Below are 288,358 nucleotides of genomic sequence, written 5' to 3'. Positions count from 1 at the left end.
ATAAGGAGGTTGCAGTCTAAAGAGGGAGAAAGATATTAAAATAAATTATGCATATGTACATAAGTGCTGTGGGGCTGAGGGTGGGTTGAATATCAAGTGCTTAAAAGGAGCAGATCCAAATGCATAGGAAACCCATAAGGGAGTGGACATGAGAGAAACGGTGGCTTAACTGGGCAAAGACTCTTGAAGAAGATGTGCTTTTTAGAAAGGCTTTGAAGGTGGGGAGAGTGATGGTCTGTTGAATATGAAGGGGGAAGGAGTTCCAAGCCAGGGGGAGGATGCGGTCAAGGGATTGGCAGCGAGATAGACAAGATTGAGGTACAGTCAGTATGCTGGTGTTAAAGGAGTGAAGTGAATGTGCTGGATTGTACTAGAAATCAATGAGATGAGATAAGAGTGGGACACTGACTGAGTGTTTTAAAGCCGAAGGAAAGGAGCTCAGAGTATTCTTATTTGTTTTCTGAAACTGCATAGGTAAATTAACTGAGATGTAGGACTGGAGAAATGTGATCAGTTGGTTCTATGCAGGCCTTACATTTGAGTATTAGATTCCACGGAAAGGTCTTCATTAATATCGACTGAATAAATGAACAGAATTGCCTTCAGCCCTGCTGTTGATTCAGGTGAAAATGCAAGGCTCTGAGAATTGGGAGACCTGGGTTCTATGATCAGCTCTGCAAGGAGGGGAATGCCCACTGGGGTTGTGCTATCGGTGGAGGAAATTTCTGACTGAAGAACCATCTATGCCAATTCAGGATGGGGCAGACCAAGCAGGAATCCTGAAAAATAGCTGACAAACCTGGGCAGCTTTAATTTGGAATGGACATTTTGCGATCATTTCAGTCATCAGTACATCCAGCTCATAAAGAACTTTAGCAGGTCTACACGTTGTGCTTCCCACCTACTTACTTGCTCACTGTGCTTTGTGCCCCAGCAGGAACCAGAATGGCAGGTGTGAAAGAGTGTAAATGGTGTTCCGTAACTGCCTTCTTTGCTCAGGGACTTGGTCCTGATGTTTCAGGACTTAGGCTCACCTGTTGTTCCAGACGGTAGTCGCTGTCATCCTCACCATCATCATCATCATCATCACGGTCATGTTTGAAGCAGCCTAGTGGAGTCCAGTGACAAGCTTTAAACTAAAGGAGAAGAAGGAAAATAATATTCATTAAGCACTTACTATTGCTAGGCATTTTTGCAAGTGATGGGGTGGATACAAGCAAATGGGGTTGGACAAGTCCCTGCCCCATAAGAGGCTCACACAGTCTCAATCATCATTTTACAGATGAGATCCTGAGGCACAGAGAAGTGAAGTGACTTACCCAAGGTCACACAGCAAACAAGTGGTGGAGTCAGGATTAGAACCCATAACCTTCTGACTCCCAGGCCCGTGCTCTTGCCACTACACCATGCTGCTTCTCTAAATGAAAAGGGGATGATGAAAACTCCCATATGTTCCTGATTCACTGATTCCTGATTCCTGATTCCCAGACCAGGAGAGGGCTTGGTTCAGGATTATTTTTCAGGGTCATTAAAAAGAGGCAACAATCTCTGGCCCTAGCCTCTGAAGAGATCCCTCACCATTCTAATTATGTTACAAGCCCTATGTGCTATACGGTAGACTGTAAGCTCCTCCTCTAGAATGTAAACTCCTTGTAGGCAGGGATCATGTCTACCAACTCTGTGGCCTAGTGGGTTGAGCGTGGGCGTGGGAATCAAGAGGACCTGTGTTCTAATCTCAGCTCTACCACTTGTCTTTTGTTTAGTTTTCTCATCTAAGTGGACCCAAGAGAGACCGTGAGCCTCAGGTGGGGCAGGGGCTTCGTCTGATCTCAAAAGCTTGTATCCACTCTAGTGCTTAGCACAGCATGAGTGTTAAATAAAGGTCATGACTACTGACACCATCCCCCATGACGTGAGAGCCAGAGCTGCCACGCACTCTTTTCCTGCTCTCTTCCCATTTCCCCATTGATGTGAAATCCAGACGCAGTGAGATAAGATTCCTTCCACATCATAGTAAGTTAAGGAAATAACTTGTTGTTGCTACCCTTTCATTTATTTATTCTCGATAGTGTTTGTTTAAAAAATAAAGGAGAACAATTTTCCTCACAAAGCTTGTTGGAACTTGTTCTAGTAGTGCTAGTTCTAAAGAGCATTGTTTTATTTACCATGTAAACAGCTTTATTTATCTTCTCAGACTTAGCCAAAGACCCTGACATTTTATATTCATGTCACATGCATATGCAGGGCTACTCAGGTGCCATGGGGCTGATGATTTGTTAGTAGGGCCTATCTGTGAGTAATGTAGGGCTTTGGGATATAATAATAATAATATTCAGTGAGCACTTACTCTGTGCCAGGCATCATACTAAGCACTGGGGTAGATACAAGATAGTCAGGTTGGATACAGTCCCTGCCCCTCATGGGGTTCATGGTTTTAATCCCCATTTTACAGATGAGGGAACTGAGGCACAGAGAAGCAAACAACTTGACCAAGGTCACACAGCAGACAAATGGCAGAGGCAGGATTAGATCCCATAACCTTCTGACTCTCAGGCCCAAGCTTTATCGACTAGGCCACGCTGCTTCTCTAAATAAGCCTGGCTTTGATACTAAGGAAATTTGGGGAGGAGTCAGGGATGGGAAAATGAATAGAGAGATGATTCAGGCCTGGATGTTCCATCCTCACCAACCTCTCAACCTGAGAGAAACCTGAAATACCTTTGGCTCCACCTGCTTCAGACCAGCTTTAAATACAACAGGGTCTTTGCACTGAAGTTAACATTGTTGCTTCCCTTGGGCTGAAAATCTAACTGGAATTTTGAAAATAGACTTGAATTTTTGACTGGACTGCTCAGCCGGTGAGCAGCCAGACAAACCCAGAACATCTCTGGACCACAGTTCACAGTTTACACTTTCAAAATGGCCATGACAGCCTCAGACCAACATTTTTGCCACAGTTCCCACAATGCAGAGGACTCTCTGGTGCACTTAAAACCCATAAAAACAAATCCAAAGCAATCCATCAGTGGTATTTATTGAGTGCTCACTCTGTGCAGAGCACTGTATTAGAGTGTTGGGAGAGCACAACACAGTACAGTTGTTAGACCTTGATCCTTACCCTCAAAGGATATAGTGAGCAGGTGAAGAAATAAAAAAGAAAAGAAGAAGAGGAAGAGCAGACGGTGGAGGAAGAGGAGAAATAGGAATTACAGTCCAGAATGGCAGGTGTATGACTATCTGTAGTAATTTTCTGCCTTGTGTTCAGAAGGTGAAAGAAGAGGAAAAGAAGGAAGAAATCACAGTCCAAAATGGCAGATATACAAATATCAGAGGTAATTCTCTACACTGGGCTCAGGAGGGTCCAAACTATGTGATATTTTCTAAGTTAACAATGACAATAACTGAGGCCCTACTAGGTGCTCAGTGCTGTTATCAAGATAATCAGATCCAACACAGTCTCTGCCTCATAAAGGGCTTGCAATCTTAGACGGAGGGCTCCACTGGGTACAGGGAAATTAATCTCTCACTGGCCACACCCAGCCTTCCCAACTCCAGCCAGCATGAAGCAAGGATGGCAAAGCCACAATGGAAGCCAGAACGTTCCCACTGCAGGGACAGGACCAAGGAATGACCCTTGACCTTGCACAATATGAAATTTTTCACTCCTGTGAATTCGGACAGCACAGTTGCTGGATGGCAGAATCATCACTGCCACCACAACATCATTTTCATAAAGTCCCACCTGGACTTTGCGCCACTCCCTAAAACAGTGGCTTTCCTTGAAAGGTTGGACACAGTTCCTGTCCCACATTCATTCATTCATTCATTCATTCATATATGTTGCCACATGGGACTCACACTCTTAATCCCCATTTTACAGATGAGGTAACTGAGGCCCAGAAAAGTGAAGTGATTTGCCCAAGTTCACACAGAAGATCTGTTTCAGAGACAGGATTACAACTCAGATCCTTCAGACTCCCAGACCCATGCTCTATCCACTAGACCACACTGCTTCCCACTGCTTCCTTGCCCCACTGAGATCTGAAGCCCATCCTGCCTTTACTCTGGACTCCTTCCCTGACACCATCCATGAGATGTTTTAGCCCAGCAGTAGATGTGGAGGTTCAAAGTCTAGGTAGGTGGGAGAAGGCTATAATAATAATAATGTTGGTATTTGCTAAGCACTTACTATGTGCAGAGCACTGTTCTTAGCGCTGGGGTAGATACAGGACCAGGTTGTCCCACGTGAGGTTCACAGTTAATCCCCATTTTACAGATAAGATAACTGAGGCACAGAGAAGTTAAGTGACTTGCCCACAGTCACACAGCTGACAAGTGGCAGAGTCGGGATTTGAACCCATGACCTCTGACTCCTAAACCCAGGCTCTTTCCACTGAGCCATGCTGCTCCTAGTTGGCCCTCTCCCAGCTGATGTTTTCTGTCCGCCATAAGATAATGGTACTGGGCAACCAGTTGCCCCTTTGGTCCAATGATGGAAGTGCCCTGATCCTCAGTCAGTATTCTCTTGGCCTAAAGTACCCAATGTTTCCTGTGCTTGCAACCACCATTCCCATATAGCCCACGTCTTTCATCTCTCAGGGTCCTGACTGGCCAAATCGGTCTTTTGGCTTGCTGGCTGAGCAGAGATCTCTTTAGAATCCAAGGTTGCTTTTTCTGACCTGGGAATGGTGATTCTGTGAGCCTGAAGAGTCTATCTTCCTTGCTTTCCTCAAATGTTGCCATCTGGGGACCCTTGGGGCATTTTGTTGGAAAACTCACTTTTTGATTGAAGCAACATGGCCTAGTGGAAAGAGTACAGACCTGGGAAGCAGAGGAGCTGGGTCCTAATTCCAGCTCTTCAATTCCTTGCTTTGTGATCTGGGACAAGTCACTTAACTTCTCTGTGCCCCAGTTTCCTCATCTGCAAAATGGGAATTCAATACCTGTCCTGGGACTGTGAACCCCATGTGGGACAGGGATTGTGTCCAACCTGATTAATTTGCATCTACTCCAGAACTTTTAATGCTGTTTGACACATAATATTAATAATAATAATGATATTGGTAAGTGCTTTCTATGTGCTAAGCACTGTTCTAAGCACTGGGGTAGATACAAGGTAATCAGGTTGTCCCACTTGGGGATCACAGTCTTAATCCTCATTTTACAGATGAGGTAACCTGAGCCACAGAGAAGTTAAGTGACTTGCCCTAAATCACACAGCTGTTAAGTGGCAGAGCCGGGATTAGAACCCATGACCTCTGACTCCCAAGCCCGTGCTCTTTCCACTAAGCCACTCCAATTCCCCTTGAGTCCCCCCCAATCCTGGTCCACAGTGGGACCAATATAGCCCCAGATCTCCCTTTTCCTTGTCACAGACTGAGCTGCTGGAGCAGGGAGAACTTGCTTCTTCCTTTATTGACAAACTATACAGAAAACCTCCACCCGACCCCCTGTAGCTCCCAGCCTTCAGTTCCCCACAGTCTCCCCAGTCTCCTGCCTTGCTCTCCTAGGCAACTTCCCTTTCACTAACTCCTTCTCCCCTGCCATCCTTAAATTAACTCGGTATGGGCTTCTACTCTAACACTATGGGAGGGTGATCTCCAGGTTGCTTTGCAGAAGAATGGAACTGGTAATTTAAAGACACAACCAAAATTATTCAGAACACACAGCTCCTTCCTTTGGGCAGTGATACATTTCCTGACGGCAAGGAACAACCCGCTTATTGACATTCACTAATTTGGCTGACATTTCTAAATATTAAAAAGGATAATGCTATTGTGAATGCTAGTTCTGTTAATGTCGCCTTTCTTCCAAAAAGAAAGGAATTGTTGCCCAGTCTGAGTCAGTGTTATGTAAACAACTTGTCCTTCACGGTGCCCTTGACCATGGTTTAGATCAGAACTGTTGCAATAGCATTTGACCATTTGCAGAATGCTTTAGCAGGTCTTCTGGTTCCTCTTGAGGTTGCTAAAAGGTTCATTTCCCCATCGTTGAGCAGATATTGTCTCTAACTGTTGCCGAATAGTACATTCCAAGTGCTTGGTACAGTGCTTTGTACATAGTAAGGGCTCAATAAATATGATTGAATGAATTTCCATGTGGGTTAATGCTTCACTCTAGCTTTCTGTAGCTACAGAGCTCTAGACCCTTAAATATAAAGGGTCTGTGTGATACTGGGCAAATCACTTAACCTCTCTGTGCTTCATTTCCCTCATCTGTAGAATGGGGATTAAGACTATGAGTCCCAAGTGGGACAGGGACTGTGTTCAACTTGATTCTTTTATATCTACCCCAGAACTCAGTACAGTGACTGGCACTCTAAGTGCCATAAAAAAGAGAAAAGAAAATACCTACTGCACAAAAAGACTGAGGCAACAAGGATAACATTTCTTCAAGAAAGAGAAAAGGATTTCCCATCTACTCTTGATTCATGCTATCTTAAAACTGAAGAAGAAAAACAAGGACAAAGCATTGAGAAGTTGCATGACCTAATGAAAAGAGCACAGGCCTAGGAGTCTTAGGAACGGTGTTCTAAACCCAGCTCTGCCAATTGCTTGCTGTGTGACCTTGGGCAAGTCACTTAACTTCTCTATTCCTCAGTTCTTCTGTTCTCCCATCTACTTAGAATGTGAGCCCCATGTGGGACAGGGACTATGTCCAACCTAATTAGCTTGTATCTACCCTAGTGTTTTCAACAGTGTTTGAAACCTAGTAAACACTGAACAAATACCATTAAAAAAAGACATCCATAGTGAAGTCAGGCACTGGTACTTCCTAGAGTCGAAGGGGATTTCAGAGTTGTATGGTCTCTGAAGGGAACTGGAAACAAGGACAGTATTTAGAAAAAGACTAGGAATCAAGAGGTCTGAAATCTGGTCTAAGCACATTATTCACCATTCATTCATTCAATCGCATTTATTGAGCGCTTACTGTGTAAAGAGCACTGTACTAAGCATTTGGGAGAGTACAATACAACAATAAACAGAAACATCCCCTGCCCACAATGACCTTACACTCCAAAAGAATAGGCAACTTGGAATACGTAACTTAGCCTGGTGTCTACGTCTTCATCTCTAAGTCTTGGTTGACAATAACGCTCAGCCCTGTTGGTTCCTCAGACTTCTAATAAGAGCCATGTGAATGTTTGCAAACATTTTTTTTTTATTTTTGGAGAAAACATCTTGGATTCCCAACTGAATTGTTGGCCAGTGTTGACCTTGGGAATGGGGCCAATAATGCAGAGTTGCCTCACCCAATTCACTTCTCAATTTAAAGTCAATTCATAGTCAATTGATTATCAATCAGTCAATCATATTTATGAGCATTAACTGTGTACAGAGAACTGTACTAAGTTCTGGGGAGAGCGCAATATAACAGAGTTGGCAGGCATGGCTACCAACAATCTAGAGGGGAAGATATTAAAATAAATTACCGATATGGACCTTAGTGCCGTGGGACTGAGGATGGAGTGACGAATGGAAACTAGTCTAAGTGCAAGGACAACAAAGATGGGTAAAGGAGCAGGGAAAATGCAGGCTTAGTTGGGGAAAACATCTTGGAGATATGATTTCAATAAGACTTTGAAGGTGCGGAAAGTGATCTTCTGGTGGCTATGAAATGGGAGGGAGTTCCAGGCCAGAGGCAGGATGTGGACATGGGATCGGTGATGAGATAGAGAAGTTTAGGTTCAATGAGTAGGTTGGCATTAGAATAGTGAAGTGAACATGTAAGGTTAGAGGAGGTAATCAACAAAGCAAGATAGGAAGGGGTGAGGTGACTGAGTGCTTTAAAGCCAAAGGTAAGGATTTCCTTTTTTATTGTAAAGGTAGATGGGCAACCACTGGGGGTTCTTGAGGAGTGAAGAAACATGGACTGAATTTTTTTGTTTTGTTAGAAAAATAGTCTGGACAGCAGGGTGAAATGGGGATAGACAGGAGGCAGGGAGGTCAACAAGAAGGTTGATACAATAGTCAAGGTGAATAGGAAACGTGCTTGGATCAATGCTTGGGCAAATCACACAACTCCTTTGTTCCTCATTTACCACATCAGTAAAATGGGTATTAAGACTGTGAGCCCCACATGGGATATGGACTGTGTCCAACCAGATTAGCTTGTTTCTGCACCAGCACTTCTGCACATCATAAGCGCATAACAAATATTTAAAAAATGCTACAAACTCTCAGAATGCTTTGGTTCAACCATGGGGGTGGCAGCAGTGACAGCAGGCACAACTACTTCTCTCTCCCTCTGACAGAAAGAAGGGAAAAAGGAGCAGGTGAAGGGATTTGCTTGTCCCTACACTTTTCCTCCAGTTACTATCACTGCTGCTTCCTTAGCCACTTTCAACACCACTTTTGCTCAAGTGCAGCAGTGGTGGTTCTGAGGCCAATTGAGTGAGTACTTACTTGTTTCATAGTGGTCTTGTGCTTAGAATTCATTCATTCATTCAATAGTATTTATTGAGCGTTTACTATGTGCAGAGCACTGTACTAAGCGCATGGAATGTACAATTTGGCAACAGATAGACAATCCCTGCCCATTGATGAGCTTACAGTCTAATCGGCGGAGACAGACAAAAACAATAACAATAAATAGAATCAAGGTGATGTACAGATTACTTAATTTGTTAAATTGATTAACAAAATACATAGGGTAATAAAAATATATACAAATGAGCAAGTGAGCACAGTGCTGAGGGAAGGGGCAGGGAGAGGGGGAGGAGCAGAGGGAAAGGGGGGAAAAGGGGCTTAGCTGAAGGGAGGTGAAGGGGGGGGCAGAGAGGCAGCAGAGGGAGCAGAGGGAAAAGGGGAAGCTTAGTCTGGGAAGGCCTCTTGGAGGAGGTGATCTCTCAGTAGGGATTCCTCACTTTCAATTCTGTGGCCCAGGTTCAATTCCTGGTCAGTGAAACTATTTCTTCTAGACAGTAAGCTTTTATGGACGCAGTGTGTCTGCTAATTCTGTTGAATTATACTCTTCCAAGCACTTAGTTCACTCTGCAAATAGTAAGAGCTCAATAAATACCACTGATTGACTAAGTGATTGATTACTCTGTACAAAGCTCTGAACTAAACCCTGGGGAGAATATAATAGATATATAATATAGAATATAATACATAATCCCCTCCCTCAAGGAAATTGTCATCTAGCAGGGAAGACTACACTAAAATAAATTACAGATAAAGGGAGGCAACAGAGTTTAAAGATGAAAACATAAAGGCTTCTGAGGAGGGGGTAGGAGGAACTAGGTGCTTAGGTGCAAGGAAGTGCCAATAGAGGGAGAAAAAGGTGCGGGGTGTGAGGGATTAATCAGAGCAGACCTTCTGGATGAGATATAATTTCAGACAAGCCTTAAAGATGGGGAGAGCAATGGTCTTACAAATGGGAATTTGGAGGAAGGGAGGCAGGAAGGAGAGCATTAACAAGAGGTCAGTGATGAGAGAGACGAGGATGTGTGTTGAGGTGAAGTGGGAAGGGAGCCAATATGAGTAGGGGGAGAGAGCTGAATGAGTACCTTAAAGTCAATGGTCAGGAGTTTCTTCTTGCTCCAGATAGGAATAGACAACTACAGGAGATGTTTGGAATAAGGAGATGCACAAAACAATGTTTAAGAAAAATTATCTAGGTGTTAGACTGAAACATGGAATGGAGATGTGCAAGGTCAGGGGCAGGGCAGTCTGGAGGAGGCTGATTCAGTAGTTGTGTCAGGATATGACAGGTGTTAAGGCCAATGGGGTGGCTGTTTGGATTTAGAGGAAGAGGCAGATTCTGGAGTTGTCGTGAAGGAAGAACTGAAAGGATTTGGTGACAGACTCAATTGGGCGTTCAAAAGATAGAAAGGATGAGGGATGGAAAGGATGGTGGGATTGCTAATAGTGATTGGAAAGTTAGGAGGAGGAGAAGATTTGGGAGGGAAGATGAGGAGCTCAGTTTTGGACATTGAGCTTGAAGTGCCTACTGGACATCTGTGTAGAGATGGACCTTACAATCTAGTGGGACAACCAATGGCAAGGGCAACTGGAAATGGCAAGGCAAGGGTTTGGCAAGGGCAATGGCAAGGGTTCCAACAGTGATGTCTTAGTGAGGGGGAGAGGATGAGAAACTTGAGTGGAACAGCATACAAAGATGGTAGAACTGTTATAAATTCTAGGGTGTTTTCTGAGGCCATTTCAGGGGCACCAGTGAGCAAAAAAAAACACTGTGTGATTCAGAAAAGTGCTTTGCTCCTTTACGCATCTTTTTCCATCTTGACCCACCTCTCTTTCCCCCATAGCATTCCCTCCACCTTCCATCCTTGACCCCTCCCAAGATTACTCAGCAACTGCTGAATGAACTCAATTTCAAAATGACCTGTTTCCCATGATTCATCATTAGGCAACAGCAAGATCTCAAGCACTGATTATGCCCCACTGGCAGCATGAATGAAGCACCCATGAATTTGGATAGCCAAAATAATAATAATCATAGTATTTGCTAGGTGCTTACTATGTGTCAAGCACTGTTCTAAGTTCCAACACAAGCTAATCAAGTTGGACATAGACCCTGTCCCTCCTGGGGCTCACAGTCTTCATCACCATTTTACAGATAAGGCACAGAGAAGTGAAGTGACTTGCCCAAGGTCACACAGCAGACAAACAGCAGAGCCAGGATTAAAACCCAGTGCTCTACCCACTAAGCCAAGCTGCCGCGCCAGCCATGACTAGACCTTGAACTTGGTAGCAATGGAAATGGGTACAGGATCTTTTTTCTGAAATGGAAGAGGGTACAGGATCTTTGTTCTAACTCTGAGATGACACATGAAACCTCAGTCCCGAGACTTGAGGTTCGAGAACTTGCAAGAAGAAATCGAATAGACAGCTAGTGGTTTGCTTGGTGCTTCTTGCAATCTCTCATCCGTGCTGATCGTATTCCCACAGGAAGTGGAGGGTAAAGAGAGAGTAACACTGGATGCTGTGAAGGACCTACACAGGAGAATTACATTCCAAACTCATTTATGGTCAAAGTGGCTTCATCATAGGGCTGATGTTGTGCCCAAAGGACCATTACCTAGTAGGCAATTGCCTTGGTTGCTAGTGCCATCTTCACCACACACTTTAGTCAATTATTATGCAGGATTCCTGCTTGGCCTGTCTACCTAGTAGAAGGAGGTGCTTCTGTTAGAAACCTTCGTCACTGATACAGAGCCCCAGGGGGAATTCCCCTACCTACAGAACCAGGACTAGAATCCAGTTCTCTTGAGTCCCAGAAGCATGATCTGTCCACTAGCCATGCAGTAGGGCTGACTCCAAGGTAAGATGTCTTTGAGAGGTTAAATCCCGGGAACCTTCTGAATCTATCCATATGACTGTATTATCTTGTATCAGCCCAGGGCAAAGCCCTGTACTTGGTCTTTAGTAAGCCTTCAATTAAATCCCATTATTATTATAACTCCGCCTTGCTTCATATTAATTATCATAAATATTTAGGTTAATGATATCACCTTGGTCCCAAATATTTCTGATACTAGAGAGTTGGCTGTATAGGATTCCATTTTCTATAATATTTTTTAAAAATTGATTTTGATGGTGATACAATTTGTAAGGGGATTGGAAAATAAAAATGATTTTCTTTTGTAAAACCCAGAAATTCAAGTTTACGTTAGAGATTAAAGACAAGATAGGATTATTCAGGAAGCAGAGCCTCTGCCTTTGAGCACTGATATATTTCCTTACTACACTAACATCATCTCTACACATTTATACACACTCTTTTGTGTGAAGGCAAAAATCCTGGAAATTTTTTTTTTATTTTTAATTGGAAAATAAAAATGATTTTGTTTTATAAAACCTGGAAATTTGAGTTTAAGTTAGAGGTCAAAGACACAATATGATTATTCAGGAAGCAGAGACTCTGCCTTTGGGCCCTGATATATGTCCTTGCTACAGAGAGTCCCCAGCTCCATCTCATAACCAAGAACATATTTCAATATTTTTGTTCAATCCATCAATTAATAATATTAATTGAGCATCTACTATTTGCAGACTACTGCACTAAGTGCTTAGGAAAGTACAATAGAATTAATAGACATGATGATCCCTGTCCCGAAAGAGCTTACAATCTAGTGGGGGAGAATGGTATTTAAATAATTAGCTCTTAGGAGGATGTAATTGAGTATTAAGCTGTGTACATTAAGTATTTTGGAATAGGTGTATCTGAACAACTTGTTCAGTCAATTAATCATATTTATTGAACACTTAGTCTGTGCAGCACTGTACTAAGAACTTTGGAGAGTATAGTAGAGTTGGTAGACATGATCCCTGCCGTTGACAAGTCTGGTGAAAAAGAGAGTTGGACTCACATCAGTCTTCTCAGCCACACTAGCATGGAAAAACAGCCCTTTTCCATTAGTAACATCATCTCTACATATTTACACACACTCCTTTGTGTGAAGACAAAAATCACTGGAATTTTTTTTATTTTTCATTAATGAAATCATAATATAATTTTTTAAAAATTCAAATAGATCATTTGAGATCACTGGAAAGACACAAGCCTGTTAAAAATGCATTTTGAAAAAACTCTTTCAAAATGTCAGCTCCCTATACCAAAAGCTCATTCCTCTACGTCAACCTGAATGACATTCAACTGAAATTTAAGGTTCACATTTTACAACAGTTGCGTGAGGCAATATGATTTGGGGAAGAGGTTTTTTTCAATTGAAAAAGGTCAATTTTCACGCTACAATTTACGGAGCTCAAGAAAGATACGCTTTGGATGAGAGGGAAACATTTGACTGTAGTCTCTCTTCAGGCATGTCATTTGCTGGACCATTTGACTCCTGGAGAGGTGGCCGGCACTGGGAAATTTTTACTGTAGAGAAATTTGCAAAGATCAGGAATTTTTTCTCTCCGCTCCAAAGTAAGGTCTTTGTGGGCAGGGAATGTGACTACCAGCTCTGTTGTACTGTACTCTCCCAAGTGCTTAGGACAATACTCTGCCCATAGTAAGCACTCAGTACACACCAGTGATTGACTGATTCATCAGGAAAACACTTCCAGCCACTCTCAAGGGTATTAAAAAGTCAGCAAGGGGATGGGGTATCTTCGCCCAAGTCAAAAATCTATATTGTTGATCAGCTGTCCACAGAGGCATTAAATGTTTTGCCCTCTGTTATTTTCAAATTTCTCAACCCCTGCCTTTTGTGACCAGGTTCTTTCAAGATTACACTTTTACTGGAAACCAACAACAACTGATTATGCCAGCATTTTTTTTAATACTACAAAGCTCCTACTTTGCTGTTCTGCTGGTGGCGGCTAACGATGTTTTGTCTGAAGGCCATCTACAATTATGACTAAATTACTCTGTAGAACTGAATACTGTTCAAAGCAATTTTTCTCAAGAGTGTAGGGAAACAGATATTCCTTGAAAAGTGACTACACTGGCAAGGGCTTCTGAAGAAATATTTTTAATGTTTTTTTAGTATTCAATCAAACAAGTGTTTGAAGAGGAAGTTGCGATTCAGATAATTTTTTTAAATGCATTTCCATTGCTGATTCCTTTTCAAACCAAGTCAATCAGCTTGCCATTTGGGGTGCAACTGGGTGACCACTTTCTTGAGTTCTGCCACGCCAATGTGCACTTGAACTGCCTGTAAATATTCCCCCAAATCTCTTAGCACCACAATAAAAGAAGAAGAGAAGCAGAAGCAAACTGAGTCGTTTGAACTCTCTTCTTGATGATTCCTTTATTGCAAGGGCAGTAGAGAAGAAAGATATGTGATTCCCTCTGCACCCCTCAGGGTTCAGCACATAGATCTGAAAGCAAAGTTGGTTTCTGAATATCTTCAAATGCGGGTGAAAATTCCTCCTTCCTCCCCTCAGGTCCCTCTGTCCCTGGCATCTGTGGTGGCCCTGAGAAATTGACTTTGCAGAACAACCCATTTTTCCACAGTGTAAACTTGCCCTCTCCCAAAACCCCAATGAAATGTTTAAAAACCTTTGAAAACTGTCTAAAAGGGGCTTGTTGGTGGTATAAAATAAATCTCTGGAGGCAAGAAGGGGGAACTTTAATGTCTTGAAATATTAAAAAAAAAATAGAAAATAAGCACGTGGCAAATGTATTCAGGATTCAGATGCAGTCATTCCTTGTTCAAGAGTATTGACTGAATGCCTACTGTGTGCAGAGAATTGCAGTAGGCATTTGGGACAGTGCATTACAAGTAAGAGACCTGGACCCTGCCCTCAAGAAGGTTAAAATCCTTTTTTTAATGGTATTTCTTAAGTGCTTACTATGAGCTAGGCTCTGTACTAAGCCCTGCGGCAAATACAAGTTAATCAGCTTGGACACAGTCCACGTCCCACATGAGGCTCACAGTCTTAATCCCCATTTCACAGATGAAGTAACTGAGGCACAGAAAAGTGAAATGACTTACCCAAAGTCACACAGCAGACAAGTAGTGGAGCCGGGATTAAAAACCAGGTCCTTCTGACTCCCAGGACTGTGCTCTATCCACAGCTGCTTCTCTATGGGAAGAGAGGCAAAAGTATATTGCAAACAAAAGTGGGGATGGGGGGAAAATGAATAATAATAATGTTAATAATGTTGGTATTTGTTAAGCGCTTACTATGTGCCGAGCACTGTTCTAAGCGCTGGGGTAACATAGGGGAATCAGGTTGTCCCACGTGGGGCTCACAGTCTTAATCCCCATTTTACAGATGAGGGAACTGAGGCACAGAGAAGTTAAGTGACTTGCCCACAGTCACACAGCCGACAAGTGGCAGAGGTGGGATTCGAACTCATGAGCCCTGACTCCAAAGCCCGTGCTCTTTCCACTGAGCCACGCTGAATATACAACTGGTAGCAAAAAAAAAATGGAAAAAGGAGGAAATCAATGGCATACACATATAATATGTATGTGTGTACATATGTGTACATGTATGTGTACATAAGTGAAGGGAGGCTATGTGACACAGAAGAGGATAGATCTCTCAAGAAGAGAGATGAGTTTGATGTAAGACAGAAAAAACACAAGTGAAGTACTCTGTTTCCTGATTATGCTTTCTGTATTGTGCGTGACACTTTTCAAAACCAATAAGGAAATGCTGGCCACGGCAGTCCCCTTACTTTCAACCTTCTTTGGTAAAGGTTCCCCTGGTACAGTAGCAACACACACACGTGCACACACAACCGTGCAGACACATCTATCTAGTTTAAAGATGAAGCTCCTGACAATGAGAGCTGATTCATGCATGTGGGCTGTGGCTGAAAGACCTCAAAGATCGCCAATCCCTTCTGTCCTAAACGATGCAAAAGACCATCCTTTGCAGTGCCAATGTGCCCGCTTTCAGCTGTACCAGGCCCAAATGTGAAAATCAGGTGGAACTTCCAGAGCACCATAGCAGCCAACGGCAAGTGCTGGGCCTCCGTTCCAGTATGAATGATTTTGAAACGGAGGCTTCTTTGTTTTGGGGGGGGTGTTCTTTTTTCCTCCAGGATGGAGCACCCCTCTCCTAGGTCTCAGAAGAGGCCTAGTCAGGACTGATCGTGTGCGGGGGGCTCAGGACCCATTCTTCATGGCTGTCAAGGGGCTGGGCTTCCCCCTGCTGGCTTGGGAGCTCTATTAGGATGGGGAGGCGAAAGAGCATCTTGCCCCCATTGTGGCATCTGCCCCCTGTGAAGGCTTTGGTCCAGGGCTTGGCTGCAATGTGCCAGGCAGCCAGTCAGTCTCCAGCGAGAGTGGCTTTCATCCCAGCTCCACCACCTGCCAGTTGTGTGACTTTGGGCAAAGTCACTTAACTTCTCCCAGCCTCAGATTCCTCATCTGTAAGACAGGGATTCATTATCCATCTGCTTTCCCTGCTACTTAGACTGTGAGCCTCGTGATAATCCCACTAGGTGCCCCCTCCTTCTCATATCAGCCAAACTAGCTCTATTCCCCGTTCAAAGCCCTAATGAGAGCTCACGTCCTCCTGGAGGCCTTCCCACACTTAGTTCACCTTTTCCTCTGCTCCTCCTCCCCTTCCCATTGCCCCTACTCCCTCCCTCTGTCCTACTCCCCACCCCATCCCACAGCACTTGTGTATATTTGTACATATTTATTATTCTATTTATTTTATTAATGATATGTATATATAATTCTATTTATCTAGACTGTCTCCCCCTTCTAGACTGGGAGCTCGTTGTTGGGTAGGGATTGTCTTTCTGTTGCTGAATTGTACTTTCCAAGCACTTAGTACAGTGTTCTGCACACAGTAAGCACTCAATAAATACAGTTGAATGAATGAATGAATCTCATATCTACCCTAGTATTAGTAAACAGTTTGGTACATAGTAAGTGTTTAACAGATAACACAACTATAAGAGTTCATTAAATTCAATTGAATGAATTAGTATTATTAGTGCTATCTTCACCCACAGCCACCTCTGAGTGGGGTACAGGAGTCCCTCCATTTTGGGCGGGGGGAAATCAGGCTGGGTTCCCACTGCTCCAGCTCTTTCTTCTGGCAGGGCCAGGTCCCTGGCCTGGCCTAGAGACTTGTGGGGTTCCTGAAGTCTTCAGAGAGACTTACAGTGAGCTGGAGCAGCTACCCCTTCTTCCCTCCCATTCCCCCTTGGAAGAAAACTTCAAGGACTCTGCATTGTGTTCATAAGTGTATGTCAGAGAAAAGTTTATTACTACTAGTACTTCTTCTACCACTATAAGGGATTGGGGGTTGATGGGCAGAGTTTCCTCTACAGTCAAGGCCAGCTCAACTTCAAGCAATGCAGAGTTTTGTATGTATATCATTAGTAGAGCTCAGAGACGCAGCGTGGCTCAGTGGAAAGAGCCCGGGCTTTGGAGTCAGAGGTCATGGGTTCGAATGCCACCTGTGCCACTTGGCAGCTGTGTGACTGTGGACAAGTCACTTAACTTCTCTGGGCCTCAGTTACCTCATCTGTAAAATGAGGATTAACTGTGAGCCTCACGTGGGACAATCTGATGACCCTGTATCTACCCCAGCACTTAGAACAGTGCTCTGCACATAGTAAGCGCTTAATACCACCATTATTATTATTATTATTATCTTAGTGTCACACTCAATTGTAGAGCAAAAATCACTGTATATGAATACAAACAGAGTAAATTATTCTTCAAATGCCAACCCAGAGTGACTCCTTGGACACTCTCTTCAGAAGGCCCTGTCTTCTGTCATAAAGTCTTTCTGGTATGTGTATCCACAGAGTTTTCTTGGTAAAGATATGGAAGCGGTTTATCATTGCCTTCTTCTGCACAGTAAAATCTTGAGTCTCTTTTGACCAATGTTTTGATTACTTGATCATCCGCCTTTGACTCTTTCCCATGCCACTGCTGCCCAGAAAAGGTGAATTGGCTTTATCTGACACTTCAGCTTAGAACTTTCCATTATGGGTAACCCTGTATGGCATAGCTCTAAGCTTCATCAGCATACACAAACTCTCCTGCCACGATAAGGCCTCTATTCATAGGAGAGCAAATTCTACTTGGGGTAATTATTAAGCCCTGTCTGTTTTTCTCCATTATAAGGATCTGGTGGGTAAATACTATTGATAAGGAGGTTAGAAACCCTGACCTGGCTTCTTCCTGACCTTAACAAATAAGACAGATACAATGAAACAAAGGAGAGAGAAGGATACCTGATGAGCCCCTTCAAGTAACTAGTGGCTTGACCAGACTAAATGGAGTCCAGGCCTCAAGGCCCATCATATTCCATATCTTGATATTCAACCACTCCTAGAGACATCATTCACCAGAGTTACTCTTGTTCACTTAAACAAGGTGGTTAGGAGACAAACAGGCCTAGAAACAAAACAGCTCAGAAGGAATGATTGGATGAGAAGAGGCTAAAGCAAGACCTGGACTGCTGTGCTTCCACACTATCCTCGCCAGCAGTACTCCCACCCTCCCACTTCCCGTATCATTCATTCATTCATTCATTCATTCATTCATTCAATAGTATTTATTGAGCGCTTACTATGTGCAGAGCACTGTACTAAGCGCTTGGGATGAACAAGTCGGCAACAGATAGAGACAGTCCCTGCCGTTTGACGGGCTTACAGTCTAATCGGGGGAGACGGACAGACAAGAACAATGGCACTAAACAGCGTCAATGGGAAGAACATCTCGTAAAAACAATGGCAGCTAAATAGAATCAAGGCGATGTACAATTCATTAACAAAATAAATAGGGTAACGAAAATATATACAGTTGAGCGGACGGGTACAGTGCTGTGGGGATGGGAAGGGAGAGGTGGAGGAGCAGAGGGAAAAGGGGAAAATGAGGCTATAGCTGCGGAGAGGTAAAGGGGGGATGGCAGAGGGAGTAGAGGGGGAAGAGGAGCTCAGTCTGGGAAGGCCTCTTGGAGGAGGTGATTTTTAAGTAAGGTTTTGAAGAGGGAAAGAGAATCAGTTTGGCGGAGGTGAGGAGGGAGGGCGTTCCAGGACCGCGGGAGGACGTGACCCAGGGGTCGACGCCCACCACCACAATTTTAACTGGCACTCCTCACCTCCCCCGCCATTCCTGGATCCGGGCCCACTCTTGCCAGCACAGCCAGGCATCAGAACCACTGCTGCAGCAGCAGTAGCTATAAATCCTCTTTCTCCCATAACCTCCCTATCACAGTGCCCACTTTTCAATTTTGATTAAATGCAAATTTACTAGAAGGGGGATGGCTTAGTGGATAGAGCACAGGCCTAGGATTCAGAAGGACCTGGGTTCTAATTCTGGCCCCACCACATGTCTTGTGTGTGACCTTGGGCAAGCCACTTCACTTCTCTGGGCCTCAGTTAACTCATCTGTAAAATGGGGATTAAGAGTGTGAGCCCCATGTGAGACAGGGATTAGTGACCAACCTGATTGACTTATATCTATCCCAGTGCTTAGAATAGGGCTTGGCACATAGTAAATGCTTAACAAGTATCATTATTATTATTATTCATTTTTTTCATTCACCCCCAGATTGGCCCAATTTTCTCTTCTGCCTCCTGGTAGCCCATTCTTGCCCCAAAATATTCCCCCAACAGCCCTGCCAGCTAGGCTTCCTGCCAGGTTGGTCTGTGAGCTGCTGTCTCCTCGCGCTACACATTACACCATATTGTTTGAGGCCTGGTCTATAAAACTTTCTTCTGACCATCCAATACATGGTGTCCACATTTCAACTCACTTTAGAGTAGCTGTTGGAGTATCCTGAGTCAGCCATCCTCTTCCCATGCATGACCCACTCAGTGAAGGTATGATTGATGAGCATTGTTTCAGAGTGGCTATATCACTGCATTCCAGGACCTCGGTCTTGGCAATCCTTCCTTGCAATTTGATATTAACTGTGGCACCCCGACAATGTGGTGGAGTTGCTCTAGTCATTCCAATAAGACATCTGTGGACCAGACTCATTCATTCATTCAATAATATTTATTGAGCTCTTACGGTGTCCTAAGCACTTGGGAGAGCACAATATAACAATAAACAGACACATTACCTGCCCACAACGAGCTTACAGTCAAGAGACAAGCTTACAGACCAGATCTGCTGTCTGTACAGAAGACTGGAAAACACAACTGTTCTATAGCCATAGACATCATCTGAAGCTTGTTTCCACATAACCACCAATACGCATGGATGCTAAAATAATTTGAACAGGACAGTGACTATTTTAGGCAGCAGCTGATAAGAGGGACCATGTTTGATTTGATTATCTTGTACCTACCCCAGATATTAGCACAGTCCCTGCACATAGTAAGCACTTTAAAAATACTGCAGTTATTATTATCATTATTAATTATGACAATAATGATCTTCTTTCAAGTTTCTCTGTGGAGATCTGTAGCTGATCTGCAGGATTATGTGCTGATATTCCTGTAAATAATACAGAGCTTCATTATATTTATTCTTGGGAAACTGTCTAACTGGATATTTTGTAGTTGCTGTCTTATCTTTTAACATCTTCCTTAACTCCAACAAGTGTAGGATTGGTAACTATTGATTTTTTGCCAAAATTAAGCTTATTTGCCTTGAGACCACAGGATGGAGCTAATTGACACCAAGCATCTAGCTCAAAGTTTCCTTATTCTTGTTTCCTCACTGGCCCACAAGCCTATATGGTTGACAGTAATCCATCAAACAATCATATTTGTTGAGTGATTAGTCATTCAGAGCACTATACTATAAGTGTTTGGGAGAGTACTATAAACAGAGTTGGTAGGCATGTTCCCTGCCCACAATGAGCTTATGGTATAGAGGGGGAGACAGAGACTGATATAAGTAAATAAATTACTGATATGTAAACAAGTGCTGTGGAACTGAGGGAACAAATCCAAATGCAAGGGTGATGCAGAAGGAAGTGGAAGAAGAGGAAATGAGGGCTTAGTAGGGAAAGGCTTTTGGGAGGAGATGTGACTTCTCAATAAGACTTTGAAGGGAGGTGAGAGTAATAGTCTACTGGATATGAAAAGGGAGGGTGCTCTTGGCCAGAGGCAGGATGTGGGATAAAGGTCGGAGGTTGGAGGTCGGATGCGAGGTAGAAGAGATTGAGGTACAATGAGTAGGTTGGCAGTAGAAAAGAGAAATGTATAGGCTGGGTTGTAGTAGGAGAGCAGCAGGATGAGGTAGGAGGGGGAAAGGTGACCGAGTGCTTTAAAGCCAATGGTGAGGCATTTCTGTTTGATGTGGAGGTGGTTGGGCACCCGCGAAAGGTTCTTGAGAAGTGGGAAAATATGGACTGAACATTTTTGTAGAAAAATGATCCAAGCACCAAAGTGAAGTAAGGACTGGAGTGGGGAGAGAGAGGTACAAGGAGGTCAGCCTTTATACTGTAATCAAGATGGGGTAGGATGAATGCTTGGATTAATGTGGTAGCAGTTTGGATGGAGAGGAAAGGATGGATTTTAGCAATGTTGTGAAAGTTGAACCGAAAGGGTTTAGTGACCGATTGAATACCTGGGTTGAATAAAAGAGGTGAGTCCAGGATAACGATAGGAAGAATGGTGGTGCTCTCTACAGTAATGGGAAAAACTCAGGAAGGACAGGGTTTGTCTGGGAGGATAAGGAGCTCTGTTTTGGATGGGTTAAATTTGAGGTTATGTTGGGACATCCAAGTATCAATCTATCAATAAATCAAGGGTATTTACTGAGCACTTACTATGTTCAGGGCACTGCACCAAGTACTTGAGAGAACAATACAACAGAATTATATAAAACAGAGACCTTCCTTCCCCATAGTGAGCTTTCAGTCCAGAGATATCTTGAAGGTAGGAGGAACTGCAGTAGTGCAAAAATGGTGGGAGATCAGGGTTAGAGATGTAGATTATATTGGGAAGCAGCGTGGCTCAGTGGAAAGAGCCCGGGCTTCGGAGTCAGAGGTCATGGGTTCGATTCCTGGCTCTGCCACTTGTCAGCTGTGTGACTGTGGGCAAGTCACTTAACTTCTCTGTGCCTCAGTTACCCCATCTGTAAAATGGGGATTAACTGTGAGCCTCACATGGGACAACCTGATTACCCTGTATCTACCCCAGAGGTTAGAACAGTGCTCAGCACATAGTAAGCGCTTAACAAATACCAACATTATTATTATTAGTAGTAGTAAATCATTCTCATGGGGATGATAGTTGAAGCCATGAGAGAATAAATTCTTCAAGGGTCTGAGTGTAGATGGAGAACAGAAGGAGGCCCAGAAAGGGGATCCAGAACTCCTTTCATTCATTCAATAGTATTTATTGAGCGCTTACTATGTGCAGAGCACTGTACTAAGCGCTTGGGATGAACAAGTCGGCAACAGATAGAGACAGTCCCTGCCATTTGACGGGCTTACAGTCTAATCGGGGGAGACGGACAGACAAGAACAATGGCAATAAACAGTGTCAAGGGGAAGAACATCTCGTAAAAACAATGGCAACTAAATAGAATCAAGGCGATGTACAATTCATTAACAAAATAAATAGGGTAACGAAAATATATACAGTTGAGTGGACGAGTACAGTGCTGTGGGGATGGGAAGGGAGAGGTGGAGGAGCAGAGGGAAAAGGGGAAAATGAGGCTTTAGCTGCGGAGAGGTAAAGGGGGGATGGCAGAGGGAGTAGAGGGGGAAGAGGAGCTCAGTCTGGGAACGCCTCTTGGAGGAGGTGATTTTTAAGTAGGGTTTTGAAGAGGGAAAGAGAATCAGTTTGGCGGAGGTGAGGAGGGAGGGCGTTCCAGGACCGCGGGAGGACGTGACCCAGGGGTCGACGGCGGGATAGGCGAGACCGAGGGACGGTGAGGAGGTGGGCGGCAGAGGAGCGGAGTGTGCGGGGTGGGCGGTAGAAAGAGAGAAGGGAGGAGAGGTAGGAAGGGGCAAGGTGATGGAGAGCCTTGAAGCCTAGAGTGAGGAGTTATTGTTTGGAGTGGAGGTCGATAGGCAACCACTGGAGTTGTTTAAGAAGGGGAGTGACATGCCCAGATCGTTTCTGCAGGAAGATGAGCCGGGCAGCGGAGTGAGGAATAGACCGGAGCGGGGCGAGAGAGGAGGAAGGGAGGTCAGAGAGAAGGCTGACACAGTAGTCTAGCCGGGATATAACGAGAGCCCGTAATAGTAAGGTAGCCGTTTGGGTGGAGAGGAAAGGGCGGATCTTGGCGATATTGTAGAGGTGAAACCGGCAGGTCTTGGTAACGGATAGGATGTGTGGGTGAACGAGAGGGACGAGTCAAGGATGACACCGAGATTGCGGGCCTGAGAGACGGGAAGGATGGTCGTGCCATCGACGGTGATAGAGAAGTCTGGGAGAGGACCGGGTTTGGGAGGGAAGATGAGGAGCTCAGTCTTGCTCATGTTGAGTTTTAGGTGGCGGGCCGACATCCAGGTGGAGACGTCCCGGAGGCAGGAGGAGATGCGAGCCTGAAGGGAGGGGGAGAGGACAGGGGCGGAGATGTAGATCTGCATGTCATCTGCGTAGAGATGGTAGTCAAAGCCGTGAGAGCGAATGAGTTCACCGAGGGAGTGAGTGTAAATGGAGAACAGAAGAGGGCCAAGAACTGACCCTTGAGGAACTCCAACAGTTAAAGGATGGGAGGGGGAGGAGGCTCCAGCGAAGGAGACAGAGAATGATCGGCCAGAGAGGTAAGAGGAGAACCAGGAGAGGACGGAGTCTGTGAAGCCAAGGTGAGATAAGGTATGGAGGAGGAGGGGATGGTCGACAGTGTCAAAGGCAGCAGAGAGGTCAAGGAGGATCAGAACTCCTTCAGTTAGGACTCCCTCAGTTAGGTGGTGAGAAGCAGAGGAGGGGCCCATGAAAGAGATTGAGAATGAGTGGCCGGAGAGATAGGAAGAAAACCAGGGGAGGACAGTGTCAGTGAAGCTGAGGTTGGATAATGTTTCCAGGAGAAGGGGGTGGTCAGCATTGTCAAAAGCAGCTGAGAGGTCGAGGAGGATTAGGATGGAGTATAGGTCGTTGAATTTGGCAAGAAGGAGATCACTGGTGATTTTTGAGAAGGCGGTTTCTGGGGAGCAAAGGGGAAGGAAGCCAGATAGCAAGGGGTCAAGGAGAGAATTGGAGGAGAGAAAAACTGGAGACAGTGGTGTAACATGGCAACAGAAGAGTACAGGTCATCTGATGTTAAATCACTTGGGCAGGAATGACCTAGTTATAGAGAGAAGTAATGTAATATCCAAACTAGTTTTCTCCTGTTTCCCAAGGCTTGTTTCTACTGCAGTGAAGGAGGTTTTTCAGGCAAAGTTCTCTGAATTAACAACCAGTGAGTCAGTTTCTCACTTTTGTCTTATTTTTAACATCCTTCTTAACCCTAAACAATATGGAAGCGGGAGGAGAGGGGAGAACTTTTGAGTGAAGCAACAGAATGCAATTTGGAAACGCTTGCTTCATGCGGGCTCACCCCAAAGGTTGGCCACTCCAAGCACTGCAAGGTCTCAGCCCTGCATTGCTGCTGCTTAAGCTGTTCCATCAATCTCACTGACAGGACAAGATGACCTGTCCTTGATGATGTCCATCTTGATGTCCAAGATGAGGGATCCCCTTTTCCCTCTGCTCCCTTCACTCCCCGTCTACATCCCCTTCACCTCCCCTCAGCTAAGCCCTCTTTTCCCCCCTTTCCCTCTGCTCCGCCCCCCTCCCTTCCCCTCCCCTCAGCACTGTCCTCGTCCGCTCAATTGTATATGTTTTTATCACCTTATTTATTTTGTTTAATGAGATGTACATCACCTTGATTCTATTTATTGATATTGTTTTAATGAGATGTTCATCCCCTTGATTCTATTTATTGCCATTGTTTTTGTCTGTCTGTCTCCCCCGATTAGACTGTAAGCCCGTCAATGGGCAGGGACTGTCTCTATCTGTTGCTGATTTGTACATTCCAAGCGCTTAGTACAGTGCTCTGCACATAGTAAGTGCTCAATAAATACTATTGAATGAATGAATGAATGACCAGTGTGAGATCCTGAGGCGATGCTTATCCCAACATAACACCTCTGGTGCAAAGTCACCAGAAGAATGTCAGCAGGATACTCACGCAGATGCTCTGTGGTGAACTGAAAGGATATTTATAATAGTAATAATAATTGTTGTGGTATTTGTTAAGCACTTATGAGGTGCCAACCACTGTATTAAGTGCTGAGGTGGATGCAAGCAAATTGGGCTGGGCATATTCATTCATTCATTCAATAGTATTTATTGAGCGCTTACTATGTGCAGAGCACTGTACTATGCGCTTGGAATGAACAAGTTGGCAACAGATAGAGACAGTCCCTGCCGTTTGACGGGCTTACGGTCTAATCGGGGGAGACGGACAGACAAGAACAATGGCACTAAACAGCGTCAAGGGGAAGAACATCTCATAAAAACAATGGCAACTAAATAGAATCAAGGCAATGTACAATTCATTAACAAAATAAATAGGGTAATGGAAATATATACAGTTGAGCGGACGAGTACAGTGCTGTGGGGATGGGAAGGGAGAGGTGAAGGAGCAGAGGGAAAGGGGGAAAAAGTGGGTTTAGCTGCGGAGAGGTAAAGGGGGGGGTGGCAGAGGGAGTAGAGGGAGAAGAGGAGCTCAGTCTGGGAAGGCCTCTTGGAGGAGGTGATTTTTAAGTAGGTTTTGAAGAGGGGAAGAGAATCAGTTTGGCGGAGGTGAGGAGGGAGGGCGTTCCAGGACCGTGGGAGGACGTGGCCCAGGGGTCGACGGCGGGATAGGCGAGACCAAGGGACGGTGAGGAGGTGGGCGGCAGATGAGCGGAGCGTGCAGGGTGGGTGGTAGAAAGAGAGAAGGGAGGAGAGGTAGGAAGGGGCAAGGTGATGGAGAGCCTTGAAGCCTAGAGTGAGGAGTTTTTGTTTGGAGCGGAGGTTGATAGGCAACCACTGGAGTTGTTTAAGAAGGGGAGTGACAGGCCCAGATCGTTTCTGCAGGAAGATGAGCCGGGAATCAGAGTGAAGAATAGACTGGAGCGGGGCGAGAGAGGAGGAAGGGAGGTCAGAGAGAAGGCTGACACAGTAGTCTAGCCGGCATAGTCCCTGTCCCACATGAGGCTCACAGACTTGAAGTCTTATGCAAGCCAGGACAGAATGAATTTTTTAAAGGCAATGAAACAGAGCCCCAAGCAGTGCAATCAAGTAGTGGGCAGTGGGGACACTACCACAAGCAAGCAGATCAGCTTGGGTGTCAGAATAATAATGACAATAATAAAAATAACAGTAATAATATTTGTTAATCCATTACTTTGTACCAAGGACCGCAGTAAGCATTGGGGTAGGTACAATTCAGTCAGGTCAGATGAAGTTTCTGTCCCACATGAGGATCTCATTCTAAATGGGAGGGAGAGAAGGTCTTTAATCCCCATTTTACAGAAGAGGAAACTGAGGACCAAAAACTTCAACTGAGACTGTAAGCTCATTGTATGCAGGGAATGTGTCTTCCAACTCTGTTGTACTCTCCCAAGTGCTTGGTTCAGTGCTCTGCACAATATAAAGTGCTTAATAAATACTAATGATTGACTGATTTATCAGAGGTCACCCAGAGGCAAGTGATGGAGCAGGGATTAAAACCAAGATTTCCTGACTCCCTGCCCCATGCACTTTCCACTGGGCCACACTGCTCCTCCAAAATGCTCCATTTTTAACAGAGGCTTTACCTGACTGGGAGAGACACGACCCAAGTTTGCAATCTGCAGAATTAGGGAAGAAGCATTCGAGAATCGATTTCCAGCTCTTAATATACCCAGCTTAAGGCCCTTTCCATTTACCCAGAATTCACCATCAACATCCACCTTTCCAATTCCATCCTCTGTGCTTCAGTTATTTCAGGACATTTTACGGTTATCAACATTTTCATGCAATGGCCCTTCCTTGAACTTTGCATTTATTGATTTTAAATTTATTCCACAATAGAGCTTCTGAACATAGGGTATCAATGGCAATATCATTTCAATTTTAATAGGACTATTGTGTAAACAGTATATAAATAGCTTGCATTAGGGAGCAAATGGCTCTTTTCTTTTAGCAGTCCAGACTACAATATATCCAAACTTTCTCACAGTTCTCCTTAATAGTCTCATCTGTCCTGTCCCTCTGCCCACAGCATCTCTATTCTGATGTGATAAAAAAAACATTTCTTAGCTGCCACCTAGGACTACCATAATTTCAGTCTTTAAAATAAGTCATCATGATGAAAGTTCAGGTAGGATCCAATGTAGACATTGCAGCCAACAATCAAAATAACTGGCAATTCCAAAATCCCTGCCCTGTTTCAGGTACAGGATGTCCACACTTGGTAGGACTCAAAGTAGAATGGGGTGGAAGACCAGATAGGCCAGGATCTCTTGGTGGTGAGTCCAAAGAGGTAGGAAGAAGAAAGAAGACAATGAGCAGGAAAGAAATTAGGGAAAGAAGCGGAGGGTATGGGAAGAGAAAATAGGTTGGGGGGGTGGAGAGGAAGTCAGAAAAAAAAGGGAAAGGGATGGAAAAAAAACGCGATCAGAAAGAGAAGAGTCAGAACAAGAGGCGGGGGCACATGAGGCATTAAGTATAGATAGAGGGGGACAATGAGAGAGGGGGAGGAGGAAAGCAGAAAGAGGACAGAGAGAATGAAGGAATAGAGAGGAAATATGTAGAGAAAGAGAGAGAGAGAGCTCAGAAGGAAGATGGAGAGTTGCACAGAGAGGACAGAGAATGGTGGCAGAGAGAAAAGGAGATTGAATGAAAAAGCATTGGACAAAGTGGGATAGAAGGAGGTAGGTACAAAAGAGAGGAGCTCAGTGAGAGAAGAGAATTCACAGAGAGGGACAGAAGGAAAAAGAAGGATGGGTAGGGCAGAGAGAAGGGGACAGAGAGAAAGGAAACAAGTGATATGGGACAGTGCTAAGGGTGACAGTTCTCATACAGTGTCATCATTACTTCCTCTGCCATCTACCACACCCCCAGGTCACAGCATCCAGTGCCCCAGTCACTGCTTGAGCTACAGTAATAATGATGATGATGGCATTTGTTAAGTCTTTACTATGTGCCAAGCACTGCTCTAAGTGCCGGGAGCAGATACAAGTTAATCAGGTTGTACTACATGGGGCTCAGAGTCTTAATCCCCATTTTTCAGATGAGGTAACTGAGGCACAGAGAAGTGAAGTGACTTGCCCAAAGTCATGCAGCTGACAAGTGGCAGAGCCTGGATTAGAACCTGTGACCTCTGACTCCCAAGCCCATGCTCTTGCCACTGAGCTACACCGCTCCTCAATGCAGTAATATTGTTGACCCCTGATACTAAGGAGCAGTATGGCCCAGAGGAAAAAGTTCTTGGGTTCTAACCTCAGTTCTGTCGTTTATCCGATGGGTGACCTTGAGCAAGAAATTTGACTTCTTTATACTTCAGTTTTCTCATCTGCAAAATAGGAATTCAATACTTGTTTTCCCTCCAACTTAGTTAATGATCCCCATATAGGAAAGGGATGTGTCCAACCTGATTATTATTTTTTATCTTAGTACAGTGCTTTACACATAGTAGGGGCTTAATAAATATCACAATTATTGTTAGTATTATGAGAGTCCAGGAAACAGAGGCCCCTCATTTCCCACCCAAATCTTTCCTGAGAGTTTCCTGGCATAGCTAGAAACAAGAATCCAGCCACACTGGAAACTTCTAACACAGGCCCAGAAAGTATGGGAAGCACTTAATACTGTAAACCCTTTGGGAGCAGGAAGTGAATGTCTTTAGTATTCTCCCAGGTGCTTCATACAGTGCTTGGCTCTCGGTAGATGCTCAGTAAATCCCAGTAACTGATTTACTGAAGACCAAGTTCAGTGGTGGCAGCAGCAGTAGCAGCAGAACTTAACTGAAAATATTTTATGCTTGCTTGTCTTCCCCATTAAATTGCAAGCTCTGAGGCCAAGATGGTGTCTTTTGTTTCCGGTATATTCCCCGAAACAGTTAGTTCAGCGCTCTGCACACACAGTAGTTACTCAATAAATATAGTTGATAGACTGAATTATTGATTGAATGATTAAGAAGAAGGAGGAGAGGAAGGAGAAGGATATTGATATCCATCTTCTTGTTGCCACAGTGACCATTATTGCCACCCATGAGACAGCCAGTGGTCCTCCGACACACTTTTTCCGGGGTAATAACAAGGCAGATTTTTCTAAATGCCATGAAGTTGGGCTTATATAAACCTGTCCACAGTTTCATTCATTTCACAATCCATTGGAACTGTTGGAATGGAGAACATCATTGGAATGGACAAAGCAAGGTTGATTGATAGATCAATTGGCCATAGTGGAGCTGAATTTTACTAATCAGCTAAGTATAATCATCCAGTCCAAGGTCATCTTGAGAAGCAACAAATCTTAGTGGAAACTGCACAGGACTTGCAGTCAGCAGACCTATGATCTAATTCCGGAGTGATGAAAAGTCCTCACAAACTTACTGAGAAGGAGTATGCCCTAATGGATAGAGCACGGGCCTGGGAGTCAGAGGTCCTGTTTTCTAATCCCAGCTATGACGTATGACTGCTGATTCACCTGGGGCAAGTCATTTACTTTTCCATGCCTCAATATCCTCATTTGTAAAATGCGGTTGGCAATACCTGTCTTTCCTCCCCTTTGGACTTTGAACCTAACGTGACACAGGAACTAGGCCTGACCTAATTGTGTTATATCTACCACTGCATTTGGCATATAATAAGTGCTTAACAAATACCAGTTTGATTATTATTACCACTACAACCCATCCTTTTAGCTTCACATTGGTCTCCCTGCTTGCATGAGCCCTATTTCAGTTCACTGTACTTCAGTTCTTTGGTGCTCCTGCTGTCATCCTTTCTCCATATGTCTCCTGTCCAGTGGAACTGGATTACAATTACCATGGCCTCAATGCTGATGAATCAACCATATTCCATGTCACTATTATTGGTGACATTGATGCAACTGCTCAAAATTACATCTACAGACATATAAAAGGTTGGATAACACAATGACTTCATAGACCTTTAATTTGGCATGAAGCTTGTTGTCCCAGTGATGCCACCGTGTCATGCTGGCATTCTCAGGTTTGTTTTATCGACTCATACTCCAACTTATGGAGCCAACTCATGGATTGTGAGAGTGAGTACTGTCCAAGTAGCAGAATTTGGTTACCTTAAGTTCTGGATTCTTGATGAAACTCTTTGTCATGGGTAGACTTTTCCAAATCCAAACTGCTACTTTACCTTGCTTAATTTCAGACTAATTGTCGGTCCATAAAGATGTGCTGAAAATCCTTTCCTGAGAGTTTCCTGTGACTTGGACAAGTCACTTGATTTTTCTATGCCTCAGTTTCCTCATGTGTAAAAGGTTAACGTTAGGTTAATATATTGCCGTGAAAGGTTTTGAGATAAGTGGTCAAGAAGAAGCAGGGAAAAGGTAGAGGCTGGAGGCAACACCAGAAAAGTGAATTTTTCTCCGATACCATAGGAGAAATGGAGGAGAAAGAGAAGGTATGTAAAAGATTTCCAAAGAGGAGGAACTTCATTTATTTAACAGATGATGACGCCCACTGAAGTTCTACTTGGAGGAAATTAATATGGTTATGAAATATAAATAAAATCCTCATAGGTTCTACGCACAAGTTTTACTAATACACAGTCGATAATTATAAAAGAGGAATATGAAGTTGGGAGGGCTTCAGAGACCCCCTCCTCCAAGAGGCCTTCCCAGACTGAGCTCCCTTTTTCCCTCTACTCCCTCTACTGCCCCCCTTCACTTCTCTGCAGCTAAACCCTCTTTTCCCCCCATTTCCCTCTGCTCCTCTTCCTCTCCCTTCCCATCCCCTCCGCACTGTACTTGTTTACTCAATTGTATATATTTTCATTACCTTTACTTGTCTACTCAATTGTATATATTTTCATTACCTTATTTATTTTGTTAATGAAGTGTACATCGCCTTGATTCTATTTATTTGCTATTGTTTTAATGAGATGTTCATCCCCTTGATTCTATTTATTGCTATTATTCTTGTCTGTCCATCTCCCCCAATTAGACTGTAAGCCCGTCAAAGGGCAGGTACTGTATCTGTTACCGATTTGTACATTCCAAGCTCTTAGTACAGTGCTCTGCACATAGTAAGCGCTCAATAAATATTATTGAATGAATTAATGAATGAAATTTAAAATGTTGGCTTTTTTGGTAAGAGGAGGGGGATCTTGGAGGCCAGTGGAAGGAGGGAAAAGCTTCTGCTAGTTAAGGAAGCCTCCCTAATCCAAGAGTTAGACTCTTTAAATCTTCTGTTTAAAACAGGAGCCCAACCTCAGCCATTTCAATACAAAATCAATCAATCAATGGTAATTATAATAATGGTACTTGTTAAGAGCATACCATGTGCCAATCACTAACAGTTCTAAATTCTAAGCACTGCCATAGGTACAAAGTAATCAAGTTGGACACAGTCCCTGCCCCACAATAGGCTCACAGTCTTAATCCCCATTTTACGAATGAGATAACTGACACCCTGAGAAGTGAAATTACTTGCCCTAGGTCACACACCAGATATATGGTGGAGCCGGGATTAGAATCCAGGTCCTTCTGAACCAGGCCCAGCTCTATCCACTAAGCCATGCTACTATATTTATTGAGCACTCATTTAGGAAACTATAATACAATAGAAAAGGTATACACATTGTCTTCCCACGAGGAGCTGGCTGTCTAGAGGGGGAGACAGATATTAAAATAAATAATGAATATGTAAATAAGAGTCATGGAGCAGAAGATGGGGTGAATATTGAGTATTTCTGCTTTCCTAACTTGAGCATTTCAAATGCCATACATTGACAAGGAAGGAAGACAAGAGAGGCAGCATGGACTAATGGAAAGGACAGAGGTCTGCGAGTCAGAGAAACTGGGTTCTAGTCCCAGCTCCACCACTTATCTTCGTGCGAACCTGGACAAGTAGCTTAATTTCTATGTGGCTCAGTTACCACATCTGCAAAACTGAGATTATAAAACTGTAAACCCTATGTCGGAGAGGGTTGGGTCCAACCCAATTATCTTATATCTAACCCAGCGCTTAGTACAGTGTCTGGCCCATAGCAAATGATTAACAAATACCATAGACACATAAAAAAGACAATACCGAGTAGCTATAGTTCTACAGGCTTAGGATATATTGGTCTCACCCAGAGGTGGGTCGCACTGGGGAGTGAGTCCATCCAGATGTGTAAATAGAGGTAGAGCTGGAGCTTTGAGTGGTGGTGGGGCACATACCACCTTGCAGATTGGAAAAACCTAGAAGCTTGGGAGAGGAATTCTAGTTGGGCTGGCTTGAGTGCTTCTGTAGCCCTTATGATCCTGCCAGGGAAGGAGTTGAAATCAATCAATCGATCAATCAGTGGCATTTCTTGAATGCCATTGGTGTGCAGAGCACCGTACTAAGTGCTCAGAAGAGAACAATCAATCAGTCAGAGGTAGATATATTTCCTCTAGACTGTAAGTTCCTTGTGGGCAGGAAATATGTCTGTTGATTGTTGGGTTGTACTCTCCCAAGTGCTTAGTATAGTGCTCTGCAAACAGTAAGTGCTCAGTAAATATGATTGATTGAATGAGTGAGAAACAGACATGAAAATAAATCACATATAAGAACATAAGTGTTGTGGGGCTGCAGTTGGGGTGAATATCAAGTGTTGAAAGGGTACAGATCCAAGTGCAAAATTGATGCTAAAGGAGAGGAAGCAGTTTTTAAATGTGATTTTTTTGCACATCTGGTTCGTGGACAGAACTGGGTTGTCGTGTAAGAACATATCAAATACCTCTGCCTGAATTCAGGGGTACTTTGTTTTATCTCCCACATCTTCAGAGAAAAAAAGGCTCGTGCTCCCAATTTGGCATCTAGTTATTGCTTGAACCTCCTCCTCCCCTTCCAGGAACATGGCTGTGTTAGAGTTGACCTAGACCCAAAATAACAAACCACCTCCTTCGTGGGCCTGGAATTCCACCCTGTGAGTGTCAGGACAGGAACCCCACCAACACCTACTTTATTCGGGCAGTTTATTTAGGATCACCACACATCCTCTTCCAATTAGGCCTTCTTATTTGAAGCTGCAGTCAGCTTGTTTGCTTTGACATAGTTCTGACTCTCCAGCACGTTTCTGCCTCTAAGGCAGAGGCTGATGAGTGGTTTCTGATGATGTTAGGCAAAAGCTTTGTGAAGAAGTCAGCAGACCAGACAGCGGGGGGTGGGGGGAGAAGGGGGAGGCGCCTCTAGCTGCATCTTTGCCTAATAAAATGAGACTAAAGTCCTAAGGGCCAAGGTCAAGGACCACCAACACTCCTTGATCTCTAATTTTCAGAGCACATGCCCTTGAAGTGGAGAAAAAAATGAACAAAGGAATAAAAACCAGAATTTCTACTAGGCTTCCCCCATTCAATAGTATTTATGAAGTAGCAAAAGTGGCCACAACAATGTCTGGACATTGGAAGGACTACTGTGAACTGGGTCAGGGAAATCTGGAAAGCAGAAAATACTCTTCTTGATTTATTTTATAATTCTCATGAATTGTACTTATTGAGCACTTATTCAATTGTACTTATTGAGCACTTACTGTGTGCAGAGCACTGTACTAAGTGCTTGGAAAGTACAATTCAGCAACAGAGTCAATACCTTCTCTCCTTGCATTCACGATAGTGTCTACCAACTCTACTGTATTGTAGAGCACGCAGTACAGTGTTCAAAAACGTACCACTGATGGATCGATTGATGGGAAAAGAATCATTTCCTTGCGGCATTCCTCTTCCCTTCCAGTTCCCATCATCTGTGAGAGCCAGACAAGCCTCCTTATGGTTGTTTCCCAATCAGAGGGAGCCTGGAGTTCTAGAAACTGGACAGCTGGTAATCCCGGGGCAGCCCTCAAAATCAAATTTGAAACTCATTAAGCCAAAATAAGTCCCCCACCAGGCAATCAGTGATATCAGAGGTGTGCTTACTGTGTCCAGGGCACTGAAACAATAATAATATTAATAATGATATTTGTTAAGTGCTTACTAGCTGCCAAGCACTGTACTAAGCACTGGGGTGGATACAAGCAAATCAAGTGGACATAGTCTCTGTCACACACCTAAGCATCGCTAGGCTGGGCCCTCAAAGCTCCTTACCTCACTGGCTTCCTGTGTCTCCCCATATAATAACAATAATAATAATAACTATAACAATTGTGGTATTTGTGAAGTGCTTACTATGTGCAAAGCAGACTCCCGGGCCCATGCTCTATCCACTATGCAACACTGCTTAATAATTATGGTATTTATTAAGTGCTTATCATGTGCCTAGCACTGTACTAAACTCTGGTGTTGATACATTATAGACAATTAGACATAGTCCTACTTCTACATGGTGCTCTCCGATATAGAGGGAGGGAGAATAAGTATGTTATCCCTGTTTTACAGATGAGGTAACTGAGACTCAAAGAAGTTAAGTGACTTGCCCAGCAGGCAACTGGCAAAGCAAGGATTAGAACCCGGGCTCTCTGACTCTCAGGCCCGTCCTCTTTGCGCTAGGTCCGATTTATTTTAAAGAAAATCTAACTCTTACTGAGCAAATGGGGCAAAACCCACCAACAAGATCTCAGAAGTCAGGTTGGGCCTTGGCTAATCTTGTTTTTCCATATCAGCTGGTGCAGTTGGCTTCCATTTGGACCACTCTTCCTGCAACCACCATCCAACCCCAGAAAGATGATTCCCATTGGTTTCTTGGTCTTCATGTCCAGAGTTTCCTCTTTCTTTCCTTGAATGCTTCCTCCAGACCCAGCTAAAACCAGAACCATTACTCCAGATCCTCTCCTGACTAACCCACCCAAAATCTCTTGACTTCAGCTTGCTCCACTCTGATCATTTCCACCCCCTTTAGCTTGTCAGTCAAATTAATTCATTCATTCAATCCTATTTATTGAGCACTTGGAAAGTACAATTTGTCAATAGAGACAATCCCTACCCAACAACAGGCTCACAGTCTAGAAGGAGACTTTCCTAATAATATTAATAATAAGAAAAATAATAATGGTGTTCATTAAGCATTTTGACTATGTGTCAAGCACTGGTCTAAGTGCTGGGGTAGATGCAAGAGAATGAAGGGACACAGTCCCTGTCCCATATGGGGTACACAGTCTTAATCTCCATTTTACAGATGAGGGAACTAAGGCACAGAGAAGTTAAGTGACTTGCACAAGGTCACACAGCAGACAAGTGGTGCACAAAGGATTAGAACCTCATCTTCCCTTAGGGATGAGAAATACATTCTCATTCCAACACATTCACTGGTCCCATTCTGGGCCTTTTCAGAGTGGTTTATCTTTGATTTCCATGCCGGTTTTTCATCCTCATTTCAGTGCAGAACCCTATTTGAGCTACACTTAGGAGGATGAGCTGCTTAGAATACCTGAGATCTGAGAAAGGGATGCCTTGGATGAGAAACAAGAAACACCCCACCCCACTGAGTATGGTGATGAATAGATGTCCCAGGAGGAGGTGTAGAGAGAAACAAGGAGGAGCAGAATGTCTAGAACATGCCCAAGGCATAGAGTGATTGGGCATCCATGAGTGGGTCTGCTGAGCTCATTAAGGAAGATATGCCGATATGGGGCCAAGTCACAATTTCTGTAATATCTCCTCTCAGTGCTCTATGAGACCTTAGATAGCTTTCCCTCCCCCAGACCTGAGGAGAAGTTTGGAGTCACTACCTTACTGGCAAATGGAAAACTGATGCGGAGAATACTTAAGAGGTTCACCCAAGGTCACAAAACCAGTTTGCGGTTGAGTTGGGATTTCAATTTCATAAAGAGAGAGAGAGAGAGAAATAGAGAGAAACAGAGAGATAAAGAAATGCAAAGCTACGCAATGTACAGCCTTGTATGATAGGTTTGGGCATGCTCAGTACATAGAAAACTCTATCAACCAGGATGGTTTCCCCAGCATAGGCTGCATTTTTAACCATCCAAGTAGGGGCCACATGACAGGGGGTAGGGCCATTCAGATTAAATAAATAATGAATATTTCATTCATTCAATCTTATTTATTGAGCACTTACTGTGTGCAGAGTGCTGTAGGACAGAGAATGGGGTGAATATCAAGTAAGTGTGTTCTCCTAGCTTGAGATTTTTAGTCATCCCACATCAAAAAGGAAGACAAGAGAAGTAGCGTGGCCTAATGGAAAGGACAAAGGCCTGGGAATTAGAGGACCTGGGCTCTAATCCTGGCTCCACCACTTGTCTTCTGGGTGAACTTGGGCAAGTCACTTCACTTCTCAGTGTCTCAGTTGCCTCATCTATAAAATGAGGATTAAGACTGTGAGCCCGATGGAGGACATGGACAGTGTCCAAGTTGATTAGTTTATATCTACCTCAGCTCTCAGTAGTCCTTGGCACATAGTAAGTGCTCAATAAATGCTATTGAATGAGTGAACAAATACCATTTTAAAAAAAAGTGATTTCACCTACTGATGAGGAATCATTCTATATCTCCAAGGAAAAGCTGGATGTTTAATTGGTAGCATTTACCTCACGGGGAAGCCAGTTTTTCATCTGGAGCATTTTGATAGAATTAGGGAGTGCTTTTCACAAAAAGGATTTACTCTTGTGATAATTACTACTAAGATAATAATGATAATAACAATAACTATGGTGCTTGTTAAACACTTATTATATGCCAAGCCCTATACTAATTGCCAGAGGAGACACTAATCAGGTTGGATACACTCTCAGGGGATCAAGGTCTAAGGGTCAGTGTAGAATAGGTATTTAACGTCTACTTTATAGTTGAGGAAACTGAGGCACAGATAAGTGAATGTCCCAAGGTTACACAGCTGGCAAGAGATGCAGTCAGGACTAGAACCCAAGTCCTCTGACTCCCAGACTCATGTTCTTCCCACTGGACCACAATACTCCCAATCTGCTTTGTGCATATTTTTTTACCATTTTCTTCCTGTCCACCAGTGTGATCCTACCAAATGTCTTTTCCCTGTGCATCACAGAGACGGTGAAGCTGAGCACACAGATAGTGGATTGCATTGTTCATTTTTATCAGATTATTTTCTGCCTACCACCAGGTATTTCATTTATACCTGGGCTCATTTTTCAAATTTTAAGATTATGACCTGTTTTAATGATCTCGATTGCATTCACATTCTCTAGGAGTGCTAAGTGATTATGCACTATTTTCCTAGTCCTTTACTGGAAAAGAAGCTATTTACAAGAAACAGCAACCTCTAGTATCACCTGTTTCTGAGTTAGTGCTGCTTAAGCTGTGTGCATGTATATGTGTGTGTGCATGGTTGTGCATTTGTATATATAGGATTGGCATCAATTTAGCTCTATTGGCATCTAATTAGCTCTGTATATATAGGATTGGCACCTATTTAGAGATTGACTTTGAAGCAGAGGTGGTACTCTAGCTCATCATGGGCAGGAAAGGTATCTACTAATTCCATTGAATTGTACTCTCTTGAGTGCTTAGTACAACTCTCTGTACATAGTAAGCGCTCAATAAATGGCATTGATTAATTGACTGGGTGACCATCCAGGGAGTCGGTGGAGTTGTAAGAGGCTGAGAAAGAGTACAAAGGGCCGAGTGGCCCAGGAGCCTGTAGAAATCCTCAGTCAGTTGGACTTGTCTTATGCTATCTAGTTGTTTCAGACCCATAGCGGTATCTCTCCCAAAACACCCCATCTCCATCTGCAATCGTTCTGGTAGCGCATCCATGGAGTTTTCTGGGTAAAAATACAGAAATGGTTTACCATTGCCTCCTTACACACAGTAAACTTGAGTCTCCACTCTCAACTCTCTTCCATGATGCTGCTGCCTGGCATTGGTGAGTTTTGACTTGTAGCAGATTGCCTTCTACTCGCTAGCCACTGCCCCAAGCTAAGAATGGAATGGGTAGGCCTCAGCTTGACTCTCCCTCCTGTCGTCGAGACTGGTAGAGTCCTGAAAACTTTCCAGGTGCCATCCTGAGGGGGACATATGGACTTACCTATGTCCTAAGCAAGAATCTGACTCTCTCAGGTCCATGTTCCAGATAGATGATTCCTGGTATTTCAGAGACAGTCCAGATATTTATCTCTGTTGGCCACGACAAAGGATTTTGTTATCTTAAAAAGAGGGAAGAAGAGACTGGAAGGGATAGATGTGAAGTGTCAAATAGTCTTATTTCCCAGACAATCCCAGACAGTGGAATCACTTCGGGGAAAAGTCTTCTCTGAAACGGTTCAAGTTATTTCAACCGTTCCTGGAATTCTATGACCAGAAAGACCTGCTTGGAAATCCCCCTATGTTTTCTTGAAAATGTAAATAAAGCTCTGAATATCTGCACTAAGGATTATTTGTCTACCTAGTTCACTTGGAAACTCCATGTGGGCAGAGAATGTGTCACGTCCATTCATTCATTCAGTCGTATTTATTGGGCGCTTATTATGTGCAAAACACTTTACTAAGCACTCGGGAGAGTACAATACAACAACAAACAGACACATTCCCTGCCTCGATGAGCTCACATCCTTATTCTTACCATACAGGTGCCTAGCACAGTCACCACACTTAGTGAAAAACCTACTACTATTTAGAGTCCATTTTTTGTTTCTAAGTGGGGATAGATTTTGATTTTACACATTAAAAAAACTCAACATTGCCAAAACGTCTTCCCCTGGTGGCCAAGATAAAATGCTGCGAGCAGGGCAGTCATGATTCTCAGATGACCAGGGCAAGGGCCCTGTCCAGCAGCAGAAGGATAACCTTGCAACCGATCATTGCAACTGACAGTTAACAATAATAATGATGGCATTTGTTAAGGGCTTACTAGGTGCCAAGCACTGTTCTAAGCACTGGAAAAGGTAATCGGGTTGGACACAGTCCCTGTTCTGCATGGGACTCACAGCCTCAATCCCAATTTTAAAGATGAGGTAACTGAAGCCCAGAGAAGTGACGTGACTTGCCCGAGGTCACACAGCAGACAAGTGGTGGAGCCGGGATTAGAACCCATGACCTTCTGACTCCCAGGCCCGTGCTCTATCCACCAGGCAATGCAAATGGCCCTGGTTTGTAAATACATGGTTTTAGATCTGCAAAAATGACCCCCCTGTACCTTTAAATATACACTCAGTTACCTGTTTTAATGAGAACAGTGATTGGCCTATAGTCAGTGTTTAACAAATACCATCATCATCATCATCATCATAATGCAGGGAAGCAGTGGTGCAGATCAGCTCACCCCATCCTACCTCAGCTATCCAGAGCTTAGAACAATGCTTGGCACATAGTAAGTGCTTAACAAATACCATAATAATAATTATTAATATCTCCAAATACAGCCCAGCTCACTCACTCTGCTCCTCTAGCACCAGCTTACTAACTGTGCCCCAATCTTTTCTATGTCACCATGGATGCTTTTACCATGTTCTTCCCTTAGCCTGGTACTCCCTCTCCCTTCATATATTCAAGACAGCCACTCTCTCCACCTTCAAAGCATTACTAAGGTAACACCTCCTTCAAGAGACCTTCTCGGATTAAGCCTTCTTTCCCTCGTTTGCTCTTCCTCTGTGTTGTCTATGCTCTTGGATCCATGACCTTTGGACATTTAGTATTTGCCCCACCTCCAACCTCATTCATTCATTCATTCATTCATTCATTCATTCATTCAATCACATTTATTGAGCACTTCTGTGTGCAAAGCACTGTACTAAGTGCTTGGGAGAGTAAAATATAACAAATACTTGGGAGAGTAAAATATAACAAACAGACACATTCCCTACCCATAATACGCTTACAGTCTACCCCAAAGCACTAATGTACATATCTTTAAATTATATATTATATAATACTAGCTACTCCTTTAGTCATATTAATGTCTGTCTCACCCTCTAGACTGCAAGCTCATTATGGGCAGGGAACGTGTCTGCTAATTCTGCTGTATTGCATTCACCCAAGTGATTAGTACAGTGCTTTGCACATAGTAAACATGCAATAAGAACCACTGATTGATTAATTGATTGCAGATCAATTATGGTATTTGTTTAGCACCAGACACTGTACTAAGTTGAGTTAGTATGTAGAGTGAGATATAAACTAATCAAGTAGGACATAGTCCATGTCTCACATGGGGCTCACAGTCTTAATCCTCATTTTACTGATGAAGTAACTGAGGCCCAGAGAAGTTAAGTGACTTGGCCAAGGTCACACAGCAGACAAGTGGTGGGGCTGAGATTAGAGCCTAGGTCCTGTGACTCCCAGGTCCATTCTTTATTAGACAACACGGCTTCCCAGATAATTCAATATCTGGTCAGTGGTAATGGTCAATGGAGCATAGAGAGAATCAGAGTTGCAAACCCAAGGTTGAGAGAGGAAAGGGAAAGCACCCTCCCAGCTGAAAAAAAACATCTTTTTTTTAAAAAATGGTATTTGTAAAGTCCTTACTATGTGTCAGGCACTGTACTAAGGCTTCAAGGCTCTCCATCACCTTGCCCCCTCCTACCTCTCCTCCCTTCTCTCTTTCTACTGCCCACCTTGCACGCTTCGCTCCTCTGCCGCTCACCTCCTCACCGTCCCCCGTTCTCGCCTATCCCGCCGTCGACCCCTGGCCCACGATCTACCACTGTCCTGGAATGTCCTCCCTCCTCACCTCTGCCAAATTAACTCTCTTCCCCTCTTCAAAGCCCTACTGAGAGCTCACCTCCTCCAAGAGGCCTTCCCAGACTGAGCTTCTCCTTTTCCCTCTGCTCCCTCTCTGCCCCCACTTCACCTCCCCTCAGCTAAGCCCCCTTTCCCCCCTTTCCCTCTGCTCCTCCCCCTCTCCCTTCCCCTCCCCTCAGCACTGTGCTCATTTGTATATATTTTTAGTACTCTATTTATTTTGTTAATGAGGTGTACATCCCCTTGATTCTATTTATTGTGATTAAGTTGTCTTGTTTTTTGTCCATCTGTCTCCCCCAATTAGACTGTAAGCCCATCCATGGGCAGGGATTTTCTCTATCTGTTGCCGAATTGTACATTCCAAGCTCTTAATACAGTGCTCTGCACATAGTAAACACTCAGTAAATACTATTGAATGAATGAATGAATGAAAGTGCTGGGGTAAATATTAGGTTGGACCCAATTCATGTCCCATATAGAGTTAACAGTCTTTATCCTCATTATACAGATGAGGTAACTGAGGCATAAAGAAGTTAAATGACTTGCTCAAGGTAACACTGCAGACAAGTGGTGTCCATATGTGGTGACTGACAGTCTACTATCAAAGCTAATAAGCTTGCACACATGGCATTTTCAGTTAAATCCATAGAGCATGAGTCAGGAATGCTAATCTAATAAATGGCATAAATACGATGATTTATGGATCAGATCACAGCATTTACAAGCCTCTAAACAAATGGGTGGTGTCATCAATAATGGGTCTCAGTAATGCTTGGAGACTACTTAGCAGTTGGTTATGATTGACTGTATATATAACTTTTTATACTTCCCAGTTCCTTCCCAGTCATTCAATTTATGTCTCTACATACCCCCACTGTGAAATTCACTACTATTATTACCCTCTGGAGAAAACAGAAAGACTTGGAGGTATACAAGACAGGTTCTTGGTTACATAGTTTGCCTAAAGGAGATCCAAGATGAGAATCAAAGCTTGAAGATGGTAGGTTTCAAACCAAGAATAGGAAGCCCTCTTTTTATGGCAGGTGGCAACAATAGGGAATTTGTTTGCCCAGGAAACTGTGGAGGGTGAACATATTAATAAACTCAAGGGGACCTTGGATAAAGAAAGTCAAGTTCAAGAAGTCTACAATAGGTTGCTAGAGAGGAAAGTAATGAAAATGTTAGATATCAGGTCCCTAAGCATTAGGATTATGTCAAAGAGAGAAATTATCACACAATTTCTCATAACAGAATGCTTCAAGCAAGACAAGCTTATTTTACAGTACGGATCATTGTTCCAACCAAGTAAAGGTCGTGCCTGAGATCTTATACAGGGAAGCAGCATGGCTTAGCGAAAGAGCACGGGCTTTGGAGTCAGAGGTCATGGGTTCTAATCTACGTGTCCAACCTGATTAGCTTGTATCCACCTCAGTGTTTAGTACAGTACCTGGCTCATAGTCGGCACTCAACAAATACATGAAATATAGTGCTACAAAACTTCCCACTGAAAAACAGCACGAGGAAATATGTTCCTGATACTTTATGTAAAAGTTAATAATGATGGTATTTGTTAAGTGCTTACTAAGTGCCAAGCCCCTTCCAAGTGCTGGGATCTAACATCTTACAAATGAAGGAAGGTTCACAGGGCATCTCAATCCATCACTTGTCTCAAACCTTCCAAATATTCCCAGAGGCTTTTTTTAATGGTATTTGTTAAGCACTGACTATGTGCCAGGCACTGTATTAAGCTCTGGAGTAGATATAAGCTGATCAGGTTGGACACAGTCCCTGTCCCAAGTGGGGTTTACAGTCTAAATTGAAGGGAGGAAATTTAATCCTCATTTTACAGATGAGGTAACTGAGGCACAGAGAAGTTAAGTGACTTGCCCAAGGTCACACAGGGAGCAATCGACTCCCATTCCCTGGTTCTTTCCACTAGGCCATGCTGTTTCTAAAAATGCAATTTCTTGCTTACTGAATAAGAGAATTGCTGCATGGTGGACAAAGAAGTGAAAGGGAACCATATCAAGAGCTCTCCCTGTTTTTTAAAACCTGATAAAAACATCTGACTTGATTAGTATTCATGGCCTCTGGCAGTTAAGGTGAACTTTTGTCACTTAACTTCTCTGTGCCTCAGTTCCCTCATCTGTAAAATGGGGATGAAGACTGAGCGTCATGTGGGACAACCTAATTAGCTTGTACCGCCCCCCCCCCCCAGCACTTAGAACAGTGCTCTGCACATAGTAAGTGTTTAACAAATACCAACATTATTATTATTTTGGTTGTCCTAAGAAGTTTACCAAGATAGTCAGATTACTCTTCCAGAAAGATATAGCCCGGCTGCTTCAAAATACAATCCTTTCCCCTTGTTCTATAGGTTGGACCTAGTAAGCACTTAATAAATACCATAATTATCATTATTATTATTCTTAGAAAGTTTAGCTTTAGGAAAGACAGAATGCCGAAAAACAGGTTGCATTAGTGCCAAGATCTCTGATTGGCACACTGAAGAACAGATACCAGTAGAATCCACTGTACATGTGATCAGTTTTTCCTTGTTGATTTATAGCAAGATTAGAGCTATATTAATTACTATTCTTGCCTACTCTCCCTACTTACCTACTCTCCCAGGTGCTCTGGCCAGTGTTCTGGACATAGGGAACACTCAATAAATAGCATTGATTGATTGTTCATGAGTATCACATGGCAGTTCTCAAATTAGCTATTTAGCTGCTCCATGGTCACCGACCCCCGTTATTTTTGACTGTTGGGTAATGAACTGCAGGAGCAGTAACCCCCTAAACTCTCACCAGTCATTCAGCTCAGATATCCTTTGGCTTTAAAGTACTCAATCATCTTGCCTCAACCTACCTCAACTCACACATCTCCTCCTGCAGCCCAGTCTGCACACTCCCGCTCCTCTAACACTAGCTTATTCACTGTATGCTGATCTCGTCTATCTCACCGCCGACCCCTTTCCCACCATCTCCTCCTAGCCTGGAAATCCCTTCCCCTCTATATGCGCCAGACCACTGTTCTCTCCACCTTCAAAGCATTATGAGGGTCACGTATCCTTCAATAGGCCGTCCCTGATTAAACCCTCTTTTCCCCAGCTCAATCTCCCTTCTTCATTGTCTATGCACTTGGATCTGTGACCTTTGGATAGTTGATATTTGTCCCACCCCACAGCACTCATGTATGCATCTTTAAATTACATATTATATATTAAAAACTACTTATTCATTCATATTAATGTCTGTTTACCCCTTAGTTTGGTATGGGCAGGAAATGTGTCTGCTAATTCTGCTGTACTGTACTCTCCCAAGTGCTTAGTACAGTGCTCCACACATACTAAGCTCAATAAATACTATTGGCTGATTAATTGATTGATGCTTCCCCCTCCAGTTATCGTCCTATCTCCCTACTACCCTTCCTTTCCAAAATCTTAGAACGAGTCGTCTACAATCGATGCCTAGAATTCCTTAACTCCCATTCTCTCCTAGACCCCCTCCAATCTGGCTTCCGTCCCCTCCACTCTACCGAGACTGCTCTCTCTAAGGTCACCCATGACCTCCTTCTTGCCAAATCCAATGGCTCCTACTCCATTCTGATCCTCCTTGACCTCTCTGCTGCCTTTGACACTGTCGACCATCCCCTCCTCCTCCATACCTTATCTCACCTTGGCTTCACGGACTCTGTCCTCTCCTGGTTCTCCTCTTACCTCTCTGGCCGATCATTCTCGGTCTCCTACGCTGGAGCCTCCTCCCCCTCCCATCCTTTAACTGTTGGAGTTCCTCAAGGGTCAGTTCTTGGCCCTCTTCTGTTCTCCATTTACACTCACTCCCTCGGTGAACTCATCCGCTCTCACGGCTTTGACTACCATCTCTACACAGATGACACACAGATCTACATCTCCGCCCCTGTCCTCTCCCCCTCCCTTCGGGCTCGCATCTCCTCCTGCCTCCGGGACGTCTCCACCTGGATGTCGGCCCGCCACCTAAAACTCAACATGAGCAAGACTGAGCTCCTCATCTTCCCTCCCAAGCCCGGTCCGCTCCCAGACTTCTCCATCACCGTGGATGGCACGACCATCCTTCCCGTCCCGCAGGCCCGCAATCTCGGTGTCATCCTTGACTCGTCCCTCTCGTTCACCCCACACATCCTATCCGTTACCAAGACCTGCCGGTTTCACCTCTACAATATCTCCAAGATCCGCCCTTTCCTCTCCACCCAAACGGCTACCTTACTATTACGGGCTCTCGTTATATCCCGGCTAGACTACTGTGTCAGCCTTCTCTCTGACCTCCCTTCCTCCTCTCTCGCCCCGCTCCGGTCTATTCTTCACTCCGCTGCCCGGCTCATCTTCCTGCAGAAACGATCTGGGCATGTCACTCCCCTTCTTAAACAACTCCAGTGGTTGCCTATCAACCTCCGCTCCAAACAAAAACTCCTCACTCTAGGCTTCAAGGCTCTCCATCACCTTGCCCCTTCCTACCTCTCCTCCCTTCTCTCTTTCTACCGCCCACCCCGCACGCTCCGCTCCTCTGCCGCCCACCTCCTCGCCGTCCCTCGGTCTCGCCTATCCCGCCGTCGACCCCTGGGTCACGTCCTCCCGCGGTCCTGGAACGCCCTCCCTCCTCACCTCCGCCAAACTGATTCTCTTTCCCTCTTCAAAACCTTACTTAAAAATCACCTCCTCCAAGAGGCCTTCCCAGACTGAGCTCCTCTTCCCCCTCTACTCCCTCTGCCATCCCCCCTTTACCTCTCCGCAGCTAAAGCCTCATTTTCCCCTTTTCCCTCTGCTCCTCCACCTCTCCCTTCCCATCCCCACAGCACTGTACCCGTCCGCTCAACTGTATATATTTTCGTTACCCTATTTATTTTGTTAATGAATTGTACATCGCCTTGATTCTATTTAGTTGCCATTGTTTTTATGAGATGTTCTTCCCCTTGACGCTGTTTAGTGCCATTGTTCTTGTCTGTCCGTCTCCCCCGATTAGACTGTAAGCCCGTCAAATGGCAGGGACTGTCTCTATCTGTTGCCGACTTGTTCATCCCAAGTGCTTAGTACAGTGCTCTGCACATAGTAAGCGCTCAATAAATACTATTGAATGAATGAATGAATGAATGCTTTAGAACCTTTAGAGAATCAGTGTGGCCTAGTGGTAGAGCACAGGCTTGGGAGCCAGAAGGAACTCAGTTCTAATCCTGGCTCTGCAACTTGTCTGTTGTGTGACCTTGGGAAAATTACTTAACTTCTCTATGCCTCAATTACCTCATCCTTAGATGGAGAAAGGAGATTAAGACTGTGAGCCCTGTATGGGGCAGGGATTGTGTCCAACCTGATTAACTTGTATCTACCCCAGTTTAGTACAGTGCCTGACACTTAATAAGTGCTTAACAGATCCTATTAAAAAAAACTTAAAGCCAGAAAATAAGTACCTGGCCAACTAGGTAAGCTCTTTTAAGGGCGTGGAAGGCAGAACTAACTTACTAATACATTTTGGAGTGATAACAAACAGAATACCCAAATGGCATCATTGAAAGAAGATATTAATAGTGATTCAAATGGTTTAATTGAAAAAGAGTCTTTCTTCTTCCTAAAGAGACATTCTCTTCTTTTTTTCTAATTTTAAGTTGGACATGCCTAACTTTCAGAATGTTGGAAGAATTTTGAGCCAAGTGTGCTAATTCTGTTGTACTGTGCTAACCCAATCACTTAGCACCGCGCTCTGCACAAAGTGAGCACTCAAAAAATACCACTGATTGATTAATTGAGATTCAAGATCCTGAATTCTCAACTTTCTATTGCCACATTTCAATGAGTTATAACTTCCACAGCTAATATTCCCAAATATGTCACTGATGACCCATGTAATAATAATAATTGTGATATTTGTTGAGCACTATACTCAGCACCGGTATAGACACAAGAGAATCAGATCAGGTGCAGTTCCTGTCCCATACAAGACTCCCAAATTTAGCAGGAGAGAAAACTTGTATCCACCCCAGCACTTAGAACTGTGCTTAATGCATAGTATGTGCTTAACAAATACCATTAGGAAATACAAACAGACACTTAATCCCCATTTTACAAATGAGAAAACTGAGGAAATCACAGAAACTTGAGGAAACCATGCAATGTGGCAAAATTAGGATTATTAACTGTGCTCTTTCCACTAGTCCTCGTTGCTTCTCAATCTCAGGATTAATCAAATCTTCAGTATGTTGTTGAGGAGAAGGGGTTAAAGGGTATTCTCGCTGTCTGTCCTTCTATTATAACCTCTGAAAGGATTATTTACACCACTTCCTCTAGCAAGAACTCATTAGACACTGTCGCCTGAAAAAATGTTAATGAACTTCAACTGCCTGGACCATATGTGATGCTCCTAACTTCCTTTCTCCAGGGCTATTTGGAATGAATGATTTTCCTGAAATGGGCATCAAAACTTCAAAAGTTGGAGAAGCAGATGGGGCTGAACAGGCTTCTAGCAAACATTCATAGTTTCATAATCCAATATTTATAGCAATTAAAGTTCACCAAAGTAAACAAAAGCTTGCCACTGTGGTGATCAAATTAATGCCTTGACCCACCCAATTAGGTAAGGAAAACATCAATATCATAATTATGCAGTTAATTCCCTTTTGGGAGTTATTGTATACAATGATTATCTCTTCAATTCAACAGCATTTATTGAGATCTTACTGTGTGCAAACCATGATACTAAGCACTTGGGAGCATACACTATGGTTAACACTCTTATCTCTAAACTATTTTGGAAAGAAGGGACCTTTTTTGGTCAAAATGATCCAAATCACGGGGAGAGGCTGCTAAAAGCTAAACAGTGATCAGTGCCAGGGGTGGGGGGTGGCAGGGGATGGGGCGGGGGGGAGAAGGCGGGGCGGGGGGGAGGCGGCGGAGAGTTGTGTTGGGGAAAGGGGAAGGGCCAAGCTATTGCTTGGGTGGATTAATTAGAGGCACACCTCTTTACCATAGACATACAGTTCTTGCCATTATCAAAGGGACAAGTTGGGCAACAGACTTTCAGGGATTTAAAATAAAAATAAAGTAAGAAGTCACTTAGAGCCTGTGTGTAGTCAGGCAATTTGGAGCCTGTGTGTAGCCAGGCAAATGGCCAGTAGACAACCTTCCATTCTTCCAATGTCCCATCTATCTTTCCAGTCACCGTGAGCCAGCTCTCAAGTGTTCATATGGATAGATTTACCAGGACTGATCTATCAGTCAATCATATTTGTTGAGCACTTACTTGCGCAGAGCACCCTACTAAGCATTTGGGAGAGTACAAGGCCAAAAGGTCATTATAGATGTTCCCTGCCCTCAAGGAGCTTAGAGTCTAGAGGGAGAGCCCGGCATTTATATAGATAAAAAATAAATTACAGATACGCACAGAAACTCTGGGGACTACTGCCATTCAGCGAATCATCATAGCAAATACTGTCTTTTTAACGTCAACAGCCACTTATTTCTTCTGCCTTACCTGTGTATTTTCCTTTTACTATTGCGCTTCCTGGAAGGCTTAATATGAGCCGTTGTTTGTGATGTTGTGAAACTCCATGGGGCTGTTATACTGTACTCTCCCAAGCGCTTAGTGCAGTGCTCTGCACAAGGTAAGCACTCAATAAATATCACTGATTGACTGGTTGTGTTGGAGCTGGGTCATCGATAAAGTGCAGGCTCCTCCACTGAGATCCCAGGTGGTCAGAGCAGAGGGGTCCTGTCCCGTAGCCATTGGCCTTCCCGGTGAGCCAGGGATTCTGCAGTTCCCTAATTTAGGCTGACCAAAGGGAAGCACTTTTACCCTCTGAGGATTGGGCTCCATCTGATTATTTCACAGATTTTCTGCCATATCTCTTCAGGGGAGAGGAATCTAATGCTAATAATAATAACTGTGTTATTTGTTAAGTGCTTACTATGGCCCAGACACTGTACTAAGTGCTGCAGTAGAAATAAGCGAATCAGTTTGGACACAGTCCTTGTCTCACATGGGGTTCACAGTCTTAATCCATGGAGTCTGTCCCCATGGGCAGAAAGTCTGGGCTGAGTTAATATTTATCCCTTAAATATTTGAACTGGAAGAAGCAGGAATTGCAGTCGTGGTAGGGAAAGGAAGGGTGTGTGTCTTCCAACTCTGTTATATTGTACTCTCCCAAGTGCTTAGTACTGTGCTCCACCCACAGTAAATGCTCAAGAAATACCATTGATTGAGTTACTGAGGGAAAGGGAAGAGGATAATAATAATGCTGGCATTTGTTAAGCACTTACTATGTGCAGAGCACTGTTCTAAGCGCTGGGGTAGATAGAGGGTGATCGGAATACCCCACGTGAGGCTCACAGTCTTAATTCCTATTTTACAGATGAGGGAACTGAGGCACAAAGAAGTTAAGTGACTTGCCCACAGTCACACAGCTGGCAAGTGGCAGAGGCTGGATTCGAACCCTTGACCTCTGACTCCCAAGCCCATGCTCTTTCCACTGAGCCGCACTGCGGTTAATTCACATTCAGTCCAAGTTCCGCCTCCCAACATCCTCCCTGGAGTCAGCTCCCTTGGAATTTGTCTTTGCCATCTTGGGGTCCTACAATTTTGTCAGGGATCCTGGGGTTGGATAAAAGAATTGGGTGCTGTGGGAGTCCTGCACACAGTCCCAGTCTCATATCTGGACCAGTTCCGACTCAGTTTCACGTGGTGATGTACAAAGAAATGATGGGGCAAGAGAAGCTTTCAAGGCAAAAGCAAATTATCCAAAGCCCTGCAGCCTTGATTCACTGTTTCTGAAACAATGAGGAAGGGCCACGTGCAATCTCCTCTTTCCTTATAGTGAGGGAGTATTTGTTTCAGGAAGTCAAATGTGCATGTCTATCTTGGGCAACTTGCATTCGCACACTGAATAATGTCGGCTAAACTGAGGTAATTATGTACTGTATATATTTTTCACTTCCTTTGCCCAAGTGACTAGTTTTTATGCCCACACTTAGCAATGTGCTTGGCATACTTGAGTATATAATAAGTACCACGATTGTTATTCATGAACAGTGACAGTATTATTAATAATATATAGTGATAATGATTATTAATAATAGCCCATTTTGAACACAAAGGTAGGAGAACACAAGGGTAGGAGAAGCTCCGTATCGATTCTTCCTCCTCTGTAGACGTGAGCCCTAGTGGGAAAGGGAGTATGTCCAATTTGCTTATATTTCATTTACCTCAGCACTTAGAATTGGGCTACCAACTTTACTGTAGTCTCCCAGTAGTCTCCCACTGCTTCATTCGGTGGTCTGCACACAGTAAATGCCCAATAGATACCATTGATTGACTTATTGGCACATAGTAAGTGCTTAACACATGGTGAGATTACCTCCCTGACTCCTCCCAAAGCACTGCAGGTGGACTTTCTCTCCTCCTGGAACTATGAAGCAGTACAAAAGAACTTTTAACACCATCAATAATGTCACTGTAAGTCAGGCCAATGGTCGGCTCCGTTCAGGATCCTGTCTCCAACAGTGGCTCAGGAAGGCTTTCAGGGGAGCAATGTAATGGCTGCCCAGCTTGACTTCTGTCCTTGTGATTACAGATGGATTTAACTTCAAAGCTGGGGCAAGAGATCTGAGAGACTTATTTGTGTCATTCTACGGGTTTTAGGAGGGGCTGGTGAGTGAGTACTCAGAATTACTCAGGCTATGCTCCCAGGAGTGAAGTAGAGACTAGGAAGGGGAAAGCCTGGAATCTGGAAGACCATTGAGGAGGCTGATACAGTAGTCAGGCTGTGACAAGTCCTGAGTGATGATTATTGTTGGAATGGAGAAGAAAGGGTGGATCTGGGAATGTTATGGATGGAAAACTGGCAGGAGTTGGTGACAGAAGGAACATGAGAGTGAGGAGTCAAATACAATACCAAGATTGCAGACTTCAAGGGAGGATGGTGAGCTGCCGATTATTATAAAGAGGGTTGTTTTGTTTTTTTTTTATCTGCCATGAGGATGATACCAAGACCATTAGATTGGACACAATTTCTCTTCCACATGGGATCTGAAGCATAGTTAGGTGAAAGGGATGATTTGAAGGAGGTTGGGGGAGGACAATCATTCATCCTATCCCAACTGGATTACTACATCAACCTCCTGTCTGATCTCCCAACCTCCTGTCTCTCCCCACTTCAGTCTATACTTCACTCTGCTGCCTGGATTATCTTTCTACAGAAACATTCTGGGCATGTGACACCCTCTTCTTAAAAATCTCCAGTAGTTGTCTATCAACCTCTGTATCAAGCAAAAACTCTTCACTGTTGGTTTCAAAGCTATCACCTTACCCCTTCTTACCTCACCTCCCTTCTCTCTTTCTACATGCTAACCCGCACACTCTGCTCCTCTGGTCTAACCTTCTTGCTCTGCCTCGTTCTCACCTGTCCCACCGTCGAGCCCTGGCCCTCGTCCTACCTTTGCCTAGAAAGCACTCCCTCTTCAATTCTGCCAAGCAATCACACTTCCCCCTTTCAAAGCCCTGCTGAAGACTCACCTCCTCCAGGAGGCCATCCCAGACTAAGCCCACCTTTTCCTCTGCTCCCCCTCCCCTCCTCATCACCTCCCTTTGCTCTAACCCTTCCATTCATTCATTCAATAGTATTTATTGAGCGCTTACTATGTGCAGAGCACTGTACTAAGCGCTTGGGATGAACAAGTCGGCAACAGATAGAGACAGTCCCTGCCGTTTGATGGGCTTACAGTCTAATCGGGGGAGACGGACAGACAAGAACAATGGCAATAAACAGCGTCAAGGGGAAGAACATCTCGTAAAAACAATGGCAACTAAATAGAATCAAGGCGATGTACAATTCATTAACAAAATAAATAGGGTAACGAAAATATATACAGTTGAGCGGACGAGTACAGTGCTGTGGGGATGGGAAGGGAGAGGTGGAGGAGCAGAGGGAAAAGGGGAAAATGAGGCTTTAGCTGCGGAGAGGTAAAGGGGGGATGGCAGAGGGAGTAGAGGGGGAAGAGGAGCTCAGTCTGGGAACGCCTCTTGGAGGAGGTGATTTTTAAGTAGGGTTTTGAAGAGGGAAAGAGAATCAGTTTGGCGGAGGTGAGGAGGGAGGGCGTTCCAGGACCGCGGGAGGACGTGACCCAGGGGTCGACGGCGGGATAGGCGAGACCGAGGGATGGCGAGGAGGTGGGCGGCAGAGGAGCGGAGCGTGCGGGGTGGGCGGTAGAAAGAGAGAAGGGAGGAGAGGTAGGAAGGGGCAAGGTGATGGAGAGCCTTGAAGCCTAGAGTGAGGAGTTTTTGTTTGGAGCGGAGGTCGATAGGCAACCACTGGAGTTGTTTAAGAAGGGGAGTGACATGCCCCCAACCCCTGCGGTACTTGTATATACATATATGTGCATATTTACAAATAGAATAATACATTCTATTATAAATTAATGATGTGTATATATCTATAATTCTATTTGTTTATATTGATGCAATTGATGCCTGTTTACTTATTTTGATGCCTGTCTACCCCCTTCTAGACTATGAACCTGTTGTGGTCAGGAATCATCTCTAATTGCTGCTGAATTATACTTTCCAAGAACTTAGTACGGTGCTCTGCCCATAGTAAGTGCTCAATAAATGTGATTGAATGAACGAATGAATGAATGAGAGAAGTTCAGTTTTAGACACTGGGCTTAAGGTGCCAGAAGAACAGCCCCTTGGAGATGCCCTAGAAGCAAAAGGAAATGAGAGATTGCAACAGAAATGAGAGATCGGGGGTAATGAGAGAGTGTGGTCTGCAGTGAGGTGGTAGCTAAGGCCGATGGAAGGTGATGAGCTGGCCAGGGAAGTAAATGTAAAGTGATAAGAGAAGGGAACCTAGAATAGAGCCTCAAAGAACACCTGCAGCCTGAGGGGGAGAGGTGGAAGGAAACTGAAAGCTTTCACTACACTGTAAGCTCATTTGGGGCAGGGAACGTGACTGTGTATTGTTATACTGTAATCTGCCAAATGCTTAGTACAGTGCTCTGCCCACAGTAAGTGCTCAGTAAATATGATTGACTGAGTCAGCAAAAAACATTGAGAAGAATCAATTAGAAAAGAAGAGAAGACAGAACTAGGTCAGCAAAACTACGGTTAGGTAGCTTTTTTCTGAGAAGAATAGAGTCCAAAATATCAGTTGAGGGCATTAGGAGAGAGTAGCATCCATTAGATTTGGTGGACATCATTCAGGGAATCTGGAAAGGGACACGGAACTGCGGGGACGTTTATAACACTCTCTCCATCTTGGAAGCCCTACTAAAATCAACTCCTTTCAGAAGCCAGCCCTGACTAAGCTCTCTGCACCTCTTCCTGTTTTCCCACCCTATTGTCTCACCCAAGCACTTAGTCCTACTCACCCTACTCCCACCCCACAACACTTCTCGAAGATCCTTATATTGCTTGCCTTATCTGCAATATTTTTCTAATGTCTGTCTTCACTAGAACTGTAAGTTCCTTAAGGATAATACAAGGATTGTGTCTATATTATATTCTCCTGAGTGTTTGGTACAGTGCTCTGCACGAAGTAAGTGCTCAGTAAATTCCATTGATTTAATCGGTTGCAAGGGAGGATGAAGGATTCCATTACTTACATTAAATTTTGATGTTCAGGATTTTCCCTAATAATGCTTTCTAGGGCTTGGGCCTGTCTGGCTTTATATTTTCGATAAAGCATTTTATCATCTTCTTCCAGATTGTTAATGAGTGTCTGGAAATTAAGGGAATTTGGTTGATAACCCTGAAGTCCTCCACATGACACCATTACTCCTTGTTTATCTACCAGGCCGGTGGAATGCATTTTAATCAGTTCCTTTAGGGTTCAAATTGTGTGCTTTGTTAAAATCCAATTATAATGCATTGTATTTTGTATCCAATGCATTCTGTTTTCCTCCTAATATTTCTTTGTTCCTTACTTGAAAAACAAATCCATCTTGATCTTTGAATATTTCCTCAAAGCTATGGTGCTTTATTGCTCATAGTTTCATAATTTTCCTGCATTTTTCCCCATTATTTTTACTGGGCATTTTTATAACTTGCTTGATGTTAATTGTTTATGTTAAAAGTTAATCATATTTATTGAGTGCTGAATGTATGCAGAGCACTGTACTAAATGCTTGGGGAGTATGGTAAAACAGAGTTCCCTGCCCACAGGAAACTCAGAGTTCAAAGGGATTTCATCATATTTATTTTCTAACAATTCCTTAGCAAATCTCAGTTCTTCCAAACTTTTCAGAAGCAATTCAGGACTAGCAAATTCATTAGGAAATCCCCTTAATGATTTGGAATTCATGTCAAACCTGCCCATTTGAATAGAAAATATTCAGAATAGGCTTTTTCTTTGGCTTACTTTTTATCAACAGTGATTTCTCAGTTTGTCATCTTAAAATAAGATTTATTTGTTATAGTGAAAAGATTTTAAAATTCTCATTTATTAAAGGTCTTGCTTTATTTTGAGCAAAAGAAAAATATTTGGAAAAGCTCACTGTATTCAGTGCAACCCGTTTGCGGCAAATTCACTTAAACTGCTTATACATTTACCTTAGAAACTGATTGTGTCCTATTTTTGGAGTTCTGTTTTGTATTTTCTACTTTTCCAAGATTATATTTCATACTTAGATATCACAGTCAAACTTCTTGAAGCCATTATGGATTTCTCTTGGTGATTTCTCTTTTACGCTGTTGACCCTCTGACTATTGATTTATTTTTCCATTGCTACAAGTGAGTCTCTTGTTTGTTATATGGAAAATCAAATAATTGAACAAATAAATTTCAATTTTAATGATATTAAATAATTCCTCTCTCTTCTAGGAAGTAATTCCTAGTGGTTTGCTGTGGTTATATTCTGAATGCAAATATATGCATATATGCATGAATATGTATATAAATATATGTATAAATACACTTGTATTTATGTGTGTGTTTATGTGTTTGTGTGGGTATTGCATGCCTATATTCTCAGTTCTTCTGTAACACAGTGCTCATGTTTGGAAAAACACAGTACGAAAGCATAAAGGAAACTGTATGCGGCAGGGCTCACCTGGTCTGCAAACATGAGCATTTACACATGCGTGCAGTTTCTGGCATGGCATGCTATATACCAACAGGCTTTTTAGGTCCGGTGAACATTCCCTAATTCTCTAACAATGTTTTTAGCTAAAACACACAGTGAAAACGTGCTGTGGAAAATCCGGATGCATATATCATAGCTTTTCTTCAGGCTTAAGCATGCTAATTATGGGATTTGTTAAGCGCTTACTATGTGCTGGGGACTATACTAAGTACTGGGAAGAATGCTAGCAAATTGGGTTGGACACAGTTCCACATGGAGCTCACAGTTTTAATCCCCATTTTACAGATGGGGTAACTGAGGCACAGATTAAGGGAAGTGACTTGCCCAAGGTCACACAATAGATGAGTGGCAGAGTTGGGTTTAGAATCCAGGTCTTCTCTCCCCCAGGTTTGTGCTTTATCCACTAGGCCACCCTGGTATGAAAATATTATTTCTGGCAGTGAATATTTATGTGTGTACAAGTATGACTGACCAAACTACTGTGTGATTGTCAGCCCCTTCCATGTTCTATGTATGTAAAGATTGCTCCTCCCCTCGTTGCTCTTTTGCCTGCGGCACCTACAGGGCCTGACCCCATTTTCATTCCTCCCTCTCGGTTTTGCAATCTTCAGGAAGCCTCCACTTTGACATCAGCCCCTTCCTAAATGGTGTTCACCAGGTCGATCTGCCTTCTGTTGCAATTTTGAGCTGCCCTCCATTTTTGAGGTGATGCAATGGATGGTGAGACCATCTGCCTGCATGAGTGTGGCTGAAAAGAATGATGCATGGTTGACACTCCCTTTGGCATCATTCATGCAGAGATAGTTCCTTGCTGTACTAATGAATGTGAGATCCTTTTGGTATCCTGGCCTTCATAATTGTCGGATCTGTTAAGCGCTTAAGCGTGCCAGGCACTGTACTAAGCACTGGGGTGATACAAGCAAATAAGGTTGGACCTAGTCCCTCAGGGTTCCCAGTCTTAATCCCTATTTTACAAATGAGGGAACTGAGGCACACAGAAATTAAGTGATAGAATGGCCTAGTGGATAGAGCATGAGCCTGGGAGTCAGAAGAACCTGGGTTCTAATCACAGCTCCATCACTTGCCTACAGAGTGAGCTTGGGCAAGTCACTAAACTGGCCTGATCCTCAGTTACCTTGTCTGTAAAATGGAGATTAAGACTGTGAGCTCCAGAGGGGACAGGGAATGTGTCTAACCTGATTAACTTGTATCTACCCCAGAGCTTAGGACAGTGTTTGACACATAGTAAGCACTTGACAAATATCACCATTATCAGGTTACACAGCAAAGTGGTGGAGCTAGGATTAGAACCCAAGTCCTTCTGATTCCCAGGCCTGTGCTCTACACGGGGGCACACTGCTTCTCTGTTACTTCAATGAATCTCATTTCAGGATAGCAGTCTGTCCAGACTGCTTCTCTCCAGGCTGATCTCTCAGCTGTGGTGGAATCTCAATCGTCCACCAGAACATCACACAGTTAGAGACAGATCCTAGCTGGATGCCTATGTTATTTGTTCTTCCCCCTCTGCTTGAATTTCCCCTATCCCCAGTCCTTGTGGGTTTGGAGCGTATCTCCCAACTCTGTTGTATTATTCTTTCCACAGGACTTAGTACAGTGCTCTACACACATTAAGTTCTCAATTAACCTTCTCTCTGTACCTTGATCTAGTCTATCTCACCACCGACCTCTCACCCACATCATACCTCTGGCCTGGAATGTCCTCCGTCCTCATATCAGAGGGATAATTGCTCTCCTCCACTTCAAAGCCTTATTGAAGACCCATCTCCTCCAAGAAGCCTTCCCTGATTAATCCCTTCTCTTCTTCTCCCACTCCCTTCTGTGTCACTATGCCTTGTTCCTTCAATCATCCTCCCTCCCATGCCCACAGTATATATGTATATAGCTGCATATATCTATATTTATTTATTCATTTATCTATTTATATTAATGCACAATTCTTCTTCTAGACTATGAGCTCACTGTGGGTAGAAATGTGTTTGTTCACCATCCATCCCCTTGCCCCCTCTTAACTCACCTCCCTTCTCTCCTTCTACATACAAGCCTGCACACATCGCTCCTCTGGTGGTATCCTCACTCTGCCTCATTCTCGCCTGGCCCGCTGTCGACCCCTGACCCTCATCCTACATCTGGCCTGGAACTTCCTCCCTCCTCAGATCTGCCAAACAACCACTTTCCCCCTTCAAAGCCCTACTGAATGCTCACTTCCTCCAAAAGGCCTTCCCAGACTAAGCCCCCCTTTCCTCAGCTCCCCCTTCCCTCCCCATCGCCCCAACTCTCTCCTTTTGCTCTAATCCCCCTCCCCAACCCACAACACTTGTGTATATATATACATCTCTATAATTCTATTTATTTACATGAATGCCTGTTTACTTGTTTTGATGTATAGATATCTATAATTCTATTTATTTACATTGATGCTATCAATGCCTGTTTATTTCTTTTGATGACTCTCTCCTCCCTTCTAGACTGCAAGCCCATTGTGGGCAGGGGTTGTCTCTCTTGATTGATGAACTATACTTTCCAAGCACTTAGTACAGTGCTCTGCACATAGTAAGCACTCAAATATGATTGAATGAATGAATGTTTGTTGCTATAGCTTACTCTCCCAAGCGCTTAGTATCCGGCTCTGCCACTTGTCAGCTGTGTGACTGTGGACAAATCACTTAACTTCTCTGTGCTTCAGTTCCCTCATCTGTAAAATGGGGATTAAGACTGTGAGCCTCATGTGGGACAACCTGATTACCCTGGATCTACCCCAGCACTTAGAACAGTGCTCTACACATAGTAAGCACTTAACAAATACCAACATTATTATTTCAGTGCTCTGTATACATACAAGCACTCTGTATGCTCTGTATGCATACAAGTGCTCTGTATGCATACAAATATGTATGCATATTATACATGCATTAATACAGTTTAATGAATTAATCAATTCTTTTGATTGATTTATTGAAGGTGCCTCTTGTCAATTCACTTTACAGCAGCTCTTGGTATCCTGCTGCCTTCCATTCTCCTCAAGGTGCAACCCTGCTTTTATCCTGGTGAGCTGACTAAATTTTAGGACCTCACTGCTGGTCATTTCTTTCCACTTAATACTGAGTATGGTCTGTATTCATCCATTCATTCATTAGTATTTATTGAGTGCTTACCGCGCAAAGCACTGTCCTAAGCACTGGGAGAGTACAGTATAACAATAAACAGACACAGTCCCTGCCCACAGTGAACTTTCAGTCTGTAGGTCACACTAATGCAAGCACTCAAGAAATTGAATATTTCTTCTTTAATAGGCCCGGGCATCACAGCCATATGGAAGATCACATCTAATAGTAATAATAATAATCGTAGTGTTTGCTAAGCTTTTACTACGTGCCAGGCACTGTACTAAGCACTAGGATGGAGACAAGAAAATCGGGTCAGGCACGAGAGGCAAGATTGTCAGGGGATAGGGAGGGAAAGAATTTGAGCATTGGAAATTTGAGGAGAGACTGAAACATTTGGAAAAGTTGATCGGGGTTGGGAGAATGGGACCTGAAGAGAGAGAAATAAAGGTCTTGTTGAGTGGAAGAGAGAGCTGAAAAATAGCAGGACAGAGTGATCTTGAAGTGGCTGAAACCTGGGTCTTAATCACAGCTCCATTGCTTGCCTGCAGGAGGAGCTTGGGCAAGTCACTAAACTGGTCTGAGGAATAATCCAACAGAGTTGGTAGATATGCTCCCAACCCAGAAGGAACTTACAATCTACAGGATGAGACAAAACATTGAAATGGATTGGGGATATCTGTAAAATGGGGATTAAGACTGTGAGCCAGCCAGTGCCTGAATTTCCACTAGTTCGTTCAGCTGCAAGGGAGCGGGGATCATGGAAGCAGACTTTAGATGTGGCCCAGGGCTGGTGTTGGTAGTGTAGGAGTAATAAACGAAGAGCAGGCCTAGGGAGTCAAGAGTGGAGAAGGAAGAAGAGTTGAGGGCATGCATTTTCATGTCAAGGGAGATGGGGCTGGCCAGGAGGTCTGAAAGAGGTGTGAAAACCTGGGATAAGAGGGAACGGATCCAGAATTTGGAGTTTGCAATCCAGAGTGAGGACTGAACTTGCAGAAGAGGAAGTATGGGAGAGGTAAAAGGCTCGTAGCCCACTGCTAGGTTGCACTGTTTGACCTTGTACTTCATTGTGTCTTTAAATATTTTCTTCTGTCTTCCAGGTAGCTACCTAGATATCTTCCTATTGCCCACTCGCTTTTCATGTCCTGCTCAGCAAAGTTGTGTTGTTTCACTGTTGGTGTCCTGGCCACATTTTAGGGTCTTGTTGCTAGAATCTTTATCCTGACATTTGATTTTTGAGCATGCTTTGTAAGTGAAAATGCTCAAGGTACTTTCAGTATCTTCTGGAGAAATTCCGAGGGTCAAGTTAGTCACTCAGTCTCTTGAAGTACCTGCCATGGCAGCATTTTCCATGCTTATTTGTTTGTTTCTAATGGTATTTGCTAAGGGCTTACTGTAATGAGAAGCGGCGTGGCTCAGGGGAAAGAGCTCGGGCTTGGGAGTCAGAGGTCATGGGTTCGAATCCCAGCTCCACCACTTGTCAGCTGTGTGACCGTGGGCAAGTCACTTCACTTCTCTGGGCCTCAGTTCCCTCATCTGTAAAATGGGGATGAAGACTGTGAGCATCATGTGGGACAACCTCATTACCCTGTATCTCCCCCAGCGCTTAGAACATGCTTGGCACATAGTAAGCGCTTAACAAATACCAACATTATTATTATTGCAAGCCCTATACTAAGGACTGGGGTAGATATGAGACATTCAGAGTGGATGTAGTCCCTGTTCCACATAGGGCTCACAATCTTAATCCCCATTTTGTAGATGAGGTAACTGAGGCACAGAGAAGAAAAGTGACTTGCCCAGGGTCTCACACAACAGACATGTAGCAGAGGTGGGATTAGAACGCAGGTCCTCTGACTCCAAGGTCCGTGCTCTTTCCACCAGGCCACGCTGCTTCTCAGAGTTCTCAGGTAGAGCCAGCAGTTATGGTACTAACCATACTACTTACTACAAACCACCCAGAAGAGGCATTATTTGACCATAATAAACCACTAGGATTCTATTTCTGGAAGGATCAGTGGGATTTATGGGAATAGGGAAGGAAACGGCAGCGCTGAAACCTCTAGTTTATGCCTCAAATTGCCTGATCTAGGTGTGCCCGCCTCTACCACTGGCTAGCCATATGTCCTCGGGCCAGCTATTAACCAATGTTTCAGCTTCCTCATCTCTAAAGTGGAGATGACAAAACTGGCCTTGCTCCTAGGGTGTTGGCAAACTAGTTAAAATCCCCTGTGTCTTGGACACAATATATTATTATTATCATCCCTAACAATGTGCCTAACATGTAAAAAATAACTCCTTAGTTGGACATACCTGAATGGTAGGGGATGTGTGCATTGAAAGGGCACAGGTGAGCATATAGAATTACATTCATTCAATTGTATTTATTGAGAGCTTATTGGGTACAAGGCATTGTACCAAGTGCTTGGGAGAATACAATATAACATTACATATAAACCCTAGACAGGAGGAAACCAAAATCTTCCAGTCAGGAAGGCCTGCCACATTAAGGAGAAGGTTGAAAATGCAAGGTTCCTGGGCAGTCATCATGGTATTTGTTAACATGGTATTTGTTAAGCTCTTACCATATGCCACGTACCCCACACAGTAAGTGCTCAATAAAAATGACTGGCTGACGTGATTAATGCCCAGTTCCTCAGTCACATAAATCCATTTATATACTATTTTACAGCCAACCTCAGCCCTATGTATATATGCTTTTTCACATGTACCATCATTTATTTAATTGGATTGCTCTGTAACTACTTACTTGGCTGATACTCTCATTAGAGTGTAACATCTTGTGGATGGAGAGAGTGTCACATCTTGGTTTTGTATTTCTCAAATGCATTGGATCCAGGGGATCCTCTCAAGAAATGCTACTACTCCCATTCTCCTTCTTTCCCGACCGATATTCATTCATTCATTTCAGTTTATAATAAGTAATGATGGTATTTGGTTAGTGCTTACTATGTGCCAGGCACTGTACTAAACGCTGGGGTGGGTATAAAGCAAATCAAGTTGGACACAGCCCCTGTCCTATGTAGGGCTCACAGTCTCAATCCCCATTTTACATATGAGGTAACTGAGGCACAGAGAAGTGAAATGACTTACCCAGGGTCACACAGGAGACAAGTGGCAGAGACAGGATTAGAACCCATGACCTTCTCTCTCCAAGGCCTGAGCTCTATCCACTACACCATGCTGCTTCTCTATACTCAGACAGAAGCTGTTCCAGCCTCCCAATCCTCTTGGTAGTTTTTTTAAGAGGAGCAAATGGCAGTAGACAGAGTTTAGGGGAAAGGGAAGGTGGCTCACCTGGATCCCACCCCTCGTTTCTGGCTCCTCAAAGTAAGAAATAGAATGCATAGTAACCACATGGGGTAAATGTTTAGCATTTACTATGTACCAAGCTCTGGAGAAGGTACAAGATAATCAGATCAGACACAGTCCCTGTCTCGCACGGGGTTCACAATTTAAAAGGAAGAACAGGTATTGAATTCCCAGTTAATAGGTAAGGAAACTTTCCATATGGCCATGCTGCTTCTCATTTACTTAGCTTAAATTTCCAATAGCGCTCCATTAAGTAGGAAACTTTTTAAATGGTATCTGTTAAATGCTTAATATGACACTGAACTAAGTACTGGGGGGTAGATGCAAGGTACTCAGGTTGGACACAATCCATGTCCCACATGAGCTCACAGCTTTAATCCTGGATGAGGAAACTGAGCCCCAGAGAAGTGAAGTGACTTCCCAAGGTCATACAGCAGACAAGTGGTGGAGCTGGGATTGGAACCCAGTGTCTCTGACTTCCAGGCCTGTATTCTTTCAACCAGGATACACCGTTTCTCACGGCAACGAGGTTAGAAATCACACTCCAGCGGTAGGCTTGTTGGAGTCGTTAACCATTCCTCATCGAGATTTTTACACGATGCCACTGACTACTTTCGGGACTCCTTGATCTCGGCATTTGGGAACCAGGGTGCCTTTTGTAACTGGTGAAAAGAAAGATCTGGAAACCTTCCTTAAGGGTCAAAGGCAGGAATGTCCCCATCATGGATTTTTTTTCATTAATTGATATTCTATCTGGCACGTTAACCCAGCCAATGAAATGGAACCAGAAAGACCTGGGTTCTAATCCCAGCTGCACCATTTGTCTGCCGTGTGACCTTGGGCAAGTCACTTTGCTTCTCAGTGCCGCAGTCACCTCATCTCAAAATGGGGATTAAGACTGTGAGCCCCATATAGAACGTGGACTATGTCCAACCTCCTACCCCAGGGCTTACTGCAGTGCCTGGCATATAATAAGCACTTAACAAACACCATTTAAAAAAAAAATAGTATCTTGGAAGACCAGCACCTGCTTGACAAAACAACCGTTCAAATTTAGCTACTAGGATATGTGCAAATCAATTGCTCACTGCAAGGCATCCCCTTCTCCACTTCCACCTCTAAATGCAATCTACGAAACTGATTATTTCATCAAAAGGGCTTCCATTCTGAAAGCAGCTGAAATGTCTTGAAGTGCACGCCGTGGAAATCTTTGCAAGCTGCTGCTTCTGCGTTTATATTTTTGAGCCGTCCCCAAACACGTGGTTTCGATTGCTAGTTGTGCTAGTGCACTCTGGTGGTCGCTAATGATTTTGCAGCCTTTCCCAGCTTGTTTCTCTGCTGGGTGACCAAAACTCAATCCCACGACATCTGGCCCCCCGATTTCAGATTTTTTAGGAGAAGCCTATTTTCCACAAATCATCAGCACTTTACGTGCATTAGTTGTATAATTTGCTTTCAAAGGTTTTCCCCGGTGGAAGTCTATAGGTCTAAATCCTCTAGAATTCATAATAATGTTGGTATTTGTTAAGCGCTTACTATGTGCAGAGCTCTGTTCTAAGCGCTGGGGGAGATACAGGGTAATCAGGCCATCCCATATGAGGCTCATAGTTAATCCCCATTTTACAGATGAGGTAACTGAGGCACAGCGAAGTTAAGTGACTTGCCCACAGTCACACAGCTGACAAGTGGCAGAGCCGGAAGTCGAACCCATGACCGCTGACTCCGAAGCCCAGGCCCTTTCCACTGAGCCACATCCCATCCTCTCCATCCAACCTGATATTTAAGCTCTGATCACATGCTGCCTTGACTACTGCAGACTCCTCGTTGACCTCGCTGCATCTCCCCACTTCAGTGCATACTTCATTCTGTTCCCTAGATCTTTTACCTAAAAAGAAATTCAGACCCCGTCTCCCCACTCCTCAAAAATCTCCAGTTGCAGTCCAATTCTGAATCAAACAGAAACACTTTACCATGAATCAATCAAATGTATTGAACATTTACAGTGTGCTGAGCACTGTACTAAGCACTTGGGAGAGTACAATATAAGAGAGTCGGTGAGCATGTTTCCTGTCCCTAACTAGTTTATCATCTAGTGAGGGGCAATAATAGAAAGAAATTATAGATATGTACATAAATGCTGTGGGGCTGAGTGAGGAGTGAATAAAGGGTGCAAAGCCAAATGCAAGGGCAAAACAGAATGGAGTGGGATAAAAGGAAAGGAGGACTTAGTTGGGGAAGGCTTCATGCAGGAGACATACTTTTACTCATTCATTCATCAGTATTTATTTAGCGCTTACTATGTGCAGAGCACTGTACTAAGCGCTTGGAATGTACAATTTGGCAAAAGATAGAGACAATCCCTGCCCAATAACGGGCTCACAGTCTAATCGGGGGAGACAGACAGCAAAGGAAAACAGAACAAAACAAGACAATATCATCAAGATAAATAGAATCAAGGAGATATACACCTCATTGACAAAATAAATAGGGTAATAAATAATATATACAAATGAGCAAGGTACTGAGGGGAGGGGAAGGGGGAAGAGCAGAGGGTGGGAGGGGGTGGGAGGGGAGGAGGAGCAGAGGGAAAGGCCTTTTAATGCTTTTCAATGCCTTTTAAGGTGGGGAGAGTGGTCGTCTGTTGGATGTGAAGATGGAGGGCTTTCCAGAGGCGTCGGCAGTGAGATAGATGAGATCAAGGTACAATGAGTAGGTTGGCATTAGAAGAGCGAACTGTGTGGGCTGGGTTGGAGTAGGAGAGTGGTGAGTTGAGATAGGCAAGGCGATTGAGTGCTTTAAAGCATCTGGTAAAAGCCATCATCTCTAAAGTCACTCAGTCAGCTCTCTCCCTCCTACCTCACCTCACTAACCTAATACTACAACCCAGTCTGCATACTTTGCTTCTCTCATTTCAACTTTGCGTCTGTTATATTTTAGTACTGTATTCTCCCAAGTGCTTAGTACAGTGCTCTGCCCATAAGAGTGCTCAATAAATACGACTGACTGGTCTCTATCTTGTCTCTTTTACTGTCAGTCAGTCATATTTATAGAGAGCTAAGGGAAGGTACCACACAACAATAAACAGACATATTCCCTGCCCACAACAAGCTTACAATCTAGAGGGGACATGTCAGCCCCTTGCTATCCCATGCTCCCTCTGGCTTGGAACTCCCTCCCCCTTCTTATCTGACAGATATCCAACAGAGCCCTACTAAATTCATATAAACATATCTTTATACTCCACTGCTTCCCCTACCTCTAACTCATTTAATTGTCTGCCTCACTAGATTGTAAATCATTATACATTGAGGGCAGGGATCATGTCTAGAAACTTAATATTTACCCCACCTTTAGGCCCACAGCAACTACGCACATATCCATAATTTATTTGAATGTCTGTCTCTACCTCTAGACTTTAAGTTCCTTGTGGGCAGGGAACGTGTCTACCAATTCTGTAGTATTCTCTCAAGTGCTTTCTTAATTCAGTGCTTTAGTAAGGGCTTAGTAAATACCATTGATTGATTGATACATCAACAAAAAATTTTCTGTAAAGAAAGACTTATTGCAATTTATCTCTCTTGCAAAAAATAAATGCATTATCTATAAAAGCCTAGTAATTCAGCTCATGTCAGGTTGATCAGAGCTAGGACATGTTCTTCGTTTGCCTGACTTTCGGTTTTTGTAGCCAAAGATGAAGAAGGGTGAGTTTACATCTTGAACTCATTTTACAAGCCTGGTCTACAGAGTGGTACCAGAAAACTGCTGATCCCAAAACAATAGTGGACATAAATAATAGATTTATTGATGAAAAGAAAAAAAAAACAGTGATTTGTTTTGCCTAAGGTCTTCAACATATCCCAAAGGCACAAGACTGTTTGAAATTCTCAAGCAATAAGAAGGCCCACCCATTGAGAAAGGAAGGTAGCAAAACCATAATACCCAGAAGGAAAATTCTAAAATCTCAGTTTTCACCAGGCAAGAATAATTTGGGTTATTCTCACCATTTTGCAAACACAAAAGTTAAGACAGAATGGGGGGGGGGGTGAGAAAGAGGGTAGATATCAATACCTGTCAGAGGAGATTTCACTTCTATCGTTCTTATAGAGCTGAATCAACTCGATTCCTCATTTGCATTTCCACAGGATTTCTGAGAACTCTAAAAAAACTTTTGGAGATACATATGTTAAGTGGTAGTTTAACCCTTATAGTCTGAAAAGTCTGCTGCTTTTCAAATTAATTACCTTTCAACCTCCCTCTTGTGAAGAATCTGCATAGATGGATTTGTCCTCAAATGACCTTTCAGGTCACGGCAGTTATTTCATTCCCAGGTATTGAAGATGTTGAAAATGAGGTTGTGCAAGCCATTTTGTGCAAATGTGGTCAGCTTCATAGAAGATTCTAGCTTAATTCAATGTAAAAATCAAATTCATTTCAAGTCAAAGGTTGAGAAAATTCTAACTTTACCCTCCTTCTACTTGAAAAAAAGCTTAGCAAGTATTCGTGTTGTTATCCAGAATGCCACCCATGTAGTTATTGAATCAAAAAGCTTTTCTCTTTTCAATGTATCTCAAAAAGATGATGCCAGCTATAGTAACCTGTTAAGAATTCTCCAGTTGCCATGATAATTTGGTCTAAGTTCCTGAGTCATATGCTAAATAAGGGCTCTTGGATGAGAATATTAACCTGCAAATGCAGTACTTGACATAACCCCCATTCAGGGCAAGCTATCTACATTAGAGTAGCTTTTTTAATGGAACTTAAGTACTTACTACATGCCAGGCACTGTACTAAGTCCTGGGGTAGATACAAGACTACCTGGTTGATCCCCATCAGGCTCAAAGTCTAAATATAAGGGAGCAAAAAATAATCCCTGTTTTACAGATGAGATAACCAAGACACAGAGAAATTAAGTGACTTGCCCAAAGTCACGCAGCAGAAAAGTGGTGGTGAAGGGATTAGAATCCATGTTTTAGGACTCTCAGGCCCATGCTCTTTTCTAGTAGGCTATACTGTTTCTTCAGCACTCATATAGTAGTTGCCGCAGTAATAATAGTATAAATAAATTGAAGATCTAATCACTAAATGTTTGAGCGAGGCAACAAGACACATCCCTCTACCCAAAAAGAGCTTGCTCTCTAAGAAAGGAGTCAGACACAGAAATGTCAAATATGCATACCCATATGATGGTTGAGGATGGTCATAAATAATCCTTCTGTATTGTCTCTGTACCTGAATCTGCATTCTTTGAACATTGATATTTACGCCACCCCTCAAAACACTTATGTACATATGTATAACTCATTTATTTATGTCTGTCTTCCTGTCTAGACTGTAAGCTCATTGTGGGCAGGTAATAAGCACTCAGTAAATACCACTGATCGAAATGGATAAGGGCAAGAGGTGGCTGACGAGTTTGAGATGAATCGGGTCCTGATAATTAGTTGGAGAAAGATTGCTGGAAGAGGTGGTGTTTTAGAAGGGCTCTGAAGGTCAGGGGCGTGGTCTAGACAGCTACTGAGGCTCAAGCTCTACAGCGTGGACAATTCAATGATTGGTCCTATCATCTTGTTGAAATGTATACTGACTTTCTTATACAACACTGGTGGAGTTAGAACTTTGGCTGGAAGAGACAAATTAGAAGTATGAGGGAGGATACCAAATGGAAGTTAAATAATGACCCTCCTTGGAAATGGACAATTTACTCATAGACTTTCAACTTGGCCCTACCAACCATAAATCGATTCTTGTCAATCAATCGTATTTATGGAGTGCTTACTATGTGCAGAGCTTGAGATAATACAATGCAACAAAATTAGCAGACATATTCTCTGCCCATAGCGAGCAACAAATCAATCGATCAATGCTATTCACTGACTGCTTACTGGGTACAGAGCACTGTAACAACAGAGGTGATGGGCAAGATCCTTGCTGTCAAGGAGTTTAGTCTAGTGGATCAAGACCATGTTATTGAGGGAACTGAATAAATAGCATCTGATGCTAATTGTGGGGAAAGATCCCAGAAGGAGTAGAAAATTACGCTGAAGGACATAATGTGGGAGATATAGAAAATCCTAAAAATATAATGATTTATATATTCCCAGTTTTAATTCCTGTATCAATCAAATCACTCAATGGTATTTATTGAGCACTTACTGTGAGCAGAGCACTATTAAGCGCTTGGGGGAACATAATGCAATGGAGTTGGTAGACACAATCTCTGCCCTCAAGGAACAGGGTAGCAGGGGAGACAAGTCATTAAAATAAATTACAGACAGGGGAAGCAGCAGAGTATAAGGATATATACACAAGTGCTGTGAGGCTGGATGTGAGGTGAATATCGAAATGCTTAAGGGGTAGTCACCCAAGTGCATAAGGGAGGCAGAAGAGAGAGCAAATAGGGTGGGAAAATGAGGAGTTAGTCAGGGAAGGCTTCTTGGAGGAGATTTGGTTTTAGTAGGGTACTGAAGATGGGGAGAGGGATGGACAATCAGATTTGAAGGGGGGAGGCGGTACCAGGCCAGAGCGAGGGTGTGGTCAAGGAGTTGGGGGGAATTAGATGAGACTGAGGTACAGAGGATAGGTTGGCATTAGAGGAGCAAAGTGTATGGGACAGATTACAGTAGGAGATCAGAGAGGTTAGGTAGGAGGGGGAGAACTGAGTGACTGCCTTAAAACTGATGGTAAGGAATTTCTACTTAATGTGGAGGTGGATGGGTAAACATTGGAGGTTTTTGAGGCGTGGGAAGATATGGACTGATTTTTTTTTTTTTTTTTGGAAAAATGCTCCTGGCAACAGCATGAACCATGGACTGGAGTGGGGAGAGATAAGAGGCAGGAAGATCAGCAAGGAGGCTGATGCAGTAGTCAAAGCAGGCTAGGATAAGTGGTTTGACTTGCCTGGTAGTAGTTTGAATGAGAGGAAGAGATGGATTTTACTGATGATAGATTTGACAGAAATTGGTGGCAGACTGAATATGCAGGTTGAGAGAGAGAGAGAGATGGGGGTAAGAGAAGCGCCACGGTCTACTGGAGAAGCAGCGTGGCTCAGTGGAAGGAGCCTGGGCTTCGGAGTCAGAGGTCATGAGTTCGACTCCTGGCTCTGCCACTTGTCAACTGTGTGACTGTGGGCAAGTCACTTAACTTCTCTGTGCCTCAGTTCCCTCATCTGTAAAATGGGGATTAAAAGTGTGTGAGCCCCACGTGGGACAACCTGATTACCCTGTATCTCCCCCAGTGCTTAGAATAGTGCTCGGCACCTAGTAAGCGCTTAACAAATACCAACATTATTATTTTTAAGAGCACAGGACTGGGAGTCAGAGGACCTGGATTCTAATCCCAGTTCTGTCACTTGACTGCGGTGTAACCTTGGCAAGTCACTTCACTTCTTTGTGCCTCTGTTATTTTATCTGTAAAATGGGGACTAAGACTGTGAGCTGCATGTGGGGCATGGACTGTCTCCAATCTGAGTTGCTTGTACCTACCCCAGTGCTTAGTACAGTGCCTGAAGACAGTAAGCGCTTACAAACACCATAAAATAAATGGCTAATAAAAAATAAAAAATAAACAGGGAAGTCAGTAGTAGAGAGAAGCAGCGTGGCTCAGTGGAAAGAGCACGGGCTTTGGAGTCAGAGGTCATGAGTTCGAATCCCAGCTCTGCCACTTGTCAGCTGTGTGACTGTGGGCAAGTCACTTCACTTCTCTGGGCCTCAGTTACCTCATCTGTAAAATGAGGATTAAGACTGTGAGCCCCACGTGGGACATCCTGATTCCCCTGTGCCTACCCCAGCACTTAGAACAGTGCTCGGCACGTAGTAAGCGCTTAACAAATACCAACATTATTAGTATTGTCTATAGTGATGAGAAAATTGTGGAGATGACAGGGTCTGGGTGGAAAGATGAGGAAATCCATTTGGACTTAAGTATGAAGTGTTGGCAGGACATCCAAGTAGATCTGACCCGAAGCCAGGAGGAAATGTGAGACTACAAAGGAGAGAGGTCAGAGCTGGAAAGGCAGATTTCAGAATCACCTGCATATACTGCCTACAGTATATTTGTGGATGCCAATTTGGAGCAATTGTATCTTTCTGTGCTCTTAACTGCCTCCTCACAGCCTCAGGTGGGTGGGTGACTGATTCCAGTGAAGTGAACCCTTCAATCAGGTGTATTAGTATCACAGTATGAATAACTGAAGAGCTATTGGAGAAATCCCACTTATTCCAACTCCCCAAATACAAACAACATTCATCTATAGGTCTGTTTCCATTAGCAATGCTCCCTGTGGGCTTTGGCAGAGCTCCAGCTTCCTGCTGATGTTGAAAAACCTAAGTATAAGAGGTAACCCAAGCCAGAATTCTTTTCCTTAGCTCAGCTCGAAGACCTCCCACTTCTCAAGAACTTCTTGTGGGAAGTAAACTCACATTAAACTCAAAGTCAGTTCAGGATATCTATGTCCCGAGGAAGCACAGTAAATGCTCTGCACATTAAAACAAATGAACAGGTTGTTCTCAAAACCAGTGCGCTGTCAATAATAATGATAATAATTACGGTCATTTATTTTAATGTCTGCCTCTCCCTTTAGACTGTAAGCTCCTTTGGGCAGAGAACATGTCTATCTACTCTGGGGCGTTGTACTCTCCCAAGTGCTTAGTACAGTGCTCTGCACGTAGTAAGTGCTCAGTAAGTACCACTGATTGGTTGACTGAAATGATTAATTACGGTATTTGTTAAGTGCTTAGTACATATCAAGCGCTGTTCTAAACACTGGTATAGATATAAGTTAATCAAGATGGATGCAGTCGCTGTCCCACAGGAGGCTCGAAGTCTTAAGTAGGAGGGAGAACAGGCAGTGGATGAGGAAACTGAGACCCAGAGAAGTCAAGTTTTTTCATTCATTCTTTCAATAATATTTGAGTGCTCACTGTGTGCAGAGCACTGTACTAAACTCTTGGGAGAGTACAACCGAACAATAAAGAGACCCCAAGGTCACACAGCCGACAAGTGGCTGAGCCAGGACTAAAACCCAGGTCCTCTGACTCCCAGACTCAGCCTCTTTCCAGTAGCCACACTGCTTCTCAGAGTGTAAATTAGACTAATAATTGCCTTTCATTGGAATTTGTAACATCTTGAATCAAGAAATGCCTGTGCTACAAACTGGAAGCACCAGAATGCCGAGGGATTTGAACTGGATTGGTGGAGAAAGAAGATCATTTAACTATCTCACACTCTGCATTGCCACACTCTGATAAAATAACACAGAATCTGGACCACTAGTCCTTGGAAGGTACTTTGTACTTCACAGACAGTGGGACCCCAAAATACACCACTGGGATTTCAGAAGATACAGAGAAGCAAAATTATTGAGTCATGTTGACATCATGGACAGATAGATTCGTTGTGGTCAAGGAACAAATCTACCAACTTTGTTGTATTGTACTTTCCCAACCACTTAGTAAGCATTCTACACACAGTAAGCACTTAATAAATGCCACTGATTGATGTTGAGAAGTGGCATGGCCTAGTGGTAAGAGCATGAGCCTGAGAATCAGAGAACCAGGGGTTCTAATCCAGGTTCCACCAAGAACCTGCTATTTGACCTTTGATAAATTACTTCATTTCTCTGTGCCTCAGTTCTCTTATCTGCCAAATGGGGATTCAAAACCTGTGCTCCCTCCTACTTGGATTGAGAGCCCCGTGTGGGACCTGTTTATCTTGATTCTACCTCAGTGCTTAGTACAGTAGTTGACACATAGTAAGCACTTAAGAAATACCACAGTTATTATCAATTATTATGTTGGGGCCATAGAGACAAGCCTACCATTAAAATCATTTGCTTATTCCCTGAGCAGGTGGTTTACCTGATTTGATCTCTGCCAGAAATCAACTGGTCAGCACAAAGCACTGTGGGGCTGGGAAGACATGGCTTGAAGAAGAAGCACCCTCTCCTTGCACTGGCCTAGCAAGAAAATTCCATTTTCCATCCCCTCCCTTTCTAGGCAACTTTATGAAACTGAAGAATCTGTGGTTTATGGATCTTTCTACAAAATTTAGCTCTTGAAATTAAACTTCTTTTCTCCTTCTTGCAAAAATGTAATGAAATAGGTTGACATGTTTTTCTAGAAAATGCTCATAGAAAATTAAAATTTAGTAGAAAACATTCTTATGGTGTATAGCCAACAGATTTCATACCATTACATCAACTAATGTTATTAATGCAGTGCTTCCTGTGTGCAAAGCACTTATAGTAAGAACTTGGTAGAGTACAACAGAATGCAGAGGAAGAAATGATCTCTACCCACAAGTTTACAGACTGAAAACTCCTATAATTTACAGCTTCCTGGTTTCAGAAGAGAGAAGTCAGTCAGACATTTGTATTTATTGAGCACTTATTTGCAGAGCACAGTAGTAAGTACTTGGGAGATAAGAAGAAGAAGAAGATGATGATTTAAGAAAAATAGTAATAATAATAATAATGTTGGTATTTGTTAAGTGCTTACTATGTGCAGAGCACTGTTCTAAGCGCTGGGGTAGACATAGGGGAATCAGGTTGTCCCACGTGGGGCTCACAGTCTTAATCCCCATTTTACAGATGAAGGAACTGAGGCACAGAGAAGTTAAGTGACTTGCCCACAGTCACACAGCCGACAAGTGGCAGAGCTGGGATTCGAACTCATGAGCCCTGACTCCAAAGCCCATGCTCTTTCCACTGAGCCATGCTGCTTCTCTTCCTCCAGGAAGAGACTGGAGGAAGGGTTCTGGAGCACACATTGAGTTCCTGATACCTGAGCTGTGGTGATAGAACATTAAGGTCACAATGAAGAAGATTTAATTGTCTGAGAAAGGCTGCATCCATATGTTTGCAAGCAAATTCATATGCCTAGGTGTAGTATTTCATGGTAAATTGCAGAGATAAATATTACTCCCACCAGTCCTATCTCGCCTACAACGCACTCCAAGATGATGAATGAACAAGGCTCTGGATCTTACAGTTCCTTAGTCTTGAAAGGAATGCTGATGGAACACAGTAGCAAAAGGGCGTAGGCTTCTTAATTCTTGGCAAATCTTTCCATGAAGACATCTGCCAAAACAAGTCTCCAGAGTGGATAGTGGAGACAGATGATCAGTTCTGAATGAAGTATCTTTCACAATACATATCGTGGGCCGAGGGAGGGGGGGTAGGGGTGGTGTTAAGCTAGAATCCAGTTAGGCTAGAATCACCCTGGGGTGCGAGGAGGGACTGGGATTACAGTAGTTGGCTGGCGTCCCGGGACACATGTCTTTTGGGCCCCTCAGGGCCAGACTGGAAATTCCCAGTGAGAGATTGGAGGTCGGACAGGCAGGTAGGAGGAGTGTGGTTTGCAGGTTGGAGGATCCTTAGCTTCCGCTGGGCTGCCCTCCTCTCTGGCTCCAAACGACTTTCTGACCCTGGCCCAGTTGCAGTGGCCCAGTGCACGTAAAGTTACTACCATGAATCGCTTCGCTCGACATAGCCCACGCCAGCCCCTGGGGAGCCTCCACAGATGCTCGACCCGGGGTGTTTCCATTTCATCGGGGCTCTTCTGATCCAGGTGCAAGAACTGCTGTTCCCTCTGATACTCTTGCAGGAATGCCACCAGTTGACTCACCAGCTCTTTTTCCCAAAGCACCTGATCTTTCCAAAGCACCTGGCTTTCTTTTCCTAGGAGCCAGAAATGTCAAACTCTTCTGCTAATTAAGTCTTCCAATTACTACCTCCAGCATTTAAAGGGTCAGGCGACACCCACTCTGAACATTGTGTTCTAAAGCAGGTCTCTCATGGACGCTGATGATTCCAGACTGTGAATGAGCTGGGGCATGCTATAGGCAAGTGGAATGATAAGATTAGCATAATCGTCCCTAGAATCCATGTCTATGCTGGAGTGAGATCCCCACCCTTGAACTCCTGAGAAGTTTGCAGTCCAATAGATCCATAGAATGTAATAGGAATGATAAACTCAAATTTGGATATGCAGTGTGGAGAAACAGTGTGGCGAAACAGTGTGGCTTAGTGGACAGAGGACGGGTCTGGGAGTCAGCCAGACTTGAGTTCTAATCCCAGCTTCGCCACTTGTCTTCTCTGTGACTTTGGACAAGTCACCTCATTCCTCCGTGCCTTAGTTACTCTACTGAGTGCTAGACTAAGTCCTTTATGGGCAAGGAACTGTCTGCTAATTCTCTTGTACTGCACTCTCCCAAGCACCCAGTACAGTGCTATACACCTAGTAAGTGCTCAATAAATTCCACTGATTGACTGATGGGGAGAATACAGTAGATCTAGTAGACATAACCTCTCTCAGGGTCACATCTGGAGAATTTCCAGTGCTCTACCACTCCATGAGGGAGAGTCAAGTAAAGGCCTACTCATTCAATTCCTAGCTTGGGCAGTGGCCAGCGAGTAGAAAGCAATCCTCTACAAGTTAAAACTCACCTGTGCTGGGCAGCAACTGCATGGGAAAGAGTCAGAGGAACCAAGTTCTAATCCAGGCTCCAATGTGTACCTACTGTGTGACCTTGGGCAAGTTACTTCATTTCTCTATGCCTCAGTTCCCTTATCTGCAAAATGGAGATTCAATGCCTGTACTCCCTCCTACTGAGACTGTGAGCCCCACGTGGGACCTGATTCTCTTGTATCTACCCCAGTAGGACAATGGTTGACAAATAGTAAGCACTTAAGAAATACCACAATTATTATCAGTTATTATGTTGGGGCCAAAAGACAAGCCAGCCATTGAAACCTTTGTTCCCGAGCAGGTGGTTTATCTGAGTTGATCTCTTCCAGAAATCTAGAAACCTATCCTCAATTCATCTCCCTCATTCAACCTGCATATTTAATCTACCACCAAAATCCTGTGGGTTCTAACTTCACAGCATCGCTAAATCTGCCCATCCAAATGGCTACTTTGCTGATCTAATCACTTCTCATATCCTGTCTCGATTACTGCATCTGCATCTTCACTGACCTCCCTGTCTCCTGTCTCTCCACACTCCAGTCCTTACTTCACTCTGCTGCTTGGATCATTCTTCTGAAAAACCATTCAGTCCATATCTCCCTACTCCTCAAAAAACCCCAGTGGTTGACCACCCCCTGCTATGTCAAACAAAAACTCCTTACCCTTAACTTTAATCAAAGATATTTATTGAGTGCTTACTGTGGGCAGAGCACTGTACTAAGTGTTTGGAAGAGTACAATGAAAGAAAGTTGGTAGACATGTTCCCTGCCCACAGGGAGCTTACAAGTCTAGATGGGGGCACAGACAAATATAAATGAATTATGGATATATGCACAAATTCTGTGGAGCTGAGGGTGGGATGAATAAGTGCTTAAATGGAACAGATCCAAAGGTTTTAAGGAACTCAATCAGTCCCCACCTTTTTTAAAATGGTATTTGTTAAGCTCTTACTATGTGCCAATCACTGTACTAAGCCCTGAGATAGACACAAGCTAATCAGGTTAAACACAATCCATGTCACACACGGATTAATCTTCTTTTTATTCATTCATTCATTCAATAGTATTTATTTAGCGCTTACTATGTGCAGAGCACTGTACTAAGCGCTTGGGATGAACAAGTCGGCAACAGATAGAGACAGTCCCGGACGTTTTACTGATGAGATAACCAATGAACAGAGAAGTTAAGTGATTTTCCCAAGGTCACACAGCAGTCACATGGTGGCATCAAGATTAGAATCCAGGTCCGCTGACTCCCAGGCCCATGCTCTATCCACTAGGTAATCCTGCTTCCAATGGTCATGCCGTGCCTTGATTATCTACCTGCTGACTGATTGATTTGCCATATTTATAATTGATTTTAATGTCTCTCTTCCCTTCTACATTGGAAGCTCCTTGTGGGTGGGGATTATGTCCACCACCTTTATTGTATTGCACTCTCCCAAGGGCTTAGTACAGCTCTTTCCTCACAGTAAGTGCTCAATAAGTACCACTGATTCTTTAGATGACTGTTAAATTAATATGGTCCTCTGTTGAATCAGCCACGGGGAAGTAATCTTCTCACTTGGGTAACCTTTTCAGCTGTCCTAATAAGGACATTCTATGATCGAGCCCTCTGGGTCAGCTGCTATGCATAGATAAGGGCCCTACCTCTAGGGTTGGGCAGTTTCTTGGTAGAACAGCATGGCCCTGAGGTAAGACCAGGGACCTGGGAATCAGAAGACCCAGGTTCTAATTCTGGCTCCACTACCTCTTGCTTGCTCTGTGACCTTGGGCAAGTCACTTACCTTCTCTGGGAGCTGGTTTCCTCACCTGTAAAATGGGACTTCAGTAGCAGTTCTTCCTCCTACTTAGACTGTCATCTCTGTGTGGACTGGAACATGGTTGTTTGTATCTACTCGAGGAGCTTAGTACAGTGACTGGCTTGTACTAAGCACTTAGCAAATACCATAGTTACTATTATGGCTTTCTTGTTGCCTTACTCTTCCCTTACTGCAGGCCTTATTCCCTTATTGTACTCTCCCAAGCACTTAGTACAGTGTTCTGCACAAAGTAAGCACTCCATAAAAAGAGTAGAATGAATGAATGAATGACTAAAGGCTTGGAGGATGATAAGAGCTCAGACTCCTCAGTCAGTCAATCGTATTTATCAAGTGCTTACTATGCGCAGAGCACTGTTCTGAGTGCTGGGAAGACGACAGTTTAATAATGTAACAGACACATTCCCTGCCCACATTGAGCTCAATTCCTCCTGAAACCTGGTAGTCGGCACCACCTGACCCTCACTCCCCACTCTGATTAGCTGGAACAAGAAAGGTGGAGAAAAAGAAGGGGGGCACCAACAGAAGCTGCCCACTGCCATCAGACTCTTCCTAAATTATGAACCCCATGAGGAACAGGCACTGTCAGTCAGTCAGTCAGCAATTGTACTTATTTAGTGCTTACTGTGTGCTTACTGTACTAAGTGCTTGGGGGAGTATAATATGACAATAGAATAGATACATTCCCTGCCCACAATGAGCTTAGAGGGGGAGATAGACATTAATATAAATACACTACAGATATGTACTTAAGTGCTGTGGGGCTGGGAGGGGGATGCAGGATAAATAAAGACAAGAAGTCAGGGCAACGCAGAAGGGAGCTGAAGAAAAGGAAAAGAGGGCTTTGTCACAGAAGGCCTCTTGGAGGAGTTAGTGCTTTGAAGGGCAGGGAAGATAATGTCTCTGTCTGACTCGTTATATTTGCATCTCCCCAAAGTAGCGTGGCTTAAATGGAAAGAGCACGGGTTTGTAAATCAGAGGTGGTGGGTTCTAATCCCGACTCTGCCACTTGTCTGCTGTGTGACCTTGGACAAGTCACTTAACTTCTCTGGGCCTCAGTTACCTCATTTGTAAAAAGGGGGATTAAAAAATGTGAACCCCACATGGGACAATCTGATTACCCAGTATCTACCCCAGCGCTTAGAACACTGCTCTGCACATAGTAAGCATTTAACAAATACCATAATTATAATTATCACAGGTGCTCAATTAATGCCATATCTAAATCAACCCTGGGGTCTGGTTTCACTTCTTGGAAATCTGGATCCTCTCTTGCTTAGGTAGTAGAAAACTGAAGTAAAAGCCCTGATTGGGCTGGAATTCTGGGATCCCAAGCTTGTTATGGGCAGGGAGTGCATCTGTGAATTCTGTTATATTGTACTCTCAATCAATCAACCAATGATATTTATTGAGTACTCGTTTGCAGGGCTCAGTACGGACAGCTTAGAAGAATACAACAGAATTAACAAATACCTTCTCTGCTCATAATGAGCTTATAGTCTAGAAGAGGAGACAGACATTAAAATGAATAAGTAATTTATGATATGTAATTTAAAGATGCGACATAAGAGCTGTGGTGTTTGGGGTGGGTCAAATATAATAATAATAATAATGGCATTTGTTAAGCACTTACTATGTGCAAAGCACTGTTTTAAGCGTTGGGGAAGATACAAGGTGATCAGGTTGTCCCATGTGGGGCTCACAGTCTTAATCCCCATTTTGCAGATGAGGGAAGGGGAACTGAGGCCCAGAGAAGTGAAGTGACTTGCCCAGAGTCACACAGCAGACAGGTGGCTGACCTGGGATTTGAACCTATGACCTTTGACTCCCAAGCCCGCGCTCTTTCCACTGAACCACACTGCTTCTCTATCAAGTTTCAAGTATCAAGAATATCAAGTGTCCAAAGGTCACAGATTGAAGTGCCCAGATAACATAGAAGGGAGAGCAAGTTGGGGAAAGGAGGGCTTAATGGGGGAAGGCCTCTAGGAGGAGATGTGACCTAAGTAATGCTCTGAAGGTGGAGAGACTGGTGGTCTGGTGTATATGGAGGAGGAGGGAGTTCTAGGCTAGGGGGAGGACATGGGAAAGGGGTTGGCAGTGAGACAGATGAGATCGGGGCACAGGGAGTAAGCTGGAGCCAGAGGAGTTCAGTGTGTGGGCTGGGTTGTAGTAGCAAAGGAGTAGCGGAATGTGCGGGCTCTCCCAAGTGCTTAGTACAGTGTTCTGCACCTAGTAAGCACTCAATAAATACCACTGACTGATTCCACTTTCCAAGGAGGCCCATCCCCTTTCCCTAAGCTTGAAAGGGTCTAGGCGATCTTTGCTACCTCCTAGTGGTGACATTTACTGCTTGAGGCTCTAGTCTTGAAATAATGGTCCGACTTCAAATTCTTCGATGCGAATTGATCTAAACCCATTCCCAACTTGCCAACAGATTCTTAAGAACGTTAGAAATTCCATTAGTAGTTATTCCTGCAGCCCATCTAGATGAGGATCATCATTATCTTCTAGACTGTGAGCCCGTTGTTGGGTAGGATCGTCTCTATTTGTTGCTGAATTGTACTTTCCAAGCACTTAGTAGAGTGCTCTGCACACAGTAAGTGCTCAATAAATACGATTGAATGGCTGAATGAATTATCTTCATTAATAGTATTTGGGCAGGGAACGTGTCAACCATCTCTGCTATATTGTACTCTCCTAAGTGCTTAGTATAGTGCTTTGCCTAAAGTAAATGCTCAATAAATACAATTAACGGACTAACTGATTAGTGAGTATTTATCAGTGGGCAGAGCACTGTACTAAGTGCTTGGGAAAGTACGATGCAAGAGTTGGTACACTGTTCCATAAGGAGTTAAAGGGGGAGGCGGACATTAATATAAATGAGTGATTCCAAATATACGATTTATAGGTAGGATGTGGGTTTGAGGGTGAGTGGGGCAAGTGTCAAATGCCCAGAGGTCACAGATCCTAGTGCATAGATTCAAGTGTTAGTGCAGGATTCTGTCAACCTGGCATCATGTTGCTTGAAGGTCTCCCAAATAGCCAAAGATGCATAAAACATTCCAAAATTTTGCCTATCCTGAACTTACTAAAATTTTCTGACTCTATAGCCTCATGTAGTAATCATTTTAAAGTGACCGTGTAAAAAAGCACTTCCTTATATTTTTTTTGAACCTATCAAGGGGCCGTGAAGGGGGAATAATTCACATGAGACATTTGGTTGGATTATGAATGTGTTGGTTATCCATAGATGACATTCATTGAGTGCTTACTGTGTGCAGAGCACTGAACTAAGTGCTTGGGAGAGAACAATATAACAGACTTGGTAGACACGTTCCCTGTCCATAACAAGTTTACAGTCTAGAAGGAGAGACAGACATTAATGTAATAAATTAATTAAGGATATGCACGTAAGTGCTGTGGGGCTAGGAGATGGGTGAAAAAAAATGAGAAAATCCAAGTCCAAGGGTGACACAGAAGGGAGTGGGAGAAAGGGAAATGAGGGCTTGGTTAGGACAGGCCTCCTGGAACAGATGTGCCTTCAGTAAGACTTGGAAGGTGGGGAGAGGATAGAAAGAGGAAGGACATTCCCGACCAGATGCAGGGAGTGGGAGAGAGGACAGTGGCGAGACAGATGAGATTGAGGTGCAGCGAGTAGGTAGGCACGAGTGTGTGAAGAAAGCAGACTGGTTTGTAGTAGGAGCAGTGAGGTGAGGTAGGAGGGGACAAGATGATTGAGTGCTTTAGGACAGCCTAGCAAATCTAGAAGGAGAGACACTCCATTGTATTTACTGAGTGCTTACTGTGTGCAGAGCATTTGGGAGAGTACAGTTAAACAAACAAATTCCCTGAACAAAATGAGCTTACGATCTACAGATGAACTGTGACCCAACATGGCACAGTGTCCTCTATGGTTGACATCTGCCATATGACACCACCTCACACCAGCCTGGCATTCTCACATACGTCCTCAGTGGACCATCTTCTCCCAGCTGTGCCAGAGTCTCCATCTGCTCCCCGCCAGACAGAGCAGCTTCTCTGTCGCCTGGAGGGGTGGCAACCAGGGGGGTTGGGGAATACAGAAAGAAATGCCCCAGGTGGACACCATCTCACCCAAGGAGCTGAGGCAGAGCTGTTTCAGTTTGTGCCTTTTCTCCCCACTGGTCCAGAAGAGGAAACTGTGCACATCCCCCTTCTGCCACTCAGCTCTTCCACCTCTCTATGTCCTAGAGGAGCAGGACCAGGGGCTGAGGAATGCAAAGGGAAATGCTCCAGGTGGATGTGACCCCACCTGAGGAGGTGAGGCAGAGCTGTGTGGGTTTGTATATGCCCTCCCCACATCCCAGCAGAGCAAACAAACTCATTGTGGGCAGGGAACGTGTCTATTTATTGTTACACTGTGCTCTCCCAATTGCTTACTACAGTACTGTGCACACAGTACATGCTCAATAAGTACAATTGAATGAATGAACATTCCCCTTCTCCCACACAACCCTTCCATCTCTCTGTCCCCTGGAGGGGCAGCAGTCCTAGGGGCTGAGGAATATGAAAAGAAATGTCCCAGATGGACACGATCCATTGTGCCCGCCCTCTCCACTGATTCAGCAAAAGAAACTGCACATTTCCCTTCTCCCACACAGCTCTTCCACCTTTCTGTCCCCTGGAGGGGCGGCAGCCCCAGGGGATGAGGGATACAGAAGGAAATGCCCTGGGTGAACACAATCCATGTCAGTTTGCTCATGTCCTCCCCACGGGTCCAGCAAAGGAAACTGCACACATCCCCCTTCTTGCACATCCCCCTTCTTGCACACAGCTCTTCCATCTCTCTGTCCCCTGGAGGGGCAACAACTCCAAGGGATGAGGCAAACAAAGGGAAATGCCCCGGTTGGACACGATGTCAATGGAGGAGCCAGGGCAGACCTGCTTCGGTTTACGCCTGTCTCCCAAACAGACTCTCTCCCTCTCCCCAGCTCCCACCCCTGCCTCAGAGGTCAGCTCAGGACAAAATTCCTCCTTCCAGCTTCTTCTTATTGAGCAACTTCGTTATTCAAATTATGAAGACAACTGATCAGGAGCTGATATACAACACTCATTTATCAGATCATCTTGCTGATCAACCTGTCGGAGTGCAAAATGAGCCCATCCTTCTTGGACTCTCAGCCAATGAACCGATGGTATTTACCAAACCCTTGCTGTGTGCAAAGGACTTTACTAAGAGTTTGGGAGAGTACGATACAAAAGAGTTGTAATAATAATAATGACATTTGTTAAGGGCTTACTATGTGCCAAGCACTGTTTTATCTGCTGGGATAGGTACAAGTTATCAGGTTGTCCCAGTCTTAATCCCCATTTTACAGATGAGGTAACTGAGGCACAGAGAAGTGAAGTGACTTGCCCAAAGTCACACAGTGGCAGAGCCGGCATTAGAACCCACGACCTCCGACTTCCAAGCCCTTGCTCTTTCCACTAAGCCAAGCTGCTGCTTTGCTTCCCTTCCTGCAAGGAGTTTAGCATCTTGCAGGGAGACAGCCATTGAAATAAATAAAAGGTAGGAAGTGGCAGATTGTAAGGATATGTACATAATTGCTGAGGCTGGGAGTCAAGAGCAGTGGAAGGTATTGTAATATAAATACAAAAGTATCATTCTATGTTGTTGCTGCTCTTTGCCAACCTTCCGTGGGCCACAAGATTGTCAGCTTCAAATTTTGTCTCTGTCAGCAACCCTGAATCATCCACTAGTGCTGGATTGGGAATGGTATTTTTTTTATAGCACTCTATTAGCTCTCTGCCTCCTACCTAAACGCACTGAACTACTACAGCCCAGTCCATACACATGGCTCCTCTAACACCATGGAAAGAGAATGGTCCTGGGAGTCGGAAGATCTGGGTTCAAATCACAGGTCTGCCAAAGGCTTGCTTGTGACCTCGGGAAAGTCACTTAACTTCTCTGTCCCTCAGTTCTCCTGTTCTTCCTCCTACTTAGACTGTGAACCCCATGTGGGACAGGGACTATATCCTGCCTAATTGGCTTGTATCTACTCCAGTGCTTTGAATAGTGGTTGATACATAGTAAGTGCTTAACAAATACCATAAAAACCTTATCTATTTTATCTATCCTACCACTGACCCCTTGCCCCAAATCACATCTCCTCCAAAGGGCCATCCCCAACTAAGCCCCCAAATATCTACCCTCCCCTCTGCCTTGACTATGCACTCGGCTGTATCCCCTAAGCAATCAAAGGTATTAAGTACTTACCATATGCAGAGCATTGTACGGAGCACTTAGGAGAGTACAACAGCAGTGTTAGATGTATTCCCTGACCACAACAAGCTTCAGCACTCTGATACATTCCCCAAGTCTCACAACACATTCAAGATTCTTATACTCTACTATTTTCCTTATCTGAAATTTCTTTTAATTCTGTCTTCCCCCAGTAGACTGAAATCTTTTTTAAAAGAATGGTATCTGTTAAACACTAATTATGTATCAGGCACCGTTCTAAGCCCCGGGATAAATACAAGTTGATGATGATGATGGTATTTGTTAAGCCTATACTGTGTGTCAAGCACTGTTCTAAGCACTGGGGTAGATGCAAGGTAATCAGGTTGGACACAGTCCCTGTCCCTCATGGGGCTCTGTCCTAATCCCCAATTTAGAGATGAGGTAACTGAGGCACAGATAAATTAAAGAACGTGCCCAAGGACACACAACAGATAAGTGATGGAGCTGGGATTAGAACCCAGATCCTTCTGACTTCCAGGCTCAGGTTCAATTCACTAAGCCATGGGCAGGATCACATGCACCATACACTCAATTGTATTCTTCTTTCATAAGTGCTTAGAACTCAGCAAACTAATTTGATTGAATAATTGATTGATATAGGCAAAACTACTTCTGGGGGTGGGGGATGGGGAATGAGAGCAAGTAGGGAGACTGTCTACAGGAAACTGCAAATAGTGATTTTCAAACAGCCAAGAGGAGACAAGAAATCTTGGTCTTACAAAAAAAGCTGAACTAACCTGAGGAAGGAGAGGGAAAGTGACCTTGCAAGAGATGTGTTAGTGAATGGGAGGAAGTTTAGAGGACAAAATAAGGTTAAAAAGAATGAGTGATGGGATGTTGACTGGGGCTGGTACATGGTAGTATGTAGAGAACATAGAGTGGAAGAAGGGATGGAATCAAGGGTTGAAAAGGTTGAATTTGGGAAAGATACACAAATGGATAGTATACATTTCGTCCCCCTCTAGGATAAAGGAGGGATCTGAGATGACAGCCCAGTGGGAAGACTGAATAAGTCTTGCTATGCACAGAGTAGATGTGGTTTTAGTACCTGATTTAAGACTGTAAGCTCCTTGAGGGCAATGATAATGTCTATTAACTCTATTTTACTCTCCCAAGTACTTATTGCAGAGCTTTGCACAGGCCAGGCCATGCTGTAAAGCACTGTACTAGGCACTTGAGAGATCATCATACAACAGAATTAGTAGACATGTTCCCTGCCCATATGAGTGTATTTATATTAAGTCAGAACAGTTCTATGGTAGGGTAGCCAAATTCATTCAAAATTAATTGTACTCAATCTATTATTTTTAAATGGCAATGGTAATTTTAAGTGCTTGCCATATCCCAGGCACTGTACTAAGCTCTGTGGTAAATACAAGCTAATAGGGCTGGATCACAGTCTATGTCCCTCACGGAGTTCAGTCTTAATCTCCATTTTACAGATGAGGTGACTGAAGCAAAGAGAAGTTAAGTGATTGCCCCAGCTCACACAAGCATAAAAGTGGCAGAGCCAGAATTGGAACCCAGATCCTCAGCCTCCCAGACCCGAGCTCTTTCCATTAGGACACTCTGCTTCTCTCTGGTGACTGCCTGCCAGACAACCCACATCCCACCCCCCTTCCCCAATTCACTCACTGTCCTCCTATCCTCTTTAAATTTTTCCAAGTGCATAGAACAGTGCTCTGTATACAGTAAGCCCTCAATAAACACCACTGATTGATTTAAACCTTTGCCCCTTTCCCCACTACTCTACTGTGGCATTTTAAATGGTTTCCCCATCTCTCATGACTCCCAGGCTGCCTTCCCTCCCTGCCCACCAATCCAAAAGTTAGAGCCATAAAGAAGGGTCGTCTTCTTCAAATGCCATGGAGTCGTTTCTGACTCCTAGGGACTCCATGGACACACCCTCTTCAGAATGTCCCATCTTCTGTCATAAAGTCACTCTGGCATGTGTATCTGTAAGTGTTTTCTTGGTAGCAAAATGGAAGTGGTTTACCACTGCCTTCTTCCATGAAGCAAAAACTTGAGTCTCTGCCATTGTCTTTGATCAATGTTTTGATCACTTAATCATCCACCTTTGGCTCAGTCCAAGCCTAGCACAGGTGAATCAAATTTGCCTGATGCTTCAGCTTAGACCTTTCCATTATGGGTGGCCCTTTGCGGCACAGCTCTAAGCTTCATAAGCTTAACTTCATAAGCTTCGTAGAGAAGGGAAATGCTGGAAAAATCAGTGTGGGCAAAGCTGAAGCAGGGTGTAAATTTAGAAATGTTGTATACGACATTCATCATAGCTTGAAAAATCTTCAATCTAGGAACTTCCTTTAATTAAGATTTTAGGTTGCTTGGCATACATTTTAAAATTCAGATGAAATCTTATTTCACTTTTGATGTATAGAAGGATATAATTGGGCTTATAAGTTTCTATGAAATTTTTAAAGTTTGAGCCCAATAAGATGCTACTTTAGAAAGTGTGAAGCAGCATGGTCTTGTAGATAGAGCACGGGCCTGGAAGTCAGAGGACCTGTGTTCTAATCCCCACTCTGCCACTTGCCTGCTGTGACCTTGGGCAAATCACTTCACTTCCCTGTGCCTCAGTAACTTCATCTGTAAAATGGGGATTAAGACTGAGCGCCAACCTGACTAGCTTGTATCTACCTCAGCACTTAGTACAGTGCCTGGCACATAATAGGGTTTAATAAATACCAATAAAAAAATCACTAGGCATTTTAATTTGTCAACCACATTTCAACTCCAAAATAAGTGCCCATCAACTTATTTTAAAAGTACTAATGGAATTTGAGTGTCCACTGGGTGGAATGCAAAATTCAATCAGGAGAAGCAGCGTGGCTCAGTGGAAAGAGCGCGGGCTTTGGAGTCAGGGTTCATGAGTTTGAATCCCAGCTCTGCCACTTGTCAGCTGTGTGACTGTGGGCAAGTCACTTAACTTCTCTGTGCCTCAGTTCCCTCATCTGTAAAATGGGGATTAAGACTGTGAGCCCCACGTGGGACAACCTGATTCCCCTATGTCTACCCCAGTGCTTAGAACAGTGCTCGGCACATAGTAAGCGCTTAACAAATACCAACATTAAATTAATCACATTTATTGAACACTTACTATGTGCAGAGCACTTGACTAAGCACTTGGGAGAATAACATACAAAAGAATTGGCCGATACATTCCCTGCCCATAATGAGCTATTGCCAATGGGTTTATTAACCGGCACTATAACATGACAAGATCCACATGCAGAGATCTAAATTTCCCCCAATCTCAGGAAAAAAAATCCCAAAACAAACAAAAAACTGATTGCATTTGGGATTCACAGGTAATGGAAAGGACTGACCGGTGAAAAATAATGTTGGTATTTGTTAAGCGCTTACTATGTGCAGAGCACTGTTCTAAGCACTGGGGTAGATACAGGGTAATCAGGTTGTCCCACGTGAGGCTCACAGTTAATCCCCATTTTACAGATGAGGTATCTGAGGCACAGAGAAGTCAAGTGACTTGCCCACAGTCACACAGCTGACAAGTGGCAGAGCCAGGAGTCAAACCTTGACCTCTGACTCCGAAGCCCAGGCTCTTTCCACTGAGCCACACTGCTTCTGTTTCTGAAAATAATAATAGTTATGATGGTATTTGTTAAGCACTTACTATGTGCCAAGTACTGTTCTAAGTGCTGGGGTAGATACAAAGTAATCAGATTGTCCCATGTGGGGCTCACAGTCGCAATCCCCATTTTCCAGATGAGGTAACTGCGACAAAGAGAAGGGATTTGCCCCAAATCACACAGCTAAGTGGCAGAGCAGAATTAGAACTCACAACCTCGGACTCCCAAGGTCACGCTCCTTCCTCTCTAGAGACCCAATTTAGGGTTCATTCACTGGAGTTGAATGTAGCAGCTCTTAATTGTCTGAAACACATTTCAGTAGTAATAGGGATGGTAGTAGTAAGAGTAAGTAATTATAAGTCGTGGTATTTACCAAATGCTTACTACGTGGAACCAATTGCGAGGAGAGAATGTGAGTGTGGAATTAGACACTGTCACCGGTGCTCAGGGTGCCCACAATCTAAGAGAAACCGTGATTTCTGTAATTGATAGCCAATTGGCCAAAATCTGATTACTAGGGTTTTTACTTTCCAAAGTTTTTGTAGTCACTTCACTTTCTAATTAAAACCTTCTAATTACTCCTTTACGGAGCTCCAAATGTTATATAATTAAGTCTTATAAATTAGGTTTTATGTCTTGTTCAAAGATTTAGAAGCACACAGGGATAATGACTTGATCGAGGGGTGGAAATTGGTGTTTCCAGCTTGCTATTAATTCCAGAATTTTCTCCCAGCCAAAAGGCTGGGAACTATAAAAATGAGAGGCGATACTTTCTGCTACTCATATAACCTTTTCGGTGGGTTTGATTCGTCAAAAGAGACAAACTAGTTGGCTGTTACATTGTACTCTTCCAAGCGCTTACTACAGTGCTCTGCACCCAGTAAGTGTTCAATAAATACATAACTGAATGAACAAAACTTCTGGCTCCAGTGATCCCCTCTAAACTGTAAACTCATAGTGGTCAGGGATCATAACTACCAACCCTACTATACTGTACTTTCCTAAGCACTTAGTACAGCACTCTGCAAACAGAAAGCATGCAATAAATACCATTAATTGCTTAACTGATTCTGATCATGTTTTCAGGCAGGATCATTGACCACTGGCTTTTCCTTTTCAGCCAATCACATTTATTGAGTGCTTACTGTATTCAGAGCACTGTACTAAGCGCTTGGCAGAGTACAATACGGCAGTGTACCGGACACATTCCCTGCCCACAATTCTTTCTTTATTTTAATGGTGTTTGTTAAGCGCTTACTACGTGCCAGGCACTGTACTTAATGCTGGGGTGGATACAAGCAAATAGTGTTGGACACAGTTCCTGTCCTAAATGGGACTCACAGTCTCGATCCCCACTTTAAAGAGGCGGCAACTGAGGCATAGAGAAGTAAAGTAACCTGCTCAAAGTCACACAGCAGACAAATGGCGGAGCCAGGTTTAGAATTTAAGGCCCTCTGACTCCCATACCCAGGCTCTATCCACCACACCATGCTCCTTCTCAGCCTTCACAGCGAGCCGACCGTCTAGAGGATGAGCTTATAGTCTAGAACGGGGGGGCCAAGGAAGCTCATGGAGGAAGCTCAGAGGGAAGCGGGGGTTGGTTACAATTGTACGGTTGTCTTCCGGGTCTTGGGAGGTAGAGCTATGGTTGGTTCAATTATTGAAGTCCAGATGGTGACTGAACTGCCCCACTGTTTTCCACCTATCTTAAAACAGACATAGCTCAAGCCTTGATCATTTCCAAAAAGGCCCCAAACCCCAATAATTCTAAAGGACAGAAATGGGTCCTTGCCCCTAGATGGTGGCAATATGGGCCCAGATCACTCGCACTCCCCAAGAGATGGCCTCCGTTGCTGGGGTGGGAGGGAAGGAATGCCTGCTGTGGGATCTGAGCCCTCGACCATTGTAACTGGCCTCGTTACAACTCTCCCGCAGAACAACCCTCAGCCACCCCTCCTACTGTCTAAATAGTGAACACACATGCTAATACATGCATTCGATCGTATTTATCAAGCCCCGTCTAGGTGCAGAGCACTGTACTAAGCGCTTACTCTTATTCCTTACTCTGGTGCCAAAAGGTCATGAGTCAGCCCCTTTATTTCCTGAGAAATGTAATTTCTTATTTCCTTCCCTAAAATTCACTTGCCAACTTTCAACAGGCCCTCCAGATTTTTTGAAAACATACATCTCTCACCATGCACTGATTGTAATGCAGCACAATCTAATAGCCACACATTAAGAAGTGATCTAGAAGGTTTTTGTTTTGCTTTTGTTTTCTTTAATATGCAGGACCAAGCTATGGCTGTCAGGAAAGGGTTACTGCTTGCTGGGTCTCCCTACTCCCCTTAGACCTTCCCATGTGAACTGGACATTCGTCCATCCTCTGACCCCTTTTGTAGTCCCTGATCCCAGGGTCTGCCTTAAGTGGAAACCCAGTGCCCCAAAGGCCAGGTAAGCTCGTTACGGGCAGGGAACGTGACTGTTAATTCTAGAGTATTAGAATTACTTGGTACAGTGCTCTGCACATAGTAAGCGCTCAGTAAATACCCATGATAGAAAGATTGATTGTGAGTCCTAGGTGGATCAGAACTGGCTGTGTCTGACCCACAACCTGGTGGTGGCAAGTTTCTATTTTGAGAGCAGGGACAGCCTCGGGGAGAGAGCCCTGAATTGTCGGGAAGTCAGAAGAAAAGAGGGGAAGAGGGAGAAGACAGTATTAACCCAGTTCTCCTCCTACCTTTCTGGCTGCTCCTTCTCATTCTAACCCACTGACTCTCCTGCCTCATAGCCTTCAAGGCTCTCCATCACCTTGCCCCTTCCTACCTCTCCTCCCTTCTCTCTTTCTACTGCCCACCCTGCACGCTCCACTCCTCTGCCGCTCACCTCCTCACCGTCCCCCATTCTCGCTTATCCCATCATCGACCCCTGGGCCACGTCCTCCTGCGGTCCTGGAACGCCCTCCCTCCTCACCTCCGCCAAACTAATTCTCTTCCCCTCTTCAAAACCCTACTTAAAGCTCACCTCCTCCAAGAGGCCTTCCCAGACTGAGCTCCCCTTTTCCCTCTGCTCCCTCTACCCCCCCCCTTCACCTCTCCTCAGCTAAACCCTCTTCTCCCCCCTTTCCCTCTGCTCCTCCCCCTCCCGTCCCACCCCCTCAGCACTGTACTCGTCCGCTCAACTGTATATCTCTTCATTACCCTATTTATTTTGTTAATGAGATGTACATCACCTTGATTCTATTTATTTGCTATTGTTTAAAGGAGATGTTCTTCCCCTTGATTCTATTTATTGCCATTGTTCTTGTCTGTCTGTCACCCCCAATTAGACTGTAAGCACGTCAAAGAGCAGGGATTGTCTCTGTTACCGATTTGTATATTCCAAGTGCTTAGTACAGTGCTCTGCACATAGTAAGTGCTCAATAAATACTATTGAATGAATGAATGAATATCCCCTAACAGTAGGTGTCCTGAAAGACTATTGCAGGTCTCCTTTTGGCATTCATTCATTCAATCTTACTTATCAAGCGCCTACTATGTGCAGAACACTGTACCAAGTGCTTGGAATGTACAATTTGGCAACAGATAGAGACAATCCCTGCCCAACAATGGGCTCAATCTAAAAGGGGGAGACAGCAAAACAAAACAAGTAGTCAGGCATCGATACCATCAAAATAAATAGAATCATAGATACATACACATCATTAATAAAATAGAATAATTATACAAATATACACAAGTGCTGTGTGGAGTGGAAGGGGGTAGAGCAGAGGGAGTAAGGGCAATGGGCAGGGGAAGAGGGGCAGAGGGAAAGGGAAGGCTCAGCCTGGGAAGGCCTTCTGGAGGAGGTGAGCTCTCAGTAGGACTTTTTTTCCCCCTTGTTCTCCACCCTCTCCCTCTGGGAGCTCATTTGCTCACACAGGTCCGGCTACCACTTCCCCAATCCACCTCTCAGACCCAATCTCTGGGTTTCTTCCTCCCAGGACAACCTCGCAAACGTAACTTGTTCTTGACTCTTCCACCTCCGTCCCCTCGCTCACATTTTAGCACAGTCGATCAATCCTATTTATTGAGTGTATATACAACTGTATATATTTTCGTTACCCTATTTATTTTGTTAATGAATTGTACATCGCCTTGATTGTATTTAGTTGCCATTGTTTTTACGAGATGTTCTTCCCCTTGACTCTGTTTATTGCCATTGTTCTTGTCTGTCCGTCTCCCCCGATTAGACTGTAAGCCCGTCAAACGGCAGGGACTGTCTCTATCTGTTGCCGACTTGTTCATCCCAAGCGCTTAGTACAGTGCTCTGCACATAGTAAGCGCTCAATACATACTATTGAATGAATGAATGAATGAATGAGTGCCTACTGTGTGTAGAGCTCTGTACCAAGTGCTTGGCAGAGTACACTATAACAGAGTTGGTAGACACGATCCCTGCCCACAACGAATTTACTGTCTAGTGATGAGATTACAGCCTAGCAGCTTGGAACTCCCTCCCTTAATGTCACAGACCACAGCTCTTGCATTTTCACACTGTCATCTCTGCCAATGAGTCTTGTTTTTGGAAGAGATGAGAAGAAGCGTGGCCTAGTGGTAAAGGCACAGGCCTGGGAGTCAGGGTAACTGGGTTTTAATCCTGGATCTGCTACTTCAGTCATATTTTTTGAATGCTTACTGTGCACGGAGCATGGTACTAAGAGCCTGGGAGAATACAATATAACCGAGTTAGTAGACATGAGCTTGTCTACTGTGTGACCTTTGGCAAGTCACTGAACTTCTCTGTTCCTCAGATACCTTATCTGTAAAATGAGAAGACAGACCATGAGCCACATGTGAGACGACTGTGCCCAACCTGATAATCTTGGATCTACAGCAGTGCTTAGTACAGTGCCTAGTACATAGTAAGCACTTAAATACCATTAAAAAACCCTTCTCTGATTAAAATCCCCAAACCCAAATCACAAACCCATCAGCCACCTCTTATATTTACATATTTATATCCTTCCTCGGTTCTTATGAACATAGGTTCAATTTATTCTGATTATCCCGAATATAAATCTGCTTCTTTATAAATACACATAGATCTGCTTTGAGCTCAGAGCATAAGCTCCTCATGGTCTGGAAATGTGTCTCGTGACGCTTTGTACATTGACAAGTGCTTACTGCAGTTAACTGCATTGTGTAGAAGCTTAGTAATAATCATCATAATAATGATGGTATTTATTAAGTGCTTACTATGTGCTAAGCACTGTTCTAAGCACTGGAGTAGATACATGGTAATCAAGTTGTCCCACCAGGGTCTCACAGTCTTAATCCCCATTTTACAGATGAGGTAAGTGGGGCACAGAGAAGTCAGAGAAGCATTGTGGCTCAGTGGAAAGAGCCCAGGCTTGGGAGTCAGAGGTCATGGGTTCTAATTCTGGCTCCGCCAAGTAGTCAGCTGTGTGACCTTGAGCAAGTCACTTAACTTCTCTATGCCTCAGTTGCCTCATCTGTCAAATGGGGATTAAAACTGTGAGCCCCATGTGGGACCACCTGATCCCCTTGTATCCCCCAGTGCTTAGAACAGTGCTTTGCACATAGTAAGCGCTTAACAAATACCACAATTTACTTTTTTTATTTTTAATGGACTTGCCCAAAGTCACATAGCTGATGAGTGACAAAATAGAACCCATGACCCTCTGACTCCCAAGTCCATGCTCTTCCCCCTAGAGAAGCAGCGTGGCTCAGTGGAAAGAGCCCGGGCTTGGGAGTCAGAGGTCATGGGTTCGAATTCCACTCTGCCCCTTCTCAGCTGTGTGACTGTGGGCAAGTCACTTGCCTTCTCTGTGCCTCCCTTACCTCATCTGTAAAATGGGGATTAACTGTGAGCCTCACGTGGAACAACCTGATGACCCTGTATCTCCCCCAGCGCTTAGAACAGTGCTCTGCACAGAGTAAGCGCTTAACAAATACCAACATTACTATTATTATTATTAAAAAGGGGGTGAAGACTGTGAGCCTCACATGGCACAACCTCATTCCCCTGTCTCTCCCCCAGCGCTCAGAACAGTGCTTTGCACAGAGTAAGCGCTTAACAAATACCAACATTATTATTATTATTAAAAAGGGGGTGAAGACTGTGAGCCTCACATAGCACAACCTCATTCCCCCGTCTCTGCCCCAGCGCTTAGAAGAGTGCTTTGCACAGAGTAAGGGCTTAACAAATACCAACATTGTTATTATTATTATTATTGTTCAAATGGGGGTGAAGACTGTGAGCCTCACGTGGGACAACCTGATGACCCTGTCTCTCCCCCAGCGCTCAGAACAGTGCTCTGCACAGAGTAAGCGCTTAACACATAGCCCCATTACTAAGCCAGGCTGCTTGTGCAGTCAGCACCCAGGCTCCCCCTGCAGTTTGGCATCTTCTCCCTCCAGTCCTTGTTTCTGGCTTCGGGGGCGGGGGGAGGGGGCCTAGGCGCGGGAGGACCCGGATGTTGAGCGCGCACGCGCGGCCCTACACATGTGCAGAGGAGAGGCGAGGCAGGCGCGGGAGGAGGGGGGTCGTCGAGAGCTCGGCGCGCGCGGCCCTGCGCATGTGCAGAGGAGAGGCAGGCGTGGGAGGTGGGAGGTCGTCGAGAGCTCCGCGCGCGCGGCCCTGCGCATGTGCAGAGGAGAGGAGGGGCGGGCGCGGGAGGAGGGGGGTCGCCGAGAGCTCCGCGCGCGCGGCCCTGCGCATGTGCAGAGGAGAAGAGAGGGAGGCGCGGGAGGAGGGAGGTCGCCGAGAGCTCCGTGCGCGCGGCCCTGCGCATGTGCAGAGGAGAAGAGAGGGAGGCGCGGGAGGAAGGAGGTCGCCGAGAGCTCCGCGCGCGCCGACAGTCATCGCCATGGCCGACGGGCAGCTAGGTGAGGAGCGCCGGGGCCGGCCGGGCGGGCGGGCGGGCGGGCGGACCGACCGGTGCGCCTCGGGAAATGCCGGCCGGCCGGACGGGTCGGCGCGGCCCCGAGGGGTCGGACGGGTCGCGTGCCCGCCCAACCGCCGCCCCCTCCCCACCCCGTGCGCGCGCGTGCCCGTGCGTGCGCGCGCCCGCCCCCTCCCCCTCCTGGCCCCTGCGAAGTGGGGGCGAAGACGGCCAGGCCCCCGTGGGCCCCCCTCCCCCTCCCCCTCCCCCTGCCCCTCCCCTCCCCCTCCCCCTCCCCCTCCCGGCCCCCCAAGCAGAGAAGCAGCGGGGCTCAGTGGAAGGGGCCCCGGGCTTGGGAGTCCGAGGTCAGGGGTTCGAATCCCGCCTCTGCCCCTTGTCACCTGTGGGCAAGCCGCTTCGCTTCTCTGGGCCTCAGGGACCTCATCTAAGATGGGGATTAATGATAATGTTGGCCTTTGGTAAGCGCTTACTATGTGCAGAGCACTGTTCTAAGCGCTTGGAATGATAATGATAGTATTCGTTAAGCGCTTACTATGTGCAGAGCACTGGACTAAGCGCTTGGAATGATGATAATGGTATTTAATAATAATGTTGGTATTTGTTAAGCGCTTATTATGTGCAGAGCACTGTTCTAAGCGCTGGGGTAGACACAGGGGAATCAGGTTGTCCCACGTGGGGCTCACAGTCTTCACCCCCATTTTACAGATGAGGGAACTGAGGCACCGAGAAGTTAAGTGACTTGCCCACAGTCACACAGCTGACAAGTGGCAGAGCTGGTTGTGCAGAGCACTGCCTTAAGCGCTTGGAATAATGATGATGGAATTGGTTAAGCGCTTACGATGTGCAGAGCCCTGTACCAAGCGCTTGGATTAATAGTGATGGTATTTTAGCGCTCACTATGTGCAGAGCGCTGGACTAGGCGCTTGGAATAATGATGATGGTCTTCGTTAAGCGCTTACTATGTGCAGAGCACTGTTCTAAGAACTTGGAATGATAATGAGGGTCTTCGTTAAGCGCTTACTATGTTCAGAGCACAGGACTAAGCGCTTGGAATAATAATAATGGTATTTGTTGTGCAGAGCGCTGCCTTAAGCGCTTGGAATAATGATGGTATTGGTTAAGCGCTTACTATGTGCAGAGTCCTGTACCAAGCACTTGGAATAATGGTGATGGTATTTTAGCGCTCACTATGTGCAGAGCACTGGACTAAGCGCTTGGAATAATGATGATGGTATTGGTTAAGCGTTTACTATGTGCAGAGCACTGTACCAAGTGCTTGGAATAATAGTGATGGTGTTTAAGCACTCACTATGTGTAGAGCACTGTACTAACTGCTTGGAATAATAGTGATATTCATTACGCACTTACTATGTGCAGAGCACTGTACTAAGCACTTGGAATAATGATGAAGGTATTTGTTAAGCGCCTACTATGTGCAGAGCACTATACTAAGCGCTTGGAATCAGTGGTGGTATTTAAGCGCTTACTATGTGCAGAGCACTGTTCTAAGCACTGGGGTAGATAGAGGGTAATCAGGTTGTCCCACGTGAGGCTCGCAGTTAATCAGTGACCTCACCTATAAAATGGAGGTTAAGACTGAGCGTCACGTGGGACAACCTGATTACCCTGTATCTCCCCCAGCACTGTTCTGCACATAAGCAATTAACAAATACCAACATTATTATTACCACCCCAGCACTGAGGACCCCATCGCACTTGGGTATATATGTAGATATTCACTCATATTATTCATGATGTGGATCTGTCTAGAATTCTGTTAATTTAGACTGATGCCACTGATACCTTTGTGCTTGTTTTGTTGTCAGTCTCCCCTCTTCTAGATTGTGAGGCTGTGGTTGGGCAGGGATTCTCTCTCTGCTGCGAACTGTACTTTCCAAGCCCTTAGTCCAGTGCTGTGCACACTGCAAGCACTCAATACGATTGAACAAACGGTGCTCTGGCATATAGAAATTGCTTCACAGATACCACCATCATCATTATTATTCTTTGTGCCTCATTTGGAAAATGGGGATTGAGACTGAGGCCCACGTGGGATAGACATTGGGTCCAGCCCGATTAGTTGGTATCCACCCCAGTGTTTAGTACAGTGCTTAACACACAGTAAGCATTTAAGTACCATAACTATTAGAAGCAGCCTGGCCTAGTGGAAAGAGCACACGTTTGGGAGTCAGAAGACGTGGGGTCTAATCCCAGCTACACCACGTGTCTGCTGTGTGACACTGGACAAGCCACTTAACTTCTCTGTGCCTCAGTTACCTAATCTGTAAAGTGGGGATTAAGACTGAGCCACACGTGGTACAACTTGATTACCTTGTATCTACCCCAGCTCTAAGAACAGTGCTTGGTACCTAGTAAGTGCTTAAATGCCATAATTATTATTGGGAGGGGGGCTGCTGGGTCAACCCCCAGCCAAGCAGCTGCTGATGGCTGAACCGGGACCTCCTGGGAATGACACCTAAACTATTTCCTTGCTGGGCCATTAAGGAAGATGGTAATTGAATTAAAAGCCTGCAGGAAAGAGAATGACCATATATTAAATTTAAACTTGATGTAATAACTTAGGTGTTCAAATGTTTAGCATGTGTGAAACTGTACTGAGGACCAGGGTAGATCCTGGATAATTAGGTCCCACATGAGAGTCACAGTAAATAGGGAAGCAGCGTGCCTAGTGGAAAGAACGCAGACCTGGGAGTCAGAGGATGTGGGTTCTAATCTTGTCTGCTGTGCTACCTTGAGCAAGTCTGTTGACTTCTCTGTGCTTCAGTTGCCTCATCTGTAAAACAGGGACAGACTGTGAGCCCCATGTGGGATGTGGATCTTGCACAACCTGATTAGCTTGTATTCATCCCAACACTTAGTACGGTACCTGGCACAAAATCAGTTCTTAAATGTATGAAGAGTATTGAATGCCCAGTTGGCAGATGAGCCGCCTGAGGCATATAGAAATTAAGTGACCGTTTACTTGTTTTGATGTCTGTTCTCCCTTCTAGTCTGTGAGCTCATTGTGGGCAGGGATTGTCTCTTTGTTGCTAAATTGTACTTTCCAAGCGCTTAGTCCAGTGCCTTGCACTCAGTAAGTATGATTGAATGATTACACAGGAGGTAAGTGGCAGAGCTGTGATTAGAACCCAGGGCCTCCGACTGCCAGGCCTGTGCTTTTTTACTGGGCCACACTGCTTCTTGACTGAGGTTAGAGGTGTGGTCTAGTGGAAATAGCCCAGGATATAGTCTCAGGAGACCCTTGGTTTAATCCCAGTTATGTTATGGTCTTGGATAAGCCACTCAATGTCTGTCTCAGTTTCCTCATCTGCAAATTGGATCTAAGACACCCTCTTTCTCGTGTTCTAGTTTGTGGACCCCTTGTAGGAAGGAAGTGTTTTGGAGCTGAAAATTATCACATCTACCCCTCTTAGTGCAATGCTGAGTACTTAAGTGTTTAATGACTGTGCTAATGATTATTGTATTGTTAAGGTGAACTGACTTGGAAGCCATGCAGTAAAAGTGCACGTGGCCAGCTTCTGCTATAGTGCCCTAACTATAGAGATGTAGGACTGAGAACTCCTTACAGCCCCTCCCACTGGGTGCTTAAATTTCATTTTGTTTACTGTGTCTATTATACTATTACCCCTACACTTCTCTGAACGTGTCACAAGCCCCCAGTTCATACAAACCAGCACCTTCCTGGACCCAAGGAGCCTCTGTGACACAAAGTAGAGTTCAAACCATACCTCTGATCACCAAGGTTACAGTGGAAAGTTTTTACATAGTTTTACCAACCTGCAAGGGAGTGACACATGCATACACTCACTAACTCCACCACCCAAGGGTCCAATAGCAGTCTGTGCTCAAAGAAGCCCAATCTACCAATGCTGCTTCTTTCTGCTGCCAAGTGCTGCTCTTCTGCTCTCAGCGTGCTTCCTTCTGGCTTCTCTCCATACCTCCAAGTGTTCCCTCTTTCAACAGGCCTGCCTTTTATCTGCCCTAGGCATGGCAGCTGTGGCTCTGTGTGGCAGTCATTGATTGGCCCAGGCCTGTTACCGGGTAGAACAGGGAGACAAGGCCCCACTTCCCTCCATGCTCCACCCCCACAAGCACATAATCACCTGCTTGGAATAAAGCTCATCAATGGCTTCGCAAAGTCTCTTCCCTGTGGTCGTTCATGGGATCATAAACTGTCATTAATAAGGCAGTTTGTTGTGGGCTCACCACAGTAAACATTGGGTAAGTATGATTGATTTTGAACATGAGGACAAATTTGGGTTGGAGCATTGAATGGCTGAGGGAAGGAAATAAGAGGATGGGAGAGGTAGGCAGGCACATGGGGCCATGTCTCCTGATGCTCTTTTACTCTTAGAAGTGCCTACTTCAGTGTTCTGTGTGCAGTAGGTGTTAACTCTCTTAACCTCATTGTTCCTGTTCTGTTGACTATCCTGGGCTGTGAGGCAGGACCAGAGTCCACACTTGGCCCAGAGGCCTTCTAATCCCTAAGGGGCAGAAGAGATTGTGTGCCCTAGGCTGGTTCACCTGAGCCCGAATAGGTGGGAGGCCCTAGTCTAGAAAGGGTTGCAAAGATGGTGCCAGTTTAAGCAGGCTGTCCTTCATGGGTGCCAGGGCAAGAGTTGACTCGCCTGCCCTCACAGGGAGAGGGGATGTGCCCACCAGGCAGGCAGCAAGAAGTGGAACGAGACTGGCTGGCCAAGGCTACTTCCCCTGCCCAAAAAGATGTGGAGATGAATTGAAAGGAAATGTCCCTGGGATGCCAAACTTTAGAAGGAGGTCATGACTCCCCCCTCTCCTTCTCCCAAGGAGTTGACAGCCTTACTCTTCCTCACTCCCTGTCCTCCCCACAGCACTTGGAAACAAGCAAATTCAGGAACAAAAAGGAAAATATATATATTTATATATAGAGAGAGAGAAACATAAATACCATCATTATTATATCTATATGTATATTATATCTATAATTCTATTTATATTGATGCCTGTTTACTTGTTTTGATGTCTGTCTCCCCCGCTTCTCGTCTGTACGCCCGTTGTGGGCAGGGATTGTCTCATTGCTGAATTGTACTTTCCAAGTCCTTAGTACAGTGCTCTGCACTCAGCTCTCTATAAATATGATTGAAAGAATGAATGAAAATAGCTACCCTTAGGCACTAAGAGACATACCTCAGACTGGAAGTGAGCACACAATAGGAGATTTGAGAGCAGCACAGAAAGAATCTTAAGGGGAAAATAAAAAGGAGTCTGAAATAGTAGTAATGATATTTCTTAGTTTGAGATCTGATAAGCACTTCTGCATGGTCTCTGACCCTCACAATTGGGAATGCAAATGGGTTAAGGAGTCATTTAGAAAAATAAGGGTAAATAGAGAATTAAAATTCCAAGATAATCTTGAAGGGAGGAGTTAAATCCTTACAGCCTTTCCAGCCTTAAGAACTACACACAGCAAGATTCAAGACATCCTCGTGTTGGATTATGGCTTCTAAAATTATTGGATGACCATTATAATTTTCATAGATATTTTTTCTAGCTCCGATTCAGCCACCCACGTGATGAAAACTATTTTCTGTCTTTTTCAGCCCTGTTCAGTGTCTCAGACAAGACTGGCCTTGTAGAATTTGCAAAAAGTCTGAGTGCATCAGGTTTATCTCTAGTTGCCTCCGGAGGAACAGCCAAAGCTCTAAGGGATGCTGGTTACACCGTCAGGTAAGGTAACTTCCAAAATTTTAACATGACAGCCAATTAGAATTAATTAAAGAGCGTAAGCATTGGATCGGTGTATTCTATTTGTGAACCAGAGCAATAGAACACAAGCTAAACCGTGAAATCTAAAATGCTTGCTAATTGAACAGTGAGCGAAGTAAGCCTGATTTTAGAACAAAAGGATAGGATGGCCTAGGTAAACTTGCCAGCCACCAAGGAGTTTACAGGCCAGGGAAGGCAGGCTGAAATAAATTTCAGGGGGGAAGAAGCTGTAGAGTTAAAGGATATGTGCCTAAGTGGTCCAGGTTCATCTCCCAAGTGCTGTGGTGGGGAGAGAGGAAAGAATTCCCTGCCAGAGGTACACCTCATTCCAAGAAAAGCCTAATAGAGATCCCAAGCCATGGATCTGTCTAGACCCCCTAATCTAATCAATCAGGAGTATTTATTGAGTGCTTACTGTGTGCAGAGCACTGTACTAAGTCCTTGGGGGAGTACAGTACAATAGAGCTGGTAGAGGTGATACTAGCTGTCAAGGAGCTGGCAATCTAGAACAGAGCTAGAGTTGACCACCCCACTGTGCAGAAGAGCCAAACAAAATGGAGCAGTTGGTGTGCCGAGAGATGATTGTACCAGGGCAGAGGGGGTGTCGGAGCCATGTTTAAGTGATGTATTGGGTCAGCAAAATGCCTCCAAGATAATGGCCTCTGGGCTATCCCTGGTTCGTGAATGACTTTGGGCATCTCCCTTGACCCTGGGGTCTGGGGTACCAAGTCCATGGGCCCTTGCCTTCCCTGACATCCGCCCAGTCCTAAACTGATACATAGCTTGTGCAACCCCACTATCTAGAGCTGGGGTTGGGGGGCGGAGGGAAGCAGGTGACAGGAGAGGCCCGTGAATCGTAATGACTCTGGCCTGAGGTCAGGAGGAACTGAGACTCCAGCAACCTTATCACCCAACCACTGGGTCACTTTGAGCCTCTTCCCACCACCAAAGCAAAGTTGGTGGGGCTCTATCTGACAGGGGAGCCCCCAGCTGCTATACTCCCTCCTCCTTTGGGGCAGCTGCTTTAAGCAGCTTAGGTTCTGGCACCTCCTCCTCAACCTGCTGCAGCCGAGAACTCGGAAGAAAGGGGCAAGGAAGAGATGCAGGGCCACCAAAATACTTGGCCACCACCCCTTCTTCCCTAGGCTACTCCGGGCCCCAACTGTTGCTTTCCATCTGGGATTGCTGCAGACCTTGACCCCCAGCTCCTCTCTCAGGGGTTTTCTCCTCATGGTCTCCCTCCCTCCCTCCCTCACACAGCACATGCTCCGGGGTGGTTTTAAGTGTCTTCCTGTTCATGTCCTTTCCTCCACCTCCCCCTCCCTTCCCACCTCAAGATCGTCATTTGGACGAGGAAGATATGTCGCTAGGGCCATAGGTTGGTGACATCTCGACTAAAGAATTGGCATTCCTTGCATGCTCCTCTTATTTCTCCCATCTATTAAAAAAAAACCCCACAAAACCCCAGTGTTATGTCTGCTATGCTTTAGGAAGCAGGGAACCTGATCTTCTCTAAAAATGAAGTCTCCCTCCTAGAGTACATTAACTCTCTAACCCAAAAAAGCCAGAATGGATCATTTCCGATTGGCTGGTATCTGCGACCCATAATTAAAATTTGCTTTAGGTAATTATGTCCCAGGGAGAACCAATTACAACTTTATGCTTGCTCTCTCTTTTTAGAGATGTTTCTGACCTGACAGGATTCCCTGAAATGTTAGGGGGTCGTGTGAAAACACTGCATCCAGCAGTTCATGCAGGTAAGTTGCTGCTGAGACATCTCGAATACCCAAGGAACCTGACAGGTTTTGCCAGTGGCTTTGAAGCCTGAGAAATTGAGGGAATATTCAGGGAATGCAGTCACACAGAGAACTGTGTCTGCCTCTGCTCTGCCACTTGTCTGCTTTGTGACCTAGGGCAAGTCACTGCACTTCTCTGTGCCTCAGATCCCTCATCTGTAAAATGGCGGTTAAGACTGTGAGCCCCATGTGGGTTATGGTCTGTGTCCAACCTAATAATAATAATTGTGGTATTTGTTAAACGCTTACTATGTGCCAGGCACTGTACTAAGCACTGAGGTGGATACAAGCTCTGCAAGACTGAGCTCCTCATCTTCCCTTCCAAGCCCGGTCCGCTCCCAGACTTCCCTATCACCGTGGATGGTACGACCATCCTTCCCGTCTCTCAGGCCCGCAACCTCGGTGTCATCTTTGACTCGTCTTTCTCGTTCACCCCACACATCTGATCCGTTACCAAGACCTGCCGGTCTCACCTTTATAGTATCGCCAAGATCCGCCCTTTTCTCTTCACCCAAAAGGCTACCTTATTGCTACGGGCTCTCGTTATATGCCAGCTAGACTACTGTGTCAGCCTTCTCTCTGATCTCCCTTCCTCCTCTCTCGCCCCGCTCCAGTCTATTCTTCACTCCGCTGCCCGGCTCATCTTCCTGCAACAATGTTCTGGGCATGTCACTCCCCTTCTTAAACACCTCCAATGGTTGCCTGTCTACCTCTGCTCAAAACAAAAACTCCTCACTCTAGACCTCAAGGCTCTCCATCACCTTGCCCCTTCATACCTCTACTCCCTTCTCTCTTTCTACTACCCACCCCGTATGCTCCGCTCCTCTGCCGCCCACCTCCTCACCGTCCCTCGGTCTCGCCTATCCCGCCGTTGACCCCTGGGCCACGTCCTCCTGCGGTCCTGGAATGCCCTCCCTCCTCACCTCCGACAATCTAATTCTCTTCCCCTCTTCAAATTCCTACTTAAAGCTCACCTCCTCCAAGAGGCCTTCCCAGACTGAGCTTCCCCCTTCTCCCTCAGTTCCCTGTACCCCCTCTTCACCTCTTCGCAGATAAACCCTCTTCTCCCCACCTTCCCTCTCCTCCTCCCCTTCTCCCGTCCCACCCCCTCAGCACTGTACTCGTCCGCTCAACTGTATATATCTTCACCACCCTATTTTGTTTATTTTGTTTAGTGAGATGTACATCACCCTGATTCTATTTAGTTGCCATTGTTTTTACGAGATGTTCTTCCCCTTGACTCTATTTATTGCCATTGTTCTTGTCCGTCTGTCTCCCCCGATTAGACTGTAAGCCCATCAAAGGGCAGGGACTGTCTCTCTCTGTTGCCGATTTGTACATTCCAAGTGCTTAGTACAGTGCTCTGCACATAGTAAGCGCTCAATAAATACTATTGGATGAATGAATGAATGAAGGAATACAAGCATATCAAGTTGGACACAGTCCCTATCCCACATTGGGCTCAAGCTCAATCTCTGGGTTATCACGAGCCATAAAGGCCACAGCTGTTTTGGAGTCAGGTGTGCGTAAGTTTTTGCCGTTGTGGTATCAGGTTCAGAGTCAGCAGTGGCATTTGGGAGGCTACAAGCAGAAATGGGAGAAGGCACAAGGATTTGTTCACCCTCTTCCCTGGCCACCTTCTCACTGTCTGCTCTGAAGCTAGGGAAAGAGCACTGTAAAGTTAAAGTTACTAAGAGGAAGTTTTGCCTCGGCTCTGCAGCAGTATAACGTCAGCACTCCTAAGCTATTTGGTTGAGAGGGCAAATGGCTAAAAAAAATGGTGATAACATAAGGAAATGTTGGAATAAAGTGATTTGTTGACTTATTTTGTTCTCTCTTGATACTTCATTTTAGAGCCTAACACTCCTTTTAATTGCTTTTAACACTCCTTTTAATTGCCAGGGATCCTGGCTCGTAATATTCCAGATGATAAGGCAGATATGGCCAAACTTGATTTCAGCCTTATAGGGTAAGCATTTGAAGTTGTCCTTCATATAGCAGAATGAAATGGAGCCAGGAAATGACTGGAGCATTATGATAGGGCATATGTGTTAACGCTGAGGGGGTGGGACGCATAATATCAAGTCGTTACATGGGCCTCAGGACAAAGTTAGATTGTGTGATTATAAAACCAGCCCCTTTAGAGAGGGCTGTTGTTTTCATCAGAAGGTATACCTGCCTCTGATCTTTCCATCAGGTGGTCTAGTTTTTTCTAGTTCTGCAACATCAATTCAATATCATGTGCTCCAAGTAACACTCTTTGGTTGTCATGTAAAAGTGTTGTGTTTTGAACACATTTGCATTTTGAGTACCCGATTCTGAGTAAAATAGGGTTCCCAATCTTATTTCAGGAACCGTTTGCCCATTTATACCATCCTTATTAGAAAATGGGCTTTGACTTAGACTATTTTGATGTAAGGCATGGTTTTCAGGAGCAATATTATCATAAATCCTAGGATTGCCTGAATAATAATTTTTCCAAATAGCACATTGACTGTCCTGTGCTAACGGGGGTGGTAATACTTATTCAGAGAGGTTAATTAGCTTTTGTGAAAGCAAAATTTTTGTTCGTTCTCAAAATCATTATAAATGGAAAATAAAACAAAAACCTGTAATTGAACAGCTTTCTAGTTTTATCAAACCATCTAAAAGAACCTAGTTTGATGCAAATTAATTTCTTCAACTAGGTTTTTTTTCCATGTATTTATAGCACCGGTTGGATTTGGTTTTTTAAAGGGGATTGTCCATATTTAGTTATGTCGCAAAATACAGTTTGTACTTGTTCAAATTTTCTCTGGTCTTTTTGAGACACATCTCTATCTTTATTGTGCCATGCTAATCTTTCAGATTATATAGACCTCTTCGGATATTAGGTATAGTCATTAAGAAATATTTTAGGGTCATGACATTCGTTGGACAATAATCAGTGAGATTTACCTTGATTAATTAAACCCATTTTGATTGATCCATTTCTTCCTTATTTTAGCGTCGTGGTGTGTAATCTCTATCCTTTTGTGAAGACTGTAACTTCTCCTAATGTAACTGTAGCTGAAGCAGTCGAACAAATTGATATTGGTAAGTTGAGGATCATTGTCTTCATTCTATTTATGCATAAAACTGGCTATGCAAATGTCCTAAATGTAATTATGAAACTATTTGACAGTTGTGATTCTGATGAGTTAAAAATAAGTGTTTCCCAGATTTGTGCTTTTTGGAAAGAGAAAGTTTACTGTGGGTCTTTGTCCAGTGGTTAGCCAGCAGTTTCCTTGTCAGGTTCACTTGTACTGTATGACAGAGTCTGCATTTGAATACTGTGGTGGGAGGAGACTGGTAGGCTTGGGAATTCAATAGCTAATTGAGAATTCAGCTGTTTATAAATGAGGCAGGCAGGTTTCCTTTGAGTAAAAACGTTGGGTGTTTTTTTGTTTCCTTTTCTTGAGGTGGAGTCACCTTATTAAGAGCTGCAGCTAAGAATCACGCTCGTGTGACAGTGGTATGTGACCCAAATGACTATGCGATGGTAGCTTCAGAGATGGAACAGTCTGATACTAAAGATACATCCTTGGAGACCCGGCGTCAGCTAGCACTGAAGGTTCGGAAAGGCCTCCAAAAGGCTTGTTCTTAAATGAAGTGACTAGAATGGTATATTAAAAATGCTTTTGTATTTGTAGGCTTTCACTCACACTTTTAAGTATGATGAAGCTATATCAGATTACTTCAGAAAGGAGTACAGTAAAGGAATTTCTCAGATCCCTCTGAGGTATGGAATGAACCCTCATCAAACCCCTGCTCAGTTATACACAGTCCTGCCAAAACTTCCTCTTTCAGGTAACGTCTAAAGATTTATGCTAAGTACAGTTTAGACTTGTTTCAGTTCATTATATTTTGTTATTAAAGTAGGTTTAGATCTTAAGGATGATTTTGAACCACACTGGCTTTTAATAGAGCAAATCCATCATATTTATTAAGTGCTAACTGTGTGCCGAGCACTGTATTAAGCATTTGGGAGAGTCCCGTGTCATAGAAGTGGTAGACAGAGAAATGAGCCTTAGTTGAAATCCAAACGACAGGTGATTTTCAGAGGCAGAAACATAGAAAAGAGTATTTTCTGTGTGGTTTAGCCGTCCTAAGGGGATTTAAAGAGACAGATGATATAACAGGCCAGAGCAGCGCCTAAGAAGCTGAGCTTCAGCTCGTCTGGCACACTACTATAGTCAAATCTGCATCCAACCTCTTTAGTCCAAATGAGTGAGATTTTACTCTTATAACTAAAGACATGAGGCAGAACAATGTGCTCCTCCATTTTGAGTCCACATTGACTTTTGTCGTATTTAAGTTTCTGCCTTAGTTGGAATTAGGACTTAGGCTTTTATTCACTACAGCTAGGTTTTTAAGATTGTAAGCTCATTGACCAGGGTTCATGGCAGCTTCTGCGGCAACTCACGATGAGTTTCTTGCACTCAGTGTAGCCATCAGTTAGACAGTAAACTCCTTGAGACAGTACTAGCCAATGCACTCAGTAGAGTTTTGCACTCACTGGTGTTCAATAAATACCATTTAATGAATGTTTACTAATTACCTAGTTCTCCATGTTCAAAATTGTGTTTTGTATTCTGTAATATAAACTAGCTCCTGGTCATATGGTTCTGATGGTTCTACTATAATGAAAGCAGAAATGTTTGAAGTTGAACATTTCTTGAGGTATACATTAATATATCAGATGTGCATCATAGGTCTTTTTCTGCAAGGCCTATTAAGAAGACAGGGATTCACAAATGTGGTACAGCTTTAAAACCTTAAATTAAATACACTTTTGCATAGTCCTAAGCATCTAGAACAGTGTGTGCATTCAAATCCTCCATAAATACTGTTGATGATTTTAAAGCAAAATTGCTTTTTGCAAACTTCTTGAGTCCCTGTTAATGATTTGTGTATGTGATGTGTACAGTTCTCAATGGATCCCCTGGGTTTATAAACTTGTGTGATGCCCTGAATGCTTGGCAGCTGGTGAAAGAACTCAAAGAGGCCTTAGGCATTCCGGCTGCTACTTCTTTCAAGCATGTCAGCCCAGCAGGTAGGTTACCTTTTTTCTTGCCGTGGGTGTGCTATGTATGTTTTCTCTTCTGCTCTCTTCTTTCCTTTGAAAGAGGTGTTTTTGTCAAGGCTCTGATAACAGTAATAACAGTAAATGTGTAATTAGCCATTTCATTTGGGACTAAACACTAGGTTTCTATAGCTTAGTACTCTTTCTATAGACTCCATTGTCTTTCCCCGGTGCCTTAAAATTGCATTGAGCAGCAGTTCTTCATTTGCTATGCATCTCATGCACATGTGGCTTATTATTCATTATTTTGCCACACTGTTGGTGTTGAGCTGTTATAAACCCCTGCCCTGGCCCTTTTGGCAGCATTGGCATGCAGTCCTCCCATCCTTGGGCCCAGAACTGCTGGGGGCAAGGAGTGGGGGAGACATGGTTAGGTGGTAGTGGCGGGTCTCTTCCCCATCCTACCCCCCTTCCCTTACCGCATGCCCCAGCTCATGCCCTGGCTGTCTCTTGCTTGCCAATCTGTCCCTTCCCATTCCCCAGGAGCACCTTCATCACTTGCTACCACCTCCCCTTCCCACCTTTGGCATGTCTGCTCAGCATTCCGGGTAAAGAAAAAAAATTGCGTTTTAAAAATATACAGCACTTGGTCATTGTTAGGTTTGCTACTTCTTTATTTGTAAGGTTTGGGTATCCTGGTATGGACTAGCATACTAAAGTTTTCAGAACCATACCCCTTTCGATTTGTGAGTGGTGGGGAAAGGGGCTGCTTTAAATTTGTGAAAGGTAGCTCCTCAGATTTAATTGATAGAAGATAATATCTGCGCTCACCCCCTTCCACTCCTGTGCCCAGATAAGATATGATAACAGTTGTATTTGTTATGCACTTGCTATATGCCAAGCACTGTACTAACCACTGAGGTAGGTACAAGTTAATCAAGTTGGGCACAGTCCCTGTCTCATGTGAGGATCACAGTCATAAGTAGGAGAATGAACATGTATTGAATCCCCATTATATGGAGGAGGGAACTGAAGCCCAGGGAAGTGAAGCGACTTGCCCAAGGTTACACAGCAAGCAAAAGACAGCCGGGCTTAGAACCCAATTCCGTGCTCTTTCTCCTAAACCATGGGGCTTCTCACTGTGCAGTGTCTCGTTGGTAGTGGGTAAATTCATGAACCTTTTGGAGTTGTGGACAAAAGCCTTCTCTCCGGCAGAAAAGTGCATTCTAGCAGGTAGGATTTGCTGGATCCAAATTGGTCAAAGATGGTTTGGAGTATCTTAGCAACTAGGAGGGGAGCCAGGGAATCCCAGGAACTGCTCAGGATATCACTGTGGATTTAGGTTTGCCACAGGCAGTATTGGAGACACTCCAGGAGGACTGCAGGCACCGCTTCCGGCTCCTCTGGCTTATTGTTAGGGCTTTTTTAACCAGCTCGGACCCCAGAGGGTCAATCAGTTGTACTTATTGAGTGCTTACTGTGCTCAGAGCACTGAACTAAGCTCTTGGGCAACTACAGTATAGCAGAGTTGCTGGACACATTCTCTACCCACAAGGAGCTTGCACTCTAGAAAGGGAGACAGATATTCATATTACAGATTCGTACAGATATTTTAAGTGGGGAAGGCCTCTTGGAGGACATGTGATTTATTAAGGCTTGAAGGTGGGGAAAGTGATTGTCAGATATGAAGGGGGAGGGAGGCCCAGGCCAGAGGCAGCTTCTAGGTGAGAGGTTGGCGTGAGATAGACGAAATAGAGGTACAGTAAATAGGTTGACGTTGCAGGCTAGGTTGTAGTGGGAAATCAAAGAGGAAAGGTGTAAAAGAGGAGGCAAACCTCGGGAGCAAGGCTGCTGTGCTGTTGCCTGGCCTGGCCGGCCTCCCTTCATTACCTGCCGGCTCTAATCTCAGCTTTGCCAAAGCATCCAGGGCCACCACAGAGCAGTAGCTTCCTCCTGCACTTCTCCAGTTGGCAGGGTAGGTCCTCTCACTTTCCTGAGGACAGAGCCATTAGTTAAGCCAGAAAAGGTGCTCCAGTCTCTGCTTGTCCCCAACCTCGAGTGGTGTGTGGGCTTCCTGCCAGACCCCCACCACGTTCCCCGGGCACACTTCCCCTGTGGCATACTGCTTCGTCGTGTCTCCCATCTTTACCTGCCTCCCCAGCCCATGTGCATCTGCATTTCTCATTTTTGCTCCAACTCCACCCTCCCCGTGGAGCCCTTTCCCTCAAAAAAAGGTGGCATACGAGGGTAGTGTAAGTAAATTACTTTGTTGTGTGGTAAGGGAGATACCTTACTGTTATTAAATTTTTTAATTTACACTTGTGCTTTCATTCTTGAACGGTTTTATGGTTTTGTCCACCAGGTGCTGCTATTGGTGTGCCACTCTCAGAAGAAGAAGCAAAAGTCTGTATGGTGCATGATCTCTATAAGAACCTTACACCTTTGTCCACTGCATATGCAAGAGCAAGAGGTTAGGAGGACAGAATAGAGAAAAAAAGGAAAAGAAAAAGTAGTTTTAACTTAATACAAGCAATTAATACAGAATTTCATATATAAGAATGAAATTTCTGTACTAATCTTTTATTTTTGCTTTCTCCATAGTACTTGAGGCAGTATTAATGTTTGAGAACTTGAATACAAGTTAAACTGTTGTGAGAACAGTAGGTGCTTGATTTAGTTCTAACTCAGCCATGTGGATTTGGTACAACCAACTTCCCTCCTCAAAATTGGTCATTGATCAAATGGACAAGATGCTTTGTAGAAAGTTTCCCATGTCTTAGGGTGAGCCCAGAGACATCTTTTATTTATCTATATTTTAGGTTTCAGTTACCTAGTATTTGGGATTTTAATAATCCCGAAATGTCAGTCTTGTTGTGCATTTTGCTTATGGAATGGATTTCTAAGTAACTTTGCAAGAGCTGTGGAATTTGATCAGCTAAATCATTTGAGGGGAAAATTGGAACATAAAATTTCCCTAGACATCTTTGATCTGATTACTTTTAATAATATATTTGTTGATTTAGTTTCCAGCCATGACCAAATTGGACACAGAAAAATGGAGTCCAGTTTTCCTATGTATAATTCCCTTTGAGACAAAACTTATTCTTAGAGATAAAAAGACAGAATTTGGTCCAACTGATGATATGACTAGTTTTCTCTTTTACTTTGAACTAGTATCTCATTTGTTTGTTTTTGTTTTTTCCAGGGGCGGATAGAATGTCATCTTTTGGTGATTTCATTGCTCTGTCTGATGTTTGTGATGTTCCTACTGCTAAAATAATCTCCAGAGAGGTTAGTAAAATGTGAACAAACGGAGAAATACATTGACTGCAGTTCAACATCGTCAATGAGGGGAGGTTCCCTCTTTTGGTACTTCATATATTGAAATGCACAGTTTATACTGAATTTATAATGAACATGTGGGGGGGGGTCAAATATTCGTTTACATTTGAACTCACAATCTTGCAAGCACAGCAGTTTTGCATTAGCACATGCACATCAGCAACAGAGGTGAGGTTTATTTTTACATTTGTGTGAAAATGCTGCCTTTAACTTATTTAGGGGACCTACTGCAATCAAGTTGGTAATTTGTAAATTAAGAAGTTTGTGTTGAAAGTCATTTTAGGGAGATACCTTACAATTACTAAAATTTCATGTAATACTTTAAGTTTTCTCCAAAACAGTCTCCCTCCTCCTTAGACTGTGAGCCCCATGTTGGGCAGGGACTATATCCAACTGGATTAACGTGGGTCCAACCCATTGCTTAGAACAGTGTTTGACACACAGAAAAAGCTTAAATACCATAAAATAAAGTTTAATTGGTCCCATAATGCAAAAATAAGTAACATATGAAAACATCAAAGCTTTTGTAATTATGATTTCTAATTTGAGCAATAAAGATTCCATTTTAGACTAGTGTGAGGTCTGTATCTCATATGAAGATTTTCTAAAATATATGAATTTGAATAATTAAAGCTGGTTTTATTCTTAGATTTATTTTACCATATTCGTAATAAATCTGGGGTGTGGGGGATTGAAATATTAAAACTGAACTGCTCCTTGAGATTCTTAAACCTTAACAAAGACTACTTATTCTTAGTTTGTGTTGCCTAAAAATGTAGACCGTGATAGCACCTCTTGATTAAGTAATTGACAGTAAGGGAGTGTGAAACTAGATTAGGTAAAGGACCAAATTAGAGGCAGTCTGAAGTTCATCCGAATTTTTGGTTTAAAATCTTTGTTGTTGAATCACTACTTTGTCTGGTAGGTCAGGAGACCGAAACTGTCCACTTCATTTGCTTCTATCCTGGCTGCCCTCTGCCAACGAGTAATGAAAAATATATAGACAACCCAGTGAGTCTCACATCAAAACCTCACATAAGGAGCTAGAATATAAATGTTAGTCTTTGCAAAGGAGCCCACAGAAGTCGAAGGATCCATAAGGATCCGTTGTGGCTGGTTCTTGCGGTAGCCCACCAGCAGCTGTACACTCCACGCCTGAAAGGGGTGAGGGTTAGTTAGCATGACCTGCCCCATACTTTTCCTTTTTGATTGCTCTCAGACTGGACTAAATCCTTGAAGGGTACCAATCAATACTATCACTCCTTGACTCTGCCAACCTCTTCCGCCACACTACGCCCACTCACCGACTTGTTCACACCCTCGATCTCGTCATCTCTTACTGCTGCACGATCTCCTCCCTCACCAACTCTGAAACCCCTCTCTCGGACCATAACCTTCTCACCTGCCTCCTCTCTCACACTCTCTCCCCCTGCAAATCTGTATTACTCCCACAGAGACCTCTGCTCTCTTGATCCCATCCATCTCTCCAAAAGCATCTTTCCCCACCTTGCCTCCCTATTCTCTTTTCCCACTCTCAATGATCAGGTTACCGCTCTCAACTCCACCCTCTGTACTCATCTCGACTCACTCACCCCCCCCCCCCCCCCCGCCACTCTCGCTCCACTAACCCATAGGCCTAGGTCTCTGCCTCTGTCCGCCTCCTTCGTTCTTATGCTCGAGCTGTTGAGCGCTGCTGGCAAAGGTCCAAGCACCAAGCCAACCTTATCCATTTCAAATTTATCCTTTCCTATCTAAACTCTGCCCTCTCCGCCAGGCAAAACTACTTTTCTTCCCTCATTGATGCCCATGCCCATCACCCCTGCTAATTGTTCCAGACTTTTAATTCTCTCCTCAGGCCCCCTGTTCCTCCACCTCCCCCATCCCGCAGTCCCAACGATCTGGCCACTTCATCACGAAAATTAACGCAGTCAGGTCTGAGCTCTCCAAAGTCACCCCTCCCCCTTCTGCTTCCCCCACAACCCTCTCCCCTACTTTCCCATCCTTCCATCCTTCCCTGCAGTATCCTCAGAGGAGATCTCCTCCCTCCTCACAAGTGCCACCCCTTCCACCTGTCCTTCAGACCCCATTCCCACTGACCTTATAAAAATCATCGCCCCTTCCCTCCTCCCCACCTTAACTTCTATCTTAAACCACTCACTCTCCAATGGCTTCTTCCCCTTTGCCCTCAAACATGCCCATGTCTCCCCCATCCTAAAAAAACCCTCTCTCGATCCCACTTCCCCTTCCAGTTATCGCCCTATCTCCCTCCTACCCTTCCTTTCCAAACTCCTAGGAGTCATCTACACTCGCTGCTTTGAATTCCTCAACTCCAACTCTTTCCTGGTTCCTCTCCAATCTGGCTTCCATCCCCTCCACTCTACCAAGACTGCTCTTTCAAAGGTCACCCATGACCTCCTCCTTGCCAAATCCAATGGCTCCTACTCTATCCTAATCCTCCTTGACCTCTCAACCGCCTTTGACACTGTAGACCATCCCCTTCTCCTCCACACCTTATATCACCTTGGCTTCACGGACTCCGTCCTCTCCTGGTTCTCCTCTTATCTCTCTGGCCGGTCATTCTCAGTCTCCTTCACGGGCTCCTCCTTCCCCTCCCATCCTCTAACTGTAGGGGTTCCTCAAGGGTCAGTTCTTGTCCCACTTCTGTTCTCCATCTATACTCTGTCTCTTGGTGAACTCATTCGCTCACACAGCTTCATCTATCATCTCTATGCACATGATACCCAAATCTACATCTCCTCCCCTGTTCTCTCCCCCTCCCTTCAGGCTTGTATCCACTCCTGCCTCCAGGATGTCTCCACCTGGATGTCTGCCTGCCACCTAAAACTCAACATGTCCAAAACTGAGCTCCTTATCTTCCCTCCCAAGCCCTGTCCTCTTCCTGACTTCCCTATCACTGTGGACGGTACGACCATCCTTCCCGTCTCTCAACCCCACAATGCTCTCTCATTCACCCCACACATCCAATCCATCACCAAGACCTGCCGGTCTCACCTTTACAATGTCGCCAAGATCTGCCCTTTCCTCTCCATCCAAACGGCTATCTTACTGGTACAGGCTCTCATAATACCCCGGCTGGATTATTGTGTCAGTCTTCTCTCTGATCTCCCTTCCTCCTGTCTCTCCCTGTTCCAGTGTATTCTCCATTCCCCTGCCCGGCTCATCTTCCTACAGAAACACTCTGGGCATGTCACTCCCCTCCTTAAAAACCTCCAGTGGTTGCCTATCTACCTCCTCACGAAACAGATACTCCTCACTCTTGGCTTCAAGGCTCTCCATCACCTTGCCCCCTCCTACCTCTCCTCCCTTCTCTCTTTTTACTGCCCACCCCGTAGGCTCTGCTCCTCTGCCGCCCACCTCCTCACCGTCCCCCGTTCTCACCTATCCCGCCATCCACCCCTGGCCCATGTCCTCCTGATGTTCTGGAATCCCCTCCCTCCTCACCTCCACCAAACTAACTCTCTTCCCCTCTTCAAAGCCTTACTGAGAGCTCACATCCTCCAAGAGGCCTTCCCAGACTGAGCTTCCCCTGTTCCCTCTGCTCCCTCTGCTCCTCTCTGCCCCCCCTTCCCTCCCCTCAGCTAAGCCCCCTTTTCCCCCCTTTCCCTCTGCTCCTCCCCCTCTCCCTTCCTCTCCCCTCAGCACTGTGCTCATTTGTATATATTTTTATTACCCTATTTATTTTGCTAATGAGGTGTACATCCCCTTAATTCTATTTATTGTGATTAAGTTGTCTTGTTTTTTGTCCGTCTCCCCGGATTAGATTGTAAGCCCGTCATTGGGCAGGGATTGTCTCTATCTGTTCCCGAATTGTACATTCCAAGCGCTTAGAACAGTACTGTGCACATAGTAAGCGCTCAATAAATACTATTGAATGAATGACTGAATGGTGTTTATGGAGTGCTTTACTGTGTAAGAGGTACTTGGGAGGACACAATACCCCAGAGTTTGGACGATACGTTCCCTGCCCACAGTGAGCTGACAATCTAGACAGGGAGATAGATATTAATATAAATGGAAAATTCACCAAGCACATACAGACCCCAAGTGCTTTGTGCCAAAAAACCCTGGTCAGTTCTCACCATCTGTATTCGCATGCAGCTCATTACAGGTTCGCTGAGAAAATTTCCTTCATTGCCTTTTGGTGAGTTAATTTTGTGTTTGTTGACAGGTATCCGATGGCATCATTGCACCAGGGTATGAAGAGGAAGCTTTGAAAATACTGTCCAAAAAGAAAAATGGGAACTACTGTGTCCTTCAGGTTAGTGGATTCTGTGTTCTACATAGTGATGTCTCTCTTGTTTGTAGCATTTTCATCTCCTTTCCCTTTACTTCCTTTACCTCCTATTTTTACTTCAAATGACTTCTTTTTTCATTTATGTATCTTCCCCCTTCTCTATTGAAAAACAACTGTATTTTTTTGTATTTTCATAATTCTTCATTCATTTCATCATTCTTTAGCATGTGTAGGAATCATAAACTTTAAGGAAAACATTTCCTTAAACATCTTGCGGAAATATGCTCCTGATGATTTGGTAGGGTAAAAGAAGTCACCTAACAGAATTACAGTTATGTTTGACCTGTCCCTGGTTCTCTCAGGTCTACCAGGAGCCTCTTTGATATAGTTAAACAGACCCCTTCATTTGAAATCCAGCATAAACCATCAGATATTTGGAGCACCAATTTTGTTTTCTGTCGGGAAAATGCATTTGTAGTCATCTGCTGTGACAGTATGAGGGCTTGCCAAAGAGCATTGAATGTGGTTGTCCAACCAGCCTAAATCAAAGAAAACCATGCTTATTGCCAAAAATCCATTAGCAACACAAGGACTATCAGTGCAACAAAAGATAAGGACATAAAGATTGGATGAAGAAAACCGGCTCACAGTGTCTGTTGAGAGACTGTCCAGTAGAGCAGGTGGCAGTTTTATTAGGCTCTAGACCAAACCGGAGATCTATTCTGTGGAGCTGCTGTGGTGCCCAGCATTCTTTGGAAGTGAGATGCGGCCTCCCCATAGATGACACATCTGATTCCTTGAGCATCAGTTTCACTTATAGGCCTTCCCTCACATCAGATGACTAGGCAGAATCATGAACAAGTCAGTCTCCTCTAAGCTCGTTGTAGTCAGCGAATGTGTCTGTTACATTGTTATACTGCACTCTTCCAAGCAGTAGGCACTCAGTAAATGCGGTTGACTGAACTAGCATTGAAGGTATGTTCGCCTCAATACAGTTGCACTGGTCTTGACGTGTGAGGAGATGGATAGAAATAAGATACCCCAAACAGCTACAGTAGCAAATGAAAATCAGGAGGAAGGAAGACTAACCCAAGGATGGCATTGAGTGAAGGATACAATAGAAGGGAGCCATAGGCAATGAGCCGTCTTAGCTGAAAGCTGGGAATCTTGTGCTTCTGCAATCTTTCTTAGCAAGAAGCTACTGAAAAATAATGAGATAGGAAGGTAAAAGAGAAAACAGCACCAGGAAGTGCTTTAAAAAAACGTCAGTCCTTGTGCACAGTTTGGTTGGGACCTCTGGGGCCTGTGTTGGCCCACATGCATCGTTATTAGTGTCTTCTAGCAAATAGACATATCTGTTCTCTGTACTCTAGTATAAGTAATATACTGTCTTCCAGCACTATAGTATAGTAATATGAATGGGCGTGCACACACACTTTATATAAGGGTTTGTGTGTAAATGTACACACACTATTCATTCTTGAAGATGAAATAATATTGTTTTTAAGGGCAGTGGTTCATTTCAAATCTTTGAAGAAAACCAAAAGTCTTTATAAGAAAAATTTGTCCATTACCGATGACCCCAAAGAATCCCAGCATGTGGGATGACCACAGAATTCACTTTCGCTGCCATTTAATCTGACTCCTGGAGAGCTCCAGATGGCAGGGCTGCAGGTTGGTTTTAGAAGTGATCACCATCGGCCCTGTGATTAGGGTGGTTATGCAAAATGTAAAAGATTACTTCAAAATGTCAAATGTTGGTTCAGTTTCAAAGGAAAATGCTTCGTTCATATCTTCAGACTTTGAATCGGAAGACCATCTGTTCCCCAAAAACCACTTATTGAATCACATGTGTTTATCATAAGTAAGCTTTATTGTATGATTTCTTCTAAATCAAAATTCCTTAGGCTAAGTATAAGTAATTTTAAATTTTTCACATATGGAGAAATCAAGCAAGTTGAAAAAGTGCAGAACTTGTCCTTAAGCAAAAGTGTGTGGAAAGTACAGAGAAGCAGTGTACCCTAATGGATAGGACACAGGGCTGGAAGTCAGGAGACATGGGTTCTAATCCTGGTTCACCACTTGTTTGCTGTTTCTGACCCCCTTGACAAGTGACTTAACTTGTCTGTGCTTCATTTCCCTTGTCTATAGAATGGTCATTAAATATTTGTTCTCTTTCCCCCAACTGAGCCCAACTCTTGGTAGTCCGGCTGTTTTGACAGTTGATTAGCTCAAGGGAAGGCAAGTGTCCTCAAAAGACAGAGTGCCCACAACCCACAAAATCCATTTCATTCTTCATTTCTCAGCCGTGTAATACAAATGACTTCATTGTTTCCACAGTTAATGTAGCTCACCCCATTTTCCAAGCCCTCCTGAAAACACACCTTCTCCAGAAAGCATCCCTTATTAAGTAAGCACCACCTTCCCAGACTGTTTCCCTTCATCAGCCATCCATAGCACTTAATGGTTCTTCGCCAACCTTTGCTATTTGTGAACGCTGCCGACTGTTTCGTATCTTTCTCCTCCAAGTCTCTGAATTGGCATTATCTGTTGGGAGCTCTGTTGTGCTACTATTGTGAAACTGCTTCCTAGCATAAGAAGTTTTTGTGTTGTTATTTAATGGATGGTGGTACCAGACCATCAACAAACTGACACTGGCCTTTCGGTCTATAGATATTTTGTGCACTTTGGGGAGAACAAAGAAACTAAGGTTAATTTTTTTTCTATGGATAATTATGTCTGCTTATCTTTTCCAGCCTGTTCCAGCCATTGGCACTCTTCAAAGGGTTATAGATTTTTGGCCTTTTTAAGACAAAAGAAGTGTCCTTTGATTAATTGTTTTCATTAATTATGTGATTAACAATTATTTATATTAGTATTTGCCTAATTGTAAGTTCGTTGAGGACTGCAATATTGAACTTTCCCAAGCCTTTAGTACAGTAAGCACTCAATAAATACCATTGAATGGTTGATTTACAGTTTCTATTTCTACAGTGATGTATGTTGTATAAGTTAAAATTTTGAAGAGCTTCAGGCCAATATATTTCATACTATGAAGCAGTCGATCAAAGTGGTTCCCAGTTATTTACCGTAAAGATCCCCAATAAGCTCATTATGGACGGGGAACCTATCGGCTAGTTCTGCTGTATTGTATTCTCTCTAGCACTTAGTACAGTGCTCTTCACATAGTAAGCACTCAGTAAATACTATTGATAGAGGTTTAAGCACATAGTACTTACCCCTCCCTCATCCCCATAGCACTTACATTCACATCTGTAATTTGTTATATTAATGTCTGTATCCCTCTCTAGACCGTAAGCCCCTTGTGGGCAGGGAACGTCTCTACTGACTGCTACATTGTACTCTCCCAAGCACATAGTACAGTGCTAGCCACAGAGTGAGCTCTCAATAAATACCATCGATTGACTTAGACATTTGACTTATTCCAGTGCTGTGTATTCCAGAATACTTTTCATGTTTTAAATGTGTTGTCATGGAGACGTGTTTTACTGGGGCTATTTCATGTCCCTAATTTTGTGAAGTCCATCTTTTTTTTTTACATTTTCTAGATGGACCAAAATTATAAACCAGATGAGAATGAAATTCGAATGCTCTTTGGACTACACCTAAGTCAGAAGAGGAATAATGGAACCATTGACAAATCATTATTCAGCAATATCGTTACTAAAAATAAAACCGTAAGTTTGAAAATGTGACTGATTTTTTTTCTTAGCCAATCATCTCTTGCTCCTGTTAATGTCAGATAAGCTTCAGTGGACAACATCATTAAAGATATAAAAGACCAAAAGACTGATTTTATTTTTGTGGTTTCAGTTGCCTGAGTCTGCTATCCGAGACCTCATTGTTGCCAGCATCGCTGTTAAGTACACCCAGTCCAATTCAGTTTGCTATGCCAAGAATGGTCAGGTGAGCAAGCTACTCTGACCAGGTGATGCCCAATAGAAATTAACGTGGTAAACTGGCTGAGGCCCATTGTATTGGTCTCATTTTGTTCCAGGTTGTTGGAATTGGAGCAGGGCAGCAGTCCCGAATACACTGTACACGCCTTGCTGGTGATAAGGCCAACTATTGGTGGCTTCGACATCACCCTCGAGTGCTTTCAATGAAATTTAAAGCAGGAGTGAAGAGAGCTGAGATCTCCAATGCCATTGATCAATATGTTACTGGAACCATTGGTGAGGTACGTGGCTGTTTCAGTGTGGTTTGGTACTGAGCTTCATGTGGTTTTTCATCTTTCAGCAGTAAAAAAACTGAAAGTCTGTGACCTTATTTGAAGTACAGTCTTTGCCCTAAACTCATTCCTTTCCCCTAAACTCCTGTTTCCTCTTTTTCTTCCAGAGCACATATTTGTATAAATCTGGGGACTTAGTTAAAAAGACCTTGATGAGAAAATAGTAGTTGAGAGAAACAAGTAAAATAAAATACCAGACCTCCATAACTTTTCCCTCTCCTAGTCATACTTTCCAGTTCTCAGCACTTGGTCCTCAGTACAGTCAACAGCTAAGTAGTCTTGGTAATTAAGAACCGCAAATACCCACAAGGTTATTAATAAGCTCAGTTTTAGTGTATTTTATTCTCCCTTCACCAGTTTTTATTTGAGTTGTTAATGAGTAGCTAATTGGTCTGGGATAAATATCCTCTCCATTTACTTCCTTTATGCACATTAATGAAGTTCTAGTAAGTGCAAAATGACCAAAAGTCAGAGAACAAGATGGAAGAGAAAAGACAAAAAGCCTGAATATTGCAAAATCTGGAGAGTGCAAGGCCTGAATCATTAAGTGCTGAGACTACTTCAGACCTTTCAACTTCAGGCTGAAATGCTGACTGTCGAATGAAAACAAAGTCAAAGTAATATGGTCTTTCACAAAAGTTTTATTCCTTTCCATCAGTAAGAGTGGAAACCTTTCAAGTTGAGGTGTTGCTGTGAGCTATCTTGTATTTTTACTGCTGGATTTGCATTAGTTTTTGTTTGATATTGTTTTTAGACTCTCTATTCACTCATTTTCCCAGAAATTTACTCATCTCTCTGCTTTATTAGAATATCTATTTGCTAAAACAGACTTTCTAATAAATCAGACAGATGAGTAATAGAGAGATTAGCAAATAGACATTTCCTTTTAAAGAAGAAAACCAGCCTGCAGAATTGGATATGTATTAAATAGAAACACTCTGACTCATGTCTACAGGATTTTATTTTTACAGGACAAGTAGCTGGACTATTTGAGTTGAACAAAATAAATCATAAGCAAAAAACTCCTGCTTGTCAGCTATAACCAGTAAGATTTCTTTGAAGCCCCTAATGTAACTGCTTTTTCCATGTGTGTACACTTTAAATAGATTGAAAATAACCACTTCAAGATGAATTTAAGAGTTAAAATCTGTAGAGATTGATTAAAGTCATGTAGAACTAAATTGGTTACATGTTAACTCTTTTGGTAAACCTAAATCCATTTTTTTCTTATAAAAAGTTATCAACACTAAATGATAATGGTTGAATGGAAAGCAGATGTTAACTGGGATGTCAAAGAAATGTCATTAGTCATAATTTCAATACACCAGGGGAAGTACCCCAAATTGATTTCTGCATTGAAATAATCCATCTCGCAATTTTTGAAAGATATGTTGGACCATTTCTTGTAGGATGATGATTTCGCCAAGTGGAAGGCAATGTTTGAGGAAGTCCCTGAGCTATTAACAGAAACCGAAAAGAAGGAGTGGATTGGTACATTGAATGAAGTGTCCATCAGCTCTGATGCCTTCTTCCCATTTAGAGATAATGTAGACAGAGCTAAAAAGGTATGTGTATTTTGCTAACTGATAAAAAAAAAAAAACAGCTTAAGAAGGTAGTTTTTTCCCCCCCTTATTTTGGTACTGTGGCCAAAATTGGTTATTTAAGGCACAATCATTCCCAAAAGTCTCTGTTTCACATTTTTCTGTCTTCTGTTTGGATCTGTCATGCCTGGGCTGGATCTATGGACCCTGGCCTGGAGTACCCCTCTGTTCCAGAAACTGTCTGAATCAGCAGGGTGTCTAGCAGTGAAGCTGATCCAGGCTCATTCTGTGATACATTCAGACATGTGTAGTTGACCCTGTCCTCACTGGGACAGTAGCATGTGGGAGTCAGTCAATTGATGGCATTTATCACGCTTTTATTTGGTGCAGAGTACTGTACTAAGCGCTTGGGAGGGTACAATATAAGAGTCAGTAGACACATTCCATGCCCACAAGGAGCTTACACTGTGGCGGGGGATGCAGACATTAATCTAAATAAATTGTGGATATTAATGTAAGTGCTATGGGGCTGATGTTGAATATCAAGTGCTTAAAAATCAGTCAATCAGTGGTATTCTTTGAGTGCTTACCTGCAGAGGACTGTACGAAGTGCTTGGGAGAGTACAATACAGCAGAGAGTCCCTGGGTTCACTTCCATGCCCAGCCCTGTACCTGCTGAGGGATTTTGGGGAAAGTCTCTTAACTTCATTGTCTCCCAGTTCCCTCATCTGAAAATGGGGATTCAGTACCTGTTCGCTCTCGTACTTTGTGAGCCCGGTGTGGAACCTGATTATCTTTTATCTACCTCAATGCCTAATATAGTGCTTGGCATGTAATAAGCGCTTAACAAATGTCATCATTATCTCACACAGTAAGCGTTAAATAAGTATGATTAATTCCAGGCAAGTATTTATGCCCCATGAACCCCACTGCTCTCCTGCCCTTAAATTACTTGCCCGGGTTTTTCTCAGCTTTTAGGAACCTGACCAGCTTCAGTTCTTGCCAGCCCAATTAGGGCCAAAAAGAATTACTTAGAGGAATTGTTTTTGCTTTATGATATTTTCTCTATAGTGGAGTCCTGTGACTTAATCTTTCAAAAATATTCATTTTAGAGTGGTGTAAAATATATTGCTGCACCATCGGGTTCAGCTGCTGACCAGATTGTGATCGAAGCCTGTGATGAACTTGGAATAACCCTCATTCATACCAATCTTCGTCTGTTCCATCACTGATAATATACAGCAATGCTGTTTCTGCACCTCTTTTCAGCATTTAGTGCCGGTAGTGTTTAGTTTTTGACCATTTTTGTTGTGCATTTCAAAACATTGACGCTGTCTATGTGTGTTTGTATGGAATAAAGGTAGTGTTAATAGTTCCTTGTTCTTGGGTGTTTTTAAGCCAAAGTAAACTTGGATTTGGGGCACATTAGTACAGGTTAAAGAATCATCCATATAGAGATGGTAGTTGAAGCCATGGGAGCGAATGAGTTCTGCAAGGCAGTGGATGTTACAGGATTTTCTCCCGTTGGTTGTTCCCACCGCTCCACACTGAAGGTTATTCAATTTCAAATGGGATGTGTAGGTTTGTCTGCTAAAATGTGACTTGTTCAGGCAAGCGGTAATGAAAAGGCAAATTGAGTGAAGTGTAAAACCTATTATAGGGAAGATACTTGACACTTGAACTCATTAGAGAATACTTAGAAAGGAAATTCTTATTTGTGGCTTCCTACAAAAACTCACATTCCTCCATCTTCATATTGTATTTCCTTTTCGCATTTGGCTTGTTGTACAGTTTCAGCAGACCCAAAGCAGTGACTTCATTTTAGTCAGTTGGGTAGATTGGGGGGAAATCCACCAGTGAGAAAAAAATTAAAACTAGTCCATGGGAAGCATTTCAATTTCAACTTAATTGGTTTTCCTTTAATGTTCCCAAATAAGTGAAATTCCAAAATAATGCCTACCAAAGAGTCATTTTTTAACAGTGGAAAATGTCTCTCCTCAGAGTGGAGTTTTATAATTACAAACCTCCACTTGTTTAGAAGTAAGATGAAGTGTAGAAAGGTGTCTTCTATTGAATTGTTTTCCTTTGAAATTTTGATTCCATTTTTCCATTCATTTTTTATGATGCCCATTAAAGGGATTAAGAAATATTTCAATGCTGAGATTATTTCCATACTTGCCATTGTTCCCCCAATTTTTTTCTTTTTTATTTCAAAGGCAGGATGCATTTTATACTCAAAGTGATATTGTTAGACTAGTAAATTAACATAGCGTAACATATATTAATCCTAAAACTCTTTTACCTAGACTGTGAGCCCCATGCAGGACAGGGACTGTGTCCAATCTGATTATTTGTATCTACCCTAGCACTTAACAGTGCTGAATGCATAGTAAGCGCTTAACGGATACCACAGTAATTATTTTTATATTGTCAAGTAAATCCCGAATATACACACAATTTTATCACAGGATCAGTTTTGTGTGGAATTTAATTACCACATATCTAGAACCTCATCACTGATTGTCCCTGGCTCTCCCATGACTGCTAAATAATTTAAAATCTGAGCAGCACACTTTGTAGGTGCTGACAACCTGGACAGAGCGGACACTTATCGAAGACTTCATGTCCTATTGCAGAACAGTGGAAGAACCGTGCAGACCAAGTGGAAGGATGTAAAGGCTTAAGGGACACGAGGCTGTGCAGACCGAAACCAAACCAAGAACACGCAGTTGATCAATATATAGGGAAATGGCATGACCCACTGGACAGAACATGGACCTGGGAGTCAGGAGAACTGGGTTCTACTCCTAGCTCTGCCACTTTCTTGCCATATGACCTTTGGCAAATCAACTTAACTCCGGGTCTCAGTTTCCTCAACTATAAAATGGGGATTCAATTTTCGTTCTATTTAAACTTGAACTCTAAGTAGATCAGGGACTCTGTCCGACTTGATTATCCTGCATCTTCCTCAGTATTTAGAATAGTCCTGGACACATAGCACTAAATAAGTACTATCATAATATATGTTGAGGGTTTTCTGTGTGCAGAGTATTGTACTATATGCTAGGGATAGTAGAGTATAGTAGAGTTAGCAGATTGGATCCCTACTCCTGAGAAGCTTAAACAAAGAGGGTGGATATTGACCCACCCACACTGCCATTGCATTTTAAGGAGTAGAGCAGGCTCCACACAGCCAAAGAAAGAATATAAAGTGAGGGCAAGAACATTCAACATCGGCTAAACGTTCTTCCACCATAGGTTCCTCCCTCGTCAGGGGCATTGGGGGGCAAATGCTCCCACAAGTTTCTGACCTTGATTCAAACACTTGCTCATCCCACATCCGGCAAAACCTACGAGTTTCCAATCAGGGCTGAGAAGACCCAAAATGGTAGTGTTCTGAACTTTTAGATAGTTGAAGCTTCTCTTCTCCTAATCCTCATTCCTTCCTAAAGCACCAAGCCTCACTCTCCAAGGGAAAAGTTGGCATCTCAATCAGTGGTATTTATTGAGGGTTTACTGAGTTCCAGAGTACTTGGGAGAGTACAATATCCCTGCCTTCCATCGTCAAGCACAATGCCCTATGGAGAATAATATAGACATTCTGCCTACAACCAAGTCATTGCATGCCTGGAAATCCTCAAGTAATCAGAAAAATGTCAACTATTGTTTCTACGGTAATTGATGGGTTGGGGGAAGAACGTTCAAAAGCAGTCAAAGGAAGATGTGGCTTCTGTCACACTGGGTGAAATTCAAGGTTTGCAAAGGAGAAAAATCTCCTAAAGCTTGTTTCAGGCAATTAGAATGAATTTGCAACAGTTTAAAGTTCGCTTTCCATTACACAATGGTAACAAGTGTTGCGATTGGTCCCCTATGCAATGCTGAAAAACCCCTGATAACATTATTGCCAAGTGATTCTTCAGTGTTGCTTGAAACAAATATTCCTGATAGTTGCACTGGGTTATAAACAGTTCGCAGTAGTGATATGTCACCATAAACCTATTTCTTCCATCATGTTCTATCCAAATAATAATGTTGGTATTTGTAAAGTGCTTACTATGTGCAGAGCAATGTTCTAAGCGCAGGGGTAGATACAGGGTAATCAGGTTGTCCCATGTGAGGCTCACAGTTAGTCCCCATTTTCAGATGAGGTAACTGAGGCACAGAGAGGTTAAGTGACTTGGCAACAGTCACACAGCTGACAAGTGGCAGAGCCAGGATTCAAACCCATGACCTCTGACTCCCAAGCCCGGGCTCTTTCCACTGAGCCATGCTGCTGCTTACACCCCATCCAAATCACACCCCAAAAGTCACATTCTAGCTGTCTTGCTTGTATGGCTACCAAATTAGGATGACATGGCTCTTGCTCCAACTTTTGATGTAGTCCCTACTGCAGTCCAGAGCCATGAATCAATCATATTTATTGAGCACTTGATTGTATGTATTTTACTAAGCACGTGGGAGAGTACAACGTAACAGAATTGTTAGAACTGTTCTCTGCCTACAGCAAACTTACAGTCTAGAGGGGAAAAAGATGACATTAATATAAAGAATTACAAATAGGTACATAAGTGCTATGGAGCTAAGTAAAGGGTGAATAAAGGGTGCAAATCCAAGTACAAGGGTGATACAGAAGGGAGTGGGAGAAGAGGAAATGAGGGCTTAGGGAAGGCCTTTTGGAGGGGATGTGGCTTTAATAAGGCTTTGAAGGTGGGGAGAGTGACCATCTGTCAGATATGAAGAGAGTGGATGTTCTAGGCCAGAGGAGAGATGTAGGTGAGGTGACAGTGGTGAGATAGATGAGATTAAGGTACGGTGAATAGTTTGGCATTAAAGGAATATCAGAGGAAATCAGGGAAGTAAGGTAGGAAGGGGCAAGGTGATCAAGTGTTTTAAAGCTGATGGTAAGGAAGTGGAGGTGGATGGGCAACCACTGGAGGTTCTTGAGTGGGGAAATAGGGACTGAATAATTTTGTAGACAAATGATCTGGGTATGGACCGAATTGGGGGAGAGACAGAAGACAGGATGGTCAGCACTGAGGCTGAGGCAGTAATTAAGGTGGGATAAGATCAATGTTTGGATTAACATGGTAGCAGTTTAGATGGAGAGGAAAGGGCAGATTTTAGCGATGTTGAGAAGGTTGAGCCCATAGGATATGGTGACAGATTGAATATTTGGGTTGAATGATACAGATGAGTCGAGGATAACACTGAGGTTACAGGTTTATTAGTCTAGGAGAATGGTGGTGCTGTCTACAGTGATGGGAAAGTCACAGGGAGGATAGGGTTTGGGTAAGGAATATGAGTTTTATTCTGGACATGTTAAATTTGAGGTATCAGCAGGAAATCCAAGTAGAGATGACCTGAGGGGCAGGGGGAAATATGAGACTGCAGAGGAGGAGAGTGAGATCGTGGCTGGAGACGTAGATTTGGGAATCATCTGGTAGAGATAGTAGTTGAAGGCTTGGGGGGCGAATGAGTTCCCCAAGGGAGTGGGTGTAGATGGAGAATAGAAGGGGACCCAGAATTTAGCCTTGATGGACTCCCACAGTTAAAGGGTGGGAGACAGAAGAGGAGTCCACAAAAGAGACTGAGGATGAGAGGCCAAACAGAATGGCCTGTTAGTCTGTGCTGCAGTGAACAACTGCAATCAATCTTTGCTAAGATTGAGAAACATGTCATTTCAAAACATCCATACAGAAGCCTTGTTGGAAGTGGCAAGGGAGTTCTAATCCCAGCTCTGCCACCTGTCTGCTGTGTGACCTTAGGCAAACCACTTAATTTCTCTGTGCCTCAGAGAAGTTTTACAGATGGGATAAAATGGGGATTAAGACTGTGAGTCCCACCCAGAACAACCTGATTACCTTGTACCTACCGCAGCACTTAGAATGGTGTTTGACACATAGTAAGCACTTAACAAATACCATAATTATTATTATTATTGTAGGGAAGAAAGGGGGAGAACTCAATTACCCAGCAAAGGGCTTGGTTATCTCCATTTCACAGCATTATCAATCAATAATCAATGATATTTATTGAGTACTTTGTGCAGAACACTTTATTAAGCGCTTGGGAAAGTAGGATAAACCAAGAGTTGAAAGATATGTTCCCTGCCCACAAGTTTATAGCCTAGAGCGGGAGACAGACATTAATGTAAATAAATAATTTATAATGTGTAATTTTAAAATATGTACATTAGTTCTGTGGGGTTGAGGGTGGGTTGAATATCAAATGCCCAATGATGCAGAAGGGAGAGGAAACTGGGGAAAAGAGGGCTTCATTTTGGAAGGTGTCTTGGAGATGTGACCTTAATAATGATTTGTAGGTGGAGAGAGTGGTGGTTTGGTGTTTATGGATGGGGAGGAGCTCCAGGCCTAGTACTTCCTTCTCTGACACTACTTTGCTCGAAGTTTTGGCCTGGGACATGAGGTGAGTCATTTTCTCTTTATCCCCATGGGAAAGGTTAATCAAGATAAAAAGGGGTTGACTGCCTGTTTTGTAGTCTCTTGTTGTGGTGTGTAGTTTTTATATATCTTTCTGCATTCTTTTCCATTCTATTTCTGATTAAAATATTCTTTGCAGAAAATTTTAATCAGAGGTTTACAACTCTTCAGAGGAGTCAGGCAGACTTTCTATTTCTATTTAGATTCAGGTGAGATTTCACATCTCCTCTATTCCTTTGAAGGTTTTGATTGGTCAAGGGCTTTTTGCTTCACTTTTGCAGTACTTTAGCAATGTGGCCCTAGGCTCACGTATCAAGGAAGTCTATCTACTAAGCTCCCACATCCGATAGATTCCAGTGTAGATGGATGAAATAAGTTACTCAGTCACCTTTACAATTGGTCAATAAGTGAAATGCCACAGGACTTCAAAAAAGCTGCCATATTTTCTGCCTTCAGAAAGAAAAGGAGGCTGTTTGCCAAAACTATGGCAGTACTAGTAGTATTTCTTGAGAACCTACTTGGTGAAGTGCAGTAAACCAAGTGTAAATTTTAAGCTTCTGGTGGGCAGGAGCTTACAACTCTGTTGTATAATACTTCCTCAAGCACTCAGTACAGTGTTCACCCCGATTAATTGAATCCGAAATAATAATTCTGGTATTTGTTAAGCACTTACTATGTGCCAGGCACTGTTCTAAGCTCTGGGGTGGACACAAGCCAATCAGGTTGGACACAATCCCTGTCCCACATGGAGCTCACAATTCTAATCCCCTTTTAACAGCTGAGGTAACTGAGGCGCAGAAGTTGTGACTTGCCTAAGGTTACAGAGCAGACAAGTGGTGGAGCTGGCATTAGAACCCAGGTCCTTCTGACTTTCAGGCTTGTGCTTTATCTGCTAGGCCAAGCTGCTGCTCTCACCCAAGTGCTTACACTCAGGGGAGACATACAAAAATTTACAGAGGTCAAAATAAATAACTGGGTACACAGATTATAAAGGAGTGCTGAGGAGGGTAAAAATAAGTACATAAATGCTGGTTGGCTATGGAGTGTGCTTGCTGTTATATTGTACTCCCCCAAGCACTTAGCACAGTGCTCTGCACACAGTAAGCACTCAATAAGTACAAGTGAATTACTTGGCAAAGATTTATCGGAGGGCTATGAATGTGGGGAGCTTTAAAGCAATCAGCTCTCACCCTCCTACCTTACCTCATTGATTTCCTATTACAAGCCAGCCTGTGCACCCTGCTCCATTCATTCATGGAGAAGCAGCATGTCTCAGTGGAAAGAGCATGGGCTTTGGAGTCAGAGGTCATGAGTTCGAATCCCAGCTCTGCCATTTGTCAGCCGTGTGACTGTGGGCAAGTCACTTAACTTCTCTGTGTCTCAGTTACCTCATCTGTAAAATGGGGATTCAGACTGTGAGCCCCATGTGGGACAACCTGATTCCCCTGTGTCTACCCCAGCACTTAGAACAGTGCTCTGCACATAGTAAAGCACTGTACTACGTGCTTGGGAGAGTACATTACATCAACAAATGGACACATTCCCTGCCCACAACATGCTACTTCTCAACCTTCTCACTGGACCTCAATCTTGTCTATCCCACTGCCAACCTCTTGCTCACATCCTCCCTCTTGAACTCTATCCTCCTTCATACATGACAGACCATCCCTCTCCCCACTTTCAAGGCCTTATTACAAACACAGCTCATCCCAGAGGCCTCCCCTGACAAATTCCTCACTTCCATAACTTACCCATCCCCTCTGCTTCAGCTATTTGGATCTGTTTCTCTGAAGCACTTTGATATTCTACCCTCCCCCAGCCCCACAGAACTTATGTACATAACCAACTGTAATTCTAATTTATGTCTGTCTCCCCTTCTAATCTATTAAATGCTTGTGGGAAGAGATCATCTACATCTACTCCATATATTGTACTCTTCCACATGCTTATTACTGGGTGCTCAATAAATACCAGGGATTAATTGGAACTGGCGGCAGCCAACCCTAGTGGAAAGAGCATGGGACAGGGAATCCGGGGATCTAAGTCTGAGCTCCAGCTCTGCCTCAGCCTACTGTGTGATGTTAGGCAACAACTTCTCTGACTTGTTTCCTCATGTGTAAAATGGGGATAAAATAGATTGAGCTTTTATGTGGGACAGGGAACTATATCCAATCTCATAACCTTGTACTGACTTAGCACAGAGGAAGCACGAAATAAATAATAATTAGAATGATTATTTGGAAGCATCAAACTTAGAATTATTTCACCCAAAGTACAGCTTCATTCAAATCCCCAATTGGCCTCACAGAAAGTGACCTATTGCCTTAGAATTCTGGTTTGTAAATCTTTTATTAAAAGAGTTGTCTTTCCACAGTAGTAAAGCTTTGGCACTTACAGTATAAAAAATAATCAGCAACCATAATTACACCAAATTCCTCTTGACAACTGCATTCTAGGTGTCTTCAATACAATTTTCTTTTTCCATATAAAATCACTTAAGGGGAAAATTGATAAATAACAGGTAAGAGATAGATATTGCTAGAAAATTACTAGAATCATTTAGAAAAAATAGGACTGTGCATATTTTAAATATCACAGGGAGAGGGGTATACGGTTCCTACGTTATTGCTGGCCGCTCAAGTTAAGTGAAAGCAGAAGTGTTTGGTGGACTTTCCCACATCTAAGTTTAGTAGCTCCTTTCCATGCAGAACGTGGGGTTGACTTCATGTGCTCTCACGCCAAGCATCGATCCCAACCAAACTGTGAGATTAAACTCATTCCTCCAAAAGATAAAAAATAAAAAACAACAGCAACCCACTGAACGGTCTTCAACCCTGGCTGAACCGACACCGTACTGCTATCTATCGAGGAAAGTCAGAAACACTCCCAGGGTGATGCTTGTAGAAGCCATGAGCTGAGCTTAAGCTGGGGAAATTACTCCAGAGCAGTGGACATTGGACATTTTTTCTTTTTAATTATTAGCGTTAACGATCTGGTTTGCTTGCATCACTCCGGTCTGGCTGGTGCCTTTCCAGACACGCTTCCTCATGCTTCATGGGGACAAGATTTTACTTTTCCCGAGAAGTCTGTGTGTCTGCCTGGACGTCTAGAGGCATGAAGCACTCAATAGGGCAATTCACATTCTGTCCAAAGGAAGGAAACAAAACATTAGTGATCAATATGGTAAAAGGAACAGAAAAGCAATTAACCTTCTGCCTCTGGGACGGTGGAGGCTTCAACCCTTAACTTGAACGTCACAGATTTTGAGTTCAAATGCATCAGCCGGCCTCATAGCAAATTTATGGGAAACGACTTCAAGACAAAATCCATTTCGAGGAAAGGGGACGGGGACAAGGGAGGGCCATTTGGGGGTGGCGGTGGTCATTGGTCACTTACGGTGTTGGGTCTCTGATGGTATCTCTGGGTATACTGATTATAATGCCCAGCGGAGCCTTCAGATACGGTCTCGGTACCAGGCCTACGGCAGTTATCGCAGCGCCAGCCCTGCCAGAACAGAAGAGAAGGGGTCTGAGAACAGCAGGGATATGACCATCGTGCGCTCTTCTTCGAGGGCTGTGAGCCTGACTCTCCCTTTGAAAGCAACAAGGTCAGAGCAGCATACTCCGCTCGGAGCCTTGCTCTGTGTCTTCTTAGTCTCTGCTGAAGGCAAGGCTAAAATCCCAACCCGGACAGGGAATAGTAGGCTAGGATCTGACCGTGGGAGTGCTGAGTCGAGAGGACTGGCAATGACCCAGCACCATCCCTTGCCTAGTAATCCCCCCCTTCCAGCCCCACAGCACGTATGTACATATCTGTAATTTATTTATATTATTTTCCGTCTCCCCCTCTAAACTGTAAGCTCATTGTGGAAAGGGAATGTGTCTGTGTATTGTTATAGTGTATTCTCCCAAGCGCTCGGTACAGTGCTCTGCACACAGTAAGCACTCAATAAACAGGACTGACTCGAAAACAACGGAGGATGAGACGATGGGCAGGGTCATTGCTGGGGCAGATCACTGGTGCAACTGGGATAATGCTAATCACTGGTATTTGTTAAGCACTCTGCTAAGCGCTGGGGTACAGACAAGATACGCAGGTCAGACAGTCCCTGCCCAACATGGGGCCCACGGTCTAAAGGGGAGGTGAATCCCCATTCTACAGATGAGGAAACTGAAGCACAGAGAAGTTAGGTGACTTGCCTTAGGTCACACAGCTAAAACGTGGCAGAGCCAGGATAAGATCTCAGGTTCTCTGACTCCGGATACTCAGCCATATGGCTGGACTAACTTCCCTCAAGTAATCCATTAGGAATTTCATCCATGTATTTAGCCAAATTCTTTTCGAATCTGCTGATATTTTTGGCTAGAACTCAGAATGTTTCTATCCATAAATCCATAGGCCATTAGGAAAATGTAATGCTTTCTTTCTAAGTCTACCTTTTGTAAGTCTGCTCATTTCACTTGACTAAAAACACTTCAGCTCCCTAATCCCATCTGACATCTATTCTCTGCCTGCAATACTTTAAAATGGTATACTTTTTGAAATTTTTCATTTTCACACATATTTACTGAGTGCTTACAGTGTACAGAGCACTGTACTAAGTGCTTGGGAAAGTACAGTACAACAACAGACACATTCCCTGCTCCCAACTAGCTTACAGTCTAGTTCTTGCTGTGTGCCAGACACCATAATAAGCACTGGAGTAAACACAAAATTATCAGGGTAGACACAGTCCCTGTCCCACATAGGGCTCACAGTCCTAACGAGGTAACCAAGACACAGAAAAGTGAAGTGACTTGCCCAAAGTCACAAAGCAGATAAGTAGCAGAGTTGGGATTAGAACCCAGGCCCTTTGACACCCAGACCTAAGATCCTTCCACTGGGCCACACTGCTTCTCACTTTTTCCAAACCTCAGCTGCAAGGCCCAGGAATTGGAAAAAGGTGAAAAAGTTGAGAGTGCCTCCCCTTAATGGTACCTCAGATCTCCATCCCAAGACTTAATGGAGTTTTAAGTCATTTCCTCATTTCAATGTTCTTCTTGGGCCAAGACAACAAGAATGCATCCCCTCTACATGCTACTCCAATAACCCAGTCGCCAGATTCACCTACCTGTTGTCCTCCAAAGCAAGTGCAAGAACAGATGGCTCCCAGGTACTCCTTTTGCCACTGTTCTCCTACATGGTACATCTTCCCATCATCGTAGCATGTCGCCTCATCTGGAGAAAGAAACCAGAGACCAAGGATGTTAGAGGGGAAGTCAGGGCCAAGCCAGTCAGGAAACATAACAGGGACTGTTCGGTTCTCTGAGATTGTCTGTCAGGGACCTTTCTGTGCTGGTGGAAAGGCCAGTCTGATGATGGACAGTGATGTTGGATGGCTGGGAGGGAGCAGGGCAGGGTCAAAATTGTCGGGAGAAATGTGGAGTCATCATGGAGGGAGCTGTGGCTGGAGGGACTGGACTTAGGCTTTAGAGGGGAAAATAGGTCTGAGGTCCAGCAGGGGGTTAAGCCCATTTTGGCCAACCTCTTCCCACCCTCCTTTCCAACTACTCCTTTCCTCCTCCTCTCCTCTCCCGTAACTCCCATCTCCATTTTCCCCATGCTGCTTCTCAAATAAGAGATAGAGTCCGAAGAATAGAGGAGATAGAGTCAGAAGGACACAGGTTCTAATTCTGGCTCCGCCACTTGTCTGCTGTGTGGCCTTGGGCACGTCACTTCACTACTCGGTGCCTCAGTTACCTCATCTGCAAAATGGGGATTGGGACCAACCCGATTTGCTTGGATCCACCCCACTGCTCACAACAGTGCCTGGCACATAGTAAGCGCTTAACAAATACTACAATTATTATTATTATCTCTACTTTCCCTCTTCTCCCTACCCGGTGGCTCCTCCAGAAAACTCCCCGGCCCCAATTTCTCCTGCTTCCTGGAGCAGCAGAAGGATGTTGATTGGTCAGAAACCCCTGACATATGACCAGAAGCTATAACAACCAATCATTATCTGTGCTGTGTTATAACCATAATACAGAATAGCTTTTCTTAATGAGAAAAATATGTATGAAAGCTGCAATACTGAGTCAGCTTGGGATGGGACCACCAAAAAACATGCTTTATGGTGGCAAAGGTTAAATGATAAGGTGGAAATGATCATTTAGAAATCTGATCATTAGGACTATAAAATTAACACAGCAATCATATAAATATGCATCAACTCTTTGGAAACAAGCTACTGAAGAAAATGCTATAAAACGTTACTGTAGTTACTTAAAATCAGTCTCTGTGTTGGCTCAGTTTCTTCTCCATTCAAAAAGGAGATGGATGAACCCAGATCCTTCCATGGATACTGAAACTCCTTATGGGAACTTTTTTTTACTGAAACTGCTTCCGAGTTTCAGTAGTTCTAGCTCGGATCTAAATATTGGGAGGGTTAGAATGGTGTTGTATGTGCCTTTCCTGCCTTTAGCAGTGATCAGGGACAGGGTCTGATGTGTCAGCTCAATTGTGGTGTTATACTCCTCCAAGCACTTAGTGCTCTGCACACAGTTAAGTGCTCATAAATACTAGTAATTGATTGACTGACTGATATACCCCCAGTCTCCTTCGGGCACTGCTCACACATCATCAGAGCTTAATCAATCAATTGCATCGGCCATGCCAATGTCTACAGATACATACGGGGGTCACACTTGAATTCTCCTTTTCCGTTGCCCAGGCACGTGCAGCTCATCATCTGTCCATTTTCTCCCTGGCGGTCCCACTTCTCTCCAATCTTGTAGTTCACCCCGTTGTCATGGCACCATTCTGAGCAAGCACAAGAAAGAATAATGAGGCAGATCTGTACATTCTGTTTCCTACCAGCCATGCCTGACTCCCCAGAAAGGGTGATGCCAAAATGTCGAAGATCCAAATCACAAATTTGAAGGGAGGGACCTTAGAAATACTCCTCTGGCATCACAGAGAATTTTCGGAGGCTTCAGTGGATTTTGTATTTGACGTTAACTAGCTCCACCTCCAATATGGCAGAAGAAGTAGGGAAGGAGAATCATTCCCTGGGAATTCTGGCCACAGGGTTAAATTGTAGAAGAACTAAAGGTGGACAGCAGACTTAAAGAGCATGGGCCTGGAAGTCAGAAGACCTGGGTTCTAATACTGGCTCCACCCCTTGTCTGCTGTGAACTTAGGCAAGTCACTTAAACTTCTCTGTGCCTCAGTTTCTTCATGTGTTAAAGGAGGATCAAATCATGCTCCCTCCTACTTAGACTTTGAGCCCCAAATGGGACAGGGGCTGTGCTAAATCTGATTATCTTGTATGTACTTCAGTGCTTAGTACAGTGCTTGGCACAAAATGAGCACTTAACAAGTACCGTTAAAAAACCCAAAATAAAATCAACAAAACAAACGAACAAAGAAAAGAATCTAGCAGCAGGGATTGGTTCTCTTTAGGGAAGGCAGAGCCCTGAGGACAAGACAGAAACAGGCAGTAATAATCCCCACAGATCTGATGATCTAGGCCCCATAACTTAATTCATTATCAACAAAAAGACAATTGTAAACCCTCATGCCACAGGATGAAACTCAACAGATGAAACAGAAAGTCAAAGTTCCAGTTCAAGACACAGACACTTGAATACACTCAATCGAATACACTCAATTGAATACACTCAGACTGTGTCTGAGAAGCCTTTCTTACTTGGGTGAAGACAAAACAAAAGCACAACCTTCCTCCTCCCCCCACAACCCTAAACTCCAAATTTCCAGTTAATAAATGGCACACATCTAAATCACATTTTGGTTTAGTGTTCCAACCAGATGGTTCTTGAGTTTTCAGGAGGCAGAATCAGACGTTTCGATTTTTCTAAACCCCATTTAAATCAAGTTTGAAGACCAAGTCTACTTGCACACAGGAATCATCAAGCTAATACTGCTGCAAATGGAAAAGTTAGGCACTTCTATCAACAAGAAACACAACTTGTTTTCACACATATATATTCCTGATTTTTTCCACCACTGAACACCACCACCTACTACTGCTGAAACTGCATCAAGTCTTTTTGTGGCGTGGAGAGTATTTTTAAAAAGGGTTCTCTCCTGAAGGGTAGAAAAAAAGAGTTACTTTGAAGATGCATTTTCCCTTTCTTAAATAAAGGCTAACAATGCCTGACATCCCAGCATCTGGTAGCTGGCTAAGCCCATTGAAGGAATTTGTTAACGGAGCCTAATAGTAAACATCTTGAGAAAGTAACTGGTAGCCACCAGGGATCGGGATTTCCTGTAAATAAACAAAGGTTCAATGTTGGAAAATTCTGTTGTCTCCCTTGAAGAGTATCCAGAAGCCTAGGGGAGAGCTCTCTTAAATGAATAAATGAATAAACAAATGAATCCCTTGAAGAAATTCTAAAGCTACTGAACAGAGAGGTCTGGTGTTATTTAAACTATGGGTCAAGTTTCTCGACCTTGGGGAATAAATATGTCTCTGTTGATCAGACAGCAGTGACTTAGTGGTGAAGCAAAAAGACATTTTGTTCCAGAACTACAATGGCTATAAAGCAATGGGTTGGTGAATTGCAGTGACCCCAATATAATGCATTATTCAACAAGTAGAATTTCCCATCATCTCTTGATGATGCAAAACCATACTTCAAGCTAAACGGTCCCCCTCCTTCAGCTCCATGTTCTGAGGAGCTGGTGGCCTCTACCAAACATGGGGAGGTGTGACGTTAGCGCAAGAGCATGAAATGGAGAAAGTGGACGGGTGGGTGGGCAGAAGCCAACTACTCACTAGAAGAGTCACATCTGAAATGACCACTGCCGAAGCCTAAGCACTGGCACCAGAGTTTAAAGCCTGATTCTGACAATCGTTCCCACTCTTCTCCGACGGGGTACTGAGAAGCCGTGTAGGGATCGAAGCAAGTATCGTCTGGGCTCTGGGACAGGCCTCCATTCACTGGAGAAGGAGAGACAATTAAAAACAACAGAAAGTTTGTTACGTCCTTGGAGAAAAAAATGAAGCTTCACTGAATACTAGATAAATCAACATATGGTACTTATTGTGCTCCTACTGAGTGCCAAGCACTGTACTAAATGCTGTGGAGAATGTTGGAGGAGTAGGACACAAGATACTTGATTTGGAGGAGCTTGAGGACTAATGGGACAGACGGATATGATTTGAACATTGGCTTTTTAGTTCATATCAATTTCTACTCAATTTGACTTGTTTCCCACATCACAGCTTCACCATTGCTTGGAGCAAGAATAGCAGCAGAACTAGTTTGTAGGGATGGCTCATTTCCATTGTAATAGCTAAGAATCAAATCCATCATCTACCAATCTATTTCTGGGACATGGGTTATTTTTCAGGAAAGTTAATTTAGCGTTAGTTTCTATTTGTTGTCGTCTTATAATCTTGTGATACATTTTTAAGAACTGGGGGCTACTTTAGGGAAGGCTGTCAGCAATGCCAGGACTAGACCAGTAATCTTGGCAGCGAAGGACTGTGTCTCCAACACAGGCACCATGCGACAGCTGTCTCCCTAAGCATCCATCCCCATGGTTACGGATGAACCACTTAATATCTCAAACTTTGCCCCCTCTAATGAGCCATCATGGACTGCTTCACCCACAATCTTATCTATGGCCCTCTTGAGCAAGCACAAAAACGATCAGCCCAACTAAGAAGACAAAACAGAGATTGGAGGGCTCAGAAAAGAGTAACATGATCTCTCTTTTTTGGTTTAACGTGGCCTTGATGTCTGAAAACCCTCAGGTGATATTAGTTGAATCAACTGGAATGCCTGTGCAATGGATTAGTGCAGTTTCTCGTGGTCAGCACATTGGGAAGAATGGTTTTATGGGTTCACAGCTTTCTGGGACCTAAATCACCCCTCCAGTTGATGTCAAGACTTCTGGAAATAAACATCACTTCTCTAGGTTGGATTTAAGGCCTCTCAGCGGGATTATGAGGGGCATAATACCAGACCTATTCTCCTTCCCAGCCTTCACCCAGAAATCTCTCTATACAACTTCTTTAAAAGAATAATAATAATAATAATGTTGGTATTTGTTAAGCACTTATTATATGCAGAGCACTCTTCTAAGCGCTGGGGTATACAGGGTAATCAGGTTGTCCCACATGAGGCTCACAGTCTTAATCCCCATTTTACAGATGAGGTAACTGAGGCACAGAGAAGTTAAGTGACTTGCCCACAGTCACACAGCTGACAAGTGGCAGAGCTGGGATTCGAACCCATGACCTCTGACTCCCAAGCCCGTGCTCTTTCCACTGAGCCATGCTGCTTCTCTGATAGAAGTAACACTCCAGGACACACATCCAACCTGCACCAGTGGCTCAAAACCCTCTCATTACTATTAAAGGAATACTCATCGGGGGAGCATTAGACCCACACCAGTCATTATATGGTTCTTGGAAAAAATTCATGTATCGAAAGGAGTAGCTATTTCTGGCCTCCAGGTGCCTACCCAATGCCTTGTTCTGTGAAAGTGAGGCCTTGTTAATGATGCTTTGAAGAATCCAGTGGAAAAAAAAGACAATCACACTGGATTGAAGTTGGATTCATCTCTTTAAAGGGAGCATTTGGACAATATGGTGACTCAGAGCTTCTGGGGAGGAAAAGAACCCAACGTTTGGTATTAGGGGGAAAGGAACTTGGCCCAAATCACAGACCCATCGACCTACCAGTGTTCCCTACAGTGACCACCTCCTCTCGGACTTTGTGTCTCCTCTGGTCTTTCAAGGCCTCAACTATGATGTTGTAGGTAGCACCTCTGGTCAGGCCGGTCAGCGTGGCACTGGCAGATGTTCCGGGCACTCGGAACTGGAAGTATTGGTAAACCCGAAAGGTGGAAAACATTACCGTGAAGGAACCACATAGGCTGTTCTAACCTCCTTCCCATGGGGCAGCTCTAGAAGCATCTAACTGTAATAAGGAACTGGAAAGTGAGAACTGCCTCCGGATATCTCTCTCTGGGGTCCCATCTGGCATCGCTGGGTGGTCCAGCATCACTGGGCTGTCTGATGTGAGAGGTCTTCCATAGCCAGGACCCAGTGGCTGAACAATTTCATTCAAATGGGGCAGACCCTGGAGTTCATAATCATGCACTGTGCATCTCCAGACATCTATCTCCAAATCAGGAGGAGACCCGCCACCCTCAGCCTCAGGCAAGGAGGCAGCAATGAAAATGCCACTGAAGGTTTATCAGTGGATTCAGAGTATATCAAACTGCTGCAGATTCACATCAGTAACACACATCAGTAATTCACATCAATAATAATAATAATAATGCTGGTATTTGTTAAGCGCTTACTATGTGCCGAGCACTGTTCTAAGCGCTGGGGTAGACATAGGGAAATCAGGTTGTCCCACATGGGGCTCACAGTCTTAATCCCCATTTTACAGATGAGGGAACCGAGGCACAGAGAAGTTAAGTGATTTGCCCACAGTCACACAGCCGACAAGTGGCAGAGCTGGGATTCGAACTCATGAGCCCTGACTCCAAAGCCCGTGCTCTTTCCACTGAGCCACGCTGCTTCTCACACCACATCACACATCTCACATCACAGTTGAGTAGCCCCTCTTCTCACCCCTTAAATAAACAAAGAGAGAATCCAGTAATCAGAATGATTAAAACCACAACACTCCATGAGGGCAACATGGAAGGACTACATTTCCTGGCATTATGAGTGGCCAGGAAATGAAAATACAATAATGATGAAAATGATAAAGGCTGCTGACACCAAAGCATCAGTCCCACCACTCCAGGCAATGGTAGGGTTGTTCTGGCAGGGAATGAAGCCCCATTACTACTGACTAGACTGATTCTCTTCAGTTCTGCTTTTTGGGGTTATTACAGAAGAGTTTATCTGTGGGGAAGGGAGCTCAGCATAGAGGGGGCATTTATGAGATCTCTCTTTTGTATTCTAAGTATAAGGTTTCAAGATTTCGCTCCCTATTTCCATGCCAGAAACCAGTCTGCTCTATTTATTAGTTATACTCTATGCAGAAATCAGCAGAACTCTCCTTCTTTAAGGCTATTGAATCAATCATATTTATTGAACGCTTCTTGGGTGCAGAGCACTATATCCAATGATTGGGAAAGTACAGTATTGACACGGCACTGGGATTGCAGAGGGATCTTACAGACTCAGGGCCTCCAGGGAACCTTAAACAAGTCAACTTTCAAAAGCTTCCTAGGTGTGAGGTCAATCAATCAATCGACCATTGCATTTATTGAGCACATACGGTGTGCATGAACACTGTACTAAGGCCCTGGAGGAGTATGATATCGCAGAGTTATATTGGTTAGTTTGAATCACGACTTTTTTTTTTTTTAAACAGGTGATTGGTTTAGCTCCCTGGATTCTCGCCAAGGACACACACACAAAACAGCGTTACCTGTAAAGGTTCTTCGTCAGTCCCAACGGGTTGACATGAAATGATATACTCAGAGCTTTCCTGGAAGGGGGTCCAAGAGATGGTTGTCTGAGAGAGAGCTTCTTGTCCTGTAGAGGCATTTGGATTGAGGCCAAGAACACGAGGGTACGAAGGATGGTCCGCATCCCCCCGGTGGGAGTTATCAATTTGAATCTCTTCATCTATGCTGGGTGGGAACGGCCTACGCCTTACAGGTGTGGCGGTGGTGGGTGGCGTGGTCCGCCTAAAGCCATGTTCCTCAAAGATCATTTGTTGCCCGACACTCGGTTGCTGACCAGTAGTGCCTGGTAGTTGGATACCGTTTCCATTGTCGTACCCAGCGTTTGTGGAGGGTACATCCAAGATCTCTGGTCCTCGATGATTGGGGTGCGGAAGGGTTATCAGCTGGGGAATCTCGTCTAGCCAAAGAGAGGTTAGACCCAAAAAGCAAAGCGCATTAAGCTCCCGGAAACAGCAGCACGAATCGGCTTCTAATTAGGCGCCGCGACCGTTTCATCACAAAATCACATGGAAGTGACATTCAGATTATGCCAACCCCTTTTTAAAAATCTCATGATTTTTAATTTTTTTTTTTTTGCAGAGGCCCTTTAGAGCTCAGAAAAAAAAATCAAGTATTAGTTTGGATTCGTCATTCCACTTAGATCCTGCTATAAGCCTGTGCGCCCACAGAGCCTTCTGGCTCTTGAATGAAGGGGCACAGTGTCATTGCGGCCTCATCAAGATGAACTGAGATCGTTCTTTTTCAACTGAAAAAACCTCAAGAGTTAAAATCTCAGGCTATTCATCTGATGTGGGGCAAATGAAGAGCTCTGGCATTTTGCACACAGAAGCTTTTTGCTGTTTCCAATTGTCCAACTCCATAAAGGTGCTCATGAGGTAATATAAAAGAGAAAATGCTGCAGACAGCACGAGTGGACTATTTTCTTTAAAAAAAAAGACCAGATTGAAATGTGAAACCTTCTCCACGACTAGACTTTGAGGACCAAAATAGAGTTATACTTTTTTTTTCTTTTTCCGTTTGCTCAATGCCACAAAATCCATTAGTGGATTTGCAGGAATCAGATCTCCTAGCTCTTCTAGCTCAGCAGCATTGCTTAATTACATTATCAAAAAAGTGAACACTTCTGCCCTGTACCAAACACCAGATGCAAAGAAAGACGTTATGGTGCCGGATAATTAGAGCCACTGAAAGACAAATTATTCTCTCAAAAAATTAAGTTCCATGAGAAATGCCCTGAAAAGAGACATCATCTTTCACCCTGTAAAGATGAAACCTCATTAGTCAGTCACGAGCAAACTTGCTCAACACAAGTGGAGCATTGTTTCACCTGTCTTTCTCCTTCCAATCAGTGGCTCACTCTTCTGGTTGTTCTTCAGGGCGATAATATAGATGGTATACTCTGTTCCAGGTTCCAGACCTAGGGGAAGGATAGGAGCATTAAGCTTCAGCTTTCTTTCCTTCTCTGCTCTCCAACCCAACCCTGTTGAAATCTAGTCCTGTACAATAAAGACACCTATCCACCATAAACAAGTGGTCAAGCTTTGAATCCACAGTTCTCTCAAGCTGACACACACATAATGCAAAGGCTGATTTCATGTTTCTTGTGCCCGCTTGCTCCTTCCGTTGAGGAGAATATCAAACTTAATGGACCAAGTAATGCCTACGCTTCCTCAGAAGTAACTTAATGATCACTGCTCAAATGTACCAGGTTTGTTGGACCATAAATCAATTCAATCATATTTATCGAGTTGTTACTGTGTGCAGAGCACTGTACTAAGCACTTTGGAGAATACAATGTAACAGAGTTGATTCCTGCCCAGATGTCAATGATTCAAACAGCAACAATTTGCTAGTTTTAATGCTGGCCCAGCAGTGCTGTACCACAATGGTGTAGTGGAGAGTGCTGGTGTTGCAATTCAGAGGTCTGTGTCACAAGAAGGACCTGAGTTGTAGTCCTAGCTCTGCCACTTGCCTGCTGTGTGACCTAGGCAAAGTCCCAACTTCTCTGTGCCTCAGTTACCTCAGTTACCTGGGACTTAGTAAGCGCTTAACAAATACCATAATGACCACAGTTAGTACTCTCTCCACATGCTTCCCATCTAAAAGTTTCCCAACAGGCATGCCTAGGTCCAGGCTGCCAGTTGAGAAATAGTTTTGACTGTACCTTGCACTATCTTTCTCAGTCAGTAGATCAGTGGTTATTGAGAAGCAGCGTGGCTCAGTGGAAAGAGCACGGGTTTTGGAGTCAGGGGTCATGAGTTTGAATCCCAGCTTTGCCACTTATCAGCTGTGTGACTGTGGGCAAGTCACTTAACTTCTCTGTGCCTCAGTTCCCTCATCTGTAAAATGGGGATTAATTGTGAGCCTCACGTGGGACAACCTGATTACCCTGTATCTACCCCAGCGCTTAGAACAGTGCTCTGCACATAGTAAGCGCTTAACAAATACCAACATTATTATTATTATTACTGAGTGCTTACTAGATGTGGAGTACTGTACTAAGTGCTTAGGAGAGTATAATACAAGCGCTTGAAAGAGTTATGAGACCACATTCCCTTCTTCCAGAAAATATGGCATCCTCGACTCACGAAGATGTCTGTTGGCACCAGAGAGGCTTGGATGGGCACACACTGGACTCTGCTCAATGTATGGACCACTGTCTCCCAATTGAACACTTGGGCTTGAAAACAGCACCAGTAGGGACTGATTCAATCACTACTTTAAGAGAATCAAATTTCCTACAAATGGCCTGTTTTACAGGAAGAAAGCAATTATTAATGGATTTTACTTCTGTTAGGACTGAGGTGGGCAAACTGCACAGTCCTCCAGGAGTCAGAAGGTCCTGGTTTCTAATCCCAGCTCTGCCACGTCTGCTTTGTGACCTTGGGCAAGTCATTTAACACCTCTACGCCTCAGTTTCTTCATCTGTAAAATGCTGATTTAAAGTGTGAGCCCCAAGGGGAACAGGGACTGTGTCCAACCTGATTAATTTGTATCTACTCCAGTGCTTAGAACAACCCTTGGTGCATAGTAAGCACTTAACAAGTGCCACGACTATTACTATTATTAATTATTATTCCCTCCCTCCTCCCTGGCAGGGAAATGATCGGAGGCTGGACCGGACCACATTGTAGGGCCGGATCAAACTGGTGATATTTGAGGAGGGCCCCTAGAGTGAGGTGGGTAAATCCAGACCCAGAAATAGAAATACCAGTGATCGTGGCCTCTGTGACACCAGGGCGGGGCCGAGGAACAACCTCACGAGGAAGGCTTCCGGGCTTCTCATACTTGATGATGTAGCCGGTGATCTTGGCTCGTGGTGGCTGCCAGGACAGAAGCAGGGAATTGCTCGTGGTGGTGAGGAAACGCAAGTTGGAAGGAGCATCAATTGCTAAAAGAGATGGAAGTTAGAAGTGCTGGTCAGTCACTGAGAAGCAGCATGGCCTAGTGGAAAGAGCACGGTCCTGGCGGTCAGAAATCCTGGGCTCTAATCCCAACTCCACCAATTACCTGCTTTGTGACCTTGGGCAAGTCGCTTCTCTTTTCTGTGCCTCAGTTTCCTCATTTGCAAAATGAGGATTCAAAACCTGTGCTCCCTCCTACTTAGACCATGAGGGATCCGATTATCTTATACCTACCCCAGTGCTTAGTACAGTGCTTGGCACACAGTAAGCACTTAATACTGAAATTATTACTAGTATTATTCTCAGGAACATGACAGGGGCTTGATCCTCCCCTAAGAAAAAGGCTATCCTGAGAACACTAGAGAGACGGAGGATGATCCGCAGAACAGGACACTGGAATAAAGACAATGTGACTACAGAGTCAATTGTCTTACCAGTGGAAGCGTCGATGACGACCGGAGAGCTGCGGGCGTTGTCGTTGAGGGTGTACAGGTGGATTTTGTAATCCGTGCCTGGCTGTAAACCTGAAAACAGAGGAAGAAAAAATGGACTTGGTTCTCCCACTCTCTCCTTCCCTGCCAGAACCAGTAAGTACCATGCTGTGAGCGGGACGACACACGAGTGCTACTGCTCTTGCTCCCTTGTGTCTCAGTCCTGTCTCTCCCTGGCAGCAGCGTGGAATCCCACTCTCTATTGCTCTTCTAGCAGTCTGTCTCCCCCTCTAGACTGCAACCTCCTGTGGGCAGGGAATGTGTCTGTTTATTGCTATATTGTACTCTCCCAAATGCTTAGTACAGTGCTCTGCATGCAGTAAACGCTCCAAAAATGATTGACAACTTGCATTTCATCACCTCATCCTCGGAAAAGGTCACCCACATTTTTCCCTCACTTCCAGGAAAGGGGTAAAACCTTTCAAGGGCTTTCGAGACTTTCAATGGGGACTGGAGAGTTTGAGGGATGGATTGATGAAAGAGCAGGAGCAGGGACAGGCATGGGGATGGAGGGAATGGGGTAGGAGCTGGAAAGACTGCCCTCCCTTTTGAGGGTTTAAATTGAGTCAAAGAATTTGGCCACTTTCAAATGTGTGGGTGCACATACAAATATTAATATCTTTCTCCCTTTCTAGACTGTGAGCTTGTTGTGGCCAGGGAATGTGTCTGTTTATTGTTACACTGTACTCTCCCAGGCACTTAATAAGGACAAGTCCCCTACGTTTGGGTTAGTGCATGTCCTCTTATTTGTTCCACCTAAAACTGCCAAAGCCCAGTGGACAGACCACATGGACCTGGGAGTCAGAGGACCTGGGTTCTAATCACAGCTCCACCACTTGTCTTCGGTATGACCTTGGGCAAGTCACTTAGCTTCTTTGTGCCTCAATTCCCTCATCTGTAAAATGAGGATTCAATATTTGTTCTCCTTCCTACTTTAGACTGTGAGCCCCATGTGGAATCTGATTATTTTCTATCTACCCCAGTGCATAACAAATACCACTATAATTTTTATTATTATTGATACATGGTTTTATCTTACTGCTATTCCTGTGGGGATTTGCATGCCTTACTATGGTGTTAAGCATCCTGAAGACACTCAAGAAATACTTGTTGACAAAGGATGGTAGCATTCATTCATTCAATCATATTTATTGAGCGCTTACTGTGTGCATAGCGATTATGGCTAAAAGTCTGCGACAGCTTCAGAATTTTTTTTGCAAGACAACCCATAAAACCCTCTAAAGTGCAGCATCGTTATTCAAGTGTTAATTACATCTCTTATGGCCCACAGGGAGAGAAGTCCTAAAATCTTAACTCAAACCAAGTGAAAATTTCTACGTCGGTCAAGCCAAATATATATATATATATGCATGTAGATACATGCAGATATTGATATACTGATATATATTATCAAACCTTTGCCACAATTATCTGACTACTCTAGGGAAAGCATAATTTGCCCTGAGTAAATCGTCCCAGCAATCCTCTCCATGGTGCTCTATTGTCTACCAACTCTGTTGCATTGAACTCTCCCAAGGGCTTAGTACAGTGCTCCGCACACAATAAGAGAGCAATAAATACGATTGATCGATTGCTTTAGGTTAGCTATGGCACTCATTTTTAAGCTTCTGCATGCTTCCTCTCCTCAAAATGAGGGAAGGCCCAGCACTGAGAGTGCCACAGGCCAGAAATTACTTACATTCTTTTGGGCTGAAGCAGGGGAACTTGCTTCATTTAATTAAGAACAACATAGGAACCTTATTTAAATTCAATCCAGGCCACTTTAGTGCAAGTCACAGGGTGGCTCATATGTTGGAACACTGTGACCACTGGGAATGGGGTGGACTCTTCAATTCCTCTTTCTATGAGCTCTCAAGCACTAGCTATCTAACCTCACCAGGGAGGGATCATGTCTACCAACTCTACTGTATTGTGCTCTCTAGGGTGTTCTGTGCTCTGCACACAGTAAGAGCTCAATAAACACCACTGATTGACTGATTGATTACCAGTGATGGTGTAGCTGCGGACATCAGGCTTGATGGTTCTCTGGATTGGATTCAGGCCATTCGCTGGGATGGCATCCACTTGGAATCCCGTGATAGTCTCCGTCTTGGTCCGCCAGCTAAGGGTGATGGTTGTCTCGGTGGCATCCATCACACGGGCCCGGCGAGGGGGGCTGACATCTATGGGATAATAGAGTCAACATTTCATTCTTTCATTCATTCAGTGGTATTTACTGAGGGCTTACTGTGGGCAGAGCACTACACCAAGCGCTTGGGAGAGTACAAAACAACAACAAAAGCATACTATGACATGTGATTACACTGTGCCTTCCTTTTGAGGATATAAAAGACTTTATATGCTTTAATTACCATGCTTTAGCTCAAAGGTGCCCCCTGCCTAATCCAATACTGGAGGATTACTTACTTTCTAATGTAGTAACTACACCCTGGGCTGGCTGGCTGGTCAGTGTGTCCTTAAGAGCATATACACTGACTTCGTACTTGGTAGCCACCTGGAAGAAAAAGAAAGCTGTAAGGGAGGAGCCTCAACGTGTGAAGCCTGAGGATTTACAGAAAAACAAGTCACTCTTTGGTGCTATCAATGATCTGCAAACCATCCCAAGACAGCATCCTGATCAAATATCTCAGTTTCAAAGAAATCTCCCAAGAGATAAGATCAGCACCGATTTCTATTTAAAAGCCAAGGGATCTTTTCGAAGCAGTTTTTTGAACTTTCAGTGGGGTTGAACAAAAACTTCGAGCCTGAAACTGAAATGAAGTTAACAGAAGGCTTTCCACACTGAAGGGCATTACCGATCTCCGTCTCAGCCAGAGCAGTCATTAAGCTGTTTTTAGGAGCAGATGTGTTTGACTGCAACCGACAGAGGTGTTTTCAGCCTAAAAACTGTTGCCAACTTCCTCGTGTAGGAACTCTGTAGTGGGTTAAACATGGCCCCAAGGGGGGAAAAAAACAACAAACCAGGAAGAATTACCATTAATCCAGACACGACTGCAGAAGTGCTGTCAGGAGAAAGATTGATTTCCTTCATGGGCCCCGTTTTCTCCTTGGGAGTCACCCGCACTCTGTAGCCGGTGAGTTGCACGTTGGGGGCATCCCATTTGGCGGTGAGGCTGGTCGGGTTCACCTGAATAAACTTCAGGTTTGTTGGTGAAGGGATGGCTGTCAAGATGATGTTGAGTTAGATTACCCTGCAATCACTGGGGCTGGGGCGGGGGGGGGAAGGGGCAGGGAGGCACAGTAGAGTAGCATGCATTTTAGGAGGTGGGATGCTAACGGGATGAGTCTGAGTGGGGCTTTGAGGGAAATTGTGTCATTCTCGGATAGTCTCCCCAATTGGAGGAATCCAGAAACTTCGCAACGTGAGGAAAGAAGATGCCTAGGGAGAAAAGGACTCCTCAGAAAGACTGTGGATTTCTCTAGTCTCTTCACTCATGCTTACATTCACCAAGGGACGACACTGAGGAGGCAGACTTGAGTTATTTTCATCAGCATGGAAAAGCCCTTTGCTACTCCCACCTCCCACACCCACTCATTCTCCCACACAAGTCAATTCGATTCTCCCTCTTTGTTACTCTGAAGCGACACTTAGCAAATTATGATAATTCATAGGTTTAGGCTTCTGACAGAGATATGGATGGACAACGCCCAACTTGTGTATTGTTTCTTTGTTAGAACCCACTGCTGGGATGCCACCTGAAGCGCCTAATTGTGCAGCACAATGTACCAAGCCGATGTGGCAGAGGCAAGAGAGGGAAGCATAATTACGCAGAGAGCATCTTTGCCGGCTATCGGCTCTAAGACTTTCCACGGAGCTACTTGACTTTCCACGGAGCTGTAATACTTCATTCACACAGCAGAGCGGGACAGGGTGATTAGTCTGAAATAAGGTGTGATTTTAATAGCTTGCCAATTATCTTTTGATTGTGCCCATTTTCTGTGCCACCTGGGTTTAATTAACATCTCTTGATTCCACCGGGGCTATCCAAAAGAGAAGATGGTAACTCTATTGTACTATCCCAAACACTTAATACAGTGCTCTGCACACGGTAAGTGCTCAATAAATAGCACCGACTGATTGATCGACAGCTTACCGGTGTTTCCTCAGGATTTACGCAGCAGGGAGTGGTTCTGATTTTAGAGCATTCAAGTGTGAGGCCAAACTACTTCCCCTTCGCAAAGACTGAGTGAAAAGCACAGTTATGGGTAAGGATATACCTCATCTAGTCAAGCAAGAAGTAAAGCCTCTACAGCTGTCATTTTCAGCTTTCTGACCTCATACACTAGTGATGCTCTTCAGCCATTTCTTTTAGTTATCTCTGGTAATGGTCTTGGAGTCCATAATCTCTTTTTTTATATTTGATAAGCACTTACTTTGTGTAAAGCACTGTTCTAAGCACTGGGATAGACATAAGTTTAATCAGGCCAGATAGAGTCGCTGTCCGGCATGCGGCTCACAGTCGAGGAGGAGGGAGACAGACATCCCCGTCCCCCCACCCTTGCCATTTTGCAGTTGAGGAACCGAGGCCCAGAGAAGTTAAGTAACTCGCTCACGGTCACACAGCTGGCAAGAGGCGGAGTTGGGATCAGGCTCGGGTCTTCTGGCTCCCGGACCTGTACTTTTTAATTCATTAGGCCACTCTACTTCAGTGAAGCTCTTTTCCATACCACACACCCTCTTCGAGTGGGAGGCATTCCAGCCGGCAATCATCTCCCAAGGAAGGTATCGACTGCTTGAGGAAGCCTGTTTCACTCCACAGGGCATAAAGCCCCCGTCCCCACGACCACCCGAGTGGTCCAATGAAAATATACCTGTGGACTGGGTTCCGGTCAGGGGCTGGCTCTCCGTATCACCGTGTATGGCCACAACACTGACTGTGTACTCAGAACCAGGTCTGAGGCCCTGCAGCTCAGCCGTGTCTTCTTCACCATCAGGGGCGGGGAAGAGCTCATGGATTCCATCCTCAGGGCTCGAGTACGTCACCCTGTACCTGGACACTTGCCCCTGTGGGCTTTCCCAGGCAATTTTGATGGAATCGACATCCACATCAGTGAATGCCAATCCTCTAGGGCGATCGACGTCTGTTAGGCAAATTAACGGGAAGAGATTACGGGAGAAAGCAAGTGGTGAAATAAGCATTTTTTTTACATGCAAAGCAGTTGTAGCAGAACACAGTCTCTTTGGTCAATCGACATCCGATTAAACCATGGTGTTGATCACATGATCTTAAACGCCACTGAAAATAATCACCGGTTGGTTTGTTTCATAGGTGAATGAAGACAATCCAGTCACCGCTAAAACGCAGACCGAATAGGGCCTGTATGTTCCAACAGTTTGGATTTTAGACCTTTTTTATGGTACGTGTTAAGTGCTTACTATGAGCCAAGCACGGTACTAAGTTCTGGGGTAGATACAAGCCAATCAGGTTGGACACAGTTCATATCCCACATGGGTCTCACAGTCTTAATTCCCATTTTACAGATGGGGTAACTGAGGACCAGAGACATGAAGTGATTTACCCAAGGTCACACAGCAGACAACTGGTGAATCCAGGATTAGACTCCCCGAGACTCCCATGTCTGTGGATAGTGCTCTATCCACTAGGCCATGCTGTTGCTCAGATTTTGAATTTCAGTTTATTTTTTTTGCCATGTGACGTTAGTCTTACACACCTACATTTTCTATATTCTGGAGTGTGTCAAGATGATTTTTAATTTGAAATTTTGACAAGCCTCCCTTTTCAAAATGGCCTTTTCCTTTCCTCCCAATATACTTGAATCAAGCCCCTTGTCTAAGTTGACCCAATAAATGTTCATATTCTTTAATTAAGATGGGGTCTGGTGGGTGAACCCAGTCCTAAGATTTCAGGACTGAGAACCAGTACTGAGGAATTGATCCTAGTACCAGTGGCTTGCTCAGCACCACTCACCCACCCTCGTCCCAGTCAGTCATGTGCCCTTAGGGGCACAAAGTGCAGTGAGCGTAGGCGGGCAAGGACACAGCACACTGCAAAGTGCATAAGTGGTCTTCACCCATGCCAGTCGGTTACACTTAGAACTGGAATTGAAAACCAGGTGTACTGATTCCCAGAGCTGGTCCTTTCTACTGAACCAACAGTGGGGCAGCAATGTTTGATATCATATAGAGGGAGGACTAGGTAAATCAACTTCACCATCCAGTTATAGAAAAAGAAGGGCTCAGCAAAATATTTTATAGATTTGCAAAAGCCAAATGAGTTTTTTGCTGAGGCCACTGGAGCAAAAGGATGAAAGAGCAAGGCATTGGATTATTGTCGTTTCACAGCATCTCCACCATAGCATTCAGAGCCTAGAACTAGGAAGGATCCTATCTGATGAGCTTGTAGGTAGTTCCTCAAATTCCAAATGAAAAGAACAGCATATGACATCCACAGCTAAGGAGGTAAATAGAGGCGTCAAATGTAGGTGTCAAATACATACTCGTCACCGCGGTCTGAACCAGAGGCTCGCTTTCTCCATTTTGGTTTTGGGCATAGACACTGACCACGTACTCCACTGTAGGCTGTAACCCCTCAATCGTCATTTCAGTTTGATCTGCAAAAGCAAAGAAGTTGATGCAAGATTTAATATCTAAACACACCATTCAAAAAGCATTGGTCCATATACTTTCCAACACAACTAAGTGGAAGAAATAGGTATTGGGGTAATAAAGTAAATGACAGTGACCAACCAGGATTTCCTTTCTTTAGACTGCAGACTGTAAGCTCCTTGTGGGCAGGGATCATGTCTACCGACTCTGGTGTACTGTACTTTCCTAAACATTTAGAGTAATGCTCTGCTTACAGTAAACGCCCAGGGAATACTATTGATTGATCAATTGATAACACTGATTGGTCAACTGATAAAGCTCCTTTCCTGGAGATCGAGCTGCCATTAGAACCAGGGAGGGGTAGCCCATTTAGTAACTCGGAAAACTGTATTCATTCTAATGCCACACTGGGAGAATCAGACTAAACTAAAAATTCCCAAAATGACAAAATTGTAGAGCTTTCGACTGTTGCTAATGCTGCACTTCAGGACTTCTCAATTTACAAAGCTCAAGACCTTCAGAGGATTGAGAGTCCAGAATTGTGACCTATCATTATGTGTGGGTGTCCATTTGTTTGAATAAGCATGACTCGTTTCCTCTCTCTTCAGTTCCCTTGCCCAATCCCACAGACTTTAGGCCTTACCTGGGCCAGCTGTTTTGGTTTTCGATTGTCCATGGCCACTCTTGGGGACGGTGGTCACTCTGTAGCCAGTCACAGGGGAATTCGAAGGCAGCCACCTGACGCTAATGCTGTTGTCCTGAACATCAGTTACTTGCATCTGGGAGGGTTTATCGATTTCTAGGAAGACAAAAGTGGTTTCACTGACATTCCTGTGAACTCAGCTTTGTTCATATTTCCTTTCCCCAGGCTGCTCTGGGTGGGAGGATGATTTTTGTGTGTGTATGGGTATCTTGTGTTGGATGTCAAACACCAATGATTTTAAACTTGCGTTGCTGTTAAGTGGGTCATTTCAAACCACAAGGAAATGCTCTGCAAAGCTTTACTGTCCAGTCTCTTTGGTCTTAATAGTCAAATAAATGGACCCTCACCCACTGTCAAATTCAAAGCTTTAGGGATTGGCTCTTGAGTGAATAAACTCAATAGACTATACAACAGGTTGTAACCTCCTTGAAGGTGGGAATGGTGTCTACAAACTCTACTGTACTCTCCCAACTGCCTACTGAGTTGCTCTGCTCCCAGTGAGCACTTAACAAACATTAATTGGGTCAATTCTGAACTGAAATAAACTCAGAGGAGCATTATGAAAAAACACACCTTTAGCCCCCTTTCCACCTCTTTTCCTCCCCTTTCAATTTTAGCATCTGTCTCCCCCTTTAGACTCTAAGCTCCTTGTGGGTAGAGAATGTATTTACCAATTTGGTTGTACTGTGCTCTCCCCAAGTGCTTAGAATAGTGTTCCGCACATAATAAGCACTCAATAAATACTATCGATAGATAAAAGATTCCATTGATTGATAAAAAAAATACCATTGGTTGATGGGTATAGCGTATACCTGTACGGTAGGTGATGCTAACTGGTTTGCTGCTAGCAGGGCTGTCTCCACGGCCTGTAACTGCATACACAGTGATGATGTAATCTGCCCCCGGCTTAAGACCACTGATGGTAGCAGAAGATTTCGTACCAGGCACAGTGAATTCCTGAACGGGACTAGTTCCTCCTGTAGGAAAAAGGGAGCACAAAGGATTAGACTAGCCAGTAAGGACTGATCCAATTAGAGTGCAAACCCCTTCAGAGCAGAGAATATGTCACTTGGTAGTTTTGTTCATCCCACACACTTTGTACAGTCCACTGCATCCACTGGGGGTGTTCCAAATGGACTATTCAAACTACTCATCATCATTAATAATAATATCATTAATAATAGTCATTTATACTACTAGGATCAAAAGTGTGAGCAAACATTTTGAGGATACCACACAAAAAAGCACCTTGCTTGCTTAGTTTAAAGAGTTTTGTTCATCCCTCCAGATTGTAAATGTATTGTGGGCAGGGAACTTGTCTACTAACTCTGTTGTACTGCGCTCCCCCAAGCACTGAGTATTGCGGTCTGCACTCAGTAAGTGCTTAATAAATCCCATTACCACTACTACTAACTGCTTAATAAATCCCATTACTACTACTACTACTAATGGTACTTGTCTAGCACTTCCTATGTGCCAAGCACTGTTCTGAGCACTGGGATAGGCACAAATTAATCGAGTTGGAAACAGTCCCTATCCCACATGGGGCTCACACTCTTATCCCCATTTTACAGGTGAGGTAACTGAGGCACAGAGAAGTTAAGTGACTTAATGAAGGTCACACAGCAAGCAGAGCAATTAGACCCACCATTTCAAAGAGTCACAATAAAATAGCATGGAGGATGCCTGTTGACGAGCCAAATCTATACAGTGGCTTCTTTGTTCCCTCTTTAGATCAGTAACGTTTCCTCTGACAAAACTCACCAGTTTCTCCATAGGTGATCCTATAGTACCTCACTGTCACTGCAGGCGCCTCCCAGTTAATCAGCAGACTGGTTGGAGTGGTGGCAATAATTTCCAGGTCTCTTGGAACATCAGAAACTGGACAGCAAAGACATCATTGGTTCAGATACCACACACTTCTCTTTGTCACTGCTCTCCATACACCAGTTACCCAATCTATTCCTCTACACTCAATAAATCCGCAATAGATGTTGAGGATGAGAGGAAGAGGAGGAACAGGAGGAAGAGACTAGGCAGGTGCTAGTTTTTTAATGTTATCACCATGGTTATTATAATCATTATTATTGTTGTATTTGTTAAGTGCTTACTACATGTCAAGCACTGTTCTAAGCACTGGGGTAAGTATTCATTAATTAGGTTGGACATAGTCCCCATCCCACATGGGACTCACAGTGGGAAGGGGAAACAGGCACAGTATCTCCCTTCTACCCTTGAGGAAACTGAGGGACAGAGAAAAAAGTGACTTGCCTAAGGTCACACAGCAAGCAACTGGCAGAGCCGAGATTGGAACTCAGGTCTTCTGATTCCCAAGCCTGTGCTCTTACCACTAGGCCACATGGCTTAGTTGGTGAGAAATCTTTCTTTCTGATTTAATTACAAAAGGTGATATGAATTGCACCAAACATTATTGTAGGAAAAGGAGGAAATGCTGTAGGAGCAGTTGAAAAGTTTTAAATCTCGCTGGTCTATTAAAAATAAAAAAGGAACTCACACCATCTAAAAGATGATAATCACGGCAATAATGCCCCTTGCTTATTTCCACCACCATAGTCACCTCTCCAGGACTTGTGGGTCACATTAACACTTAAGTACTCAAACCCTTCCACAGGACTTTTGTACATTTTCCATATGCTAGTGAGTTGCTCTGCTCCCAGTGAGCACTTAACAAACATTAATTGGGTCAATTAATGTCTCTCTCATGTACACATACCTTTTTTCTTCCTCCCCTTCCTCATAATTTACTTCAGTACCTGTCTCCTCTGCTTGACTAAACTCCTTAAAGACAGAGATCACATCTAATAATTCTACTCTTCTCTCCCAAGAGCTTAGTACAGTGTTTTGTCTACAGTAGGTACTCAAATACTGATGAGTATCCATTCTTTATCAGATCACAGGATTTTCAAATATCGAAATGACATTTTTAAAAAGCACTTGGAGAGTTTTTAGGTTTCTTTTTTCCACTTTCTCTCTAAGCCTCTATTTAGCACATCATCACTGGAGTTGTCAGGTAATGTTTGACTTAATAGATTCCTCGGAAACCTGCATTCTGGGAGAAAGGAGGTGCTGTTTGGTCAAAAGTGTCCATTTATTAAAAGTGAAGACTGCCCTGGGGAATTAATAATAATTAATGTGTCGTATTTGTTAAGTGCTTACTATGTGCCCGGCACTGTACTAAGAGCTGGGGCAGACACAAGCAAATTGGGTTGGACACAGTTACTGACCCACAGGCTTCCTCTCCATTTTACAGATGAGGTAACTGAGGCACAGAGAAATTAAGTGACTTGTCCACGGTCTCACAGCAGAAAAGTGACAGAGCCAGTATTAAAACCCAGGTTTTTCTGACTCCCAGACCTGTGCTCTATCCACTGGGCCATGCTGCTACTGCATGCTCCTTGAGAGCAAGGACCTAGTTTTTTACTTTACTTCCCAGCACCCAGTATCATGCTCTGCACAAAAGAGATGTTCAATAAATGCTGAGGAGAAAGAAAAGGAAGGGGAGGAAGAGTAGGGGGACAGGTATACACATCACTGTAGAGAGGGTCAGCGAGACTTAATTGTCAAGTCACCACTGAAACTCATTAGCTGAATCTTGGTGGTACTCATTTTCAGAGGCCTGGTGGAGCTCTAGCCCCCAGAAATCCAATCCCAACACTAGCTTTGAAGCTACTGTGCAAGGGAGGTCAGATAAATTGCAGACACCTTGCTGCTGGCTTGTCTGCACTGCTTCCCTAATTACCCCTACTAGGCCCTTGAGGGGACCGCCCCCTCCAGTTTGACTGTACCAACCACGCCCACTCCCAACAAGGGTATGATTTAGATACTTCTTCAACACTAAAATCCCACCAAAGAACCATTCAGCCAACATTACTGTTGGCTGGGTGGGGAGGGAGAGGTCAGAGATGCCACTGGCTAGAACTTTCCCACTGTCACATGCCAGAAAACACAGTGGACCCTCATGCATCTATTAATTTCGTTATGTTGAACTCTCCCAAGTGCTCAGTACAGTGTTCCCCTCATACAGTAAGCACTCATTAAATATGACGGATTGAACTGACCTGTTGCCTGCTGGCCAACCAAGGGAGAGCTTTCCTCTCGGCCATTGAGAGCGGTGATGCTCACCACATACTCTTTCCCTGGGATCAGGTTGGTGAGGGTGATGGAGTTTCGGGACGGAGGCACTCGATCTTCTTTTGGTCTGCCCCCGGTATGTTCAGGGTGGTGGCGGATTCTGTAGCCGGTGATGGTGGCCCGGGGAGGGACCCAGTGGACGGTGAAAGAGTTGGCGGTTATGTCCGAAAAGTCGATGCCAGTTGGGGAATCGAGGCCTGTTTCCCCCGACACCCCAAGAAGAAAGCAAATCTTAAGGATGGTTTAAAAATGGGGAAAAAATGAGGAAAAAAAGGTTTTTCGGGGGGGGAGGGTTCAAAATAATGATTATAAAAATACAGGTAGGGACTGTAATCAATGCTCGGCACCACAAAGCTGAAAATATTGTTCACTGTTCAGTGCATCACCTGGAATTGAAGAAGGACTCCAGGCTCTACACTAGCCAAAGCACAACATTAATCAACCCAAACCACGGGGAAAGAAAGGTTTTATATTTGAGAGAGTAGTTTGTAAGGAATTTCTTCTTGAGAAGTTCCTGGGGATGAGAGCAACACAGCCACAAAGATCAAGGGTTTTTTTAGGTAGAAAAAGAGAAGATTTAGAGGAGCTTAATCAATATGGATAATTGTAATATCTGTTAAGTGCTTGCAATGTGCTAAGGACAGTGGTAGATTTGAGATAACCAGGTTGGACACAGTTGCTGCCCAACATAAGGCCCAAGGTTTAGGGAGAACAGATATTTTATACCCAATTAAGGACGAAGAAATTGAGCCACATAGAAGTTACATGACTTGCCCAAGGTCACAGAGGAACCAAGCAGCAGATGCAGGATTAAAACCCAGGCCTTCTGAGTCCCGGCCCCATGTTCTTTCCATTAGGCCCCACTGTTCCCACCTTGTTTTCCCTAACATTCTCCCTAAGGTAGCAGTTTAGAGGGGAAAAGCCTTGAGAAGCAATTTTATCTCTGTCCTACTCCTCTGTCTCCCCTCATTAGCTGAATGATGGAATGTAGATCCCTTATCCCTAGGCAACTAATTGTCAAGAGTCCTGGGAGCAAGGGAATGATCCAGATTAGGATAATGGCCCTGACTAGCCCTATGACACTATGACAGATGGAACCCAGCAGCTGTTCTGTAGAGAATTGTTCATAAGGAAACAGAAAGATATTAATCCTGCCTTTAGAAAACAGTTGTTTTTTTTTGTTTCTAAAAAGATTTGTTTCTAAAATTGGCAAGCTGGCAGCTAGATAATAATAATCATGTCACTTACTATGTGCCAAGAGTCAGTGTAGATAAAGTCAGATCAGACACAGTCTCTGTCCCACAAGTGGCTCACAATCTCAGTGGGGGATGGAGAGAACAGGTATTTAATCCCCAGTCTACAGTAGAGGAAACTGAAGCACAAAAAATGTAATTTGCCCAAAGCCACATGGAAGGAAAGTGGTGGAGCTAGGAATCAAGCCCAGGTATCCTCTCTCCCTGTCCAAAGGTCTTACCATATAAGGCCATACTCCTTCTCAGCTAGATGAGAAACCAACAAATAAATTAACCATGGACATAAGATTAAGAAAAGACCAGTGTCACCTACCTGTCTTCTGTCTTCCTCTAAGAGGGGCACTGGTATGTTGCTCATACACACTGTAGACATTTACTAAATACTCAGTTCCAGGCAGGAGATCTGAGGAAACAAAGAGGCTCAGAATGAGTTGAAAGCTAAGAAATACCACAGACAGAAACCCTAGAGTGTTTTAGTGGATGAACTGTCAGATCTGTAGTCCTAATCCTTCCCTGTACATGTGGGTTAGGGAAAGAAGGGAGGGAAGGGGGTGTGGTGGAGTCAAAACAAGGAATTCTTTTACACCCATCTGATGAGGGAAGGACCCGCTCCCTCTAAGCAGAGACTTGAGAGGTCTTGCCAGGAGCTCAGTTGAGATGATTCTCTAACCCAACAACCACATGACCATTCAGTGATGCTAAGGAGAGAGCCTGTGCTTGTTTTGTAGTCAGGGCAGGGGTTTTCCTTTATTGAGACAGCCTGGACAGAAAACAAATGTCAGGGAGACTACCCAGCATCCTCCTCTCCCAGTCAGCTGGGGCAGATATTTTGTCTCTTCTCTATCCCCATCCAGATGCTGAGGAAGGGGAAATAGAGCAGTTTACTTAGCATGTATACTTTGTTCCCATTTACAAGAGAGAGTATTTAACTTGCCTTTCATCTGGAATCAGCTTTAAATATCTTGGTAAAGTTGGTGACATTTTTACTCTCTAGTAGTTAATATTCTGCACCTTTATTTTATAAAATTCTCTTGTCATTTATAATAATAATTATGGTATTTGTTAATAATAATAATAACGATGGTATCTGTTAAGAACTTAGTATGTGCCAGGCACTGTAGAAAGCACTGGGGTGGACCAAGCAAATCGGGATGGACACAGTCTTTGTCCCACATGGGGCTCACAGTCTCAATCCTCATTTTACAGATGAGGTAACAGGGACAGAGAATAACAATAATAATAATAATAATGGTATTTGTTAAATGTTTACTATGTGAACACTGTTCTAAGCATTGGGATGGATACAAGGTTATCAGGTTGTCCCTCATGGGACTCACAGTCTTAATCCCTATTTTACAGATGAGGTAACTGAGGCACAGAGAAGTGAAGTGACTTGTCCAAGATTACATAGCAGACAATTGGCAGAGTCAGGATCAGAACCCAAAAACTTCATTTAAAAGGGTCTCACAAAAACCATCTAAAAAGGTCAGGACTACATTTAATAGCAAATGAAATAACTCAGAACTCAGCACCCAGGCTGGAAAGACATGACACTGTCTGGACGCCAGGTTTCCAACGCAACAGTTCATGGCATGGCTTTCTGACCAGATTTCCGTTAAAGGATTAAATCTAAATCATAACTCAGTCATTGTATCAACTCAAGTTAGTCACCACATTCCCCTAAAATAGGTATTCTTATACTGAATTTTAAAAACATCATCATCACCCACTTTCTTTTAAAAGAAATACAATGGATTCTCGGACACAGGTTTATCTCCTCTAAGCTACACTGAATTCTCCAGATGCAAAGTGAGCCTGAGTAGGTGTATCAGAAAAGGGGTCCAGAATCTCCCTATGATTTCCACTTCACACTTTACTGCATGGTTTTTAATCTCAATTCATCAAAGCTGCATTTCCTTTGGGATTCAGTTTCTCTAATTAACGCCTTGTTCTTTCAGTAAGATTATGTGCTTCTCTTATTTCTCCCTCCATCCACTCAAAGTCAGGCCTTGATGAAAAGTCGCTCCTTGGGACGATTGATTTGCTTACGTGTTAAAACCACTACGTTGTCTGAAGGGGAAATGGTCAATTCTGCCACATCTTCCTCATTTTTCACGGGTGAATAGCGAACCAAGTAGCTGGTCAGTTCAATGGATGAAGGTGGAGTCCAAGTCACACGCATGTTGTCAGGACCAACATTGGTGAACCTGATGTCTGTTGGGGATGGGACGGCTGAGTCCCAGAAAGAAGAATAAAATTACTCCAGGAACATAAAGCGACTGATATGGATTTACAGAAAAGTAAAAAAAAAAAAACAAACAATGAAATCAAATCCATGCATAAAAGAATACTGAGAGTCAAGACTCATGCAAGTAGACTTCTACTTAATATACTAATCTACGTCATGTTCAGCCACCGGTAGTTAAAATACACATATTACTGTTAAGCTCCTTTAACCTTTCAGCCGTCTTCCAGATTTAAAACATTATTTTCAACTTCTTTTGTAAACAGGTAGCCAGTTTCAGGTACGTTGGCAAAGCCACAGGAGACCATGTTGAACTCAAGGCTAAGGGAGGCTTAAGTGGCCACACAGCAAAAAGAAACATTAATATATTCTAAACCACACACATGCACACAGGCAGAGAGATAGAGACCATCCTATATTTCCTCTTTACCCCACCTCTACAACTACTGGCACGGTTTACACTTTCAAAGAGCAGGAGTACTATCCAAAAGTAGAAAGGTGTCATGCAAAATGGTTCTCAGCTCATCTTCTTACCATGCACAGCAGAGAACCCTTGTAGTGTAACATGCTTGTCACTAGCCTGTGATCAGAATTGTCTTGAAGATTAAAATAATCTCCACCAGTCCCTCTCTCTTTCAAAAAAAAAAGCATTACTACAGTAGGAATAGGCCCTCTTACTCAATCAATGGTGAGAGTCAAAGATTCTGTATTATCATGGGAAGGAAATATATCAATAAAGAAGACAAGTGAGTTGATGACCGTTTAAGTGTCATATTAGGGCTGGTCTCACAATACCACGGGATGAATAAGTAAAAGGAGCAAAAATGCATATTTCCCAGATGAATTGTTAGGGCAATAATTGGTCCATTTTTTTCTGCATTTCACTTGCAGCTCATACTGCAAGTGCTTTTGAGGGGACCTTCCTTTCTAGCTGATTCATCTTCCCTCACCACCCACCCCTCCACCTCCAGCAAACAGCTTGCTCTGCTGCTGAATCAGCCTTTCGATCCCAAATAGCTAGTGACAGCATGTAACACATCCATGTCTTAAATGCCCGTTTTCGAAATTCACCCGTTTGTTGTGTCAGAGTGGTAGGTGCACTCTCTCCGCCATTAATGAGAGTTATTACGCTGATGTCATAGTCAATGCCTGGCTCCAGCCCTGTCACTGTGTAGTATCCTACTGAGGAGTCCACAAAATCTTCAAAAATAGGGCTACTTTCTCCTGCCGCAACTACCGTGATGCGGTACCCAATGATGGAGGAGGAGTTTAGTGGGGTCCACCTCAGGCCGATGCTCGAATCGGTTATATCAACAAAGCTTAGGTCAGTGAGTTGGGGCACCTCTATTGGGTTAAAAAGCAAAAGGGACAGAGGAAAATGGAAGCAGAAGGAGAAAAATAAAGCAGTGTTCATCATCAAATCCCAAACCATAAAACGGATAGGACGTAAAGTCAATAATCATTTTTACGCACTCCTTTTCAGTTGGTGGCTTGAAAACAATTTCCAGATCTAGAAGCCATTTGGTTTCTATGTACTCTTTTTCAGTTGGTGATTTGAAAACAAATTCCATACCTAGAAGCCATTTGGTTTTTTTCCAGCGCGTATGAGGCTATAATGTAGTCTTAGGATTTCTTTGACCTTGAAGGGCTCACTACTATACGAAGGGTCATAAAATAAAATAAAAGCCCTCAAAACTCTTCCTGGATTCCCAACCTTATATCTCTAGGATATAGTTAAATAGAGAGACCATAGGAGACTAAAGAGTTTCCTTGGGAGGATGAGTTTCCCTGTGAAGAGAACACAGCACTGTCATTACGTAGTATCTGCTGTATTCATAGATGTTTTGAAAGCAGACAAAAGTGGCCAAAGAGGAACATAACACAGAGAGGCTTAGATCTTGGTCATCACCAGCACTCTGTTTAGTTTCATAGTCAAGCCACTTGTTTATAATTCATTCTAACAGTCAGAATGTAACTATTCAATGCTTTTGAATGGATAACAACTCTGGAAATCTCTCCCTATGCAAATTAAAATTTAAGTACACTTCACATTTCACTAGTCAATCAATCAATGGTATTTATTGAGCACTGACTTCATGCAGAGCACTGTACTGAGTGCCTGGGAAAGTACAATACAAAAGAGAAGAATAAACAAGGAAGGAGGCCAGTGTACACTTGCTGGATAACAGCCTTAGTCCCTCACATTTGCCTTCTGTTAGAAAACAAAACATGGATAATGAAACCACAAAAGGAGACTTGTTTTTCATCTTTAAGGAAAGTTTCAATGCTCAGTTATGAAATTAGGCAGAAAGTACTTTATGGACAGGTATAATAGCTGCTGTAGAATGCACTCATCATATTACTTTTAGTCAGCAGTGAATGCACACAAATGACAACATTTTAGTACAAGTGGCCCTTATAGAACTATTCAGGGTTAGTCCATTATGCACCGCAATTATGCCACTGCATCAGGTACCCATAAGAGGAAAAAGCATCCCAGTGAAGGAAAGACACTTAAAGCAGTGTTAACAGCAAGCGTTTGAACCAAATCATCAGTTGTCACTGCGTGATCTTACAAGGAAAAATTCAATCTCAAATTTAACTAGAAATATACCACACTCAGGCATACACACAGGAGCCTGGGGATCAATGCTGAAATCCCCAATGTTATTGGAAGGCCTCTCCCACCCCAGCCCATCTTTTCCTTACCTGGGGTGATGGTGTCAAAGACAGGGACACTCTCCTTGTCACCTTTGACAGCATAAACACTGACATTGTATTCCAGCCCAGGACTCAGATTTTCAAAAATGCAAGAACTCTGATCGGCATGGACCACTTCCTCCAGCGCGAAACCCTGCTGGCCATTGGTGGGGGTGGTGGTAACTCTGTACCCCGTGATACCTGAAAAAAGCACCCAAAAGACAGAACAACTTGTTATTAAAACAGAGTAGGAGAGCCAAGAATCATATTAGTACAAGTTAGCAAATCAACTCTGTAGTGTGTCGAATTTTCACCCCTATTAGCATTCCAATTTATGCCTTCTTTGCAGGTCTCTTGCCAACTTAAAAGGCAGGTCTGAATGTAGAAAAGCTGAAATGATGAGAAAAATGAAAATGAGAAATAAGGGTTACAACTTGGAACACAGAACTTATTTCTGGAAATATTAAGGTCTAGAAAAGCTAATAGTACCAAAATATGAGCAATTGTGAGTCTGAGGGAATCTTCAATGAGGAAGGAGTAAGACAAGTATACTTGGTTAAATAATGATATTTGGCAAGTGCCCATTGTGTGCCAAAGCACACTGTACTAAGTGCTGAGGAAGATTTGAGATAACCAGGTCAGGCACAGATTCCAGGGAGAGAATCTCTTGCCTGTTAAAACTGGACAGCACAGTGCTGTGTCCCCATGGGCCAAAGTGATGTAGAGGACTGAGCTAAATATACAGAGAACTGGGTTAGGGACAAGAAGGGAGGAATTATGTTCTTTGCTCTGAGTTTTCCAGAATGTCCATTTACACTGGCCAAATTAATCAGATAACCATTCAACTCTTCCACTTCCCTTGACAATGGAAACCTAGCTAAACAGGAATAAGAAATATTCAGGGAATATGGAAATTAGGGTTTTAAGTGACTTTCACTAGAACTCTCTCTTTTCCTGGCTTTCATGTTTCCCTAATAATGAACTACCTACATTTGTTAGATGTCTTAGTTTGGCTAAACATTCTTTTATTTGCAAAATGATCATGTGTAATACTTTTATACTTCAATTTATGTTTGAAAAAAATCAGTTTCTGATCATTGGAAGATACTAGTATAAAATTATTTCGAATTTCATCCCTTTCTCACGATCATTGCTTCTGTTGGTTGTTTTACATATTTCAGAATTCAAATTAATGATGCCATCATACTTAAAGGCATAAGGCTAGTTCCAGTATTAGAAAGGAAAGAAAAATGAAAGAAAACATGGATGAGATATATTTTTTCCTTCTTTTTCATATATCTTAGAAGAAAAAAACTACATCTTTTCTCCTGAGACATTATATCGAGGTCTCACTATATGCTTAAAAGACACTTTAGTGGGGCAGGATGTTTCCATGCATTTTTAAAACAGATTCTTTTGATCTAATTTCCATCGGAACCTTTTGGAAAATCATCCTTAGGTATTTCCTAGAATAAACTTTTGAAGGTAAGAGCTCTTACACCAGTCAACTCAGTTTCAGTCAACGATCAAAAAGCTTACTCTTGTTGACACAGACCAAATTTTAACTTTCCTTCTGCTTGCATTAGCTTAATTTCAAGAAAAATTAGGGAGAAAATTGGTCCAGATCATCCCATTAAGCATTAAAAATGCTGCACTATATTTCCTGCCTTTGAAATTTAAGTTCTATAAGATGCTGAGGATACTTGAGACACTCAGCTCCCAGCAAACAGAATAATAATGTTGGTATTTGTTAAGCGCTTACTATGTGCCGAGCACTGTTCTAAGCGCTGGGGTAGACACAGGGGAATCAGTTTGTCCCACGTGGGGCTCACAGTCTTAATCCCCATTTTACAGATGAGGTAACTGAGGCACCGAGAAGTTAAGTGACTTGCGCAAAGTCACACAGCTGACAAGTGGCCGAGCCGGGATTTGAACCCATGACCTCTGACTCCAAAGCCTGTGCTCTTTCCACTGAGCCACGCTGCTTCTCTCCAGTTAGCAAGGAGCCTTTATTCATTCATTCAATAGTGTTTATTGAGCGCTTACTATGTGCAGAGCACTGTAATAATGTTGGTATTTGTTAAGCGCTTACTATGTGCCGAGCACTGTTCTAAGCGCGGGGGTAGACACAGGGGAATCAGGTTGTCCCACTTGGGGCTCACAATCTTAATCCCCATTTTACAGATGAGGTAACTGAGGCACCGAGAAGTTAAGTGACTTGCCCAAAGTCACACAGCTGACAAGTGGCCGAGCAGGGATTCGAACCCGTGACCTCTGACTCCAAAGCCCGTGCTATTTCCACTGAGCCACGCTGCTTCTCTACTGTACTAAGCGTTTGGAATGTACAAATCGGCAACAGAGAGAGACAGTCCCTGCCCTTTGATGGGCTTACAGTCTAATCGGGGCAGACAGGCAGACAAGAACAATGGCAATAAATCGAGTCAAGGGGGAGAACATCTCATAAAAACAATGGCAACTAAATAGAATCAGGGTGATGTACACCTCATTAAACAAAATAAATAGGGTGATGAAGATATATACAGATGAGCGGACGAGTACAGTGCTGAAGGGGTGGGACGGGAGGGGGGAGGAGGAGAGGGAAAGGGGGGAGTAGAGTGTTTAGCTGCGGAGAGGTGAAGGGGGGGTAGAGGGAGCAGAGGGAAAAAGGGGGGAGCTCAGTCTGGGAAGGCCTCTTGGAGGAGGTGAGCTTTAAGTAGGGATTTGAAGAGGGGGAGAGAATTAGATTGTCGGAGGTGAGGAGGGAGGACATGGCCCAGGGGTCGACGGTGGGATAGGCAAGACCGAGGGACGGTGAGGAGGTGGGCGGCAGAGCGGAGCGTGCGGGGTGGGCAGTAGAAAGAGAGAAAGGAGGAGAGGTAGGACGGGGCAAGGTGATGGAGAGCCTTGAAGCCTAGGGTGAGGAGTTTTTGTTTGGAGTGGAGGTTGATAGGCAACCACTGGAGGTTTTTAAGAAGGGGAGTGACATGCCCAGAACGTTTCTGCAGGAAGATGAGCCAGGCAGCGGAGTGAAGAATAGACTGGAGCGCGGCGAGAGAGGAGGAAGGGAGATCAGAGAGAAGGCTGACACAGTAGTCTAGCTGGGATATTACGAGAGCCTGTAGCAATAAGGTAGCCGTTTGGGTGGAGAGGACAGGATGGATCTTGGTGATATTATAAAGGTGAGACCGGCAGGTCTTGGTAACAGATCAGATGTGTGGGGTGAACGAGAGAGAAGAGTCAAAGATTACACCAAGGTTGCGGGCCTGAGAGACGGGAAAGATGGTCGTACCATCCATGGTGATAGGGAAGTCTGGGAGGGGACAGGGCTTGGTAGGGAAGATGAGGAGCTCAGTTTTGCTCATGTTGAGTTTTAGGTGGTGGGCAGACATCCAGGTGGAGACGTCCTAGAGGCAGGAGGAGATGCGAGCCTGAAGGGAGGGGCAGAGGACAGGGGCAGAGATGTAGATCTGCGTGTCATCTGCGTAGAGATGGTAGTCAAAGCCGTGAGAGCGAATGAGTTCACCGGGGGGTAAGTGTAGATGGAAAACAGAAGAGGGCCAAGAACTGACCCTTGAGGAACTCCAACAGTTAAAGGATGGGAGGGGGAGGAGGAGCCTGCGAAGGAGACCGAGAATGACTGGCCAGAGAGATAAGAGGAGAACCAGGAGAGGACGGAGTCTGTGAAGCCAAGGTGAGATAAGGTGTGGAGGAGAAGGGGATGGTTGACAGTGTCAAAGGCAGCTGAGAGGTCAAGGAGAATTAGAATGGAATTCAGGTGGAGTCATGAATGAGGGATGGCTGGATCACTTCTGCTTTCCCTGGCTACTTCTTCACCCTCCAAATATCTTCCTTTCAAACAAAGAAGAGTCTTATCGTTTGCACAAATGTGGCTTGGGCTCTATATTTTACACTGGCCTATTCCCTTAAAGACACATTTTACCAGCAGGGAAGTCGTCTTGGAGCAAGAAAAGCAAATATATACAGATCCTCAGGTTCCTATGCCCTGTCATTTCTGCCTGGTGTTCCCTTGCTGATATTTAAGCAGAGAGGCAGGTGAATAAACTTTCAATATTCTTTGAATAATGGCAGTGATCCACTTTTGAGGTGTTTTTCTTCTGGATAGTTGGAAGTTTATAATTCCCTTAATCCCCTTCTTGCCACAAAGAAAAGGTTATCGTAAAACTGTGTTTTTTGGAGTTTTCATCTCTTTCCTTTTATGTGTTTACCTGGTGTTTTGCTCCTCTCCCAGGAAACTGTTAATACTCCCGTTTCAGGGTTAGAATCCAGATGCAAGTCAGTTGGTGGAGACAATGCTATCCACAAGGAAAAAGAAAAAAAAAAAAAGGTTGGTCATTCACGATGAAGGAGACTTAAGCATATTTCCTTCTTTTCCCAGGCTAGCTATGGATCCCAGGAGGCACTGAGAAGGGGTTTCAGTTTGATGGAAGCCAGAGTTTTCTTTTCAGTATTGCCAATGCTTTCTTTCTATTGTAACAAAACATTAATCAATGGCATTCAAGTACATAAAATAGTGTTCTGCACACAGTAAACAATAAATACCATTGATTGATTGGTATTTATTAAGCGTTTGTTAACAGCTCCAAACCAGTCTTAAGAAAACAGAAATTTAAGTACTTAACTACATGTCAAGCATTGTGCTGAGTGCTGGGCTACATACAATACAGTCAGATCACTCAAAGTCCCTGCACTACAAACTGATTAACTTCTATCAACCCCACCACTTAATACAGTGCCTGTCACATAGCTGACACACAAAAAAGGGGGTGAAAATAATTCCTTCTTCTTCCATGGACTAAACCAGTTAGACTTACTGTTTGCCTCCCTTGACAGCCATCCTAAAGAGTAGGGATGGATTCTAATACCACCAAGTTTCACTGGGGGCCCCTCTACATGGGAAATTAGATCATAAGCCCTGCCACTACTGGCTTAGACCAATGGTCTTTATAATTTAGAATTCTGTCTCTGGAAGGCTCAAGTGGATGCAGCAATTTTTTTTCTTTTATAATCCTACTGTTCCAAGTTCCAAATTAGTGCTTGTATGACTGCTACTTACCTGCTGCATGACCATTGGCAAATCACCCACTTCTCTGGAACTCAGTTCCTCATTTGTAAAATAGGGAGTAAATCCTGTTCTCCCTCTTGCTTACACTGTAAGTCTCATCTGGGACAGAGATTATGTGTGGTTTGCATATACTGGATCTACTCTGGTGCTTAGTTCAGGGCTCATTGAATTCTAAAAATATTATTATTATCATTATTATTATTGTTGCTGTGATGAGAGAATTAGAAGTGAGGTACCTATAACAGTATGCCAGTTGAAAGAAGGCCAGGGAAAAAATATTTACCCCCCTCACCACCACGGAAAACTTACGTGTAACCACTTTCTTGACGATCGGCTTGTCTTTCTCTTTCCCGTCTGTCAGGACCGAAATGGTGTACACATATTCCACTCCAGGAGTCAAACCCGAGACAACAATGCTGCCAGACTCAGAAGTCACTTCCCGAGGAGCTTCTCCGCCTTCGCTTGGCCGCACACCCAACTACAAAGAGGCCCGAGAAATAGAGCCTGGTCAGTTTCACCTCCACGATGACTTCCAGTAGGTAACGTTTTTCAACTCCTCAGGCAAGGGAGTTACCATGGCACAGAGCTGTATTATTAAACATTAAGAGACTCCACTGGGAGTCTTAAAATGCTCAGCTCATTAAAGGATGAACTGTAATAGTTTCTGTTGATTTTTATTGCGCCCAAAACGCTCTAACTTGTTCCCTTTTAAAAGCCTGACGCAAATCGAAATGACTTTAAGGGGAGTGCGGGACTGCCAGAAACTACTGGAAGTAGTTAAAACAAGATTATTTAGAAAATCCAAGTTAATAACTTCATGTAAGGAATGAGAGATCACAAGGGAAGAATTTAACCAAACAAAAAAGAAGGCTTAGTAACTTTCCTTTTTCACACTCTCACGTTTTGGTATGGTCCTATTCCACAAAGCCATGTGACTGCAAAAATTTACGATTCCTAAAATTTTCCAGCCACGGACACATAACAAGGTATCTGTAAGCCAGAACTTCCTTGGATTTAAAAGTTAGGTTGGCAGTCTTCTGCCTAGCCCCCTCCTAGTTCTTAACTGGCAAAAACATCCATGTAATCATTCACACACCCTAGAAAAGAAATGGCCCTCCAGTGAAGTGTCTGAAAATATAAACACTACCCAGATGTACTTAGCCTTGAGTTATAGTTACCTCACAATTCACAAATACTTCCCTCTCCCCTCCCAGGTTTTGTAATATCAAAGAAAGAAACAAGACACTTCTTCAATTTTAGTTTTCATTCATCTTCATCAGTTAAGAGACTATAATCTCCTCTCTATAAGGAAGTTTAGAAGTGCAGTAGAAATGCACCTCATTTGGTGGGACAACTGTGTTTATTGAGCACTTGGTATAAGAAGCACCCTGAGCTAAGGTGCTTGGGAAAATGCTAATGCAAAAATTCATCCTCAGAGAATACAGTAAACAAATTATGCTGTCAAAGCCCAGAGATTTCTTTCCTCCAAAGATGATTAAATTGGCCCAACTTCCCAAGAGGTATTTAGTGAATATATAGAGTAGGCCATTAGAACAATAATTGAAAAAAGGGGACCATTCTATTTTTCAACTTCCCTGCCTTTGGAATAGCCATGAAATCAGATACATGGGCCAAGATCTCTGGGACAAGGGGTTGTGAATCAGAATCCAACATTAGGGGACTGGAGATCTTGTAGCAAGGCAGGTAGTATCTGAAAATGGGGATTAAGACTGTGAGCCCCAAGTGGGACAACCTGATTGCCTTGTATCTACCCCACCGCTTAGAACAGTGCTCAGCACATAGTAAGCACTTACAAATACCAACATTATTATTATTAGTATCTTTTGGAGAGACTGCTAACACCAGTCCATCAGCCAATGTTTTTACTGAGCACTTATGGTGTGCAGAGCACTGTACTAAGTGTTTGAGAGAGTACAATATAAACAGAGTTGGTAGACATTTTCCCTGTCCACAAGGAGCTTATAGTGTAGGGTGGGATACAGACATTAACATAAACTATAAACTATAGATATGTACATATCAATCAATCAAATCTGAAGTATTTATTAAGCTCTTACTGTAGGCAAATAATTATATTAGACACTTGGGCGAGTACTTGATCCTTACAGTCTAGTTGGCGAAGCGCACAATTTCCCTGCTAGCTCCTGAGACTTGATTTGAGGGTTCATAATTCCTGGTTATTGGGTTAATATGAGCTGTGTGGGTTTTTGTGGCTGGACTATATGTGTTTCTTTAAGTGTGCCTGCGTTTTATTTTAGATTGTGAATGCCCGAGGATAGAGACGCCGTCTCCTACTTTGCTTCTCTTAGTGAGAAGAATACATCTGATGGTATCAATATAAAAAAGTGTTGAAGACACTCAGAGTTGATTCTCCCTCTCCAGATGCTTCTGGATTGATAGCTTCAAAATAGTGAATTGATATTTTCTCCATACCTTAAATCCAATTCTCGGTGCAGGAGTCCACGTAATGATAATTGTCGTTTCGGTCACTTCTGTATTATACGGAGGAATAGAACTAACAGGCCGCACTGTGAATATAAAAATCAATTAATCAAATGTAATCCAATTTTAGCAAGCAGAAACAATGAAATACACATAACTTCCAACCTCATTTGAAGTTCGCATCCTCATCAGCTTCTGGAAAACCAGTACCAGAAGGCTAAACCACTTATATTTTACCACTGAGTTTGAATCCCATTATATCTGTTCCAACAGTCCCAAATCTATTTCAAATCAGTCTTAACTACCAAATGAGAAATGTATAGTCATACTGTGATACAGTTTGTAAGATAGGGAATAATGTAGTTAAATTAATTCTAGAGCTATTTTAGATTAGGGTATGAAAAATTAAAAAAACTAGTTGAATAAAATATGTTGTAGCACAGAATCCTTCAAGATATAATCGTTTATCTCTGTAAGATTGACATTTCAATCTGGAATTGTGTGTGTGTGTGTGTGTGTGTGTGTGTGTGTGTGTGTGAAACTTTTGCAGTCAGGAATAACAGCAAGTTTTTTCTTTTAATCTCTTGGAATTCTGGAAAAGGGTATCTTTTGTGTGGGAGGGGATAATGGAGGAAATAATTAAAATTGGGCCAACCAAGAAGCCTGTAACCATGTTTTTTCCCTCATCACTGAGTAGACCAAGTATCGGTTGAGCTTTGCCCTTGGAATTTCTTAATAAGCATCTATAAAATTATATGCTTTTCTCTGCAATCCACTTATCTTGGTTTAGATGTAAAAATAGTATTCTGTGCATGATTTCATATAAGTTCTGAATATCTATGTTTCAGTGCCAGTTACCAAAACTCTCCTTCTAATTTTCTAAATTTATCTACAGCTATTCCTGAACACTAGAACGATAAGGAAACTGATCACAGGTGGCATCCTGAATTATCTCCTTGCTCTTAAAATAGACAGTTCTGCTAAAGCACATTCTCATTACACAATTTAAGTCAGAATGGAAAAATTAGGTAATGCTATTCTCAAGTCTTTTTTGGTCATCATGTGACTCACAAGTTGATGGACATAGATTCAATTTAGGAAGAAATGGTTGTGTCCATTCACCTGGTTTGCAGCAAGATGTGATGCTACTGAGATTCCCAGCCTCTGCTTCAGCTATACCATATTGTTCCACACAGTGTTTTTGTGCTTTTGCAACTTTAAAATATTTAATATAAAACTAACTACCATTGCCCTGTAATCATTAATTCCTATGAAATCAATGATGATGGTGATGATGGTGATATTTGTTAAGCGCTCACTATGTACCAGGAGCTGGGGTAGATCCAAGATAGTTGGTAGGACACAATCCTTGTCCCACATTTTTGCACAGCTCAGAATCGGCAGGGGCTTCTATGAACGCTGAGAAAAGGTTTCATATATATAGGGCGCTCTGTGGAAATAGCCACCAAAATCGATTTAAGAACACCTAATTCCAAATATTTCTAGGCCAAATGCTAATATAAATAGTCCAAGATTTTGTTTCAGTATTTTATTTTTGAAGAAATTTAAGGGCTTGGTGGTGTGCTTTAAGACACCGACTCCCTAAGTTTTTTAATTGGCTCCCATAAAAATTTCTCAGTGTGGTGACTGAAAAGTCATTAGTAATGTCTGTCTCCCTCTCTAGATTGTAGATTCGTTGAGGGCAGGGAATGTGTCTGTTCATTGGTATACTGTACTCTTCCAAGCACTTAATTTAGTGCTTTGCACACAGTAAGTGCTCAATAAATACAACTGAACGATTAACTGGCTGATTCCTTCTGCCCTATTAATTGGTTCTCATGCCAAACCTCCAAATTTATTAATGAAGAGGTTTGGAGCATGGTGGTGCTTGTCTATTTTTGTATTTCAATTCTAACTAGGATAGTCAGTGACCTGAGCACTCTGCAAAACCTCTAACAGGAAGCAGCGTGACCTGGTGGAAAGAGCAAAGGCCTAGGAGTCAGAAGATTTAGGTTCTAATCCTGGTTCTACCACTTATAAACTGTGTGACTTGATTTCTCCGTGCCTCGGTTCCCTTGTCAGGAAAATAGGGATTCAATACCTCTTCTCCCATCTACTTAGAAGGTGAATCCCATGCGGGACCTGTTTATCTTGTATCCACCCTAGTGCTTGGTACAGTGCTCCTTATATAGTAAGCACTTCAATACCACGATGATTATTAGAAAGACTTCTATGGTTTGGTTTTGAGAACAGCTCCAATTATGGATTCTCTGAGGCAGCAGCCCTCTCAGACAAAGTCAGAAGATGTTATCTTACATGTACTGAAGACTCCAGTTTCCTTGGGACTTTGTTGACTGCCTTTGACGGCCGCAAGAGAAACGGTGTATTCAGTATCTGGCTGCAGGTTTCTTAATGGGTACTGGGTGGCAGACGGGCCCACGTTGTACTGCTTGGGCTGACCGGTCCTGGTGGGACTCAGGGTCAGCCGGTAGCCGGCAATCCGAGCACGCGGTGGAGTCCAGATCACCAACACCATGGTGTCAGTTCCGTTGACAAACCTCAGGTTGGAGGGAGCATCTAGTTCTACAGGAAAAGCAAAAAAAGGTTAATCCAGGAAGATTTTATAATGCTACACTCAAACTTCGAGTGACATTGTACTTTCTCACTTCACCCAACTTGCCCTCTCAGCTTAGGAGGTTAATAATAATAATGATAATGATAATAACAGTGGCATTTCTCAAGCACTTACACTGTTCTAAGTGCTGGGGAAGATACAAGACAATCAGGTTGGACATAGTCCCTGTCCCACACAGGCCTACACAATCTACTTAGAAAGGAGAATAGGTATCAAATCCCCATTTTATAAAGTAATTGAGGCACAGAGAAGTGACTTGCCCAAGGTCACACAGCAGCCACAAAGTGGAATCGGGATTAGAACCCAGATTCTCCGGGTCCCAGGCCTGGGCTCTTTCCATTCCACCAAGCTGTTCTTTCCCAGGGGCCTGGTTCTCCTGTTACCTCTCTGGCCGATCATTCTCGGTCTCCTTCGCTGGAGCCTCCTCCCCCTCCCATCCTTTAACTGTTGGAGTTCCTCAAGGGTCAGTTCTTGGCCCTCTTCTGTTCTCCATTTACACTCACTCCCTCGGTGAACTCATCCGCTCTCACGGCTTTGACTACCATCTCTACGCAGATGACACGCAGATCTACATCTCCGCCCCTGTCCTCTCCCCCTCCCTTCAGGCTCGCATCTCCTCCTGCCTCCGGGACGTCTCCACCTGGATGTCAGCCCGCCACCTAAAACTCAACATGAGCAAGACTGAGCTCCTCATCTTCCCTCCCAAACCCGGTCCTCTCCCAGACTTCTCTATCACCGTGGATGGCACGACCCATCCTTCCCGTCTCTCAGGCCCGCAATCTCGGTGTCATCCTGACTCGTCTCTCTCGTTCACCCCACACATCCTATCCGTTACCAAGACCTGCCGGTTTCACCTCTACAATATCGCCAAGATCCGCCCTTTCCTCTCCACCCAAACGGCTACCTTACTGTTACAGGCTCTCGTTATATCCCGGCTAGACTACTGTGTCAGCCTTCTCTCTGACCTCCCTTCCTCCTCTCTTGCCCCGCTCCAGTCTATTCTTCACTCTGCTGCCCGGCTCATCTTCCTGCAGAAACGATCTGGGCATGTCACTCCCCTTCTTAAACAACTCCAGTGGTTGCCTATCAACCTCCGCTCCAAACAAAAACTCCTCACTCTAGGCTTCAAGGCTCTCCATCACCTTGCCCCTTGCTACCTCTCCTCCCTTCTCTCTTTCTACCACCCACCCCACACGCTCCGCTCCTCTGCCGCCCACCTCCTCACCGTCCCTCGGTCTCGCCTATCCCGCCGTCGACCCCTGGGCCACGTCCTCCCGCGGTCCTGGAACGCCTTCCCTCCTCACCTCCGCCAAACTGATTCTCTTTCTCTCTTCAAAACCCTACTTAAAACTCACCTCCTCCAAGAGGCCTTCCCAGACTGAGCTCCTCTTCTCCCTCTACTCCCTCTGCCACTCCCCCTTTACCTCTCCACAGCTAAACCCTCTTTTTCCCCTTTTCCCTCTGCTCCTCCACCTCTCCCTTCCCATCCCCACAGCACTGTACTCATCCGCTCAACTGTATATATTTTCGTTACCCTATTTATTTTGTTAATGAATTGTACATCGCCTTGATTCTATTTAGTTGCCATTGTTTTTACGAGATGTTCTTCCCCTTGACTCTATTTATTGCCATTGTTCTTGTCTGTCCATCTCCCCCAATTAGACTGTAAGCCCGTCAAATGGCAGGGACTGTCTCTATCTGTTGCTGACTTGTTCATCCCAAGCGCTTAGTACAGTGCTCTGCACATAGTAAGCGCTCAATAAATACTATTGAATGAATGAATGAATCTTTCCCACTGTTTAATACTGTGCTTTGCATATGATAAGTGCTTAATAAATACTATTACAATTACCATTCAAAAGAAAACTTGAATTCAAATCAGCTTGAGTTGTGATTTTTACAACACTTTACTCTTAATACCACAATTATTATACTTGTCAAGTGTTGGACTTTGTGATTCATTATGACACTGGACACACTGTAACTTTTTAAAATGGACTTCCTGCAGAAATGCTCTGGGCATGTCACTCCCCTCCTTAAAAACCTCCAGTGGTTTCCTATCAACCCCCGCACAAAACAAAAACTTCTCACTCTAGGCTTCAAGGCTCTCCATCACTTTGCCCCCTCCTACCTCTCCTCCCTTCTCTCTTTCTACTGCCCATTCCGCACACTCCGCTCCTCTGCCGCCCACCTCCTCACTCTCCCCCTTTCTCACCTATCCTGCCATCGACCCCTAGCCCACGTCCTCCCTCTGTCCTGGAACGCCCTCCCTCCTCACCTCCGCCAAACTAACTCTCTTCCCCTCTTCAAAGCCCTACTGAAAGCTCACCTCCTCCAAGAGGCCTTCCCAGACTGAGCTTCCCCTTTTCCCCCTGTTCCCTCTGCTGCCTCTCTGAACCCCCCTTCACCTCCCCTCAGCTAAGCCCCCTTTCCCCCCTTTCCCTCTGCTCCTCCCCCTCTCCCTTCCCCTCCCCTCAGCACTGTGCTCCTTTGCTCATTTGTATATATCTTTATTACCCTATTTATTTTGTTAATGAGGTGTACATCCCCTTGATTCTATTTATTGCTATTGTTTTTGTCTGTCTGTCTCCCCCGATTAGACTGTAAGCCCATCAATGGGCAGGGATTGTCTCTATCTGTTGAGGAATTGTACATTCCAAGTGCTTAGTACAGTGCTCTGCACATAGTAATCGCTCAATAAATACTATTGAATGAATGAATGAATAACTAGCAGGACTCCACCTTGTTGGATGTAATGGAACCACAGCCACATCCACTGTTACTCAGCATCATAAGTCAAACAGATGGAGGGATAAGGCACCACCGAGGCACAAATTGAAAGGGCAAAAACCAAGTTGATAGAGTCCAAAAGCACAAAAAAAGAGCTAAAAGATGTATTCTAATTAAGGAAGCTCAGTTATGAAAACTATGAAAATTATGAAAACTTCATACATTAGAGAAGCTGTAACACACTTCCCAAAAAGCCACCCAATGGGCTAAGCAAGATTTTTTTCTTTCCCACAGGACCCAGATCAGACTCAATTCTTTTCTTTCCAAAGCAAAGAAAAAAAAGTGCAATCTGTGGTCAAGACTTCAGTCTCACAGTAGAAACTAAATTGTACACAAAATGAGTCCAGTTCAAAGGAAGTACGAAAGTATAGAATTTCTTCTGAGGAAATGTAATCCACTTGATTTCTCAGAGCTGAAAGACTGCTCTTAAAAAGATAGGACAAATTGAATTTAGAAGACCTGATTATGTTTATTAATTACTTCTCAGTAAACATATTCCAGACCTTATAAATTGTATCCCAAAATGCCAGTTTTGTTCTCCCTCCTTCTCAAACTGTGAGACCTATGTGGGACAAGGATTGTTTCTGACCTGATTTTCTTCAATCTTCTCCAGAGCTTAGTACAGTGCTAAGCACACAGTAAGCACTTAACAAACACTACAGTTATTATTATGTTGAACAAATGTGCAATGCAACTTTCTTTAAATAACTTTGTAAGTTTAAGAAAGTAAATAATGATAATAATTAATTAATTGTGGTATTTATTAAGTGCTTACTGTACCCCAGGCTGGGGTAGATACAAGGAAACCGATAACCAGTTTTAGTAAAGGACCCCAAAATGTTGAGAAAATCTTTACAAATTTTCTTGGCCCACTTTAGTAACATTATTTTGTGTAGCTTTCAAATAGTAAGTAAAGTTGAAGGGTTCCACCACTGTGGGCATCCCCCTACCACTAGAGAAGGTTGATTAGAAAACGTATTTGGTGGAAAAATTGACTGAGGTCAGAAGATTGGTAATTTGTGTAAGAGCAGGGAAATACTTATAGAAAACACTGGGTTAATTAAAGCTGCACTCTAAGAAAGGGAGTGTCCGAGGGCAGAACTTACTGGTGGTCTGTTCCCCAGTCAATGGCTTGCTCTCCTTCCCATGGCTCACAGCGTAGACTTTGAAGTAGTAAGTGACGCCCGGCTGAAGCCCGGTCACTTCAGCAAAGGGGCTTCTGCTGACCGGCAACCTCTGACCCTGATCTCCAGGCATATTTACTGGAACTACATCCACACGGTAACCAGTCACTGAGCTCGTGGGTGGGTTCCACATGACGGTGATTTTGACATCTGACACATCCACAAAATTCAGGTCTGTGGGTGGGGGCACTTTGTCTAATGGAATGAAGGATAGACGGTCAAACCGAAACACAGTGGCTTGCTCTTGGCAAAGACAACACACATAAAATAAAAACTCCAGGGAAGAAAAAGGGACTCCTTGAAGTAAGTCTTGAATTTTCCTATCGAAGATATAAATGTCTAGGTATATGCAGAACACAGAAGTCAGGAAATCTCAAGTGTCACAAAGAACTATATGGTTTCTCCAATTCTTTGTGAAACTTGTTGTTTTTATGAACACTGGGTTTGGTTACAATGCCTAACATGACCTTAGGGATTTTAATTGGGATATTCAAACAGCAAAGTCAGTTGCCAATACATGCAGAAACAATCTAAGAAACACTATGCCCGTAGGATGACAAAAAAGAACTTCGTGTGACTTTTCCACTCACAGAAACATGGTATAATACTTAAAATTGGCCAACCTTGACTAACTCTTAAGTGGTTGGTAAGGCAACATCAAGACTACATGGAGCTCATTTTAATAGCAAAATTCATTAGCTGACTTTATTGTTTCACAATATAAACTGGACACGTTACTTACAATGAGCTTTGGAAGAAAGGCTAATAATGCTGAGTCTTCTTCAGCTGGAAGTGGATAAAGCTGCCTGAAAGTCCATAATGATGAGGAGGCTATGTCCACAATGGTTTTACGTGACTGCAAACTAATGATGGGCAGGGAATGTCTACCAACTCTGATGTATTGCACTCTTCCAGTGCTCTGCAAACAGTAAGCGCTCAAAAAATACCATTCATTCATTTTTTTATGGTATTCATTAAACACTTACTATGTTCCAGGCACTGTACTAAGCTCTTAGATAGACACAAGCTAATCAGGTTGGATACAGTCCCTGTCCCTCATAGGGCTCACAATCTTAATCCTCATTTTACAGATGAGGGAACTAAGGCACAGAGACGTTAAGTGCCTTGCCCAGTGTCACACAACAGACATTTGGAAGAACCGGGATTCTGATTTCCGGTCCTTCTGACTCCCAGGTCTGGGTTCTATCCAGTATCCCATACTGCTTCTCAATTAATTGATGGATACTACCTGGGCGGTGGACACCGGTGGTTTCCTGTTGGATGAAGATAGGGACACTCTCTTGATTTTCTTCCACGGCATAAATAGTGATGTTATACTGCACCCCGGGTTGTAAATCACTGAGAGTCACCGAATTAGCGGTTTCAGGCAGGTTAAGCTCTGTGCTGCTACCTTCGACTGATGGTGAGTAGACGATTCTGTAACCTACAAACCCATGGGGAAAGTATGATCATTATCTACCATCAGTGCCAATCACCTTTCTCAGACTTCTGCTGAGCATCTGCTGAGCACTCTTTACTGCTTCTATAAGGCGTCAGACCACTTCTCAGAATGCTCACTCCCATCTAATTCAGCACAAACACAGTTCAAGCAAGTAAGGTAGCATCGAAAAACAGAGTAATCAAAATGGTACAATATATTTTAAGCTAAAAAGAATCCTGTCTGATTGCAATCCCATAAACAACCCCCCCCCAAAAAAAAAATTAGGTTAAGAGCCCCTCAGGTAACTCCTTTTTATGCTGAAGTGATGCAACACTAATTGCCTCAACATTCATCCTTCTTCTAGAACAGCAGGCTGTTGCCAAGATCCCTGCTCTAGGAACAGAGCCTCTCAAGTAATTAAGAAAACCTAAAATGATAAAATCGCTATTTGGGTCTGAAATCAGGAACCTGTAATTGGGGCCTGGGGCCTGCTCCAGCGAACCACGATGGAGGTGTCATCCACTCGGTCCACAGAATGCTCGGGTGGGGCATCAGGGGCTGGGAGAGAAGGAAAGAGAGAGAGAGAAAGAGATTGAGAGAGAAGAGAAAAGAAAGTTAGTTATGAAGGAAACAACTAAGATCATATTTTACAGAAAGATTATTTCACCTAAGGACATGCATAAATGTCAGCAGAGCAGCATTCTGGGAAAGAATGCATTACAAATACAAAGTCCAAATTATGAGAGTTGTTTTAAATTTCACAAATGTTCCTTCCCATCAAAATTCCATTCATTTCCAAATCAAAGAAGTTTACTAATCAATTTAATTTTGAGTTTTGCCCAGAGATCACCTAATCCCCACCTCTCCTCTTCTGCAAATAATCTCCAAGGACCCAGGTTCTAATCCATGTTAAGGGACAATGCAGGGGATGCGGGAACTTTCCAAGTTGGATAAATACTATGGAAAGTTTTCCTTGTTGATGGTGATGATAGAATCTCCCATCTGAGATGACTGGTGAAGAACCAATCCTGAATTTCAGGACCAAGAACCTCCACAGAGGATTTGATTCTAGCACTGATGGCTCAGGCAGTGCTGCTCAAACTCTTTCCTTCCTTCCAGGTATAGCCCCGCTGATGAATGGGATGCAGCAAGCAAGAAGTAATACTAATAATAATAGTATTTGTTAAGCACTTACTACGTGTCAGGGACTGTACTAAGCACTGGGGTGGATACAAGCAAATCAAGTTGGACACAGTCCCTGCTCCATGTGGGGCTCATAGTGTTAATCCCCCTTTTACAGATGAGGTAACTGAGGCACAGAGAAGTGAAGTGACTTGCCCAAGGTCACACAGCAGACAAGTGGTGGAGCCAGGACTAGAACCCACTACCTACTGACGCCCAAGCCCATGCTCTATCCACTGTGTCATGCTGCTTCTCCAGAGCAGCAGGGGTGGTGTTGTCTTTAGTCACTTGAGGCAGCTACAAGAACAACTGGGACTAGAACACAGGTTTCCTGATTCCCACTGGACCAACAGCAGGACTGCCTCCGAGACAAGAGCCCTTAGGAACTATATCTCCAGGTTTGAGTGCAGGGGATAGCAAGAGCTAACTGCCTGACTCCTGAAATACCAGCCTCTCCCCACCAATGGGATTAAAGTGCCAAACCTTTGTGGTGGAGTGGAGGATGGGCAGTATCATATCAAGTAAACCACCATTTTCCCTATCCTTAAACCATTTCAATGTCTGCATCGCCCTGTAGACTGTAAACTCGTTGGGGGCAGGGAACGTATCTGTTTATTGTTATATTATACTCTCCCAAGCGCTAAGTACAATGCTCTGCACACAGAGAGTGTTCAATATATACAATTTCTTGAGTGATGTCTACCAACTATGTTGTCGTGTCTACCAACTCTGTTGTACTTTCCCAAGCACTTATTACAGTACTCTGCACACAGTAAGTGTTGAATAAGTACCACTCTTTGTAAGAAGGACTATTTGCCTGAGCAGTGAAGCAGCTGTGGACCACCCCCTTCAAGAACTTCCTAGATGATACAGTATCACTGTCCACATTTTTATCATTAAAAATTATATATTTTTCATCAAATTCCTCAGATCATGAACCCCCTATGGTTCGGGGACCATAACAATTTGATCCCCTCGAATTAACCCTAGTTTTGCAGCCATGCCCTGCACACAGAATATGTGCATAAAACTAATGTTAGTCATGTGAATAATTTATAACAATCAGCACCTGTTGTTTGAGAAGTAGACAGGATCAGATTTTGCTCTCCTTCTTCTGATATCTGGTAGACGTTCACGATATATTTTCGGCCCGGAAGCAAGTCAGGAATGTTAACCGAAGTGGCTGTGCTGGGTAGATCTAGACGATGAAAAGGAAATTTTGTTATAACCCATTCTTTCCTACTCGATTTAAAGACCTGATCAATCCAACACAGTGGCCATAACCCCTACCAACAAACCTAAAGAACATGGGAGCATTCTGTGAACTTCATTTAGGGGAACTCCAACTTCTGACCTGGCCACTGCAGAGGCTACCAACCCCATTCAGGGCCATCCTGGCATAAGCTAGACCCCTGCAGCCGTCTCATTCAACAGTCCTTGGAAGCCTAAGGGATAACCCCAATTCTTAGAAAGTCTGTGTGAGACTCTGCTCTGAAAAATACACACATCACACACTCACAAGACACAGGTCACAAGCAAAAATGGGTTTGGTGATCAGTCTACAGAATTTAACTCTTTTCCTGGGATGGCAGGGCTATTGGAGGGAGTTGAAGGAATCAGTCAATCCAAAAGTTTTAAAGCATTTATTGAAAATCTCTGCAGGCCTCTCCTGTTCTTAGGACTTTATTATTATTCCCATTTTATGGATATGGAAACTGAAGTAGAGAGAGGTTAAATGATTTGTTCAGACTAAGTACAGATTTGTACTGACTTAGTACAGTGATCTGAACACAGTAAGTACTCAAAAAGTACGATTGAATGAATGAATATGGAACTCCAACTTTTGAATAGCATTTCTTTCTCTTACAATAGGCTATATGATCAACTCCCTCAAGCCTAAAACTGACACAATAATAATGATAATAATAATAATAAACAATAATAATAATGTTGGTATTTGTTAAACGCTTACTATGTGCAGAGCACGGTTCTAAGTGCTGGGGTAAATACAGGGTAATCAGGTTGTCCCATGTGAGGCTCACAGTCTTAATCCCCATTTTACAGATGAGGTAACTGAGGCACAGAGAAGTTAAGTGATTTGCCTGCAGTCACACAGCTGACAAGTGGCAGAGCTGGGATTTGAACCCATGACCTCTGACTCCTAAGCCCGTGCTCTTTCCACTAAGCCTCACTGATAAAGGTATTTTGTTAAGCACTTACTGTGTGTCAGGCACTGTACTAAGCACTGGGGTGGGTAGTGGATACAAGCACATTGGATTGGACACAGTCCCTGTCTTGCATGGGGCTCACAGTCTTAATCCCCACTTTACAGTTGAGGAAACTGAGGCCCAGAAGTAAGTGACTTGTCCAAGGCCACACAGCAGACAAGTGGTAGAACTGGGATTAGAACCCAGGACCTTATGACTCTCAAACTCTATCACCTATGCCATGTAGCTTCCCTTAAATGTTCAAGGCAAGACACTCCCTCCCAACCCCTCCCTGGAAACCCAACAATCTCATCCTCTACTCACCAAGGTACTGGGGCTCATCCCCATCCTCACTCAGTTCATATTCCACCCGAAATCCTGACACGGTGTCAGATGCAGAGACCCAAGACACCACAAAGCTGCTGGCTGTAATTTCGGTAACTGATTCTGAAGTAGCTACAACCGGAGAAAATGGCGTGGTCTCTCCTGTAACCGTGTTACCTAGGAAAGACAACAGCAGCAGAGCACGGAAGCATTTTAAACAGATGATCAGTCTATTCCTTTCACGCTTCACTTGTTTCGGAAAAAAAACCAACGCGACACCTGCCAAGGAGGATACAGGGAGTCTGCAAATCTACCGTTTGGGTGTATGACTTACTAGACATGGACGGGCTGGTACTTGTGGTGGTAAAGTCAAAGCGTGTGACTTCTTGATGGCCATACTGCTGCACACTCACAAGCTGTCCCTCATATACCACATTGGGTCGCAGGCCTTTGATTACGTAAGAATTGGTGTGACCAGGAATTCTGGCTTCCTTCCAGCGACCGTTGCTACTTTTCTAAGAGGTGGCAAAAACAAAAATGAGGAGAGATGAAAATCTCGGAAGAAGAGAATTCAAAGCCCATTTGTGTGTCTCGGCAAGAAATGGCAGCCCAGGAGAAATGTGTTCAATACAAGCAGACCATCATGGATTTCCTAACGATAATAGCAATAGTATTTACTGAGCGCTTACTATGTACTATATGGCACATACTATATGGATACCTAGCACTATAATAAATTCAGAGGTGGATACAGGATAATCAAGTCACACAGTCTCTGTCTCACATGGTGCTCACAGTCTAAGTAGGAAGGGAAAAAAACATTGAATCTTCATTTTAGAGATGAGGAAACTGAGGCAGAGATTAAGTGACTTGCCCATGATCAAAGAGCAGAGTAGAGGCAGAACTTGGATTAGAGTCCATATTTTCTGGCTCAAAGGCTCTTTCCATTTTCCTTTCAAAAGTAGTCCTAAGCTTGAACTGCAAGGTAGGTGGGGTTCAGATTCTCCCCCAATATCCTATATGTAGAAAACCTAAAACAGGAAATTAGGTTTTTTTAAAAAAATAATTGTAATCAAAGTTTCAGGAAGCTCATCAATGTAAATGGTGAAGCCTTTCTAAAGTCATCCTCTAAAATCTTTCGATCAGAAGGGTGCCACTTTCATTCAAACTAAATGTTACCCCAAATGGCTGGCATTCTAAACATAGGTCATGGGTCTTAGACTTGGTCACAGAATAGAAATGGGTAATGAGAGGGGTAGTCAAATTGAGAAGCAGCGTGTTCTAGTGGAAACAGCCATGGGCCTGGGAGTCAGGGGACTTGGGTTCTAATCCCACTCTGACACGTGTCTGAGGTTGGGCAAGTCACTTAACTTCTCTGTGCCTCAGTTACCTCATCTACAAAATGGGGATAAAGTGGGACAGGGACTGTGTCCAACCTGATTAACTTGTATCTACCTCAGCACTTAGTATAGTATCTGGCACATAGTAAGCACCTAACAAATACCATTAAAATATTTTTGGAAGAGTGGAAGTAGCCACTATTTCCAACTGTTTTAATTAACTCTCCAGTGGATTACCTGGACTGAGCTGACCTGGGACAACCACGTGTGCTTAAATCTTTTATTTGGATAGACGGTGGAATTCTACTCATCTGGAGCATGTTTTCAAAATAACACAAAGTCCATGATGGATTGGAAGAAATTATGAATAGAGTGATGAATAACCAGCTAGCAACCACAAGTAAAATGTTTAAATACGTTTAAAGTTATGAATCATTCAGTGAATGTGGCAATTGGTAATAAAAAAGTAGAACACAAAGAGGGGCTTTGGGATGAGACTGACAATTGGGCTTTATAACATATTTAATGTCACTTGAGAAAGGCATGGAAATGTCTTGGGTGGAAAAGAAATCTGAAGGGGCAGATAGAATAGAAGGCAATAGCTGGGTGAATCTTGAGGCATGAGATGAGAAAGACATTCATGTGGGAACCTTTCTTCTGAGAGAGTTGGTATTTAAATCCAGGAACTCCTAAATATGAATATACGTTTTTTCCTTCATTTTCATCTCCTTCCCACACCCACAAGACTCCCAGAGATATTTGTGGGCAAGAGTGACCCAAAATTCAATTTTGTTAGTTGGCAAGACTAAACTTAAATATCTTGTTTTGTAGGAAAATAAAAAACAGTCATGAAAACCTTGAAACCTGAGTGGTCCCTTTGAGAAGTGAAAAGCCTCACATGGCAGTTCACTGGAACCAGTTAAAGTGAATCAGAGTTGAATACACACATCCCAGCAAAAAGTGGTTAACCAATTTTGGGCAAGGTTCTGCTAAAGAATGATCATGATTTATGCTTATTGAATCTGCCGTCTGCTGTTTACATCTTCATGTCCTGCTTAACTTCACTAAAGTGGCACACTCTCCTCTAGTCACTTCAGCAAGATGTGTGATTTTGGAATCAAATCTACTTCAAACAATACGGCACTCTTTTTAGGTTGACTGTTTCAAACGAAGAGACGTCCAAGTATTTTATAAACGCCTACATCTGAGGAATGTTTTCTAAAACAATTCATAAATATTTCACAAACGTGGAACACCCATATCATTTGGAAAAATCATCACACATTCCAGTCACCTCTAATTCTTAAATCTAACTCTGCCTCCAAAACAGTATGGATATCAGGGAGCTCTATCAACATCTCACATCTGAAGGTTCCTTCTTGTATATCTGGGCTCCTTTCTGACTTGTAGGAAAAGGGGCTTAGGAATGAATTTACATTGGTGAGGGAAGAGGGAGGACAAAGATCAGTACCTTTTACTGCCATCAAACAATAAAAATCAATACATTGTTCTTGACAGCTTTCTGATGATAAAGACCCAAACCCCAAATTCCTCTCTATGATTATATCTATATTTTATTTTATGTTTTAAAACCCTAATGAGCTATATATCAGTGAGTGGCAGAATGCAGAAATTCAGGTCTGAAAAGAAAAATGAGCAAGAGCTGTCTAAGAAAAGCCTTTAATCTGACCCCCAATTACCTGCTGGAGACTATTTTGTTACAGTACAGGCACTTAGAAAGGAACATGAGAGAAGTAAAAATGACATTTACTACACCAATCAGTTCTTTTCCTCTACAAGAATCAAAATAACCTGATGGAATAGTCAAAGGTCTCCTTTCAATGCTTTTAGACTCTACTTGGGCTTCTATAGCCAAAGATAACATTTGCCCTGCATGTGATCGCCGATATCAGCCCAGGCCTTCATGAAATCAGATTGTTGTGTAAGACTAAAACAAACTAAAAAAACCCCCATCCCTACTGCAAAGTCCACTATGAGAATTCCGATCCTTTCCCGGCAAAATCCAATGAATTAGAGATATTCTGGGAGGTTTTACTTACAGGTCTCCACCGGAGAATGTACTGGGTGATGTGGGATGGTTCAGGAGCTTGCCATTGGATAGGATGGGAGTTGGGGTGACTAGGCGTCTCGGTGATGATTACTTGCACTGGGCCAGTTGTGCCTGTAAAGAAGTTCACATTTTAATGACTCTCACCCAGCCATTTAGATGAGACAGGCTTTAACCATTATTACCCAGCATTGTTCCTACCCACTTTCTTCGCTCAGTGATGTAGAAGGTGGGAATAGGGATTCAGTGGTTAGTTTAGTGGAATTCCATTTTCAAAGGTCAGACAAAGACATGGACAGTGTCAAGCTGCTGTCCATGAAGCACGACGCTTGATACCATCCTTGACATTCCAAGATCAACTTGAGTAGAATGGAAGGTTATTTCAGCGACACAGCCTACTGAGTATCTATTGTATGTGGGCCATTATACTGGGTGTCTGCTACACACATATCACTGAACAGGGCGCCTACTCTGTGCAGAACACTATACTAGGCATACGGGAACATTTGATTAGAAACATGGTCCCTGTTCCCAAAGAACTTACACCCTAATGGGATTATCTAATTCTTCAGTAAAACAGAAACCAGAGTCAGAGCAAGGGTTGATGGGTACATTGTCAAGAAGAATACAGTATCACCGGTAAAAAGCTGTGGTACATCGCCCAGAGAATCCCTCAGTTCAAGTGTTAGATATCATTCCTTTGAAAAAACAGATCACGTGCGGGGCCCACAGTACAGTCAGATGAGAAAATTAAAAGCTTCTGTGATGAAGTGGAATATGTAATGAATAAATAGAGGTCAACACCTACTGGGTAAAAGAGGAGTTTAGTGTCATTTTAGGCTTTATAGAGAGAATAAGAATGCTACCATGTCAAATCTGGAGAAGGATGGTGAAGGAAATGGTCCAAATGGGTAACTGTGGCCAAGACCACTGTCCACACTAAGGGAATGCAGCTGTTGCATGCTGTGCTCTTCATTTACAAATGAAGAGCCAAAAATAACAACTAAGTTTGGGGGTTTGGAAAGACCCTAATGGGATCCCACAGAACCTGATCATTTATGCATTGGTGGACATAAAAATAATCTTTGACATTTCAATATATTTCATTTGCATTGGCTCTGATCACCACATTCTACAATTGATTGTAAAAATCACTGCCCAAAGAGATACAATTAAAAAGTTCACAAACCCTTGCAAAAGTGCCAACTCAGAAAGTATTTGAAGAAGTATAATGGCCCATTGATGTCTAACAACTCTGTATCTACCCCAGCGCTTAGAACAGTGCTCTGCACATAGTAAGCGCTTAACAAATACCAACATTAACAACTCCAGGAGGGGGCTAGAACATGGTTATGATGCTTTCTTTAAAGGAATAACCTGTAGCAGTGTCAAAAATGAGGGGATGAATTAAAAGGAAAGACTAAAATAAATGGCAAGAAGTCCAAAAAACATGCTGAATTCTGCACAGGATACCTAAATACTGATCGTGTCCACTTCCACCTCTAGCTAATGCTGTAAAAAATGAAGAGAATATCCAATCCCAGTTTGCTTTACCTTGGATAACAAGGGAGCTATCGTTACAGTGGAATTCAATTCTGTTTACAAAGGTCGCAGTGAAACAGGAATTGAATTAACACGCATTAATGCCCTGAAGGAGATAAGTGAGCTTATATAATTCTCTAGGTTCAGCAGCCGCTGAAAAGTCTCCAGAGGAGCCAAAGAAGAGAACACAAACCTGTCTGCAGTCACTCTAGATTTGTCATTTTACAAACTGAAATGGGAAGAATCAAAACTGATGATGAGCAATTGACATCTCTTCAGTGACTGTACTCTGTTTGTAAATAAAGAGCACAGTATGCATCAGCTTCAATAAAATCAGAATGTCACCATTGAAGAAAAATGTCAGTCCATGAAGAAAAAGGGGAATATGACACCCCTGCTTGCCAGCAGTGATAAATGGTTCAAAATGTCAGTCAAAACTGCATTGCAGTGTGGGGTCTTTTGGAAGGAGCATAGGCCTGGGAGTCAGAGGACCTGGGTTCTTAACCTCAGCTCTGCTACCTGTCTGCTGTGTGAGCTTGGCCAAGTCATATAACTTCTCTGGCCTTAGATACCCCATGTGTAAACTGTGGATTAAGACTATGAGGCCCATGAGGGACGTGGACTGTGTCCAATCTGATTAGTTTATATCTACCCCAGCATTTAGTTCAGTGCCTGGCACATAGTAAGTGCTTAGCAAATACCATTATTTAGAGAAATAGAGAAGCAGCATGACTCAGTGGAAAGAGCAGGTGTTTGGAAGTCAGAGGTCATGGGTTCGAATCCCACCTCTGCCACTTGTTAGCTGTGTGACTGTGGGCAAGTCACTTAGCTTCTCTGTGCCTCAGTTACCTCATCTGTAAAATGGGTATTAAGGCTGTGAACCTCACGTGGGACAACCTGATTACCCTGTATCTACCCCAGCACTTAGAACAGTGCTCTGCACATAGTAAGCGCTTAACAAATACCAACATTATTATTATTATTATTATTAAGAAGGAAATGATGGCCTTAACCCAAAAGATCAATGCAGCGATACATGTGCAAAGTCTCTGTTCTTGTATTTTTTTCAAAGGAAGAAATCGGGAAGCTTGCCAGTATGGAAAATGTTGTGCCTTTTCCATTTGAAGGACAGGAGGAGTGGGGAGTTGCTTGGCATGAACAAGCAGGCAGCCGGTGTATTCCCACCATAAAGTTGGAAAGACTGAGAACACCTGGGCAGCTTCAGTAACAAAGATGGATGCAGTGGGCTTGAGTAGATACAAGATAATCAGGTTGGACACAGTCCATGTCCCACATGAGGCTCACAGTCCTAACACCCATTCTACAGGTTAGGTAACTGAGGCACAAAGAAGCTAAGTGACTTGCCCAAAGTCTCGAAGCAGCCGATTGGCAGAGCTGGGATTAGAATCCAGGTCCTCTGACTCCCAGGCCCATGTTCTTTTCACTAAGCCATGCTGCTTTCCTTTCCAATAGGCCATAGTCACATGGAAACCAACCCCAAAGCTCTACTGGATAACCCTAAATAAACATATTTCACAATTCTGGTGACTCTTTAATCATTAGCCTGTTATTGTCTAACAACTTAGCTTTACCACTAAGAGGATGTTTTTGGAGGAGAGGCAAAGGGGAACCATACCTTGTTTTCCTTTAAGGGAAAATATTATCTCTTTGCATTCTTCCCCGGGCAAATAATTATAGGGGAATCTGTAGTTTAATTTTTAAAATGGAATTCAAAACTCCATAGCTGAAACCTCAGAATACATGTGAAGTCATCTGATGAATTCCCCACTACTAGAAATAAATCTGCTCACCCAAGACTCTGATTTGTGAAAAATGGTCTAACAGAAAGAGTAAGAAAAGAACTAGAAAGAAACCTGAGCCTTCGGAAAAAATCTGTTTTTTCGAATGTTCCCATATAGAGTAGGAGGAAAAAAGAGAAATAGAAAACCTGCAAAGCCTATCAATATCAGTTTTATTTAACCAGTCTTCATGAATCTCAAATTCACTATAAACTGAAAGATGATAATCCCCATAGCTCTATCTCAGTTGGCTGTTTTAAAAGCACCCATTCTGTCAAATTTAAACTCAGCAACTTTAAATCCTTGGAACTTATGAGCAAAAGATAATCTTTTTTCCTAAAGCCACATTATTCTTTCAGCCATTAGAGTCCTGGTGTAGACAGTTTCCCTTTATTGCTCGTCTGAACAAATGCTGCATACCTAAATGCTTACTCCAGTCCTAGCAAAGAACTCTAGCAAAGCAAATTCAGTCCCCTATGGGAAATATTTTAACACTCACTTGTCTAACCTTAGCAGCTTCACTGTAATTTACTTCACAGCCCTCAAACATTTAGGAATCAAAGGACAGCAGAAAAGCTCTTAGCTTCCCAGTTCAAGATGATAAGCATAGTTAAGAGTTTGCTGTAGCCACATGACAGATACCAATGCAGCAATAGAAACTCCATTAGAGAAGATCAGCAACAAGAACCAAAAGGGATGCTTGAAGCTTTTCCTAGGTGCTGGATTAACTGACTCAGGAAGCTCCTCCGAAGTCAGTAGACCATTCACAAATTACCTCACAAACATACATAAAAGTAGAAGAAAACCCCCATAAACCATCCTCTTCTCAAAGTCCCTGTGCTAAGGCAGTCAACCCATTTCCGATTGTTGGGTGCCAGGAACACCTGCCTTCCACTGTTCCTTCCCAAATGTCCATGGCTAGGACATATCAGAGATTTGGCTTCTTCCTGTTTTTTAAAGTGTTTCTTTCATCTATCTCGTTTACTCCCCTTAGGCTCATTAAGGGAAGAACTGTTCAGGTAACCTGTTGCTTTTCATTCTCTTTCACAATCCAGCCCAGCAAGTGGGTGCATAAACAACATTGCAGGGTTGCTATTGGACTGACAGTGCTCCAGGACCTCATTGCCTTTTGATCGTGCTATGGCAAATAATGGGCACTGGTGGAACTGCTTTAGAAGTCACATGTGGAAACTGATGTCCAGTAAAGGCGTGTGGCCATTCCAGAGACTTTTCAATTCTGTATGAAGCTTGTGGCCATGTTGACCCCACACTCTATCCATCAGTCTCCCAAAGGATGCACTAATCTTCTTGATTCCATTTCCTCTGCCTTTATCTAGACTTTCGTCATTGGACAGTGTGTTGCCTAGACAGCAGAATTCAGTGTCAGGATTAAATTCAGCCACTGAGGCAGATCCTTGGCCAGGTATAATGTTTTCCAGGTACCAGTTGTTCTTCTTCAGGCTTAATGATTTGTCCTTAGAGCTTTGCCAGTTGTGAAAAGTGGTTCACAATTATAGGATATCTTGTGTGTATGTGAGCCTTTAGAAAACAGAAACTCTGGTACTAAGTACTCAAGGACTCTGGATGATGGCCTGCCTGTGGAATTTTCCTCTGAGAATAAGAATGGTACTCTGAAACAAGTGTCCAGCGTCCTTGTTGTAAAGGATGTGAATCTAGACTGTAAGTGCCCCCTCTAGACTGTAAGTTCAGGTCTAACAACTCTGTTATACTGTACTCTCCCAAGGGCTTAGTTCAGTGGTCTGCACAGAAAGTGCTCAGCATAGTGGATAGAGCACGGGCCTGGGAGTCAGGAGGTCATGGGTTCTAATCCTGGCTCCACCACCTGTCTTCTGTGTGGTCTTGAGCAAGTCACTTAAATTCTCTGTGCCTCAGTTACCTCATCTGCAAAATGGAGATTGAGACTGTGAGCCCCACATGGACAGGGACTTCATTCCATCATATTTATTGAACACTTAAGTGTGCAAATAACTGCACTAAGCACTTACACATTATATTAAGTGCTTAACCAACCTGATTTGCTTGTATCCACCCAGGCGCTTAGTACAATGCCTGGAAAATAGTAAGCACTTAATAATTACCATAATTATTATTATTAATAAATACCACTGAGTGAATGATCAAAGAACCATCAGCCTGCACCAAGAGTTTACATCTAATCAATCTATCACACCCCATCCTTGAGGAGAGGAAGATGGTCGGGGAGAAAGACAGCTGGGAAATCAGAAAGCAGCAGCAGACAGCCAATCTCTCCCCAATTATCATGTCCCTCTTCCCCCAGATTTTCATGAGCCTTCTTCTGACTCCCTTTCTCACTTCCCCTGCCTCACCATGCCTCTGTGCCACCTTTTGACTGTCACTTCATCTTCTGGTAGAGCTCTTAGGAGCGGAATAATTTACCTAAGAGATATGCCACTCTAAATTTCATAACTGACTAAATAGAACTCAAAGACAATAACTGGCAGTAAACGTGGCCTTGGAAAAGTTACACCTTCATGAGCTTTTCACCCAGTTTTTTGGGTGACAAGAAATCTCACTCTAATTTGCTGAGTCCACTGGATCTCCCTGGTTGCTTATTGACATACCAAGAGGTGCTTATCTTCCTCTAGTTTGTTCCTGCCAGGATTTTATAGAGCTGTTTAAACACAGCAGGGTCAAAGACAATCCACTCTCATAATCTACCATTCTGTTACTCTTAGAATCCTGCCACACTCTTAACTTATACCCAGTTTACACTATTGCAAAACTTGAAGTCAATCAGGAGCAAAAGCCCCATGTGTGTCAGGGGCTTAAATCCTTTCCTTCCTGAGTGCCCTTGGGGTCTTCTTCTGGGACATTTCAGTTGAAATAATCACAATATATTCTTCCCTGAAACAACACACTACACTCAACCATTTGCCTCCAAATCCCATACCACTGACAAATTGATCCTCTCCCCAACTTTAATAATTATGGTTTTTGTTAAGCACTTACACTTTAGTAAATACAAAATAATCAGGTCAAACCCAGTCCCTGTCCCACATGGGTCTAAGAGATTAAAGGGGAGGAAGGACAGGTATTTAATCCCCATTTTACAGATGAGGAAACTGAGGCACAGAGAAGTTTAAGTGACTTGCCCAGCGTACCCAGCAGGCAAGTGGCAGAGATGAGATTAGAACCCAGGTCCTCTGACTCATAGGCTTGTGCTCTCTTAATTAGGCCATGAAAGCTATCCAGGAAGGGTAATGGCAAGCTGTCTTTTCTACAGTGCTTCTTTCAAAAATCTTTTCAATACTAATAACACTCTGGCTCAGAACACTTAGGTACTTTCAAAACTGCTGCCCTGTAAACTGTGACTATTGAAAAAAACATAATGCTTTCTAAGAGTGACAAGGCATTTTATCTTCTACTGGTTGCAGTTTATTTATGAAATAATTGCTCATATGATGAATAAAAAATGACTCTACAGCCAGTCTGTCCATCAAGATTATAACTACTTAGAAAGAAACACTGATGGTTTAATAAGTTTAGGAACAACATGGTCTAGTGGAAAATGCACAGGACAGAGTCAAGAGACTTGGGTTTTAATCTTGGCACTACCACTTGCTTACTATGTGGCCTTGGGCAAATTACTTAACTACTGTGTGCCTCAGTTTCTTTACCAAAAAAATGAAAGTAAAATACCTCCCTATCCCTTAGACTGTGAGCCCCATTTGGGACGGGGACTCTTGTCTGATCTGCTTATCTTCCCAGTGCATAGCACGTATAGTAACTGGTTGCCAAATGCCACTATTAATATCATTAAAATCAAGCCTCAACCACTGATATAACCCCAGAAATAAAGTGGCCAAAGGTTTAAACAACAACAACAAACTTTTGAGAAATGAGGACCTGTAACACCCACAAGGATGCACTCTCTAAAACACTATGAGATTGGGGGGGAAGAGAACAGATAGTTATTACCCAAAAGGAAGCTGTGTATTTTTGTCCCCTAATACCATAGATGATAGAGAACTGGCTTCTAAAGTGTTTCAGTTAAAGGAGAATATCAGTTTTGATGGTTTTGAAATAATGATAATTATTATTATTCAGTGTCATTGATTTATTTCCAATTCACAGTGACTCCCTGGATATAATTTCTCCAGAACATCCTGTCCTGTCCTCTGCCATAATCCACAATTTTTCTGACGGTTCTTCCATTATCATTGTTATGGCCTCTAGCTAGCTAGCTGCTGGTCTGCCTCGTCCATGTTTTCCCTTGCCTTTTCCTAGCATTAGTGTCTTCTCCAGAGAATTCTCCTGATTACATGTCCAAAATATGCTAATTTAAGTCAAGTTTTTTGGCTTTCCAAAGACCACTTTAATTTGCTCTAAAATCCATTTGTTTGGTTTTTGGGCAGTCCATGGTATTCACAAAAGCCTTCCCCAACACCACATTTCAAAAGAATCAATGCTCTTTCTATCCTGTTTTTTCACTGTCCAGCTTTCACAACAATAATAATGATGTTATTTGTTAAACACTCACTGTGGTAAATGCTTTGACAAATAAGTCAAAGTTTAAAACTACATATCTAATCTCCCCTCCCAACACAAAAGCTACCTTGAAAACTTGATATAAAAAATGAAGCCAAGAGAGAATGGGACTTTTTTGTAGAGCTCTTCACATCTGCAGAAGCCACTCCCAACATGCAGTTTTGATTGAGCCTTTTTTTAAATGGTATTTGTTAAGGGCTTGCTATGTGCCAGTTACTGTTCTAAACTGTGGTAGACACAAGCTAATCAGGTTGGACACAGTCCATGTCCCACATGGGGCTCACAATCTTAATTCCCATTTTACAGATGAGGCAACTGAGGCACACAGAAGTTAAGTGACTTGTCCATGGTCACACAGCAGAGAAGTGGCAGAGCTGGGTTTAGAACTCAAGTCCTTCTGACTACCAGGCCTGTATTCTATCCACTAGCCTTGAGACAAAGGACATGCCAAGAGGCCCACAGGGAAGATTCAGAGCCAGAAGGGAGCAAGCCCAGTGATCATGGCAGTGGTATCTAGCTTGTCACCTCACCATGAGCTCTGATCTTTATGCTGAGGTGAGTATGAGGCAATCATGGCGGGAGCGCATTGTAGGTAATTTGTACTGAACTGAACTGTAACCAGAGCTAGTTTAAGGGGCATTAACCCCAACCCAGTCTTTCAGCAAGTTCAGGTCATGGAATGAGTAAAGAGCACCGCTCCAAATTTTGAACTCTCAAACAAGAGATTAGACTTCAAAAGGAAGTGAAATTTCATACAATATGAATGTTCCTCTGTGATTACTGGTAAATTTAATAAGCTGGGCTTGTAATTTTGGAGGGGAAAGTTTAGGGAAATTTAAAAGCTGTGTGGCCTTGTGGGAAGAGCCCAGGCCTGGGAGTCAGAGGACCTGGTTTTTTTAATCACCTGTTAGCTGCTTTCTGATTGACCTTGGACAAGCCAACCAACTTCCCTGTGCCTCAGTTTCTTAATCTGTAAAATGGAGATTCCATGGCTAGTCTCCAACCTGCTTAGACTCTGAACCCCATGTGAGACAGGGACGCAGTCAGTCCCTGATTAGCTTGGTTAACTTATATCTACCCAGTGCTTGGGACACTGCTTCACATATAGTAAGTGCTTAAAGAATACCTTAAAAAAAGTATTTTAAGTACTCTGTGGTCTGATAGTTTGATAACACTGCATTGGAGTCAGAAAGCAGTTCAACTGCCACTTACAAACAGACGTGAAACATAAATCTCAGAAGTGGTAACCCCCGCCAAAATGAGAAGCACACTTCTCATCTGAAATAAACTGATTGCAGAGTTCTAATAAAGTTGTTCCCATCTCTAGTGACCGTGAAAGTCCCTTACTGCTAATCTCAAACATCTGTCTCCCATACCTGGGCTAAGTGCATTTCCAGATATAGTATGGAATTAAAGAAAGGAGTTTTGCTTTTTGAAATAAAGGAAAGTTAAGAAAGATGAGTCCCAATTTTAACAGCAGGAGCCAGGGATGACCACAACAGTGCTGTTGGAAATAAAAATGTTAAGAAGATTGGGGATTTTTTTCCCAGGTCTCAACATGCTTTGTGATAGCACCCAAAGAATGGGTCATTCTCATTCATTTCCATTCTCCTCATAGCCATATGGAGGCAAGAAAATTAGTTGGTGGAATTCCCCACCTCTACATACTCCCCCAACTGTTAGTCCTCCAACCCTATCCATGCCAGAACGGCAGCAACTTTTGCCCAGTAATATCTAAAACTTTCCCCTATTTTTTTATGGAGTTAGGTGATGGCAATAGTAATAATGATAACAATTACCATACTTAAGCACTTATTATATACCAAACACTGTTCTAAGCACTGGACTTGATACAAGTGAATCAGGTTGGAAACAATCCCTGTCCCATCTGGAGCTCATAGTCTAAGTAGGAGGGAGTAGGATTTAATCCCATTTTACAGAGAAGATAACTGAGGCACAGAGAAGTTGTGACTTGACCATGGATACACAGTAGACTTCATTCATTCAATAGTATTTATTGAGCACTTACTATGTGCAGAGCACTGTGCTAAGCGCTTGGAATGAACAAGTTGGCAACAGATAGAGACTTGTGAAAGAGCCAGGATTAGAATCTAGGTTTTCTGACTCCCAGGTCCGTGCTCTTTCCAGTAGGCCACATGGCTTCTCTAAACCCAGAAACAAAGTGGTCAAAGGTTTAAAATTCAAGCTCAAGCAAGGGAGAGGTAATTATTGCAGTTTTTCTCTGAATGGAAGTTGAGTTATTCTTTACAAATTGCACAATCAATTTTCATTCCTCAATTGAGTGAGAACACATAGCTCTAGGTGGGTAATATTTGATTAGCTGAACAATGAAGTCTAAACATTTTCTTGTTTTTAGATTTTGGACCATTTTGCACTTATTAAGGAATTCCTGGAATCAACTGAGCAGTTATTTCCATTCCAGAGTTATGAAACTTTGTATACCTCAGAAGTCTTGAAGTTATTGTCTAGTCTTTTGCCAAAATATTCCCAAGAAACTATCTGAGCACTTTAGTTTGTTTTTCAAGATTCCTATCTGGGATAGTGGCAATTTACCTTATAGTCCTTCAGTTTATTTCCACTTAAATAAAATGAAGACAGGCTCAATTCCTGATTTATCACCTCATTCTCATTCAAGCCAAGAAATCACAAATAGATAGTCAAATATTTGGAGTCCTCTTCCTGGGAACAGAAAATCACTCCACTCATTCAGAATACTGAATAGTAGGTGACTTGTCTCATGGAATAACCTCACCTGATCATGACAAAGAAGTTTTACTCTTCAATAGGAAGAAAAGTCTGCTGATCAATATTTTCACTTTAAAAGTCCAGGCAAGCTGCAAGCTGTCTTGAGAACTTTTCCTATTAACAGCATGGAAACCAAACCACTGCTTTTTAAAGGAATTAGTTTCCTAGGGATTTACCTACTACCAAGTGGAAATGCTTCTTACAATTAGATGAAACCAGGAAGAGCAATTCAGTCTAAAGCATAACCAGATTCAAAACACACACAACTCCCCTCTAGACTGTAAGGCTATTGTGGGCAGGGATTGTCTCTCTTTATTGCTGTACTGTACTTTCCAAGTGCTTAATACAGTGCTCTGCACACAGTAAGTGTTCAATAAATACAACTGAAAGAATGAATTTGCCCAGCCAACCCATATCTGCTTTCTTTCAAGAGAAAATCCCTCAACTTTGTGCTCAGGAGCAGGAAGGAAAATTACCTACCACAACTGAAAATATACCAAGATATCCTACATATAAAAGATGTAGCTCCTAAGGGCTTAATACAGTACTCTGCACCCAATGAGTGTTCGATAAATATCACTGATTGACTGACTAATGGGGCTAGCTTTTGTATTCAAAGATGAAGCCACTGACTGAGAGTTTATCCTTGCTTGCGGATATTGATGAAAAGACCAATACATGGTTGACAATCTCTTCCAATTGAGGACCTATTTTTTTGCTGCCCTTTGATATCTCAATATGCTTTTAAGCCTCTGTTCAAGGAACTATATCTTTTGGCTGTGGAAGTAGTTTCCAACAGTTCACTTTTATGTCAAATTGTTTGACCTTGGCAGGGTCTTTGCTTATTCTACTCATAACAATACTGAGTATGTTAGACAAGATTGTCCCTATCAGATAATCTGCTCTACTTCAATGCCAACTGGATCCAACAGGATTCCTTCAGAGCTAACTCAGCTGAACACACTGTCAAAGAGTAGTTTAAGGATCTAGGTGAACCTCTCAAGTAGTCAAATTTTCTTAGGAATTGCCAAAACCCTGAAATTTTGATACACAAGACACTTATGAGAATTCAAAGAAAACAGAATAGAGGTCTTGATATTTTTCTCTGCCCTTTACCCTAATTTATTGTGCTCCAAAATTCTAATCTGTTCACTGTATTCTGGTTTGAAATCACTTTGTAATACAGCTAATGCCTGGATTTCTATATTCTTCAGAAGTTGGTCCAGAAGAATTCTGAACGGAATCTTGCTGGCAATGGAGAGCAAGTTAGACAGACAAGTAGTTCTTTCACTTTTCTTCTAAGAGGACTCTGAGCTTTTGTGGCATTCCCTGCATGTTCTATATGATGAGGACCCCCGTAGAATAAATCCCTACTTTGTTTGCATATTTAGGCACAGGTTGCCATCAGATCTGGGTGCCCTCCATGACTGACTTAGGAAGTGGCTTCTTCAAAAGTTAAGAGGTTCTGCCTTCTCTGTGGCTGGCTTTCTCTACTCTAAAAAGCCTCAGGAAGAAGGTATGTTCAGAATATCAATGAAACGATCTTGCTTTCTGTACAAGTTCCCTTCTGTCTGTCTGGTATCAGAGTGGTTCCATCTGTATTCTTCATCGGGCACATTAATGAAGTGAATAAAAGTCCTTAGTTTAAAGTCCTCAGATGGCCAACAAATCCCTGGATCTCTTCAGCTTTCCAACCACTAGTTTCACATATTTCTGTACTTGATCACGGGGATGAGACCCGAAAGGGAATGAATTTTTTTTTTCCAATTTGGAATTTCCTTCCTCCCTGGGGCTACACTTCCCTTTTTGGGCTAATGCAGATTACCTGGAGTTAAGACAGATCACTGAAATGATGTCGCAAGAGGAAAACACATCATCATGATACGGAACAACCTGTAAATCCCAAATTGAATGGACTCTCGGTTGTGCATTGTTCTTTCAACCATATCCACACACCACTAGATTCACCACCATGAGTATCATCTTGCAAAATGTAGTCAAAAAGTGAATCTATATATGGGTGTGTCTCTGTGTGTGAATGTGGGTATAAGTAGGTACCTGGATAGGCCTGCAAAGGTTGACAATGCCATTCTCCGATTCCCCGACCATAGCAGTAGCACTGATATTTAACGTTGTGGACATGCTTCTCCCACGAGTCTCCAATCTGGTAAAACGTTTGGGTTTCTGAGTCTTGGCACTGATCTAATACACAGAAAGGCAAGGATAGAACATTTTGAAATGAATTTTTAAGGCAAAAAAAAATTACTTATCTAAGTTCACTAGCACATTCAAACTTAAAACTACTCCCTTCCTCTCACATGTTCTGTTGAAATGGTTTCTCCAAGACAAAGTGATTTGCAGTTCATTGGGGTCATTATTAAAAAAAGGAATCTGTATACTTTGGAAGACTTGTGAAGGGGAATAGTCCTAAAAACAACTTTATTTCTAAATTAAAATTTAAAGATTTAAATTTCAGTTGAATTTGATATATTTTGAGAAATGCCAGATATGAATTTAGACACATTTAAGGGATTTTATTTATCCCATTTTAATAAAATGAGTTTTCTATTTGAAAATGAAATGCCACCACTCCATTTTGGCATCTCCATTAGCTCTAGAAATAGAAAAATCCTGATATGGGCAGACTCTACCCACGCAAGTTCAGCTCTACTCTCTGGTTTAACAGTCTCAAGTCAAACAGACTGATCTTATCAGCTGGTCTGGGTTTGTTTTGTTAGAAAAATAAACCAAAAACCAGAAGATTGCCCTTTCCAGGAACAAAGTATTAAGGCATAGGTTAAATTTTGGAGTGATATGAATGCATGTCCTCTAACCTATGTCCTTCAAGCCTCAGCCTTCTCTGTTTTTCACAAAATCATTTAAAAGGGCAGCTAAAAGCAGTAGCCTTCTCTGGAGAAGTGAGATTTATTAGCACATTTCTGACTCCTCGTCACTCCTACAGAGAAATGGAACATGTAGGTGGGGAAAGAACCTGGGACTCTGTGTTCTCTCTACCTTTGTAGTTCAACATCAAATATTTGATTCCATTCAAACTGAGCTACAGTCCTCCATGCCAATCTGTTCATTCTCTTCAGGTTTCGGTTACATGAATGGCTAAGGTGCACTTCCTGTCCACTGGCCTTAAGACATCAATTTTCTCCCCCTTTATCTACTCTATCAACCTTCACACACAAAAAAAACACCTCCTCACTCTTGTCTTCAAAGGTCTCCATCACCTTGCCCCCTTCTATCTCACCTCCCTTCTCTCTTTCTACTGTCCATCCCGTACACTCTGCTCCTCTGCCGCTCACCTCCTCATGGTCCCCCGTTCATGCCTATCCCGCCGTTGAACTCTGGCCCACATCCTACCACTGTCCCGGAATGCCCTCCCTCCTCACCTCCACCAAACTAACTCTCTTCCTCTCTTCAAAGCCCTACTGAGAGCTCACTTCCTCCAAGAAGTCATCCCAGACCGAGTCCCCCCCTTCCCTCTGCTCCTCCTCCCCTCCCCATTTCCCCTTCTTCCACCCTCTGTTCTTCCCCCTTCCCCTCCCCTTAGCACTGTGCATATTTGTATATATTAATTATTACCCTATTTTGTTAATGACTTGTATATCTCTATGATTCTATTTATCTTGATGATGTTGTTTTGTTTCATTCTGTTTTGCTTTGCTGTCTGTCTCCCCCATTTAGCCTATGAGCCCATTATTGGGCAGGGATTGTCTCTATCTGTTGCTGAATTGTACATTCCAAGTGCTTAGTACAGTGCTGTACACATAGTAAGCGCTCAATAAATGCTAATGAATGAATGAATGAATACTCTCCTCTTCCCCAACATTCCAGCTCACACACTCCATTCCTCACAAGCTAACCTTTTCACTGTGTCTCATTCTGGACTCTCCCACCTCAGATCCTTGCTCACACTCACACCCTAGTTCCAGATTCTCCCTTTTGCTTCATCTCCAGCAAATCACAGTTCTCCCCATCTTCCAAAATTCTCCAGCAATCCCAACTCCTCCAGGAGGATTTCCCCTTTACTTTTTTCCCCTCAGGTCATAGCCTCCCAATATCACCTCAGGTCTTCTGTACTCACAGCCACTCAAAGAACTTTATATACTGATTTATGTACTTATGTACCTTATTTATATAAACCCTTAATTATTCATCTGTGAATTTTTCCATTGTTTTTCCTCAGCTGTAAATACTTTTGTACTTGCCTCCCTTCTTATTCTAGAAGTTCCTTGAGGGCAGGGAACAAGCCTAATTCTATTTATTATACTCTCCCAAGCACTTAGTACAGTGCTCTATGCATAACAGGCACTCGATAAATTCTATTGATTGATTGACTGATTCTGCTGAATGGTGGCAAATCCTAGGTTTCATACCCGAATGATTTATTTTTTTAACATTTCCCATTCACAATAACACAGGAATGGGGAGAGGGAACTCTCTATCTGGTTTCTTATACGGATCCTGTGGCAAAGGAAAACTGATATGACGCCTGAGATGAAATGTGAGCATGCCAGTAAGCATGAGGAGTTTGGATCTGTGTTTCCCAACAGATGGTGTTTGCTTTATGATACAGTACTGAATTCTGCCAAAGAGCACACCCCTGCACACAGCCTTAAGGCATTAAAAAAGTATGCTTGAATTCTATGAATGTACACATACATTGTCAGTAGGTAATTTGGTGCAGGAATTGGAATGCAGCCATTATTTCCTAATCATACCATCATTTGCAAATGCAGATTTAATTAGTAACAAACTCTCTTTAAGAATGCAGGTCCAAGTGGATGACTCTCTCATTCCAGAAAGATTTCCCCAACAAAACAGGAGATCATAAATTTGCCTATTAATACCATTGCCTTCAGCCAGGCACTCCATATTACGATCCATTCAAATCCTCATCTGGGATGAGGATTTGATATTTATTTTATTCATGGATTTTATGATCCAGATTGAGCACTTACTGTGTTCAGAGCACTGTACTGAGTGCTTGGGAGAGTACAATAGAAAAGAATTGGTAGACACGTTCCTTGATCACAATGAGTTTACAGTCTAGAGAGGGGAGACCAACATTAACATAAATGAATAGTTTATGGACACGTGCCTAAGTGCTTGTGGGTCTGAGGGTGGGGTGAATATGAAGTGCTCAGAGCAAGCTTTTTAACTTTTTAGCTACCACATCGTCTCCACCAACAACCTCTGGAGATGTGATCTGGGACTGGACTTACCAATTGGATCACACTTCCATCTGCCACGTCCTTGGCCAAAACATGTGCAGTTCATCATGTGACCTTCCTTGTGCCGTTTGTGGAAGGTGTCGTTAACGTTGTGGGTGACATCATCCACAACACACTGGTCTGTTCAGGAGAGAGTGGGACATATCAGTCGAAAGGTATTTCGCTGAGGATGTAAGGACATATTAATGCTTTCAGACATCCTCTCATGTCATCAATGCCCACCACGAGAACTTCTCTACTGCCAAGGGATGAAGAAAAGAGAGTAATGGTTCTACCCGTTAAAGGGAGATTGAACATATTCTGCATTCATATATAATACATGGTTCCTTTTCATGTAATACACAGTAAGGGAAGTAGGATGGCTTAGCACAATGAACATGGGCCTTGGAGTCAGACAACCTGGGAACTAATCCCAGCTCTACTCCTTGCCTACTATTCGACACTGGGCAAAATCATTAAACTTCTCCGTGTCTCAGTTTCCTCATATGTTCAAAGGGGATCAAATACCTGTGCTCTCTCCTATTTAAGAATTTGGACACATATGATCCCATCTGGGATTACCTTGTATCCATCCCAGAGCTTTGCCCATTATAAGTGCTTAACAAACCCACAGTTAAAACTTCATTTATTAACAAATGTATTTTCTATTATTAAAAATAATTCACTTTCAGTCTACTTAATTTTCAGCTCCAACTCTGATGAGATGAAGCTGAAAAAGACAAAACAGACAAAATATGGACCGAACAGCTCGTGAAGCACTTGATTCCTATGACCCCCTACATACCATTACCTTGGCTTACCCAGTAGAGTTTTATTTGCTCATTAAAACTACCCACTTCCCTGACTAAGTCCTTTCCTAATACCAACATCCAGCCATATCCATTTTCAGTCACAGCAGCTGTGGAGTTATTCCCCTCCCCCCACCACCTCCTTTCTGGTCTTTCCAAAACCTGTTTAGTTTTTTCAGTCAGAAATTACCTTCAGGATGTTCACATGTCTGAGCTGTCCCCTTTGAAGTCATCCTGTTTTCTCTTCCTTGGCACTTACCCATTTAGAAATGCTGGAATAAGTTCCCTTAATGTTTATGCCTCCAGTAGTGTCAACATTAAAAGTGGCAATATATTTCCTGACCTGCCTTTGACAGCATCCACAGTCTTATATGAAAGCCACAAAGCTCCACACTCATTTTTTTTTGGCAGAAACTGGCAATAAATATAGGTTTTGCTGTGCACTCTCCAATTAATAGCTCTTTCCAAACTCTGAAGACAGTCAGATACAGCCTCTCCCCTATACATACCTCTGAGTTGGGAGTATGCCACGCAAGTCCATTCCCCACGGCCATTTCCCACACACGTGCATCTCATCATATGACCCATGTCATGTTGCTTATCCCATTGATCACCAATGCGATACATCACTCCCTCGGTAGTACAGACCTCCTCGTGGGCTGTGGGAGCAGGAGCAAGAGACATGTTTAATGACTCAATCTGGGCAGACCAGAGGCATTAATGGGAAACTAATGCTTCAAAATACAAAGGCTAGGGCCTGGGAAATGATGCAATTGACTTCAGGTGGCAGGCCAGCTAACCAAATTTGCCCTTTGCCAGCTTCAATCAATCAATAATATTTATTGAGCTCTCTGTCCTAAGCACATGATAAAGTGAAATAGCTTTGGGAGTCATGATGCTGGCCCTCAGTGAGATTATAACCTAGTGAGGAAGACAACCACTAAAATAAATTACAGGTAGAGGGAAGCAGACGAGTTTAAAAATATGTACTTAAGTGTTTCTGGGGTAAGTACTCCAGTACTTCAGGGATGGGTAAATGCTAAAGTAGAAGTAATCTAGTGGATAGAGCACAGGCCTGGGAGTCAGAAGGATCTGGATTCTAATCCACACTTCACCACTTATCCACTGTGTGACCTAGGGCAAGTCACTTCACTTCTCTGTGCCTCAGTTCCCTCTTCTGAAAATGGGGATTAAGACTGTGAGCCCTATGTGGGACAGGGACTGTGTCCAAGCTGATTTACTTGTATCCACCCTAGTGCTTAGTGCCTGGCACACAGTAGGTACTTAACAAATGCCAATTATTATTATTATAATTAAGAAGAAGGGGGAAATACAGTGAGAGAATTTTGGGAGTTCAGCCGCGAAGGGCGAACTGGGCAGAAGGTTTGGGGCTTAAGAGAGTAAGCACAGCCAGACTTATTGACCAGCTCAAGACCAACCTGCCAAATTGAAGGCTGCCGAGATGTGGAGGGAGGAAGTGGTCATTGTGGGATCTCCCCTTCCTCTCTCCAGTCACCATGTAAACTGAGGCCTGAGACATCAGGACAACAGCAGGATGAGAGCAGAGCTCATAGTAAGCACTTATAAAAAATACTACTATTACTGATAATAACGATAACAACAATGAGGAGGAGGAAAAGGTCCTCATAAGTGTATTCTGGAATCTGGCTGCACTGGGATCTGTAATTTGAAGAAGGGATCAACTCTGCATATCAGGAATTTATTCTCCCAAGTGCTAGGAACAGTGAACTGCATACCACTGATTGATTGATTGATTTTCAAAGGGTCTAAAATCCTCTCACTGGTAACCACCAAAGAATGCACAAGATCCCAAGTTCCAGGGTTTGCTTTTCTGAGGGCCTGGGCCCAACCCAGTTAGCCTTTAATTTAAGAGTTAGTCCTCAGGTTCTGCAATGTCTGATGGCCCATCTAATAATGTGTCAATTACTGAATATTCCAACCACTTCATCATGGGTTCTTGATCAAAGAATCCAGAGGGTACGTATAGGAGATATTCTGATATTCAGAGCTCTTTACCAATTTCAGCATTATACATGGGCCTTAATTTTCTATTAAACATAATTTAATGAACAATTAAAGCTGTATGAAACTTTATATTTTAAACATCTTGGCTTGAGGTCTCAAAAAGGAAATTGGCCTGTTGTATTCTACAATATCCTGCCTTCTTTTCTTGGCATCAATTTCCAGAAAGATGATTTCAAAATAATGTAAGAAAGGCCATTGCTGGGTCAGATGTATGGTCTATACACACTGGTATTCTGTTCCCAATGGTGGCAACAGAAAAATTGTGTGATATTGGCCTAATGGAAAGCGCATGGATGGACTGGGAATCAGAGGACTTGGGTTCTGATCCTGGATCTGCTGCTTGCCTGGTATGGGACCTTGGGCAAGTCACTTCACTTCTCTGTGCTTTCATTTCCTCTTTTGAAAAATGGGATTCAGTATCTGTTGTCCCTCCTCCTTGTGGGACAGGGACTGTGTCTACCCTGATTAACTGCTATCTCCCCGAGTGCTATAGTAAGCTCTTAAGAAATACCATAATTATTATTATTATTATTTCTTCTACTTAACCTCATGGTTAAGGATGGCCCACCCAGTACCCCTAATTTTTCTTTTCTCCATCCCTAGTTTTTACTCAGGTTATTTTTCTTCATTCCATCCCTAATTTCTTCTCAGGTAACCCATTATGACCATTCAACTACGAATGGAGCTATACCCTCCTTGAATGCTCAAAGACTTTCTAAAAAAGCTTTAACTTACCAGCCATCGGGCAGAAGCCAAACTTTTGATCTTCATCATAGTTCAAGGTGGTGCCACACCACTTCATGTTGTCTCTCCTGCCCTCTGAAGTGCAGTCGGTGTAGTTGCGGTTGTTGTACAAGAAAGGGAAGTGGCACAATGCTCCATTGGAGTTGCCCCCACGCGTCTGAACCAGAACTGTTCCGAACAAGACAAGAATTGAGTGACCGAGGTGTTTTACCCCACAGGAAACTCACAGATGGTTGAGAGAGAGAAGCTTCTTCTAGCAGCTCATTTGCCAACAGGGGCCTTCTTCCATCTAAAAGACCTCTAAAGCAGAAATATAAAGCAGGCCTAAGGCAGTCACCTTTACTTTCACACTGGACTCGCTCCTTCAAGTCAAAGAATGTGAAAATAAGACCTTCAAGCAAGCCCTTCCCTTTTGAGAAAAGGCATCATTGGAACCTTGCCTCTAGACCTTAAAAACTGTGTGAGTTTGACACTGTCCTGTGACCTACCGACTCTGAATATAATGTGCAGTCATCTTTAATAGATATGTAGCCCAAAATATTCCAAAGGAACAAACTGGAATTTTCCCTTTGGGAAGGGGTGAGAGAGAAGGGTGCTATTCCTCATTGGTCCTGGGAGGGTAAAGTATCTTTAGTAATATTTGTTTTTCTTTTCTGCCTCAGCTCTGAGAGCCCTGGCCCCCATGGAGGGGTCCTTTCACAGGAAGAGGGCTAACCAGCAGCACTTTCTGCCCAGCCCAAAGACATCCACAGCTGAACTGGGATTGAAGTGACTTCTAGACTGTAAGCCCCATGTGGGAAGAGATTCTTTTTCTTTATTGCTGAATTGTACTTTCCAAGCACTTAGTACAGTGATCTGAACATAGTAAGTTCCCCCCCAAAATGACTGAATGAATGAATTGAAAAACATTTTTCCTCTAAAAGAGTCTCACAGCATGAAGAGGAAAAGGCAGTTTAAACCAACATCCATTTGGGTGAAGATGGACTACAGCCATTCCTGGACTATGTCCAACCTGATTAACTTGTATCTATCCCAGTGGTTAGTACAGTGCCTGGCACATAGTAAGCACTTAACAAAAACCATAAGAAAAACAAACATTTCTCCCGAGAGACTTACCAGAGTGGTCTGTACAGAAAGAGTATTTCTGGTCCTGCTCATAGTTGGAGGTGGTACTGCACCACAGATGGCCATCCTGGCGTCCTTCCGTGGTGCAAGAATAGAAGGTTCTGCCGTTGTACTTGAATGGCAAGGCACAGGGCTCTCCGTTCGAATTGCCACCGAAAGTCTGGGTCACAGCTGGAGGCCAAAGAGTACAAATTTACAGTCCAACACCAAACACTATGAGAAGCAGTGTGCCCTCGTGAAAAGAAAAATGGTCTGCGAGTCAGAGGACCTGGGTTCTATTGCCAGCTCCGTCACTCGTGACTCATCTTTTGTGTTACAATCAATAAATCAGGCAACTCACTTAACTTCTCTGTACCTCAGTTACCTCATCTGTAAAACTGAGGTTATAAAACTGTAAGCACTATGTGGGACAGGGATGTGTCCAACTTGATTATTTTGTATTTATCCCAGCTCTTAGTAGAGTGCCTGGCACACAGTAAGCATTTAATAAATATGTTTAAACACACATCCCAACATCCTCCCTTACACACTTTAGAGAGTAGTGACTGAGTGTTCGGCTAAATACACAGATGAAGGATTGTAAAAGTATTAGTTAAGCATTTACTATGGGCCAAGGAATGTATTAAGCGCTGTGGCAGATGCAGCATAAACAGACTGTACACAGTCCCTATCCCACATGGGGCTCACAATCTAAGGAGGAGGGAGAAGAGAATATTTTAGTCTCATTTTTCCAGATGAGGAAACTGAAGCACAGAGAAGTCAAGTGACTTACCCAAGGCCCCAGAGTAGGAAAAGGACAGAGTCGAGATTAGAACCCAGGTCTACTCTCTTTCTCTAAGTCATTCTGAACATTATTGGTGGAGTACAACTGTTGGCAGAGCACTATTCTACATATTAAGTAGCACAAAGAAGAATTATATGGTATGAAATGTTTGCCTCTGAGAGTGTACAATCCTGTGGACACACAGACATAAATTGAGATATGCAATAGCTGAGAGTATGAAAGGAGGTAAAAATAATATATTGAAGTGCTACATAAATGAATAAGAAATGGAAGCTCCTTGAGGGCAGGAACCACATCTATTAATTCTCTTGAACCCTCTCAGCACTTAGTTACAGTGGTCTGCATTCAGAAGGGGCTCAAGATATACTACTCAAACAGAAACTCCTCACCAACAGCTCTCAAGGACTCAATCAGCTTGTCCCCTTCCTCCTTACCTCGCTGCTTTCCTACTATAACCCAGTAACACACACTTCACTCCTCTAATGCAAAGCTACTCACAGTACCTCAATCTCATCTGTTTCTCACCACCAATTTTTCACCCTCGTCCTGCCTCTGGACTGGAATGCCCTGCCTCTGCATATCTGACAGACAATTGCTCTCCCACCATGCAAAACCTTATGGCTCATCTCCTCCAAGAGGCCTTCCCTAACTAAGCCCTCATTTCCTCTTCTCCCAGTCCCTTGTACATCACCCTTGCACTTGGGTTTGCACTCTTTATTCACCCCTCCCTCAGTCCCACAACACTTATGTACATTTTTCATAACTTATCTTAATATCTTCCTCTTCCTATAGACTGTAAGCTTGTTGTGGGCAGGGAACATGTCTACCAACTCTGTTATATTGTCCCCTCCCAAGCAATTAGTACAGTGTTCTGCACACAGTGAATGCTCAATAAATACCACTGATGGTTCATTTATTGACTGATAAAGAACCCAAAGAGCATAAGAGAGATGAGTATTTGGCAAGATTGGGAATATGGGAGGATTAATCTTGGAGGAGGAAGTTTTTTAGAAGGAGAGGAAGTTGGTTCGGCAAAGCTGAGGGGATGCTAGGAAGTAGTGGGTATTTCCAGGCAGAGGGAAAGGGGATGCATGATGAGTCAGAGGCAAAAAAGATATGCGCTACGGATGATTCAGAGAGTTGCTGGGAGGAGCCAAAAACCTAGACTGGAGCAGGAAGGCCACTGGGTCATGGGTGAAAGTCTGAAAGTCAGTCAACCGTATTTATTGAGAGCTTATTGTGTGTAGAGCACTGTACTAAGTGCTTGGGAGAGTACAATATATCAATATAACAGACACATCCCCTGCTCTAAACTGAGTTTACAGTCTAGAGGGGGAGACAGACATTGATATAAATAAATTACAAATATGTACATAAGTACTGTGGGGCTGAGAGGGAGGGATGAATGAAGGGAGCAAGTTAGGGCTATGCAGAAGGGAGTGAGAGAAGAGGAAAGAAAGGCTTAGTCAGAGAAGGTGTCTTGGAGGAGATATGCCTTCAGTAAGGTTTTGCAGAAGGGGGAGAGTAATTGTCTTTTGGGTTTAAGTAGGGAGGACATTCCAAGTCAGAGGAAGGATGTGGGCAAGAGGTTGGCGACGAGATCGAGGTACAGTGAGTAGGTTCGCATTAGAGGAGCGGACCGTGAGGGCTGGGTTGTAGTGGTTGAGTAGCAAGAGGGGCTGTGCCTACCTGTCTCCTGGCAGCTGACTCCATTGCCCAGGCAAGTGCACAGCATCTGCTTGCTTCCCTGAGTCTTCAGCCACTGCATCCCAATGGAGTAGAGCACCCCGTTGTCAGTGGCACAGTGACCGTACGGAGCAGGCTGTGGCTGCGGCTGGTAGAGCGCCGTGTGGACCTCCGAGATGGCGTGGGAGCCGGAACCTGGCATGTGGACACAAAATGCCAAGAGTGAAAAAGGGGAGCACCTGCCTGACGGAAAACTCCTCCCAAGTTCCTTTCATTCATTCAGTCATATTTAATCAGCTCTTTCCGTCTGCAAAGCACTGGACTAAGCGCTTGGTGGAGTACAATATAATAATACAGACACATTCTCTGTCCACAAAAAGCTTATAGTCTGCGGGGGGAGACAGTCATTAATATAAATATAAAGAAATAAGTTATGGATAAATACATAGGTGCTGTGGGGCTGGGAGTGGGGATTCATTCATATCGTATTTACTGAGCACTTACTGTGTGCAAAGCACTGTACTAAGAGCTTGAAAGAGTACAATCCAACCACAGACACATTCCCTGCCCACAAAGAGCAACCATGAAGGGAGCAAGTAAAGGTGACGCAGAGCCAGCTGGGAGAAGAGAAAAGGAAGGCTTAGTCAGAAAAGGCCTCCTGGAGGAAATGTGCCTTCAGAAAGGCTTTAAAGGTGGGGCAAGGGGGGTAGAGTAACTGTTGGATTTGAGGAGGGAAGGGTGTTCCTGGCCAGAGGCAGAACGTGGGTAGTTGTACCTCGTCATAACTCCAAGGAAGCCTAGGCCAGCCTGGCTTTTCCTATGGCAAGAAGCAAGGAGGGTCAAGAACCTACCCCTTTCAGATCTCTCTCATTGGTACAGGACAAGGGAGTTCTCTAAACAAGATGGACCCTTTGAAAACCAACTTGGGTTTGGAAGCCTCGGGAGTCTGGATGGTCCAGCATTCTCTGTGATATTGTTCTGAATCCCAGGAGAGAAGTAATCAAATATTTACTTATATTAATGATATCTTATCTGTCTCCCCCTCTTACTGTGAGCAGAGAATGTGTCTACCAACTCTTTTGTTTCAATGGTATTTGTTAAGCGCTTACTCTGTGCCAGCCACCGTACTAAGCACAGGGGCAGATACAAACTAATCAAGTTGTACACATTCCCCATCACACATGGGGCTCAGTGTTAATCCCCATTATACAGATGAGGGAACTGAGGCACAGAGAAGTTAAGTGACTTGCCCAAGGTCACACAGCATGTAAATGATTAGAACCCAGGTCCTTCTGACTCCCAGGCCCGTACGCTATCCTCTAGGCGAAGCTACTTCTGTCATTTACTTTATGCTGTGTGCTACACACAGTAAGTGTTCAATAAATACCTCTGATTGATTTAAATAAGGCCCAGGCCCCGTAACTCGATAGGAGATAGAATAAAGGGTTTGTCACTTGTATGCTGTGTGACCCTGTTACTTCTTTGTGCCTCAGTTACCTCATCTGTAAAATGGGGATTAAGACTGTGAGTCCCATGTGGGACTGTGTCCAACCACTTTACCTTGTATCTACTCCAGCAATTAGAAGAGTGCTTGGCACACAGTAAGGGCTTAACAAATACCGAAATTATTAGTAGTTATTATTATTATATGGCTCAATCCACTTCCAAGGAGACTGCTATCCACTTCATTTGTTGGCAGGGCCAATATAGCTAAGGATGGGACATCATTTTCTGAGTTCCCTCTGGAAGAAACCCAATGAGAAGAGTAGCCAAAAATAGTAGTAGGAAGTGCTCTGACTTGCAATACAGTTGGCTCCTGAAAATGGCACGAGCTTCTTATGGACAGGGAACATGTCTACCGACTCTGTTGTACTATATTTTTCCAAGCACTTTTTACAGGGCTCTGCATAGTGCAAGCACTTAACCAATAGGATTGGGTTGACCTTTAGCCCGAAACATGGCAAGTCAGAATAATTTTATAAATAGGGGATTGGTTCCTAAACCAAGGTGGAAAATCACCCAAATTACCAAATTACCCAGAACCACGTAGTTAAACTAGAAATTATAAGGCAGCTACACTAATGTATTTATATCATCAGGGAGGTTCCACAATAAGGTAGCTGACATTAATTTCAACAAAAGTAAAATGGATATGTCAATCTACCCAAGCACTCATCACCCAGGTGATGAGGGAATATCCTCTCCCTGTCTCTGGCCTCTCCTGTTCGCTCCATCTTGGCTCAATCTTTAGCCACAACCTCAAAACAATTTTTAAATGGTCTCCCCATTTTCCTGCAGTTCACATTCCCCAACTCCCCGTGGCCTCAGAGCTAGTGCTCTTAAATAGACTAATGTTATGTAGAGATGTGTTGGAAAGCTGAAAAAGAGTTCAGTGGTAGAAATGTTATAACTGTTGTTGTCTTAATTTGCAACATTGTAAGCAGAAGATGACCAGTAAATAAAATGTCGACTACTGATCGATCGGTCCACAGAGAGCACAATAAGGGCCCACAGCAGAGTCAAAACTCAGTGTTGTTAAAAATAAATCAAGGAGAATGATAGACTAGAGCCCCTGTCTTGCTCTACTTCTTTCTCCAAAACTTAGAAAAGTAAGTTAAGATTTCAAGGCTTCCTCACTGCTTAAGAATGGTTTCTGTTTTATAAATAGAATCTTGGCTTTTCCCTCCCAATTCCGTTTCTAGGAAATTTACCAATTTCCCGGATTTTCAATGTCAAAATGACCTCTGCCCAAGGAATCAAAACATGAAAAGGATTATATATTTCCTTCAAGGAGGGGAAATGATTTGCAAATGCATATGATTTGTGTTCTGACATGCCAACAGGTGTGCAAGAATTGTTTTGATGACAAGGAAACGTTTCATTTTGAGAAAGAGAATTACCAGGCTCTTTTTTCTTTCTAGAGGAGGATTCGACAAGGTGAGCAATCAGGTAGGAATATACTCTTCAATCAGAGGAAAACTTGGAAAAGGTCACGAGTTCACATAACAATCAATCCATAGTATTTATTGACACACTTACTGAATTCAGAGCACTATACTTCCTAAGGGCTTGGGAAAGTGCAATTCAACAGAGTTGGTTAACACGTTCCCTGCCCTTATAACAAGGTAACAAGAGTGTGAGTCATAAATTGAGAATTTTAAAACACACTGCATCTCCTTTTTTGGAAGGGCAGGGACTATTTAATTTACTATCCATTGACAATACTTTTCTCCGCAACAAAAATGAAAATGGTCATTTTATTGAAAAAAATGAAATCACCAAGTTGTACCACTACTAATCCAGTGAATAAAATCATAAACCCCAATGCAAGAAGTGTATCAAGGACAGACCAAATAGATGATTCAAAAATAGAGGCAGTCTGTAATAACATATTGTACATCTTTTTCAATTCCTTGGCCAATTCAACTCTCTATGGCAGGGCTTTCTGTAACTTACCCGTGGCAGTTGTATGTAACGATGAGTGCCTCTCACATTTCCATTCTCCTCTGCCATTGCCTGTACAGAGACACTGAAGCAAATTTCCCCTGGCATCTTTCTTGCTCCAAGTGTCACCGATTCGATAGGAAGTTTGGGTGTCCTGATCATTGCATCTATCTGCATAAAAGGAAAAAAAAACATATTTCAATGCATCCTACGGGTCTTTGTCTATTTCCTATTTCATCTGGTGCAAGGCAACTCTAAGAAGGATTTTTTCACAAGGCAGCAGTCCTTCAATTTTCAGCAAGATGCCTATTATAGGTTTGCTAAGGCAGGAGATATTAGTTCAATTTAGATTCAATTCTAGTTTCTGAAAATAGCCTTTGCTTTATACCAAAGGGATAACTTCTTTTATTACTTCTATTAAAAACTTATACCTAACTTTTCATTCTTAGATCTCCTTCTGAGGTAGGTGTTCACATGCTTAGCACTGTCTTTCACCCGCCTGCCTTTTGGTCTTCAATAAGGATCTTTGCTTGCCTACTTTAAAGAAGGGAAGACAATAGGAGGTTTGACTAAACACTACCTATTACCCTTAGGCATCAGATCTGAATGATAGTACCAATTCTTTACCCTCCTTTACACTCCTAAAGCCAAAAGAATTAACAACTTCCTTCGGCTTCTTCAATTAGCTCTTCCTACCCCAAACAGACCTCAAAGCAAAGGTTAATTCATCTCTGACCCAGTTTCCCACTCAAGGACAAATACAGAATTATCGTTGCAAAGTACCAGAAGACAAAAAACAGCAATTATACAGAACTTTGCAAATAACAAAGGATAAAATGCTAGTCATTTACCCAGATAATGGAAAAGACTGCTGGTTTAAATGTGACTTTAAATGTGGGTCACAGTTTACATCATATACTGTAACTAGTTCCATTCTACTTTCCAAATGAGTTCTGGGGAGAGAAAGGAAGACAATAAAGGAGCAGTTTGCCATTAGATGGCCAAATTGTCCATCTGTTTCATCCATCTAAGAACTGGTCTTGATTTAGAGAGGCCCCCACCCAGTTGAAGACAAAGGATTACAATTTAGGGGCATCTGAGAAACTGTGGCCTGAAGTGTAGGCCCTCAGGCATTTTTGAGTTCTTTTGGTGTGGGTTTTTAAAACAGATGTGGGATTGAGGCTGAGGAGAACAAAGGATTGTGAGATGGGCCAGGTGTCTAGGAATCCCCTTGCACATTTCTATGAGAGGTATTATCCTCATCTCTGGCATCTTGGTATTTGGAAATAGCTTCGTTTCCTTTCAGGATTTCAAAAAAATCCAATGTGAAAGTGATTGGAATTGATTTATTCACGCATCTAATGAGTTTGAAACCAAAATAACCTTCTTTAAATCCCAACATCCCTTTTGAGGATTTAGAATTCTATTTACTTTGGGTTTGAAATGAGGAAGATGAAAAAGATCTATTTGTGGTCTTACTTCTGTTGGGGCAGTTAGCAAATACATAGCTAACCATGTAAAATCAGTTTGATTGGGAGGATGCATTAAAACACTTTGACCTATGTTATTTTCTCCTTTTAAATTAGCACTAACAGAAGATACCTCAAATTTTGAAAATGGGCCTGCTCAAACACTCAGAAAAGGCTTTTAAAAAAGATAAAAATTGATCATTACAGGTTACATCTTGGAAGTCATACACTGATCATTACTGGGTATTTTGGTACTATGGAATGATAAAGTTTCCATTAAAGTTTCAAAAAAGCCTTAAATTACTGAGGCAACATTTAAGCCCTCTTAAAGGTTACCAGAGAGCTGAGGAACAGAAACATGAGACCAGATATTTTGCAGTTTAAATAACTTTTGGGTTGAAGTCCCTGCAGAGCTCAAGGGAGCTCAAGGACAGGGAGGTAGCCTCTTCAAACAACATACTTTGATATCCAGGTTAAATATTTTTCTGCCAAGCTGGCTTTGAGCTATGCCTTATTCTGGGTTCAAAAAGAATTTTAAAAAATCCCACCAATAAAATCTGATTTTTCAATGGTTTAGATATATTTAGTGTATATTAGAAACAAGGATAAGCTTTGGGGAGAACCCTTTCTCTAAGATGACTTTTTTTGTTCTCATCACTGTTAACAAAATCTCAAAAAAAAAACCCCAAAAACCCCAAACTGGAGAGTAGCTAGCCACTGTGTTTTGGGGAACTTTGTGGTTTTTGATTAAATGCCAGAGGGTTTTGAATTTCAAGGTTCCCACCTCAAACTGCTACCTAAATTTTCTTTCATTCTGGTGAGAAGTCCATCTCTTTAATTCCAAGAGAAATCAAACCTAGGAAGAAACATTGAGAAGAGACTGCCCAGATTCTCTGTCTTATTTGTACAGGGTGAACAGTGAACACAGAACTGGAAAAGGCAGACCGAGCAAGAATGCAGTCTCTGTGAATCACAAGTCTTCAGAAGTCAGACACCAAGTGACTAACTTAGGTGGGGGATCAAGATTTGGATCTCGAACCTAGGACTCAATGGTAAGGTTTGAACCTACTTCTGGAGGTGCAGGTGATGCGTCCACTGCCTTCTCCTAAACAAGTACAATCTACCATCATCCAGCCTTGATACGGTTTCTCCCAGGTCTCTCCAACCACATAGGATGTTCCAGCAGTGTTATCGTAGCATCTCTCAGCTACCGGAAGTTGGAGGGGAAATAAAAAAGAAGAAAAGAGTTACTTTTCACGGAGCAAATACCCTGTAATTTAACATGGTAAGGGCAAGTGAAAATTAAGCCACATCATTCTGAAAGTGTAGCACTCTTGGAAAAACAGGGACCCACTCTGTAAGTCAGTGCCCAGTAACTACAGGCAAATGAAATCACAGAAGTTGAAATAGAGCTGGAGCTGCTTTATCCTGAAACAAGCAGACTGCATATTTCATCTGAAAAATTCACACTGACGATCTGGATCAAAAACAGCTGCTCACTTCCCATCAGGCCCACCAAATGTAGTCAGAGAGGAGGACTGGCCAAGTAAGATGGCAGTCCAATTGTGAGTGACCATAACGTAAGAAGATTTAAAAAAAGTATTCTGGAAACGACACACCTTATGTGTCAGAAGATAAACAGGGTCAAACAAGCTCATTTCTTGATTTTCCACAAACATCAAACAAGTTTCCCTTTTAAAAATATGACTGGGCATCTTTGCATTGGTGGGGAAAAAACGCAGCAGGTTTCATCGAGGAATTCACACAACACCAAAAATCATGCCATTCTCGGATTAGATCAGTGGTCCACTCAACCTAGGATTCTGCTTCCAACAGTGGCAGCAGAATAAATGTCATGACACATTCATCAATCAAGCCAGATGTCTACCAACTCTGTTGTATTGTACTTTCCCAAGTGCTTAGTACTGTGCTCTGCATAGAGCAAGTACTCAATAAATATCTCTGATGGATTGATACTTGGAAAAAAAATCTAGTGTAATTTTGCAAAGGTCCTTAGCCTTTAATTTTACCTTTTAAAATGCTAGGAAAATGTCTTCAGGGACTGCTGTGCACCACTGGTCAAAATTAGGGGCCATCCAGAAAATTCTCCTTGTTCCCTAACTAGTCCAGCCCTCCCCCTTCAATCATTTTCCTGTTCCGAATGGCCTTCTGGTATTTTACTCAGTGCCCAGGAGTTGTTTCAATGGAGTTCGATGTTGCAAAATGGCCTGTAGAGTCATTCCCTTGTACAGTTGTCTCCCATTGCATGAGTTTTTCTGGAAGTGTTGTTGAAAAGCAGCTCGATCCTTGAGGTCTACTCTGTTAGTGGCCAACTCCCTGGTCTGCCCTGCCCTTTTTCCTTGCCCCCTTTCCAGCACCGGAGAGTTTGAAGCTGCTACGTACCGACAGGTTTGCAGGTCCATTCTCCCTTTCCGTTACCGAGACATACACATTCCAGCATGTAACCGCCTGTCTCATGAGGTCTGCGCCACGTGGCCCCGATCTTGTACGATTCTCCCCCTTCGTGACACCGATCTGCCCAAAAACAAAGTACGGTGGCTTGTCATCTCCAAGTAGACAAAGAAGGCAGCACGTTGTTGACACTAGACATTTATTTATTTTTTAAATGTATATTAACGTCCGTCTCCCCTTCTAGACTGTGAGCTCACTGTGGGCACAGAATGGGTCTGTTCATTGTTCTTTTGGACTCTCCCAAGCACTTAGTGCAGTGGTTTGCACATAGTAAGTGTTCAACAAATATGATCCAATGAATGAAACAAAAGCTATGCGCAATACAGGTGGGTGGCCCCACGCACAGAGTGACAAAGCTGTTGAAACTGCTGTCCTGCTCAACATTTTAAGAGGTGGCTTGAAAATGATGGATAATAATAATGATAAAAAAAAATAACTGGATTTGTTAAGTGCTTCCTAAGTTCCAGGCACTGGTCTAAGCGCTGGGATAGATGCAAGATAATCAGGTTGGACATAGAGTCCCTGTCCCACATAGGACTCACAGTCTAAATCCCCATTTTACAGATCCTCTAGACTCTAAGCCCCCTCTAGACTATAAATTCATGTGGGCAGGGAATGTGGCTGTTACATTCTTTCAGCGTACTCTCCCAAGCGCTTATGACAGTGCTCTGCACACAGTAAGTGCTCAATGAGTATGACTGATTGATGGATGAGCAAGCTGAGGCACAGACCAGTTAAGTGTCTTGCCCAAAGTCACACAGCAGACAAGTGGCAGAGCCACGAAGGTACTCACTTCTCTGCATCTGGAGGTCTAATTGGACTTTCTCCATCGTACTTCAGTCAAGAGAAGCAGCAAGGTCTTATGGAAAGAGGATGGGACTGGGAGTCAGAGGATCTGGGTTCTAAGCCTGACTCTGCCATGTGACTGCTGTGTGACCTTAGGCAAGTCACTTAACTTCTCTGTGCCTCAGTTACATTATTTGTAAAATGGGGATTCAATACCTCTTCTCCTTCCTATTTAGACTGTGAGCTCATGTGGAACAAGGACTCTGCCTGACCTGATTATCTTGTATTTTCCCCAGCCATTAAAACAGTGCTGGATACACAGTAAGCACTTAACAAATACCATAATTAGCTGGCAATGGAAAAAGTGCAGGAAAATCAGTAGGGAAGTCATGATAAATCCTGAGAGATCACAGAACCTCTGTCTTCCCACATTAACTTGCGTCCACGTGGCAAAACGAGAAGGGTCTGACCTTTTTGCTAACATAGCAGGAAACACTGATTGCGACATGTAGTTCACCTCTTCTAAAGAGGTGCTTCTTGCTAGAGTAGGATTCAGTTATTTACTGCTGGACTGTTTGCAAAATGGTGTGCACTTCCACAGAAGAACATTTGCCAGAGAATGGGGTGGGTGGAAGCAGATGAATCTATAAGCTGTCTCAGGATCTGCCCCTTTGACAGCATTGCCCCGGTTACATTCACCAGCCAATCAGAAACCTGTTCGAGGTGATCTTCGCCCACATTACGTGAGCACGTTGATTAATAAACACCCAAGTGGCTGGGATTTGCCAAGAAACTGGAGGAAGTCCAGGAAATTGTGGAGTTTTAAGAGCTGAATTTACTCACAAGGGCATAGTTGAGCTTATAAGGTAGTGGCCTCCAGTTGAGGTGACTGATACTACTAATCTCTGTAATTGGAGACATCTTTGTGTAGGAGAGATACTGCCAACAAGATTTAGCAGCACAAACTCAGAACTTTGTCTTGTTGACTCTTCCCTTATGGCCTCTAAGAAATCACTCAATGAACCTTGCTGTCCTCCTGAGGCTTCCATGACAATAGATGGCATTTTCTCTCTAGGATTATGAAGATGATATGCTGGACAAATAGAATTAACCTAGAACAGAGTCCCACCCAAATCCCAGCTGTGACCCTTGCTCTGGCTAGCCTGGACCCTTTCTCTAGACCATAGAGAAAGCAGTGTATCCCAGTGGATAGAGTATAGGCCTAGGAGACAGAAGGACTTGGGTTCTAATCCCAGGTCTACTACTTATATGCTGTGCAAACTTGGGCAAGTCACTTAACTTTGTGCCTCAATTACCTCATCTGTAAAATGGGGATTAAGACTGTGAGCCTTATGCAGGGACTGTGTTCAATTCAATTACCTTGTATCTACCCCAGTGTTTGGCACATTTCAAGTGCTTAACAAATATCACAATTATTTCTATTATTATAATTAGCATCCAAGGGCCTGGCCAGCCTTGGAGTGATAGCAGGTGGAACCACAAGAGGTTTCGAGTTCACCTCCAGGGGTACTCCCAGGAACCCAAAGGGCACTGGGAATTGTAGTCCCAGCAGCCCCAGCAAGCTTCTGCACTCTTTCCCTTCAACACAAGTTTTTGTTTTGTTTTTTTAAATTGAGTAGGCCAGTGCTGGGGAGGCTTTTGTGGGCTAGGAAAGTGGACAGACCCAACTTATTCTGGACAGGACTCCGCTTTGCAGGACACTGCTGATACAAGTAGACACTACTCATTAGTGACCCATTCCAGAAAGAGGATGGGTGACAATTTTCTTTTGAAGCATTAGGCTCTCCCTAAAAATAAATGCATGTTTACAGGGCAGAACACACTCTTCTGGGATTCGGGACTCCAGATACGCTCTCATGTGTGGCTTACTTGCAATGGTACAGCTGATTCGTCCACGGCCGGCCCCAATGCAGGTACAATCCCAAATCATCGAGTCCTTGGGACGCTCGTAGGTTTCTCCTACTCGATAGGTGTTTCCAGTGTATTTGTCAAAGCAAGTCTCTTCAGCTGAGAAGGAAATATCAGAGGCCAAGTGAGAATGACACTTCAAGAAGCCCATGCAGTGAAAACAGTTCCAGGAGATAGCGCAGAGAAACAGAAGACACTAAAATCTAATAACTTGGGTGGCTGGCCCTGATGCGAAGCCTAGTGTCTAGAAGCAGTGTGGCTAAGTGGAAAGAGCAAGGGCCTGGGGATCAGAAGACCTGGTTTTAATCTGGAATCTATCTGCGTGCTTTTTGACCTTGGGCAAGTCACTTAATTTCTCTATGCCTAGGTTTCCTCCTCTGCTCTCACTCTGCATAGGTTGTGAGTTCCATATGGAACAGGGACTGTATCCTATTTGAATATCCTGCATGTACCCTAGAGCTGTGTAAGTGTTCGCTAGATGCCATAATTAAACCACTGGGTCACCTTTAGTAAATCCACAAATTAATCTGGGCTTCCACTTCTCCCATAAGGTAGTTCCCAGGAAACTGCAGCTATCATCATACTTACAGCAGGTGGTGAGTGCCAAAAACTCCCAGGCGACACAGCTAACAGTGAGATTTTGAACCTGTGGGGGCTGGGTCTAAAAAATATGTCCTCCCCGCCAGACCCAGACCCACCCAAAGATAGTGGAAATATTTTCTTGCCCAACATGGAGATAGGGAACTACAGTGTGACCATGTACGAGTTTGCTTAGGTAACAAATGTCTGATCCAGTGAGGCTGCTATCTCTTCAAGAGGCCAGCATAGGCTGCCCAACTGATTCGGGATGAGCCAGGCTGAAAACTCAAATGAATCCTGAATCTCATGTCTCACCCTTGTCCTACCCTTTCAAGAAGGTTATAGGTATCTTTTACCTTTCCCTGCTCCCCGTCTTGAAAAGATTCTACTAAATCAAGAAAAAGACAAAGTTCCAACTCTAAAAGAGGGGAAAGATGGTTTACAGGCTTAAGGGAAATACATTTCACAAGTTTGCAGAAGAGCCTTAAGGGTGGTTAAAAAAAAGATTTGGTCCAAAGGGTACAGGATTTCTGTGCAGTGAGATTAAGGCGTGGCACCTTATTCAAATAATAAATTAAACACATTTTGAACATCCTTCTTTTGGACAAAGTAAATGTTCCCGTCTCTCCTCAGAGTAGAGGAAGGTGAGCCCCAAGAAATGCTAGAACAAGAGTTTTTGAAAGTGAAAAAGCAGCTCTGATGTTCGTTGGCAGCATAAAGTTGGAAGAAAGTACAGGATGTTGCAGGTCATCTTCCCCAAAGGACTGGGAATCTGGAGACAATCTTTCATATTTTTGCCTTTTGATTATTGGACTAGTGAACCAACAACTACTAATTCTTGAAAACTAATAATCACTACGTCCCGAACTTACCTTCGGGCTTGCTTTCACAGTTAAAACCTCGGCTTCCCCCATAACAAGTACAGACCAAAGGGTTGCCCAGGTAAGTTCTTTCCCACTGTTGGTTTATCTGATAGTGTTGTCCATTGTCATAACAGCCAGCTGAAAACCAAACAGAAAGCGCGGTTATATTGGCTTTTCCATTCCACCCTAGAAAAAAGGAAACTTTGCATATGGTTGACCCTGAATTCCCAACAAGATCACCGAGTTAATTGTCAGAGTAACAGGAAACTCAACTTGACCGACAGTGGGTAGGTGAAGAAGTAGTGTCCGAAGGATGACTGCTGCCAATTTTAGATGCTTTCACACTTCTGCTCAGGTTATTTTTTGAAGACTCTGTGAAATGAGTCTCTCTTGAAACTATTCAATTTAAATAAAAGCAGTAGCACCCTATAAAAATGTACGGTCGGGGTTTGGACGTACATAAAGAACACACTTAAATTTCATTGCTATTTTCGAGGGTCGGCGGTGGCTAATGACACAGAGCCAGTCCAACATAAAAAGTTTTGGCGTTTCCTTAAAACTCTGCAAAGCTGGGCAGCATCCACAGTGGGAAAAAAAAATCAGTCTTCCCTCCACAAGAGAAGCCACTTGAGGGAGGGGAAAGCAAGTTGAACCCAAAATAGCCACCTTCAAAGTTAACTGAGAACACCATTAACAGAATCTGACCCCCCCCCCCCCCCACTCCCAATTTGAAATTAGACTTCATTGGAAAAGGAGAAATACACATTCGTAGCCCAGTCACAGGGCTCACCCATCTCTTGAAAGGAAAACGTAAGCGGTTGCCTCCCGCCCTTTCAAAGACCTGCTTCGACGGCCCTAACTGGGCATTAAGTTGGCCAAGTTGGAAGGGCGGTCATGGGCAAAAACGAAGCTAGGATGGGCAGCGTGGCTTTGTGGAAAGAGCAGGGGCTTGGGAGTCGGAGGACGTGGGTTCTAATTCCAACTCCACCCCCTGTCTGCCGTGTGACTTTGGGCAAGCTCTTCACTTCTCTGGGCCTCAGTGACCTCATGTGTAAAATGGGGGATTAAGACTGTGAGCCCCAGGTGGGACACCCCGATGGCCTCGCATCTACCCCAGCGCTCAGAACAGAGCCGGGCGCACAGCGCTTAACGAATACTACGAACTGTAATTACTACGGGCACTTGGGACTCCTCAACCTTCTCCGGCCAGGGGGTGTCGAGCCTTCGGTGGGTTGGGGGTCGAGGAGATGGCATCGGGAACCAGAGAAAAAAAGCAAACCCCGCACGCGCGCGCACACACACAAACTTCTGCCAAAGTTTTGGGGGGGTTCCGCAGCTCCGTCTCCCGGAGCAAGTCTCCGTCCCGATACTCACGCTTGTTTTGGCTGACGGCCACGGGGAGGGGCGGCTGCACGATTTGCTGGGCTTGCTTCCTCAGTCTCCGGGGCCGGTCCGGTGACCCCGCCGCCCCCAGGGCCAGGCTGAGCAGCAGCAGCAGCAGCAGCAGCGGGCCCGGGATGCAGGAGCCCCTCGGCATCTTCCCCAGGGGAGGGATGCAGGGATGGAGGGATGGAGGGATGGAGGGATGGAGGGATGGAGGGATGGAGGGACGGAGGGATGGAGGGACGGAGGAGAGGTGACTGCAGAGATGCTCAGGGCGTGCGCTGTTGGCCGGCCGCTCCGAGAAAGGGGGCAGAGGGCGAGAGGAGAAGGAGTCGGGGGTCTGCGCCTGCCGCTCCGGGGACCCCCGTCCTCCCCCGACCTTGGATCGGCTCCCCGCCCCCCGAGCAGCCCCAACTCAGCGCCTGCGGAGGGAGCGCCCGGCCCGGCCCGCGCCGCTGCCCCTTTTCTAGGGGGGCCGTCTGGCGGGCGGCCCCGGGCCCCGCCCCCCGCCGCAGGCCGCCCTCCCATTGGCTCCGGCGCGCCCATGACGTCACCGGCCGGGGGGGAGGGGGGGCAGGGGGGCGGACGGCCGGGACGGGACGGGACGGGACGGGACGGGACGGGACGGGACAGGACGGGACCGGACGGGACGGGACCGACCCGCGGGGAGGGGGCAGCGGCTGCTAACAAAAGAGATGCTCACTCCGGGCCCGGCCCAGCCGCGCCGACGGCTGGGTCTGGTTTTACGGTCTCCAAACTTTGGTCCCCTTTCGGGAAAGTTGGCGAATGGTGTTGGCCCTGCCCGGGCTGCGGGGACCGGCTGCGGCTGCCTTTCCCCGCCGCTCCCCGCCGCTGACCCTCCGCTCGCTCGCCGAGCTTCGTCCCGGGACTGGGGCTCCCCGCGACACCCCCGGCGCCCGCCCTGCCCTGCGCGCTTTCCCCCTGCCCTGCCCTGCCCTGTCCCCCCATGTCCTGCCTGTCATCCCCTGCCCTGCCCTGTCCCCCCATTCTGCCCTGTCCCCCCTGCCCTGCCTTGTCCCCCATGTCCTGCCCTGTCCCCCCATGTCCTGCCCTGTCCCCCCATGTCCTGTTCTGTCCCTCCGTGTCCTGCCCTGTCCCCCCGCCCTGCCTTATCCCCCATGTCCTGCCCTGCCCCATGTTCTGCCATGTCCTCCCCTGCCCTGTCCCCCCATCCTGGCCTGTCCCCCCTGCCTTGCCTTATCCCCCATGTCCTGCCCTTTCCCATGCTCTGCCCTGTCCCCCCATCCTGCCCTGTCCTCCCTGCCCTGCCTTGTCCCCCCATCCTGCCCTGTCCCTCCATGCCCTGCTTTATCCCCCAATCCTGCCCTGCCTTGTCCCCCCCCCAACCTGCCCTGTCCCCCCACCCTGCCTTGTCCCCCATGTCCTGCCTTGTCCCATGTCCTGCCGTGTCCTCCCCTGCCCTATCCCCCCTGCCCTGCCCTGTCCCCCATCCTGCCCTGTCCCCCCTGCTCTGCCCGGTCCCCTCATGTCCTGCCCTGCCCCCCTGCCCTGTCCCCCCTGCCCTGCCTTGTCCCCCCATGTCCTGCCTGTCCCATGTCCTGTCCTGTCCTGTCCCCTGTCCTGCCGTGTCCTTCCCTGCCCTGCCCTGCCCTGTCCCCCCATGTCCTGCCCTGTCCCCCCCCGCCCTGCCCTGTCCCCCCCGCCCTGCCCTGTTCCCCCTTGTCCTGCCCTGTCCCATGTCCTGCCATGTCCCCCCCGCCTTGTCCCCCCTTACCCTGCCCAGTCCCCCCATGTCCTGCCCTGTCCCCCCCGCCCTGTCTGCCCATGTCCTGTCCTCCCCCACTCAATCCCCTCCTTGGGGAGGATAAGGGGGCAGGCACAAATGGGGTAAGGAGAGTGAGGGGGAAAAGACCTACAGGGAACGGGAATCACTGTCCAGAGAAAACAATGGAAAACCATCAGGGCTATTAAAGAAAGATAAGACCTTCTTGGAGGGTTACTCTACAAAAATGCTAGAATAAAATAATGATGGTATTTGTTAAGTGCTTACTATGGGCCAAGCACTGTTCTAAGCCCTGGGGTGGATACAAGCTAACCAGGTTGACGCAGTCCACGTACCTCGTGGGGCTCACAGTCTTAATCCCCACTTTACAGATGAGGGAAATTGAGGCACAGAGAAGTTAAGTGGCTTGCTTAAGTGGCTGACCTTTTGGGTCAGAAAACACATTCATTCATTCGTTCAATCGTTTTTATTGAGCACTTACTGTATGCAGAGCATTGTAGTAAGTGCTTGGAAAGTACAGTACAGCAATAGAGACAATACCTGCCGAAAATGGGATTATAGTCTAGAGGCACTGTGGACAGGGAATATGACTGTTTATCATTGCATTGTACTCTCTCAAGCGCTTAGTACAGTGCTCTGCACACAGTTGGTGCTCAATAAATATGATCGATTGAATGAATGGATGGGAAAGACTGCATCTTCCTAAGCCTTAGCCCCTGTGAGAATCATTATCATATTATTACTATTATTATTATTGTTTCCTATGTGTCAGGCACTGTCTATGCATCAGGCACTGTACTGAGCACAGGGGTAAATATAAGGTAATCAGCTTGGACATAATCCCTGCCCCACACAAGACTCATATTCTAAATCAGAGGGTGTAGCTTTTAATCCCCATTTTACAGATGAAGAAACTGAGGTACAGAGAAGTGAAGTAACTTGCCCAAGGTCACACGCAGCAGACAAGTGGCAGAGGTAGGATTCGAACCCAGGTCCTCCGACTCCCGGGCCTCTGCTCTTTCCACTGGCCACACTGCAACCCATAATCCTTAGAGCTGGGCCGGACCAGTAGCTCATCACCCCTTGAGTGCTTTTCTCGAACCTGTGGCTCCATCAGCTTTATCCAGAGAGAAGCTAAGTCAAACGATTTTCCACCAACATTTCCTAGAAACTCAGCAATCAACCGATCGCATCGATTGAGCCATTGCTCTGTGCATGGCACTGAACTAAGCGTTTGGGAGTGTACAATAGGGTTAATAGACATGATCCTTGTCCTCGGTTCCTCAAACCTACACTCTTGTCAAGAAACCTTCAGAGGTCAAGTAATCTAATCCTCTGCCACCAGGCAGAAGCGTAGTTGAAGTCACCGAGAAGAGAAGATAGCTTATCTCTTTTAAACAATTTCCAGTGTCAGTAGTGCAACTTCTGTTTCATACACTGTTGTAAGCGCTGGGGTAGATACAACTTAAACGGGTTCAACATAATCTCTGTCCCTGCCAGAGTCTAACTAAAGATAATAATGGTAATACATGTTAAGCATTGTACAAAGCACTGGGGTAGATACAAGATCATCAGATCCCAAATAGGGCACACAAAGTAGGAAGGAGAACAGGCACTGAATCCCTATTTAACAGATGAGGAAACTGAGGTACAGAGGAGTTAAGTGACTCATCAAAGAGTAGACAACTGGCAGAGAAGGGATTAAGGGTGAGGTCCTCTGAATCCCAAACCCATGCTCTTTCCACTAGGCCACGCTGCTCCCTTCCTCCAAAAGTCTAAATTCTTCTTCATATTTACTGTCTTCTAAGTGATGAGGACCAGACAACTTTGCTGGGGGAATATGTCATTAACTTGTCTCAGACGCTGGGCTGTTCCTCTCTTTGAGGTAACTCCCTTCTCCAAATCCCAACCATCCAGCCTTTCCCATGGACTCAAACTAATTCTACTCTGCAAAGCACCCAACCCCTTTAAAGGTGGGAAATAAACTGTCCTTTAGTGTTGTTTAGTATTAGTAATATTAACAATAGCAATGTAGCCTCCAGAACAAGTCGATAGTGTCCTACAAGGGGTTCTTGTGAGTGGAGCAAAATATTTACTCAAAAGGAAGCCATTGTGACCAGTATTTTAGGATGCATGTTTTTCAGATGGGTCACCTCTCCCTGCTGTGTGGGTTTGATTGAGTTTTTACATTTTGGGGGAGAACAGCACTTGTACTGTTGAAGGACTGAGTCCTCATCATGACTTGGCAAAGCATGACTTTCTCTCACAACGCAGAAAAACACCTATTGCAAAAGGTTCCAGGAAATCAGTCTTTCCCCATAAATATACCTGGAAATTGGTCTAAAAGCATCAGAAATCTACAGTTTGTACTTTTCTTAAAATACTCGTATTTTTGAGAGGGGCAAAAATGCTTGGGGAAGTGAGTTTGGGACATGTGAGTTTTGGACATTTGATAGTTTGAAATATCTGTAGAACCCAAAATGACTAATAATAATAATAGTACAAAGAAAATCATTATCCTATCTCTCCTCCATCCCCAATTCTGTCCTTCTTTCTCTTTTGCTTTCTGTCTCTACACATCTATCTCTGTCTCTCTCTCCCCCTCTTCCCCCGACCTTAACCTCCATGAGAATGTAAACTCCATGTGGACAAGGAATGTGGGACTGTTTTTGTTTTGTATTTCACAGCTATTTAGTACAAGGCATTGCCAGTCTTCCCCCCACCCCCACCTCCCCAAAAAACACTCATGTAAATACCTTTATGCTCTATTGCTTCTTTCTACCTAATTTATTTTAGTATTTGCTTCCCTGGCTAGATTGTAAGCTCCTTGAGAGCTGAGATCACTGTGTGTACACAGTAGGCTCTCAATAAATACTATAGATGGACTGATTAATTGAAGAAGATGCTCGATAAATACTAAAGTACCTCCTCTTTCCCTTTTCTCCCATTCCAAATCAAAGAAGTCATTTTTCTGTCAAAAACTATTAAGTCTAGAGAATACTTTGTTCACACAATTAGCTAGACAGCTATTCTTGCTAATAAAAATATGGGGTCATTTGCCCTTTTTTACACTTCGTTTTTCAGTTTAAATGATAGCCCCACGTGGGGAAAGGGACTGCATCCAACCCAATTTGCTTGAATCCACCCTAGTGCTTAGTATAGTGCCTGGCACATAGTAAACCCTTAACAAATACCATCATTATTATTCCCTAGACTCTAAACTCATCATCTCTAGACTAGGAGCGCACTGTGGGCAGGGAATGTCATTTTTTATTGTTGTATTGTACTTTCCCAAGCACTTAGTACAGTGCTCTGCACACAGTAAGAGCTTAATAACTACGAATGAATGAATGATTTGTTTTAAACTGTGGAGGCTGAAACATTTCTTTGGTTCAGAAAAGAAACTGCCCTAGAGTTTGTTCCATTATCAAAATATTTCTTGTACTTATTTCAGGCTATTATTTTCAACTGGAGAGAGAGCTAACTCTAAAGTCCCCACTGGTTTTTGCTGTGCTACTCTAATTCAGTTGGTGTGTGTGTACTCTCAATGATCTGTAACACCTTCCCAGGGAATGCTGAAGGGTGTTTTGCCAGTGTGGAATGCCCTTTGGTAAACAATTCCCTACTCCCCACCCCCAACTGCTTCGTTTCTTACACTAATCCAGTTCATGGAAGAAAGTTTATTCAAGAGCCTCCCAGAGCGTCCAAAAACCCAGCCAAGGCATTTTGATACCGCTAAGAAAAAATGTCTCACTTCTTCATCACCTTAAGGAAATCTTCCCCTATTGGAAACACTTTCCACTTTGCCTGTGTGAGCAAATGTAATAGAAACAAAGTGAAAGAGCCCATTTGTCCAGATCTTGTTTTCCTGAGAAAGCAGGCTGTCCGTCACAATTTCTCAATTGGAGGAAGATCCTATCCTCCCAACACTATTCCCATCAAAACTGAGAAAGAGGAATGTTGTGTCCATTAACTCTGTTGGTATTGTACTCTCCCAAGGACTTAGCAAAATGCTCTGCACAAGGTAAGCAGTCAATGAAGGCGATTGATTGGTGTGGATTTCTTGTTTTAGAAGCAAAACATAGGGCAAAGGGGAGAGAATGAGTTAGATACATTTCATTTCCCTGGAGGGGGCCAGAAGATTTTCGAGTGCTAGATTAAGAGCATATCTTTTTAGGATTAAAAGAGGGATTTATAGTTAAAGTAAAAGTTAAAAAAGGAACAGATTTGGACAGAAGAGTCTCTTTTTTTCAGGCACAAGCAGAAAATGTGTTCTTTTAAGGGGTGCAAACAAGTTTACCAGACAATATCCTACCTTTCCCTTAATATCAATCTTCACTACATAAGGAAAAATGTCCTGACCCAAAGAGTTTTGAGGTAGCTGGGAGGGAGCAGATGAGGTAACAGGGAGGTTGGCTTTTCTCCTAATCACGGAAGAACCACCGGGAGCAGCAGGGAGGGAGGGAGAGAGGGAAGGAAATGGATTTTAACAACCTCATCTCCGGAAGCCCTTTCAACTTCAGGAGTCCAGAGGCCTTTTGTTTCTCTCCTTGACATATGCACATGAGCTCTCCCTGGAGAGCCTGAATGAGGACAAATTACATTGTCGGGCTTGTCACCCTCTGTTTAAAGGAGGCCTGAAGCTCTCCTCCCAACCCAGAAGATAGCTATTATCTGCCTCAGCCCTGCTGCAAAGTACAGGAGTGAGACTGAACCATGCAAGAAACATTCTTTCCCTCTACTAAACCCAGCCCAACAGGTGATCTCGGAAGTGGACATTGGAGAATTGTTCCAATTTGCTTTGGAGAAAGTCATCTAGTTTTCCCTTAGTATAAACATCAGGCCAAGCACCAAACAGGTATTTAATTGAAGCCCAGTCCATTAAGCCCACGACTCTGCTCTTCACTCTGCTGCCCGGATTATCTTTCTGCAGAAACGCTCTGGGCATGTCACCCTGCTCCTCAAAAATCTACAGTGGTTGCCTATCAACCTTTGTATTAAAGAAAAACTCTTCAAACTTCAAAGCTCTCCATCACCTTGCACCTTCTTAGCTCACCTTCCTTCTCTGCTTCCAAAGCCCAGCCCCCACTCTCCGCTCTTCAGCCACTAACCTCCTCACTGTGCCTCATTTTTGCCTATCCTGACGTCAACCCCAGCCCATGTCCTACCTCTGGCCTGGAATGCCCTCCCTCCTCACATCCACCAAACTAGCATACTTACCCCCTTCAAAGCCCTCCTGAAAGCTGACCTCCTCCAGGAGGCCTTCCCAGACTAAGCCCCATTTTTCCTCGGCTCCTCCTCCCCTCCCCATCACCACGACTCCCTCCCTCTTGCTCTAACCCCTTCCCCGACCCACAGCAGCTGTGTATATATCTACATATTTATTATTCTATTTTATTAATGATGTGTATATATCTATAATTCAATTTATGTTATTGATGCCTGTCTACTTGTTTTGTTGTCTGTCTCCCCCTTCTAGACTATAAGCCCGTTGTTGGGTTGGGATTGTCTCTCTTTGTTGCTGAATTGTACTTTACAAGTGCTTAGTATAGTGCTCTGCACACAGTAAGTGATCAATAAATACTATTGAATGAATGAATGAATGAATGAATGAATGAAAGGGCCTCATTTTCTCTACTCCCTCTCTCTTCTATATCACCCTTGCACTTGGATTTGTACCCTTTATTCACTCCACCCTCAGCCCCACAGCAGTTAAGTAGATGTCAGTTATTTATTTATTTATTTATATTAATATCTGTCTCCTGATCTTGACTGTAAGCGCCTCGGTAGGAATCGTGTCTACCAATTCTGTTATTCTGAATTTTCCCAAGTGTTTAGTGCACTGCTTTGCATGTAATAGGTGCTCAATAAATACCATTGATTGATTGACAGCACTAGACTTAGAGACATCATTTAATGGTTGTCCTCTGGACACCCATCAATCCTTACTGTTTTATGTTAACGTTTAACATTCCTTCCTTCTCTTCTATCTAGCTACCCCTTCTGATTTACTCATCCATGAATTTATCCAAATCTTTCCTTTCTAACCTGCAAAATGGCCTGTGGGAATGATTTCCAAATATTTACCAGCTGTTGTGTGAAGGAGGGTTGTTTTTTTTTTCTTTGTTTTAAAAAAGTATTTTATTTGTTCATTTATGTGCGTTGGCACTTTGGTTGATTGTTAACAGGTGCACCCTTCTCCAAACAAGCTTAGCCAACCAGTTCCATTTGCCCATTAAAGCTGAATCACTACTGTAAAGCTCATTTATACGATGAGAGAAGTCTGGAAATAGCCCAGCTTCCCAAGACACATCAGAGATTTTGAGTGCTAGATGAGGGACATTAGATTACGAACTCTGCCCCTATCCTCTCCCCCTCCCTTCAAGCTCGCATCTCCTCCTGCCTCCAGGATGTCTCCACCTGGATGTCTGCCCGCCACCTAAAACTCAACATGAGCAAGACTGACCTCCTCATCTTCCCTCCCAAGCCCGGTCCTCTCCCAGACTTCCCTATCACCGTGGATGGTACGACCATCCTTCCCGTCTCTCAGGCCCGCAATCTCGGTGTCATCTTTGACTTGTCTCTTTCGTTCACCCCACACATCCTATCTGTTACCAAGACCTGCCGGTTTCACCTTTACAATATCGCCAAGATCCGCCCTTTCCTCTTCACCCAAACGGCTACCTTACTGCTACAGGCTCTTGTTATATCCCGGCTAGACTATTGTGTCAGCCTTCTCTCTGATCTCCCTTCCTCCTCTCTCACCCCGCTCCAGTCTATTCTTCACTCCGCTGCCCGGCTCATCTTCCTGCAGAAACGATCATGCCCACTCCCCTTCTTAAACACCTCCAGTGGTTGCCTATCAACCTCCGTTCCAAACAAAATCTCCTCACTCTAGGCTTCAAGGCTCTCCATCACCTTGCCCCTTCCTACCTCTCTTCCCTTCTCTCTTTCCACTGCCCACCCTGCACGCTCCACTCCTCTGCTGCCCACCTCCTCACCGTCCCTCGGTCTCGCCTATCCTGCCGTCGACCCCTGGGCCACATCTTCCCGCAGTCCTAGAATGCCCTCCCTCCTCACCTCAGGCAATCTAATTCTCTTCCCCTTTTCAAATCCCTACTTAAAACTCACCTCCTCCAAGAGGCCTTCCCAGACTGAGCTCCCCCCTTTTTCCCTCTGCTCCCTCTACCCCCCCTTTCACCTCTCTGCAGCTAAACCCTCTTCTCCCCCCTTTCCCTCTCCTCCTCCCCCTCTCCCATCCCACCCACGAGTACAAACACTGTACTCGTCCGCTCGACTGTATATATCTTTATCACCCTATTTATTTTGTCTATTTTGTTTAATGAGATGTACATCACCCTGATTCTATTTAGTTGCCATTGTTTTTATGAGATGTTCTTCCCCTTGACTAGATTTATTGCCATTGTTCTTGTCTGCCTGTCTCCCCTGATTAGACTGTAAGCTCGTCAAACGGCAGGGACTGTCTCTATCTGTTGCCTACTTGTTCCTTCCCAGCACTTAGTACACTGCTCTGCACATAGTAAGCGCTCAATCAATACTATTGAATGAATGAATTACGAACAACACAATTTCTGGGTCAGATTAATGACCCATGTAGCTCCAGATTCTGTCTCTGTTAGAAACAATATGATGCTTGGAGAAATCATGTTTTTAATGTTGCCTGTGACCTCTGACCAAATGGTTAGGGATGGGCCATCTAGCATCCACAACTTTTCCCTTTATATCCCTAATTTTCCCTGTAGTAATCCATTGTGGACTGCACGTCTGTGAATTTATCCAAACCCATCTTGAACAAAGTGATATTTTTGGCCAGGCCAACTTCCTGAGGGAATTAATTCCATATGCTTATCATTGCTGGGTAAGAAAATGTTTCCTTTTGTTTGTTTTAACTCTGCCACTTTCAAGTGTCAACAGGGTTCCCCTCTGGCTGGTGCCAGAGTATTTGGTGAGCAAAGATTCTGTGTTTGCCTTGTCTTTTTTTTTTAAGGTGTTTGTTAAGCACTCACTATGTTCCAGGCACCATACTAAATCCTGGGGTAGATAGAAGCTAATCAAGTTGAACACAGTTCATGTCCCACGTGGGGCTCACAGTCTTCATCCCCATTTTACAGATGAGGTAACTGAGGCACAGAGAAGTGAAGTGACTTGCCCAAGGTCACACAGCAGACAAGTGCCAGAGCTGGGCTTAGAACCCAAGTCTTTCTGACTGAGAAGCCAGTGCTCTATCCACCAGACCATACTGCTTCCCCCTTAGGACTTTGTAAATTTCAATCCTGTCCCCTTTCAGATGTTATCTTTTGGACTCTACTCCTGTGAAAGTTCTCCATACTCTGATCATCTTCTTCAGTAGCAGCTGTATTTATCATTATTAAGCACTTGGACCAAGTGCTTAGAAAAGCACAACCAACCATAGGACTCATACCCTATATCCACCCTCTTCCAGATCACTTATGGTCAAATACGAAACTAACAAAGCCCTAGTACAGAGGTCAATCAATCACAGTTATTGAATACTTACCATTTTCAGGGCATTGTATTTAGGAGAAGCAGCGTGACTTAGTGGAAAGAGCCCGCGTTTGGGAATCGGAGGTTGTGGGTTCCAATCTCCGCTCCGCCACTTATCAGCTGTGTGACTTTGGGGAAGCCACTTAACTTCTCTGTGCCTCAGTTACCTCATCTATAAAATGGGGATTAAGACCATGAGCCCCATGTGGGACAACCTGATTACACTGTATCTACCCCAGCACTTAGAACAGTGCTTGGCACATAGTAAATGCTTAACCAATACCATCATTACTAAGTGCTTGGGAGAGTACACTATGACAAAGTTGGAAAACACTTCCCTACCCACAAGGAACTTATGGTATAGAGGAGCCCTAGGTCCACAAAACCTCACTGTTTGTCTACATTTATCTATTGAAAAACTGGCACTTTGTCCTGGGTTTCTTATGTTCTAGCCATTTGCTCTCCTTGATTGGACAGTCTCCCCAGTACCATAAGAAATCACAGATGCAGGACCTTGGTCAAAGGTCTATTGAAAAACTAAACCTTTGATTTATTTTCCTTAATTAAAATCTTCAAAGAATTCCCACTATATTATAAGCTCCTTGAAGGCAAGAATCATATCTATTACTCTATTGTACTCTCCCAAGTGTTTAATGTAGTGTTTTGCACACAGTAAGGGTTTGATAAATACTACTGATTTAATGAAGTCCAACAAGTGAGCACTCCACTTGTTAAGCACTCACTATGTGTCAGGCATTGTACTAAATCCAGGGGTAGATAGAAGCTAATCAAGCTGAACACAGTCCATGTCTTACACAGATGAAGTACCTGAGACACAGAGAAGTGAAGTGACTTGCCCAAGGTCACACAGCAGACAAGTGCCAGAGCTGGGCTTAGAACCCAGGTCTTTCTGACTGAGAGGCCAGTGCTCTATCCACTAATGAAGTCCAAAAATCAAGTCCAATACATGATTTTTTTTTAAGAAAGACTCTTTATATAGCAGTAATGCAACACAAACAGGGCTTGAAAGGTAAAAGGCCAACATATAATGGAAAGTATCATGCTCAGAAAGGTCCCTCATACATAAAAATAAAATTAGAAAAAAGATAAAAATAAGTTATTGTAAAATCCAATCCTGAGGAGCAGAGGGGCCTTGGGGAAGAACCATGGGCCTGGAGAAGGGGGAGAGGACCTAGGTTCTCATCTCGACTCTGCCTTTTGCCTGTTGTGTGACCTCGGGAAAGTCACAACTTCTCTGTGCCTAGTTTCCTCCTCTGTGAAATGGAGATCCAATACCCATTCTTCCTCCTACTTAGACTGTGAGCCCTATGTGGGGCAGAAATTAGGTCCAAACTAATCAACTTGCATATACTCTAGAGTTTAGAACAGTGCTTGATGCATAGTAAGCGCCTAACAAATACCCTAGTTATTATTATTATTTTTATCCTAAGAAAAGAGAAAAATAGTTTTGGCTAGAGAAACATATTAATTGAAGCCAAAAACATTTAGCATGCTTTTTCACCCACCTTTATATTCCCAGCCTCACTTTACTTTAAAGTGACTAGCTGGCACAAGTTCACAGGGTCCATTCATTCATTCAATTGTATTTATTGAGCACTTACTGTGTCCAGAGCACTGTACTAAGCATTTGGAAGGTCCTGTCAAGGACAAAAGTGATTTAATTTAATTACAAGCTTTGGCTGTAATTTCCCAAGATTGTCACATCCTTAATAAATCTGTCCCATCTTTAATCACCTATAAAAATTAAGTGTGAAACTTTTATCCAGTCCACAAAAGCAACTTCGTGTTCTATTACTAGCACCATTTCCAATTCCTCAGAAACCGCCAGTGATTGCCCATTCCTGTCATATCAAGCAAAAACTCCTGACCATTGCACTCAGTATAATCTTTCCCTCTACCTAACCACTCTCTTCTCCCACTCTACTCCACCTTGCTCTCTTCATTCCACTCAAGAGTAACCTACATGTTGTGCCTTATCTGTAATCTGTAATTTATCAATTAATCAATTGTATTTATTGAGCACTTGCTGTGTGTAGATACTTGTACTAAGCTCTTGAGAGAGTACAATACAACAGAGTTGGTAGACAGGTTTCCTGACCACAAAGAGATTACAATCTAGAGAGGGAAACGGATATGAACATAAGTAGATAAATTAGGATTTTTAAGTATGTGCTATGGGGCTGAGGGAGGGGTGAATAAAGGGTGAAAAGCTAATGCAAGGGTAAAGCAGAAGAGAATGGGAGAAGAGGAAATGAGGTCTTAGTCCGGGAAGGCCTCTTGAGACAGGTTTATAGTAAGGCTTTGAAGGTGGGGGAGAGTGATTGTATGTCAGATATGAAGAGGGAGGGCATTCCAGGCCAGAGGCAGGACATAAACTAGAAGTAGGCAGTGAGATAGATGAAATTGAGGCCCAGTGAAGAAATTGGCATTAGAGAAGTGAAGTGTTGCGGGGTGAGTTGAATTAGGAAATCAGGGAGGTAAAATAAGAGGATGATTGACTTTTTAAAGCCTATGGTAAGGTGTTCTGTTTAATTAATAGGTGGATGGGCAACCTTTGGAGGTTAGTGGGGAATGGGGAAACTTGGACTGATCGGGTTTGTAGAAAAATGATCCGGGCAGCAGAGTGAAGTATGGACTGGAGTGGGGAGAGACAGGAGGCAAGGAGGCCAGTAAGGAGGCTGACACAGTAATCAAGACGGGCTAGGACAATTGTTTGGATTAACGTAGTAGCAGTTTTCGATGGAAAGAAAAGGATGGAGTTTAGCGATGTTGTGAAGGTTGAACCAACAGGATATGTGGGTTGAATGAGAGAGGTGGGTTGAATGAGAGAGATGAGTCGAGGATTGAACACAAGATTATGGGCTTGTAAAACAGGAAGGACGGTGATGATAGAAAAGCTTGTGGGAGAACAGAACTTGGGTGGGAAGATAAGAACTTCTGTTTTGGACATGTTAAATAAGAGGTGTTGGCAGGACAGTCAAGTAGAGATTTTTCTGAAGGCAGGAGGAAATACAAGACTGCAGAGAGGGAGAGAGATCAGGATTGGAGATGTAGATTTAGGAATCATCTGCATAGACATGGTAGTTGAAGCCATGGGAGAGAATGAGTTCCCTAAGAGAGTGGGTGTAGATGGAAAATGGAAGGGGACTTAGAAGTGAGCCTTGAGGGACTCCCACAGTTAAGGAGTGGGAGGGAGAGGAGGAGCTCCCAAAAGACATTGGTAATGAGCAGTCAGAGAGATAGAAGGAGAACCAGGAGAGGACTGTGTCAGTGAAGCCAAGGTTGGAAAATGCTTCTACGAGAAGGAGGTGGTCCACAGTGTCAAAGGCAACTGAGCAGTTGAGGAGGATTAGGATGGAGTAGAGGCCATTGGATTTGGCAAGGGGATCATTAGTGACCTTTGAAAGTGCAGTTTCAGTGGAGTGAAGGAGGTGAAAAACAGATTGGAGCAGGTCAAGGAGAGAATTGGAAGAGAGAAAGTGTATGAATCAGGTGTAAACAACTCACTCAAGGAGTTTGGAGAGGAATGGTAGGAGGGAAGTGGGGCAATAACTGGAAGTAGTCATGGGTTCAGGGAGGGTTGGTTTTTTTTAGGATAGGGAAGTCATAAGCATGTTTGAAAGCAGTGGGGACTAAGCCATTGGAAAGTGAACAGTTGAAGTTGGCATTCAGGGTGGCAACAAGGGAGGGGGTAAGCATTTCCAACAGGTGGGAAGAGATGGGGTCGGAGGTTCATTCATTCATTCAATTCAATTCATTCAATCGTATTTATCGAGCGCTTACAGTGTGGAGAGCTCTGTACTAAGAGCTTGGGAGGTACAATTCAGCAATAAATATAGACCATCAATACCCAAGAACGGGCTCACAGTCTAGAAGGGGGAGACAGACATCAAAACAAGTAAACAGGCATCAATAGCATCAGTATAAATAAAGAGAATTATAGATATATACACATCATCAATAAAATAAATAGAATAATAAATATGTACACAAGTGCTGTGGGGCAGGGATGGGGGTAGAGCAAAGGGAGGGAGTAGGGGTGATGGGGAGGGGATGAGGAGCATATGAAAAAGGGGGCTTAGTTTGGGAAGGCCTCCTGGAGGAGGTGAGCTTTCAGTAGGGCTTTGAAGAGGGCAAGTGTGCTAGTTGGTGGATGTGAGGAGGGAGGGCATTCCCAGCCAAAGGGAGGACGTGGGCCAGGGATCGACAGTGGGACAGGAGAGAACGATGCACAGTGAAGAGGTTAGCAGCAGAAGAGCGGAGAGTGTGGGCTGGGGTGTAGAAGGAGAGAAAGGAGGTGAGATAAGAAGGCGCAAGGTGATGGAGAGCTTTGAAGCCAATAGTGAGGAGTTTTTGCTTGGTACAAAGGTTGATAGGCAACCATTGGAGATTTTTGAGGAGGGGGGTGACATGCCCAGAGTGTTTCTTTAGAAAGACAAACTGGGAAGCAGAGTGAAGTATTGACTGAAGTGGGGAGAAGCAGGAAGTTGGGAGACCAGAAAGGATGCTGATGCAGTAATCTAGTCAGGATAGAATGAGTGACCGTACTAACAAGGTAGAAGTTTGGATGGAGAGGAAAGGGTGGATCTTGGTGATGTTGGAAAGGTGAGACCGGCAGGTTTTGGTGACAGATTGGATATGGGGGGTGAATGAGAGAGCGGAATCAAGGATGACACCAAGGTTGAGGGCTTGTGAGATGGGAAGGATGGTAGTGCGGTTGGAAAGTTAGGGAGAGGACAGGGTTTGGGAGGGAAGATAAGGAGCTCGGTCTAAGTCACGTTGAGTTTTAGGTGGAGGGAGGACAGCCAGGTGGAGGAGGTGACAATTGAGAGGAGGGAGGAGATCTCTGAAGATACTGCTGGTTAGGATGAGAAAATAGAGGAGGAGGTCAGGGGAGGGGGAGGGGTGACTTTAGGGAGCTAAGACCGATGGTGTTAATTTTCCTAATGAAGTAGGTGTCCAGATCGTTGAGGGCTAGGGAAGGAGGAGGGGGAGGAACAGGGGGCCTGAGAAGAGAGTTAAGTGTCTGAAACAGCTGAAGAGGGTGACGGGCATGGGTGTCAATAGTTGGAGGCTGTGGATTTTGAAAGGAAGTGGGAGATCTCTTGAGATATTGCTGGGAAAGATGGGAAAGGTGAAAAAGGGCAGGAGGAGAAAGAGACTGGAAGGAGCAGGAGAGATCACTTCTCATAGTTTCAATTTTCTCAGTAAAGTACATGACCATCATTAAGGGCAAAAGATGGGGGAGGAGGGAGAACAGGAAGCTTGAGAAGGGAGCTAAACACCTGAACCATCAGGCAAAAAGGCTATAGTGTCACTTAAATGTCTGCCTGCCCCAAGCTAGATTGTAAATTCCCCGAAGGCAGGGATCTGTCTACTATTCACTCATTCATTTGATCATATTTATTGAGCACTTATTGGGTGCAGAGCACTGTACTAAGCACTTGGAAAGTACAATTCAGCAACAAAGACAATCTTTGTTCAAACTGGGCTTGCACCAGTCAATCAATGGTATTTACTGAGCATCTACTGTGTGCAGAGCAGTGTACTAAGTGCTCACAACAGAGTTGCTAGATACACTCCCTGCCCACTAGCCTATACTTATACTCTCCCAAGAACTTAGTACAGTGTTTTGCACACAGAAAGCACTTAAGTGCTACTGAATGATTGAGAGCCACTGGATTTTCTTGTCTTGGATCCCACAGAAACAAAATACGTTTATATTACAGAGATTCTTATCTTCAAAGTTCCAATTATAAATGGATTCAATCAGTTACCCTCTATTTTTCAGTCAGTTAGCCACATTTTGATGCTTCTCTTCTCTCGCTCTGAAGATCTCTTGATCCTCTTAACCTCTTACCATTTCACTTCCCTTAAATCCTACTTACTTGAGTCCCACTAACTTTACTCTTAGTCTAAGCCCTAAATGCTCACGTCAACTCTGAGCCAAATAAAGGAAGTCAAGTTGAAGGCCACATTAAATTACAAATTGTTCTGCTTGTTTTTAAAACATTCAGAGATAAAGTTCTTCAGTCTGAGTACATGCCTATATTGGGAGATTGCTATGCTCTTCTTGAACAAAAATGTGCTTTTGTGTTGTTGTTTTTTGTGGTTTTTTGTTTTGTTTTGTTTTGTAGGGTATTTGTTAAGCACTCACTACTTGCCATGCACTGTACTAAGTACTGGGGAAGATGCAAGCTAATTAGGTTGGACACAGTCCATGCCCCACATGGGGCTCTCAGTCTTAATCCCCATTTTACAGATGACATAACTGAGGCCCAGAGAAGTTAAGTGACTTTCTTGAGCCCACAAAGCTGACTAGTGGTGGAGTCAGGATTAGAAGCCAGGTCCTTTTGACACCTAGATCCGTGCTCTATCCACTAGGCCATGTTGTTTCTCTTATCTTCTCCAGCTGCTCTTCTGTCTGTTCCTTCTCCAGGCTTTACCTCTCCTTGCAAAGCTGTTTGGAGTTAACTAAATGTAAATCATACCAAATTTAAATGCAGATCTCCCTCATCGACACCCATGCCCGTCACCCCCGCCAATTGTCCCGGACCTTTAACTCTCTCCTTAGGCCTCCTGTTCCTCCCCCTCCCCCATCTCTCACCCCCAATGATCTGGCCACCTACTTCATCACAAAAATCAACACAATCAGGTCTGAGGTCCCCAAAGTCACCCCTCCGCTTCTCCCCTCCTCCCCACCAACCCTCTCCCCTACTTTTGCATCCTTCCCTGCAGTATCCTCAGAGGAGATCTCCTTCCTCCTCGCAAGTGCCACCCCCTCCACCTGCGCCTCGGACCCCATTCTCTCTCACCTTATTAAAAACATTGCCCCTGCCCTCCTCCCTTCCTTAACTTCTATTTTTAACTTCTATTTTTAACCACTCAATCTCCAAGGGCTCCTTCCCCTCTGCCTTCAAACATGCCCACCTCTCCCCCATCCTAAAAAAACCCCCTCTCGACCCCACTTCCCCTTCCAGTTATCTCCCTATCTCCCTACTACCCTTCCTTTCCAAAATCCTAGAACGAATTGTCTACAATCGCTGCTTAGAATTCCTTAACTCCCATTCTCTCCTGGACTCCCTCCAATCTGGCTTCCGTCCCCTCCACTCTACCGAGACTGCTCTCTCTAAGGTCACCCATGACCTCCTTCTTGCCAAATCCAATGGCTCCTACTCCATTCTAATCCTCCTTGACCTCTCTGCTGCCTTTGACATTGTCAACCATCCCCTCCTCCTCCATACCTTATCTCACCTTGGCTTCACGGACTCCGTCCTCTCCTGGTTCTCCTCTTATCTCTCTGGCCGATCCTTCTCAGTCTCCTTCGCAGGTGCCTCCTCCCCCTCCCATCCTTTAACTGTTGGAGTTCCTCAAGGGTCAGTTCTTGGTTCTGTTCTCCATTTACACTCACTCCCTTGGTGAACTCATTTGCTCTCACGGCTTTGACTACCATCTCTACGCAGATGACACACAGATCTACATCTCTGCCCCTGTCCTCTCCACCTCCCTTCAGGCTCGCATCTCCTCCTACCTCCAGGATGTCTCCACCTGGATGACACCCAAGCGCAGTCCTCTCCCAGTCTTCCCTATCACCATAGATGGCACGACCATCCTTCCTGTCTCTCAGGCCTGCAATCTCGGTGTCATCTTTGACTCGTCTTTCTCGTTCACCCCACACATCCTATCCGTTACCAAGACCTGCCGGTTTCACCTTTACAATATCGCCAAGATCCACCCTTTCCTCTCCACCCAAACGGCTATCTTACTGCTACAGGCTCTTGTTATATCCCGGCTAGACTACTGTGTCAGCCTTCTCTCTGATCTCCCTTCCTCCTCTCTCGCCCTGCTCCAGTCTATCCTTCACTCCGCTGCCTGGCTCATCTTCCTGCAGAAACGATCTGGGCATGTCACTCCCCTTCTTAAACACCTCCAGTGGTTGCCTATCAACCTCCGCTCCAAACAAAATCTCTTCACTCTACTCTTCAAGGCTCTCCATCACCTCTCCTCCCTTCTCTCTTTCTACTGCCCACCCAGCACGCTCCGCTCCTCTGCCGCCCACCTCCTAACCATCCCTCAGACTCACCTATCCCACCGTCGACCCCTGGGCCACGTCCTCCCACGGTCCTGGAATGCCCTCCCTCCTCACCTCCGCCGGGCTAATTCTCTTCCCCTCTTCAAAACCCTACTTAAAACTCACCTCTTCCAAGAGGCCTTCCCAGACTGAGCTCCCCTTCTCCCTCTACTCCCTCTACCGCCCCCCCTTCACCTCTCCACAGCTTAACCCTCTTTTCCCCCATCTCCCTCTGCTCCTCCCCCTCTCCCTCCCCATCCCTTCAGCACTGTACTCGTCTGCTCAACTGTATATATTTACATTACCCTATTTATTTTGTTAATGAAATGTACATCGCCTCGATTCTATTTAGTTGCCATTGTTTTTACGAGATGTTCTTCCCCTTGACTCTATTTATTGCCATTGTTCTTGTCTGTCTGTCTCCCCCCATTAGACTGTAAGCCTGTCAAACGGCAGGGACTGTCTCTATCTGTTGCCGACTTGTTCATTCCAAGTGCTTAGTACAGTGCTCTGCACATAGTAAGCACTCAATAAATGCTATTGAATGAATGAATGAATGAATGAATGAATGAATGAATGAAGATGCCAGGCCACTGCTGACTCAGCTTTTCCATAAGATTGACAATGTATTGTTTGAACAGTATAACTCTAATCAAAGCTAAAGGAATTTGGGTAATAGGAAGGAATTCAATTGAGTGCTTTCTTAATGGTATTTCTTAAGAAATGTCCCAGACTTTTAGAATATGCTGTTTATGAGAGTGATATTTAGTATAAGTAAATTATTGATTGAATTGATGACATTAAATTGCCTGATACTTATCAATCAACTTTTGGGTTCCATCATAAGTCTTTCAGAAAGGTGATACTTTATCACCTCTCAATTTCACAATTTTCATGCTTTGATATTTCCTTAGGCTTCATAAGAATGAATGACAGGTCAATTCATTTCTCCTGAATTGTGGTTTCAGATGAGTTTTAAAATGAGAAAGACAGCATAATTAGTAGACCATGAAGTGATGCTAGTATCATTAGATGTGCATCCTATCTAATCAGGAGACATCCCAGAGAATACAGACATTCAAATAGCGTTAAAATGAGCAAAGCAATGTAAGTGAAAACATGGTTGTTTGCATTTATTCAAGGAGAGCATTGAGCCAGAAGAAATTATTTAATCAAAAGTAGTGTGTTGTGAACTTACTGGTTGAAATTCGGGGTCATGTTGGACATTTCATAAGGTTACAATATATCAGCCAAAGAAAAATAGCTTCTGAGATGGACACTGGCTCTCCTTTTGGTCATCACTCTTGCACTGTGGTAAACCGGGGGAATGATTTTATCCAGAGTGTTGGATAGTAGTGGGACAGAGAAGCAGCAAGGTGTAGTGGGTAAAGCACAGGCCTGGGAATCAGAAAATCATGGATTTTAATCTTTGCTCTGCCATGTGTCTGCTATGTGACCTTGGGCAAGTCAATTCACTTCTCTGGGCCTCAGTTACCTCATCTGTAAAATGGGAATTTGAGACAGTGAGCCCTATGTGGGACAGAGACGGTGTCCAACTTGATTGGCTTGTATCCATCCCAGCACTTAACACAGTGTCAGGCACATAGTAAGCACTTAACAAATACCATTATTATTATTATATGCTAAGGCATTGCTAAAAGCAGAAACAGCCAAGCTTTGCCTAGGTGATTATACTCTTAGTAGATTTGTTAATGAGATGTACATCACCTTGATTCTATTTATTGCTATTGTTTTTGTCTGTCTGTCTACCCCAGTTGGACTGTAAGCCCATCAGTGGGCAGGGACTGTCTCTATCTGTTGTCAATTTGTACATTCTAAGCGCTTAGTACAGTGCTCTGCACATAGTAAGAGCTCAATAAATACTATTGAATGAATGAATGATGTCTTTTTATTCATTCTATGTAGCAAGCACTGAACTAAGCATTGGGGTAGACACAAGATAATCAGGTTGGATACAGTCTCTGTCCCTTAGTGGACTCACAGTCTAAGTAGAAGGGAGTAGGATTTAATCCCCATTTTACAGATGAGGAAAATGAGGCACTTAGAAGTTAAGTGACTTGCCCAAGGCCATATAGCAGACAATAGCCCTCTGATTCCCAGGGCTATTTTCTTTCCACTAGGCCCCACTGCTTCCCCCAAGCTATTCTCAGAAACCACTGCTACACCAAGATTTTGCAACAATTATGTCGTTGGACCATAAGGCTGGCAGGGGCCTTGAGATACCAGTGAGTCTCCCCACCTCCAGGAAGGGGTATGACTGACCCATGCACACAAATGGATGTCTGTCATTTCCTTGAAAATCATCAGGGACTGAGACATCACCCCTCCCTTGGTAGCCCATTTCAGTCAAAATGAGTCCAGAAGTTCTTTCATAGGTTCAAATCTATGAGAAACAGTGTGGCCTTGTGGATAGAGCACAGGCCTGGGATTCAGAAGGACCTAATCCCAGTTTTGTCACTTGTCTTCTGGGTGACCTTGGGCATGTCAGTTAACTTCTCTGTGCCTCAGTTTCCTCATTTGTAAAATGGGGATTAAGACTGTGAGCCCCATGTGGGATATGGACTGTATCTAATGGTATTTATTAAATCTTACTGTGTGCAGAACATTGTACAGAGACCATGTCTAATTCCCCCTGTGTTTTCTTTGCACTGGGAAAGAAAACACAGGGGGAATTAGACATGGTCTCTGTTCCTCTCCCAAGTGCTTAGTTCAGTGCTTTGCACACAGTAAGCACTTAATACATTCCATTGATTGACTAATTGACCCTGGAAGCAGGTAGAGAGCCAGAATCTTATTGTGTGGATGAAACAATGTTGGGGAGAGGTTTAGATCTTTTGGAACAGGTCAATCAATCAATCAATGGTATTTACTGAGAACCTACTCTGTGCAGAGCATTAATCTAAGTTCTTGGGAGACTACAGTATAACAGAGCTGGTAGATATGTTCCCTGCCCCAAAGCAGCTTACAATCTACAGGAACAGGTGGAACTTGTTCAAGGGGCACAAACACCACCTGAGTCAAATGTCCACAGGCTGTTGGCACTGAAATGAAAAAGGTCAGAGAGCAGTTTGTAAACCAGAAATTGGGGCAAAGCCAGTCAATGAGAGAGAATGCGAGATCTGAACAGTGACAACTCAAAAGATGGAAGTAGCTCGAAGCTAAGCAGCTCTAGGTTGAGGGGAGGGGTCAGAGGGGCATCAAATGGGAAATGTGAGGAAACAAAGTCAGTTGAGACAATGAAATTGGCAGATGTGCCAATAGGCAAAAGATTGAAGCTAAAATAGACTGTAAACTCATTGGAGACAAGGAATGTCTCTGTTTATTGTCATAATCTCCCAAGCAATGAGTACAGTGCTCTGTACCCAGTAAGTATTCAAATAATACCACTGAATGAATGAAATGCTTCCACAACAAGGCTAGATGCCTAAAAAAGAAAATGGGGGAATTGGAATGCCTAGTGGCTGGGGAGATCCTTGTTATAGTTGGGACCTCTGAGAACTGATGAAGAAAGCCAATGGGATGCAGTGCTACCTGGCTTCTCACTCTAGGAAATGGGCCTGGAGGTAGTGTAAGCTGTGGCACTGCCCAAAGAGGGACAAGTAATAATAATAATAATAATGTTGGTATTTGTAAAGCACTTACTATGTGCAGAACACTGTTCTAAGCACTGGGGGAGATACAGGGTATTCAGGTTGTCCCACGAGAGGCTCACAGTCTTAATCCCCATTTTACAGATGAGAGAACTGAGGCCCAGAGAAGTGAAGTGACTTGCCCACAGTCACACAGCTGACAAGCAGCAGAGCTGGGATTCGAAGCCATGACCTCTGACTCCCAAGCCCAGGCTCTTTCCAGTGAGCCCCGCTGCTTCACTTCACAAAGAGGCTTTTGGAAGTCTTATATTTAAGGTCATTTATTTGTTGCATACAACTGGAATTCCTTCCTCCAATGGGGCTATCGAGATCCTAGTAGTCATAGTATTTACACTAGCTTTCCAATCCCATGTAGTTTGATTGCGTTTTCCCCCACATAACAGGATCAGTTTCACTCATTCATCAATAATTCAACTCCAACTCTCTTCTGGACCCCCTCCAATCTGGCTTCCGTACCCTCCAGTTTACCGAGACTGCTCTCTCAAAGGTCACCCATGACCTCCTTCTTGCCAAATGCAATGGCTCCTATTTTATCCTAATCCTCCTCGACCTCGCAGCTGCCTTTGTCACTGTCGACCATACCCTTCTCCTCTACACTTTATCTCACCTTGGCTTCACGGATTCTGTCCTCTTCCGGCTCTCCTCTTATCTTTCTGGCCATTCATTCTCCATCTCCTTTGCGGGCTTCTCCTCCCCCTCCCATCCACTAACTGTAGGGGTTCCTCAAGGGTCATTTCTTGGCCCTCTTCTGTTCTCCATCTATACTCACTCCCTTGGTGAACTCATTCGCTCCCACGGCTTCAACTATCATCTCTATGCAGATGACACCCAAATCTACATCTCCTCCCTGTTCTCTCCCCCTCCCTCCAGGCTCGTATCTCCTTCTGCCTTCAGGATGTCTCCACCTGGATGTCTGCCCTCCACCTAAAATTCAACATGCCTAAAACTGAGCTCCTTATCGTCCCTCCCAAACCCTGTCCTCTCCCTGACTTCCCTGTCACTGTGGACGTCACAACCATCCTTCCTGTCTCACAGGCCCGCAACCTTGGTGTCATCCTTGACTTCTCTCTCTCATTCAACCTACACATCCAATACGTTGTCAAGGCCTGCCAGTCTCACCTTTACAATATCGCCAAGATCCGCCCTTTCCTCTCCATCCAAATGGCTATCATACTGGTACAGGCTCTCATAATATCTCAGCTGGATTACTGTGTCAGCCTTCTCTCTGATGTCCCTTCCTCCTGTCTCTCCCCACTCCAGTCTATTCTTCATTCTGCTGCCTGGATCATCTTCTTGCAGAAACGTTCTGGGCATGTCACTCTCTTAAAAAACTCCAGTGGTTGCCTATCAACCTCCGCAAGAAACAAAAACTCCTCACTCTTGGCTTCAAAGTTCTCCAACACCTTGCCCCCTCCTACCTCACCTCCCTTCTCTCTTTCTACTGTCCAACCCTTACACTCTGCTCCTCTGCTGCTCACCTCCTCACTGTCCCCGGTTCACGCCTATCCCGCCGTTGACCTCTGGCCCAGGAGCTACCACTGTCCTGGAATACCCTTCCTCCTCACCTCTGCCAAACTAACTCTCTTCCCCTCTTCAAAGCCCTACTGAGAGTTCACCTCCTCCAAGAGGCCTTCCCAGACTGAGCTACCCCCTTTTCCCTCTGCTCCCCCTCCACCCTCAGCTCCTCCCCCTCCCCCTTCCCCTTCCCCTTCCCTCCACACCCCATCTTCAGCTCCTCCCTCTTCCCTCTTCCCCTCCCCTCAGCACTGTGCTCATTTGTATGTATTATTTATTACCCTATTTATTTTGTTAATGAGGTGTACATCCCCTTGATTCTATTTATCGTGATAATGTTGTCTTGTTTTCATTTCGTTCTGTTTTGCTCTGCCGTCTGTCTCCCCCGATTAGATTGTGAGCCCATCATTGGGCAGGAATTGTCTCTATCTGTTGCCTCACTGTACATTCCAAGAGTTTAGTACAGTGCTCTGCACATAGTAATAATAATAATAATAATGCTGGTATTTGTTAAGCGCTTACTATGTGCAGAGCACTGTTCTAAGCACTGGGGTAGATACAGGGTAATCAGGTTGTCCCACATGAGGCTCTCAGTTAATCCCCATTTTACAGATGAGGTAACTGAGGCACAGAGAAGTTAAGTGACTTGCCCACAGTCACAAAGCTAACAAGTGGCAGAGCCAGGAGTCGAACTCATGACCTCTGAGTCCGAAGCCCAGGCTCTTTCCACTGAGCCACACTGCTTCCCCTAGTAAGCGCTCAATAAATAGTTTTGAATGAATGAATAATAACAATAGTGGTATTTGTTAAGCACTTATGTGCCCAGAACTGTAATATTCTGGAATAGATACAGGATATTCAGATTGGATATAGTCTCTTTTCCACAGTGTAAGTCACACTGACTTCCTTCATTGATCAGCTTGCCAGATTTTCATACCACCGACAGCTTGCTTCTCTCCTTCTACAACCCAGCCCACATTCTTTGCTCCTCTAATGCTAACCTTCTCACTGTGCCTCAATTTCACCTGTTGCATGGCTGATCCCTGGCCCATCTCCTGCCTCTGGCCTGGAACACCCTCCCTCCTCAAACCCAACAGACAATTACTCTCCCCCTCTTCAAAGCCTTATTGAAGGCACATCTCCTCCAAGAGGCCTTCCCAGACTTAACTCCACTTTTCTTCTTCTCCTCCTCCCTTCTGCATCACCCTGACTTGCTCCCTTTCTTCCTCCCCCAACCCAGCCCCACTGTACTTACATACCTATCTGTAATTTATTTGATTGTATTGATGCTTGTCTCCCCCTCTCTAGACTGTAAGCTCATTTTGAGCAGGAAATGTGTCTGTAACTGTTTTCTCCCAAATGCTTAGTAGAGTTCTCTGCACACAGTAAGTGCTCAATAAATAAGATTGAATGAATGAATAAGTACATTCTTCCAATTTCCTCCCACTGCACTAATTTGAAATTTCAATTAATCAATCAGTGGTATCTACTGAGTGCTTACTGTGTGCAGGACACTGTACCAAGCACTTGGGAGGATATAATACAACAGTATAACAGACACTTTCCCTACCCAGAGAAAGCGTACAGTCTAGAAGAAATTTCCAGACAAAATAGTGGCCAGACCATCATTCATAGAATTCTGGGTGTAGAGTACTGTAATAAGAGTTTGGGATACTACAATAAAAGCAAAAGATACTGAACTTGTCCTTCAGGTTTTTTTTTAATCTGTCTGCCTATCTTTTATTTCAGCAAAAAGAAAAAAAGAGAATTTAACAATGGGGCTGAGACAGTCACATGCCAGAAAATTCCTTTAAAAATTATGGGATATTTAACTTTTTCTGAGTGACTTTAGAAAGGTGCTTGTGAATGGGAAAACATTTTCAGTCAAGGAAGAGGTGTAATTCAAGGAAGAAAATGGCACAACCATGTGTATCACTGATTTCTTTTCAGTAAGGCTGATGACATTCCTGATTTAAAATTGAATGGGAAGAAGAAACTTTATTGTTATATACAGAACTTTAACATTAGGTAATGAGGACATGAGAACCAGATGGAAAATCTTGGTATTTGAACTGGAAAGTTATACTGCCTTTCCATTTTGTGGGAATCTTCAAAGCACAATTAAAAGCAATGTTGTACAGTTCCAGATTCTAAAACCCTTTCCCTGCTCCATAAATCTATCAGCAAAGTTAAGGAGAATAAACTCATCTCAACAGACAGACACCCTTATCTAGTATCTGGTGGAGTTGTTCCATTTCAGCATGACTTGGAGAAGAAAAATGTGCTCTGAAATGGGTAACTGGCTCAGAGACATCCCAAATGCCAGATTGGTGGCTGGGTTTATTTTCATTTTTGGTCCTATGTGATGTGTCATGTTGAAAGTTCTCCCTGTTCCCACTATTTCAGTCTTTCAAGGTAATTGTGGAATAACCATTTGAAAGAGTGACTCTTTGCCCATGCACAGAGGAAAAATGGAAATGCTTGCTCAGACAGTTGCTTGAACAGTAACTTAATTTTATTCTTTTCATCATAAGTGGTATTAACCCCTTACTATGTGAAGAGCACTGCTCTATGCGTTTGGGAGAGTAAGTGCAATGTGATGGGCTTTGTTCTTTATAGAGGGAGGTTAAGCGATCAAGGACAATTTCTCACATCTCTTTCATAAGCATCAAGTTTGTGTTCTGAATGTACTTGGGAGTTACACAGTGAATCAAATGAGGAGTAGTCCTGTTCTCCTTCCTACTTACATTGTGAATCCCATGTGGGACCTGATTATCTTTTATCTGCCCTAGTGCTTAGGACAGTGCAAGCAATCACAGAGTAAGTGCTTAGTAATGCCACAATTATTATTGTTAGTCTGTGTAATGGTATTAAAAACAAATTCTAAAATGTGGTATTTATTAAATGCTTCCTAAGAATCAAGTTCGGTGTTAAGCATTGAGCATACAAAATAGCTGTATCAACACAGTCCCTGTCCCATATGAGACTGAGTCTACAGGGTAGAGGAACAGGTTTTGAATTCCCATTTTACGAATGAGAAACCTGGAGGCCCAGAGAAGTGAAGTGACTTGCACAAGATCACACAGCTGGTAAGTGTAAGTGCAGTTGTCTCCCAGTCCTGCGCTCTTTTCAATACGTCTTGGTTTTTTGGTTTTTTAATGGTATTTCTTAAGGGCTTACTATGTGCCAGACACTGTACTAAATGCTAGGGTAGATGCAAGTTATATTAAGTCTGTGAGCCCCATGTGGGACAGGGACTGCATTCCACCTGATTATCTGGCACATAGTAAGCGTCTAACAAATACCTTAAAAAAATGGTACTCAGGTTGGATATAGTCCATGTCCCACATGAGGCTCACAGTCTTAATCCCCATTTTACAAATGAAGTAATGGAGGCACAGAGACGTTAAATGATTTGCCCAAGGTCATTCAGCAGACAAGTAGCAGAGCTGAGATTAGAACCTAGGTCTTTCTGACACCGAGGCCCATGCGCTATCCACTAGATCATGCTGCTTTACATTTTACATTCTAACAACCAGCCCAATGAATGGGAAAATACCACTGATGAAAGTGAAACAGTCCAAACGACAAGGCATCCAAAGAAAACGACAGTAAAACATTTGAAGAAGAACACAGACAGATTATTCGCATTTCCCAATGGCAGGACTGGTGAGTTTATCTGTGGTGATAAATCTGGGAATTCAAGAAAATTTGGCAGAGCGGGGAGTAGAACCCAGGTTCTTCTGACTCCCACTTCCTTCTGCATTGCCCTGACTTGCTCCCTTTGTTCTTCCCCCCTCCCAGCCCCACAGCAGTTATCTACATATTTGTAATTTATTTGTATTGATTTCCATCTCCCTCCTCTAGACTATAAATAATTCTTGTAGGCAGGGAATGTTTCTGCTTAATGTTATACTGTATTTTCCCAAGCACTTAGTAGTGCTCTGCACACAGTAAGCTCTCAATAAATACAACTGAATGAAAGAATGAATGGGCTCTAACCATTAGGTAATGTTGCTTCTCAACACCTCTTTTAGCACTCACTTTGTCTGTTTAATCCTTCAGGATTTTCCCTCATATTATTTCCCTGGTGTTTCATTTTTATGCCCAGAGGATCAGCACCCTAGTTCAAGTTCTTGTCATCTTCTGACTAGACTACTGTAAACCACTGTTCTCATGGGTTTCCCTGCTTCTAAGCTCTTCCACTCTCAATATGTGACACTTTGCTGCCTGGATCTTCTTCCTAAAACAATTTTGAGCACACATCTCTCTACTCCTCAAAATCTGTCAATGATGACCCATTTCCCTCCACGTAAAGCACTGGCTTACCACTGGCTTCAAGGTTTCTCCACCATCATTCTTCCCCTTATATATCTTCTCTCTTGATCCACTACTTCCCAGCTGAAGATCTTTGCTTTTTTATAGTACTTTGTTCTTGATTCTCCTGCCTCTGACTACTGCCTCCTTTTTCCTTGCCTGGAATTTCCTCATCTCTCAGTGAAGACATTGCAGTGTTGGGCTTTCATGAGATGTGGGTCTTCAGGATCACTCTCTTAATGCTGGCTAAAGCTTCCTGAACACAAACCTCTAGAAATGTCCAGGCAGAACAGATAATCAGTCAGCGGAATTTATCAAGTGCTTACCGAGTGTAGGGCACTGTACTAGGCAATGGGGAGAGTACAGTACAACAATAAGTAGAAATGTTCCATTGTATTGTACTCTCCCCAGTGCTTATTATAGTGCTCCACACAAAATAAGTGCTCAATAAATATGAGTGAATGAATGAACAAACTAGTAGACACATCCCCTGCCCACAAGGAGTTTACAGTCTACAGGGGGTAGAATTTTCAGAACAAAACAATACTTTGATGATCTTCGCAGAACAGTGCCCTGCACTCTTAAATAAATACATAGCCCAAGAGACCAGTTGGAGAGCAAAGTAGATTGGTGCTCCTAACATCCCTTTTTCTAAATTCTAAGAATGGTCTTTTAGCTTCTCCAGATGTTTCCCACTCCCACTAGCCCTACCGTCCATTCAGGGCTGTTTTGCTGCTTGGATTCTGGAACCCAACTGTGTAAGCCAGTGGCTGAATAAGCAATTGCTATAGGATGAATAGTGTGCCTGACCCATAGCAAGGACATAATAATGGTAATTGGAGCATTTGTTAAGCACTTTTATGCCAAGGACTGCACTAATCCCTGGATAGATAATCAGGTCCCATACAGGACTCACAGTCTAATTAGGAGGGAGAGCAGGTATTGAATCCCCATTTTGCAAAGGGGGGAATTGAGGCATAGAGAGGTTACTTGACTTGCCCAAGGTCATACAGCAGGTACGTGGCAGAGATGGAATTAGAACTCAGGTCCTCTGACTCTGACTCTTGGGCCCGTGCTCTTTCCACTAGGCCAGGTCACACAGGACCAGTCATCTCTTTAGTCTGGGCTCCACCAGCAGAGTCAACCAATCAACACTTACAGAGCACTGTACTAAGCACTTGTATGAATTATGCAGTTTTCATGTAGGGATAAAGGAGAAGGAAACCTGGGAAAGGCAAAAGAAAAGGAAAATGGGAAGAAGAGAGGGAAAGAGGAAAGGGAGGAATGGAGGGGCGGAGGAAGAAAACCATCTAAAATTACCCAGCTGCCCTGTGGTGGTTCTGTTGTATAAGTTGCCCGGAGACAAGAGTGTGGGCCTGAAAGTCTGTGGTGGCTCCTAGGGGAAACTGATGCTCCAAGAATGGCCCATCCAACCAGATAGTCCTCAGCATCCCCTCAGAGAGTCTAAATTCAGAGCTTGTGACTCAGCTAATTCAGACATTTTTAACTCAAGCTGTGCTTCCCTAAAAACCATCAGAAATGGGCAGCATTTCTGAAATCACCAGTGCCATTTTCATTTTCCTTGGATCGGTGAAACTGAGAGACAAATTCTCCAAGATCGGAAAATGGATGGAAAATGTGAACTTGAATGATGCTTGTGATAGCCAAAACTGTGCAGCAAATCCTCTAGGGTCTTTCTCATCACTTTAACTCTATTCCTTATCATAACATTTTCCAACCATTTTTTTAACATTGAGCCATGTAGTCATGGGGGTGGTATTTTATTATTATTTGGGGCTATGGCTAAGATTAGAATAAAAATGCAGCTCAAAAGTAGAACAAGGAACAGGCTGCACTTCCATCATAGTACAAACACTTTTGAGTAGGTCAATTTGGGGGCTTAACAACATTGATTTAGATTTGCTGCTTGTCGATCAATCACATTTATTGAGCGTTTACTATGTGCAGAGCACTGTACTGAACTCTTGGGAGAGTACAGTATGACAATAAACAGACACATTCCCTTCCTGATTGCTGGGGAACAAGTCTTTGGGCATTGATATCACCAGAGAACCAGGGGAAAAAACTCCTCTGTGGCTGAAACTATTTTTAAAAATCCCCACGCATTGGTAGGGCCTGAATCTCCCTTTGTTCCTGCCCTCAGAGATGAAAACAGGAAGACAGAACATTAAATACATTTGAAGTAACTGAGACACAGAGAAATGAAGTGACCTTTCCAAGGACACCAAGCAGACAAGTGATGGAGCTGGAATTAGAACCCAGATCCTCAGACTCCCAGGTGTGTGCTCTTTCCAGTAGGCCATGCTGCTTCTCTATTTGAAACTTGGCACTGTAGCATAAAATGAGCTCCTCAGGGAAGTGAGTAAAAATGGAGAACAGAGCCTTGTGGACCCCCATAGTTAGGGAGAGAGAGGCAGATAATCCATCAGAAGATTGAGAAGACTGTCTGGAAATTAGGGCAATCAAGAGATAACTTTATCAGAAAAACCAAGGTTAAATCATCTTTCCTGGAGGGGGGAGTATACCACAGGATAGGAGGTAGTGGAGAGATCGAGAGAGATTAAGATGGAGTTAGAATCACTTAGATTTGGCAAGAAGGAGACCAATGGGGAACTTGGAGAAAGTGAGAGGTCTCTGAGAACTGAAGGAGGCAGAAACTGGATCGTGATGCATCAAGAAGGAAGTTGAAGGAGAGGAGGTAAGACAATTGGTTCAGGAGTTTGGACAGGAATGGGAGAAGTGAGAAAGGGCTAAGAGCTGGAAGGGGCAGTGCTGTCCAGAGAAGGCTCTTTTAAGATATTTTTTTAACAGTATTTGTTAAGTGCTTACTATGTATCAAGCACTGTTCTAAGAGCTGGGGTACATAAATGTTTATCAGGTTGGACGCAGTCTATCTCCCACATGGGCTTCAGTCTAAATTGGAGGGAGGAGGATTTAATCTCCATTTCACAGATGAAGTAATTGAGAAACAGAGAAGCAAAGTGATTTGTCCAAGGTCACAGAGCAAGCAATTGGTGGAGATGTGATTAGAACCTAGGTCCCAGCTTTGACCCTCAGGCTCATGCTCTTTCACTAGTTGATGCTGCTTCTCTGTAGGGAACATGTGGTTGTGTCTGAAATCAGTGGACTAGGAGCCCTCAGAGAGTGAGCATTTGAAAATGGTGGTCAGGAAGGAAATAAGAGTTGGTCCAAGTGTTTTTGGTTGGTGAAAAGGGATGGGTTGGAGGCACAGGCAGAGGGAGCACATTTGGAAAGCTGACAGGATATCCCCTCTAGACTGTAAGCTTCTCCTCAAGACTTTACAGTTGGACAGCTCTTCATGGGTGGGGAATGTATCAGTTTATTGTTATAATGTACTCTCCTAAGCGCTTAGTACAGTGCTCTGCACATAGTAAGCACTCAAATTGAATAACAATTGTATGAATCCTCTCTTGTGGGGAGCAGTGTGGCCTGGAGGAAAGAGCACGAGCCCTAGTGTCAGAAAACTGGGGTTCTAATCCTGGATCTGCCACTTGCCTGCCGTGTTACCCTGGGCAAATCACTTAACTTCTCTGGGCCTCAAGTTCCTCACCTGTAAAATGGAGATTCAATGCCTATTTTCCCTGCTACTTAGACTGAGTTCCATGAGAGACAGGGACTGTGTCCGACCTAATTCAGTCAATTGTATTTACTGAGGGCTTTCTGTTGGCAGAGCACTGTGCTCAGTGCTTAGGAGAGTACAATATGACAGAATTAGTAGACATGTTCTCCTGACAACAAGGAACTTACAGTCTAGAGACTGAAATTAACGAGTATCTACTCCAAGGCTCAGAGCTGTGCTTTATACATAATTAATACTACTACTGATTATTATTATAATTATTATACCTCTTTGACACCCAGAAGGACATATATTACACGCAGACATATATATTTTGATGTTAAATGTCTATGTATACTTATAACATCAAAATAAAAAAGTTATCTTTTTTCAGCTAAAGTGAAAACCTCAATGCAAGATTATTTATTATTTATCTTTAAATCATTACTACATTAATAACTACGACAAAATACATAGTCCTCTTCAGCCTTAGTCTTAAAATTCCCTAATAATGGAATATTTTTAGTATGCATTCAATATTTCCTTAAGAAGGATTTTTTTAAAATTCCCCACTAAAGTCATAAATCAGTCAAAATTCACAAGTAATTCCTGAAAAGTATGATTAGAGAACTTGAGATATATTTCTGTTCTGGGAGAGATAATGCTGTAAAAAAAAATTCCTCTTTTTTCATTGTGTCTTGAGTTTCTAGAAGGTTTTTGCATTTGAAAGAGTAACAAGCTTGTAGTAGATATTGCCTACAGATAGAACAATATCATTTTTCTCTGCATTTGCAAATAAACTTTGGGCCAAATCTGGGTCTGAGGATGGCAGATTAGTGTAGTTTCTTCCTGAGCCAAAATGATTCTTGGATTATCCAAATTACTGCGACTTTGTTCTAACCAGGGTGATTCAGCTGAGAAACATTATTGAAGCTTAAAAATGAAGACCGAAGTGAAGCATTCCAACAGATCCCACCCCAAGGAGGATGGTGCTGTCCCTTGTCTTGTTAAAAGATTTCCTCTCTTGGCTCCTCAGCTACTCCAAGGATAAAGAGCGGGTTATTGCTCTGCTTCTGTACACTGGGGCATTTCCATTGGTTTGGGAGTTGCAAATTCAGTTTAGATTACTTCTGGAATTTCACACAAGTAGGGAAAAAGAACACTCAAGAACACTCGCTGATTGAGAGCTGGTTAGAATTCAATTTCCTGGCTGGTTACATATGCCTTTGTTCTCACAATTACAACAACCACCACAATAATAATAATAGTGGTATTTGTTAAATGCTTACTATGTGCCAAACACTGAACTAAGCCCTGGGGTAGAGAGAAGCAAATCGGGTTGGACAGAGTCCCTGTCCCACAAGGGGATCACAGATTTAATTCCCATTTTTCTCTGAGTCAATAAGGCTCAGAGAATTTAAGTGACTTACCCAAAGACACACAGAAGACAAGTGGTGGAGCAGTGATTAGAATCCAGGGCCTTCTGACTCTCAGGTTCATGCTCTATCCACTAGGCAATACTGCTTTTCTCTGGCCCCACCAATCAATCGATTGAACAATGGTATTTATTGAGTGCTTACTGTATGAAGAGCATTGCACTAAACATTTGGGAGAGTACAATACCACAGAGCAGAAGACAAGTTACCTGCCTACCAGGAGCTCGGAGACTAGATGGAGAGTCCACAACCATTTTAGGTTGGAAGCTTTCTCTGGACCAGGAATTGTATCCAAATTGATTATTGTAATTTCTTTTCCCCAGAGTTTAGTACAAAATAAATACACAAAAGATGCAATTAAATGAATAATAATAATAATGAGGACATCATAGTACAGTCACGACTAAATTATGTTTTGTATACAACTCTCTTGCCCCAGAGGAAAATGCTTCTAATCAAATTCCCGTTCTCCAAGGTGAGAAAGGAATTTGTCTTGGAGGGAATTTCCTTGTTTCCTCCCAGAATCTCTAGGAAAGAGCAAGAGACACATTCCAGAAAGTTTCTGATCAAAAGACAAGGGTTTTGTGCCTCTCTAAAAACAACAGGAACGGCCAATGAGGGAAAAGAAAGTCCAACGGGCATATCATTCAATGTGGGTTAAATCAGCTTGCTATGATCTGTTTACATGCTTCGCTTAAGGATTTCCCCATTGATATCTGTTGTTTAAGTCTGCAACCACCTCTGAAAGAAGGCCCCGGGTGTTTTCAGATTTTCCCCAGAGAGCTGGCTGCACCACCCAAACTTAGAATGGACCTACTGGCCTAATGCACTCACCGATTAAAAATTTCCACCCAGTAAGAACATAAACAAGATCAACTGAACCAAATGGTCATATTTTGGGGACTGTGTAATAATGTATGCTTTTGGGAAAAGGACTTTGGGATGCATGGATGCCACAGTAATAATAACAACAATAATAATAATGGATTTTTTAAGTGTTTACTTTGTGGCAGGCACTGTTCTAAGCACTGGGGTGGATACAAGCTAATCAGGTTGGACACAGTCCTTGTCCCACGTGGCTCAGTGGAAAGAGCATGGGCTTTGGAGGCGGGGCTCATGAGTTCGAATCCCAGCTCTGCCACTTGTTGGCTGTGTGACTGTGGGCAAGTCACTTAACTTCTCTGTGCCTCACTTCCCTCATCTGTAAAATGGGGATTGAGACTGTGAGCCCCACGTGGGACAACCTGATTCCCCTATGTCTACCCCAGCGCTTAGAACAGTGCTCGTCACATAGTAAGCGCTTAACAAATACCAACATTATTATTAACATTATTATCTCACAGTCTTAATCCCCATTTTAAAGATGAGAGAACTGAGGCACAGAGAAGTGAAGCAACTTGCCCTAGGTCACACAGCAGATAAGGGGCAAAGCCGGCATTATAACTCAGGTCTTTCTGAGTCCCAAGCCCATGATATATCCACTACCACATGCTGCTAACCTTCTCACTTATTTGGGTTGAGGGAACTTTCTGTGTCTCTCCTCCTACCCACTAGTGTAGAATTGCTCCTCTTTTCCCCGACCCCTGGGAACCGGCATATTGCTGGTGGCCCTATGGAGTGCTTAGACTGGGAATGCTGCTGCCTCCTGCTTGGTGCATGGCTTCACACAACAGATAACTAAATTGTACTTTCCAAGACCTTAGTATAGTGCTCTGCACACAATAAGTGCTCAGTAAATACGATCGAATTAATAAAAAAAGTGGCAGAATCAGGATTAGAACCCACATCCTCTGGCTCCCAGGTTCGTGCTCTTCCCACTAGGCCATCTGCTTGACCCTTGCTAGCCACTTTGGAAGACCTGTCGGGACCAAGCATATTTCTGACCCCCTTCCCCTTTCTTTCCCAGTCAATGAACTGGGAAAAGCAGGATGTCCTCGTGGAAAGATCACAGGCCTGGGAGTCAGAAGGACCTGGGTTCTAATTCCAGTTACACCACTTGTCTGCCGTATGACCTTGGGCAAGTCACTTAACTTCTCTGGGCCTCACGTACCTTATCTGTAAAAAGGGGATAAAGACAGTGAGCCTTACATGGGACAGGGACTGTGTCCAACCCAATTATGTTGCATCTATCCTCATGTTTAATACAGTGCTTCGTGTCACAAGCCTCCCAGTTCACACCAACCAGGACCTCCCTGGATCAGGAGAGCCTCAGTGACACACAGAGCTCAAACCACAGCTCTGATCACCAAGGATACTATGAAAAGTTTTTTACTTAGTTTTACCAATACAAAAGAGCATGATATATACATACATTCACTCACTCAGTCTACCACCCAAAAGTCCACTACTAGTCTGTGGTCAAAGAAGCCCATTTTGTCAATGCTTCTTCTTTCTGCTTTCAAGTGCTGCTCTCAGAGTGCATCCTTCTTGCTTCTCTGCATACTTCTGCCCCCACCCACCCACATACCTCTTTACTACCTCCAGATACCACCCCCACCTCCCTCAGAGCAACGATCTTTTATCTGCCTTAGGCATGGCAGCTGTGACCCAATGTGGCAGTCACTGATTGGTCCAGGCCCGTTACTGGGTAGAACAGGGAGAGAAAGCCCTGCCTCCCTCCATGCTCCACCCCTCACATGCCAGCAATCACCTGCCTCAGGTAGAACTTCAGTGCCTTTGCAAAGTCTCTTCCTTGTTGTTGTTCACAGGGTCACAATCAATCACTAAAAAGGCATCTTGTTGTGGGCTCACCACACATGGCACATAGTAAGCTCATTGTGGGCATGGTATGTATCCTTTACATTGTTAGAGTGTACTCTTCCTAGAGCTTAGTACATTGCTCTGCACACAGTAAGTGCTCAATAAATACAACTGACTGGCTGACATAGTAAGCATTTAACAAAGACCATAAAAAATAAATAAATAAACGAGGTGATCCAGGGAAGGAGCATCTTCAGAGCTGAGAGAAAACTGGATTAATAACCCTCCCTTTGATTGTGATTCCTCAAGAGTAGAGACTAGGTTTTCTGCTTTTGTTATTGCTCCTAAACACTTCGCAGAATGCTCTGCACACAGCAAGCTTTCAATAGGTACTGACAATAACAATGATGATAGTTATCAAGAAGATCTGCCTGAATCTAGGCAGCACTTCTAGGTTCTCCAGAGAGGGTGTAGCCATCATGGTTTTGAGAACCTTAGAGTAAAATGGTTTCAGAGGCTGAGACAAAGGAATGGAAAATGAGTCAGAAAAGGTTGCACTCCTTGGACACCTCAAAGGGGAGAAGTGAGTTTAGGAATTCATAGATTCTGGAAATCTGACTTTAGCTATTGTCTCCTTGCCAAGGAAAATGAAAGCCAGAAGATTTATTTATACCTTGTGCCTTGAATAATAATAATGATGGTATTTGTTAAGCACTTACTATGTGCCACACCCTGTTCTAAACACTGGGGTAGATATAAGATCATCCGGTTGGACACAGTCCCACAAGGGACTCACAGTCTTAATCCTAATTTTACAGATGAGGTAACGTAAACCCAGAGAAGTGAATTGATTTGCCCAAGGTCACATAACAGACAACTAAATTGTACTTTCCAAGAGCTTAGTATAGTGCTCTGCACACAGTAAGTACTCAATAAATACGATCAAATGTATAAAAAAGTGGCAGAATCAGGATTAGAACCCACATCCTCTGACTCCCAGGTTCGTGCTCTTCCCACTAGGCCATGTGCATCTGCTTAAAGAAAAGTAGTACTAGTAGTAGTGCTCTGCACATAGTAAACGTTCAATAAATACTATTGAATGAATAATAGAATTTATGAAGTGCTTACTGGATGCAGAGCACTGTACTAAGAGCTGGGAAAAAATTTCAGGGTGGGAATCAGCCCCATTCCCTGGCTCTCAAAGTATCCACAATCTAAGAATATCAGCAGGGAGAAGGGACTGGCAAGATACATATGAAGTGCTTAGTACAGTGCTCTGCACACAGTAAGTGCTCAAATGAATAAAGATATGAATAATAATGATAATATTATTTTAAATCAATCAGTGGTGTTTATTGAGATTTACTGTGTGCAGAATACTGTACTGAGCACTTGGGAAAGTACAATACAACAGAGATGGTCGACACACTCCCTGCCCACTAGGAGTTTACAGTCAAGTGCGTACTATCTGCTAGGCACTGTGCTAAGCATGGAGTAGATTCAGTGCAATTAGATCAGATACGGGCCCTGTCCCATATGAGACTTACAGTCTAAAGGGGAGAGAGAGCAGTTTTTTAATCCCCATTTTATAGATGAGATACCAAGAAGTTAAATGACTTGCCCAAGATCACATGGCAGGCAAATGAAGGAGCTAGGATTATAATCTAAAATTCCTGACTCCCAGTCCTGTGTTCTTTCCACTAGGCCTTACCACATATGGAAAGATAGAAAAATTAAGCAATGAAAAAAATATAAAGGACAGAGAGAAATGCACAAAATAGAAATAAAAAGCAGGAGGATACTGTAGCTAGAAATTCAGAATTTTAGTTTGCCCATGACTCGGAGCCCAAGGGGCACAACTATAGCCTCAATAAGAGCCTGATTTATGAGAATCTAAGATACACTGAATTAGGAAAAGCCGTTTCATTTCTTGCTTTGTGCTTTGTTAGTTTTTACCCTTTAGTTTATAAAAGAGAAGAAAGGCTGGCAAAGAGTTAAGTTCCCTGGCTAAGAATCCATTTCCTGAGGTAATACAGCCCTCAATCCAGGGATTTTAAATCTCTGAGGAAAAATTCTGGGGAACTTTTCTGGTAGATAAGGCTACTGGCATTTTTCTCTTAGGGAATGCTAGCAATCTGTCCTGGATATGTCGTGAATGTAAATGCAAACCCACTTTTTGTGAAATAACCCTCCTGTGAAATTTAAACAGGATTTATATGATGTAGGAAAACACCATTTGGGACAGCTCTGAGCATATGAATGAGTACTCTCTAATTGGTTTAGAGGATTTCTGATCAGACCGAACCTGTTAGAGAAAAACTAGGGCAGGTCTTTGATAACAAGGAAAGCCGACCTCATCCAAGTTGTGATGGAGCTTGCTTGCAGGCTGAACTATTCAGCACACTGCTTTGGTTACCACTTCACTTTGGCTGTGGTGGTTTTGGGTCAGACCCCCATCCCTGCCCTCCTGCCCCATCATTTTGGAGACTGTGGCAAGGGACAGTGAGTCCAGGAGCGATGGACGGTGGTAAGATTAGCCTTTTGGGCGCCTGCTGAATTGCTGCCCAGAGCCTCCTCGCTCCAACTTTCTGCATGTAGTTCTGGGGTCAGGACTCTTTGGGGAGGGGCTGGTGACTTTTCGAAGGCCCTATCCCTATGGGTTAAAGGCAATTCTCAGGAAAACACTTTCCCAGGAGACCATTCTCCAGGAGAAACAGGCTCCAGAATTAACTATTTTGTGGAAGCAATCATGGGAAGATGAGTTTTCCTTCCACCTAGTTTTCTACCCTGGAGCTCATTTCTCCACCCTATTTGCCCACCCTCTGGTTGGCTTTTGCATCTGGGTCTGTGCCCTTTAAGCACTTCAACACTCACCCAACCCCCAGCCCCACAGCACTTATGTGCATATCTTTATTATGCATCTGTTTCTCATTGACTTGGCAATGGCATTTTTTTCTCTCTTGCATGGTTTTCCCCCCCAAGCAGTTGGATTGCTTCTGAGATGAAACTGAAGTTTATTCTTTTGTTAGCAAAAGAGATTTCTTTTTAACAACTCCACAGTGAAAGAATTGAGACCTTGATCAAATGAAGCCTATCTCACTATTAATGTTTTAAGCATGTGGAAGAATTCTCTAGTCTGATCCCTTTTTCTTATCATTGTAGAGTGCCATTGAGATGAACTTAGAGACTTAAGAATGGCTGATTTGATTCAATTTTTAAAACATGATGTAAATTTTGTGCTCCAGCAGCAAAATCCTTAAATATGTATGGTTGTGGATTAAATGTGAAAAGGGAATAACTAGAAACACTTTGTTATTTTAAAATGGTGTTTATTATTATTACTACTAATAATAGTTATGGTTCTTGTTATTTGCCAAGTCCTGTTCTAAGTGCTGGGGTAGCTAAAAAGTTAATCAAGTTGGACACAGTTCCTCTCCCATATTAATCCCCATTTACAGATGAGGCAACTGAGGCCCAGAGAAGTTATGTGACTTGCCCAAGGTCACAAGGTCACACAGAAGACATGTGACAGAGCTGGGTGTAGAAACCAGGTCCTTCTGACACCTAGGCCTGTCCTATATCCAAGCGCTTAGTGCAGCGCTCTGCACATAGTAAGCACTCAGTAAATACGATTGAATGAATTTACACTAATCCGTACTGTTTGTTAAGTCCTTACTATTTGCCAGATCCTGTGTTACGTGCTGGGGTAGATACAAGTTAACCAGGATGGACACAGTCCCTGTTCCCTATGGGCTCACAGTCTTAATCCTCATTTTACAGATGAGGGAACTGAGGCACAGAGAAGTTAGGAGACTTACCCAAGGACACAGCAGACAAATGGTGGAGACGAGATTAGAACCCAGGTCCTTTTTTCCAGGCCCAAGCTCTACCACTAGGCCATGCTGCTTCATTGTTTCTCAGAGTCCACAGTGAAGAATGCTATACTGAACACCTGTAGACTGAACAGTGTAGAGCACTATACTGAGCACCTACTGTGACAGTGTCTACAGGACTGTAGAGCGCTCTTACTGTTCTACTCACTGTATAGAGCTCTTACCGTGTACTCTTACTGTGTGCAGAGTCCACAGTGCAGAACAACTATATACAGAGCAGTGTGCTGGATGCCTACTGGGTAGGTGTGAAGAGTTCAAGAAAAAGCCAGCTCTTTTTCATGGTATTTGTTAAGCTCTTACTCTATGCCAAACACTTTTTTTAAGTGCCAGGGCAGGTACAAGTTAATTATGTTGGACACAATCCCTGTCCCACACAGAGTTCACAGTCAAAGTAGGAGAGAGAACAGGTATTGAATCCCCGTTTTACAACTGAGGAAACTGGTGCCCACAGAAGTTCACTGAGTTGCCTAAGGTCACACAGCAAGCAATTCCCAGAGTCAGGATAAGAACCCAGGTCTTCTGACTTCCAGGCCCTGTGTTTTCCACTAGGCCACACTGTTTCCTCTCTGCCCATCATCCCTGCCCCTGCGTTGCAGCTGTTGCTGCTGCTCAGAGAAAAATGTCTCAGGTCCAAGGTTGGGACTGCTTGTGTTTCCCACACTCTCCGTTTCCAGCCATTTCAACTTCCTTGTTCCATGCGCAGAGGCATCTTCAGTCCTGTGTCACCCCAGCCCCCGCACACTCCTCCTGGAACCTCACCAGGCTGGAGGAGCCCCTGGCCATACAGGTGGCGAGGACGTTCATGAAGGGGCAGGTGGGGCAGAGAGAAATAACGAAGCTTCTGTCGATGACAATGATGATAAAAGCTCAGGGCAGATCTCAGAGGAAGCCACTCCGGTGTGAGGGTGGGAGCAAAATCTCATCTGGCTCACACGCTCCTTCCTGTCTTGAACTTCTAGCTCCTCATAGCTTCTTTAAAGCCCTGCTATATTCATACCTACTCCAAGAAACCTTCCCTGACTAACCTCTCATTTTCCCACCCTATTCACCCTCCATTTTGCATATTTTTATGGTATTTAAGAATTTACTTTGTGTTCTAAGTGCTGGGGAAGATACGAGTTAATTAAATTGGACATAGTCTTTGTCCCACATGGGACTCACACTCTAAGTGAGAGGGTATCTAAGTAGGAGGGCATTTAATCTCCATTTTGCGGTTGAGAAAGCTGAGGCACAGAGAAGTTAAGTGACTTGCCCAAGGTCACACAGTAGGCAAGTGGCAGAGTTGGGATTAGAATCCCATTCTTTCTGACTCTCAGGTCCATGCTCTTTCCACTAGGCCATGCCTGCTTCTCTATGCACTTGGGTCGGAAACCCCTAAGGATTTAGATACTCACCCCACTTCACCCACACAGCACCTACATACTTGTTTTTCTACTATCAGTAACTTATTTTGGTGTCCGTCTCCCACAGAAGACGGTAGGTTCTTTGAGAGCAGGGATCATGTCTGCTGCCTGTACTATACTCTCTCAAGTATGCAGTACAGTACTCTGTCCACACAGTAAGTGAACAATAAATATCTTTGACCTACTGACTGATTGAAAGGCAGGATAGGTGTCTTACAGTCTAGACTATAATCTCCTGTGGACAGGAAACATGTCTACCAACTCTGTTATATTGTACTCTCCCAAGAATTTAGTACAATACTCTGCCCAGAATAAGCATTCAGTAAATACCATTGATTGATTTATGTGGTTTTTTTGGGGATAATCATCCCCTTTCTGGAGCCACCAGGGGCTTTCGTCTTTGATTTTGCTATTTGGCCATTGCCGGCAGTCATGTAGAACGTGGCTCCTGAGGCCAAGCTGTTCTCCTCTTCACTTATGGAGAAACAGAACACGTGAGAAATGAAGAATGTCTCGTTGTTGTTGTAGCTGCTGCTGCTGCTGTCATCACTGACACAGTTACCCACAAAGACCCGAGTCTGGAAGAATTGCATCCAAAAAGTAGCCCCTGCCTCCCCCAAGTGTTCGTACGTGCTTCCAGAGTGTGTACGTATGTGCGTGTGTTAACTTGAGAGGGTTTGTGTGTGTGTCTTTGTGTATGTGTGTATAAGGTATTTAGAAAAGTGAATCACATAGATTTCACAAAGACGGGCTGTTTGCAAGGCCCCAAGCCCCAAGTGCTGTTATGGAAAAACCTGAGGCTGCCAGACAGGTAGCAGAAGTGGATTGCTTTCTACTTACATGAACCCCAGGATTAAGGGCTTTTTTTTCTTTTATAGCCAGAAGGTCTGTTTTTCCACTCAGAAATGATCCAGAGAGCATGATGCTGTGGCTGAGGAAAATTCTCTCCAACCATCTCTTTCCTGGGCTCATGGCCCAGATCTGTGGCTTTAAGGCTGTAGCTGGAAGATGGTCCTTTTACAGGGTTTTTCAGGCCCATTTTGCATCAGGACTGGACCACTGAAGAGGCAGAAAGGACTTGGAGATTTTTCCTCAGCATTCCTGGTTGCTTTGCCAGGCCCAGAATTCTGGGGAATTCTTGCCTGCCTTCTGGGGCACTGACAGTCAGAATGAAAGTTGCCCAACATCTTGAGGGTGGAAGTTTCCAAGAAACAGAGTCCTTATTTTCTAGAATAATTATAATAGTATTTTTAGGGTATTTGTAAAGTGCTTATAAGTGCCAGACTCTATATTAAGTTCTTGAGAAGATACAAGTTAACTAGGTTGGACACAGTCCATGTCTTAAATGGGGCTCACAGTCTTAATCCCCATTTTATAGATGAGGTTACTGAGCTCCAGAGAAAAGAAGTGACCTGCCCAAGGTCACAAAGCAGACAAGCAGGAGAGCCAGGATTAGAACACAGTTCCTTCTGACTTTTTTGTGGCATTTGTTAAGCGCTTACTATATGCCAGGCATTGTATTAAGTGCTGGGGTAATCACAAGCTAATCAGGTTGGACACAGTCCCTGTCCCACACGGGGGCTCATAATCTCAATCCCCAATTTTATAGATGAGGTAACTGAGGCCCAAGGAAGTGAAGTGACTTGCCCAGGGTCACACAGCAGACACGTGGTGGAGCCGGGTTTGGAACCCATGTTCTTCTGATTCCCAAGTCCATGCTCTATTCACTAGGCCATGCTACTTCTCCACACAGTCAGTGCTCAGTAAATACCACTGATTGATTGATTGAGCCCCAGCCAAGCTCTAAGGAAAGGTGAGATGGGCCGGAGAACAGAGGAAGTGGGTGAAGCAAGGCCCAGGTTCCCTCCATACTGGGAAGGGTTCACAGTAAGTTCTTACCCCAGTTCAAAGAGGCGAATAAGATTCAGAGAGTTAGTGCTTACAAGGGGTTTTGAGATTCTGGGAAGAAAGGCACTTCCACCACTCCATTGAGCTCTACACTTCTCCTTGGCAGTTCTGCATCTTATATCTCCTCCTGTGCTTAGTACAGTGCTTGGAAAGTGCTTAGAGAAGCAATGTCACTTAGTGGATAGAGCCCGGGCCTAGAAGTCAGAAGACTCAGGCTCTTGAATCCTGACTCTGCCACTGGTCTGCTAGTAAAAGTGATTGTGTCCAGCCCAATTTCCTTCTGTCTACCCCAGTGCTCAGTACAGTGCCTGGCTCAAAGTAAGCACTTAACAATTACCATTATTATTATTGTTATTACTACTAAGTACTTTAGAGTGTACAAAGTTGGTAGACACAATCCCTGGACTCAAGGAGCTTACAAATCTAGTTGCAGAATAGAATTTCAAGTATTGGAATAACAAATTTGTCATGGAGGGGGGTGTGGCATCCATTCCCTCACTGGAGACACTCACTATAGCACTCTGCACACAGCTCTCTGCACCCAGGAAGCATCCAGTACACTGCTCTGCCCTGAAGAGGCCCTCAGTAAATCCTGCTGTTATATTAGAGGGATCTCTTTTTCATGGTATTTGTTAAGCATTTACTATGTAATAATAATAATGATTGTTTTTGTTAAGCACTTACTATGTACCTAGCACAGTTCTAAGCGCTGGGGTGGATACAAGGTAATCAGGTTGTCCCACGTGTCGCTCACAGTCTTAATCTCCCTTTTACAGATGAGGTAACTGAGGCACAAAGAAGTGAAGTGACATGCCCAAAGTCACACAGCTGACAAATGGAGGAGCTGGGATTAGAATCCACAACCTCTATGTGCCAGGCACTGTAGTAAGCACTGGGGTAAATACAAGATAATCAGGTTAGACACATTCCATGTCCTACAAAGAGCTCACAGTCTTAAGCCTGCATTTTATAGATGAGGGAATTGAGGAACAGAGAAGTTAAGTGACTTGGCCAAGGTCACACAGGAAAGTGGTAGAGCCAGGATTAGAACCCAGGCTCTGTCTTCTGGGCCTAAGCTCTAATCACTAGGCCATGCTGCTCATGGTGGTCAGGGAATGTGTCTACCAACTCTGTTTTATTGTACCCTACCAAGTACTTTATTAGTAAGGGTCGCACCTGGAGAGTTTTCAACACTCGCCCAATCCTGACTATGGGAGAGAGAGTCAAGCAGAGGCATTTCCATTCCATTCCATTCCTAGCTCGGACAGTGGCTAGCGAGTGGAAGGCAATCTGCTCCAAGTCAAAGCTCACCTGTGCTGGGCAGCAGCAGCATGGGAGACAGTGGAGGGCAGAGACTCAAGTTGACTGCACAGAAAGAGGCAGTGGTAAACCACTTTCATGTTTTTACCAAGAAAATTCTATGGATGCACTACCAGAGTGACTGCGGATGGAGGCAGGGCATTCTGGGCGAGATATGTCCATGGCATCGCTATGGGTCAGAGACTCCTCAAAAGCATAAGACAAGTACTTTATATATTTATATAAAGTATATGTGTATACATAGTATATATATATATATATATATATATATATGTGTGTGTGTGTGTGTGTGTACATACTATACTTATGTAAACTATATTTTATTAAATGGTATTCATATAGTTTATCTATAGATTATAAATATTGTTGTTCCTATTCAAAGAAGACACCACTGATGGAGAAGCACTTAATATAGTATAGGGCACTTATTGGGTGCTCAGTAAATATTGTAACTCCTAGTACTACTACTAAATGTTATTACTACCGGGGGGGTCCTTCCTTGAGCCATTTCTTAATTGAAAACAGAAAATAACCCTACCCCCTTTAGACCCAAGAAATAGTCAATCAATCTATACTTGAGCCATGTTGAGATGATCTAAAACGTTGTGTTGGGGGCATTTAGTCATGTGCATTAAACTGCTTCCCCTTCCTTTATGCAAAAGAAGGAGGAGGAGAACCATGGGGGGGACAGTGGCAACAAAGTCAAGGTTGGATAATGTTTCCAGGAGAAGAGGGAGATCCACAGTAACAAAGGCAGCTGAGAGGTCAAGGAGGATAGGATGCAGTAGAGGCCATTGGATTTGGCAAGAAGGACATCATTGGTGACCTTCAAGAGGGTGGTTTCTGTAGAGCAAAGGGGATGGAAGCCAGATTGGAGGGAGTCAAGGAAAGAATTGGAGGAAAGGGTTAGGATCAGAGAGAATATAATAATATTATGGTATTTGTTAAACGCTTACTATGTGCAGAACACTGTTCTAAGCGCTGGGGTAGATACAGGAAAATCAGATTGTCCCACGTGGGGCTCACATTTTTAATCCCCATTTTTGTAGATGAGGTAACTGAGGCACAGAGAAATTAAGTGACTTGCCCAACGTCACACAGCAGACAAGTGGCGGAGCTGGGATTAGAACCCCTCACCTCTGACTCCCAAGCCCAGGCTCTTTCCACTAAGCCAGGCTGCTTCATGGACTCTATAACTCTCCCCAGTTATTTTCTCCATGAATTTGCAACCAGAAATCATTAGGTGAATTGGACCCATACAAGGGACCATTCATTCATTCATTCAATCGTATTTATTGAGCGCTTACTGTGAGCAGAACATTGTACTAAGCACTTCAAAAAGTACAAAGCACAGACAATAAACAGTCACATTCCCTGCCCACAACAAGTTTATACTCTAGGTGGGAGGGAGACAGACCTCTAAACAAATAAATGAAATTATAGATATGTACATAAGTGCTGCGAGGCTGGGAGGGGGAAGAACAAAGGGAGCAAGTCAGGGCGATGCAGAAGGGAGTGGGAGATGAGGAAAAGTGGGGTTTAATTTAAGAAGATCTCTTGGAGGAGATGTGCTTTCAATAACGCTTTGAAACAGAAAAGAGTAATTGTCTGTCAGATTTGAGGAGGGAGGGCTTTCCAGGCCAGAGGCAGGATGTGGGCCAGAGGTCGGCGGCAAGACAGGCAAGATCAAGGCACAGTGAGGTTAGCACAAGAGGAGTGAAATGTGTGGGCTGGGTTTTAGAAGGAGAGAAGCAAGGTGAGGTAGGAAGGGGCAAGGTGGTGGAGTGCTTTAAAGCCAATGGTGAGGAGTTTTTGCTTGATGTGGAGGTGGATGGGCAACCACTGTAATTTTTTGAGGAGGAGGGTGACCTGTCCTGAATATTTTTGTAGAAAAACGATCCGGGCAGTGGAGGGAAATATATGGGCTGGAGTGGGGAGAGACAAGAGACTGGGAGGTCAGCAAAGGGGCTGATGTACTAATCCAGGCAGGATAGGATGAATGATTGTATTAATGTGGTAGCAATTTGGATGGAGAGGAAAGAGCAGATTTTAGCTATGTTGTGAAGGTGGGAACAACGGGATTTCATGACAGATTGAATATGTGGGTTGAATGACAGAGAGGAGTCAAGGTTAATCCGAAGTTATAGGTTTATGAGGCAGGAAGGATGGTGGTGCCATCTACATTGATGAGAAAGTCAAGGGAAGATAAGGTTTGGTTGGGACAATAAGGAGCTCTGTTTCGGACATGTTACATTTGAGGTGATGGGAAGACATCCAAGTAGAGATGTACTGAAGGCGGGAGGAGTTACGAGACTGGAGAGAGGGAGAGAGATCAGGGCTGGAGAAGTAGATTTGGGTATCATCTGCTTAGAGGTGGCAATTGAAGCCATGGAAGTGAATGAGTTCTCCGAGGCAGTGGGTGTAGATCAAGCCAAGCTTGGTTTGATCTGGGAAGGGTGGATTGGCTGCTCAAAAGTTTCCAAGGCCAGGAATACCTCTGGTCCGGCTGGGTGCATCTTGGACATTTTCTCAGGTTAGGTTGATGATGATCACCATAACTACATCCCTCTCACAGTGTGGCGAATATTGTAAAAAGCCTAAAATTTGACCTAATCCCAGCTACAGTGAGTTCATGATCTAAATACAGCCTTGGCACTTGATAGAAAACAGAAATAATTGCTATTATATTAAAACATAATTGTCAATGTGTGCTGAAGGGGAAATAAAGGTTTGTTTCCTCAATCAGTATTTTGTGGTGGCATAAGAATGGATGATGTCGGCCTAAACAGTGAGAGAAAGCAACAAGAAATTATTCAAAAGAAGCAATAAAACACATTCCAGGTGAAGGTAAGTTGAAGCTGGATGCTAAAGGAAACTCATGTTTGGATTTCCTCTTAAATATTTACATGTATCCTCCATCTTTTCTGTAAATTGTCTTCCAGCTTCAGCTATTTCCAGTCAGGGATTTGAGAGGGAAAACAGGCAGAGAAAGGGAAGAAGTGCTATGGGAATCAAGAGTCTTTGAAAAAGACCAACCTCTGAAGCACAAGGGGAATTCTCAGGAGTAATTTTGCCAGGGAAATAATGGTAAACCAGAGATGACCATTGGTACAACTTTTAACCCAAGCATTAAAATAAACAAGAGTTGGTTTGGCCAAGTCCGGAAGGGTTTCAGGAAACAGAAGCAGTGAGGCCTAGTGGAAATAGTGCAGGTTCACCTCAGCGCCATTACTTCTTTTTTTTTTTCTTACAATTTCTGCTAAGTCCTTATCATGTGCCAGGCACTGTAGTAAGCACTGGGGGTAGATAAAAGGTTGGGACAGGTTGGGACAGAGTCCATGTCCCACATGGGTTCAAAATCTTAATTCCCATTTTACTGATGAGATAACTAAGGGACAGAGAAGTTGAGTGACTTGCCAAGGTCACACATCAGATAAGTGGCAGAGCTGGGATTAGAACCCAGTTCCTTCTGACTCCCAAGTCTGTGCTCTATTCACTAAGCCCTGCTGCTTCTCTTCTGTTGTGTGACATCAGAGAAGCCACTTAACTTCTCTGTGTCTCATTTACCTCATCAATGAAATGGGGATTAAGACTGTGAGCCCCATGTGGGGTATGGACTATGTCCAACATGATTATTTTGAATCTACTCCAGTGTTTAGTATAGTGCCACACATAAGTGCTTAACAAATACCATTAAAAAAGGGAAGGATTTGGTAGATTTTGCATCAGATAGGTACTTTATGCTTGTGTTTTATTCATTTGCACCCAGGGGCCTAAAGGAAGGATACTGGCGAAGGATGTTCTGTGAAAATGCAGCACCTTGAGGATTATGGAGCAAACCTGAGAATATTTTCTGTCAGAGAATCCAGTTCCTAAAGCATTTTGTGGGACCGTTTTTTCAGTTCTCCCCTAAAAGTAGACTTTTGGGGCTTTACTAATAAATGGAGTTGCCACTTTGATTAGACCTTGTTTCTGGTAACCTTCCACTCTCCCTTCCCCACCCCATACCTCAGGATAAACTTTCTCTCACCCTCCTCACCCTGACCCTCTAGTTTCACCTCTACAGAGGGCCGGGTCCCTGAAGAAGGGTGTATAAATCACCCCATGCCTCAGTGAACTTGATTTTCCCTTATAGAGTCTTCCTAGGCCCCAGAGCCTCTAGAAGGTTTGATTTGTTTAGGAGGATGACTAAGCTGTGGCATTTGGGATGATCTCAGAGAGACTTAAAGTGAGGCAAGTTGACTAATGCCTCAAAATTCCTCAACGCCATGGAGCAGGCTGATCTTCTTCTCCGGGTCACCTCTCAGCTGCAAAGAGTTGTTTGTTTATGATCTATTCTGGAAGTCTTGCCCCTACCAGAACCCAAACTGGTGAGTTATCCGGGTTCTATGTCTGAAATAGTAGCCAAATCAAAGTAACTAAGTCATGGGCTCCCGGCTGAGTTTCAAGACTGGGGAAACATGGGTTTGAGGTTTCCGGCATTGCCTCCCTCTCCCTGTTCCCTGAGTATCATGGGAAAATGATGTGAGAGCTTGTCCATTACTGGACTTCTCTCTGATCTGGTTTCTCGTTTCCCTGTTGCTCTGTTGACAACTTTTCCCCTGCAGCGTTGCCTTCTCCTTGTCTATTTTCCCTCGGAGTAACGTATTCCTGTGAGTAACGTGTTGACATAACTCTGGGTGAAGATGAGCAGAGGCAGAGCACAGAACCAGCCTGAGAAGCCCACAGATCCTCTACTTACATGACTGACACTCAATCGACTTAGGGAAGGGACTAAATTGGGTTGGTAGACTTGGCTCACTGTTGCTCTTGGGGTCTGGGGCCCTTTGCCTTACCTGCTTAACTGCTTATCCTGGATTTCACTGTGAGTTCCTCTCATGCTTGGGACCCTTCCAGAGGATGAAGAAAATCAATCAACCAATCAATCATATATGAGAAGCAGCATGGCTCAGTGAAAAGAGCCCGGGCATGGGAGTCAGAGGTCATGGGTTCGAATCCTGGCTCTGCCACTGGTCAGCTGTGTGACCTTGGGCAAGTCACTTAACTTCTCTGTGCCTCAGTTACCTCATCTGTAAAATGGGGATGAAGACTGTGAGCCTCACGTGGGACAACCTGATTACCCTGTATCTACCCCAGTGCTTAGAACAGTGCTCTGCACATAGTCAGTGCTTAACAAATACCAACATTATTATTATTATTTACTGAGCACTTACTGAATACTTTACTAAGCTCTTGGGAGAATACAGTGTAACAGAGTTGATGCATTCCCTGCCCACAGTGAGTTTACAATCTTAGAGGGGTGGCATTCAGCGGAAGCCGGGGAAAAGAGGGCTCAATCAGGGAAGACATCTTATTGTTGTCCTTGTGTTCTTATGTTCATTCATCTCTAGCAGGTCATTCTTTCCTCATGTGTCCTTCTCCAGCATCCCAGCACCCCCTTTGAGCTTTAGAAACCTTTGAGGATTGGGGACCATCTAATCAGAGAAGCAGTGTGGACTAATGGAAAGCAACTGGACTGGGGAGTGAGAGGACCCGAGTTCTAAATCCAACTCGGCCACTTGCCTGCTGTGTGACTTGGACAAATCACTTAACTTCTCTGTGCCTCTCTTTCCCATCAGTAAAATGAAGATGGAATTCCCATTCTCTTCCCACCTAAGATTTTGGGACAAGGACTGTGTTCAGCCTGATTTTCTTGTATTTACCAGAACTTAATACAGTGCTTGACACAATGTAAGAACCTAACAAATACCTCAGTTTTTATTATTATTGCCCAGGTGGCAAACATAATGAGTAGAAGACCTTCCATAACAGACACCAGCTGAGATTTCACTCCCTAGAGGGAACACTCTCTTAGGGTCATCAATTGGAGGTCGAGAGCTGACCTCTGTCTCACTCTCCAACTTTCCGACAAGGGTAGTAATCATGATGATATTTGTTAAGTGTCTACTCTGTACCAAGCACCGTGCTAAGCACTGGAGCAAATACAATAACATCAGTTGGAATACATTCTGCTTCACACAAGGGGCTCACAGTCTAAGGGGGAGGGAGAATAGATAATTTAATACTCATTTTGCACATGAGGAAACTGAGGCATAGGGCAGTCAAATGATCTGCCCAATGTCTCACAGCAAGTAAATGTGACCTTGGGAAAGTCACTTAACTTCTCTGTGCCTCAGTTTCCTCAACAGTTAAATGGGAATTCAATAGCTATTCTACCTCCTACTTGACTGTGAGCCCCATGTGGAACTTGGACTTTATCTTCTAGACTGTGAGCCCATTGTTGGCTAGGGATTGTCTCTATGTATTGCTGAATTATACTTTCCAAGTGCTTTGTACAGTGCTCTGCACACAGTAAGCACTCAATAAATATGATTGTAAGAATGAATGAATCCCACTTGATTAACTTGTAACTTGATTAACTTGTAACTTCTCCCTCAATCCCCAGCCCTTAGAATAGTGCTTGACACTTGGTAAGCCCTTAATCGTTACCATTATAAAAAAAACGTGACAGAACTGGGATTAGTTCCCAAGTCTCCTGACTCCAATCCTGTGCTCTTTCCAACCTGGCCACAGTGTTTCAGTGCTCTAAGTACTCAGAAATCTCACTTCCTTTCCTGCCTACAACCCATCATTGTTGTTCTCCTTTGGCATCTTTCCACAGGAACTACTCCATCGCTAAGCCCCACCATCCTCCTCCCCCCAGCCTGGGATAGGAATTCTTGGTGGCAACCAAAAGCCATATCCGTGGTAAAGGCTACACTAAAAGGGGGATGGGAAGAATCACAAGCTGTCCTCTCCCTAATCATCAAAAGGCACTTATCTCACTTTGTTCAGCTGAGAGGGAACAATGTGGTTTTCTCCTGCGTACTCCTCCTTTCTTTCCCTCCTACCCCCACCCTCTCTCCTTATCTTTGAGCCTTGTAAGCAGTTCACTGAGTCAAAGCAGGGCCAGATTAAATGGTCTCCTGGTCTCTGGTCTCTCTTCCAGGACAAATTCAAATTGGATCTTTGAGATCCCCAGCTTCTCTCCTGACGTCTCCTCTTCCACCCTACTCCACCAAGGTGTCAGTCAGTCCATCGATTCTTTTTATTGAGCTCTTACTGTATGCAGAGCATACTAAGCTCTTGGCAGAGTACAATATAGCAATATAACCGATACATTCCCTGCCCACAACAAGCTCACATTTAAGATATGTAATGGGTTTGGGAGAACTTTGGCCCACCAAAACTGTCCTGGACCTGGTAGTGTTTCCGATCTATATTGTCCAGCCTATTTCGATGGTCTCCCTGCTTCCAGCTTCTCTCTCAATCCCTCTTCTGTCCCACATCATCTTCTTCAAGTGTTCCTTGGGATACAGCCTCTCCTTTCTCAAAACCTTCCCCAAATTTTGCATAATAATAATAATAATTGTGGTATATGTTAAGTGCTTACTATATGCCAGGCACTAGGTGGATACAAGCAAATGAGGTTGGACACAGTCCCTGTCTCACTTGGGGCTAACAGTTTCAATCCCCATTTTACAGATAAGGTAACTGAGGCCCAGAGAAGCAAAGTGACTTCTTCAAGGTCACAAGACAGATGATTGGCAGAGGTGGGTTTAGAACCCATGACTTTCTGCTCCCAGCCTTCTCTCCACTACGCCATGTCTCTGCTTCAAGCAAAGACTCCTCACAGTTGGCTTCATGGTATCCATCTCCAGTCCGCAACTCACTTACCTGTTCTCTTTCCACTACTCTTCAGTTTATACTTTTAACTCTGCTCCCACTCACCTAGCAATGAACCTGGTATTTCCGAGATTAGCCATATTATCCCAAATCCACCAACTCTGTCATTGTCATTGGAGCATTTCTTGATGCTTTGCAGAACCGAAACGTGTTCCTAATTCTGTAATTCCTGCCTAGATTACTGCATCAATCTCCTTGTTGACCTACTATCCTCCTGCCTCTTCCCAATCCAGTCCATACTTCACTCTGCTGCCCTGATAGTCTTTCTACAGAAACATTCAGAAAATGTCAGCCCCTCCTCAGAAATCTCCAGTGATTGCTTATCCATCTTTGTACCAGACAAAAACTCCTCCTTATTGCTTTAATAATAATAATAATGTTGGTATTTGTTAAGCACTTACTATGCGCCAGGCACTGTTCTATGTGCTGGGGTAGATACATGTTAATCAGGTTGTCCCACACAAGGCTCACAGTCTTAATCCCCATTTTATTGATTAGGTAACTGAGGCACAGAGAAGTTGAGTGACTTTACCAAAGTCACACAGCTGACAGGTGGCAGACCCGGGATTAGAACCAATGACCTCTGATTCCTAGACCCGGGCTCTTTCCACTGAGCCACACTGCTTCTCTAAAGCACTTCTCTTTAAAGCACTCCATCACCTTGCCCCTTCCTACATCACTTCTCTTCTCTCCTTCTATAACCCAGCCCTCATACTTCGCTCCTCTGGTGCTAACCTTCTCACTGTGACTCAGTCTCACCTGTCTCACCGCTAATCCCTGACCCACATCTTGCCTCTGGCCTGGAATGCCCTTCCTCCTCAAATCTGACAGAAAATTACTCTCCCTGCTTTCAAAGCCTTATTGAAGGCACATCTCCTCCAAGAAGTCTTCCTAGACTAAGTCACACTTTTACTCATCTCCCAGTTCATTCTGTGTCACCCTGACTTTCTCTCTTTGTTCTTCACGCCCCCACCAGCCCCACAGCACTTATGTATATATCTGTAATACTTTTAATTTGTATTGATGCCTGTCTCCCCCTCTCTAGATTGTGAGCTTATTGTGGGCAGGGTTCATCACTGTTTATTGTTGTATTGTGCTCTCCCAAGCTCTTGGTACAATGTTCTGCATACAGTAAGCACTTAACAAGTATGATGGAGCACTCAGTGTTTGAAGGGCACTTGGTAGAGTACAAAATAACAGAGATTGTAGACACATTCCCTGATTTATTGCTAGGTGCCAGCACATGCCCATAGATCTGGATGCTGAGTGCATGATTCCTGCAGAACTGGACTTCGATCTCTTTGTCCATTTACATAATCCCTCCCACTCTGTGACCTACCTTGGGTCGCTGGGTTGGCAATCAACTCCAGCAGCCATTTAGTGGTTGCCACTATCAGAGTCTGCTGCTCTTCATTGGGCAGACTGGGACTTGCCATCTTGGGCTCGCTGCCACTGTAAGACCAGGGTCCAGGGCTTCAGGTTCTGGGAGAAGGCAAGGAGCCAGGACTGGACTTCCACCAGGCCTCAGGGTGTGGAGAGTCGAAGCCTAGGAAAAGGTCTGGTAGTGACAGTGGTGGTAGCTGTGTCCTGCTTACAAGAGGCAAGACGTGGAGCCAACATCTGTTCTTTTTTGATTTCAAAGAGCATGGAGAGGGCAAAATCATGGTTCTCTCCTTCTAGACTGTAAGCTCCTTGTGGGCAGGGCATATCATTCATTCATTCATTCAGTCGTATTTATTGAGCCCTTACTGTGTGCAGAGCACTGTACTAAGCACTTGGAAAGTACAATTCAGCAACAAATTGAGACAATCCCTGCCCACAACGTGCTCACGGTCTAGAAGGGGGAAGACAGACATCTATATATTTGTTGAGTGCTTACTGTGTGCAAAGCACTGTACTGAGCTCTTGAGAGAATACACTAGAATAATAACTGTGTCTACCAACACCGTTAATAGTATACTCTCCCAAGCACTTAGTACCGTGTTCTGCACACAGTAAGCGCTTAATAAATACAATTGGTTGGCTGGTTGACCAATTGATTTGGGGGACATAGTTATTTCCAAAGGAGCAAAGCTTCCCCTCACTGCTATAGAGTTGGTGCTTATATAACCAAATGGATCTTATATGACCCCAAAGTACATTCGCCTTTAAGACCAATATGGATGAACTCTCTTCTCCATTCCCTGCCGTCACTGTGGTCCCATACAGTATGGTGCTTGGGTAAACTATGATAATAATGCTGGTATTTGTTAAGCGCTAACTATGTGCAGAGCACTGTTCTAAGCACTGAGGTAGATACAGGATAATCAAGTTGTCCTACGTGAGGCTCACAGTTAATCCCCATTTTACAGATGAGGCAATTTAGGCCCAGAGAAGTTAAGTGACTTGCCAACAGTCACACAGCTGACAAGTGGCGAAGCTGGAATTTGAACCCATGACCTGTGACTTCCAAGCTCGGGCTCTTTCCACTGAGCCACGCTGCTTCCCATGGCACGGTTGATTAGTAGAGGGATAAATGCATGATAGTTTTGAGAGATAGAAGATCTTATTTTGTTGACATCCCCAGTGAGTCACTTGCCTCGGAAGCTTTCTGTATTTTGGGTACTCCAGTTTAAAAGATACATGTAGAATTTGGAAAAAAGATATGGGGGAAGAACAGCAGATATGAGGTGCAGAATGCAGAATACATAATTGCTATCAAAAGTAGCCTTTTTTCCATATGGCCATGTTTATACCCAATGTAAAAAAGCTGGTATTTCCTAGATTAGCCATATTATCCCAGATCCACCATTTCTGTCATTGCCATTGGAGCACTCTTGATGCTTTGCAGAACTGAAATGTGCTCATAATTCTATAATTCTGCTTAAGAAACCACAAAGTTGCCCTGACGATATAGGCCCCAAACCATTCTTGAATTCTGGAAATATGGGATTAATAAAACACAGAAGAAACACAGGCTTTATGATTGCATCACCACCAGAAAGATATGGAGTTTTTGCTTTTCCTTTTATTGGGCTTAGAATGAAAACATTCACTTTGGAGGCTTGGAGCAAAAAAGTCTCAGTAAGTAAGATTTGTATAAATGGCACATAGTCTCTGGCACAACTAGAACTTTGAAATGACCCAAGTTTTACACTTACAGATTAATATATTAAATATTGAATATCATTTGATTTCACAGTACTCTAGTAGATTTGACTCCCTGAGGGAGCTTGGGATTGATTGTATGCTTTGTTCAGAATCTAGCACACACATACAGTGCATTTTTCTTGCTCTCAGCCCTTTCCCTGAACCCTCTAAATTCCACTTAAATTTGCATTTCTAAGCCTGCCTTTCTCCTTTTTGCTCAGCGGGCAGAGTCCTGAGATTTCTCATGCCAGGTGTGTAAGTGATAATAATAACAGCAACAACAATAATAGTAATAATCGTAAAACTGTTAACTAAAATGATAATACTAATAATAAAAAATAGAATTTGAAGATCATCTTTACTTTTTCCAAAGGGCTCTCTTATAGATTGTCTCTCTTTTCATCTTCAGAACATTTCTGTGAGGTAGCGTGGGTTATTATTGTTCCCATTATAAGTTGAGGAAATTGAGGCATAGAAAGATTTAGTTTCTTTTTTTAAAAAAATGTTATTTTTTAGGCACTTACTTGGTGCCAGGCACTGTACTAAGTGCTGGGGTAAATACAAGATATTCAGGTTGGCCACAGTTTATATCCCACATGGGGCCCCCATTCTTAATCTAGACTGCAAACTCATTGTGAGCAGGGAATGTGCGTGTTTAATATTATATTGTACTCTCCCAAGTGCTTAGTACAGTACTCTGCATCCAGTCAGAGCTCAGTAAATACAATTGAATGAATGAATCCCCATTTTACAGATGAGGTAACTGAGGCACAGAGAAGTGAAGTGATTTGCCTATGGCCACACAGCAGGTAAATTGTGGAGCTGGGATTAGATCTCAGATCATCCTGAATCCCAGACCCATGCTTTGTCCACTACATCATGCTGCTTAGTGTGTGCAGAGCACTGTACTAAGCGCTTGGGTGAGTACAATGAACATTCCTTGTCCACGATGAGTTTACAGTCTAGAGGGGGAATCAGGCAGTAATCTAAACAAGGAAACTACAGATCTGTATATAAGCGCTGTGGGGCTGGGAGAGGGGGATGAATGAAGGGAGCAAGTCAGTGGGATGCAGAAGGGAAAGGGAGAAGAAGAAAGGAGGGTATAGTCAGGGAAGGCCTCTTGGAAAAGATGTGCCTGCTTAGGACAGTGCTTGAAACACACTAAGCACTCAATAAATATGATTAATTGATTGATTGATTGACTGTTTGACAGAGCCCCACTACTTCCCTCCAGTTGTACCTTAACTCCAGCTACCAACATTACTGCCATTCAAACCCTTTCTCCTGCTCAAGGACTTCCTTTTTCATGGTTCTCACGGTCCAGAGCTCCCAGCCCATGTGCATGCAAGAAGGACCGGGCTCAGTGAGCCTTTTAAGGAACATAATATAGGGGTAGGAGGGTCTGAAAGAGATAGAGGTTATCAAGAAAAATAGCCTGACTCAGCAGGAGGATAAAGCAGGAAACCATCACTGATAAGAGGGGGAGCAAGAGCTTAGGGAGAAACAGACTGTCTGTTTCAGACTTTATTACTAAAAGAGAAGAGAGAAGCTTGCTGAGAGTTAAGAAACACTAGCATAAGGATTTACTAGGGCTGGTTACAAGGTACAGCTTTTTTTTTTCCTCCTGGAGGTATGGAGAGAAGTGAGGAGGTTTTGCTTATAGCAGGAAGGATTAGTCCATTCACCCTGATCCTCTCCTGATTCTCCTCCACATATGGATGTCCAACAGAATGGAGTTGGGAACATTGCGGGCAAGATATAGCGCAGATCCAGACAAGGATAAACAATGTATTGCAACCTCTATTAATTCCCAAGAGCACTGGAAATTCTGCACGGACAATTGCAAGCTGAAGCGATAAAGGAATTTAGCAGCGCAGATTTAAAGTTTGGAACCCGTTAGGTAGAGGCCTGAAGAGAGTTCTGTAGGGAGGGGTGGAAAACTGCCCCTCCTAGGGCGAGAGAGAGGTTTTGGAGGACAGGAAACAGAAGAGAAGTAGAACAAGACCCCCTTAGTCAGTCAGTAAGTCCTATTTACTAATGCGTTCTGTGTGCAGAGTATTGTACTGGAAGAGTATAAAATAACAATAAACAGACACATTCCCTGCCCACAATGAGTTTACACCCTAGAGGTTAGCTTGTGTACTTTCCCAAGAGCTTAATACAGTGCTCTGCACATAGTAAGTGCTCAATAAATACCATTGATTGATTGATTGATTGGAGGGGCCAGAGTGGTTTGCAGGGGGAGTCAGCATTAGATAAGGTTAAGCTGAAGGAGGAAGAGGAAGAAGATTTAACCAATTGAGGATATTTATTGAGGGCTTACCGTGTACAGACCACTGCACTAACCTCTTAGCATTTTACTCCAAAGGCAAAGAGGTTGTAATTTTAAGCATGCCAGACAGTTTCTAAAGCACAGATTTTGAAATACCCAGAAAAGAGGAAATGGAAAAATTCAGCGATGATGGCCATCAAAGTGTTTCATAAGGCATTCAGGAGCACTGAAGTTAGAATAATGGAATGTCCTAAAAGAATTTGAAAAAACGTGGGAGGAAGGCAGACCAATATATGGGAAGAGAGACTGTGGCAATCTAGGTTATTTCCAAAACTTCTCTGTCAACAGGCTTCCAGGCTAAGCAAAAATCTGGAGGAGGAGCATAGTAAGCACTTAACAAATAACATAATTATTTATTATTATTATTATTATCAAAAGGATGATGACCACTGAACTCTTCTCATGGGAGAAGATGGAATATATTTTTGCCATTAGGTATTCTGTTTGCATGGGCAATCAAAATGTGAGTTACTTTATGTAGCTCTAAGGAAGTTCTATAGTAAGCATATTAACCTATCAGGATGTATAAACCATCTTTTAATTACCCTCCAAAGAGAATATTGCACTTTGGTTGATTGTTAAAGATGAATAAATTCACCCTGCGTGGCCTAGTGGGAATAACATAGAATTTGGAGTCAGGAGACCTTAGTTCAGCTCCTGGCTCTGCCACTTAACTGCTGGGTGACCTTGGGTGAATCATTTAACTTCTCAGTGCTTCAGTTTCCTTACCTGAAAAATGGGGATTCAGTATCTGTTCTCCCTCTGTAGTCTGTGAGTCCATGTGGGACAGGGACTGTGTCTGATCTGATTGATTTGTATCTTAATCAGTGCTTGCCACATGGTGAGCATTTTAATAGATACCATCATCATCATCATAATAATAACATTAATAATAATCTTTATAGTACTTGTCAATGCTTACTATATGCCAAGGACTGTTCTATATGCCAAGAATTGTACTTAGTCCTGGGTAGATACAAGTGGGTAGATACAATTTAATCAGGTCGGACAGTTTCTGTCTTATTTGGGGTTCACAGTCTACATAAGTGAGAGAATGGATATCAAATCCCCATTTTCCAGAAGAAGAAACAAAGAAGTTAACTGACTTGCCCAAGTTCACAAAGCAGGTAAGTGGCAGATCAGTCAATTGTATTTACTGAGTGCTTACTATATGCAGAGCATTGTATGAAGTAGTGGGAAGAGTTGGAAGATACTGTTATAAATCTCCAAAATTCTCCAAATAACAATCCCCAAAAATATATGGTAAATGCCCATCATCATCCCTTTCCACTTACCATTCTTAGATCATGAACCCCTTGGGGGTCAGAGAACACATTTGTCCCTCATCGATGTATTTCTTTCCCCTCTTAGTGCAGTGTTTGGAAACATAATAAGTGCTTAATAAATACTATTACCGTAAAGAGATGGCAGCTCAAAGACAGGTTAAGTTGGAGCAGCAGGGTCTGCCCTCTGGGATAAAGATGAACGTTTGTCTGAGGTGATTTTACTGTATTCAGTCATCAAATCTCAGGGTTTAAGAATAAGAATGTTGGGGCTCACTAAGCAATGGGGTAGATACAATGACCGCCGATAGGCCACACAAGTCCCTGTCCCTTATGAGGCAACCAATCTGAGGGGAAGATATCTTATCTTAAATCTTCTCTTAGAGGGGAAACTGGGGCACAGAGAAATTAAGTGATTTGCCCGAGGTCACCCAGCAGACAAGTATTGGAGCTGGAATTAGAACCAAGGTTTCCTGACTCCCAACTATTTTTTTTATGATATATGTTGAGCTCTTACTATGTGTTAGGCACTGTACTAAGTGCTGGGGTAGATACGAAATAATCAAGTTGGACCCAATCCCTGTCCCTCATGGGGCTCACAGTCTTAATCCCCATTTTATAGATGGGATAACTGAGGAACAGAGAGGTCGAGTGACTTGTCCAAGGTCACACAGCAGAGAAGTGGCAGAGGTAGGATTAGAACCAAGCCCTCCTGACTCCCATTCCCATGCTCTACCCACTAGACGATGCTACTTCTTCTAAGAGAAGCAGCGTGGCTCAGTGGAAAGAGCACGGGTTTGGGAGTCAGAGGTCGTGAGTTCAAATCCAGGCTCTGCCACTTGTCAGCTGTGTGACTGTGGGCAAGTCACTTAACTTCTCTGTGCCTTAGTTACCTCATCTGTAAAATGGGGATTAACTGTGAGCCTCACGTGGGACAACCTGATTACCCTGTATCTGCCCCAGAGCTTAGAACAGTGCTCGGCACATAGTAAGCGCTTAACAAATACCAACATTACTAAGCCGCTCTGCTTCTCTCTCTCCTTCTAAATAGCACACTAGCAGTCAAAAGTAGTTTGAGTGTTGGCTGTAGGAAGTGAAATGCCAGCCCAGTGACCCCTAGGTATTCAATCCCCTCTTTGAAGGAGCTACATCTTCTCACCTCACCCCAAAAAGGTGAGTCCAACCTGATTATTTTGTCTCCACCCGAGCACTTAGTACAGTGCCTGGCACATAGTTAGCCCTTAAGATATCCTATTTAAAAAATTAGTTTCTTCTGAAGGGGGTAAAACTGGACATTCCAACATGCCTACTGTTGGTCCTGCATTGCAAATTTAGACTCTATATCTTGGAGAATGTGGGATTTCAATGGTATAGATTCCCATTTGATGCATTTTTGAAATGACGCTTTAAAGCAGGACACACCATCTTTAAGAGTTTGTTATCAAACATTCAACAGTATTTATTGAGCATGACTGTGTGCAGAAGACTGTACTAAGCACTTGGGAGAGTACAATACATCAGAGGTGGTAGACAAGTTCCCTGACCACAATGAGCTTACAAGTCTAGAATGATGAGCAAGTTATGAGCAAGAAACATTCTGTTTCAGAGATTTGACCACACATTTTCACTTCCACTTCATCAAGTTATGGCATAATTTCCTTTGCCTGGTCCTTTCATGAGGATAGTGAAATGTGGTCTCCTGAGCTTTTCAACAGTGGTGACATCTGAGTCAGGGGTGTCCATCACCTCTGTTTGACAAGTTTAAATTGAAACTTATTTTCACCTTCTCTATAATGTTAGACTAGTCTTCCAATCTTAGTACAGGGCTCCCTGTTCAGGAGACTCTGAAGACCCTAGGCTCTATATTGGGATATTGAATTTTATACTGGGCCCTTATGTACTGGGGTGCTTCTGGGAAACTCCAAAGCAGTGCTAAAAGAACAGGTACAGCTAAACTTCTGTTTTTCAGACTCCAGAGGGGTGGTCCTCTGGCTGACACAGTAGCCTAAGAAAAAGAACTTGGGAGTGGTAGTAAGAAAATCAAGGCTCTATTCCCACTCGCTATTGCCATTGGTGTGCTGTGCAACCTCAGGCAAACATTTAGCATCTCTGGGCCTCAGTTTCCTCATGTGTATGATGAGGATAAGATGCTTACTCTCCTTACTTTACTGTTTCATGTGGGATAGGAACCGTTGTCTAACCTGATTATTTTAGATGAACCACAGCACTTTGGGCACAATCTAAGCTCATACTATTATATAATAAGTGCTCAATAAATACCATTGATGGGTTGATTGATAAATATCCTAATGATGCTCATTGTGGACAAAGAATATGTCTGTTATATTGCTTTATTGTATTCTCCCTAGTGCTTAGTGCAGTGCTCTGAACACAGTTAAGCGCTTGATAAATATGATTTATTGTCTGATTGCAGAATTCACAGTGTAGATATTACAGTCAGGGTCTTTCACTGTGGGGCACTTTCTTAGACCCAATTTGTTCTAAAACTTCATCTCTGCTCTTTGTCCAGTGCTTTGAAAATGTGGAGGCCCCAGCTTTCTCAATGTGGAAAAAGTGATATAAATCTTTTTTATTCCAGCCCCTAGGGATTTCTAGTTCCCTTTTGCATGGTATCAGCCTTTCCCCCTGCTCTCTAGGGGTTGTCAGGAAGAGAGTTGACACCTGAGCTCTCAGAAGCCCAAGAAATATTATCCCTAGGTCTTCCAAGCAGGCAGCTGCTGCTCCGGGACTTCAGGATTCCAATAATAATGATAATAATAATAATACTAATGTTGGTATTTGTTAAGCACTTACTATGTGCAGAGCACTGTTCTAAGTGCTGGGGTAGATACAGGGTAATCAGGTTGTCCCATGTGAGGCTCACAGTCTTCATCTCCATTTTACAGATGAGGTAACTGAGGCACAGAGAAGTTAAATAACTTGCTCACAGTCACACAGCTGACAAATGGCAGACCCAGGATTCGAACCCATGACCTCTGACTCCCATGCCCGTGCTCTTTCCACTGAACCACGAAAGGTTCTCTTGGTTGCCATCAAATGGTCCTTCATTTATTGATAGTGGAGGCAATCACCAGTACGGGTTCCCAGCTCCAACTAGACCTCTTAGGGCTTGATCCCTAGTTACCTAATGGATAGAGCCCAGGCTTGGAAGTCAAAAGGACCTGGGCTCTAATACTGGCTCCACCACATGTCTAATACCGGCTCCACCACATGTCTTCTGTGTGACCATGGACAGGTCACTTAACTTCTCTGGGCCTCAGTTACCTAATCTGTAAAATAGGGATTAAGACTTTGAGCCTCATGTGTGGGACATGGACTGTGTCCAAGCAGCATGGCTTAGTGGCTAAACCACAGGGCTGGGAGTCAGAAGGATCTGCATTCTAATCCCAGATCTGCCACTTGTCTGCTGTATGACCTTGGGCAAGTAACTTCACTTCTTTATGCCTCCGTTACTTCATCTGTGAAATGGGGCTTAAATCCTTAGTATAGTACCTGGCACATAGTAGGTGCTTAACAAATACCAAAAAACAAAACAAAACAAAAGACTTCCAGCCTCTGATCCATCCCCCCTTCATCTGCTCTTCCCTGAGCCCTCCCACCCTGACTGGAGAGTATGGGGGACTGTGTGCACAGGGACTGGAATCATGAGCTCCAAGAGCAGAAGATAGGGTTGGAAAAAGAGCTCAGTCCTGGCAATTGGAAGACCTGGGTTCTAATCCCTGCTCTGCCATTTGTCTCCTGGGTGAACTTGAGCAAGTCATTTAACTTTTCTCTGCCTCATTTACCCCATCTGTAAAATGGGGATTAAATCCTCCTATCTCTGATTTAGACTATGAGCCCCTTATAGGACAGGGATTGTGTCCAACCTGATTATCCTGTATCTATCTCAACACTGAGGACAGTGCCTGATACATAGTAACCTCTTAACAATACCAACCGCCACGCCCACCCCCCCACAAAATAAAATAAAATAAAAACCTTCTCCCCTCAGTGCCAAGCCTACATCCTTCATAAAGTGGCACCTACATGGATAATTCACCCTCAAAAAGTTTGAAAGGAAGTGGGAGCAAAGGTTCAAGACTGATGTTGAACAGAGTTTTGGTCCCTGTAGATAACAGTCATCAAGACAGATTGGGACTCTGGATTCTTACAGAAGAAACTTCCCTGCAGATTATGGGTTCACTGGCTGGAGAGTTCCATTCTCCCTCTCGTTGACAGCTGGCAATCAATCGATGAATTAGCGAGTTCATACTGGGAACACAGCATTATACTGATTGCTTGGGAAAATGCAATAGAGGAGTTAGATACAATTCTACAAGGAATTTACAATCTAGCAGGGGAGAGAGAAATTAATATAAATAACAAATAGCAGATTATAAAAATATGTACAAAGGTGCTGTGGGGGTGGGGTGAGTATCAAAGTGCTCAGGGGATACATACCCAAATGTGTAGGTGACACAGGAGGTAAGGAGAACAGGGTGGGGAGATGAGAGGGAAAGCTTCCTGAAGGAGATTCTCTCTGACCTCCCTTCCTCCTCTCTCGCCCCGCTCCGGTCTATTCTTCACTCCGCTGCCCGGCTCATCTTCCTGCAGAAACGATCTGGGCATGTCACTCCCCTTCTTAAACAACTCCAGTGGTTGCCTATCGACCTCCGCTCCAAACAAAAACTCCTCACTCTAGGCTTCAAGGCTCTCCATCACCTTGCCCCTTCCTACCTCTCCTCCCTTCTCTCTTTCTACCGCCCACCCCGCACGCTCCGCTCCTCTGCCGCCCACCTCCTCACCGTCCCTCGGTCTCGCCTATCCCGCCGTCGACCCCGGGGTCACGTCCTCCCGCGGTCCTGGAACGCCCTCCCTCCTCACCTCCGCCAAACTGATTCTCTTTCCCTCTTCAAAACCCTACTTAAAAATCACCTCCTCCAAGAGGCGTTCCCAGACTGAGCTCCTCTTCCCCCTCTACTCCCTCTGCCATCCCCCCTTTACCTCTCCGCAGCTAAAGCCTCATTTTCCCCTTTTCCCTCTGCTCCTCCACCTCTCCCTTCCCATCCCCACAGCACTGTACTCGTCCGCTCAACTGTATATATTTTCGTTACCCTATTTATTTTGTTAATGAATTGTACATCGCCTTGATTCTATTTAGTTGCCATTGTTTTTACGAGATGTTCTTCCCCTTGACGCTGTTTAGTGCCATTGTTCTTGTCTGTCCGTCTCCCCCGATTAGACTGTAAGCCCGTCAAACGGCAGGGACTGTCTCTATCTGTTGCCGACCTGTTCATCCCAAGCGCTTAGTACAGTGCTCTGCACATAGTAAGCGCTCAATAAATACTATTGAATGAATGAATGAATGAATGAGATATGATTTTAGTAGGGCTATAATCTGCAGGATCCTTCCTGATAATGATTTTGAGCTGCGGTGAAGTTTGGAAAGAGAGGATTGGATTTGGAGACAGAGAGAGAGGAAGAGGGAGAGAGAGAGACAGAGACAGAGAGAGAGATGGCACATACACATGCAATATAAACTTATAGCAGAAACGACAATAAGAAGGCCAAGTTTTCAATCAATTGATCATAATGTAGAGGCATTGTATACTAAGTTCTTGGGAGAGCATGCAATGACAGTAGATAGACTGGTAGACTGGAAGTTTAATGGAGTTCAATGGACAGGGATCTGGAGGGTAGGATTATAATGCCAACGTACTTACTATACCTCGTTCTCATCTATCTCCCTGCCAACTCCTCCCTCACATCCCACTCTGGCTTGGAACACCCTTCCTCCTCAAATCTGACAATTACTCTTCACCCCTTCAAAGCATTATTGAAGGCACTTCTCCAGGAGACCTTCCCTAAGCCCCACTTTCCTCTTCTCCCACTCCCTTCTGCATCCCCCTTGCACTAGGATTTGTACACTTTCTTCACCTGTCCCATAACCCCACAGTTCTTATGTACATATCCATAATATATTTGTACTAATGTCTGTTTCCCCTTTAGACTGTAGGTTCCTTACGGGCAGGAAACCTGTCTACCAAATCTGAGAAACAGCTTGGCCCAGTGGACAGAGTACAGACTTGGGAGTCAGAAGGACTGGTTTCTAATCCTGACACCACCACTAGACTGCTGTGTGACCTTGGTAAAGTCACTTAACTTCTCTGTGCCTCAGTTACCTCATCTGCAAAATGGGGATTGAGATTGTGAGTCCCACACAGGACATGGACTGTTTCCCACCTGATTATCTTGTATCTACCTGAGTGCTCAGTACAATGCCTGGCACATAGTAAGTGCTTAACAAATACTACAATTATAATTATTGTTATAGTTGGCATTTAACAAATACCATAAAAACTGTTTTATTGTACTCGTTCAAGTGTTTAGTATAGTGCTTTGCACGCAGTAAGTGCTCAATAAATATGATTGATTGACCAAATGGACTGATCTCTGGCATGTAATTTCCATCATGTTCTAACACCTCCATTCAGCTTCCCTAGTCTTTAACTAAGGAGTGGCAAGTTCCTAATAATTGATGCTTTTCTGAATTTAAGGGCAGCGGCAGATGATGACTGCTTTAACTTAACAGTCCACAGCCAAAATTAGCCAGGGAATTCACTACATCCTGTTCTGTTGGAACAATGTTTTACCCCTACATGTTTTAAATAGAACGCCATGGCAAAATTAGGAATGTTTTTCTGGAACTATACCTCTGTCTGGCTGCAGCAGAACATCATCTGTGTACACGAAGCAGCTCTGGACATGGGGGAGAATATACAAAATCATCAAGCCTAGAGCTGAAAGAACTCAACTCCCATGGGTTAGGAGAAACTACTGTCAATGGGTCCAAAGAGAAATGTGTTTTATGAATTTGCAGGAAACCCACTGGGGGGGCAGGCAGTGGGCAGAGCGCTATTGTGGGAGTCCAGAGGTCTAGGTTCAAGTTCTGGTTCTTCCTGGAGCTGGCTAGAGTGGGTGAAAACCACACATGCTCTTCATAGTGTGTTGCCAGCCTGGCCACCTCCTCTCTCATTAAACCCCCTGTCTCAGTTGTAATGTGACTGACAGGATGGGTCACCATTAGCACTGTAATCAGGCTTTGGGGGCAGGAGGGTTTGGTATTTGTTAAGTGCTTACTAGGTGACAGGCACTGTACTAAGAACTGGGGTAGATGTGGGGTAATCAGGTTGGTCACAGCCCACATCCCATGTGGGAGTCACACTATTAATCCCCATTTTGTAGTTGAGGCAACTGAGGCACAGCGAAGTGAAATGACTTGCCCAAGGCCACATAGCAGACAAGTGGTCAAACTGGAATTAGAAGACTGGTCCTTCTGACTCCCATCCCTGAGCTCTTTTTCTTTGCAGGTTTCTGGTTCTGAAGTTTCAGGCTCAAGCCTCACCTTTCACTCCTGACAAGTCACTCAATCAATCAGTCAACCAATGCTATTTATTGAGCATCTACTCTGTTTACAGCACTGTACTAAGAGTTTGGTAGAGCACAGAATAACAGAGTTGATAGATACAGTCCCTCTAGACTGTAAACTCATTGTGGGCAGGAATGCGTCAGTTTATTGCTATACTGAACTCTCCCAAGTGCTTAGTTCAGTGCTCTGCACACAGTAACCACTCAATAAATACATTTGAATGAATGAATAAATACCCACAACGACAATACAATCTGGAGGGGGAGACAGGCATTAATAAAAATAATTTATAATATAAAATTTATTTATATGTACATAAGTACTGTGGGGTGGAAGGTGGGGTGAATATCAAGTGCACAGATCTAAGTACATAGCCGAGGGGTAAAGAGGGATTAATAGGGAAAGGACTCTTGGGGGAACTCCATCAACATAAATATGCACCCACCCATGTATCTTTGCCCAAAATGTATTGGTATCAGTGAAAACACACTGCTGGTTGTAGCCACAGGAAATCATCTAATCTAAGCCTCTGCCTCTAATTATCCCTCATCCTTATTTAGCCTCCAAATCTATAAGACTACTTCTGTACAGTCAAAATCAATTGTTGGTATTTATTAATCATTTACTATGGGTAGAGCACTGGTATTAAGCGCTTGGGAAAGTACAATACTACAGAGTAGGTATAAATTATTCCTGTCCATAAAGAGTTTATTGATTAGAGAGGGAGAGAGACTTTAAAATAATTAACAGATGGATATGTACATAAACGATGTGGGGCTGGTAGAGGAGTGAACCAACTGCCGAGGCAACACGGAAGAGAGGGGTAAGGCAGGAAAGTGAGGCTTAGTCAGGGAAGGCCTCTTAGACGAGTTTTGATTTTTGATTGATTAATCAATCATATTTACAGTGAGATGGTAGAGTGAAAAGATTGGGGTTAGAGGAGCAAAGTGTTCAGGTTGGATTGTAGAAAGTGTTCAGTAAGGTCAGGTAGGAGGGGAAGAGTTGAGGAGTACTCAAAAACCAATAGTAAGGAGTTTCTTTTGAAGAGGAGATGGATGGGTAACAACTGGAGGTTTGGAGGAAAGGGGAATGAGCAGAGTGAGAAAATTATCTGCATAATTCAGAATCAGTCAGTCAATCCAAACTACTTGTTAAACACTTACTCTGAGCAGCACTTTGAACTAACAGTTGGGGGAATGCAATAAATTTAGTAAACATTATCCTTGCCCTCAAGGGACTTTATAATCTAGCATTAGAGACCTATGGGAAAATAACTACTGATAGGAGGAAGCAATAGTTTATTAAACTATGCACATAAGTGCTACTGGGATAGGGGAAGGGTGTGGTTACTCAAGTTTTTAGGTGACACAGAAATGCTGATATTAAGAGGTGATGGGGAAAGAGTGGGAAGTTAAGAGATTAATCAGCAAAGACCTTCTGAAGGAGACATGATTTCAAAAGGGCCTTGGAGACAGGGAGAGCAGTGGTCTGCGGGCTACGAAGAGGGAGGGAGTTCCAGGAAGAAGGGAAGATGTGAGCAAGATGTTGCTGGCAAGAGAGAAGATAAGGTGGTAAAGTGAGTAGGCTCACTTCAGATGAAGAAAGCACATTAATTGTGGCATAGTTGGAAAGGAATGAGGATACGTAGGGGAAGAGAGTGGATTGAGTGCTTTAAAGCCAATGGTCAGGAGTTTCTGATTGATGTGGAGAAGAACAGGCAACCACCTAATGTTTCTGAGGACTTGGGACATCTGAACAAAGAGATGCTTCAGAAAAATGATCTGGGCAGCAGTGTGAGATGTGAACTGGAATGGTGAGAGATGGGAGGTAGGGAGGTCAGTGAACAGGCAAATTTTGTAGTTGGTTCAGGATATGTATGACATGTTTTTGGACCAGTAGAGTGGTGGTAGTGTGGATGGAGAGGAATAGGCAGATTCTGGAGGTCTTGGGAAGGAAAAATGGACAGAATTTAGTGACAGACTGAATATAGAGATTGAAAGAGAAGGAAATGTTAAGTATAAGAGAAGTCAAGGAGATCTTAACCCCTTCACTATTTTGGCCTTTTTGTGGTATTTTTAAATCACTTATTATATGCCAGGCATTGTTGAGAGAACTGGATAGATACATATTAGTCTGGTCAGAAAGAGTACCTGTTCCACCTAGGCTCACAGTCTAAAATGGAGGGAAGAACAGATATTGAATCCCCATTTTACAGCTGAGGAAAGTGAGACACTGAAAAGTCAAGTGATTTGCCCAAGGTCACACAGAGAGCAAGTGGCAGAGCTGGGATTAGAACCCAGGTCCTCTGACTTCCAGGACAGTTAATTATCCACTAGACCACTCTGCTTCCCAATGGCTTGGTTATGCATTGTCTCCATTAATCAAATTCTCCAATAAACTGCTCAACTCTACCTTAGTAAACCAAAGCTGTATCTATATTGCAAAACTGGTTTTGCAGAGTAGATACAGCTTTGGTTTGTTACGTATTTTGGTCAGAAATATAATTCAGAACCATTAAAATGCAAATCTGTAGAGGAAGTTAATGCTCAAATTCAAGAGAGACCTTGGTTTCCAAATGAAGACAAGATGTAGTTTATTCAGGATATGAAATGTAGACACTGAAACCTTTCAAAAATGTTCTATAGATTGCTATCTTCCTTGTCCACAAGTAGTCTTTCTGTAATACCTGACTTAGCCAGGAACTGTACCAGGCCTGAGAGGGACTGATGCAAACAGTTTCTGACTCCAGAGTGTTGCATAAAAGGCTTTCCAGTAGCCTCTCCCTCTTAGAGTCCAAAAACACCTAGACACTGATTCATCTCACACTCTCCTTTTATGTCCTTCCCGTTTGTTGGAGAAATAGATGAAGAAAACATAGATTTGTACTGAGAAGCAGCCAAACCTCCGATTGAAGGAAGAGAAAGACATAAGGCTTCATTCTCTGCCTCACCCCCCCAATTTCCTTCCTCTGTCTCTGAGAGGACTGAAACAATCCTGGTCAGTCTGAAGTAGACCCACTTTCTGACTCTTGATTCCCCGTCTAGTGAAGAGACACCCCCACCCCACCCTCCACCCCTCCGCCTCGCTACTGGGAATTAGATGTAGTGTGGCCAAAATGGGAAACAAAAAACCACACAGGGTTTTGGGGACTGTCAAAATGTGGACTCTGAGGAAATGATTCATTCAAAAATAAAGTTGAGCTCCTGACACACCATTTGAATCATTAGAGAAAAAATATTTGTAATAGATAAAAGACATATTTGTATTATAACATTGCCCTTTATTATATCACTGTCTCTTTGACTCTTCTACCAGATCCAACCAACACAGACTGGAGAATTTATGCCAGACATTCAGGCCAGGCATCCAGTCTGAATGATCTACCTCAGTGCTTAGAACAGTGCTTGGCACACAGGAAGGCTCTTAATGAATACCACAACTATTATTATTATTACTATTTTCATTATAATTTATTAAGGCCTCAGAGTGTCATTTAGAGCTCGAATTAGGTGGATTCACCTCAATTCTCCACTTTAATGTGGACTGAATATAACCATTTTACCTCAATGCTTAATCCTCATAAGGTAAACATCTGCCTTTTGGGGAAAAATAGTTGAGAATCCAAATTTTTTTTATGGTATTTGTTTTGCTCTTACTATGTGCCAGGCACTGAACTAAGTGCTGCAGTAGATACAAGCTAAACAGGTTGGGCACAGTCCCACGTGGGGCTCACAGTCTTAATCCCCATTTTACAGATGAGAAGTTGTGACTTTCCCAAAATCATACCAAGTTGACCTGTGGCAGAGAAGAGATTAAATTCCAGGTCCTTGTGACTCCTAGAACCATGCTCTATCCATTAGGACATGCTGCTATCTAAAAGAAAATATCCACATGTTTCTAGAAGATCCTAAAGAGAACTTTATCCATTATCATGGAAATAGGGTAATAGTTCTTTTAACTTCAAAAAAACAGGAAAATGTTGAAGACTATCAGATTGAAATCTTTTTTTAAAAACTGCATTGTAGTTGTGATTCCTAGAGCAAAGGCCTAAGTGAGCTTCTGGTGATCCTGTGTCTGCATTTGAAACATCAGCAGTCCAGACCCCAGTATTGATGAATTGTGATGAAAAAAAAAGTGCATTTCTACAAGAATTTACAGAGAGTCATCATAAGAGTACCAATGTCTGATGGACTGATTATAAGAATGTCAACAGACTATGTGAAGTTGGCAAATGAAACTGCAGTGATCTATTTTTACTCCAGATACAATAATGTTGGTATTTGTTAAGCACTTACTATGTGCAGAGCACTGTTCTAAGCGCTCAGGTAGATACAGGGTAATCAGGTTGTCCCACGTGAGGCTCACAGTTAATCCCCATTTTACAGATGAGGTAACTGAGGTACAGAGAAGTGAAGTGACTTGCCCACAGTCACACAGCTGCCAAATGGCAGAGCCGGAATTCGAACCCATAACCTCTGACTCCCAAGCCCGGGCTCTTTCCACTGAGCCACACTGCTTTGTGTCAAACATCATCCCACAATCACAAACAATCAGTCAATTAATGATATTAATCGAGCACTTACTAAGCACAGAGCACTGTATAAAGTGCTTGAGGGAGTACAATATAACAGAGTTAGTAGACCTGTTCCCTGCTCTCAAGGAATTTATAATCTAGATGTTGAGACAGACATTAAAATAAATTACCAATATGAACATAAGTGTTGTGGAATTGAGGTGGGGTGACTAAAGAGTCTAAATCCAAAAGTGTGGGCCATGTACAAGGGAGAGTAGTAGAGGAAATGAGGACTTAGTCGGGGAAGGCCTCTTGGAAAATGTAAGCTCACTGTGGAAAGGGAATGTATCTGTTATATTGTTGTGTTGTACTTTCCCAAGCACTTAGTACAGTGTTCTGCACACAGCACTCAGCCAACAGGACCCACACAGCACTTAACTTCTCTGTGCACACAGCACAGCATGATTGATTGACTGATTAATAATTTTTAATAAGGTTTTGAAGGTGGGGAGAGTGATGGTCTGTTGGATATAAAGCGGGGATGGGGGTAAGAGGGTGCTGCAGACCAGAGGCAGGATGTAGATGAGAGAATGGGGGTGAAATGGATGAAATCGACCTTCTTTCATATATCACTTAAAAGGAAAATATACTGGATATGTTTCAGTGTAATAGCTGCCTTGTCAGGTTGAGCCTGGAGCACATCAGATGTAGCACAGTCCAGCACCCTGCCCCCTACAAGGCTATTGTAATCCATACATCCCTCCGGTCAGTCCGCTGACTAATGCTGTCACAGAATAATAATAATAACTGTGATCTTTGTTAAGTGCTCACTATGTGCCAAGTACTGTACTAAGTGCTGAGGTGAATACAAGAAAATTGGGTTGGGCATAATCCCTGTCCCATATGAGGTTTGCAGTCTCAATCCCTATTTTACAGATGAGAGAACTGAGGCCCAGAG

At 43.7% G+C, this 288,358-nt stretch overlaps 2 protein-coding genes across 9 annotated transcripts; one reads left to right on the top strand and one right to left on the bottom strand.

Moving 5' to 3' along the window:
* Positions 1-91,532: 91,532 nt before the first annotated feature.
* Positions 91,533-119,095, top strand: ATIC (5-aminoimidazole-4-carboxamide ribonucleotide formyltransferase/IMP cyclohydrolase). Its single transcript, XM_029069057.2, has 16 exons — positions 91,533-91,706; positions 97,324-97,450; positions 99,170-99,246; positions 101,188-101,254; positions 102,272-102,360; positions 102,726-102,877; positions 102,957-103,113; positions 104,234-104,359; positions 106,692-106,799; positions 107,535-107,620; positions 111,861-111,950; positions 115,496-115,624; positions 115,761-115,853; positions 115,945-116,127; positions 117,588-117,743; positions 118,833-119,095. Exons 1-16 carry the CDS (start codon positions 91,538-91,540, stop codon positions 118,950-118,952), a joined length of 1,929 nt encoding a protein of 642 aa, XP_028924890.2. The 5' UTR covers positions 91,533-91,537; the 3' UTR covers positions 118,953-119,095.
* A 7,395-nt stretch (positions 119,096-126,490) lies between these two features.
* Positions 126,491-217,268, bottom strand: FN1 (fibronectin 1). 8 transcript variants are annotated; one of them, XM_029069112.1, is made up of 46 exons: positions 216,834-217,268; positions 215,469-215,597; positions 213,979-214,116; positions 211,234-211,365; positions 209,900-210,037; positions 207,374-207,532; positions 203,921-204,112; positions 201,439-201,618; positions 200,314-200,490; positions 198,042-198,191; positions 196,736-196,864; positions 193,560-193,703; positions 180,857-180,978; positions 177,791-177,971; positions 177,457-177,633; positions 175,995-176,123; positions 174,212-174,301; positions 173,552-173,746; positions 172,225-172,497; positions 168,010-168,276; positions 165,685-165,779; positions 163,540-163,708; positions 162,374-162,460; positions 158,157-158,348; positions 156,519-156,791; positions 155,252-155,434; positions 153,516-153,605; positions 151,877-152,146; positions 149,562-149,678; positions 148,610-148,774; positions 147,738-147,893; positions 146,986-147,099; positions 145,339-145,608; positions 143,501-143,688; positions 142,933-143,020; positions 142,512-142,688; positions 140,449-140,538; positions 139,822-140,001; positions 137,938-138,027; positions 136,571-137,007; positions 134,854-134,992; positions 132,940-133,104; positions 130,836-130,961; positions 129,271-129,377; positions 127,557-127,664; positions 126,491-127,303 (listed from the first exon to the last, which is right to left on the bottom strand). In XM_029069112.1, exons 1-46 carry the CDS (start codon positions 216,994-216,996, stop codon positions 127,229-127,231), a joined length of 7,416 nt encoding a protein of 2,471 aa, XP_028924945.1. In that variant the 5' UTR covers positions 216,997-217,268; the 3' UTR covers positions 126,491-127,228. The 8 variants fall into 8 exon arrangements, with proteins under 8 accessions (XP_028924945.1, XP_028924948.1, XP_028924946.1 ...); XM_029069115.1 differs by having other exon boundaries at positions 136,571-136,677; XM_029069113.1 differs by lacking the exon at positions 145,339-145,608.
* Positions 217,269-288,358: the final 71,090 nt, after the last annotated feature.

Source organism: Ornithorhynchus anatinus, chromosome 7 (assembly GCF_004115215.2).
Source record: "Ornithorhynchus anatinus isolate Pmale09 chromosome 7, mOrnAna1.pri.v4, whole genome shotgun sequence".
NCBI classification, from domain to species: domain Eukaryota; kingdom Metazoa; phylum Chordata; class Mammalia; order Monotremata; family Ornithorhynchidae; genus Ornithorhynchus; species Ornithorhynchus anatinus.
This window is presented reverse-complemented; position numbering and strand designations above follow the sequence as displayed.

What these genes read in the sequence shown, in the direction of transcription:
- FN1 (XM_029069112.1), bottom strand. Translation starts at nt 216,996, where the DNA reads ATGCCGAGGGGCTCCTGCATCCCGGGCCCGCTGCTGCTGCTGCTGCTG. An exon ending in GGATGAGCCCCAGTACCTTG is followed by an intron (nt 176,124 to 177,456) that starts GTGAGTAGAGGA and finishes TTCATCGTCTAG; the next exon opens with ATCTACCCAGCACAGCCACT. An exon ending in TAGCATCACCTACCGTACAG is followed by an intron (nt 147,894 to 148,609) that starts GTATACGCTATA and finishes TTGTCTTCCTAG; the next exon opens with AAATCGATAAACCCTCCCAG.
- ATIC (XM_029069057.2), top strand. Translation starts at nt 91,538, where the DNA reads ATGTGCAGAGGAGAAGAGAGGGAGGCGCGGGAGGAGGGAGGTCGCCGA. An exon ending in GATGCTGGTTACACCGTCAG is followed by an intron (nt 97,451 to 99,169) that starts GTAAGGTAACTT and finishes CTCTCTTTTTAG; the next exon opens with AGATGTTTCTGACCTGACAG. An exon ending in TTACTGGAACCATTGGTGAG is followed by an intron (nt 116,128 to 117,587) that starts GTACGTGGCTGT and finishes CATTTCTTGTAG; the next exon opens with GATGATGATTTCGCCAAGTG.